At 53.5% G+C, this 272,022-nt stretch overlaps 2 protein-coding genes across 10 annotated transcripts; one reads left to right on the top strand and one right to left on the bottom strand.

Moving 5' to 3' along the window:
* The first annotated feature begins 42,789 nt into the window (after positions 1-42,789).
* Positions 42,790-109,796, top strand: PPP1R1A (protein phosphatase 1 regulatory inhibitor subunit 1A). Of its 3 annotated transcripts, none has more exons than XM_037884232.2 (7): positions 42,790-43,102; positions 76,913-76,973; positions 91,761-91,798; positions 92,991-93,054; positions 98,544-98,750; positions 107,454-107,555; positions 108,829-109,796. In XM_037884232.2, exons 1-7 carry the CDS (start codon positions 43,022-43,024, stop codon positions 108,849-108,851), a joined length of 576 nt encoding a protein of 191 aa, XP_037740160.1. In that variant the 5' UTR covers positions 42,790-43,021; the 3' UTR covers positions 108,852-109,796. The 3 variants fall into 3 exon arrangements, with proteins under 3 accessions (XP_037740160.1, XP_043388486.1, XP_037740159.1); XM_037884231.2 differs by having other exon boundaries at positions 42,819-43,102; positions 107,454-107,581; XM_043532551.1 differs by lacking the exons at positions 91,761-91,798; positions 92,991-93,054 and having other exon boundaries at positions 42,812-43,102; positions 107,454-107,581.
* A 7,587-nt stretch (positions 109,797-117,383) lies between these two features.
* PDE1B (phosphodiesterase 1B) lies at positions 117,384-252,892 on the bottom strand. Of its 7 annotated transcripts, none has more exons than XM_037884040.2 (16): positions 252,746-252,892; positions 251,971-252,107; positions 141,811-141,924; positions 139,646-139,828; positions 139,049-139,115; positions 138,227-138,343; positions 134,406-134,546; positions 133,466-133,566; positions 132,314-132,439; positions 131,485-131,586; positions 130,067-130,187; positions 127,509-127,590; positions 127,210-127,330; positions 122,689-122,825; positions 121,887-122,005; positions 117,384-119,153 (listed from the first exon to the last, which is right to left on the bottom strand). In XM_037884040.2, exons 1-15 carry the CDS (start codon positions 252,857-252,859, stop codon positions 121,908-121,910), a joined length of 1,761 nt encoding a protein of 586 aa, XP_037739968.2. In that variant the 5' UTR covers positions 252,860-252,892; the 3' UTR covers positions 117,384-119,153; positions 121,887-121,907. The 7 variants fall into 7 exon arrangements, with proteins under 7 accessions (XP_037739968.2, XP_043388482.1, XP_043388481.1 ...); XM_043532547.1 differs by having other exon boundaries at positions 117,384-119,156; positions 252,731-252,746; XM_043532546.1 differs by lacking the exon at positions 252,746-252,892 and adding an exon at positions 252,731-252,745.
* Positions 252,893-272,022: the final 19,130 nt, after the last annotated feature.

Raw genomic sequence — 272,022 nt, 5'->3', positions numbered from 1 at the left:
ATTGGGGACGGGGCGGTCAGAGGGCGGGGAACAGGGGGGTTGGATGGGGCAGGGGTCTTGGAGGGGCAGTCAGGAAGGAGAGGGGGTGTTGGATGGGGCGGCAGGGGGCAGTCAGGGGCAGGGGTCCCGGGGGCGGTCAGGGGACAGGGAGCAGGGGGTGGTGGATGGGGCAGGAGTCTCGGGGGAGTCATCAGGGGACGGGGGGCTTGAATGGGGCAGGAGTCCCAGGGGAGCCGTCAGGGGGTGAGAAGCGGGGGGCTGGGTTTCAGATAGGAGGCGAGGGCTGGACCATGCCTGGCTGTCTGGGGAGACACAGCCTCCCCTCACCGGCCCGCCATACAATTTTGGAAACCCAATTTGGCCCTCAGGCCAAAAAGTTTGCCCGCCCCTGCTTTACAAGCTAATGGCTGGGTGAGCAGGGCCTGATGAGGCTGCTTCTCACTAGCAGAGCAGTGTCAGAGACACCCTGACCGGGAGGATTAAGGTGACACAGCAGTTCAGGGGTTCAGGTTGCACCCTGGGAATCCGGCAGAACTGGGAATTGAAGCTGGGTCTTCTGTGTACAACTCGGTGCCTGAACCATTAGGCCATCCTCCCCAGAGACAAGAGTCCAGGGCTGAGAAACCCTAGACCAGGGGCGGTAGCCTACCAACCCCACTCTCACAAACCCCAGACAGGTGATAGGCTCAAAGGGCGCCTTCGCATCTCCCCATTAAAGCCCAGAGCGAGGTGTCTGGACTCCTCAGTCAGACAGGAACCAGGGCCTGACATGGAGTAGGTTTTACCTGACAGGCCAGTCAGACAGCGACCCACCTGGTGGAATAAAACCCTCATCCCTTGAGAGAGATGAGTCTGACGCAGTCACAATCCCTCTGGGAACGGGCCACATGTCTCACCATCCATAGGACCCAGAACCACCAAGGGCCTGGCATTTCTGACTGGAGCCAGAGAGCAGGTCCCAGACCCCTCAAACAGACCCAAACAGGACTGGACCTGACACCTCATTAACAGTGGGCCTCGGCAGAGCGGGAACAGCCCACTGCTCAGGGAGGGGGTAGGGTTCAGGGACTGGCCTTGGATTTAGGCAACTCAGAGTCAATTCTCTGCTCAGCCATGGACTCCCTGTGTGCTCCTGATGTCACCTGTCTCTGGGCAGGGACCCTTGTCCCATTCCCTTCTGACCAGGGGTTTTAAGGCTGCACAGCTCCCTTCCCTACACTGTGATATCCACAGCAAGCCAGTCTGCCTAATGGCTTGTGTCTGTGTGTTGATTCTCTCCATGGGCTGGGAACAGCGTATTGCCAACAGCTACAAGTTACCACTCAGCTTTTCTAAGCAAGCACATTTATTCTTACGGTAAAAGCATTACAGAGAAACCACAGGAAAACAATCAAAGTGCCTTCCCACATGCTAGAAGCTCACCAGAGGTCACCCATCAGTCTTAGGGGACCTCGTAGGCCAAACTCTTTCCAACCTTCCACAAAGGTTGGGCCCCCCTTGGATAGAAGGTCCTATCTGTTTGCTGGATCAGAAAAAAAGGGTCCCGAGTTAGTTTAAACTCAGCATTTTGATATCAAAAGCCCTTTCTTTGTTGGTCTCAGGAAAACCAGGTTGAACCAGTATATACAGGTCTCCCCAGGAGGTGGTACCTCTCCTGAGGAGTTTACAACCCAAGTAATTCACCTTAATCACCCCTCATACATGCACACACACACACAAGCACTGTTTTTGGTTTCTGGAGGAGTTTCATACAATCCCTGGCCCACAGTGATACATAAACTTAATAGACTGCGGGCCCCAAAGATATGCCTTTCGATTGTAATATTTTTCACATGTCCCCCATAAAGAAGTGGATCTAACTAGGGTACCCACACAGCATCCTGGATGGCAATTCTGTCATTACCTTTCATATTTCACATTTCAGCTATTCACCTTATAACCATTCTGCAGAGCAGCTGGCACACATCAGTCATAAATCCATACAGTCTTTTGAAAACCCTCCTACGTAATTTCTCTCTTTAGACCTTAGGGCATTTGTAGGGGGAACTCTCATGTGCCCCCTCTTACTCCTGTCACCCCAAAACCTTTGGATGTGAACTTGAGACCGGTCATGTGGTTCCTAGGGAGTGTCCCTTTGTTCTGCAAGGCAGAGCGAGTGCTAGCCCATGGGGGGCACTAAGCAGGAATATTCCCCCCCCATAATAAAACAGACAAGTTCTTATAATAAAAAACAAATGGGGGGCCCATTGAGCTGCTCAGGGCCCTAAGCAATTGCATAGTCTGCCTATGCCTAGCGCCAGCTCTGCCTCAAGTGCCCACTGCTCTAGCAGTGGGTTGAAGTTCCCCACCCCGCCCCTTGGAGTATTTCATGAAGCAACTCTTTGGCCCAAAGGGAGGAACAAGGCAGGGCTGGCTCCCTGTGAAGCAGCTGTCAGCCATGCACTGTTTTAAACAGCAGAGAGATTGGGCAAGGGAGATGCTTCAAACCTCCCCCATAGTAAATCCCTTTCTCTGCCCCACCTCCTCGGAGGCTGGGGCTTAGGGACCCCTTTTGGCCTCACTTCAGTTTCTCGGAGTGGAGAGGGAAGACTATTGTTCTGCCAGCCCACTGGGGTGGCCTTTCGCTCCCCACACACTGAGTCAAGATGAGCAGCAGTTCTTTCCCCACCCAGCTCAGGGTCCTGTACATTTTCACAGACCATCAGGCAGTTGCCAATGGGGGGAGAAGTCCCCCCCCCCCCCGCATCTGTAGTTACCTTAGTCATCTCCCATGCAGCTGTTGTGCACTTTATTTGGGCATTTCCCACCTGTGGGTGGGTGTCATAGATTGGGCTGTGCCCTGCAACTGCCTCAGTGTCCCCACTTTTGTCTGGAGACAGCGCCATCATCTTGCTGTTTCCTGCCTCTGGTTCCTTGGTAAGGAGAGGCAAAGAGCTTGTTTTTTTGGCCTGGGCTTCAGGACTTGGAATTTCCCTTCAAGTCAGTAGGACTCTGTGCTCCCATGGAATCAGGAGGCAGCCTCACATGCATGCACCTTCCCTGACTGCCAGGCATATGTTTGCACATGCTGGGAAGATAACCTGATCTCGAGAGCGTTTCCTCTGGGATACTGGCAGGGGGGATACAGCTCCCTTCTCTCTTCTCAGCTACTCCATTTGCATTGTGGCGTACACACTTCCTAGAAGGGCTGGAGCTAACAGAGGGGCCCAATTCACCCCTGCTGCCTTTAGGGCCATGAGTTCATTTCCCAAAAGCAAAGGAAACAGAGTGTCTGCCTGATAACACGCCAACACCAGCACCCCAGCCCTTCCTGCGCTGGAGGCAGAGCAAGGGCAGCTGGGATTGGTCCTGCTTTGAGCAGGGGGTTGGACTAGATGATCTCCTGAGGTCCCTTCCAACCCTGATATTCTATGATTTGCACCATGAACTTTAATCCACATTTCACACCCTGGGAACATCTGACAGAGTTTCATGACATGGGGTTTATCTACTGTCTTACCAGACCCCGTATGTTTCCCCATTAACTACCCACTTCTGCCCCACTGGGGGTCCGATGGATCTGCACCCAGGACGGTGGTGGCTGAGAGTGCGGATGGCTCGGCATGAACATTGACTAGCTTTGGCAAAGTGGCTGTGTGATTCCCTCTCCCCTGCTGGGGATTCAGTCGGGCAGGTAACTCTGGGAGGCTGGGTGGAAGTCTGGGTGGGCCCTGACTTTCGGATGGGCAGGCAATGACAGACTGGGCTAGCTCAGCTTCGCCCCCAACGCCATGCCCTCTTCCTAGCCCTGGTGCCCCCAGACACAGGGCTTCACCTGCCGAGCTGAGCACGCGCTTGGGGAAGCTCAGGAACTTGCCAGGCAGAGCTGCTGGAGAGTAGCTTTCTGACGGGCGGGTGCACAGCTCCAGCCTGGATTTCAGGTGACTGAGTGATGCTCTGGGCCGCTGTAGCAGCCCTGCACCCCTGCTGAGATTTGGGTGGGCCTGGATGCTAAGTGTGTGGGCTGTGGCCCACCCAGGCCCACCCATGGCTATGCCCCTGCTTCTGACTGGGGTTTTAAGGCTGCACAGCTCCCTGCCTTACACTGTGATATCTTCAGGAAGCCAGTCTGCCTAATGGCCAGGGGGTTAGGAACTGCGTATTGCCAGCAGTTACAGTTACCACCCAGCTCTTCTAAGCAAGCACCTTTATTCTTAGAGTAAATGCATTTCAGAGAAACCATATGAAAAAACAAACCTATTTAAACACACCCTAAAAATCCCAGGTGTCACCACTCAGTCTTATGGAACCCTAGTAAGCCAAAGTCTTTCCAACCTTCCACAAGGACCTTGGACAGAAGGTCCTGTCCATTTGCTGGATCAGAAGGAAGGCCCTGAGTCCGTTTAAACACAATCCTTTTATATCAAAAGCCCTTTCTTTATCTCAGAAAAACTCAGTTTGAACCAGTATAAACAGGCCTCCCCAGGGGTGGTACCTCTCTGAAGGTGTTTAAAACCCCAGTAATTCCTTGGTAAAAGTTAATCCCCCCTCCCCTCCCCTGTTGTTGGTTCCTGGAGGAGCTGTGAAAATCCTCCCCTCTGGAGTTACATAAAATCCCTGGCCCACAGTAATACACAAACTTAATACAGTGTCCTCCCAAAGCTATTTCATGTGGTTGCAATACCCATCCCAGGCTGTGTGGCAGAGGGTCCTACTTGCCGATGGATCTCTGCCTTGTTACAGGAGGCTGGCCACAGACTTGCATGCTGTTACTCTTTTCTTACTGCAGGTCTTTACACTGTCAGATGTGCCACAAACTGACATCTCCTGCCACTAGAAACTAGAGACCAGAGCCTGGCATTTCTGTGCCAAGGCAGCAGCCATGTGTGAGTCCCCTTGTCGTACGATCTGCATGGCATGTCAAAAGTTGTTTGAATTTTGGTGAAATTTGGTTTTGCAATTTCAAATTTTGACCAAGATAAAGAACAACAAAATATTGACAATTTCCCCCTTGTTCTTCAGTTGGCGATAGAGCGGTTTGTCATTTCTCAATTTCAAATCTTTGATGAAATTTTGATTATTGACCAAAAAAACCAAACAAACAAGAAAAAACCATGCTTCAGCAAAAGGCTGTGAAGTCTTCATGTGTGTCAAGCAGCCCTTAGTCATACGAGGACTTTCTGGTCTTTTATGAAGCACAGTTTAAAAGTGATAACAGTCTGAAAAGCACCTCTGTCAAATGCCCCTCTCACTCGCCGCCCGTATCCCACTTCTCACTGGCACATGTCAGTGACAATGTACTGTGACGGGGCAAGGCCAGATGGCTATAGAAAAGTAGTGGGAGACAGATATATATTAGCTCCAGGCTAAACAAATCCCTGGTATCAGGATAAGTGAAATGGCAGCTGCTCCAGGTAAATTAAGACACCTGGGGCCAATTAAGAACTTTCCAGAAGGCAGGAAGAAGGCAAGGTTGATTGGGACACCTGAAGCCAATCAGGAGCTGGCTGAAACTAGTTAAAAGCCTCCCAGTTAGTCGGGGGGGGGGGGTGCATGTCAGGAGCTGTGGGAGGAAGTTGCGCTGTTGGAGAGGCTGAATAGTACACACCATATCAGGCACAAGGAAGGAGGCCCTGAGGTAAGGGTGAATTGGAGCTTGAGGAAGTGAGGGCTGCTGTGGGGGAAGTAGCCCAGGGAATTGTACATGTTATGTTTCTAAAAGGTCAGCTACCATAGCTGATACTATTAGGGTCCCTGGGCTGGAGCCCGGAATAGAGGGTGGGCCCGGGCTCCCCCCGCCCCAACTTTGCCCCCTGATTAATCACTGAGACTGGGAGACAACAGAGACTGTGCAAGGAAGGATAACTTCTCCTCACCTCCCTTGCTGGCTTATGATGAAAATGGCTCAGTAGAGTGTGACCCTTGTCTCTAGAGAGAGAAGGGTTACGTGCAGGGTCATGGTGAGCCTCTGAGGCTAGCGAAATCCACCAGGAAACACGGGACCCACGGAGGCAAGGACAGAACTTTGTCACAGTACATTCTCTTTGCTTTATACACCTGCAGGGGGAAGCCCCGCTCTGGTACTGGGAGCCAGATTCTGTTCTGGCTCACACATCAGCAACAGAACTGCTAGCTATTTCAGTTGCAGGGACAGATCCTCCCCTGCACGCCCTTTGCATCCATGGATAGATAGGGAGTAACTGCAATTTGCAAAATATTTACAGCACAGCTCTAAGCCACTTCCTAGGCACTGTCCCACCAGCCCCATAAGGGGCTGCCAGATGGAGCCAGCTCAAGCTAGGGGGAGCTTTGTAATTCCTCAGGTTCCTGCCATGCTGGCCTGCTGAGAAAGGAGTCAGTGAGGTGATCGTTCTGAGCACCAGCCAGTTCGATGCCGCTGCCCTGAAGAGTGTGTGTGTGCATGTGTCTGTAAAAACAGAATGGCACCGCACAGCTGCCTGAACCCTCACTCTTGTTTGTCTCATAATTCATTCATGGCCAGTGGTCGCTATCCCAGAGTGGAAGCTGGTAAACAAGCCATCTGGCTTGATTTAGTTGGGGCTGGTCCTGTTTTGAGCAGGGGGTTGGACTACATGACCTCCTGAGGTCTCTTCCAACCCTGATATTCTATGAAACAAGCTGTCACAAACCTGCTCCACCTACCTGCTCCTGTTCACAGTGCAATGATAAAGCATGATGTGATGAACCCAGTGAGGGTAACCGAAAGTGTGGAAACTGACGGTGATTTAGGGATTGCCCTCCCAAGCATATGAAGACTGTTCTGGTAGCCAAGACGGAAGAGACCATATCTTGGTCCAATGGCTTGAAAAGCAGTGCAGCAACGTATTGTGGAAGGCGAAAGGCATGATGGGGAACTACAGAAGTTTTGGCTATCCACTGGAGCTAAAGAAGCCTCCAGTTGTAACAGCCTTTGTGCCACTAGGCCAAGCTTCAGCAGCCGAGAGAATGGGATTGTCCCAGTGCAACGACTCTCCCATTTTAATCAACCTCACGCACACGTCATTCATGCACCTGCAAAACCCAACACCGGTGAATGCCCAGGCCTGGAGTCCTCCCTCAGGGTTAAATGTTCTTCCTTTCACTCGAAAGGAGAAGTTGGATTTGAAAATCTGGGCTGGGGAACAGAGTTTCACCATTTACACTGTTACCAATGGATCAAGCACCAGCTAGCGCAAGGAAGAGGATGACCTCAGGGACTAACCACAACACTTGAGCTGGTAAATACAACGAGGAGCCCCTCAGCAAGTGTGAATGCATCAGTGCTAAGCAATGGAGCGACACCAATTTACACATGCTCAGGATCTAGCCCATTATGCTTCTCTGTGCTAAACCGCGGAAGTTCACGCCACTTGCATTGAGACTCTGTGCAGGTAAAAGCACCCCCCAACCAGGCTGCTGGGGTGCTGGGCAGCTCTGGGCTGGAATATCAGGCTCAGCCCTGATGCAACAGCTGCATGGGACCACTGGATGCACCTAACTGCAGAGCTGCCCCCTCTCTCTCCCCACAGTGCCACTCTCTGCCCCCGGTGAATTTCACCCAGTGCAAGTTACTGGGAAATATTAATATCGAAATCTCAAGGCTGGAGCCCCAGCTGCTGTAAATCAACCTGCTGGAGCTTTGATGACTGACACCAGCTGAGCGATGTGTAAGTTGGGCTCTAGATCTCCTTGGGTCTGTGAGTTCAAATCCTTCTGTTTGTGGCACCAGTTTGCTGAGGGAGACACTGGAATGAGCCCCAACATGAGCAATGCCATCGAAGCAGCTCACTGTGTTCGTGCAGTTTCCTAATGATAACAAAGAGCAACTTCCAACAGCCAGAGGCAATATGTTCCTAACGATAACGAAAAGCAACTTCCGACAGCTGATGGCAGCGTGTACCAGATGCGTCTGAGTCTCACAGGGAGAGCTGACTCTCGATAAAGCCAGGGACAGGCAAGCGTGTCGGATACACCTGCTTCCTGGTGTCATCAGATAGACGCAGCTTCACCAGTGGTGGGGGAACTGTTCTGAGCAGGAAGCAGGCAGCCCCCTTGGCAGTTGGTTGAGCTGGGGACTGACGATTTAAAGGGAAAGCCACTCCTGTGCTCAGATGAAGGGGAGGCAGAGGTCTGAGCTGTGCACTTTGCAGAGAGCACCCCTGAACCTCACAAGGCTCTTACAGCTCCAGAGAGCATCAGGACAGAAGGGACAATCAGAGCATCCAGGTTGACCTGCAGTAGAGCACAGGCCAGAGAAGGTCACCCAGTCCCCCCTGTCCTAAGCCCAGTGACATGTGTTTGGCTAAAGCCTGTTCCAGAAAGGCCTGGATCTAAGCACAGGAGTGGCTTCCCCTTTAAGTCCCCAGCATGTTTGTTCCTGTGGTTAACCCCCCTCCCTGTTAAACAGTTGTGCCTTATTTCTAATCTGAATCTGCCTGGCTTCAGCTGACAGCCATTGGCTCTTGTTCTGCCTTTCTCCGCTAGATCAAAGAGCCCATTAGTACCTGGTGTTTTCTCCCCATGAAGGGGCCTCCATGGTGCTCAAGTCACTACCCACCTTAGCTTCTGTGGGATAAACTCAGCAGATCGAGCTCTTTGTCTCTCACTGTGTCAGGCGTTTTCTCCAGCCCTCAGCTTATTTTTGTGGCTCTTCTCTGCCCCCTCACCAATTTCTCAACACCCTTTTAAAACTCTCCTTCGAATCCTGCTGGGCAGCTGCTGTCACTGTCACTCCAGGGCTGACAAAGCCTCATCCCCCCGGTGCCTCGCCACACCCATGCTGGCAGGGGCTGTGCGCAGAGGCGAAGCCCCTGAAGTGTGTAAAAGATGCCAGGCTAGGAGTTTCACTCAGGTGCCACAAAGACACACATTTCAGTGGAGCCAAAGGCAGCTACACAGGGATTCAACCAGGCCCCAGAGCCTGCACTCTTGAGCCCAGGAGATGGTCCCGGGAGGTGGGGACAGAAGTGGGGGCAAGGAAGAAGGAGCTTGAAGGAGCTCAAAGTCCCACATTTTGTGCTCCAGAAACATCCAGCAAGGTGTGTGCTGCGGGCACAATCCTGCACACACCTTTAATGCATCCCATAATAATACCAAAGCAAGGGCCTTCATGGGCCCATGGGTCAGCCCCACAGGTACGTGCTCTGGGGCTGCAATTGAGTCTGGGGCTGAAATACAAAATCTTTCCCCAGAAGCCCTCTCCCTCTTACTTGACCCAATCCGACTCACCTAGACTGGCCCCTGCTTTGAGTGGCTGGGTCTGGCCTAGACTTGTCTGATTTTTTCCATAAGTTCATTGGATTCACATTACTTCACCAAGGGCCAAGGCTCCTCCCCTCTGCCCGCCAGACCCTCTCCCATTGGTCCCAGCAGGTCTCATAAGGCATAGAAGGGACCAGGCTCCCCGGCTATCTGCACGTCCTTTCACACTGCTCTGAACCTGCAGGAGCCACTGCCTTCAGCTTGGCGACAATGAAAGTCTTTGGGTGCCTGGCACTGGCAGGCACCTTCTGCAGCTAGGTCTCTGGGGGTGAGTAAGGACAGTTGTGACCCTAATGAACCCTCAGTGCAAACTGGCAGAGAGCCACTGCTCTGTAACTCCTATCAGGCCTGACATGCTCACTACACCTAACACATTGCTGTCATAGTAATTACCTGTAAGGAGTGTCATGTCGGTTATTGAATTAACACTGGTGACACACCGGTCATTAATATCATTCCCTGGCATGTAAAGGGTTGTGTCTGTGTACTGGAAATATGTGCCTAAAATATGTTTTGGGGGCAGAGTGTGATAAAGTTTGTCCTCGACAAAGGAATGTTGATTTGCCTGTTTGCCTGGGTCTCTTATGTAAATTGAGGACACCAGAGACAATGGGCAGCTCATTTGCATCCAAGGTCCCCACCAGTTATCAGGAGGATGAGGAACCAGCATGGTGTCAGCACACTGGAGGGTGCCCTGCAGTCTGAACCCCAGAAGGCCATACTGACTCTTGAGACAAAGACAATGAGCTTTGGGAAATATAAGGCAAAGCAAAAGGGCATCTTGTTATCCAGCACTGGGGGAACAAAGAGGTCAGCGCTTTTTGCGCCTATGAATGGTGGATCCCCAGTTATGAGGGTTGGTGACTCTGAAAAGTAATTGTAGGTGAGAAAACTGCTTTAGACCAAGCTTGGAGGCTGCTACAGTTATAGGTAGTCTCTTACAAGTGTGTTATACTTTTGTTGCATTTGTAACCATTTTCTGTTTCTATTACCTCTGCTTAGTATCACTTAAATCTCTGTTCTTTCTTAATAAACTTACTCTGGTTTTAATGTAAATTCATCCCACTGGTGTTCTAGAAAAGTAAGATGTGACTACTCAGCTGCCCCAATGGGCTGGTGTGTATACTGTCTCTTTGCAGATAGAGGACTGGATAATTTCTGGGAGTATCCAGTGTCAGGGGCTGGGTGCTGCAGAGATACTTCTGCAGGAGCTCTGCGGCGCCCAGGAACTGAAGTCCACACAGGGTTAACCTGTAAGGCAAGGAAAGGACTGGCAGAGGGCTACGGTGTTTGGCTGGCTAACAGACTAGGGTGGGAGGAAGCTGCCACACCGTGTAGCACCAACAAATCCCTTTTGCTAAAGGAGAAAGGGAACAGGGTGACTTACAGTTCTGGAAACCCCAAGGAAGCATAACAGTGGCATAGTTGGAAGAGGATTTGCACACAGTTTGTTGGTTGACTAAGGTTCACACTTCAAGCACTGATAAATTACAGTCTAAGAGATTCACAAGTGAGAAGATTGGAAACAGACAGAAAGGTCACAGTTTCATTATTTTCTGCTAGTTTATTTCGAGTGTGGAAATAGAACAAAAGAAAGTATAAAAATGAGCAACAGTGAAACACCCATGAAGTTAGAACTGGCTAGACAGAGATAGAGAAACAAATAAGGAACATGAGTACCAAAACTGATAAACCAAACAGAAAGACAAAAAGCGAAAGGCTGAGAGAGCAGAACCTGAGCACCAGAAGCGGGAAGCTGAACACAGAGCCAAAGAGTGGGAGGCAGAAAAACAGCAGCACGCAGCAAAACCTGGAGCTTGAAGTGCTGAAGTGTGTGAGGAGAGAGACCAATTCAAGACGCTGACCGTGCAGATTGAAAACCTGCAAGCAATAATCTATCCTTCCCAAAACTCACCCAGCTGGGACAAATTGTGCCCCAGTTACAACAAGGAAATGGAAATGACTGTCCTTCTCTCTCCATTGGGGTAAAGTACCACAGGTGTTTAATGATTTAGATGTAAATGAAGCAATGAATTGTGATGTTTTTAAAATGTCTCTGTTAAAACGGTTTCAGATTACACCAGAAACTTATTGCCTCAGGTTCGGGAACCTCAGACAAATTGATAAATTAAGCCATGGGGAATTTATGTGTAACTTTAGCGCCCTGGTGACCAAGATGGAGTCTGCTCTATCGGCAGCTCTGGCCAAGAGAAGGCACGCGCAGGAATGCAGCAGGAAAAATCCCTTCCACCCCAAGGGCACCTGTTCCAAACCCCCCCAGAGTGAACACACCCACCCACAGGCAAGTACAATGGATATAAGAAAGGGAAATATTTATTTACAGAGGGATGAGAGGAGAGAAACAACAAGGGGAAATATAGGGGGAGCAGTAAAGTAGGGTTGCATCCAAACCAAGGCCCCACAGGCCCAGGGGTAGCACAGTCTGAAAGGGCAGACACCGAGCAATGTGTCTGCACACAGAGTGCAGGAGTCCTGAGCAAAGTTCCAGTCTGGTGGGGAGTCTTGGGTGCTCCTGGTCGTCTTCGGCGCCAGTGAACTTTCCCCAACAAACCCCTCCGGTGCCCTCTTCTGCCGCTCTCTGCAAAGCCGCACAGAGCGACTTAACTAGCTAGCAGCCTCCCTCCTTGTTCCCAGTGCAAAGTCACAAGCCCCAGTACTCCCAGCCCCATGCAGCTCTGGACAGCAGTGATACTGGGTCCAGCTCCGGCCTGTCTTTCTCAGGTGATTCCTCCCTGGCACAGTGCTCCTCCTGGCTCCTGTCCTGGGGTGTCCCCGACCTTGCCAGGGCCTGCTTGTTGCAGCCCTTCTCTATGGAGCTCCAGAGCCCCACCCTGGAGTTTCCCTCCTTTCTCTCACTGCTCCCTCTCCCCACTTCGGAAAAAGATTTAAAGGGGCCATGCTCTCTAAACCCCAAAGGGGTTACGTATGGATAAAATGGTGGATTATTTGAAAAGGTAGATTAAGAGTAAAGGGGCAGACACCCAGGATAAATTGGTAGATTTAATTGCTCAATCGCAAAAGATATACTGGCATTAGAAAAGGTTCAGAAAAGGGCAACTAAAATGATTAGGGGTTTGGAATGGGTCGCATATGAGGAAAGATTAAAGAGGCTAGGACTTTTCATCTTGGAAAAGAGGAGACTACGGGGGGATATGATAGAGGTCTATAAAATCACGAGTGGTGTGGAGAAAGTGAATAAGGAAAAAGTTATTTACTTGTTCCTATAATATAAGAACAAGGGGCCACCAAATGAAATTAATGGGCAGCAGGTTTAAAACAAATAAAAGGAAGTTCTTCTTCACTCAGCACACAGTCAACCTGTGGAACTCCTTGCCTGAGGAGGTTGTGAAGGCTAGGACTATAACAGGGTTTAAAAGAGAACTGGATAAATTCATGGAGGTTAAGTCCATTAATGGCTATTAGCCAGGATGGGTAAGGAATGGTGTCCCTAGACTCTGTTTGTCAGAGGGTGGAGATGGATGGCAGGAGAGAGATCACTAGATCATTACCTGTTAGGTTCACTCCCTCTGGGGCACCTGGCATTGGCTACTGTCGGTAGACATGATACTGGGCTGGATGGACCTTTGGTCTGACCCAGTATGGCCATTCTTATGTTCTTATGTTAATTCTTTGCAGTTGCACTGACGACTGTGTGGGAGAAATGTCCAGGGTAAGTAGAAGCTGCCGCTGAATCAGCTGACTTGTATGTACAGGCAAGACTGTTCAGAGAGAGAAAGCCCAAAAGAGAAGGGCAAAAACATGTCCCTGGTTTGTCCCTGGGAAGATGAAGGGCAGTGGGGAGTACCAGAAAATCAACAACCAATCCTCTCCTGGTAATCCTTCCCAGACCTCTGTCACAGGACAGTCCAAGTGTTTCTCATGTGACTCCACTGAACAGATGAGAAACAATTGCACTAAGCAAGGGGAATCCAAGTTCACACTCCATTCCACTCATATTAATGTGCTGTCATAAAAGACAGGACCCTCCGAGGTACCAGAGGGGGTCCTGAGGAATTTTGTAAGGACTGACCCATTGGAGGTTGGCAATGAATTTACTAAACTTCCAAGGTGAATGGCAAAGAATGCCAATGTTGGAGAGACACTGGTGCCCAGATTTCTCTGGTCAGGGAAACCGACATGCTCCCTGGGGAAAGTGTAAAATGAGTTGAAACCACTTTGCCTTTTGCTAAAGTGCAGTTGGAGTGGGAAGATCTAAAAGGCATCTTAAAGGCTGGTGTACTGGATAGCACTGCAACAGAGGTGCTAATTAGGACTAATATTCTGACTGTGTCCAAAGCTGTTAATATAGTACCTGTCATAAATATAAAGGGAAGGGTAAACACCTTTAAATCCCTCCTGGCCAGAGGAAAAACCCTTTCACCTGTAAAAGGTTAAGAAGCTAGGATAACCTCACTGGCACCTGACCAAAATGACCAATGAGGAGACAAGATACTTTCAAAACTGGGGGAGGGGAGAAACAAAGCCTCTCTCTCTGTCTGTGTGATGCTTTTGCTGGGGACAGAACAGTAATGGAGTCTTAGAACATAGTAAGTAATCTAGCTAGGTATGCGTTAGATTCTGTTTTGTTTAAGTGGCTGATAAAATAAGCTGTGCTGGATGGAATGTATATTCCTGTTTTTGTGTCTTTTTGTAACTTAAGGTTTTGCCTAGAGGGATTCTCTGTGTTTTGAATCTGATTACCCTGTAAGGTATTTACCATCCTGATTTTACAGAGGTGATTCTTTTATTTTTTTCAATTAAAATTCTTCTTTTAAGAACCTGATTGCTGTTTCATTGTTCTTAAGATCCAAGGGTTTGGGTCTGTGGTCACCTATGCAAATTGGCAAGGATTTTTAATCAAGCCTTCCCCAGGAAAGGGGGTGTAGCGTTCGGGAGGATTTTGGGGGGAAAGACGTTTCCAAGCGGGCTCTTTCCCTGTTATATATTTGTTAGACGCTTGGTGGTGGCAGCAATAAAGTCCAAGGGCAAAAGGTAAAATAGTTTGTACCTTGGGAAAGTTTTAACCTCAGCTGGTAAAAATAAGTTTAGGGGGTTTTTATGCAGGTCCCCACATCTGTACCCTAGAGTTCAGAGTGAGGAAGGAAACTTGACAGTACCATATGGCTCTTTTGTCCCAGAAGGGGACTGCAAAAAGAGAGAATTAGCTGTAGGGGGTGGGGACATTTCTCGCCCAGTTTGGCAAAGAAATGCAGCATGCCTCCAGGAACGGAGGGGGAGGTGACAGCAGGTAAAACTTCGCAGCAGAACAGAGAGCAGACCCATCCCTAGAAAGCATAAGGGGCATGAATCATCTTCAGAGGTTCACCAAGTAGGGGAGACTGGGAAAGGTTTGTGGAAGAGGAGGGAAGGATGTACAGAGACACTCCCATGGGAAAGAAGAGTGGGGCTGAGAAGTCTTACAAGTAACTGATTGTGCGCCTGTTAAGCATTGTTAGCCCACAACTGTCCTTCTGCAGGTTACTTGGGGTCATGGAGGACATAGGAAAGGTTAAAAGGAATTTTTATTGGCCAGGTATTCAGAATGAGGGAAAGAAACATTGCAGGTCTTGTGACTTGGCTCAGAAGCAGAAGAGGCCCCACACAGCTCCCCTACAGCCCTGACCTGTAATCAAGGAGGCACATTTTAGGGTGGCAATGAATATTGTGGGCCTTATGCCCTGGCCAACCCAAAGGGGAAAGTAGTATATTTTGGTGGTAGTGGATTATGCCACCAGATAGCCAGAAGCAGTTTCTCGAGCTAATATAGAGGCTGACGCAGTGGCAGAAGGCCCTTTTACTATTCTCAGCGGAGTACGTTTTCCTAAGATTTTGTCAGATTGTGGGTCAAATGTCATGTCCCAGCTATTCAGTGAATTATGGAGGATATGTGGTGTCAAACAGCTGAGGGTTGCCCCATGGTTTGGTGGAAAGACTCCATGGAACACTGAAATCTATGCAGGGAATGTATGCAGACAAAACGGTAAGTGGCTGGGATGAAATGTTACCCACAGAAGTTCCTCAGGAGTCCTCAGGATTTGTTCCGACTTGATCTCATGTATGGGAGAAAGGTGAGAGGGCCCCTGGATCACATCAGGGACTCCTGGGAAGCTGGCACAGAGACAGAGTAGGAACCAGTGACTGAAAATGTACAGGAGTTGAGAAAGGAATTGAGGGGGATAATGGAAGTGGCTTAAACTAATCTAATGAAGAGCGAACACACTCAAAGGCTTGGTCTGATCAAAATGCTTGTGAACTCTCATTTGACGCGGAGACTTGATGCTCGTGCTACGGCCTGCAAAAAGGCACCAAATGCAAAACTCAAGGGAGGGACATTCTGAGGGTGTGGAAAGAGAGACTGAGGCCATGTACCAGGTCCAAAAACAAGGTTGCCCCACTGACTCTGCACATAAATAGACTTCAAGCTTGCCACAGTCGAGGAACCATTGTGAATATGATTGGTTGTGCTGGGGGGGAGGGGAAGTGGTCTGGGAGCACGCACTGCCTTGATTTGATGGCTGAATAGCAAGATGGCTCATCAAGTGAGAGCACTGAGAGACGTGTAAAGAGTTAATACAGACTGGAAGGGCAAAGCCACAAGCAGGTATCAGTGCTTTATCTGTGACGGGGCTTGCCAGGGCTCACCCCTGGCACCTCTGGGCTTGGCAGTTCATAGCCTCGGTGCCTCTGGGCTTGCTGCATCAGTTATGAATGTACCAAAAAATGACTTGAGCCCCGGGAGCTAATTGCTTGAGCCCCAGCACCTCTTTCTTTACAAATTAAGCACTGGCTGGTATTCTCTAGCATGTCAGGAAAGACACATACAATGGCCATAAGATCAACACTGTGCCATGCCAGCCTGCACCGAGCAGGGCATACTGAGCTACTGATAAAGTACAGGAACAAATTCACAAAGTAACACAGAGTATGCTGGATATGGGGATAAATAAAGAGGCTGACTGCTCCTGGGCCTCACTATTGTGTTGCCTCCTAAAAGAGATAAGACTGTAAGGTTTTGTTATGATTATAGAAAGCTTAATACTGTCACGGTTCCTGCTGCCTATCCTGCACCTAGAACCAATGACATATTAGTGTATCGTGCTGTTCAGGACACCCAGAACTGAGAGCTATTGTGTTAATTCTGCTTCAGCAAGAGAGAGCTTTGCTGGAGATTAGACTGTGCGTCAGCTCCCTGACACACCAGCCTGTCTGCCTCACCAGCCAGCTTCTCAAGACTCTGCCATTCTTAGCCTCTCATTGTAGGTAACCTACATTGCACACTAGTTCCTGAGTTCCCCCGAGATGTCTCCCTGCAGTGTCCAGCCCTCTCCTGGAACACTCACACAAGTTAGTAAATTTGTTGCTCTATTAAAGAAACAATACACTGCAACCCATTAATTTAACTGGGGGCTGAGTGACAACCCTTCTTATTTCAGTCACAGCACTGTGCTGGTTTATATCAAAAGTAATACAAGCTTATTAAAGAAAAAGACATAGGGTTAAGTGATACCAAGTAGAAAGCATAAAGATAAAAAGGATTACAAGCAAACCAAAGTAAAAATACACTTCTGAGACTAAGACCTGATTTCAGTCTCTTACTCAAAGATGTGTTTTTCCAGCATGAATGGCTGACCAGACTCTCTGGCCAGGAGCTTTCGCAGAACTCAAAGTGCTCAGTTCCTTTGTATCCTCAGGTAAAAGATAACTTAGGAGTTCGCACTCCCTCTCTTAATAGTCCATTGACCTTTTGAAATGTATTCTTCTGAGAGGTAGCCCCAGATAAAGTTTCTTTTCCCTGAGGGTGTGAATGCCGGGCTGTCTGGTGCAGCCTCTATGCTGTCACAGAATCAGAGAAGATTAGGGTTGGAAGAGATCTCAGGAGGTATATAGTCCAAGCCCCTGCTCAAAGTAGGACCAATCCCAACTAAATCATCCCAGCCAGGGCTTTGTCAAGCCTGACCTTAAAAACCTCCAAGGATGGAGATTCCACCACCTCCCTAGGTAACCCATTCCAGTGCTTCACCACCCTCCTAGTGAAATAGTGTTTCCTAATATCCAACCTAGACCTCTACCACTGCAACTTGAGACCATTGCTCCTTGTTCTGTCATCTGCCACCACTGAGAACAGCCGAGCTTCATCCTCTTTGGAACCCCCCTTCAGGTAGTTAAAGGCACCCCAACACACACAGGCCGCCCCCACTGCACAGCACCCAACAAACCCCCCACTGCCTAGCACTCCAACACACAAACCTCCCCCACTGCCCAGAGCCCCCCATCCCTTCACAGCCCAGCACCCTCCACAGACCCTCCCAGAGACTAACTCCCCATGCCCTGCCCCCCAGCCACACTCACCGGCCCTGCTGACCCAGCGCAGAGCAGGGATTCCCCCTCCCAGCACAGTCCTAGGGGGCAGAACAGCTGAAGCCTGGGAGCACAGAGCGGTCCCATCCCCTGGGGCCCCACCCAGCCCTACCTGCCGGCGCTGGTGCCTGCGGCGGAGAGGAGGCGTTATCCTTGCAGAGGCGGGGCAGCCACCGACATCCCCAGCCCGCTGCTTCTGCAGAGCAGGCCCTACAGCCCGCCCGGGAGATTTACAATCATCTGGGACCTCCCCCGATCGCCAGGAGTTTTCAAAGATAATGGCCTGTCTTCTCCCTGCTGGTGATTTTTACAATGCAAGTGATCTCTTCCTGTGACCTCTGATATACATGAATAGCCCATTGCATTTGGCCACAACTGTTTTGAAGTCTTGGTCTCTTCTCTTTGTCCGGAGAAAACCTTTAAACAAATCCCCCTAACATGCCTAGTTTAAACACCTTTTAGTCACATATTTCCAGCCCATCTGTAAAGTTCTTTGAGGGTTAACTGTACATACATCATGCAAGAATATTAATGATCAACAAGTTATTAGTTTTCCAATGATATCTGACATGCCATCTTTTGGGTAACTATTATGACAACGGTGTGCCAACTGGCATTGGGGTGCTCTTAGGGTCACAGTTAGATACTTTGGGCAAAGCAAAATACCTGAGCACGCTAGGCCTGGTTAAAGTGATTGGCAGGTTCCTTCAGACAGCAATGCACAGAAAAAGTCTACTTTTATTACTGACGTGGAACAGTATGAGTCAAGATGTTTCCTTTTGGGTTAATTCATGCGGGGGCACTTTTCAGAGGCTCATCCATCAGGTGTTAAACAAGTTGCAGTGGGGGAGGTTTAGGTTGGATACTAGGAAAAACTTTTTCACTAGGAGAGTGGTGAAGCACTGGAATGGGTTACCTAGGGAGGTGGTGGAATCTCCTTCCTTAGATATTGTTAAGGTCAGGCTTGACAAAGCCCTGGCTGGGATGATTTAGTTGGGGATTGGTCCTGCTTTGAGCAGGGGGTTGGACTAGATGACCTCCTGAGGTCCCTTCCAACCCTGATATTCTATGATTCTATGATTCTATGAATTACAAGGCTTTGCACAAGCTTATATCGATGATATAGCTTTATTTAGCTGCTCTTGGTCAGATCACAAGAAGCACTTGGGAACTGTGTTGACAAACTTTGAGAGGTGCCCATCTTACTGTAAAGGCATCCAAATGCAAAACAGGAGTTGCCAAGGGTCCTTATTTGGGACACTGGATAGGGAGTGGCCAAATCTCTCCTGATCCCTTGCAAGTGGAAGCTATTATCAATTGGCCAAACAGCAGGTCCCGTCTTTCATAGGATTGCTTAGCTATTACCACTGAAACCTGTGCACGGATTCAGTGACTGTGATAGGGTGCTCAGAGGACCATGTACCTAGCTGTTAGCATACCTGACTTCCAGCCCCTTGCTTTCCTGGCAGAGGTGCCTGGTTCCTGACCTTAGGCCAAGAACCTTCCAGCCTCTGCTCACATCTGGGCCTCAACCCTTAAGGGGGACCTGGGCCCTCCCTCTCCACTGGGTCCCAGCCCATGGCCCTGTGGGAAGCAACTTGGCTGGGTCCTCCCAACAGAGAGTCTAAGTCCACTGCCCTGGGCTACTTCCTATCCATGTCCCTTCAGTTTGGGGCATGGCCCATTGTGACTGGGTCCCAGGGGGCTCATGCTGAGATTACTCAATTAGGGCAAACCGCAAAGAATGGGGCAGACAATCCCCAAAGCTGGTGGTTATTCTAATACTTAGATTGACCAAGCTAGCAACAAAACCCTGAAGTCAATACACAGTTCCCATAAATCCCCCCGGCCTTGAGCTCCCACCGAGACAGCCACGTCAAATATGATAAGGATTACTAAAAATCTTGTTCATCATGTAAAAAGTTCTACCAATCCCAAAGAATTGGCAGACACAGTGCGGCCGGGAGGCAGGGGATGGGGGAGCGGGTCTCTGGAGGGTCTGGGGAGGGGGTGATCTCTGTGTATTGGGGCACTAGGAAGTGGGGGCTCTGTGTGGAGTGCTAGGCAGTTGTGGTGGGGCTGTGGGCTTGGGGGTGCTGGGCAAGGATGGTGGTGTGGAGGGCGCTGGGCATTTGTGGCAGGGTCTGGGGGGGCACTGGGCATAGTGGGTCCGGGGGGGCTCTGGCCATAGGGAATTGGGGTGCTGTTCCGATATTGAGTGGGGGATGGGGGTGGCACAGCATAGATCCACCCCTGAGGGGAAGGGGCATACTGGCAGCAAAGGGCCAGGCAGGCCATTGTGCATCTGGCAACTGCCAGTTTGTAAATAGTGCCCTCGCACTGGGCTGGGCAGAGCGGGGCTGCCCCTGCCATGCCATGCTCCTGGCTGGCCCCTCGCTCGCGGGACCAACCCCCGCCCAACACCATGCTCCATTGCCCCCATGGGGGCCCACAAATATGTTTGGCGCCGGACCCACAAAAGGTTAATCCATTCCTGCCCTTTGCACCCAGCTCCGCTGACACCACTGGCCCCTGTTTGTGATTGCAGCCACCAAAACCGACCTGGTTCTTTGCAAACATTTACTTTCTGATAGTGTTCCCTGTACCATGGCCCAGCCCTGCATGGGGCAGACATCGCAAAGGGTCCAGCTCAGCAAAGGGTCCAGAGGGGTTTGGCTAGGAGGTAGGCGTGTCACACGTTCGCCTGCACAGGGAATGGGCTGGGCCTGCCCTGTGCAGGGGAGAGCGTAACATGCCTATCTCCCAGCCAAACCCGCTCTGGACCCTCTGCTGAGCTCCACACCCCACTTCTGCAATGCCCCACCCCCACAGCAAGATTATCAGCGGGGTGGGGTAGTGACAGGCTGCCCTGAAGAGTCCTGCGATCCTTCGCCTACTGCCCGCTGGCACCTGCAGATGCTTTGAAAAGCCCCTGACCTGGAGCAATCCACAGCAGGCAGAGCTGCCCTGGCAGCATGAAAGCCAGTCTGGGATCCGCTCGCCCCATGAGAACATGGGGTTTGCACCCCCTTTGCTATTCCCAGCCATAGATTTTGGCCAGGGGCTGAGACTAGGGTTGCTAACTCTGACTGAAGCTATTCCGAAAGATTATTTTTTTCCAGCATGACATCATGTCATTTTCTTAAAATATCCTATTAAAATCTCCTGGATGGCTTTCAATAGTCACCGGGAGATCAATGCCGGTTCCGGGAGATTCCAGGCCAATCCTGAAGGGTTGGCAACCTTAGCTGAGGCTCGGTTAATCAAGACACAAGATTTGTTTCCCTATTAAACAGAATCAGCATGGGGCAGAAGTAGCACTGAGCCTGGGGTTGGGGTGCGATGGCTCCATGTCTGACACCAGAGACTGAACTAGGGACCTCCCCAGCTAAACATGGGAGCTGCTACTGTGAGAGGCAGAGGGCCAGGCTGCCTAGTGGTAACCATAACCCATCTCCTGTGGGGGTCAGGCATGGGGGCCTGTAACACACTAGTGGGTTCCCTAGGCAGCTGGGTGTTGTCTGCATGGCTGCACCTTGGCATTTCCAAGACCCATGTGCCATGGGCACTCTTTGCTGCTCCAGTGGGAGCAGAGACTCCAAAAGCAAGGGGAAGGGCAGGAGGCCAGCAACAAACGCCCTGTCTGTGTGGCAACGACTCACCGGCAGTACAGTGGCAGGGCCCTTCCATCCTTCACTCTCCTGTTCCCAGAGTGCCTCTTGCCACAGCAAAGACCCCCCCATCACCATGATCTGACAGGCCTGAGTTTCCTACCTCCCCAGCTTGAGGCTGCTGAGGGCATCCTGGTTAGTATTTACCTCTCCACTATCTCCTTGGCATGACCCATGGTTCAGAGACACAGAAACAGATTGGTTTTGCCTGGCAGTGTCTAGTGCCCTGCCATTAGCGCCATCGCTGGGGTAGATTAGCATTAAGCAGGGTTATTCCAGTAATGCCAAGGGAGCAGCCCCAGTGCACCAGGTGCTGCATAGAGAGAGGAGCAGCCAGCTGCTGCCCCCAGGAGCTCATAGCTCACACAGCAGATGGGAGAAAGGAAGGGTCATGGCCCCATTTTCAGGTGGGAAAACGAGGCCCAGGGAGATTGGGTGACTTGCCCATGGTCACACAGGGAGGCTGCAGCAGAGCTGGGAGTGGACCTGGAGTCCTGGCCCAGCCCCACAAACCCATCCTTCCTCGAGATGACTCCCTTCCCTCATGCACAGCATGAGCCAGGCTCCTTGCCTCCTTCCACACGCCCTGGCTCCATAGCTCATAAGGCCTCCCACTTTCCCTGGATCCCCTAAGGGCCTTGCTTACATGTGCTGCAGCCCTGACCTCCTGCGGCCCATCTGGGCTGGGGAACCAGCCGGCTGTGGGGCCAACTGTGATGACATCCCTGCCCCCTGAGGCGATGGATTGAGACCACTGTCTCTTGGCTCAGCAAAGGCTTACGGGAGCCTGAGCCATGCTGCCCCTCGACGCCTGGAGACTAGGAAAGACTCTGTGCTCTCCCTGCACCCTCCGTGCGGGCAGACCGTGCTGCCCTTGCTGGGTCAGGAACTGTCCTGCGCTGGGTGGGTGGATGCACTGAGGAGAGCACAGCATGCTGCAGGCAGCCAGCCAGCCAGCCAGCTCCCTGGGGGCTGATCTCTGACAGCAAATGCTCTCCCCCAGCATCAAGCCAGAACCGGCCCGGGGGAGGCCATGCTGCCACAGCACCTGCCTGGCCACCGGAGGGGCCCGTGTTGTCCCAGGCGGCACTGAGCCCTACGAGTGGGAGCTGCCCTGAGCATGGAACTCAGCGACCCTGAGGGAGGGGAGGGGAGGGGAAGAATCTGACCGTTAGGGAATCTCACCCCATCACTGCTCTGCTGTCTTTGGGGTGGGGTTACTCCTTCCTCTGCACACAAGGCCTCTAAGGGGAGCCTAGTGGCTGCTCCCCATATCTGGAGGGGGCCAGGGAGGGAGATCTCTGGGGGAAGGGCTGCTGCTCTGCCTATGGGGGCATTATAGCTCCCAGAGGAGCAGTGCCAACTTCAGCTGAGTGCACTTGAGGCTCCAAAGAAGCCCCAGGAGAGTGACCCCAGGCAGATCAGAACCGGCTCCACAGACCCCATGAGCTGCCATGCTGGTGTAGGGTGATTAGCAGCCACTGCCACATCTCGTGTCTCTGCAGCTCTCCCTGATGGGAGGTTTGGTCAAGCACAGTAAAGGGCAGAATTGGCCCAACCTGGGAGGGGGACATAGGCCTGGAGGGGAAAAGACTCTTCCTGCTACCAGCCATTAATCACCCCGCCCACCCGACTGTACTGGAGCACAGTCAGTAGCTATTACACTGCGGTTCAGTGGAACCAGAGTCCCAGAGCAAAGTCCTCCCCAGCATCCTTAGCCCTGGCCCTCAGACTCAGCCCTTCCCAGCACCCCCTTCTCCAGCTGCTTATCATAGAATATCAGGGTTGGAAGGGACCTCAGGAGGTTATTTAGTCCAACCCTCTGCTCAAAGCAGGACCAATCCCCAATTTTTGCCCCAGATCCCTAAATGGCCCCCTCAAGGATTGAACTCACAACCCTGGGTTTAGCCGGCCAATGCTCAAACCACTGAGCTATCCCTTCTCCCCAGCTCACCCCTGAGGGCACAGGGCCTGGAGACACATGGAGCTGTAAATCCCAGCTCGAGGAGACATCCCGTGCTGGCTCTGATTAGCGGGCTAAGAACAGTGTGACGAGCACAGCTGCCCGAGGATGTGCCTAGTGCCTCCGAGTGCAGACATACCCATAGGGCCTGCAGCGTGGGTGCAGCCCCTTCCATGACGTGGTCTTTAGATGCTGCTTGTAATCATTAGAACTGGGAGCACTGGCTGTTGGGAGTCTGAAAGGACAGGAAGGAGGGGGGGAAGTTGAGGAGGCTGAGGGAGAGCTACTGAGGGTGCAGCAGCAGCTTGGTAAAGAGGTTTCCACTTTAAAAATAAAGTCCTGTTGAAGTTTGTTAGCACCTTGCTTGGTCGCTACAACACACGAGTGTAGAGCACGGGGCAGGACTTCGGAGGTGCTGCAGGAGGGTCACTGTTGGCCGTGCCTGCAGTGAGCTCACTGCGGGGCAGCCCATGAGCCGGGCTCTGATCTCTGATCCCAGAATCACCACGCTGAAGGCAGAGCAGCTGCCAGCGAGGCGCACGTGGGTAACAGACCAGAATCCGGCCCCAGGCCCGGCACAGGGAGTTTTGCTACATCTCTGCTTATCTGATAATCCTATGTGTTCAGCTGGAGGAGGAAGAGCGGTCTAGAGGTGAGAACAGGGGTCTGGAAGTCAGGACTCCTGGGTTCTTTTTCCTGCTCTCTCCAGCCAACGCACAGACACCATGGAGCTTTTCTAAATCATCTGTCGTTCCGAAGTACAGTGCCCGGGCGTCCTGCGGAGGGTAAAGGTGCAGGCCATGGATCTGCAGAGGAGGCAGGGGGAGGGGAGGGGAGGGGAGGGCAGGGCCCAGGTTGAAGCAGCCCCAGCGCATCCTGCCCTGAGCCGTACTTCAGCAGGTGGCAGCCTCATCACACCAGGATCCCTCATTGCAGCTCTCTGAGCGGACAGGAGACAACGGTCTCCTGTTTTCCCTGAGAGAGACACAAACCAAACAGCCCTCCCCGCTCCCAGAGCTGCTCAGAATCCTCCCCTTGGCACAGAGCTCTCCCCCAGGGGCCTGGCAGAGGCATGGTGCAGGGGTTCTGGGTTATGTGCCCTGCAACCCTTTCCAGGACTGCTTGGTCCAGGCCAGGACATTGGGCAGCACAAGCTGAGTGGGAGGGTCCGGGGTCTGCAGGATGCATGTGGCCCTAGCAGCCTCATACATTCGTCCCCGTTGTTCATCCCTACAAGGGAGTGTAACCCTTCTGCCAGGTGGAACCAGCAGCAACCAGGGCCGGGTTCAATATATAGGGGTTCCTTTTCAACAATACAACACAGAACCATCTTGAGCCCCCGTCCAGTAACCTGGTGTGACGAAGTGGGACTGTTCTTAATGTTTCCTCTGAATAGTGGGGGGTGCCTCAGTTTCCCCTATGCAGTTCTTAAGTATCTAGGTGGTGGGGTAAGGGTGTATGATCATTGCAGAGCCCTAGAGGGCAGGTGTGTGCAGGGGTCTGGACACAGAGAATGGCCAACACCCTGTTTCCTGGCCACTGATGGCCTGGGTCCTTCCGCCTGAGCGGACTGGCTGTGGGAAGCGCACGGAGGGGCAGAGGATGCGGAATGCTCCGAGGTCAGACCCAGGAAGGTGGAAGTTTTGTGAGCTGTGTGTCCTGCAGACAGTCTGCTCACAGACAGGAGACTTCCCCAGAGTCCTGACTGGCTTCATGGGGAGCAGTTCCAGAGCATCGTCCGGGGACTCCGTGACACGTGGGACAATTACACACCACCCTGGGCACCTCTGAAAGGCAATACTTCCCCACTCACACGCACAGAGTCTGAGTGTAGAAAAGCACCGGGGACCCCACTCCCAACTGGCAGCACCCAGGACCCTGTGCCCTGCTGACAGCTCCTGGGACCCTGCTCCCCCATGACAGCACCTGGGACCCCGCTCCCCCCTGACAGCACCTGGGACCCCACTAAGCACCAGCAGCACATAGGACCCCACTTCCTGCCGGCAGCACATGGAACCCTGCCCCCAGCATCTCCCAAGACCCTGCTCCCTGCCAGCAGTGCCTGGGACCCTGCTCCCTGTTCACAACACCTGGCACCCTACCTTTCCCCCCCAAGCAGCTCCCAGGACCCTGCTCCCCACCAGCAGTGCCTGGGACCCTGCACCCTGCTGTCAGCACCTGGGAGTCGGGACCCTGCTCTCCACCAACCTGCAGCCACTGGAAATTCAACATCTCCCCTCAGACTCTCCTGACTGCAGATGCCAGCCGTCACCTCCCCATGCCCCAGGCCCTGCAGAGGCCGGACCACCCAGTCACAGACAGCGGTGTGGCCTTGCCTTGTGTGTGACTGGGGGGAAAAGGGGGGTGAGTTACTCACTTTCCCTCTTCTCAGACTTTGCTGTTCAGGAAGCTGCTGCTATTGCACTGGGGACAGTGAAAGGCTTTGTGAGGCCCCCCCCCCCGCCATCTCCTCTCAGGTTACTCACAAGATACTGAGTCATGGGCAGCGGTGTGCACTGCAGGCAGCTGCTAAAATAGTGTGCCTTGGAACCAAGTCATCACATCATCATCTAGCCTGTGCCACAGGGACCCTTCTAGGTGTCTGTCTGTCTGTCTATCCCTGTGGTGTGTGTACAGCACCGAGCGCTGTAAAGTCTCGGCACACGTGTAAGCAGAGCCCACACACTGTCTCAGACCCGTGCTTAGTCGTAGAAGCATGGTGGTGAACAGCCCCTCTAGCCTTGTCACAGCCAGAGGCCAATGGGCTGGGTGCAGCCTGTCCGGCTCAGGGAATCGGGCTTTGCCTGCCCATCCCGCCCCTCTGTGCCATAACCCCTGCCTGTGACCGCTGCCCCTGGACAAAGTGCGGGGTCCCTGTGCTGGGCTAGCTCCACGTCCGCCCCTCTGTGCCATAACCCCTGCCTGTGACCGCTGCCCCTGGACGAAGTGCGGGGTCCCTGTGCTGGGCTAGCTCCACGTCCGCCCCTCTGTGCCATAACCCCTGCCTGTGACCGCTGCCCCTGGACGAAGTGCGGGGTCCCTGTGCTGGGCTAGCTCCACGTCCACCCCTCTGTGCCATAACCCCTGCCTGTGACCGCTGCCCCTGGACAAAGTGCGGGGTCCCTGTGCTGGGCTAGCTCCACGTCCGCCCCTCTGTGCCATAACCCCTGCCTGTGACCCCTGCCCCTGGACAAAGTGCGGGGTCCCTGTGCTGGGCTAGCTCCATGCCAACTGCAATTAGCAGTGGCTGTGTTAATAATTAGCCAAGCTCCTTTATTCCCCTGCTGTTTGAGGAAGGCTTGCTGTGGCCAAAAGCCAGGAGGGAAGGTGTGTGTGTGCACGGGATGCCCTCCTCTTTGCGTCCCTGCCCCATGGAGCCCAGCCTGGCCTGGACCCTGGCAGGGGCTGCACCATTACAGACACGAGGGAGTCACATCTGTGCTGTGCCGCTCCCCACCTCTTCACCCCCTCCCCCTGTGCCATGTGCGCCCCCACCCCTTCCTGGTGCTGCCGACCAGGCTCAGCGGGTGCAGGCTCCTGTGGGTCTTTGGGAGTGAGGTGGGGACATGGAGGACTGGGAGGCTCTGGCCCCATCCAGGGGAGCAGAGAGCCCCTCAGTGCTCTCTACCCAGCCCCGGACTGTCACCAGCACAACAGCCTAGGTGTTCTTCAGCCCCTGGGTGACGCTGAGGGGGGCAAAGACCCCAGAGTGAAGCTGCAGACAGGAGGCCTTTAACACCATGATATGGATTTCAGTAGCAGCTAGGGGCCCCAGCTGAGACCACAGCCCCATTGCACTGGGTGCTGGACAGACAAACAGTCCCTGCCCCAGAGAATTCACAGTCCAGACAGACAGACGGTGATGCTCCAGAGCAGGGAGGGACAAAAAAGTGGCAGACCTATGCCCTGGTGGTTCTGTGCCCCATCATAGCCCATCAAGGCCATTACAACCAGGGCATAAGCCCTTGGGGCTGCACTAGCCCTCACAACTGCTGCCCAGCAGAGGCAAGCTGCCTCCGCCATTTGTCCCTGGCGCCAGCGCACAGAGGAAGCTGGCTCACCGTGTGCAGAGTGGCTGGGCGCAGCTCAGCTGGGCTCAGGATTTCACGCCTGGCAAAGAGGTGTGCCATGGTCTGTCAGAGAGCTTCACGCTCAGGCTCACATGCAGACCTGCGCAGATGTGTGTGAACGGAGAGTCACAGGCCGGGGTGGGGAGATTGTTGCGCTAATACGCTCTTCTCTCTTAACTGGATTAGTATCGGCTTGGATTTTTCCATCCCCTTTTTCCTCAGAGAAAGGCTCCTTTCACCAGCCTGGCTGCTAGTCATCCCACGGCCCTGCCTCGCTCCAGGGGGACCTGGCTCAGTGACTCATTAGGAAGATCCTTTTTTGTGAGCATAGATGTTTGCTCTCTTCTCAGAAATGCTGATTTCTGCACCTTGATCCAGGGCCAGATCCTGCCTGTGATATGGTCCCATGCGCTACCTGAGTGGCACAAGGAGCTCAGAACTGCACCAATCCACACAGAGGAATCCCAGGCCAATAACCGGCTCCCAGTAGATGGGTTGACGTCCTGCTTGGGCTACCCAGAACAGTGAACCACTGTGTTACCCCTCCCAGCCTCAGCAAGGGACAGCTGTGCTTCTGCTCAGCCATGTGTCAGCTCCCAGACACACCAGCTGGCCTGCCCCTTGCCTTGCAGTTCACAGGCCCCCATTCCTGAGTTCCCCAGAGACGTCTCTCTGCAATGCCCAGGCTCTCTCACTGGACACTCACAGAAGTTTGTTGCCTCCAACGAGACAGCACACGCAACAGCCTGTTCGTTTAGCTGCAGACTTTCCTTCCTTGTAACACACCGCACTGAGCTGGTTTTGTAATAAAACAAGAATCAGTTCATTAACACAGAACAGAGGTTTAAGTGATAACAAGTAAGAAAAAAGAAACAGGTATGGTTACAAGTAAAAAATAACAACTAATATGTGACCTGGCAACTAGCGAAGTTACCACAGACAATAAAAGGGGAAGGGGTACAGTTGGGATAAGTAAAAATCACATCCGAGAACTTCTGGCCAATCTGAAGGAATTCAAATCAGCGGGGCCAGATGCTGTTCATCCCAGGGTGCTGAAGGAATTAGCTGAAGAAATCTCAGAGCCACTGGCAATAATATTTGGAAACTCACGGAGGACAGGAGAGGTCCCGGAAGACTGGAGAAGGGTTAATGGAGCGCCCATCTTTGAAAAGGGGGGAAAGGAGGAGCCGAGGAACTTTAGACCCGTCAGCCTGACCTCGCTACCTGGGAAGCTACTACAGCAATGTAGAAAACATTCAGTTTGTGACTACCTGGAGTGTGAAGGGTGACCACTAGCAGCCAGCCTGGATTTACCAAGAACAAATCATCCAAACCAGCTTGATTTCCTTTGACAGGGTAGCTGATTTGGTGGATGGGGGAATGTGGTGGACATAATATAATACACCTGGACTTCAGCAAGGCTTTGGACACAATCCCGCATGACATTCTGAGAAACAAGCTGGAGAAATGCGGGCTCGGTGGAACTGCCATTAGCTGGATACATAATTGGTTAAACAATCGCAAATTAAGGCCTTGTCTACACTACTGCTTAAGTCAACGTAAGTTATGTCGCTCAGGGGTGTAAAAAACCCACCCCCTGAGCGACATAACTTCCATTGACTTAACACAGTGTCTACACTGCGCTATGTCTGCGGGAGACGCGGTCCTGTCAACATAGCTTCCGCCTCTCACTTAAGTGGATTAATTACGTGGATGGGAGAGCACTCGCCCATCAATTTATTGTGTCTTCACCAGACCAGCTAAATCGATGCTCCTGGAGCACTGTTGTCATAATCTGCTTATGCGCTGCCTGCCAAACACATTTTAAGAACATATGTCCCGCACACATCTGCAATTCTTGGTAGACACCCCAAACGTGCATCACACAATGATTTTTTGGGACCAGCATGTCACGAGTTTATATAGAATACCTTGTATGACACCTTTTAACTACAGATTATGACAACAGTGTGTTGGGGCAATGAGGATGTCAGGCCAGATGTGAGTTACAGTATAAGGGGCCCTCTACCAGTTGGTATTGAGGGGCTCCCAGGATCACAGATTGGTTTAGCTGCGGGTGTGCCAGGGGCTGGAGAGGGTGCTGCTGTTACAAGATGGGCTTGGTTAGGACAGCCCTGTGGTTGCTCTATAGACACAAGGGACCTCGGGATCGAGGACATGCAAAGGCAGCCCTCCCCTGGGCCCCTGCTCCCCAGCCAAAGCCAGGGGTCAGGGTCATTCCATGTCCGTGTTTGCCAAATGGTTTGGATGCTCAATCTTCAGCCTGACTGTGGGTCAATCGCAATCCGCGTGCTTTGAACGTTCGTTATTTGTGTTGTCATTGGTCACCTAAGCCATGTAGTTCTGTTTCTGCTTCCTGATTGGATAGCTGGCAATTTTGGAAACAGGAGAACAGCTGCTGACAGATACCAAATAGAACCGCCTGGGGAGATGGATTTCACTGGTGTGGGGCTGATTTACACAGCTGGGGAGCCATGCACAGCAATGGACAAATCCAATGACATCTGTTGAAGCTGATTCCCCACTCTGGCACTTCGAGTGCAGAAGGAGGGGCCTGCAAGGATTCTAAAAATTAAAACTGGCCATTCCAGGCTTGTATTAAACTCCCAAGGTTACAGTTTCTCTCTGACCTTGGATCGGTAGATGCTGCCACCACCCAAATGCAAAAAACCCCTTTGAAGCCAGAAAGGTGCACTTGGGAATTCCTTCCTGTGTGATACCCTCAAGCACTTTCACTCCCCCTCCGGGGAAGAGCTGAGAAAGAAAAACAATGGAAATCAGCTGTTGCCACCAGCTAATTAAACAACATGCACAAACCTCTTAGGACACCAAAAATCCAATCCTGTTCTTAAAAAAGGCACATTGTATTTAAAAACAAAAAGGAAGAAAATACATCTGGAATTTGGGCTTTTGCTAGATTTAAAAAAACCCACTTACAAAATGTAAACATCAGTAGTAACCTTCTTGAGGTCCAGCTTAAAAGTTACAAGCAAAACAAAAAGCATTTGGGGTTAGCACAGAGGAGTCCACAAGCCAATAAGAAATAATCCTAATCGAGTCTTTCTAGACATTGCCTGATTACTTACATATTTGGGGTTTCAAATTAATGGGGTTGAGGTATGGTTTGATGCTTTTTCATACCTGGTTTTAAAGCTTTTTACAGCATAGCTTCAGTGCTGTACTGCTCTGTCCCCTCTCTCCAGAGAACCACAACACACAGACAAAGGGAAAAAGAACAGGAGGACTTGTGGCACCTTAGAGACTAACAAATTTATTTGAGCATAAGCTTTCGTGAAGTGAGCGGTAGCTCATGAAAGCTTATACTCAAATAAATTTGTTAGTCTCTAAGATGCCACAAGTCCTCCTTTTCTTTTTGCGAATACAGACTACCACGGCTGCTACTCTGAAACCAGACAAAGGGAAGTTTTTTCCCAATTTTAAAAAGTTCTAGCCCTCCCATTGGCTCTTTTGGTCAAGTGCCCACTCCTTTCCTTTTACCTGTGGGCTTGTTAACCCTTTACAGGTAAAAGCAAGTAGAGAACTGCTACTAAGAGGAATTTTATAGCTAATTGGCTGGGTGGGTGTCCATAAAAGGGAACTACCCCCCACCCCCTTCATTTATCACAACATCCTAAAACCCCTGATGCCCTGGGGCTCACAGATGGACCTACAGATCCTGGTGGTGCCCAGAACACTCATGCATAGCAAAGAACGTGAGCCTGAGAACTATAGTGGAACCAAGTGAGCCCAGCCCATTCATGGGGGATACAAACCCTGCTTTACCTGGAATCTGACCCCTCTCCCTGTGACTCTTCCTCTTAACACCTCACCCAGTGCTCCATCCTTTAGTAGCCATTGCACAGGTCTTACTGGGCATCCACAGTTCTGTCACAGGCAAATTGACGGGGGCCAGAGCCTCAGGTGGTACAAATCAGCAGGTCCATGAAATGAGGGGAGCTGCACATGTTCACACCAGCGGAGGAGCTGACCCAGTGTTTATGCACTTTATGGCATGTGGGTAAAGAATCTGACATTCAGGTGTCATTTTTTTGGTGATAGAGTTACCCTTGGATTTGTCCATTGTTATATCTGGGACAGATCCCTAGCTGGTGTAAATCAGCCCTGCTCTAGGGACTCCAATGGAGCGGTGCAGGAGACAAAGCATTCAGTTCAGATACTGGTTGTCCTTCATCAGTCTTTAACATCACCCTCAATACCTGGTGCTTCTTCTTCTTCTCCAGACAAGTCTCTGGGCCAGGGACCTTCCAGTATGTATGTGTGCAGCCCCTAGCACATTGCACCCATGACTGGGGTCTGGAGGTGCTACGAATAATAAAGAAGAAAGACAAAGTGCATCCGACAAAGTGGGTATTCCCCCACGAAAGCTTATGCTCCAATACATCTGTTAGTCTATAAGGCGCCGCAGGACTCTTTGCCGCTTTTCAAGAAGAAAGAGTGATGGTTCATTTCCGCTGTGACACTTTTTTAACTGCCACCAGTTGCTGCTAGATCTATTTGGAGGATTCTGGCTGAACTTCCAGTGACCTGCCACAGCCCCAGACATCTGGCGATTAGCAGGAGGCAGTCATTTATCCATTGCAGGGCTTCTGCACCTTCCAAGCTGAAAAGCTGCACTTGGAGCCCAGTCTCTGTTGCCCTTCCCCCCACCTCCCTCCCCCCGCCACCCCAGGACTAGTGTTGGTGGAGCTCAAATCAGAAAATCTTGATGAAAGTTTTCTAACGTGGGTGCCTGAACTTCAACTGAAATCCTGATCTATGCGTCTGTCACGGAGTCCCTGGGCGATGCTCTGGAACTGCTCCCTACGAAGCCAGGCAGGACTCTGGTGAAGTCTCCTTTCTGTGAGCAGACTGTCTGCGGGGCAAAAAGCTCACACAGCTTCCACCTTCCGGGGTCTGACCTCAGAGCATTCAGCATCCTCTGCCCCTCCGTGCACTTCCCACGGCGAGTCCACCTAGGCAGGGCTCCTGGGGAAGCCAGAGGGTCCTGCACCCCAGCTTCAGGACTCTCAGCCAGCCAGTAAAACAGAGGTTTATTAGATGACAGGAACACGGTCTAACACAGAGCTTGTAGGTACAGAGAACAGGACCCCTCAGCCGGGTCCATTTTGGGGGGCAGTGAGCCAGACAATCACGTTTGCACTTCACTCCATGTCCCCAGCCAGCCCCAAACTGAAACTCTCTCCAGCCCCTCCTCCTCTGGGCTTTGTCACTTTCCCAGGCCAGGAGGTCACCTGATTCCTTTGTTTTCCAACTCTTTAGTTATCACCTTGCAGGGGGGAAGAGCCCAGGCCAACAGTTGCCAGGAGACAGAGTGTCGGCCATTTATGTACACTGGCCCTTTGCTCTGCAACAATTACACCCCCTTATCCCACCACCTAGAGACTTAAGAAATGCATAGGGGAAACTGAGGCACCCCTACAGTATTCAGAGGAAACATTAAGAACAGTCCCACTTCGTCACAGTATCTGAATCACTAGTCTGATTTACACCTGATCTGCACCCTCAACCCTCAACCCCCACCGAAGGCAATAGGAGCGGTGGGTGCTTAGCACCTTTAAAAAACAGGCCATTTATTTAGGCTCCCAATAGTGGATTTAGATGTCTGAGTTTGAAAATGTTGATCATAAACCCTACAAGAAGAAAAGGAGGACTAGTGGCACCTTAGAGACTAACCCATTTATTTGAGCATAAGCTTTCGTGAGCTACAGCTCACTTCATCGGATGCATTCCTAAACTCACGAAAGCTTATGCTCAAATAAATGGGTTAGTCTCTAAGGTGCCTCCTTTTCTTTTTGCCAATACAGACTGACACGGCTGCTACTCTGAAATAAACCCTACAAAACATCTCCTATCTATCCCCATACACATCTAATCTATCTATCCGTCTATCTATCTCAGCGGGAATTGGAGCTATCTTTCTTAGTTGTGTAAGCATTTGTACTCTGCTCACATTGTAGTAACTGAGCACCTGTTATCTCTGCACATTACTTTGCATTATGGATAATTCAGCAGGACCTTGGAGTCTGTGAATCCCCTACAAATTTGCTCTAACTGTGAGCTCAGCTGTGAGAAGTGAGTGAAAGTTCATGGCATGTCACAATAAGCTGTAACAACAACTATTGATGGGGAAAGGTGCAAAAACAAGATGGACCGACTGCATTAGTACAATCAAAAAAGACTCCTGATATAACTCATGGACTGTGTTAAGATTATGACTGGCAAAGAAGAGGAGCAGAGGACCAGACAGAAATCAATTAACCAAAATTGGTGTGTCAGAAATTAGGCCTAATTGGTGGACCAAGTGATGAAGGGATGGGCTATTCCACCCATCACTCCCTTCTGGGGTCCTGAAAGAAAGAGACTGGGAGAAAAATTGGCAGCTGGAGCGAGCTGCACCATCATGGCTGCCCCTCATCTCCTGGGACCCTGCACCTTCATCATCCTGATCCTGAGAGACGTTCTGATCAGACTGGGCCAGAGAGCCGGAGCCAGATGACATCACCACCTTCCCTAGCTGCAACTGACTCCCAAACACCACCTGGGATGTGACACTTTGTCTCCCCCCCACTCCCCAAATATGTCCTTTTCCTTCCCCATCTTATTTCTTTTTTTCTCCATTTTGTCTATCTAATAAGAGTCTGGCTTAGCCACCAAGACTGCAGATTTTGCAACACTGCTGTGAGCCTGTGACCGGACAAAGGCAGCTGAAAGCAGTGTCCTAAACAGGCCGATGCTGGCGCATGTTTGCCAGGTCTCAGAACAGCTGATAAGACCATGTGCTGGGCCTGGGTTTTTCCAGCAGTGAGGTTGCAAATGAAAGTCAACTTCAGAGACAGAAGCTGCATTTTCTATCTTTGCTGTTCTTTTCAATCCCCCTTTTGTGTGTGTTTGTGTTGTAGGAACCGGGACTGGACTTAAACAACAGCAGCAATGGCAGCTCCAGCCCAGCTCAATTTATTTCTTCTCTTTTCCCCAAAAAGAACAGTTCTTACTCTCTTTGATACCATTTAAGAGACTGTCAGACAAGAGTTTTATTTTTCCTTTCAAAACTCTCTCCAGCTAACTGGGAAAGGAACAAGGGATGTTGTTACAATGAAAAACTTATTAATACTGCGTATTTCAAAGGTTTTCACTGTTTTTCTTTCTTTTCTGTAACTTTGGTAAAAGGTTAAAAGGATTCAAAATGGTGTGTTTGCCATGGCATTAAGCAGGCTGAGGTCTCTGCATACCAACCCCTGAACCTTGTTTAACACGCTTAAACGTTGAACAGTGTTATATTAACACCTTTGACGCTTTGGGCCCATAGATTCCATCTAAATTAATATAACACCTCATGGGCTATGGGGAGAACTAGATTGTCTGCATTGCCCTCAACATGTTTGCAACACTTGCAGATCTGCATTAGGAAACTCACTACAATCCAGTCTCATGCTTCAGGGATTCAGCCAGTGTCCTGCAGGATGTGGGAAGGAATTTCTTCTCCATGCACAACTGATCAGAGTTCTGACCAATTCTAGAGTTGTTTTTTTTTGTTTTCATCGTCCTCAGTCTGAAGCATCAGGGATTGGCCCCAGCTGGAGACGGGACACCACATGGAATGGACCAGTGCTCTGAGCTGATCCAGACAATCTGCCGTCTAGATGCCTGGCTGTTGGTCTTCCTCATATGCTCAAGGTCACGCTGATTTGGGGTCAGAAAGGAATTTTCACCCAGGTCAGATTGGCAGGGACCGGGGAGAGCGGAGGTCACCTTCCTCCACAGCATGGTGCAGTGAACATCTGGGCATATCCCATCTAATCAATTCCCTGCCATTGCAGTGGCCTCAGGCATTGGTGGAACCTCGGACTCTCCTGTTCTCTGCCTGGGGAGCAGAACAGTTTAATCTCCTGAGGACTGAAATGCTTTAGTCTAACCCAAGTTATTGGGCTCCATACAGGGGTAACTGAGTGGAATGTAATGGCCTGTGCTACACAGGAGGTCAGACTAGGAATCTAATGGTCCCTTCTGGCCTTAAACTCTATGAAACTATTACATTAAACCCACTGTACAGACAAAGAAATTGAGGCACTGGGAGAAAAAGTGACTGACCCAAGGCCACCCAGTGCATCAGTGGCAGAGCTGGGAATATTCAAGAATAATGTATTAACTCTGGTATTTAAAAGACATCTTTATTCCCACTGTTCCTGCACATGGGGTTGGCTTGTCTCCCCCTCACCACTCTCAGCGGCATGCTGGCTGGGTAATGGAGGAGCCCAGCTAGGAACTCTGGCTGAATCCCTTACTCTTAGTCTGGTAGGAGCAGGCACAAAGCAGAAACAGCGTGCTCACTCCCTGTGGGTGTCAGTGTGACCTAGTGCATAGAGCACTGGACTCAGGAGATCTGGATTCTATTCCCAGTTCTGTGTCTGATTTGCTGTGTATCCTTGGGCAACGCACTGCCTCCCTCTCTGCCTCAGTTTCCTCATCTGTGAAATGGGGATAAATAATATGACCTCATTTGTAAAGTGTTTGAGATCTGCTGATGACATGTGGCTAATTATGATTATCGTTCAGTTCGGTGAGGAAACAACTGCTTTCCATTGCAGAAAAGACCCTCTAGTCCCTCCCCATCTCCCTGGGCAGAGATGAGAGTCCTCCCCTTGCAGGGCCTGGCTGGGAGCCACAGAGTTGGAGATGGGAAGGGTGGAGCAATCCAGAGTGATGAATGAGATGCTAGCCAAGGCCTACCTGTGGTGAGGAGCGTCACACAGCTGTTCGCCTGGTTCTGGGCACAGCTGATGCTCGCAGAGGATCAAAGCAGGGGGAGATCACCAGCACAGCCAGGAGCTGCTTGTCAGAAGTTCCCTTTCACATGCAGCGAGACACGTGTTAAGCATCATCCCCATCCCCCCCCCCCCCCCCCCCCCGCGCAATCGGCAGCCTTCTACTACAGGACTTGAATAAAAGTTCAAATTACACTGCATGGGAAAGCTTGTGAGGCTGCAAAGTGGGGGCGGGGGCGGGGGTGCTGAAGCCAAGGGAAGGACAACCAGAGGATGCTACTTACTGCAAGGGGAGGAAGAGGAAGAGGAGGACGAGGAGGAGGGGCTTGTGGGTGGGCTGGGACTCCCTCAATCCAGGTTTAATTCCTAGCTCTGCTACAAACCCTGTGTGACCTTGACCAAGTCAGAGCATCTCTCACTGACGTGTGTAAGGTGGTTATGATCCGTCTCTGCAGACAAGGCCTGAGAGGCAGCTGCAGGGGCCATGTCTGTGCTGCAGGGACTGCCTGCACTTACAGAGGCTGTGCTGGCTTGGTGTCAACCCTGGAGAGATTCTTAAGGGGGACAGGAAGACACCAGCTTCTGAAAATGGGACTCCCACGAGGAGGGGGCAAAAGGGAGCCCGAGGAGAACGGGTGATAATACTGTACAGTGGGCCCGCATGATGCAGCAGACGTGTGGCCTGGAATATCCGTAATGGTCCCTCCTGGGCTACCCTCCCTCCCCCTCTCTGGAGGAGATGGGGGCAGTGGACCACTCAGCCATGCTGGTGTTTTTCTCTCCCTCCTTGAGGGGCAGCAGAAAAAAAAGGCAGCGAGAGGCAGCACTTGGATTCCCGACTCACGCCGTAGGACGAGCACGGGGCTCAGCTCTGCTGCCAGGTAGAATGACTGGGGGGTATGACAAGCAACCAGCATGCCCACCCACTGACAGATACCGCTTTCAAGGAGTCAGCAATAAGAAGTGATTATTGCCATCAAAATGGACTTTGGGCATCTCAAGCTGGGTGCCCAAAAACAGAGACACCCAAATCACAGACCACTTTTGAGAATACGTAGCCCGGTGTGGGCAGTGCCAAGCACCATCGCTTGCCAGGGGACGGCGGCTCAGCTGAGGACCATTACTGGCCAGAGGACTCAGCAGGGTCCGCGGAGCCTTCTCAGAAGTAAGGGGGGCAGGGGCCCCTGCCACTCTGTGGCCCTGCCCCCTTACCCCTGAGGCTCCACCCCTGGACTCCCTGCCCAGGGCAAATGGAGGGTCCACGACTCCCCATAGCTGCAAGTGTGGCTCTTACCCCAATTTGGCTCCGGCCAGGGGGCAGGGCCTTGGAGCCATAGCCCGGTGATGGTAAGAGCTGTGCAGGCAGCTCTGAGGAGCTGCGGACCCTCCACCTGCCCTGGGCAGGAAGCCTGGGGGACAGGGACACAAGCCGGGGGCTGCTGTCAGACCCCCCCACCCTGGGCAGGCGGCAGGTCTCCAGCTCCCCAGAGCTGCCCAGGCTCCAGCTGCCAGCCTGCCAGGGGGCTGGGGCCTTGGGGGGAATGGGGGGGGGGACAAGGTGCCAAAAAGTGTGTGGGCCAGGAGTACTCATTCCCCTTGGGCACCTGCCTCTCAGCAGCCCAGTCACACCCCACTCACCACCTAGGGAGCTGCCATCGCAGCTGGTACACTCTCCTCACACTCCCTGCACGTGTGCTGGGAGTAGGCAGCTGCGGACTCGCTCCTGCCAGCTCCAGAAACCAAGGCCTTGAGAACGGAGCGACCCCTAGGGTTACCATGGATCAAGTTCTCAAGTTCCACTGCCGGGAGGAGGAGAAGATGGAGGGAGCATTTGGGGAGTGCTGGAGAGGTGTCTGTGTACTGGGAGGAATATTTGAGGCGTGCTGGAGGGGGTACCTGCGGCAGAGGTATTCATTGGAGATGGGCTCCGAGTGCTGAGGGGGATGGGCTGGCTTAATGGCGGAGCCCCAGCTGCTGCTTCTGCTGAGGGGATGCTGTGTGAGGGGCTCCTGCTTCCCCCCATTCCCCTATCCCTTTCTCTTCCCCATCCCCCTTCCCCACTGCTCCGTCCCCTTCCTCCCCCAACTCTCACATCCCCCTGCCCCATTCCCCTATCCCCTTGCCCTATCCCATCCCCCTGCCACTTCCCCCCACCTTACCCCACTTCCCCCATATCCCCTACCACCGCCCCCTTGCCCTGCCCTATCCCCCCGTGGGCACCACTCACCATTGTACTGAAAACATGATAGGACATGTGCCCAGCGCACATAGAAAGGGAAGAGAACTAGCACTAGGACCCAGCTGCAGAGGCAGGAGAAACAGCTCCAGACCGCCTCCCGTGCTCCAGCCTCCAGCCTCTGTTGGGGGGCAATACTCCCCTCAAACTGCACCCATGGACTCTGGCTGACGGGGGGTGAGGGGGGCTGATGCCGCTAGGCCCGATCTTGCTCTGCCCCATTTTTGCACCCTGCTGGCTGTGTGCACTGGGCAGCTGCCCTTCTCACCCCGCCCTAGTTACAGCCCTGCCATCTGGTGCCGGTGGCTTATTACTGTTTAATTTACCAATTTGTTCCAAAGCCTCGTTTACTCACACCTCAGTGTGGGACAGCTCCTCAGAGTTGTTATCTTAAGGACTGGCTCAGGTCTGGAAATCTCCCTCACATCCTCTGCAGGGAAGATGGACCTAAAGAATTCATTTAGCTTCTCGGCAACAGCCTTGTCTTCTTTCTGGGCTCCTTTCGCAGCTCAGTCATGCAGTGGCCCCACTGAGTGTTCCTGCTTCTGATGCACTAAAGAAAATGGCCTTTAGTTTTCGTGTCTTATGCTAGTTGCTCTTCTCTTTTGGCCTGCCTAATTGTGCTTTTACACTTTGACGTGCCAGGGTTTATGCTCCTTTCTGTTTTCCTCAGTAACATTTGACTTCCAATTTTTAAAGGATGCCTTTTTGCCTCCAATGGCCTCTTTCACTCTGGTTTTTAGCCATGGCGGCATTTTTTTGGTTCTCTTACTGTTTGTTTTTTATTTGGAGAATAATTTTCTTTCAGCCTCTATTACAGTGTTTTAAATAGTTTCCATGCAGCTTGCAGGCGTTTCACTCTTGTGACCGTTCCTTTTAGTTTCCGTTTAACTAACTTTCTCATTTTTGTGTTGTTCCTTTTTTACCGTTAGATGCATGCTCGGGGGGGGGGGGGGGGGGCTAGCCCCCAGCCCCACCCCTTCTGCCGGAGGCCTCACCCCTTCTACGCACTCTGCCAGAGCCCAGAGCCCCCCCTCACTGCAGCCCCCACTAGCCCTGCCCCAGGCTAGTGACCCCAGCCCCAGAGAGCCCCCAGCTTCCCCTGCAGCCCTGGAGTGGCAGGAGGGCAGGCTGTGCAACCCCAATCTCCCCAGCCCTGGAGCACCAGGAGGGTGGGTGGTGCGGCCCAGCCCCGAAGCACCGGGAGGGCGGGCTGCACAGCCCTAGCCTCCCCCGCCCCGGAATGCCAGGAGGGTGGGCTGCACGGCCCAAGACCAGACCACCCCGGGAGGCTGAAGCCGCGCCGAGCATAAGCGGGGGGGGAACTGGGGGCGAAGCATGGGTGGGGCCACGCCTGGCTGTTTGGGGAGGCACAGCCTCCCCAAGCCTATGATACCCATAGCCCATGGTTAGATAATACTGCGTTGGGTTTCTTTGGTATTTCCCCCCCTACAAGGATGTTATCTTAATTACAATATGGTCACTATTAGTGAGTGGTTCAGCTACATTCACCTCTTGGCCCAGATCCTGTGCGTCACTTAGGACTAAATCAAGAACTGTCTCTCCCCTTGTGGCTTGCAGAACTAGCTGCTCTAAGAAGCAGTCATTGAATGGTGTCCAGAAACTTTAACTGTGCATCCCATCCTGAAGTGACATGTTCCCAGTCAGTATGGGGATAGTTGAAATTCCTCATTATTATTGGGTTTTCTGGTTTTGTACCCTCTCTACATGTTAGAAGCATCTAACAGCCACCATCCTGATCAGGTGGTCACAGTATATTCCTACTGCTATACTCTTATTATTCAAGCCTGGAATTTCTATCCATAGAGATTCTATGGTACTGTTTGATTCATTTAAGATTTTTACTCTATTTGACTCTACGCTTTCTTTCACATAAAGTGCTGCTCCCCTACCAGCGTGACCTACTCTGTCATTCCTATATATTTTGTACCCTGGTATTACCGTGTCCCCATAATTATCATTGTTCCACCAAGTTTCTGTGATGCCTATTATATCAATATCCTCATTTAGCACTAGGCACTCAAGTTCACCCATCTTATTGTTTAGACTTCTAGCATTTGTATACAATACTTATAAAATCTGTCAATATTTAGTTGTCTGCCTTCATGTGATGTAACTAAATGGAACTCATTTTCATTTGACTGTTTCTCTTCAGTTCCTACCTGTACTTTATATTCTTGTATTCTCTCCTCTTTAGTAGGATATAGAGAAACCCCTTTAAGGAATTGCCTTAAGGAATATCTCTGTCCGAATCACGTGCTCCTCCATGCCTGTTGGCTTTCCCCCAGCCTTTAATTTAAAAACTCCTCTACAACCTCTTTAATTTTCCATACCAGCAATCTGGTTCCATTTTGGTTTAGGTGTCCGGAGGACTGAGCCCTGTCTGGGCAGCGCTGAGCACTGTCGCTGGCTGGAGGACTGAGCCCGGTCTGGGTGGCACCGTGCACCATCACTGGCCAGATTGGTCTAAACCCAAAACCTTCCCAATATTTTAATGACATCGGGGCTGTGTCAGAATGTCTGTTTTCTGCTGGGAAAGCCAGGTTGGATTCTGCTCGCTGTTCTCAGCAAAGAGTGGCAGCCCTGGGCTGAGCAGGCCTCTGATACGTCTTCACGACACTTTTTGGCCAGACAGAGCATTTCAGTGAAAACCCAGTTGGCCGGGAACATTCCACTCAGCCCCCAGCAGGAGGAAAGGGGCCTGCAGCCGAGCAGGTGTAAAGAGGCAAAGCTCCAGGTCCTCACTAGCCCTGTGCCCGGGTACACCAGCTCCGGCACTGCCCCAGGAACTGAATTAAAGCCACTGAAACCCAGGCAGCGCTTTACAAGCTCACTCAAAGGGATGTGGGAATGAATCTAACCCTAACTTCCCAAATTGCCGCCCGCGGCTCTCTGCTCCCCCACACTCCACCGGCTCACACGGCCGGGGCTCTGCTGGTCCAAAAAGGCCACAATGGCTTGGGAACTGCCAGCCCAAGAGATGCCCTCTCCCTCTCCGTGATGCCTCCAATGCCCAGACACTCTCGCTGGTGTGTGTGAGACAGGAGGTTCTGGATTCCCCCAGCACCACTCTGGGCCTGAAATAGCCCTGTTAGGCAGGCAGCAGAGGCCATCTCTTTGGGCAGGAGGTTGTGGGGCGGGGTTGGGCAGCGGTATGGGGGCGCACCACACACACACAATTCTGCCCCTGTGGAGCGGGTGAGAGAGAGAAATCACACATGCCAGGTGACTAGACGATGCCAGGGCACCATGGTGACGGGGGCTGCTCAGGAGCTGGAAGAGAATAGAGTGGCCTGGCCTGGATGGGGTGTCCCAGGATGCTGGGGGGAGTCCTGAATAATTGATGTTTTGGTTTGGTGGCCAAACCAAAACTGTCCAATCTCCCTTCCCCAATCATTTTGGGTTAAAAGATGAACAGACGTTACGTTAAACAAAATAGTTAATTTGTTTTGGTGTGTGTGGGGGGGTTTTTGGCCCTTGCTTTGCTTTTTAAAATAATTTGGTGGAATTTCAAAACAAAATCTGACCTTTGGGGGGGGAAATATCAGCAAAAGACATTGGCTGAATTCCACCCCAAATGGTGTTTAAAGTATGTGTCTGAAAATGGCACCTGGCTCCTCAGGGTAGTTCTGAGGCTGCTGTCCCCCCAGCTCTGGGGCTGCTGCCCCCGGCTCCGCGGCTGCTGTTCCCCCGGTTCTGGGGCTGCTGTCCCCAGCTCCGCGGCTGCTGTTCCCCCGGTTCTGGGGCTGCTGTCCCCAGCTCCGCGGCTGCTGTTCCCCCGGTTCTGGGGCTGCTGTCCCCAGCTCCGCGGCTGCTGTCCCCCAACTCCGCGGCTGCTGACCCCCCAGCTCTGGAGCTGCTGTCCCCCAACTCCGCGGCTGCTGTTCCCCCAGCTCTGGAGCTGCTGTCCCCCAACTCCGCGGCTGCTGACCCCCCAGCTCTGGAGCTGCTGTCCCCCAACTCCGCGGCTGCTGTTCCCCCGGTTCTGGGGCTGCTGTCCCCCAGCTCCGCGGCTGCTGACCCCCCAGCTCTGGAGCTGCTGTCCCCCGGCTCTGGGGCTTTTGTTCCCACAGCTCTTGCACCGCAGCCGGGCCCTGCTCTTCCCTCTGCCAAACCGCAGGCTCTGCGGATCCCCTGCGGGCTCTGCATCCCGAGATCATAAGAAACGGCCGATGAACGGGGTAGAAGTGGGGGCCTGATCCTGCACGCCCGCGCCAGCACGGAACGGGGTCTGCGCTGTCCGCTCGCGCCAAGCTGCTTACATCGCGCCAGGGCGCCCCGCGCCCGGGTGATGGGCGCCCGAGTCGGGGATGCTCGGCACCATCTTCCCCACCCATTGTAAGGAGCGGCCCCGTCACCTCGGGCGGCTGCCGCGGGCTGGGAGGCGGAGGGTTAACGCTCCGGGAAGCTTGTGTGTGTGTGTGTGTGTCAGGGGGAGGGGGCGGCGGGCCGCGCCCGACCAGCCAATAGGCACCGGCTGCTTCTCCAGCTCCCCGAGCGGAGGCACCGGGACTGAGCGGAGACTGGCAGGGGCAACCTGGGCGAGCGCGGCGCGGGGAGCCGAGCGCAGGGCGCGTCCTTCTCTCCCTGCCGGTGTCTCTGGGAGAGCGGAGCTGGAGCCCGCGGCGCCCCCGGCCATGGAGCCCAACAGCCCCCGGAAGATCCAATTCACCGTCCCGCTGCTGGAGACGCATCTGGACCCGGAGGCAGCCGAGCAGGTGGGTCTGGAGCGGAGCTTTGTTCTGTGGGGGCCGGTTCCTTGGCGATGCGCCCAGGGCAGGGCGCGCACGGACCCTCCTGCGCCCGGGGCTGCCAGCGCCTTCCGGGCAAGGGGGCGGAGGAGCCGGACAGGGCTGGAGACTCGGGCCGGCCTGTCGGAGCCAAGGAAAGGAACCCCCGCCTGCCGGGCCTGGAGGAGCTGCCCGGCCAGGACCCGCGTACCTGCGCGGGGCACGGGCGTGGGCCGTCGTGGAGGGCTCCGGGGTTTGAGTCGCGGTGTGTAGTGGGACGTTGTATGTGTTGTGGGGGGCACTGGGGTGGGTCAGAGTGTCATGCAGGATGTGTGGTGGGGGGGTCGTCTGGGGTGTGGTGCCCGGTACGGGGGTGTTGTGCCGGGTGTGGTGGGGGGCTGTGTGAGGGTGTGGGTTTTCTGGGGTGTTGTGCCGGGTGTGATGTGGGGCTGTGTGAGGGTGTGGGTTGTCTGGGGTGTTGTGCCGGGTAGGGGGGTGTTGTGTGGGGTGTGGTCCCCGGTACGGGGGTGTTGTGCCGGGTGGGGGTGTGGTGGGGGGGTGTGATGGTGTGTTGGGGTATGGATTGTCTGGGGTGTTGTGCCGGGTGTGATGGGGGGCTGTGTGATGGTGTGGATTGTCTGGGGTGTTATGCCGGGTAGGGAGGTGTTGTGCAGGGTGTGGTCCCAGGTACGGGGGTGTTGTGCCGGGTGGGGGTGTGGTGGGGGGGTGTGATGGTGTGTGGGGGTATGGATTGTCTGGGGTGTTGTGCCGGGTAGGGGGGTGTAGTGTGGGGTGTGGTCCCCGGTACGGGGGTGTTGTGCAGGGTGGGGGTGTTGTGCGGGGTGTGGGTTGTCTGGGGTGTTGTGCCGGGTGTGGCGGGGGGCTGTGTGATGGTGTGTGGTGGTGTGGGTCGTCTGGGCTGTTGTGCCGGGTGCGGGTGGCGTTCGGAGTGTTGTCCGGGTGTGCGTAGGGGGGTGCTAGGGGCCGCTCCCCTCAAGCGCAGCCTGTGAGCTGTGACTGGCTCTCCCCTTCGGCTGCCTGCGCCTGGCCGGACGGTCAGACCTGGCTGTTCCCAGCGCCTCCCCGTGCCCCGGGCTGCCCGGGCGGAGGGCGGGTCTCACTGAAGCCCGAGCGAGCCCAGGGCGGCGAGTGGCTGCGCTGGGAGCAGCACCTGGCCTGGCCCAGCTCAGCCCCATGGCCTGTGCACTGGGAACACCTGGGGCGCTTCACTGTCCCCGTGCCAGCCTCGCGCTGCTGGGCTCAGCCATGGGCTAGCTCCGCGCCATGGCATCTGGTGAGCCGAGGGGCAGGGTCTAGACTCGTACCGTGCGGCACCTGGTCCTGCCCCTCCCCCCATGACCCCTGCCCCCTGCGTTGCTGAGGCTCCAGCGCTCCCTCCCTTTTGGCGCCTGCTGGCAGGGATCCAGGGCGAGACCTTGGCCCCAAGACCGGGGACGAGGCAGAGACTCTGGCTCAGGTTTTTAATCCATTGTGTCCTAACCACATGCTGAGCAGTGGCCAGGCCCAGCCCCTGGGGAGTTCTGGGGGGAACAGCGTGGAGCTGGTGGCAGAGGCGGGGCTGGCATGGCATGGCTGTGCAGGCAGGGTCAGCACCCTGGGGCGGAGGGCTCACCCCTAGGGGCCTGGACTCTGGCGGGCTAACGGCATCAGATCAACCTAGCACCCGGCCAGCCTTCATGTGCCTGCCTTGCAGTAGCGGCCCAGCTCCCTTGGCTGCCAGTCCCCATCTGGGCTGGAACAGCCGCGGGATTGTGTGTCAAGGGAGACCTCGGGAATGCAATGGCAAAGGTCAGGAGAGGACGTCCTGGTGCATTCGTAACGCTGGGTGTGGAGAGCCTCGGACTGGCATAGCAGGGGGCTGTGGGTCAGAACTGAGGGGCATCGGCAGAGCCGGGGGCAGGGGGGGAGTCCCGGGGTGGCATAGCAGGGGCTGTGGGTTGGGACTGAGGGGCACTCGTAGAGCTGTGGGGGGGAAGTCCCGGGCTAGAATCTCAGTGAGGTTCTGGTTTCAGAGTAGCAGCCGTGTTAGTCTGTATCCGCAAAAAGAAAAGGAGGACTTGTGGCACCTTAGAGACTAACCAATTTATTTGAGCATAAGCTTTCGTGAGCTACAGCTACAGTACTCCTTTTCTTTTTAGTGAGTTTCTGGTCCTCCTGGTTGTGGAGAAAAGCTTGAAAATGTGACCCGAGCACAAGTGAAAGGCTCTGGAACCAGAAGACAACAAAACAGAAACCAGTAGTCATTAATTTAAAAAACATACAAACAAACAAACATGATTTTCGAGCCAGTCTCACGATTTGGAGAGGCCTGGGGTTGGCCATACCCAGGTGGGGCTATCTCACCTGGGCAGAGACAGGAGGTGTGGCGCAGACCCCAGAACTGTTGGTCATTTGAGGGGTTGCAAAGGCTGGTCTCAGACAGGCAGGCAGCACAGAGCCCAGCTGAGTGGTAGTTACCACCCTGGGCCCTTCCAGTCCTGCCTTCCGTGAGGACGGAGTGGAGACTTTGTTACAGGAACTCCATGCAGTCCAGTGGCTCTCCTCGTGCAGGGCCGAGCATCTTAATCGGTTCCAGGGCTGAAGCTCATGAGTTTTCCTCTTGCTACTGGGGACGGCAGCCCCAGCGGTGCATCTTCGTGGTCTGTGTTCCACCAGCAGGATGATACTGGGGAGCCCAAAGATGTGGGATTGTGAAACACGGGCCGTCTCAGCACCGAGTGTCTTGCTGTCACTTCCCAGAGGAGCTAAATGCTGACAGGCGCCATCTGTGTTGCTGTTGCACAGCGCATTTGCAGAGCGGCTCGGAGGAGCTGCTGTAGCATCTTGCCAGCAGCAGCCGGGGTGGAGGCTGGGGACATGCAAATAAATGGGAAACTGATGCAGGGGGTAAAGCACTGGGGGGTGGGGGGAGAGCAGTGGAAATGGCACCTTCCTCACCCATCCTGTAGGGGAGCTGCTTTGTCTGAGCTAGGAACAGGAGCTTCCACCTCCCACTCCTCCACACCGTCTGGGCTGAGAGTCCTTCCTGGGAGGAATGAGAGTCGAAAGGACCACTGTGATCATCTGGTCTGAGCTACTGCATAGAACTTCCCTGAATTCCATTGTCAAATATGTGTTCCCCAGCTAGGTAGTTACACACTCTAATCGAGTCACCCCTTTGAGTAGGTCTACTGGGTTTGAGTGAGGTGAATGGGAGGCAGGACTCCTGGGTTCTAGTCCCAGCTTTGGGAGAGGAGTGAGGTCTAGTGGGTTAGAGCAGGGGGCCTGCGAGCCAGGTCTTGTGGGTTCTATTTCCGACTTGGTCACTGACTCTCTCTGTGACACTGGGTGAGTCCCGTCCCCTATCCATGCCTCAGTTTCTTCTGTCTGTAGATTGGGTTCAGTGACACCTCACAGGCAGGGATCATAGATGTTTGTAAAGAGCTAAGGGCCAGGGTTTCAAGTGTGCAGAGCCCCCAGCAGTTCCCACTGAGAACAGCGGAGAGTGCCCCTCTCCCTGCCAAAAGCAACAGGAGCTGCTGGGTGCCAGGGGCCCTGGGGAGGCTGGAGCATTGTCCTTGTCATCACACTTTTCATGATCCGTTCATTCCCCTTTGCAGGGTTTTGTTTCTGAGTCAGGAGGTCACTTCTCACTGGGCAATGGGCACCGCTGGGTGGGGAGAGGCCCCCAGCTCCCTAAACTCCCCTCTTTAACCCCAAGGGAGCCCCTGAGCTCATGCAGTTCAGAGGCAGCCGGCTGAGCTGGGGGGAGCTGCAGAGTCCCTCTCCTGGGCTGGAGGGGAGCAGGCCATGGGCGGGTGGTTGGGAGGGTCAGGAGGCAGCCTGTTGGGGGCCAGCAGATAGGAGGCTTCCCAGGAGTGGCCTGTGCCATACCATGGGGGTGTACGTGCTGCGGGCGCGTTCATCTCCGTGCTGCGGCTGGCTGCGGCTGGGCAGTGTGGGCTGCCAGGCACCCAATGGGGTCAGCAATGCCGTGCCGAGTAACCCAGCCTCATGCATTGTGCAAGCCTCCCAGGCACCAGGCGTTCACTTTGGGAACTGCAGTGTCTGAGAGCATCAGCCGAGGGACACAGGGCAGGGTGGGTGAGGAAGCTGGTGTGATGCAGGGAGTCTGGCTCCAGGCGGTCAGACCCCTTGGGTGCATGAATCCTGCGGCGGGGCCATCCCAGGCCAATTCACAGCACTCTGGGCGGATGTGAAACTCTCCTGGGGGCTGCCATCCCGAGCTTCTCCTCAAACCAGAATGAAGCCTTTAGCCCTTATGGCTACGAGATGCCCTCAGAGGTGTGACCTAAGCGTCAGGAATGCAGCGTTGTCTGTCTGAGTCTGCAGAGACCCTGGTCTGGTCACACTGTGTGAACTGACCCTGGTCCTTCCCAAGGGTGTTGATTCCGGAGAGAAATGATGATGGTTTAAATGTCAGCACTGGTCACTGCTGATCAAAGCAGCTGGCGAAGTGGGAGGATGATGGAAGGATGGCCCTGTGCAGGATCTCATGGGGCATCTTGAGGGGTTTGTGAGTGAAGCCTGGGGCATCACAGCTGGCTTTTTCCCCAGTTTGACCCCCTGGTTCTGAACATTCGCAGCAGAGACTTAAATCCGGAGTCTCCCGAGATCTCTGAGGAGCAAATCTACCAGGAAATCCAAAGGCAATGAGTGTGGCAGTGATTCATTGCGGGGGAGGAGCGGGCGCATGCTGGGAGAACCTGGGGCCCGAGTGGGATCCCCCTGCTGGGATGAGGAGTTCTTGGGATTGGCTTTGTCTCCTGCCTGGGCAATGGAGCCATGATGCCTCAGCCAAATTTTCCTCCCAGTCCAGTGGCGCTGAGCCCAGGCACAGCCTGGTTACGCCCCCCCCCCCACAAATTGAGCTGCCAGGCCTCTCCATGCCCAGATGTGGGTCCTTCTCAGGAGCTGGCACAGGAGAGGATGCCCGAGTGCCAGAGCCTCAGTGCCAGAGCCTCTCTTCTTGCTGCGTAGATGCCAGGTGGTTCATACTGTTTGCTCCATATGTGCTTAAAACAACAGAGGTCCAGGTCTGCTCTGCTGGGACATGGTCGAAATGGGGTTATTGGCCAGAAATCCCCACGGAGGCTGCTGTGCTGTCATCCTCCACCCCAGAGGTGGCTGCATTTCACGGTCGCTCATTGCATAAGGACTTTGCTATGAAGAATGTGCGGTCCTCTTATAAATGTTTGTTCCTAAAATAAATCTCTCTCTTGGTCTGGATTTTGACTGCCCACCGGCAGAGGGTGGGTTAGTGGAGCTGCCCCTGTTTCCCTCAGTCCCTCCCACTCACAGAGGGATAGGAAAATGACCCCACACCCCAAGATGGGCCCAGGGCAGTGTTTGGACCCAGCCCCAGGCCTGGCTGCACATTCCAGACCCTCCAGAGGCTAGAGTGGGGTCAGATGGGGCTTTGCTTGAGGCCCAACATACTCAGACCTCCAGATGGCCATGGGGGGTCAGCTCTGTGCAGAGGGAGGAGAGGTCCTGCCTGCCATGGAGCCTCCTTCTTGCTGCCCTGGCTTCTGACTCCACTTGGGTCCATCCTGACGCTGCCTGGAGTGTGGGAGCTCCCCTCCCTCTGGGGCATCAGAGGCTGGCTGCTCCCTCTCTACAGTCCTGCAGCTCCTGAGCCCCCATGGTCCCACCTGGGCTGTTACAGCCTGTTTCATGCTCCTCCCACTGTCTCCTGGCTTCTGAGCAGCTAGCAGGGCTAGGGAGGGAAGGGGAAGCCCCAGGGATATGGGAGAGATATGAGCCATCAGTTCCTTCCTGCTTCTCCAGCTCCTTAGGAGGGAGCCTTCCCTGATGTGCTGGGGTCCCATTCCTCCCAGCAGCAACCCATCCTCCCACCGTCACCTAGTGCTAGCAGCACGTGACCCTAAACAGGTGCAGCATCAGCCCAGCTCATCGGGCGGGGGCTTGAGAACATGGGTCACAGTGGAGGGGCACTGGCAGAATTGTGAGAGGGGAGCCCAGGGCTGGGTTAACGGGGGCTGCGGGTCAGGACTGAGGGGCACTGGCAGAGCCGTGTGCATGGCAGGTGGGGAGCCCAGGGCTGGGTTAGCGGGGGCTGCGGGTCAGGACTGAGGGGCACAGGCAGAGCCGTGTGCATGGCCGGTGGGGGGCCCCGGGCTGAGTTAGCGGGGGCTGCGGGTCAGGACTGAGGGGCTCTGGCAGAGCCGTGTGCATGGCAGGTGGGGGGACCCAGGGCTGGGTTAGCGGGGGCTGCAGGTCAGGACGGAGGGGCACTGGCAGAGCCGTGTGCATGGCAGGTGGGGGGCCCAGGGCTGGGTTAACGGGGGCTGCGGGTCAGGACGGAGGGGCACTGGCAGAGCCGTGTGCATGGCAGGTGGGGGGCCCAGGGCTGGGTTAGCGGGGGCTGTGGGTCAGGACGGAGGGGCACAGGCAGAGCCGTGTGCATGGCAGGTGGGGGGCCCCGGGCTGGGTTAACGGGGGCTGCGGGTCAGGACTGAGGAGCACTGGCAGAGTCGTGTGTATGGCCGGTGGGGGGCCCCGGGCTGGGTTAGCGGGGGCTGCGGGTCAGGACTGAGGAGCACTGGCAGAGTCGTGTGTATGGCCGGTGGGGGGCCCAGGGCTGGGTTAACGGGGGCTGCGGGTCAGGACGGAGGGGCACTGGCAGAGCCGTGTGCATGGCAGTGGGGGGCCCAGGGCTGGGTTAGCGGGGGCTGCGGGTCAGGACTGAGGAGCACTGGCAGAGCCGTGTGCATGGCAGGTGGGGGGCCCAGGGCTGGGTTAACGGGGGCTGCGGGTCAGGACGGAGGGGCACTGGCAGAGCCGTGTGCATGGCAGGTGGGGGGCCCAGGGCTGGGTTAACGGGGGCTGCGGGTCAGGACGGAGGGGCACTGGCAGAGCCGTGTGCATGGCAGGTGGGGGGCCCAGGGCTGGGTTAGCGGGGGCTGCGGGTCAGGACGGAGGGGCACTGGCAGAGCCGTGTACATGGCAGGTGGGGGGCCCAGGGCTGGGTTAACGGGGGCTGCGGGTCAGGACGGAGGGGCTCTGGCAGAGCCGTGTGCATGGCAGGTGGGGGGCCCCGGGCTGGGTTAGCAGGGGGCTGCGGGTCAGGACGGAGGGGCTCTGGCAGAGCCGTGTGTATGGCCGGTGGGGGGACCCAGGGCTGGGTTAACAGGGGCTGCGGGTCAGGACTGAGGGGCACTGGCAGAGCCGTGTGCATGGCAGGTGGGGGGCCCAGGGCTGGGTTAACGGGGGCTGCGGGTCAGGACGGAGGGGCTCTGGCAGAGCCGTGTGCATGGCCGGTGGGGGGCCCCGGGCTGGGTTAGCGGGGGCTGCGGGTCAGGACTGAGGAGCACTGGCAGAGTCGTGTGCATGGCAGGTGGGGGGCCCCGGGCTGGGTTAGCAGGGGGCTGCGGGTCAGGACGGAGGGGCTCTGGCAGAGCCGTGTGCATGGCAGGTGGGGGGCCCAGGGCTGGGTTAGCGGGGGGCTGCGGGTCAGGACTGAGGGGCACAGGCAGAGCCGTGTGCATGGCAGGTGGGGGGCCCAGGGCTGGGTTAATGGGGGCTGCGGGTCAGGACGGAGGGGCACTGGCAGAGCCGTGTGCATGGCAGGTGGGGGGCCCAGGGCTGGGTTAGCAGGTGGCTCTGAGTTGGGACTGAGGGGCATCGGCACAGCTGTCAGGGTAGGGTGGGGGTTAAAAGTTGGGAAGCAGGATCCATTATTTGAGCCTCTGTGTCACGCAAATCCCAATGTCCGTTTGAAAGTTGATGCTAGAAGAATTAGCACTGGATTGCACTGAAACCATAAGGTTCAGCCAGTGGAGAGGGAGTGGTGAGTCCAGGGAGTGGCTTGGTTGGAGACAATAGCCGCGCCGGCAGTGATGGTGATGAGAGGGGGTGGGGCCTGCTGTTAGTCGGGGATGAAGAGAGAAGGGGGCTGTGCCGCGTTTGGGGCGCGGCGGCTTGCTGGGATCTGGAACTCTGGGAAGTGAGGATGCGGTCCTGTATCACAGGGGCTGAGATGTGGATGCAGTGGGAGCCCCTTACTGGGCTGTCCCCGCTCTGCAGCGAGGGGCTGGCACGTCGCATCCCTCAATCTTCAGTCTCCCCAGCATGGGCTCTCGAAGAGGTGGCTTTGCTGTAGAGGTGTGAAAGCTGCTGGTCAATCCTGCGGTCATTGTTAAAGCCACTGGTGCCAGGGTAACCAGACCTCCACCCTGCTAGTCTTCCACCAGGCAAACCACAATTCGCAGGCTCCATTTGCCAGGCCCTGTAAGCGCTAGGCCCGGTGGGTCCCACCAATGACTCAGCCGTGGCTGAGTGAAGGGCATTGGACTAGAGCTGACAGGGAGGGGAAATCCCCTTGGGCCAGTGGCTGTAGACAGTTATGATTCAAAGTAAAACAATAGTGGTTCCTATTTGGCCCCTGGGTGGGAGGGGATGGTCCAGCAGAGGGGTCCTCAGGCCCCGTACCCAGGGTGCCTCCCAGTCTCTTCTAGAGCCAAATGGGAGCTTGCTGGTTTCCAGGCCAGGCTCATGAGTTCGTGTCTCTCACTGGGACCCCTCCGCACAGCCTCTGCCCTGTCTCTGCTCCGCGCAGACTCGGGCCCCTGTTGTGGTGGCCACCAGTTACAGTCCCTTCACAGGCAGGGCCCTGGCCATGCCCTGCAGGGCTCCCCTGCTGCTGCCCATTTGCTATGCACCCCACTCCCCACTCTCTCAGAGCCAGGTGGCTTCGTGGGCTAGGTTTCCAGGGGAACATCCCTCCCCCCGAAAACCAAACCAACCCCCCTACCCCAAGCAGAGCTCTGACCCCCGCCGGAGGAGCCAGAGACCCCATGATGTCTTCTAGGGACTTGGCTGCTGCTATTGCGCACACATAGAAGGCACCCAGACACTGTGCTGGTGGGCAGCAGGATAAAACCGTGAGATAGATTGGGGTGTCTGGGGGGACAGACAGGCAGATTTGCCTGGGGCCCTGAATAACTGCTTCGGCACCAGGCTGTGGGAACCCCAGAGCCAGCCCCACCCCAGGCACCAGTCCCTGCCCTGCGCCCAGCGCATGATCCTTTGAGCAACTGAGCCCACATGTGCCGTGTGGGGAGCACAGCCCCGCCCCGGACTCTGCACACCCATGCCAGCAGCCAACCAGCGAGCACATGCTAATGTATGCAAATGTGCTGCTGGCTCAGTGCTGGCGCCTGGCTTACTGCCACGGTGAATGCTCTGATTTGCAACACAAGCCACTGACCCAGCTTTGCTTTCTCCTAGTGATGAGCAGGAAAGGCTGCTGCTGCCACCTTTTGCTTTGGGAACTGGTGCTAATTAATGCTGCGCTCGGCCCCTTTGCGCCCATCGGTTACTTAGGTGCCAAGCAAATGTTCCCATAGAACCCAGCGCCCGTGTGACCTGCTCCTTGGGTGAAGGAGCCTGGAGTCTGAGCGCTGTCAGAGCAGAGACAGCCCAGGTGGGAGCCCCTGCTGCATCCACAGCTCCACTCTGAGCCTCGCCCCAGTGCCGGCGACATGCCCTCTCCAGCTGGGACCCTGAGCTGCGTTCAGCCCACGGCCTCTCTGGCTGTGGTGATAGAGGGTGTGTGGCAGAACCGGGCTGAGACCTGTCACAACTCACGTCAGGGCACTGAGCAACTGTGGCGGTAAAGGCCCTGGGCTGGATTGGAGCTGGTGCTCTAGAGCTGAGGGGCCGCAAGTGGTATAGGTGTTGTCACTTGGCTTTGTGATCTGTTGAGTGTGGGGAATGGCACCGCACCAGCCAGCGCTGGTTTAAAGCAGCCAGAACCCCAGACTGGCAGCCTTCCTTTAGCACCAGCCATAGCCCCTTGCCCCTGAGCTCTGGCGTGGTACTGCCCCCAGCAGGAAACAAGAGACAAGGCGTGAATGTAATGAACATACAGGGGTTCTTTATGGAGGCTGCTGGACACAGACATACCTTGTGGGTCTCTCTGGCCCTCCAGCCTGCACTGGCCAGTGCCTGCACTCAAACTCTGCAGTCCACACTACACACTGAAGCACTAAGGCTGTTAAAGAGAGCAGAACTGGGGCCTTAACCTGGGGGCCTGGCCAAGGTCCAACATCTCCCCAGATTCAACATCAGGCGTCATGTCCTGTCCCAGGGCTAAATTCAGGGCTGGTGTAAGTGAATGCAGCTTGTCTGGCTTCACGGGGTGAACTGAGCCCTCTGACACCATGGCTGAGTTGTGGCTCCCTGTGTGGCTGTTTATGCAGCTGCCACTTTCCACCCCAGAGGTGGCTGCATTTCAGTGCTGGGTGCTGCGATTCCTTTGGGGCAGGAGGCACTATATGGCTGCAGAACCCAATCCCTGTTAGTTCAGCCCCATTCTGGATACCATCTCCCTCTGCCTCTCCCCGGAAAGGATTAATGAGATTTATTTCCTCCCAATGTTTTGCTTTGTTCCCATCTTGTCCTCCCCTCCCCTGCTCAGTTCATTGTTTATGGCCTCCTCCTTTGTGTGTAAGCAAACCTCAGATCTTTCCAGGTCACAGTGAGCTCCGCTCAGCTCCAGCCCAGAGGAACATTGTGCAGGAAAAGGAGAGATTCCTGCATAGAACGCTAGTGCGGGCAGCTTTTCCAGCCACGTGAGGGGACATTTCAGTGGAGGAGGGTAGAACAAGGGGAGCAGATGAGCCTTCTCCACTTGCTCTGGCATCAGCATCTTGCAAATGCTTATTTCTGAGCCCTAGCCATGCTTGGGGCAGTGCTGTCCACTGGTTAAAGCAGCAGGCTGAGAATGGGGAGACCCCCAGCTCTGCCACTGCGTGGCTGTGTGACCTCAAGTGAGTCCCTCCTCCTTTGCAGCATGGAGAGGACAATGCAGTGAAGTGCTTTGAGATCGATAGATGGAAACTCTTCTGCAGGGGCTGAGCTACACAGACAGGAGCCATCTGTAATGGATAGCTCTGTGGCTGGGGTTCAAACAACCACTTTTGTGGGTGTTTGGGGGTCCAAATAAACCGAAACTGAAAAGGGAGCCCCCCTGTTTGACATCCACTGGAGTTTGGGGTCTCGCTCTCTTCCAGATGTTTTCACAGCCCTGTGCGCTTCCTTCTGCCATTCAGAACCGAGAGCGCAAACCCCAAAACACTGCTCGTTTTCTGCAGTGTTTTGAGCCGGGGTGGGTTCCAGTGTTCCCTCTAATTTTTCCCACTGATGTACGGAATTAATTTTGTTATGGGCCCCCATATGGAGGGGATGTGTGACACATCGCCTTTCATATTGGGGCACATAACAAAATTCATGTGGCGGCGGTGGGACTGAGGGATTTGGGGTGTGGGAGGGGGCTCTGGGCTGGGGCAGAGGGGGTGAGGGTGGGTGAGGGGGCTGGGATAAGGGGCTCAGGGCTGGGGCAGAGGGTTAAGATGTATGTGTGTGGGGGGGTGAGGGCTTCGACTGGGGTTGTCGGTTCTGGAGTGGGGCTGGGAATAAGGGGTTTGAGGTGTGGGAGGGGGCTCAGGGCTGGGACAGAGGGTTGGTGAGGGCTCCAGCTGGGGGTGAGATCTCTGGGATGGGGCCAGGAATGAGGGGTTTGGGATGCAGGAGGGTGCTCCGGAGCTACAGCGGGGAGAGAGAACTCCCCGCAGCTGTGTGGCCACACAGCTTACAGGGAACTTAGGTGGGTTCTGGATTCGGCTGCCGGGTAAGATAGGCCCAAGAATGGCCACTCCTGTGTTCAGGGAAGGCAAGCATCTCAAAAACCCTTTCCCCTCTGAGCAGCATCCCTGACCCTGCTCTTGCAGGCCTGTCTAGCATGAGGTGCAAGGTGTTTGGTGCCCAGGAGCTGTCAGGGGTGGACTCACAGCTTTCAGAAGTCTGGTATAAATAAGGCCACACGTCCTCCAACACGTGCTGAGCCAGTCACGGTAAAGTCCAGGGCACAAGGGCTTAGGTATTGCTCCAGTCCTCTGGCACCTGTAGGGGGAGTTAAGTGATGTCTAGGCTCCCTGTAGGGATCACCTTGCCCGGCCACTGCACAGTAAAGCTATGGCCTGCCCTGGCCACCCTGGGTTTGAAAACAGGTTAGTGAGCAAGTTTTAAAATTTTATTGTGTAGACAGGGCCACAGGGGTGCTGCAGGTCAGAATTAAGGAGCATCGGCCGAGCTGTATGTGGGGAGCCGAGGGCTGGGCTGAGCTGGGCTGGGCTAGCAGGGGGCTGTGGGACAGGATTGAGGGACACCGGGAGAGCTGGCTGTGTTGGAGGGAAGCCCAGGGCTGGGATAGCTTGGGGCTGTGGGACAGGACTGAGGAGCAGCCACATAGCTCTGTGTGTTTTGGGGAGCCCTGGGCTGGGCTATCAGGGGGCTGCAGGACGGGATTGAGGGGCACTGGCAGAGCTGGGTCTGGGGAGACCAGGGCTGGGCTAGCAGGGGCTGATTGAGGGGCACCGGCAGAGCCATGTGTGTTGGAGGGGAACCCAGGGCTAGGATAGCTGGGGCTGTGGGTCGGGATTGAGGGGCACCGGCAGAGCCATGTGTGTTGGAGGGGAACCCAGGGCTAGGATAACTGGGGCTGTGGGACGGGATTGAGGGGCACTGGCAGAGCTGACTGTGTTGGAGGGGAGCCCTGGGCTGGGCTAGCAGGGTGCTGCGGATTGGAATTGAGGGGTACTGGCAGAGCTGAGGGGAGCCCCAGGCTGGTATAGCTGGGGCTATAGGTTGGGATTGAGGGGCACTGGCAGAGCTGGATGTGGGGAGCCCAGGGCTGGGATAGCTGGGGCTGTGGGTCGAGATTGAAGGGCAGCGACATCGCTGCCTGTGTTTGGGGGAGCCCAGGGCTGGGATAGCTGGGGCTGTGGGTCGAGATTGAGGGGCACTGGCAGAGCTGGGTGTGGGGAGCCCAGGGCTGGACGAGTGGGGGGTTGCGGGTCAGGACTGAGGGCATTGCATGGCTGTGTGTCAGACATGCCAGCATTGCAGTGCCCCTGCCCCTTACCCAGCTCTGCCAGCCCCTCTCTTTTGTTGAAATTAAACACAGCAAGAGTGAAAAGTGAAGAGAATTAGCAGTTTGCACGTGGCTCTGGAGAGCAGCGAGTGGGAATGTTCGCTCATGTCCCACAGCCCCCTGCTCTCCTCTCCCCATTCCTGTGCTCCAGGCCACCGCGCAGCCCCCGGTCACCGCAGGGCTGATTGGGCCCAGGATGCAGTCACTGAGCAGGCACCGAGGTTGATTCCGTCCACGTGTCTCTGCGCAGACAGGCAAATTACCCAACTCCGCGGAGGAGACGTCTCATTTAGCAGGTGCCGCGCTGGGAGCAGGCTCGGTGCAGGTGCATGTTTGCCAGTGCGGGGAGCGGGGCTGGGAGCTATCTCGCTGCACAGCGGGCGCAGTGCCAGCCCCAGCAGCTCCCCTCCCCTGGAGTATTGTAGTTGCAGGTTTATTTTTGTTTCAGCTTTTCTGAGTGGATTCACTGCTGAGAAAGAGCCTGAACAGACCAGCCCTGAGCTTCCCCTGGAGCAGAAGCACTGCAGGGTAAAAGCCCCCGGCACCAGCCAGGGCCCTGGCCATCACTGTGTGATGCAGCCTGTCCAGGCTGTGACAGCTTCTCCAGGGTTCTCTAAAACCCCCGCGCCTCTGAACAGCCCCAGTGAGTCCCCCTTGTTTCTCGCAGGGACGCTGACACTTAGGGTACCTTTGCCCCTCCCCGCGGCTCCTGCCCTGGCCCCCCTCCAGTGGTGCCTCGTCAACTGCAGCCCCGTGGCACCAGGGTCCTGCAGGTGCAGCACAGAACCAACCCTGGGCCCATTGCTCCAGACTGGCCCCTGCCCACAACCCCGGTCCCAGGATAGGGCACAGGAGCCATGTGCTGATCGGGTTGTCAACTTTCTAATAACACAAAACTGAACACCCTAGCCCCACCCCTTCCCTGAGGCCCCGCCCCCGCTCACTACACTCCCCCTCCCTCGGTGGCTCGCTGTCCCCCAGACTCATTCACTTTCACTGGGCTGGGGTGGGGGGTTGGGGGGCGGGAGGGGATGAGGGCTCCAGCTGGGGGTGCAGGCTCTGGGGTAGGGCTGGGGGGTGCAGGAAGGGGCTCCAGGCTGGGGGTGGGTCTGAGGGATTCAGAGTGTGGGAGGGGGCTGAGGGTTGAGGAAGGGCGCTGGGGTGTGGAAGGGGGTACAGGGACTGGGCTGGGGGTGCCGGCTCTGGGCTGGGGCACGGGCTTACCTCGGGCGGCTCCCGGCCCTCACCCTACAGCCCAGTCCAGCTCCCATGGGAGTCACTGAGGCCTTAGCACCGACCTCACTGGGGCCAGAGCGAGCGCTTCTGGAGGCCTCACTTTCCCCCTCCCTGGGGTCTGTGTGGAATTGGCGAGAAGACGCCCTGCCTGGAGCCGTGCCCTGCAATCTCAGAGCAGCAGGGCCCCACGGCTCTGCTGGCAGGGAGGGGCAGCCCTGTCGGACTCAGCCTGGACATCCAGCCCTGGTGCCAGGCCTTCCATCCCCGTGTCTCTGGGCCCTTCAGCCCCCTTCCCCTGCAGCTGGGCCCTACCCTTCCCCACCTCGCGGCTGGCTAATGCCCTCCCCCGGTAGTTGGGCCCTTCCCCAGCCCTGGGCTCCTGACCTCCTGTAGCCCTTCCCAGTCCTCAGTGCTGACCCGATCCCTCCCCCGGTACTGAAGGGTGCCAGCTCCTTTCTCTTTGCTGCAACAACAGCAGCATCTTATTAATCCCGGCCAGTTAACCCGCCCTGCCCTCCCCCACAGCTGAGTGGTGGGGAAGGGCCCTGACCTGGGCTTGTTACACTTGATGCCAAAATTGCCAACGCTCCCATTGACCTCAGTGGCTCAGGAGCAGCTCCAGGCCCCTTCTAAGGGAGGCATTTAACCCGTCCCCTCTCCCACAGCCAGTTGCCTGGCAGCACTTATACCATGGCCACATGTGCCCCACGGGGAAGGGGCAGCAGAGGCTCTCTCGGGGGGAGATGCTCCACCTGAGCCATGTGCCGTGAGATCAGACTGGCAGAGCAGGGGCTGATGACGGAGGGTTTCTGACTTCATATCGCAAGTTCTGCAGCTCTCCTCGCTGCTGACCCCGTGTGCAGCTGGGCCTAGGCTCAGGGCAAAGCCAGATCCTGCCACCACGGCTGGCACTGGCCTGGTGCATGGAGCAGCAGTGTGGGGAGCTGACAGCACAGGATCGGCATCACTTCCCATTGCTTTGTTCAGGACCGGTCTCTAGGCACTAGAGCCAGGAGGGGGCATCTCCCCTGGGCTGGGGCTTAGCTGAGTGATCAGAAAGCCGAGGGAGGGCTGGGGAAGGGAGTGCACAGCTGAGGCCACGGCGTGGCCCTGCCACGAGCTACGGGGCAGCTCTGTGTTTCCTGGCCGGCGCCGGCGCTCTGCTCGGGAAGGGCGTTTCAATGTCTCCTGAGAACTGCTGAATAAACAGCCCCTCCTACCCATATTCTGGGTCTCTGGCCACTGCTGCTCTCTGCCTCCGTGTGACATGGGGAGAGTGGAGCACAGCAAAGGCCAGGTTTGGGGGGGTCGGTTTCAAGCAGGCCGGGGGCAGACGAGACTGGCACCAGTGGGTGGGATTTGGGGGGGGGTCTGTGTGACTTTTGGTTTTCTGCACACTGCCTTTAAATGGCAAAGTGCTTTGCTGTGTGCAGGGCCAGACCGTCTGCTGGGGGAGGTCAGCTCTCTGTGAGAGGGGACACACGCGGGTCTTGTGCTCCCAAGGAGACTTTCCATGGCTTTGCTGCTTCCCTGCAACAGGACAGAGGTGCCTGTTTGGCTCTTTGGGTGGGAGAAGCAGGAGAAGCCGAAGGCTTGTCACAGTGGGTCAGTCCAGGGGCCCGTCTAGCCTGGTATCCCATCTCTGAGCATCCCAACCACCCGCTGCTTCAGAGGGAGACGCAAGAAACTCCTGCAGAAGGGAATTATGGGATAACTTGCCCCAAGAGACAGTTCCCGCCCAACCCCCCATTAGCTAGGGTTTGGCCAGTGTTTCCAGGCCTGCCAGGCCTCCAGGTTATGGACACCGTTCTCACGCTGGATGCCCTTCTTACGCAGAGAAAGGTTGATCCTTTGTAGAGTCCTGCTCAGCTTTTGGCCTCCCTGCTGTGCTGTGGCAGTGAGTTCCACGGGCCACGTTGTGTGATTTGGAGAGGAGAACGAAGGGGCTCGCAGAGGATCTGCCATGCACTGAACGACCCCGTCCTGACTGGCAGGGTGGCACCTGCTGTTAGAGAGTTTGATCCAGATGCCTACGTGAGTGCTTCAGATTCTAATCAGAGCAGGGGCCGGGTAGGGGCCTCTGCGCAGGGAGAGCGAACGAGGAGCCAGGGTCAGGTCGCTCCATCACTGGATGTGTCTGGCCCCAGAAGCTTCGAGAGGGCAGCGCTGCAGTGGGATCAGGCCACCTCTGATCTGGGGCGCTAATGAGCAGATGGAGAGTGTCCTTCCCTGGCAGTGGGGCCAGCCTGGCCACTGACGCAGGGCCCGGTGCCAGAGCTGGGGCTGCGTGGTGCTCTCACTGTTATGGATCTCACGTCCCTGAGTGACTGTCACTCAGCACCATGAGGGCTAACGTTTCTTGTGTGTCCTCCCCCAGCACAGACAGGGGCTTGCAGCACTTGTGCCTTCCTGTGGCCGTACGTGTCTTACTGTGTCACCTTGTACCCTGTTGGGCATTCAAACCTGCCAGACGGGAATGTGCATGGAGTGCCGGCCATCGCCCGGTGGGTGCTTCCTGCAGCCAAAGCCCCCCCCCCACACTGTCCCATGTGCACACCGACCCATGCGCACACGCACACTGTCCCACACGCACACTGTCCCACGTGCGCACTGTCCCACACACATACGCACACTGTCCCAGGTGCACACTGTCCCACGCACATACACACACTGTCCCATGCACACACTGTCCGCCACACACTGTCCCACACATATGCGCACCCTGTCCCACACGCACACTATCCCTCGCACACTATCCCTCGCACACTGTCCCACACGCACACTGTCCCATGCACACACATGCACTGTCCCATGTGCACAAGTGCACACTGTCCCATGCCCACAGTCCCACACACCCATGCACACACTGTCCCACTTGCACACTGTCCCATGCACACTGTCCCACATGCACACATCCACATTATCCCATGCACACACTGTCCAACGCACACACATGCACACTGTTCCATGCACACTGTCACACACGCCCATGCACACACTGTCCCACATGCACACTGCCCCATGCACACACTGTCCCACGTGCACACATGCACATTATTCCATGCACACACTGTCCAACGCACACACATGCACACTGTTCCATGCACACTGTCCCACACGCACACACGCATGCTGTTCCATGCACACTGTCCCCTGCGCACATGTGCAAACTATCCCATGCACACACTGTTCCATGCCACACACGCACTGTCCCCTGAACACACGCACACACTGTTCCACGCACACACACACACACTGTCCCATGCACGCACACTCACAGTCGCACGCACAGCGAACATAATCTTTCCCTTTCCTTTCACTCACACAAGCTCACACAGCTTGAGACACATGCATGTTGGCAGTCACGCATGTTCATGCAAACAGACATACACGCACACAGACAGACGCACTCTCAGCACGGTTTGATGTTCCCATAGTAATTGTTCTCCATGGCAATGGTCAATCGATGGTGGAGATTGATGTAGAAATAGCAAAGAAAGGAAAGCAGCAAAACTCCCAGCACCTCTGGGGCAGGGAGCAAAGGGCCCTGGCTGTGGGGCAGGGAGTAGCAGCAGCAATGGAGTCATTCCCCCTTCAGGGGTATGGAGGGCAGGTGTGTAGGTCCATGGTTGGAACACAGGCCTGGTGACTCAGGACTCCTGGGCTCTCTTCCTGGCTCTGGGAGAGGAGTGGTGTTCAGTGGTGAGAATGGTGGGGCTGGGGGGCCTGGACTCATAGGTTCTGTCTTTGGCTCTGGGTGGGGAATGGGGTCTAACGGTTGCAGGGAGGGAGCTGGGAATCTGCTCCCAGCTCTGTTCTGATTAGCTGGGTGACCTTGGGCAAGTCACTTCAGCCCTCTGTGCCTCACTTTCCCCATTTTGTCCCATGGGGATAATGACACTGATCGTCTGCTGGGGGGTTATGAAGGTTAAATCATTGGTGTCTATAGAGTACTTTGAGATCATTGGACTGAAGGCAATAAAGGTGGGCCGGGGCATATCATAAAAACATAAAAACGGCCATACTGGGTCAGACCAAAGGTCCCTCTAGCTCAGTATCCTGTCTTCCGACAGTGGCCAATGCCAGGCGTCCCAGAGGGAATGGACAGAACAGGTAACCACCAAGTGATCCATCCCGTCACCCATTCCCAGCTTCTGTCAAACAGAGGCGAGGGACACCATTCGTGCCCATGCTGGCAAATAGCCATTGATGGACCTCTCCTCCAAGAACCCATCAGCCGTGTTTTATGGCATTCTGTTTATTAATAAAATGCCCTTTTCGCTCTGAAACAGAGACTGAGGAGGGGGACTAGCTAATGCTGGAAACCTCCTCCCCAGTGCCCAGGCCACCAAACTAGAGGAGCAAAAATAACATCTTGGGGTTCAAATAAATTTGTTTAGAAGTGAGGGTTTGGGGGAGGAGCTAGGAGGGGCATGGGGCAAGCACCCCTCCCCGGACCCCAATCACCAGCTGGCGTAGGAGGTTGCAAGTAGCACAAATACACGTTGGGGGAGGAGCCAGGGCCCACACCATGCCAAGGGCTTTAAGGGGACAGTCAGACCATGCCCAGTGCTGCTTGGGGCCGAAAGACAGAGTTTGGGAGAGGAGAGGGTGTGATGCTGGTGTGGGGCCCTGAGCCACCATCTCAAATCCCCCAAACTGGAGAGACACCCATGTCGATTCCTCCAGCAGCTGCTCTTGGTTCGGCCAGGTGAAAGCTCGTCCCCAGGGCAGAGGAGACACTGCTTCAGCGTGGCCTGCTTGGCTGCTGTCGCCAGAATGACCCCAGGGAGGAGCAGCAGGGATGGGGCCTGCACTTCACCTGGGACATTGCCGTGGTGGGATGGGAGGGGGCTGCCCGGGCCGTGTACCCTGAGCCGCTGTGCTGGCAGAGAGAACGGCAATGAATGCAAGGCGAGGAGGGAGAGCGAGGGAAGCTGACCAGTGGGGCACAGGCGGAGAATGGAGGGATGATGGGAGGGGTCAGGGAAGCAGGGCTGATGTAGGGGGTGGGAGGCAGTTTCTGGACATATGGAGGACCAGCTCCATTTGAAAGCTGTGGCCTTAGGATAGTGGACCTGGTTAGCAATGACATTAACGCCCACTTGTTCCACGCTGGCAACACAAAGGGGCCTGGATGAGGGTGGGAACAGCTTCCTGAGAAACCCCTGTTAAGTAGGGTACCCCTCGCGTAGGGACTGGAGCAGGGCAGCATCAGGGGCAGGGCACTTCTGCTCAGCTCTGCTCCCCAGCACCCATAGGAGGCCATGGGAGCAGAATATGAGTTAGAATAGCCCTGAGGTGGCTCTAACTCACACCAGGAAGGGTGGGAAGGCTGCCCTAGGCTTCAGGAACACAAAAGTGACTCAAAGCCCTCTGCTCTCTGTCTCTGTCTCAACCACAACTGCAGGAGTGGGGGTGTGGACCCGGCATGAGCTGCACGACTGGGGCTACGGACCCGGCATGAGCTGCATGACTGGGGCTATGGACCCAGCGTGAGCTGCATGACTGGAGCTACGAACCCAGCGTGAGCTGCACGATTGCGGCTACGGACCCGGAGTGAGCTGCATGACTGGGGCTATGGACCCAGTGTGAGCTGAACGTATGGACCCGGCGTGAGCTGCACAACTGTGGGTACGGACACAGCGTGAGCTGCATGATTGGGGGTACAGACCTGGCGTAAGCTGCACAGTTTGGGGTATGGACCTGGAGTGAGTTGCACGACTGGGGGTACAGACCCAGCGTGAGCTGCAGACCTGGGGCTATGGACATGGCGTGAGCTGCACGACTGGCCGTATGGACACAGCGTGAGCTGCATGACCAGGGGTATGGACTTGGCATGAGCTGCACAATCGGGGGTATGGGCCTGGCGTGAGCTGCACAACTGGGGATACAGACCTGGTGTAAGCTGCACAATCGGGGGTGCGGACCTGGTGTGAGCTGCATGACTGAGGGTATGGACCCAGTGTGAGCTGCACGATTGGAGGGGTGTGGGGTACAGAGCTGGCCTGAGCCATCAGGCAGTTCCACTTGACGCTCCTGCCAAGCTGTCCTGCAATGAAGCATGAGTATCAGCCTCGGGGCAGGCTGTTAGGAAGCAGGGCCCAACCCCCAAACTGGCTGTGAGAGCTGTACTGAGATTTCACCAACCAGCCATTTAGTGTAAACTCCTCAGGCACTATGCCAGCCTTAACATGGAGTTGCATGCAGTCCCCCTGGGTACTCCCATCTATCTTGCCACCCAGGTGAGCATCCCCTTGCGACAGATGGTCCCTTACACCAGGGATCGCAGCAATAGTCAGGTTACTCCCAGTCACAAAGGACCAGACGCTTACCCGTGTCAATGGCACCTTAGATCAAAGACAACACTTGTAGCCAATCCTATGATAAACTATATACAGATTTATTAACTAGGGAAATGAAACCAGAGAGTTCTTTACAAGGGTGAAGCAGGTAAATAAACGCGCGCGTGCGTGCACACACACACACACACACACACACAGAGTCTTAGGTTTCAAAAGGAAATAGAAGCTTCTATAATAAGCAAGCTTTATCAGTCCGTTAGGGCTAACCCAGGATAAGCACCGGGGATCCCTGGCTTATGCCTAGAAACTTTGCCTAGAAACCCAGAGTCCAAGTAGCAGTGAAATACGGTTCCTCTTTGTTAGGGTTTTATTCCCTTCCACCCTTGTGCTTTGAGTTTCAAACTTAGGGCATGGCTACACTGGAAACTTCAAAGCGCTGTCGTGGGAACGCTCCTGCAGCAGCCCTTTGAAGTGCAAGTGTGGTCACGCAGGAGTGCTGGGAGAGAGCTCTCCCAGCACTCCTGGTACTCCACCTCCATGAGGGGATTCGCTCCCAGTGCTCAGAGCCTGTCTACATGAGCGCTTTAAAGCACTCTGACTTGCTGCGCTCAGGGGGGTGATTTTTCACACCCCTGAGCCAGTAAGTTAGAGCGCTATAAAATGTAAGTGTAGACAAGCCCTTAGCTGATGGGACGAATTCATTTGCAAGGCTCATCTTCATGGGTGGGGTGTGTGAAGAATAAATAACAAAGTCTTTTGTCCTCTTTATGGTTCCACTCTGGAATGTCTGGTGTCGATGGACTTTCTTAGTCAGGCAGGACACGACACCTTCTGCTGGAGACCAGCATTTCCCACTAGTCAATGTCTCTCTCCTGTCCGGGGATCTACACAATCCCAGAGGCTCACAATGCAAATGCTCAAATATTACCTTACAATATGGGATCCAGAGGCTCTAAGTGAGATTAATGCTCCAGCAGCTCACAAACATTCAATAGAGTCTAAACACGAAACACATTCTTATACCCAATACCCATTGTAACCACACAGCACACAGGTGAGCCAGACCGAGTCCAGCTGTGTACTTTCCAGCATCCAGCTGAGCCATGGGGACGTGGCATAAGCTGGCACTGGTCTGCCAGCATCACAGCTCCCACATTAGAGGATGGCCGAGGGTTAAACAATGGGAACGTGGTGGTGAATAAAACTCCCTTAGCAGTGATGGGAGCAGACTGCACGTGCCTATGGAGGTGAAGCCATGAGCATCAGAACTGGCTGTCCAGCTCCTAGGGCCTGCAGGCCATTACAGCCTGTCCCTTGCCTCCCCATCTGCAGGGAGGGAGGGAGAAGAGATGTGCCCTCTAAGCCAGAGAGCAGGGAGAGCGCAGACGCACTGCTGGCAGCATGAAGACATTTCCATTACCCCTCTCTCTGCCGCCAGTTTAAATCCATGTCTCTTTGAAAAGGGAGATTTGGTTAACGACTCCCCAGCTGTGTTCTTCTCCTGCAGGCCAGGCCCTGGGCAGTTGGGCTGGCATCGCTGGGATGCCCTGCATACCATATACGGGTCATGCTCTCCCCACAGAGCAGCCCCAGAGAATTCAATGAATTACACCAGTGTGAATAAGGCCAGAGGCTGGCCCTGAGTCTCCCTCACACCACCCCTTCTCAGCAGAACAGGAGTCCAGCCCCGCTTGACCCCCCACCCTCCCACCCATGACTTTCTCCTGAGGGGAGCCGCCGGCCCCAGGTGCCCAATGCAAGCTGAGCTGGTGCGGTGTCTGGCTGCGCAGACCCAGAGCAGGTGCTGTCACTACCTTTTGTTCTGGGTTTTGTTCCTGTTTTCTCAGTGCCTCTGATCAAACGTGCTCCGATGGTGTCTGATGCCATGGCAGGTGCAGCACGGGGAGTGCTAGGATCTGTCAGTGCTGTCAAGCCATCACCCCTCAACCCCACTTCCTCTAGCCAGCAGACAGGCTGGACCAAATCCCTTCCCTGGTGAAACTGTAGCCTTGGAACAGGGGGGACCAGGTGTGAACTCGGGTCTCTGTGCAGACTGCTCATGTTGCAACACACTCAGGTCCCATGGTGAACCTCGGCACCCATGACATGTAACGTTGCTCCAGGCCAACCCTGCGTGCAACCACACTCTCTGCACCAGGGCAGGTTTACGGCCAGATCCTCAGCAGGTGCTAGTCGGCATCGCTTCTTTGGAGTCCCGTTGCGGAGCTGGCCCTTGCAGCCTGTTTCTCCTGCCATCTGCCCAAGCAGAGCAAAGCCAAGTGCATGGGGCCGGGCACAGCCGGGCAGAACTTGCCCCTCACAGCTCTCCTGGGGACAGAAGGGAAAGACGCGGAGGGTGGTGGAGGGTCCCGCAGCACACTCTGCCTGCACCTGCCTCACCCAGGTCCCGTGTCGCAGGCCGGGGCAGGGCAGATCCTGGCTAGCTGACAGAGCAGGCACTGCGCAGTGAGTCTTTGGGGGCTGGGCTGATGCTGGAAGCAGGGCACAGCTGGGGGCTGCAGAGAGAGTTGAGGCGCTGCTGGGGACGTGCTGGTCCAGGAAATGAGAGGTGAGCTGTAAAACACATCGCTGCTTACTGCCCTGCCTAGTGCCCAGCCATGTCCTTCCCCAGCCCTACACACCATGCCCTGGTGTAGGGTCAGACCGAGAGGGTACCCACCCTGCAAGGGGCTGCAGTCTGCGGATGGAGGGAGCAATGTCCTGGAAGGCAGGGTCTCTGATGGTCAGGCAGGCAGGAGTTCCTGTCCTGGTGCATGTCTCCCAGGAGCTATGACAAGTGAGATGGGAGGTAGTTCAGGCCCTGTGGGCCTTGCAGGGCCTGGTCCCGAAGGGGCCAAGTGCCCTCATCTCCCACTGAGGTGCTAGGAGCTGTGGGTGCCATTGCCCGACAGGATCAGGCCCAGAGGCCCTGGCTTCTGAGCAGAGAGTGCCAAGAAGGGGGCTAGTTAGCTGATTGGACAGACACGTGCCCACGGTGAGCTGGACTGAGACCTTCCAACCGTGGCCCTCACACATGGTGATGAGCGCTGGGGTGGGCAGGGGGCATGGCTGGATTCCCCCTCCCAGCCCTCCACCTGCGCTCTCCATTCGCACCATTCCTGTGGGAACAGGTGATAATCGAGTAATTTAATCACCGGGGAAACATCCATTTTTGTATTTTTTTAATCTCTGCTTAAAATTCAGATAGTGGGTTTCTATGGCAACTCGTCTAACAAGGAGAAGAGGCATGAAAGAGCTCCTCCCCTCCCCCAGCCTAGTGGGGAGGCAGGGAGGACTCAGATTATTACTGCATAGGGACCAGAGGTGTTTCCCTCCCCACCCTCTCACTGAACTCCAGCCACCAATCCAGGTCTCATGAGCATCTCCTCAGGGCACTGAAGAGTAAATGATTCTACTGGGAATCAGCATTTGGAGAGATTCAGGATTACGAGTGAGCAAGCGCAGGCCCAGAAAGCCGGGTGCTTAGCAGTTGCAAAGAGGAGTTGGCACGTGAGGAGGAGAGAAAAGAGGGGTGAGTCCTTCAAGTGATGACCTGGGGCTTGGGAGATCTGCTCTGGCCCTGGGGCCCTGCGTGGCACGTGGCAGGCGGCTTAGAGTCAGATTTGTGAGGGTATCTAAGGCCCTTAAAGATGCAGGGAGGTGCCTTGCGGGGAGCTAGTCACATAGCTGCATCTTTAGGGGCCTAGATAAAAATCCAGCCCTTAAGGTCTGTATGCCTCAGTTCCCCCTCTGTGCTAATGGCCTGGCCCTGCCTCCCAGGGGGTGTGAGGAGACGTGGTGAGGAGGGTAAGATGGTGAGGTGCTGAGATACTCGGGTGATGGGGACCAATGACGTACCCCCTGACAGCGCCTTACGAACGAAGGCAATTCTGCCCCTTACGGGTTTGCAGCTGCTCTCTACAGTTAGTGAGCACAAAATAGGTTCCTCTCATCTCTCTCTGCTCAGCAAATTGTTCGGGTCTAATGTTTCCTCCCTCTTTCCCTCCCCATCGCTCGCCCTCACAGCCCGCCCTTCCCAGTGGGAGGGGCTGCTGCTAGAGGACTGTTTCAGGGAGGATGCTGATATTTGCGTAGAGGCCCAGCCCAGTGCAGCGTGTACAAGTCTGGCGTTTGATCAGAGGCACTGAGAAAACAGGAACAAAACCCAGAACAAAAGGCAGTGACAGCACCTGCTCTGGGTCTGCGCAGCCAGACACCGCACCAGCTCAGCTTGCATTGGGCACCTGGGGCCGGCGGCTCCCCCCAGCAGAAAGTCATGGGGTGGGAGGGTGGGGGGGGGTAGGTAGGTAGATAAGCCCGAGGGTAGGGATAGGGTCCAGAGTGACCTAGACAAATTGGAGGATTGTGCCAAAAGAAATCTGATGAGGTTCAACAAGGACAAGTGCAGAGTCCTGCACTTAGGACAGAAGAATCCCATGCACTGCTAAAGGTGGGAACTGACTGGCTAAGGGGCAGTTCTGTAGAAAAGGACCTGGGGATTACAGGGGACGAGAAGCTGGATATGAGTCAGCAGTGTGCCCTTGTTGACAAGAAGGCTAACGGCATATTGGGCTGCATTCATAGGAGCACTGCCAGCAGATCAAGGGAAGTAATTATTCCCCTCTATTCGGCACTGGTGAGGTCACATCTGGAGTATTGCGTCCAGTTTTGGTCTCTCCACTACAGAAAAGATGTGGACAAATTGGAGAGAGTCCAGCAGAGGGCAACAAAAATTAGTAGGGGGCTGGGGCACATGGCTTACGAGGAGAGGCTGAGGGAATTGGGTTTATTTAGTCTGCAGAAGAGAAGTGGGGGCGGGGATTTGGTAGCAGCCTTCAACTACCTGAAGGGGGGTTCCAAAGTGGATGGAGCTCGGCTGTTCTCAGTGGTGGCAGATGACAGAACAAGAAGCAATGGTCTCAAGTTGCAGTGGGGGAGGTCTAGGTTGGATATTAAGAAACACTCTTTCACTAGGAGGGTGGTGAAGCACTGGAATGGGTTACCTAGGGAGGTGGTGGAATCTCCATCCTTAGAGGTTTTTAAGGTCAGGCTTGACAAAGCCCTGGCTGGGATGATTTAGTTGGGATTGGTCCTGCTTTGAGCAGGCAGTTGAACTAGATGACTGCCTGAGGACTCTTCCAACCCTAATAGTCTATTATTCTATGACACCTGGCCTGGGGTGTGACTTGCTGGGCCTCCTTTGAGTGGGGGCGAGATTCTGCACCCCACCATGTCCCTTTACTGCTGCCAGGAGGGGAAAGGCCCTGTATGCAGCTGCGGGAGAATGGCCCTGGTGCAGGGACTGAATTGACAATCACAGGCCCCACCACTGGCCCCAGGGCGGGGGGTGCTGGAGCAGGCTGGGGCCAGAGGAAGCAGGCCAGCTGTGAGAGGGACCAGGGCTGTAGGGGACACTGCTATGGCAATTCTGGGTGGTGCTGCTGCCCACAGGCAACTCGGCCTGGGCTTCCGCAGAGCTGCCCATGTTACAGCAGGGGCTGTCACAGAGCTGCAGGCCGTGAAAGAGGAGAGAGAAAGGTCCCCTCTCCATTGGCAGCACAAGCTCAGCTCATCCTGGCTGTGACTGGCCACCAAAGCCCCATGGTGCTGTGTATGCACCCTGATTGGTGGACCAAAACTTTTTAAACAGGGCACAAGCTGCATCTTTGGGGCAAAGAGCAAATGCTTGGTATTGGTGGGTAAAACACACTGTCCCCCTGGGCAGCAGCACCAAGAACAGCCATCCCCCCAATGTCCATGCGAACCAAGGCTCCTTTACAAGGTTGTCTGCAGGGGGTGAACCCAGCCAGATGGAAAGCAAAGACACACAGCTGAGATCAGGGCCCCATATCACTACGGCTGAATGGGCACTTCCTGCCCCAGGGAGCTCACACTCTTAACTAGGCAAGACAGACTAACGTTATATAATTGCCCCATGTTACACATGAGGAGCTGAGGCCCAGAGACACTAAGGCCTGGATCCACAAAGGTTTTTAGGCTCCTAAGTTCCATTGAAAGAAGCCCGAAATCAGGGAAAGTTAGGAAACTGAATACTTTACACTATGAAATTAGGTCGAATGTATAGAAGTCGATTTTTTAGGAAGCAATTTTATACAGTGTCCCCACTAAGCGCATTAAGTCGGCGGAGTGCGTCCACAGTGCTGTGGCTAGCGTCGACTTTCGGAGCGTTGCACTGTGGGTAGCTATCCCACAGTTCCCGCAGTCTCTGCCGCCCTTTGAAATACTGGGTTGAGATTCCAGTGCCTGATGGGGCAAAAACATTGTCGCGGGTGGTTTTGGGTACATGTCATTAGTCGCCCCTCCCTCCGTGAAAGCAACGGCAGACAATCGTTTTGCGCCTGTTTTCCGTGCGGACACCATACTGCTTTCAGCAGATGGTGCAGCAGGACTGCTAACCGTCGTCATCAAACCACCGCTCCCACTGCAACTCTGCTCTCCTGCTCTTGCCCTGATAGCAAATTTCTCCATGTTGACTGTCATGGGCTCCCGCTTCCGCTGCAACTTTGCTCTCCCGCTCTCATGAATCCACCTCGCAGGTCCTCTCGTCGTTCTCTATAAATATCTATTCTCGTGGCATCTGTCGTCAGCCACCGCTTCCACTCACCTCTGCACTCCTATTCTCCTGCAGACGCCATACCATGGCAAGCATGGAGCCCGCTCAGATCACCGCGGCAGTTATGAGCATTGTAAACACCTCGCGCATTATCCTGCAGTATGTTCAGAACCAGAACCTGCAAAAGCAGGCGAGGAGGCGACAGCAGCACGGTGAGGAGAGTGATAAGGACATGGACACAGACTTCTCTCTAAGTATGGGCAATTTGGCCATCCTGGTGGCAATGGGGCAGGCTCATGCCACGGAACGCCGATTCTGGGCCCGGGAAACAAGCACAGACTGGTGGGACTGCATAGTGTTGCAGGTATGGGATGATTCCCAGTGGTTGTGAAACTTTCGCATGCGTAAGGGCACTTTCCTGGAACTTTGTGACTTGCTTTCCCCTGCCCTGAAGCGCAAGAATACCAAGATGAGAGCAGCCCCCACAGTTCACAAGCGAGTGGTGATAGCCCTGTGGAAGCTTGCAACACCAGACAGCTACCGGTCAGTGGGGAATCAATTTGGAGTGGGCAAATCTACTGTGGGGGTTGCTGTGATCCAAGTAGCCAAAGTGATCACTGAGCTGCTGCTATCAAGGGTAGTGACTCCGGGAAATGTGCAGGTCATAGTGGATGGCTTTGCTGCAATGGGATTCCCTAACTGTGGTGGGGTGATAGATGGAACGCATATCCCTATCTTGGCACCAGAGCACCAAGGCAGCGAGTACATAAACCTGAAGGGGTACTTTTCAATGGTGCTGCAAGCACTTGTGGATCACAAGGGACGTTTCACCAACATCAACGTTGGATGGCTGGGAAAGGTACACTGACGCCTTGCATCTTCAGGAAACTCTGGTATGTTGCAAAAGCTGCAGGCAAGGGACTTTACTTTCCCTGACCAGAAAATAACCGCTGGGGATGTTGAAATGCCTATAGTTATCCTTGGGGACCCAACCTGCCCCTTAACGCCATGGCTCATGAAGCCGTACACAGGCAGCCTGGACAGTAGTCAGGAGCTGTTCAAGTACCGGCTGAGCAAGTGCAGAATGGTGGTAGAATGTGCATTTGGATGTTTAAAAGCGTGCTGGCCCAGTTTACTGACTTGCTTGGACCTCAGCGAAACCAATATTCCCATCGTTATTACTGCTTGCTGTGCACTCCACAATATCTGTGAGACTAAGGGGGAGACGTTTATGGCGGGGTGGGAGGTTAAGGCAAATTGCCTGGCTGCTGGTTACATGCAGCCAGACACCAGGGCGGTTAGAAGAGCACAGCAGGGCGTGCTGCGCATCAGAGAAGCTTTCAAAACCAATTTCATGACTGGCCAGGCTACAGTGTGACAGTTCTGTTTGTTTCTTCTTGATGAAAATCCCCGCCCTTTGGTTCACTTTACTTCCCTGTAAGCCAATTGCCCTCCCCACTTCGATCACCACCTGCCGAGGCAATAAAGTCACTGTTGTTTCAAATTCATGCATTCTTTATTAATTCATCACACAAATAGGGGGATAACTGCCAAGGTAGCCCGGGAGGGGTGCGGGAGGAGGGAAGCACCGGGTGGGGTCGTGGAGGAGGGAAGGAGGGAAGGACAAGGCCACACTGCACTTCAAAACTTATTGAATGTCAGCCTTCTGTTGCTCGGGCAGTCCTCTGGGGTGGAGTGGTTGGGAGCCCAGAGGGCGCCTCCGCCCCCCGCATTCTTGGGCGTCTGGGTGAGAAGGCTATGGAACTTGGGGAGGAGAGTGGTTGGTTACACAGGGGCTGCAGCGGCGGTCTGTGCTCCTGCTGCCCTTCCTGCATCTCAACCATACGCCGGAGCATATCAGTTTGATCCTCCAGTAGCCTCAACATTGCTTTCTGCCTCCTCTCATCACGCTGACGCCACCTCTCCTCTCACTCGTCCCTCCTCTCCTCTCGCGTGTCCCTCCTCTCCTCTCATTCATTTTGTGCTTTCCTGGACTCTGACATTGCTTACCTCCACGCGTTCTGCTGAGCTCTTTCAGTGCGGGAGGACTGCAGGAGCTCAGAGAACATTTCATCGCGAGTGCATTTTTTCCACCTTATCTGCGCTAGCCTCTGGGACGGAGATGTTAGGGGGGGCGTTGAAACATTTGGTGCTGCGGGAGGAAAAAAAGGGAGAGTAGTATTTAAAAAGACACATTTTAGAGAACAATGGGTAGACTCTTTCACAGTGAACCAAGCTATTAACATTACATAGCACATGTGCTTTTGGTACAAGGTTCCCCCCATCCCCCGACCCAATTCTGTGGGATGGTCGCTTCACCCCTCCCCCCACCGCATGGCTAACAGCGGGAATGATTTCTTTTCAGCCACAGGCAAACAGCCCAGCAGGAACAGCTGCCTCTGAACGTCCCCTTAATAAAATTCCCCTATTTCAACCAGGTGACCATGAATGATATCACTCTCCTGAGGATAACACAGAGAGATAAAGAACGGATGTTGCTTGAATGCCAGCAAACACCGGGATCATACGCTGCCATGCTTTGTTATGCAATGATTCCAGACTATGTGCTACTGGCCTGGGGTGGTAAAGTGTCCTACCATGGAGAATGGAATAAGGCTGCCCTCCCCAGAAACCTTTTGCAAAGGCTTTGGGAGTACCTCCAGGAGAGCTTCATTGAGATGTCCCTGGAGGATTTCCACTCCATCCCCAGACACGTTAACAGACTTTTCCAGTAGCTGTACTGGCCATGAATGTATCCCAAGTCTTCAGGGCAAATTAATCATTAAACACGCTTGCTTTTAAACCATGTATTATATTTACAAAGGTACACTCACCAGAGGTGCCTTCTCCACCTTCAAGGTCTGGGAGCCCGCCTTGGGAGGGTATTGGCTCCAGGGTGATAAACAGTTCCTGGCTGTCGGGGAGAACGGTTTCATCCTCCTCATCATCATCTTCCTCGTCCCCAAAATCCTCATCCCTGTTGCATGAGACTACTCCCTTGCAGGTGTCAAAGTCAGATGCAAGACTCACTGAATTTGTCAGACCACTCTGTTTATTAGCAAAGCGCTTTGCCAATGCACCCACATATATGTGAGCCCCCTGGAAAAGCTCAAGCTAACTTATTTATACAGATAAGCCAAAGCCAATTTAACATAGGAGACAAAAGGAAGCAGAAACTGACAAATATACATACATATCTTATTTGCATACTAACGTTTACCAATCTCCTAGCTCAGTAGGAGCGCTAAGTTAATTAGTTTGAGGACCCATTGTCTCACACTCCTTAATGTTTCTCTTCCTGACAACTATATTTCAACAAACCTTTCAAGCAGCATTTCTTTAATGAATTATAATTTCAATATAATTCATTCTACTTTCACACAGGAGTCCACGTACAGGGGTGGGGTAGTGGTAGGGGCACCATCTAGAATGGCATGCAGCTCATCACAGAAAAGCTGCATGTCTGGGAGTCTGACCCAGAGCGGCCGTTTTCCTCTTTGGTGTTTTGGTAGCTTTGCCTGAGCTCCTTAATTTTCATGTGGCACTGCTGTGGGTCCCTGTTATGGCCTCTGTCCTTCATGCCCTTGGAGATTTTTTCAAATATTTTGGCATTTTGTCTTTTGGAACGGAGTTCTGCCAGCACGGATTCATCTCCCCATACAGTGATCAGATCCCGTACCTCCCGTTCGGTCCATGCTGGAGCTCTTTTGCGATTCTGGGACTGCATGGTCACCTGTGCTGATGACCTCGCCATGCTGGCCAAACAGGAAATGAAAATCAAAAGTTCCTGGTGCTTTTCCTGTGTACCTGGCTAGTGCATCTGAGTTGAAAGTGCTGTCCAGAGTGCTCACAATGGAGCACTCTGGGATAGCTCCCGGAGGCCAATACTGTTGAATTGCGTCCACACTACCCCAAATTCGACCCGGCGATGTCGATTTCAGCGCTAATCCCCTCGTCGGGGAGGAGTACAGAAATCAATTTTAAGAGCCCGTAAATCAACAAAAATGGCTTCGTCATGGAGACGGGTGCAGGGTTAAATCGATCTAACGCTGCTAAATTTGACCTAAACTCGTAATGTAGACCAAGGCTAAGGGATTTCCCCAGGGTCACACAAAGCACCTGTGGCAGAGCCAGGAATTGCACCCAGAATTTCTGAGTCTCAATACAACACCTTAAGTACAAGGCTATAATTCTATCCTGGTCAGCTGCCTCCCCCAGCTGTCATGGGACCCCGCCCTCTGGCTAGTCAGGCTTCACTCTTGATGCATCTCCATCCAGCCACCTGTCACCCAAACTAAACAAATGTAAATGATCGAACAGCGGAGGTGGGCTCCACTCTCTGTACTGAGCAATGGGCAGTGCACAGCTTTGGTGTGATCACTTTGTTAAATGTGCCCTGGTGGTTAATGGCTGTACCGTGCTTTGAACACAGCAAGCGCTCGGATTAAATGATTAATTAATTACCCTTGTTGAAGTGCTCTGGCGATGAAGAGCACTATTAATAAGAGGCAGCCTCGTTGGAGGAGGAAGAGTGGAGCTAAACAGGACCACAAAACAGCCCAGTCATTGCCAAGTGTTTATCAGCACTGGGTATAATTAGCCCACGCATCTTATTATAGTCAATATTTTCCATGTTTGCCAGGAACTGTTTAAGGCATTGATTTTAAAGGACATCTGCATCCTGCTGAGCTTGCTGGAAGCTGCCGAGGCTCCAAGCCACCCAGCCATGGAGAAACTTATGGCACTATAGAGAGGCGTCAGGGAGCAGCTCCTTTGCTGGAGCTCTGCTGATTTACACCCCTGCCTCCAGCTACATCCTCTCAAGACTCATTCCTGTTTGCACTCCCATCACACCCAAGTGCTGGGTACTGTCCAAACACATCACCTGCCCCAAGAGCTCACAACCTAGCAGGCATGCCAGAGGAGGGGAGAAGGGAGGGATTATGTGATTAACTCAAGGTCACACCAGGATGCTGTGGCAGAGCTGGGAATTGAGCCCTCATTACCACAGTCCCAATAACGTGCCTACAAGTCCAGCCTTCCTCCTATCCAGTGTTGCCTCCTGAGCCAGATTTTTGAAAGACCTCAGCTCCCATTTAGACGCCAAGAGAAGTGGGCCAGATGTTCAAAAGAGTAACACATAGATCCTAAACTCTAGAAAGTAGAAATCCCTAGCTCATGTCTAGCGCTTTTCATCAGTAGATTGCAAAGCGCTTTACAGGGAGGTCAGGATCATTATCCCTGTTTTACAGATGGGGACACTGAGGCACAGAGCAAGGAAGTTGACTTTCCCAAGGTCACCGAGCAGGCCAGGTGCAGCACTATCCACTGGGCACCACTACCTCATTATTTCAGTAATCCAATGGATCTGCAAGCTCGCTGCCCCGGGCTGATGCAATGATTGTATCAGTTATAAACAATGTATGGCTCCCTTGTCACTTTTTGCAGCTTTTTCGTAAAGAGACGTTATCCTTCATTGTCTGTGCCCTGGTCTACACTACAAGCGTATGTTGGTATCACTGTGTCAGTCAGGACGCTTGAGTGACACGGTTACACTGTCCTAGCTCCTGGTGCAGACAGTGCAGTCAACAGAAGGGCTTCTCCTGTCAACATAGCAACCCGCCTCTCACGGAGGTGGAGTACCTACACTGATGGGAGAAGCTCTCCCGTGGGTGTAGGTAGTTTCTTCAGTAAGTCCTGCAGCTCTGTAAGCACAGACAAAGCCCGTGTTACATATGGGAATAGCGGAGCTGGTTGGGCAATCATTTCCCCCCGTGAAAAGTTTAGCCATTCTGCTGCAATTTTCCTTTGAAAAACAGTTTTGTTTCTGGTGAAAAACTGGAAAAAAATTGGATTTAAACCAAAATATCTCAGCTTTTGGGGTTTTGTATTTTTGACAAAAACCCATTTTCAATGGAAATGGAAATTATTTTTTGAAAATTTCCATTTGGTCCAAAAGCCATTTTCCATCCAAAAATATTAATGGAAATTTTTGGACAGCTCCAGTCAATATTGCTGCATGTTGCCATGTTAGATACACTAACGGAGGAGCGAGACTGGGCTTGTGGTTCAAGACAGGAGACCTGGATTCTATACTCATGTTTGCCATCAATTTTATGTGTGACCATGGGCCTCTCTCATGCCTCAGTTTTCCCATCTATAAAGTGGTGACAACATTCTTTCTCTACCTGCCCAGGGAAGGAGTCGTTTATATTTGTACGGTGCTTTGGGATCCTCAGCTGGGAGGTGATACAGAACCAGAATCCCAGCGCGAACTCCCACCTCCTTGCAACTTTATGGGTATATGAAATCCTCCCCCAGATGCAGATTTGGGGGTTTGAGCCATCTCTAATTAATGCTGTGCTAAATATCAGCCCACCTGCAGCTGCTGTACAAGAGACACATGGCTAGGGTGCAGTAAGTACCTACAGACAGGCAGCACCAGGCCAAACTCTGCTCTCAGCAATGTGCTGCCCACCCCGCCCTCGCCTTGGATATAGGGGGAGGGTGGGATCAGGCCTGCTGTGCACAGCAGTGCCTCTGATGGATGAGGCAACGCAGTGGCCAGTTGCAAGCAGCTTGCTGCACCCGGGCAGTGGCAGGCTGACACCGCGTGTTGGCTCAGTCTCTGGGGTGCTGCCGTATTGTATTGCTTTGTCTCCTCTGATGTGTAGAGATTATTTTTGTCCCCTCTCTCTGTCTAGATCCGGAGGCGCCGGCCAACTCCCGCCACCCTGGTTCTGAGCAGCGACCAGTCATCCCCAGGTGAGACCTGTAGCCAGCAGATGATTTGCAGGAATCAGTCTCTCTTCCGGAGACCCGGGGAAAACGGTTTCCTTTCTCAGGCCTGGCCCTGGGTCTGGGTGGAACTTGCAGAGTCCAGGCCCTTATGCCAGGGGCCTCTCCAGGCACACCAACCCCACTCCCTCCCCTACCGGCTCCAAAACCTGCTCCCCGTTAACGAGGGGCCCAGCCCCTGGCCAGCCAGTGGGCCTGGGCAAAGGATCATGGTTAAGGGCCTGACGTCCAGAAGAGCAGTCCTGGGTTCTGGCCGTGCGCCAGTGGTGAATTTGTAGGCACCACCGCTCTCGTACTGCCGCGCAGCGCATACCCCCAGACTCAGGGGGAGGGGAGACTTGCTCCCTCATCGGGGTGGGATCTCCCCCTCACTTTCCCTCCTGGCTGCTTCCCCACCCCCACCAGCGCCACCTTGCTCCGGTCCAGGCTGCGCTTCCTGCTCTGCTCCCAGGGCTGGAGCAGTCACAGAGTCCCAGGGAGCTCAGCCCCCTGCCTCACCCCGTCCATCTTCCGTCTCCCTTGGAAACAGCTGCCTCTGGCATCGGAGAGGCCTGGCCTGCGCTGTCCCATCCCAGGAGTCCTTTGGCAGCTTCTCCCTGCACCAGGCAGCAGCTGCCTGGCTGAACTACGTGTCCCTGGGATCTGTTTGTCTGTCTCTCTGTCTGTCTAGGGAGATGTCAAGGCGGCCGAATTCCCTCTGCTTGCAAGGGTTGCATCTGACCTGCAACGTGATGTGTAGACTCTGACAGCAGCCATGGGGCTCCCAGCCTCTGGGTTGGGGGGCAGGGATGTGGCTGGCTACTGTGCTACCCTCCCCCTCCTTGAATCTTTCCAGCTTCCCTCGTCGCCTTCTCCCTCTCCCTCCTTCTCTCTCCAGCTCTCTCCCTCGCTCTTCTGTTCTGTTTTTCACTGTGCCTCCCTCCCAGCCGCACGCCCGGCCCATGCAGGCTGCGCCCAGGGCCTGTCAGGCGGGGGGTTGGGGGGTGTTTCCTCTGGGCATGGGGTGATTGTGTGCACCAGACACGGGGAGCGAGTTAGCAGAGAGGTTGGCATGAGCCATGCGAGTGGGTAAAAAGCAGCAGGACTCGGACAGCACTGCAGAGACCAACGACAGCAATTTCCAATGTGGACCCCACAGTCTGGTCCTGAATCCCATACTGAGGCTTGAAATACATGGCCTGATTGTTCTTACTTCCGACTTCCCAGTTCTTGTTGACTCGAGGAGGAGGAGGGTGATCAGCATCTTTGATATCAGGCCACTGATTTGGAAGGGGCTTGTGTTAAGGCGTTTTGTGACCTGCATGTGGTCAGACAATTGTGGTGGCTGTATGGAGGGATAGCTCAGTGGTTTGAGCATTGGCCTGCTAAACCCAGGGTTGTGAGCTCAATCCTTGAGGGGGCCATTTAGGGATCTGGGGAAAAAATTGGGGCTTGGTCCTGCTTTGAGCAGAGGGTTGGAGTAGATGATCTCCTGAGGTCCTTTCCAACCCTGATATTCTAAGTTTACAGCTCATGAGCCTGTCTGCAAAATCATGTATTTTATTTTGTTTTGTTTTGATCCAGGGACTTCCCCCCCACACACCTCCCCCCATGGTTACGGTGCTGTCAACTCTACCACAGTCATCGCGAGTAAGGCAGGTTTGGCCCCTCCTGCTGGAGCTCTCGTTAGAGGCCCCAGCTGAGAACAGGGCCCGGTCACACAGGGCACTGTACAGACAGGTGTGGGACAGTCCCTGCCCCCAGCAGTTCACTGTCTCACATGCAGCACGGTGGTATGTGTAGTGTAGAAGTTGGAATGGAGATTCGACAAACTCATTTCATGTCAGCAGGGCCGGATTAACTTTTTGTGGGCCCGGTGCCAAACATATTTGTGGGGAATGATTGTAAAAGGGGCCGGGGGCAAAAGCACAGTGGGGTGGGAGCTAGGGTTGGTTCCCGGAGCAAGGGAGGGGCCATGGGTAAACTGCAAGCGCAGCAGGGCTGGGGACGGGGTAAACAGGATCCCCCTCCCACCCCTGCCCACATAAAGCGGGTACCTACCTGGTTCTAGCTCAGTCTCTTCGTCTCTCTCTGCACGGAGCTGCCCCCTCCCGCAGCAGCAGGACAGGCTCTCTTCCAGCCCTCTGGGGTGGGTGTTGGGAGTGGGGGGAGCGGAGGCTAATGTGGTTACTCCTATAACCGGACTTTTAGTTTCCACTCAGCACTGCTAACCGGACACTCAGGTCCCGTTTTCTACTGGAGTTTCCAGTCTAAAACTGGATACCTGGCAACAGGGCCGCCAGAAAACCCTGAGCGGAGGGGAAGGGGCAAACAATCATTTTTAAGCAGTGGGGGGGGGAAGCAAGTGGTGGGTGGGCTAGGGAGTGGAGAGGAGCTAGCGGGCAGGGCCATGTCTGCTGCACTGCTACCCAGGTAGGTTGGAGACTGGGGGGATCAGTCGACACAGTATCCCCAGCCCAGGTGACGTGACAGCCAGTGGTGGATTTAGAGTTAGTGGGGCCCCCCCGGCCCTGTGCTCAGCTTCATTTTTGGGGCCCCTCCTTGGGACCCCACCAAGAAAAAGCACATTCTCTCTTATCTCCCCCCGCCCCCGTTTTTCATTCTTTTTTTCTTCATCCTCCTCCTATAAGTAATAGTAAGTAAATGAAAATAAAGTGAGGTACCTTGATTGTTCCTGTAGTCTAACTTATTTTTCCACAGACCACTTAAAAATCGCAGATGGACACTTAATGATCTTTCCAAATATTGTTTGTGCCGTTAGCTAACTATTCTAAAGAGCTTTGGTTAAGAGCGCTTTATACAAAAAAATGTAAAACAATGTTGGGGTGCGGGGTCTGGCCAGGAGCTAGGGTGAGGGAGGGGGCTCAGGGTTGGGGCAGGAGGTTGGGGTGTGGAGCGCTTACCTGGGGAAGCTCCTGTTTGGTGCGAGGGGTGCAAGTGGGAATGGGAGGGGGGTGCAGGAGCTCCCGTTTGGTGCTCAGGGTGGGGTATGTGTGGGGGGTGCAGGAGTCAGGACGGGGGCTGGGGAGGTGTGAGGGGGGTGCAGGAGTCAGGGGAGGGGGCTGGGTGTGTGTACGTGGGGTGCAGAAGTTGGGCAGGGGGTTGGGGAGGTGTGAGGGGGTGCAGGAGTTGGGACTGGGGATGTGGGCTGGGGTCATGGGGGTGCTCACGGCAGGGGCTGGAGGGGGTAGCCCCGATTCCAGCCCCTTCCCCAAGGTCCCCCCCTCCCCCCCCCCCCCAGCAGCCAGCATGCTGAGGCTCTGCTCTTCCCCCTCCCTCCTGCAGGCAAACAGCTGATCGGTGGCCCGGAGAGGGGGAGGGGAGGGAATGCAGCATGCTAGGAGAAGCAGGGGAGGAGCTTGGCTGCTGGCAGAGCCTGCCCTGCTGCAACAGGAGCCAGCAGCATCAAGCTTCTGCCCCCACAGGAGAGAGCGGGGGCAGAGAAGAGCAGGCCAGGCCAGGGCCCCTTTGGACTGTGGGCCCAGCACCATGGCGGTAAATCCAGTACTGCATGTCAGGGCTGCCTAACTGGAGGGGAACAAATTTCAGACAGTGCTTGAGTCCTAAAAAAGGAGCGCCGGAGCCCCCAGGCCCAGCTCCCCCCTCCGGAGGAGAAATGACCAGCACTGTCCTGGAGCAGGGAGCTGGTCAGAAACGCTGTTCTGGAGCCTTTTGGCATGATTGACTTGCTAGTTCTGAGCCCAGCTGCACTGGGATTCAAAGCAGTGACCAACAGGCAAAAGGCTCATTAGTGACACTCCAAGCTGCTTTCTGGAAAGATACATTTATTAAATTCCTGGTGCCCATGGAGTAACCCTGCCCCTGAATTGGTTCTAGCTAGAAAGGGTCGGGCAAGGAGCAAACTCTCAGTGGTTTGCAACAGCTCCCCCAAAGTAACTATATTGCAAAGCTAACCACAATAGAGCATTTCTTCGAAGGCTGGATGCTGCACACTCACTGGGAAAAGAACTTCTAAGACTGTACGTAATAGCACGACCTGGTGACTCCCACTAACAACACAGACCCAGAGCTGGGTGAACTTTTTCAGACAATAGTTCCGGGGTGGCCAAACTTACTGGCCCGCCGAGGCACACACTACAATCTTCAGAAGTTCAAAAGCTGGGGCACGCCTTCTGGAAGCCATGGGTTGGGGCTTCAGCCCTGCTCCTGCTGAAGCCCCTAGCCCTGGTAGATGCATCCTGCAGGGCTGATGCCCCAAGACTCCCCTCCCTTCTGCACAGAAGCCCCAAGACCCCACTCCCTGCTGGGCAGAAACCCCTACCACCCGACCCCGCTGCAAGGCAGAGGTCCCAAGCTCCCCCCTCTCCCAGTCACACTTTGGCCACCCCTGCAATAGTTTATTCAATAAAAAATTCAGTTTTAGGTTGACTGAACCTATTCATGAATTCAGGCGGAATTCAGCAAATAATTTCTGCCATTAAAAAAAAAAAATTTTTAAAGAGAAACTTTTTACACTTTCAAAATGAAACATTTTGACTTTTACTTTCGAAAGGATGATATGTTTGAGAATGTAGCTAGAGTAATTTAAAAAGCAAAACAAAAGAGGAAAAATCACCCAAAACCAAAAGAAACCTGAACATTTTCTGTTTCGGATCAGCGCAAGCCAAACAGAAATTCTGATTTTTTGGTTCAGCCAGTGAATGAAAAAATCCGTTATTCATCCAGCTCTATAGAGATTGCATTGTTACAGTGTTTCCTGGATGCCTGCCATAAATTTTCCGGCTGGTCAATTCCATCAAATTATTTTTGATGGAAAATTGGATTTTTGACTAAATAATAGCAGACCAAAGAGTGTGCTTTCAGAGGGAAACCACATTTTTTGTCAAAAAAACAAACACCTGAAAACAGAAATATTTCAATTCAGAGAGCCTGCTGTAGTGCCTCATGGGAGTTGTGGTTTGTTTCCTCATCTCCCCATTCTCCTCTATGAGCTGGGCTGGACTATGTCTCTCAAGATACACAAGGAATTCATGATGCAACTGCCTCCCCTCACCATCTGGGAGCTGCGGTCTGACCAGAGCCTGGCCTACAGAGGGGAATGGGAGTTTGGAGCACTCAGGCTGCAGATCTCATGAGGCATTTCCAAATTGAAATACTTTGTTTCCCACCAAAAAGTTGAAATTTTCTGCCCCTCAAAAAGCCCATTTTCCAATTATCTCTCCTAGATTTTTCTTTTCAGAACTTGGTGCCACCGTTCCTAGCGCTCACCCCTCCTCACCTCCCTGGGCCTGTCCCTGCTGGATAGCTTCCTGCCTTCTGATACGTGTAAACCATTAGCTGGTCTCCCTTCATGTTAGTTGGTTCAGGTGAGAGTGTTTTCTGTTGTAGGCCAAGCTAGTACGACTCCCTTCGGCTTGCTTTTTGTGCCCAGCTCTAGGGAAGGAGTCACTGCTTGCTAATTCCTATCGCAGAACAGCCAGGGTCGCTCTCACACTCATGCGTTCCATTAAAATGGCAGCTGTTGCTTGGATTTGGGTTGCAATCCCTCCCAGTGCAATGCTCTGCTCTGCGCCTCTAGGGGCCAGGAAAGGCCTCGCCTCTTTCTGGGAGCAGCAGAGCTGGCAGGATTTAGCTGCTGTTCCAACTAAGGCCCCAGCTCCCTCCACTCCACTGACAAATGAGCTGTGACACGCTGCTGAGACCCACAGAGGGCTGCAGTCTTTTAAAAACACTCCTGGGCGATCAAATATGAATGAGTTCGCAATGCTGCAGCCACTCACGCCCTCACTCTCCGAGGGGCTGAGCAGAGCCTCCTGCAGATGGAGGGAAAGCAGCTAGGGACCAGCGGTAGGCAGATTTTCAAATGCCAAGTCCCTCACTCGGGCTGGAGCCATTGATTTGGATCCAGGTTTCAAACATCCCAAAAGCCCGTGGCATTTGGATCTGGGGGTTTGGTTCGGCCCGTTAAAAAATGCCAGAGCCAGCGAGGTTCCTAGAGCTGCACAAATAAAGTCTATGCAAACAAAAATGAATTGAATGCATGGAGCTGAGAGGAGCTGGCAGGTGGACCAAGCTCATTTGTGCTGTAATTGGTCTGTCTTTCCTGCTAACCCCTTTGCAGCCATGATACCCTCTGATGCACACAATGCAGGTATTCTCCCTGCAGCCAGATTGCAGGGAGAAGGCTCCACGCTCTGTCTCTTACCATGAAAGGAGCTGGCAGACACGCTCCATCAGCCAGGGTAAACTCTCCGTCTCGGAGAGATGGAAAGTGACAGCAGGAACGAAATGTTAACGATGGGAGATTTAGCATAGCCAGAGCCACACCAGGCCCTTGCTGCCTTCCGTGATCCAATTCACGGGTTCTGCAGGGCTCAGGCATCCTTGCAGCCTGCCACACAACTGTAGAGAGAGGGAGTGGCATCCACAGGACTCTTGCATTGGGCTGTGTGAGCCACCATTGTGCCAGTCTCTTTCTGTGATGATTGCCTCCTTGTTCTCCAGAATCTCAGTTTTCATTAAAAATATACTAAGGGCCAGATCCTCAGCTGATGCAACCTGAGCACAGCGCCAGTGCAATCAGTTATCAGCGAGTGTAACAAATGCAGTGATATTCACTTGAGTGTGCACAGACTGGAGCAGTGACTGTAAGAGGAGTGAACCGCCCACATTCATCTCAATGGGTGTTGACTCTGAAGCCTACTAATGACATTTAAAAGGAGCAGTACCATCCTATTATGAAGCTATGTGCACTGGGTCTTCTTTTGGTGTGTCAATGGGGGAGCCTGGGGGAGTCAATGGGGGAGCCTGGGACCATCTTAGGTGACAGCTTCTTATTACAGTGATCACTCAAGAACCCTTGTCTGTTGGTTGTGTCTCATCCTAGACTTAGACTGTGACCTGCGTATAGCATTCAAGATTGGGGCCTCTAAGCATGACCACATCTAAATAACAAATAATAATAATACATTAATAAGAAATTATTTTTTCCACTTCACCTGTGCTGCATGATGGGATCATGGAGGCTCATTTTGATGGAGAGTAGGCTCATCCGTTTTATTCGGGTTAGCTGCTGCTGAGGGAATTGTGTTCTCTATAGCGGCTGGCTAAGCCCTGTCTTTACGAGAGAGTTGCATCCATTGTACTTTACCTCATTGTCGTTATCTTGACGGTTATTAGCACAAGCCAGTGCCTTCACACTAAGCAGGCACATGTGTGGCAATTGGCGTGCTCCTGGAGAGACACGGGTTGGTCCCAGAGCTTCCTTCTGAGCAAGATACACACTAGATGGGAGCACTGTAAGATCCTTTAATACTTTGCCAGGTATGACAGAGGTTAACTTAACTAAGGTATGTGTCACACATTGCCACTTAGTGGCTGAACTGTATAATGCAGGTTTCAGAGTAGCAGCCGTGTTAGTCTGTATTCGCAAAAAGAAAAGGAGGACTTGTGGCACCTTAGAGACTAAACAATTTATTTGAGCATAAGCTTTCGTGAGCTACCGCTCACTTCATCGGATGCATAATTAAAGTGGAAAATACAGTGAGGATGTTTTTATACACACAGACCATGAAAAAATGGGTGTTTATCACTTCAAAAGGTTTTCTCCCCCCCCTCCCCACCCCACTCTCCTGCTGGTAATAGCTTATCTAAAGTGACCACTCTCCTTACAATGTGTATGATAATCAAGGTGGGCCATTTCCAGCACAAATCCAGGGTTTAACAAGAACGTCTGAGGAAGGGGGGGGGGGGGGAGTAGGAAAAAACAAGGGGAAATAGGTTACCTTGCATAATGACTTAGCCACTCCCAGTCTCTATTCAAGCCTAAGTTAATTGTATCCAATTTGCAAACGAATTCCAATTCAGCAGTCTCTTGCTGGACTCTGGTTTTGAAGTTTTTCTGTTGTAATATCTCAACTTTCATGTCTGTAATCGTGTGACCAGAGAGATTGAAGTGTTCTCCGACTGGTTTATGAATGTTATAATTCTTGACATCTGATTTATGTCCATCTTTTACGTAGAGACTGTCCAATTTGACCAATGTACATGGCAGAGGGGCATTGCTGGCATATGATGGCATATATCACATTGGTGGATGTGCAGGTGAACGAGCCTCTGATAGTGTGGCTGATGTTATTAGGCCCTGTGATGGTGTCCCCTGAATAGATATGTGGGCACAGTTGGCAACGGGCTTTGTTGCAAGGATAGGTTCCTGGGTTAGTGGTTCTGTTGTGTGGTGTGTGATTGCTGGTGAGTATTTGCTTCAGGTTGGGGGGCTGTCTGTAGGCAAGGACTGGCCTGTCTCCCAAGATTTGTGAGAGTGATGGGTCGTCCTTCAGGATAGGTTGTGCATTCCATTACATCTCCCCCTTTAAGTTCTACATTCGTGCCATTTACAAAGTTTACGCTATCACGCTATCTTTGAAGCTCAGTCTGTTAAGTGCCTCTGAATCATAGTGATTTTCTAATTACATGACCCAAACACATAACAGCTTGCTCATCTGGCTGTCCATTAATTGCAATGATTGGCTATGTTCAGTTTGGAATCCTTGTGTTTTCTTCTTCTGTATCCGCCATCTGTAGGGTTTGCTCTGTTGATCTTGCTGAGGAACAAACTGTATATGTTGATGTTTTCTGTTGAACTCTCCACTGTTGGTCTCAATCACATATGATCTGGGCGATGAATTCTTTTTCTTTACAATAGCTGGACCTATCCATCCTTTTTCTGCAACCGATTTGACACAAACACAGTCACCAGGTTCTAGACCCAGCTGTTTTCTGAGTGACAGCTGTTGTAAAAGTGTTTTTAGGGTCTTTTTGCCTTTTTATCCAATTTGACTACTGTCTTCATGTCTGGCCACTTCCGAGATAGTTTCTGTTCCAAAGTTGGAACAATAGTTCTGAGCTGTCTTCCCATCAGGAGTTGTGATGGACTATATCCAGTAGCCACTACTGGTGTTGATCTGTAACTCATAAGAGCAAGGAACGGATCTTCCTGCTGTAGGATTTTGTTGGCTGCCTATACAGTTTATCTCAGCCTCTCTGTTCAATTATGGCTAATGTGGGTTAAGTCTGTAGCTTCTGTGAAAGATGTGTTAACCCGATCTTTTATAAAAGAGAGAGCTTTTATAAAACATTCAGCATTTTCTCTGATGAAAACATTCTTTCATAAACCACATTTCTCTGAGGTATAAAATATGCATCAAACATAGCTAGAACCATTTCATAGTCATCTTTGTGACTGTCTTCAGTAAAGTCAAAGGATTTGCCTGCTGCCCAATAGCATAAACAAAGAAAATACCTGAATATCTTCAGGTTCACTGTGGAACTTGGTAGCAATGCAAAATCTTGCAAAATATTGTGTTCAGTCTGTCCATTCTGAAGGTTTGTCAAAGCTGAAGTTCTCTGGGGCATTGAAGAGTGGCACTTTGATGAGATCCTGCAACCTTTGTTGCTTTGTTCCTTCTGTTTCCAACTTCTGTTGCTGTTTCCCTTCTGTTTCTGTTCTTAGTTTATTTCTGATGCCATGTCATGCTCCTGTACCAGACACGGTCTGGTCACAGAGCTTCCTTCTGAGCAAGATACACAACCAGATGTGTGCACTATTAGTCTATTCAACGCTCCGGGATGTATGGCTGAGGTTAGGTTAAATAAGTTAGGTTACACACAGCACCGCCTAGTGGCTGAACAGTATAATACCGTTTAGGATTCCGTTACAGTAATGGGGACTTGCTGTTACATCCCAGGCTGCACTCAGTTGTCTTAATCCCAGAATCCCCAGCACTGCTCCAAACAACAATTCATTGTGGGTGATTTCATATGGCCTTCTGGGCAAGTGCCCAAGTAACATGAGAGCAGACAACTAACAAAGTTACCATGGACAATAAAGAGGAAGGGGTGCAGATCAGGATAAGGAAAGAACAAATCCGAGATCTTCTGACCAGTTTGAAGGAATTCAGATCAGCGGGGCCAGATGCTATTCAGCCCAGGGTACTGAAGGAATTAACTGAAGCCACTGGCAATAATATTTACAAACTCATGGATGGCAGGAGAGGTCCTGGATGACTGGAGAAGGGCTAACCTAGGGCCCATCTTTAAAAGGGGCGAAAGGAGGAACCAGGGAACTATAGACCAGTCAGTCTGACACGTTACCTGGGAAGCTACTACAGCAATGTATAAATAAGGTCCTACCAATTTACAGCCATGAAAAACGCATCACGGACCGTGAAATCTGGTCTCCCCTGGTGAAATCTGGTCTTTTGTGTGCTTTTATCCTATACTATACAGATTTCATGGGGGAGACCAGCATTTCTCAAAGTGGGGGGCCTGACTCAAAAGGGAATTGCAGGGGGGTTGCAAGGTTATTTTGGGGGGATTGTGGTATTGCCCCCCTTATGTATGCGCTGCCTTCAGAGCTGGGTGGCTGGAGAGAGCCGGCTGTTGGCCAGGTGCCCAGCTCTGAAGGGAGTGCCCCGGCGCCAGCAGTGCAGAAGTAAGGGTGGCAATACCGTACCATGCCACCTTTACTTCTGCACTGCTGCCTTCAGAGCTGGGCCGCTGGAGAGTGGCGACTGCTCTGCAGGCAGCAGTGCAGAAGGAAGAGTGGCAATACCATCCCATGCCATCCTTCTGCACTGCTTCTGAAGGCTGCTCTGCCTTCAGAGCTGGGCTCCCGACCAGCAGCCATCGCTTTCCAGCTGCCCAGCTCTGAAGGCAGCGCCGTCACCAGCAGCAGCGCAGAAGTTAGGGTGGCAGAACCGCGACCCCCTTCCATTAACCTTGCGACCACCCCACAACTCCTTCTTGGGTCAGGACTCCTGCAATTACAACACTCTGAAATTTCAGGTTTAAATCATGACATTTATGATTTTTCAAATCCTATGACTGTGAAATTGACCAAAATGGACTGTGAGTTTGGTAGGGCCCTATGTATAAAACATTCAATTTGCAAATACCTGGATGATGAAGGGGTAATCTCTAGCAGCCAGCATGGATTTACCCAAAACAAATCATGCCAAACCAGCATGATTTCCTTCTTGACAGAGTAACTCGTTCGATAGATCACACCTGGACTTCAGCAAGGCTTTGGACAAAGCCCCTCATGACATTCTGAGAAGTAAGCTGGAGAAATGCGGGCTCAACAGAACTACCTTGAGTGGATATATAATTAGTTGAACAACCACAAACAAAGAGTAACTATGATGTCAGATTAGAGGGAGGTCTCAAGTGGGGTTCCACAGGATCTGTTCTGGGTCTGGTGTTGTTTAACATCATAGAATCATAGAATATCAGGGTTGGAAGGGACCTCAGGAGGTCATCTAGTCCAACCCCCTGCTCAAAGCAGGACCAATCCCCAATCAAAACATCCCAGCCAAGGCTTTGTCTTTATTAATGACCCGGTTGTAGCTATAGAGAGCATACTGATCAAGTCTGCAGATGACACAAAGTTGCGGGGCAGGGGGGGAGGGGGGGTTCCCTGGGGTTCAACCTGGAACTGGAGTACCACTGTGCCCCCTTAACTCTCCAGCCTGGGCTGTCTCACACAATGCTTTGCTAGTGACAAGCAGCAAACCCCTCCAGGTGTTGTTATCACTCAGCACAACAGTAGGTGTAGCCCCACACCCAGCTAGATTGCATGAAGGCACCCAAAGCCTCTCATCAATCATACAGAGAAAGGCACCAGCCATTTCCCCCCAGCTCCCTGACCTTGCATCCCTAAGCTGTACCGTCTTGCCTGGATCAGAAGCCAGTGTAAATGCAACACTCTGTTTTGTTTCCCAGGCAACCAAGATTGCTACTGGTCGGGTACCCATTGCTGAGTGGGAAAGTGTTTTAAAACCAGGAGATTTTTTTAGTCTGTTGGAGCAGAAATTGTCATGGTGACAGCATCCCAGCTCAGTCCTGGTGGGAGGTGGAGCGACACAGGCAGAGAGCCCATGGAATCTCACACATGTACACCCTTCCCTGCTGTGCTCTCTGTGACCCAGCAGGGAGGGGGGAGTGTTGACCTGGGAACGTGGCAGGACTACAGGACTGGCCTAACAAAGAAAATAACAGAACGCCACTAGCCGTCACCTTCAGCCCCCAACTAAAACCCCTCCAACGCATTATTAAGGATCTTCAACCTATCCTGAAGGATGACCCAACACTCTCACAAATCTTGGGAGACAGGCCAGTCCTTGCCTACAGACAGCCCCCCAACCTGAAGCAAATACTCACCAGCAACCACATACCACACAACAGAACCACTAACCCAGGAACCTATCCTTGCAACAAAGCCCGTTGCCAACTGTGCCCACATATCTATTCAGGGGACACCATCACAGGGCCTAATAACATCATACTATGCTCGTTCACCTGCACATCCACCAATGTGATATATGCCATCATGTGCAAGCAATGCCCCTCTGCCATGTACATTGGTCAAACTGGACAGTCTCTACGTAAAAGAATAAATGGACACAAATCAGATGTCAAGAATTATAACATTCATAAACCAGTCGGAAAACACTTCAATCTCTCTGGTCACGCGATTACAGACATGAAAGTTGCGATATTACAACAGAAAAACTTCAAATCCAGACTCCAGCGAGAAACTGTTGAATTGGAATTCATTTGCAAATTGGATACAATTAACTTAGGCTTGAATAGAGACTGGGAGTGGCTAAGTCATTATGCAAGGTAACCTATTTCCCCTTGTTTTCTCCTACCCCCCCCCCCTTTCTTGTTAAACCCTGGATTTGTGCTGGAAATGGCCCACCTTGATTATCATACACATTGTAAGGAGAGTGGTCACTTTAGATAAGCTATTATCAGCAGGAGAGCGGGTTTGTGTGGGGGTGGGGTGGGGGGGTGAGGTGAGAAAACCTGGATTTGTGCTGGAAATGGCCCAACTTGATTATCATACACATTGTAAGGAGAGTGATCACTTTAGATAAGCTATTACCGGCAGGAGAGTGGGGTGGGAGGAGGTATTTTTTCATGCTTTGTGTGTATATAAAAATATCTTCTATACTTTCCACAGTATGCATCCGATGAAGTGAGCTGTAGCTCATGAAAGCTCATGCTCAAATAAATTGGTTAGTCTCTAAGGTGCCACAAGTCCTCCTTTTCATTTTGCGAATACAGACTAACACGGCTGTTACTCTGAAACCTGTCACTGGGGATGGGAGACCTGACAGCCTGTAACCTGAGCCAGGAGGAGGGGGAGGGGGGAGGTAACTCCTCTGGCCGGGAAACTGGACAAAGGCGGCAGGAGAGAGCCTGCTGGGGGTGGGGGTTGTTTTCAGTTTGGTGCTGGGTGGTGGAATGCAGGGAACCCCAGGGCTGGAGTCTAAGCTCCCTGCCCCCCAGAAGGACTTGACTGAGGGGTCCTGGTTGTACCCACAAGCTCTGTTTTAGACTGTGTTCCTATTGTCCAATAAACCTTCCGTTTTCCTGGCTGGCTGAGAGTCACAGTGAATCCCAGGAAGAGGGGAGCAGTCCGCCGGACTCCCCCACACTCCGTGACACTCTCCCCACACGCTCCGTACACACCCCACACAGATGACCACCCACAAATACACCCATTCCATAGGCACTCTGTACAAAGAGAGGGTCCCCCCCACACACACACATGCTCTGGGAGGCTCATCCTGTCCCCACCCTGCCCCTGTGCCTGGGAGGAGAGGGGGCTACTCACCCAGGCTGCCCAGCAGGGACTCGGCTCTACAGGCAAAACCCACCTCTCCAGGGAAACCTGGGAACAAAGTGAGCGGGCTGGGCCTGATCCCGATCTCAGCCACGCTGCTGCAAATCGTCAGCAAGTGAAGCTGCTTCAGGGTGAGTCCGGCAGCGTGAGGCCTGCTGTGCCATGTGTCCCACGCCAGCATGGGCTGTGGTGCCCTGGCACAGAGACCCCATTGCTGGGTGCTGGGAGCCAGCATGCTCCCTGGGACTGAGCCAATGCATTTCACCAGCAATAAAGTGAGACTCCTGGCCAGGGACTGACCCGCTGCTGCCATGCCCAGTTCTCAGTGGTGGCAGGTGACAGAACGAGGAGCAATGGTCTCAAGTTGCAGTGGGGGAGGTCTAGGTTGGATATTAGGAAACACTATTTGACTAGGAGGGTGGTGAAGCACTGGAATGCGTTACCTAGGGAGGTGGTGGAATCTCCTTCCTTAGAGGTTTTTAAGGCCCGGCTTGACAAAGCCCTGGCTGGGATGATTTAGTTGGGGATTGGTCCTGCCTGGAGCAGGGGGTTGGACTAGATACCTCCTGAGGGCTCTTCCAACCCTAATCTTCTACGATTCTATAATTCTAAGTGGGCAAAAAGTGCTGCCGTGCTGACTGGGTGGTGTTTGGCACCCACTTTGCGGTGGTGGGAAAGACACATGAGGGGTGTGGTCAGTCGGGCCCAGCCTCTGGCTGCTTGATGGGGCAGGAAAAGTGTCTGAGCAAATAGCCCAGGTGTTTCCCCCTTTGTAGACCAGGGCTGAGCCCCCTGACCTGCCCCCTCTCTCGCTGGGATGCTGCGATGAAGTTAATCCATATTTCTGCAGCATTTTGAGATTCCCCAGCTGAGGACAGTATGGAAATGCAAAGGATTCGTACGGTCGGCGGGGAGGGGGTTAGTGGTTGAATGCAGTGTGTTATAAAGCAGCTGCTGAAGATCCCCAGGGCTGGACCTGCCCCGAGCATCCACCTGGGTGTGACCAGCTCCTGGAGTCTTCTCTCTACTAACCTGTTGCTCCTCTTCTCCCCCACCCCCCATTCTTTTTCTCCCCATTTCCACGTGCCCCCTCCGCCCCACAGAAATTGACGAGGACCGGCTCCCCAACCCATTGCTGAAGGTAGGTGCCTCCTTGTCTCACGCATCCTCCTCTGGTGGTTTGGAAGGGGCTGGCAGTCCTGCACACGGGCGCCCGTCAGGGGAGCCCCACGCGGTAGGACTCCGCATGCCTTGCATTTCCTAGCAGGAACATGCCTGAGTCTCACGTTTCTGGTCAGCCCAGAGCAGCAGGGCAGAGCGGTTCTGTCAGTCGGGTCAGCCTAGCCTGATCCCTGGGCCCAGCGGGCCCGAGGCTGCCATTCTTGGAGAACAGTGGCGTAGGGAGTGCAGACGAGGAGAGGCCATTGGGCTGCTCCCAGGACCCAGCTCCCCCAGGCGACTCCAGACCTGAGCTAGCAGGCAGGAGAGACTGTGTGCGGGAGCAGGGGCAGGGGTAAAGGAAGTGTGGGAGTCTGCGTGTGGGGTGTGAATGTGAACGTGCCTAGCTGTGGGGAAATGGGCATATGGAGTGGCTGGGAGAGGCTCTCTGGGGGTGAGGGGTGGGCAAGTGGGAACTGGGGATGGGTGAGGGCCGTGGAAGCAGACAGACTGCGTGCACGGGTGTCGGGAAGGAATCTCGGTTCTCTCTGAGCTCCAGGAAGGATTTCTATGAAATCTGTAACCACTCCCCCGTACGTCCCAGCTGTGACAGTGAAATGAGCCACACCCAGGAGGAACCCCCATCAGCCCCCAATCCTAACTGCAGGCAGCCCCCAGCCCTGCTAGCCACTCCACAGGCTCCCTCACCAAAGCTCTTCCAAAGGGGCATGGGGGGGGGGGGTGAGACTGCATGTGCACCTCTGTGTGCAGTGGGTTGTGGGGTGTCTGGGGGTGCACTTGGGGATGGAGGAGGGAGGGGGACGTACGGGATACCAGCGCTGCACTTGAGTTATTGTAATCAGCCGATGTCTGGGGCCCCTTAGCTAGAGCAGGGCTGCCAGCCGGTCATTGCTCCATTGGGATCCAGGTGGTGAGACCTCACTGCCCGCACACCCTCTCCCTCTGCCACCCTCCGAGGCTGAACATGAGAATGTGGGCAGGTCCCAGCAGGCATTGCTGCATCTTGACCAAAAGCAGCCTGGGACCTGTGCTGGAGGGCGGGGGGGGGGGCAGTGTGCCCTGTTCTGTGCCTGCTGGATGCCAGCCCCACTCCCCAGCAAACTACCAACGCCGTGCAGTATCCTGCTGTGACCTGGCCTTCCCTCTCTTTGCAGCCGGGTCTGTCCATGTCTCCCAGACAGAGGAAGAAGGTCCCCCGCACGACCCCCACCATGAAAGGTACCGTGGCATGCCCTCCGCTTCACGCTGCTGTTGGGAGGTACAAGGACATGCAGCGGGCACATCTCACGCCCAGTTCTCTCTGGGAAAGGCTTCTGTTTTCTCCTGCTTCCTTCATCCGCCCGGTCTTCCATCTGACATTCCCTCCCTCTCCCTCTGAGCCTTGCTCCATTTCCCTGCCAGCTGCCCCCTGCGTCCTCCCCAGTCTTGTCCCATGTTCTGGCACTAGGGGCCTCTGGAGAGATTCTCTGAGCTGGGGGAGCAGAGGGTAGGCGCTTGGACGGCAGTATTCATTCTGCACACGGCGAAAGAACAGCTCGGTTCCCCTCCTGACATTTCCCAGCCGGCGAGCAGTTGGCGTTATATAATGCAGGGGGCTCCTGCCCATTTCACTCCAGGCTGCTGTTCTGTCCACAGGCCAGCGTGCCTTCCCCCATTCTAAAGACGGGGTCACCTGCAAGTCTGGGAAGTGGCTGTGGGTTTGGGTATCCAGGGCATCGCACATCCCCGCCAGCTTGAGGGGCGTGGAGCTGTGAGTTGGGCACGGACCCATTTCAAACGCGTCGTAAGCACACTGGGTTTCTGAACTGAGCAGCCACGTGGCTTGACGGTGTGTCCCAGTTCCACTCCACGGTTGACGATGCAGCAGCTGACATGTCTGTGGAGTTATTTTTAAATGAATAATTGTGTTGCTAGCAGTATAAGAAAAGAAGGCAGCGAGCTAAGTATGTGCTCTGAACTTGCAAGGTAAACAGTACTAGGCATACCCTGATCTCAGATGGGTGACCAAGGGGAGCTCGGGTGCTGCAGGGTTGGTGATGCCATAGTGGGCGCTCTGCCCTCTAAACCAGTGTTGGTGGCGGGTGCAGATACCCTGGTGTTATTCTCGGGGGGTGAAGCTCTGGAGTCTCGCCTCAAACACGGCTACAATAAATCCACCCTCCGGCTTTTGTTCTTCACCTCCTTCCTACATGGTTGTGCCACATTGCAGTGAGGCTGTTGAACAGCTGCTGTGCTCCATCCCAAAGGTGGCTGCATTTCGATGTGTGGAGGGCAGAGGGGGGTGAACTGATTCCTGTGAGGATCTCCAGGTGAAAGGTGCTGTAGAAAGGATAAGTCAATAAGGGACTTGCAGAGTCTGGAGCCTTCCCTGACTCAGACCCTCCCAGTCCATCCGCAGTGAGCACCTCACCAATTGCAGCCAGCGGAGCAGCAGGGGATCTGCATGACCCCATCTCCACCCCTCTCCACCTGGTCACGGACTTTGCTCCCTTCAGCACCTTGGCTGCTGCAGCTGCCTCCAATGTCCTCCTTGCTGCCTCCCAGCACATGGGGCCCCAGCTCCTCTTCCATGTCCATCTCAGGACTCGGCTGTCATCTTTGTTTCTAACACCCCCCTGCTTTTCTTCCCTCCCCAGGGGCCCTGGGGTTAGAAGCTCTGTCACTTTTCACCACTCCTCTCCCTCTACTGCCTGCCCTCCCATCACCGGGAATCGGCCTCCTTTGCTCCTTGGCAGGGCCCAGCCAAGCATCTTTTTCACAGCTTTGTCCCTTGCCTCTCTCCACCTAATGCCCTGTCCCTCTCATCTTCACCTCTACTGAAAACCTGGCTGTGCGCTAGGACCCAGAGTGTAGAAAACTGTGTCTGCTGCTGGTGCATCTGTATTCTCCCTGCGCTAGATGCACAGAGATGGTGGAGTGCGGTGCTGGAGGAAGGAGGGCACAAGAGACATAACTGGCAGGCAGGAGAAAAGGGGAGAGGGAATAACAGAAAGCAGCAGGATCTGCAGGGAGAGAGAGGAGGAGGAGCCTCTTATGGACCTCTCTAGCACCCCTAGGAACCTGGACTGATTAACCCCAGCTTCTCAGGGAGTTTCCTGTTTCCCGCTGCTTCCCTGAACCCAGTGAGGAGAACAGGCAGTCAACTGAAGTAGTAGGAGCCAGTTAGGCCCTTAAGACGCTGATATCTTCCCTCACTCAGGCCCTGCTACCAGTCTGCTTATTTGTCCCCTTCAATTGAGTGTTGAGAGCCTCTCTAGCTGGCACAGAACAGCAGTCATGAGTGAAAGAAGAAAACGCCCCTCTGGGGCAGCATTCAGAAAAAGAAAGAAAGCAAAGGAAGCTTTTCTATCTGAGCAGGAAGGAGCTCTCCTGAGATACATAGACACAAACGTTCACGGTGAGCCTTCCCGCCCCAGTGAGGATGTGAGTGGTGAGGAGATGCCTGATCTTCCAGTTAGTCAGAGTGCAGGTGACGGGGCAGCTACTGCAGCATCCATATCTCCATCTCAAATGGATGTAACCGTGCACATTCCTGAAGAAAAGTGTAGATCAGAGAAGAGTGTGGTGGACGAGCAAGAAACAGCTGCTGCTGAGTTTAGTTCCTTAAGTCGAGATGATCCAGGACTGTGGACCCACTTGAGCAGTAGCCTGAGGGACTTCCTTGTACTGCATGGGCCACAGCAAGTGAAAAACTTCATGTTCCCCAAAGACAATGAAAACAGAAGTTTCCATCCAACACATTAGTGGCGTGAAATCCCCAATGGTGACATGGCTTATGTACTCAAAAACCCAAAATGCTGCATACTGGTTTTGTTGCAAACTCTTCTTCCACTCTAATGTTCCAGACACATTGGGTTCTACAGGAACAAAGGACTGGAAAAATCTGGCTGGAAATCTGGCTTGCCATGAGAAGGCAGCAAATCACCAGAGAGCATTCCATAGGTGGAAAGAGTTTGAGATGAGACTAAGGTTAAAGGCCACCACAGATGATCAGCATCAAGAGAAGATTGCATCAGAGTCTCTTTACTGGCAAAGTGTTCTGAAAAGGCTCATTGCCATTGTGAGAATGCTGCTACCCAAACCCTAGCACTGCGCGGTGCTTCAGATCAGCAGTATGTGCCAAACAATGGAAACGTCCTTAAAATTGTGGAGCTGATGGCTGAGTTTGATGCTGTACTCCAGGAGCAACTAAGAAGAGTCACCACCCAAGCAATGTACACACACCACTACCTTGGAAAAACAATTCAAAACGAGATCATACAGTTACTGGCAACAAAAGTCAAACAGAAGATTGTGGCAGCTCTGAAGTCAGCAAGATATTACTCTGTTATTCTGGACTGCACACCTGACATCAGCCATACGGAACAAATGCCTTTAATGGAGCGTTTTGTAACAACAACAGAACCTAGTGAAAATGTCCCGGCAGTGGTGACTGTCAGAGAGCATTTTCTAGAATGTATTGACACTGATGATACTACAGGAGCTGGTATGACAAATGTGCTTCTTAAAAAGCTGGAAGATACGGGAATTGCGATAGCTGACATGAGAGGTCAGGGCTACGATAACGGTGCCAACATGAGAGGAAAGAACAGAGGAGAGCAGACACGGATCTGCGAGTTAAACCCTGTCCCATGCAGTTCTCATTCACTGAACGTGGTGGTCAGTGATGCAGCATCAGCTTCTAGTGAGGCTGCTGAATTTTTTAATGTAATCCAAAGCATCTATGTATTTTTCTCTGCATCAACTTATCAATGGCAAATTTTGAAGCAACATCTGGGAACATCCTCTCTGACACTGAAACCACTGAATGCCACACAAGGGAAAGTTGAGTGGAGGTGACGAAGCCCATCAAACACCAAATTGGGAAGATAGATGATGCCATAGTTGCCATTATGGAGGATAAGGCTATGACAGGAACTGTTCGTGGGAGAACAGTGGCAGAGGGAAATGGAATCACCAGAAACATACATCACTTCACATTTCTGTGTGGCTTAGTGTTGTGGCATGACAGACTGTTTGAAATAAATGTTGTAAGCAAGAGACTCCAAGGTATGGACCTTGATATATCTGGAGCAATGGAACAACTGGACAAAGCAAAGCCAGACCTATAGTCTTACCGGTCAGATGAGGGATTTCAAAACGTTCTGAAGCGTGCACAGAAGTTGGTAGAGGAACTTCACACTGAAGCTATTTTCCCACCCATTCAGGAATACAAGAGTCACTGAAGTAGAAGACATTTTGATTACAAGGCACGCGATAATCCCATGAGACCCCAAACAACAATTCAAAATTGAATTATTTAACCAGGTGCTAGATTGTGCAATACAGTCAGTTGAAGAACGTTTCATGCAGCTCAAGGAACACAGCAGTATATTGGGGATGTTGTATGATATTCCAAAACTCCTCAATATACCTGGAGAAGACCTACACCAGCAACGCAGGGCACTAGAGACAGTGTTGACACATGCGTGATATTGATGCGAGTGATTTAGGTGATGAACTGAAAGCCCTTTCAAGATACATTTCAGCAGGATCAACTCCAAAGGCTGTTCTGGACTCTATGAGCACAAATAAGATGACCACCCTCTTTCCAAATGTTTTAGTTGCTCTGCGCATACTTCTAACACTTCCTGTAACAGTTGCCAGTGGAGAACGCAGCTTCTCCAAGCTGAAGTTAATAAAAACACGTCTACTCCCCACAAGGACACAGGAGAGGCTGGTTGGCCTTGCAACCATCTCAACAGAGCATGAGCTGGCCCAGACTGTGGACCTTCAGCAGGAAGCAGTTCAAATCTTTACAACCAAGAAGGCACGGAAAGCACCACTTTGATTATTCAAACAGATAAAAATGCCAGTGTTTACTATGCAGACAAGAAAAGTTACATTTGCTGTTCAGGTGTTTGAAAGTTAAGTGTTACTTAAAATTTTTGAACAAGGCATTTTAAGTTGTTGGTTCTCCTTTATTGGGGTAGGTAGCAGAGCAGTACCATGAGAGGAATAGAAGAAGAAGAAGGCAGAATTGAGATTTTTCAAAGTTTTGGCGCAAGCGAGGGGGCATGGGGGCATCATTTGAGCTCCCCGCCTCAGGTGCCAAAATGTTGTGGGCTGGAGCTGGGCCTCACCCTTCTGTCTCTCCCTCTGCTGAGCTGGGCTGGGCTGGCTGACCCTCTGCGTGTTCTGGGGCACGGTCCCACTGGGGCCTAGACTCCTGGACCATGGAGCTACTGCCACTGTCCTGATAGACAGGACATAGGGGTTAAAACCATCTTGTCATCTCACCCTGCTCACACCAAGTTGCCACCAGGGGATCCGCACCAGGTCTTACCTGGGGCAGCTCAGCGCTAGGAACGGGCACCGGGCCGGGGGAGAGGATCAGCGCTGAGAATGGACAAAGAGTGACTCAGTGCTGGGAATGGGCAAAGAGTGACTTAGTGCTGGGAATGGGTGTGAGGTGACTCAGTGCTGGAGACAAGCCCAGACAGATCAGCACCAGGTCTGACCGGGGTGGCTTAGCACTGGGGGCAGGCCTAGGGACTATCAGGATCAGGTCTGACCTGGAGTGACCCAGCGCTGGGTGTACTGTGGCCCCCATTGGAGAGACACTGGGCATGTGTCCACATGTCTGATTACCCACATGGGCCAGGAGTTCCCCCTTCAGCCCCAAACCCCCGAGCGTTGCTCATCCTTGGCCTCTCTCTCTCCTGCAGAGCTCCAGATGATGGTGGAGCACCACCTGTGCAAGCAGCAGGGGGAGGAGGAGGATGCCAGTGTGGAGAGCCAGGAGCCGCACAGCCCCGGATGCTGCCACCACGGTAACACAGCCCCCAGCCACAGCCCCGGGGGGACCTGCCCCCTTGCTCAGGCCAAGGCCAGGCTGGAGTCTCAGGAGGGCAACTGTGCTGGACCAGACAGGAGTGAGTATAACATGGACACGTGGGAAGGATATTAGAGTGCCCCCGGTGATGTCCTCGGTTGGACAGAGTCCTTCCCCGGGCAATCAGCACCTGCCCCCTCTGTCTGCCCTGCTCTGCGCCAGGCCCATTGCCCCCCTTCTCCGTTGTCTGACACCTAGTGCCTCACTCGCACCAGAGCAAGGCGGGTGTAACACGCAGCCTGCTGCGCACACGCTGGTGTCATGCCGCTGACACAAACAGGTCAGCGGGAGCTGAGCCCCGAGGCAGAACCTGCAGCTCATCCGGCCTCCGAGCTCAACCCAGGGCAGGCAGTGGCCTCTGGCTTTGGGGAGTTTGGGGAGGATCCCAGTCTGGCTGCTCTATCCCATGTTTGCTCCCAGTTCCCAGGAAGTTCGGGCCCATGGGTGATTAAATGCGGCACTGAGCTTTGCTTTGTGTCCCTGGGCCTGCATGTCCCTCTCTGTCTCAGGTGCCATCACCGTGGTATCTGGGTGTGTCACCTTCTTTAATGCATTTACCCTCCCAGACCCCTGGGGAGATCGCCAAGGCTATCTGCCCCAGGGTATGGGAGGGGACCTGCAGTTTTACCTCCCCATGAGATCCCCCCTCAGCCCCGGCCATGAGGTCAGTTCAGCTGGGAACATCCCCTCCCCTCTGACCCAAGAATTGGAAACCTCCTGTCCTGTACAGCAAAGGGGCATTTACCAGAAATGCCCTCATAAAGCTCACATACAAAGCAAACAATATTCAGCTAGGCTGAGCCCTCAAAGCCCTGGGAAGGAGCCGCTGAGGGAGTGGAAACATAGTGCCTGTTACCCTGACAACAGCTTTTGCTTAGCACCAGGGCTTTAGGTGTGGAAATTCACATGACATATCTCAGTAATAACCTTAGCTCTGACCCACAAGCCCCCAACCTCCTTGTGCCCTGCGCTGGTGCCATGTAGGGCAAACGCCCTTTCCTCTGCCCCCTGCCCCATGCTAGCATCTCCCTGTGGTGCCCCCCACTTCCATGCTTCTCCTGACACCTTCGGTGTGTCCTGCTTCCCCGCCCTGATGGGCTAAGTGAAGCCACGTCTTCGAGAGGCTGTGGGAACGAGCGGGAGGGCAAAGGCCTTGGGTCCAATAGCGATGAGGAAGGATCTGCAGCAGCAGTGGGAACACTGGCCTCTAGTGGTCACAGGGAAAAGCTGCAGCTATCCATTGATGCCAACAGCCACTGGACAGGCTGAGTGATGGACCCGGGTCACAAGGCAAGAGGCTCAGGAGTGTCTTGCCCAGATCAGCGCTGTTGGTGAGCACATGGAAGAGCAGCTGGGGCTCTGGGTGTTCCAAGGGGCCATGATGCAGCTGGGGAAAATGCTCTGATCTTTTCCTTCCCTGATGAATCAGTCACTGGAGCAGCATTTTAACAGATTCCTCCAAAACCCTCATCAAATATTTACCATGAAATTCTGTCCTCCTGCTGGCAGCCTGCAAAGCAGGACACACACATCACTGACTCCAGAGCAACTGATGCAGCCAAACGAGAACCAGTTCCCTAGCTTCTCACTCGCTTTCAGATTTTTGCTGCTTCGCCTAAGTGCAGGACAGATGCACAGAACACCACAGACTCTCCTGCGGTTTCTGGGGCAGAGGGGATGCTTCTGGAGTTGGAGACAGAACGCCTGGGTTCTATCCCTGGCTCTGCATGACTTTGAGCAGATATCATCCCCTCTCTGTGCCTCAGTTTCCCCTTCTGTATTGCAGGGAGATGATCACTCCTTGCTTGACATGGGGCTGAAAGCGAATATCTGCAAAGGACTTTGAGCTCTGGACAGGGCTCTTTTTCTCTCTCTGTGCTACCCTTACCTAGCTACTCTTACATCAACAGCATGGCTACCCCATCATGGCATCATCGCTCTAGGGTGGCATGTCCGTTAGCCATTTCATTGTCCCCAGGTTCCCCCATCCTTCAGGGGCATGTGATGGGGAAGCAAACAGACACACAGGCTTTGCAAAGGAGTCTAAATTCAGTTGTTCTTTACTGTAGATAGCACAAGAATTACCCAGAGCTAGACAAATTAACAACACATCTGGACGCATTTCCCTGCTTCAGTTTCCTCATCATTGTGGAGCATTCTCTGGACTCCTCAAAGGAGCCCAAATACCTCCTTCTGTGCGTGGCTTCTCCTCCAGATCATGAAGTCTTCTCTTATTCCTGCAGCTAGCTTCCTTCTACTTCTTGTCTCCTCTCTGTCTGTCTGTCTGTCTCTCTCTTTCAAATGGCCAGTGAGAGACCTTTTCTCTTTTCACCCTTTGCCCCCTTTGGCAGATGACCTCCCAATCAGCCTCATCTGGTGTGCCTTGGGCAGCAGCCATCTCTTTGTTCACAGGTGCTCCATTTGAATGGAAAATCATCAAAGTTTAATGACCCTCCTTTGTTAGCCCTGTGCCAGGACATGAATTTCTCCAGTCAACTCCTGTGCATTTTACTTCCATATATAGACAAATGGAACCACAGAAGGCAAATAAGCCCAACATTCAAAGTGGAGTCTGCAGTGTGTTACAGATATCCATAAAGTTTCCAAAATCAAACAGAATTCATAAGCTGTACACAGAGAGACAAGGTAAATTATTTTATTGCACCAACTTCTGTTGGTGAGAGAGAAGCTTTCAAGCTGCACAGAGCTCTTCTTCAGGGCTAGGAATGTGCTCAGAGTGTCACAGCTAAATACAAGATGGAACAGATTGTTTAGTAAAAGTAAACACATATTTTAAGGGACTATTTAAGGTGGGTTTCAGAGTAACAGCCGTGTTAGTCTGTATTCGCAAAAATAAAAGGAGGACTTGTGGCACCTTAGAGACTAACCAATTTATTTGAGCATGAGCTTTCGTGAACTACAGCTCACTTCATCGGATGCATACTGTGGAAATCGCAGAAGACATTATATACACAGACACCATGAAACAATACCTCCTCCCACCCCACTCTCCTGCTGGTAATAGCTTATCTAAAGTGATCATCAAGTTGGGCCATTTCCAGCACAAATCCAGGTTTTCTCACCCTCCGCCCCCCCACAAACAAACTCACTCTCTTGCTGGTAATAGCCCATCCAAAGTGACCACTGTCTTCACAATGTGTATGATAATCAAGGTGGGCCATTTCCTGCAGAAATCCAGGTTCTCTCACCCCCTCACCCCCCTCCAAAAACCACACACACAAACTCACTCTCCTGCTGGTAATAGCCTATCCAAAGTGACCACTCTCCTTACAACCTGCATGAAAATCAAAGTGGGCCATTTCCAGCACAAATCCAGGTTTTCTCACTCCCCCACCCCCATACTCACACAAACTCACTCTCCTGCTGGTAATAGCTCATCCGAAGTGACCACTCCCCCTACAATGTGCATGATAATCAAGGTGGGCCATTTCCAGCACAAATCCAGGTTTTCTCACCCGCCCCCCCCCCACACACAAACTCACTCTCCTGCTGGCAATAGCTCATCCAAACTGACCACTCTCCCCACACTGTGCATGACAATCAAGGTGGGCCACTTCCAGCATAAATCCAAGTTTAACCAGAACGTCTGGGGGGGGGGAGGAAAAAACAAGGGGAAATAGGCTACCTTGCATAATGACTTAGCCACTCCCAGTCTCTATTTAAGCCTAAATTAATAGTATCCAATTTGCAAATGAATTCCAATTCAGCAGTTTCTCGCTGGACTCTGGATTTGAAGTTTTCTTGTTGTAAGATAGCAACCTTCATGTCTCTGATTGCGTGACCAGAGAGATTGAAGTGTTCTCTGACTGTTTTATGAATGTTATAATTCTTGACATCTGATTTGTGTCCATTTATTCTTTTACGTAGAGACTGTCCAGTTTGACCAATGTACATGGCAGAGGGGCATTGCTTGCACATGATGGCATATATCACATTGGTGGATGTGCAGGTGAACGAGCCTCTGATAGTGTGGCTGATGTTATTAGGCCCTGTGATGGTGTCCCCTGAATAGATATGTGGGCACAGTTGGCAACGGGCTTTGTTGCAAGGATAGGTTCCTGGGTTAGTGGTTCTGTTGTGTGGTATGTGGTTGTTGGTGAGTATTCGCTTCAGGTTGGGGGGTTGTCTGTAGGCAAGGACTGGCCTGTCTCCCAAGATTTGTGAGAGTGTTGGGTCATCCTTCAGGATAGGTTGTAGATCCCTAATAATGCGCTGGAGGGGTTTTAGTTGGGGGCTGAAGGTGACGGCTAGTGGCGTTCTGTTATTTTCTTTGTTAGGCCTGTCCTGTAGTAGGTGACTTCTGGGAACTCTTCTGGCTCTATCAATCTGTTTCTTCACTTCCGCAGGTGGGTATTGTAGTTGTAAGAATGCTTGATAGAGATCTTGTAGGTGTTTGTCTCTGTCTGAGGGATTGGAGCAAATGCGGTTGTATCGCAGAGCTTGGCTGTAGACGATGGATTGTGTGGTGTGGTCAGGGTGAAAGCTGGAGGCATGTAGGTAGGAATAGCGGTCAGTAGGTTTCCGGTATAGGGTGGTGTTTATGTGACCATTGTTTATTAGCACTGTAGTGTCCAGGAAGTGGATCTCTTGTGTGGACTGGACCAGGCTGAGGTTGATGGTGGGATGGAAATTGTTGAAATCATAGTGGAATTCCTCAAGGGCTTCTTTTCCATGGGTCCAGATGATGAAGATGTCATCAATATAGCGCAAGTAGAGTAGGAGCGTTAGGGGACGAGAGCTGAGGAAGCGTTGTTCTAAATCAGCCATAAAAATGTTGGCATACTGTGGGGCCATGCGGGTACCCATAGCAGTGCCGCTGATCTGAAGGTATACATTGTCCCCAAATGTAAAATAGTTATGGGTAAGGACAAAGTCACAAAGTTCAGCCACCAGGTTAGCCGTGACATTATCGGGGATAGTGTTCTTGACGGCTTGTAGTCCATCTTTGTGTGGAATGTTGGTGTAGAGGGCTTCTACATCCATTGTGGCCAGGATGGTGTTATCAGGAAGATCACCGATGGATTGTAGTTATATTTAAGGTGAAGTGACATGGGGTGAAGTCATGGGGAGAAGGATGGGGTGGGAGGCAGCTTGGGTGTGGGGGTTGTTCGTGGGTTACAGATTGTTGTAATCAGCCATAAATCCAGTGTCTCCCTTCAGTCCATGGTATTTAGTGTCTAGCAAAGTTATGAATTTAAGCTCCCAGGTTCATCTTTTGAAGGGGTTGTGCAGGTTTCCTTGGAGGATGAGGACTGAGAGGTCAGGTAGAGAGTATTCATTTTGTACAAAGTGCTCACCCCCAAGTGATGTGGTGTTTTTCTCTTTCATGATTTCCCTGTGTGAGTTTGTTCGAGAGCGTAATGGTTGTCTGGTTACACCCAGATCATTGTTACTGTGGCATTTAGTGCACTGGATGAGGTGCCCCACATGTTGTGATAGGCATGTGCTGGGACCTATGGATCTTGAAATGTGTTTTGTGTGGGGTATTGATCATCATAGCAATGAAGATATGTCTACAGGTTTTGCAACTGTTGTTCGGGCAGGGTCTGGTGCTGCTTTGAATTGGTGGGTGGGGAGCTTGCTTCTGATGATGAGTTGGGAGAGGCTGAGGGGTTGTGTGAAGGCCAGAAGAAGGCAGGAAAGATTTCTTTCAGGAAATGGTTCACATCGAGTATGGGTTGTAATTGTTTAATGATGCCCCATATGGGTTCTAGTGTGGGATGGGAGGTGACAGCTCAGGGTGTGTGGATGGAGGGAGTTTTATTTCCATATTGAAGCAGGTTCTCTTTAGGGTATCTGGGTGGCCCATTCCAGGATGTCGTCTACTTCTTTGATGGAGTGTCCTTGTTTGGTGAAGGCAGTTTTAAATACACCACAAAACCAATGGTATTCCTGACACACAGCGATGATATTTTCATCCTCTAGACAGATGACCTAAACTCCCTCATAGATTTCCACCACAACTTCAACAACCACCACCCATCCATTAAACTCTCTCTAGAAAACTCCCACACCAGCACCAACTTCCTGGATATCACGCTCTGCTTCAGCAATGGAACCCTACAGGCAACTAAATACTAGCAACCCATAGATCACCACGCTTTGTCTACACTACAAATTACTTCGCTATAACTTTGGAATAATCCACATCCCTGAGCAACGTAAATTACACCGACTTAAGAGCTGGCGTAGACAGTGCTATGTTGGTGGGAGAGCTTCTCCTGCCAACAGAGCTGCCGCCTCTTGTGGGAGGTGGTGTAATTAAGCCAACAGAAGAGCTCTCTCCTATCAGCTTAAAGCGTCTGTGCTGTAACGGATGCAATGTAGATGTAACCTTACCTTCACAGATGCAGTAACCATCCCAAGAAATCTGTTATCTACAGCCAGGCACTCAGATACCAAGAATATGCTCCAAGGAGAAAGTCCAGGATTCACACCTTAACACACTTAAAACTGCCTTTACCAAACATTGTATCAAGTCAATTGCATCATGGAAAACCTGTAGACATATCTACACCAGTAAGATGATCAACACCCCCCATAACACACCTTTCAAGATCCATGGGTCCTACACAGGCCTATCATAACATGGGGCAGCTCATCCCATGCACTAAATGCCACAGTAACAATGATGTGGGTGTAACCAGACAATCACTGCGCTCTCGAACAAACTCACACAGGAAAATGATAAAAGACCAGAACGCCCTATCACCTGTGGGTGAACACTTTTCACAACATGATCACTCTCTATCTGACCTCTCAGTAGGGTTGCCACCTGTTCGGCTTTTACCCAGACACTCTGGTTGTGGGCTTCTGTGTCTGGGTGCCATTTAGGGATGCCAGGTGCTCGGTTTTCAGCTGGAAAGTCTGGTCGAAAAGGGGACCTGACAACCCTAAATGGCACCTTAAAAGTCCAGTTCCCGCAGGGCGAGGGGAGTGCCGGGTCATTAACCCACACCAGCCCCTGCTCAACCGTGGCTCCTTGAGACGATCCAACGAGCAATGCGGGGAGGAAGGGAGAGGAGCGAGCGAGGGGGGCGGGGCCTTGGGAGAAGCGGTGGGGCACAGGCGTGGCCTTGGGAGTCAAGTTACGGGAAATTAGAAAGATGGCAACGCTACCTCTGAGTCCTCATCCTCAAAAGAAACCTGCCCAACCCCTTCAAAAGATGAGTTTAAAGACAAGTCGGAGTTTAAATTCCTAACTTTGCTAGACACTAAAAATCATGGACTGAAGACAGACACTGGATTTATGGCTTCTGACAACAATCTGTAACCCGCTAACCATGCCCCACAGCTGCCTTCCCTGCTATGGCTGGAGAGGTGTTAACAGGCCATTTCACCTTGAATGGTCCCTTGAAATGTGTGTTAACTACTTGTGCTAAACAATCTGTTCCACCTTGTATTTAAGCTGTGACCCCCTGAGTAAGTTTCCCAATCCCGAAGAAGAGCTCTGTGTGGCTGGAAAGCTTGTCTCTCTTACCAACAGAAATTGGTCCTACAAAAGATATTACCTCCCCTACCTTGTCTCGCTAATATCCTGAGAACAACAGAGCTACAAAACTGCATATTAGCTATACATAGACCGCTTCCCTAAATCATCCCACCGGAATTTGGTCCTGGCATTCCTGCTCCCCCATCGGTCACCATTGAGGACTGGACCTGGGATTCAAAAGCACTAAAAGCCTGGGCCCCACTTCAGCTAACAGGCTAATGGCCCCTAGTTTGAAGTGGTAGTAGATTTTTATCCTCTTAAATGAATCAGACACTAGAGGGGGGACTCCGAACACTGGGCTGGGGGACTGGGCTGCAGTGGCTCTGACTGGGTACTTGCACCCTCCCTCTGATTCTGAAAAGCCCTATCAGGTCTCTGGAACAAGGGAGCCACTTAGGGCAGCACTGAAGGGCTCCCAGAGCCTATATTAGGGGCTATGCTGGATAGAGGAGGCACAAGCCCCTGGCCCTATGTCTTGGCATCAGTGCCCACCAGGGGGGGAATCTGGCTCAAAGTGCTTTGTGCAGGGCAGCCAAAATCCCTTGCTATTCATGAGAACAGTGTCCAGCCCACATAAAGTCACGTCCCAGTGACCTCCACTCAGTCATGTCTCCATGGCGGCCTCTGTCTGCAAGGGAAGGAGGTGGCACTCTAGGGCAGGGCGAAGATCCCTGGGCAGGGGCAGGGTGAAGATCCCTGGGGCAGGCTGTGTCGGGCACATCCTGCAGGGCAAAGATCCCTGCAGCAGGCCATGTCGGGCACATCCTGCAGGGCAAAGATCCCTGGGGCAGGCCTCATCAGAAACGTCGTGCAGGGTGAAGATCCCTGGGGCAGGCCACATCGGAAACATCCTGCAGGGCGAAGATCCCTGGGGCAGGCCATGTCAGGCACATCCTGCAGGGCAAAGATCCCTGGGGCAGGCCTTGTCGGAAACGTCCTGCAGGGTGAAGATCCCTGGGGCAGGCCACATCGGAAATGTCCTGCAGGGCGAAGATCCCTGGGGCAGGCCATGTCAGGCACATCCTGCAGGGCAAGGATCCCTGGGGCAGGCCTCGTCGGAAACGTCCTGCAGGGCGAAGATCCCTGGGGCAGGCCATGTCCGGCACATCCTGCAGGGCGAAGATCCCTGGGGCAGGCCACGTTGGGCACGTCCTGTGGGGGGTGGGGTTGCACCGTGGGGCAGGCCATGTTGAACCCCGTGCTCATGCTCCTTGGGCCTGTTTTGTGCAGAGGAAGAATCGACAGGAGCTTGTGCAAAAAGCGAAGACAATGGAAGGCCAGGACTGTCCTCAGAGAAGCAGAGGGTGCATACACAACCAACGGACTCCTCAGGCAAGCAGGCTCCTGCAAGTGACTAGGTAGGAACCCATGGGAGGCTAGAGCAGGAATCAGAATCATAGAATCTCAGGGTTGGAAGGGACCTCAGGAGGTATCTAGTCCAACCCCCTGCTCAAAGCAGGACCAACCCCAGCTAAATCTAACCTGAGCAGACCTCAGCTAGAATAGTGCATGGTGCTGCCATATGACAGAGCAGGGAGAGAGAGGGGGTGTTTGGAGATCGATTGATCAACAAACTGATGAGAATGCCAAGAAGAGGACACGGATACTGGGGCTGGCAGGATAGGCAGAGGGGAGAGAAGTTAAAAGCTGCTAGGTCTGGCTTGGCTCTGCCATCACTGGGTGGAGGGTGTGACCAAGTGCCGGGAGCGGCATTGCTCAGGGTGGAACGCAGGGGGTAGTGAGGAGGAAAGGGCTAATATTTGGAAAGGGACTGAGCATGAGGAACAGCTTCATGAGCATGGGAGTCCCGTGGGCTGTGAGTTTGTGTGCCCAGGGATGTGGTAACAGGTGTGGGGCTCGACTGACCCCTCTTGGCTTGGCTTGGCTCACAGCTCTCCTGTTGGCTGATGCTCCGGAGTGGCCCATTCATGATGCATGTGGTCACCAGTGCGTGCCGCTGCACTTCCCTACGAGTGTGCCCTGAGAGCCACGTTTTAAATCCAGAAGGTTCTTTTTTGGCTCATCTCAGCTGCCCCCGAACTCCGGCTCCATGTGGTGCCCACTCCACACATGCCACCACCACGGTTATCGCTATTGGCCCCCTCCTGGGCAGCCCCAGCAGCCACGCCAGGGAGCAGATGAGCCCTGGAGTCTGAACCTGAGCTCAGGCTGAGTCTTGTTTCTCACCCTCTGGGCTCTAAGGGGAGGCATTATTTGACTCAGGCTGAACACCTCCCTACCACCCATGGCAGCCTTAACTCTGCCCCTAGTAATGCCACCCTGCCCTCACCCCTTCTGCTCTCAGCTCTGCACTGAATTACCTTGCCAGCACAGCCAATGGCTGTCCCAACCCTCCCCAATCCCTAGTGCTTGGGGACCATTGACTGGGGAACAGGCATGTGCACACTGAGGAAATGGGCAGAGTTAAGGTTACAGGGCATGGCCTGTGGTGTTCAGTAGCCGTGGCCCTGGGAGGGCATGTGCCTGTAGGTGGAGGAGCAGCAGGATGAGCTGGGTGGCAGCTTGGCTTTTTGTTGGATTTCTTTTGTGGGTTTGTAGTGTGGGTCCCAACACCAATGTTTGTTGTTTTAATACCCTCCTGTAGGTGGCGCTCTGGTCCAGGTGTGAGTGATGTTTCGAGGACAGAGGCAGGGCAACGCGGCGGGGAGGAAGGAAGAAGGAAGATCACTGGGTTCCGGGGCGGGGGGCGGTTAATGATTGTTTTCTAAGATTTCAATGGCTGTTTGGGTGTTTGTGATTTTTTTTTTACTGCCGTAGAGAAGACGCTCTGGAGTGGGATGGTGAAGGCTGAAATCTGGCCCCACCAGCCCTTCCTGGCTCGCGGTGAATGGGGCAGCCCGGCACAAGTGGGGCATTTCACGGCAAACACAATGATCCTGGACGGGATTGACAGTGCCAGGTGTGGACATGCAATTCCAGGCACAGTCCAGAGAGGGTGAGATCCCCCCTTGCACAGCCCAGCCCAGGACCTCACACCCTGCATGAGACCAGAGCGGGAGTGTAGAAACGGCTGGGCCTTGTGCCAGGCCACCCCTGGCTCTCCCCTCACCCAGCTGACACGTGGTGAAGCTATGACCTGCCCTGTCCACACTAAGGGTTTGAAGCATGTTGTCAATCATGGTTTAAACACACCTTTGTGCTAGTGTGGACAAGCCCCGAAGAGCGCAAAGCCTAGGGGGACACCCCTTTCTCCCCAGCCACACGGGACACCCCAGTGCTTCCCCCTCACCCTCGGTCTGACCAGGGTCTCTAACCCTACAAGGTTCCTGCCGCCATCAGCCAGGTCCCAGGACAAGTGGGCCAAGCTGGGTCCAGGTTGTGCTGACCCCAGGGCAAGCGTGGGATGTGAGCAGGCAGTGTGCCTTGAGCCTGGCAATGCCACAGATCTGGCTGCCCTTGCCCCTGTCCAGTGGTGCAGGAGGCTGAACCCTGCCCGGTGTGTCTGTCGTCGCCTGCACTCAGCCCTCTACAAGCCCCCATCATCACCGCAGCTTTGGCTGTCCAGAGCACCAAGCCTGTCGTGTCAATCAATAAACTGATCTCCTGTTAGCACCTGCTGCTCATTGCATCTCTGTGCTGGGGTTGGCGTGTGGGAGGGAACAATAGGCTCTTCAAATGGGATCAGCCCAGTCTTCCAGCACGAGAGGCTGCAAAGGAAGGGGTAAGAACCCCGCTGGAGCAGACGGATGATCATCTGCGCCCCCCCACAACCCAGTGAAGGTCTCATCCTGCTCTTTAATGGTCAGCGATAGGCTTAGTTCCTGAAGCAGGTTTAATAACCCTTCCCAAAGGTTTGGTCTCATTATTTATTTATAGTAAGTCTGGCTTTTCTTGTGATCCACATAATTGTCCAATCCCGCTAGATTCTCGGATTCCAAGGCCAGCAGGGACCACTGTCTCTTGATCTCGGTGACATCCTGTTGCAGGGAGTTCCACAGGCCGAGCACATGCTGGGTAGTGAAATATTTCCTTTAATCAGTTTTGGAATTCCTGCCTTTAGCTCGTGGGAAGGAAAGTGAAGAAAATAAAACCCAGGTAAGCAAAGTCAGGCTCAGAGCTGCAAGAACCACTCCAAGCCACTGTGATCCTGGCAACTGCCCCTTCCCCGGCCTCAGGGGCTGTTTGCAAACACGGGGGGCAAGTGCTCAGGCTTAGAGACTCTCCAGCTCCTCAGCAGATAGATTCCTATTGGGGGTGGGATGCAGGAGGATCTGATGGCCAACTGGGGGCCCCCTCCAGTGCAGCGACTCTGGCTGGGAGGCCTGGAGCCCCCAGCTCAGAGCAGCGGCTCCGCCTGCCACCCCTGCGCACACTCCAGCTTGCTGGCTGGGGGACATTGGGGCCGGCCAGCCTGAGACAGGCTCAGACAGCGGGTGGTGGCGAAGCACCAGGCACCTTAGGGGATGAGGCATGGGGCAGTGCAGGGACAACCCCATAGGCCATTGGCTGAGAGGGACAGTCCAGGTACCCCACTGGCTGAGAAGAGACAGCAAGGGTAGCTCGTTGGTTAAGAAGGGACAGTGAAGGTAACCTATTGGCTGAGAGGGACAGTGCTGGGAGTTCATTGGCTGAGGTCTTTTATGCCTCATATCTCAAAGTTCCCATAAAGGCCAGTCAGAGCCCATCCCCTGGGCAGCGGGAGCCAGGCCCCCAGAGCCCTGGGCTGGGGGTGATGGTGGGAGGCAGCCCTGGGCAAGGGCGGAGCTAGGCCATGGCTCTTCATTTCAATGGCGCTCAGCCCCCAGCAGCCTCCATTGGGAATAACAGGAGGGAGAGCCTCCATTGTTCTCACTCGGGGGGACGCCTCCATTGTTCTCAGTGGGGGGAGCCTCATTGTTCTCACTAGGGTGGGGGGAGCCTCCATCCCCTGCCGGTGCTGGGGAAAGGGAGTTTGTTGTTACTGTTCTGGGGCTCTCCTGCCGCCCCCTCCTCAGCGCTGACCAAGCACAGAAAAGCCTCCAGCTCTCAGGGCTCCGCTCTCGGCCCGGCCCTTGCAGCTCAAGGGCATTAATATCCCGAGGGTTCAATGGACAGCAGGACCTGTCCTGTGTCTTCATCACAGCCAGGAGGCCTTTGATGCAGCCAGCTCTGAGCTTGGTCCCAGGCCCAGCCAGCGCTGCTGCCGAGGGATTCGGAGAGGAGCAACAGGGGCACCTGCTGGCTGGAGAGGGGAGGCCTGGCCTAGGCAACAATGACACTAGGAAATGGCCAGTTGATCAAAGGCGAAGTCCTGCGATTAACACCCTATGTTATCAGTAGTAAAGATGTGTATCTTGACCCACAGCACCTCCCTCCCCTGCCCTCACCACTAGACCCCATTCCCCTTCCTGGGCTGGGAATAAAGCCAAGGAGTCCTGACTCCCAGCACCTAAGAACAGCCATACCAGGTCTGTCCAATGGTCCAGCTAGCCCAGTAGCCTGTCTTCCTGCAGTGACCAATGCCAGGTGCTTCAGAATGAACGGAACAGGGCAATTTCGAGTGAGCCATCCCGCCATCCCGTCCCAACTTCTGGCAGTCAGAGGTTTAGGGACACCCAGAGCACAAGGCTGCGTCCCTGTCTATTTGGGCTAATAACCACTGATGCACTTACCCACCATGAACTTAGCTACTTTTTGAACCCAGTGATACGTTTGACCTTCACAACATTCCCCTGGCAATGAGTTCCACAGGTTGACTGTGCGTTGTGTGAAGAAGGATGTCCTTATATTAGTTTTAACCCTGCTGCCTGTTAATTTCATTGGCTGACCCCTGGGTCTTGTGCTATGTGAGAGGTAGATGACACGTTCCGATTCACTGTCTCCGCACCTGTCATGGTTTTATAGATCTCTGTCATACCCCCCCTTAGTCGCTTTTCCAAGATGAACTGTCCCACTCTTTTTAACCTCTCCTCATATGAAAGCTGTTCCAGAGCCTTCATCATTTTTGTTGCTCCTTTCTGTACTTTTTCCAAGTCTAATATATCTTTTTGAGATAGGGCAATCACAACTGCACGCAGTATGTGAGTATCCATGTACCATGGATTTATATAGAGGCAATATGATATTTTCTGTCTTATTATCTATCCCTTTCGTAATGATTCTCAACATTCTGCTCGCTTTTTTTGGCTGCTGCTGCACATTGAGTGGATGTTTTCAGAGACCTATCCACAATGACTCCAAGATCTCTTTCTTGAGTGGTAACAGCTAATTTAGACTCCCCCTCCCCCCTTGTTTTCTATGTATGGTTGGGATTATGTTTTCCAATGTGCATTACTTTGTACTTTTCAATATTTAATGGCATCTGCACTTTTGTTGCCCAGTCACTCAGTTCTGTGAGCTCCCTTTGGAACTTGGCAGTCACCTTTGGCCTGAACTATCGAGTAATTTTGTACTATCTGAAAACTTTGCAACCTCACTTTCCCCTCACTTTTCCAGATCATTTATGTTGCCCAACACAGGTCCCAGTACAGCTCCTCAGGGACCCTGCTATTTATCGGTCTCCATTGTCATAATGACCAGTTTTTCCTATTCTTTGTTGCCTGTCTTTTAACCGATCACTGATCCATGTGAGGCCTTTACCTCTTTCCCCATGACAGCTTACATAATGTAGAGCCTTTGGTGTGGGACCTTATCAAAGGCTTTCTGAAAGTCTAAGTACATTATATTGACTGGATCACCTTTGTCCAGATTCTTGTTGACCCCCGCTCAGAGAATTCTAATAGATGGGTGAGGGATGATTTCCCTTTATAAAAGTCACATTGACTCTTCCCCAACATATTATGGTCATCTATGTGTCTGAGAATCCTGTTCTTTAAAGCAAATCAGCATTACATTAGCGACCACCCAGTCATCTGGTGCAGAGGCTGATTTAAGCGATAGGTTACATACCACAGTTAGGCATGCTGCAATTTCATCTTTGAGTTCCTTCAGAACTCTTGGGTGAACACCAGCTGGTCCTGGGGACCTACTGCTGCTTAATTTATCTGTTTGTTCCAAAACCTCCTCTATTGACACCTCAATCTGGAACAGTTCCTCAGATTTGTCACCTAAAAAAGAACAGCTCATGCGTTGGACTCTCCCTCACATCTGCAGTGACGACCAATGCAACGAATTCATTTGGTGTCCTTGTCTTCCTTGAGTGCACCCTGATTATCCAATGGCCCCACTGATTTTTTTGGGACAGGCTTCCTGCTTCAGATTACAAAAAAATGCTGGTAGTAAAAATCCAGCTCTAACAATTACCCCCCCCCCCCCGCCCTCTTTCCCGAGCCAGGGCTAAAATTAGAAATGGGCTTTTCTTAAAAAAAAACAAAAAAACACTTTTCTCTCTCCTGTCTTGCCCTGTGAAGTCTTTTTCTCTCTCAGTTGGTCTCTTTCCTTTTGCGGGGCCTTTTAAAAATTATTTCCAAAGCCAGGGGAAAAAACAACAACAGAAACCATTTTTAATTCTCTTTTGTTTTTTATTTGTCCTTCGTGTAGTTTTTTTGATTAGTTCCTTAGTTTCATTTTTACATGCGCACAGTTTGGGCTCAGCATCGGAATGTGGAGCTGTTCGTATAATAACCAGTTTCGAGAAACAAAGAGTAACTGCATGGTAGAAAATTATGCCCGAAGTACAAACACGTACAGAGAATACCCATGGCGGAGGTGAGCTTGGGTGTATTTACAGTGCGGGGCGGGAGAGCTTAGCAACTCATGGCCACTGGGGCAGGCTGCAATCTTGCGCGGCCGCTAAGCAGCGACCAGGTTAAAGGTCCTCACAGCTGAAAGGAAGCCAGTTTGGTGAGGTCAGTCCCACGGACGCTCATGATGGGGAGCTGCTGATTCTGGGCCTGATTCTGTCTCACCTAGTGCCTGATCCTGAGGGGTGCTGAGCCCTGCTGCCTTCCATTGACCTCAGAGACAGTGCTGGTGCTCAGTGCTTTCTGGGTCAGGCCCTCAGGAGGGTTTTCCATGGGAGATTTTCCATGGTGTGGGCAAGAGCAGGATGTGGCCTGAAGTTGATGCTTGGGTGCTCTAAGAACAGGCCATTGGCTCTGAGTGGGGTGGGGCTTTGTCTCCCTTTGCTCTTCCTCTCTGGTACCTTTGCCCTCCCACCTCCCTGCAGATCAGACTCAGCCCCCAAACAAGCCCTCACTCTGCCAGGTGGGACAGCATCACTAGCCCCCTTTTACAGAGGAGGGGACTCAACACGGGCCATGGGGTGACTCTCCCAAAGCCACACAGCAAGTCAGCAGCAAAGATGGACCCACTCAGCTCCCTGTTTTAATCACCAGACACATTCACTCCCAAAGCCTGGCCTAGAACCCCTGTCCTGAGTCCCACTCTCCCATTCCAACCACTAGATCTCCTGACTCCCAGTCCCCCTGCTCTAACCTCCCGCTCCATGTGCCGTGCCCCTCCTAAGCTGGGCTGCACCCCAGTGGTCCTATGGCTTGACGCACCAGGAGCAAATGTGGTTCATCAGCCCCAGCTTCCTTTCTAAGGGCAGGGCCAAGCCTCCCTCTGGGGTGAATGGGATTCTGCAGGTGCCACTGAGTCTGGCGCCGGGGCCGGGGGGGTGGGAGCGCCCCGCCCCCAGCTCTCTTAACTTTGGAGACATGTTGTGAGCTGCCCTCTCCTCAATACATGCGTGTCCGGGTCAGCGTGCAGCAGCCAGCTCCCCGCAGGGACCAGGTGTCTCCCACCAGACCAGACAGCCCCGAGCAAGACAGGCCAGCCCAATGGAGAGGGAAGGCTCCAGGACTGGGCTGAGGGCCAGGGTGCCCAGGACACCTGGGATGTGGGGTGGCCAGGACTGAAGCCCCGACAACCAGGGCCCCTAGCTCGACAGGTGAATCATCCAGGGGACGTCATAACTTCACCTCAGCTGAGCCGAAGGAAAATCTGCTCCAGGGGCCCAGTGCCCAGCCCTTATAGCAGGTACACCTCCCTCCCCCGTCCCGAGCGCCCAGCCCTTATAGCGGTATACCTGCCAACCACCCCCCTCCCCTGAGTTCCCAGCCCTCATAGCAGGTATACCTGCCAGCCCTCCCCTGAGCACGCCGCCATTATAGCAGGTATACCTGCCAGCCCTCCCCTGAGCACCCCGCCCTTATAGCAGGTATACCTCCCTTCCCCCCGCCCGAGCGCCTAGCCCTTATAGCAGGTATACCTCCCTTCCCCCCGCCCGAGCGCCTAGCCCTTATAGCAAGTGTACCTGCCCACCACACCCCCTAAGCACCCACCCTTATAGCAGGGATAACTGCCCCCTCCCCACAGAACACCAAGCCCTTATAGCAGATATACCTGCCTGTCCCCGCCCACTGCAGAGCGCCCAGCCCTTATAGCAGATATACCTGGCCATCCCCCCAGCACACACACACAGAGCGCCCAGCCCTTATAGCCAGTGCACTCCTTAGAGCATGCGGCTCCCAGGCCCTATAGCTGGTGCATCTCCCTGTCCCGCAGAGCACCCAGCCTGCACAGCAAGTGCACCCCCACCTCCCCTGAGCGGTGGCTCCCAGCCCCTACCGCGGTGCACCTCCCACTCCCTCCCAAGTGCCCAGCTCCTGTAGCAAGTACCCTGCAGGGACCCTCCAGAGCACCTGGCTCCCAACCCCTCACCGAGAGCAAGGCTCCTGGCCCCTATAGCAAGCGTACATCCCAGCCATTCCCAGGGGTCCTGGCCCCTATAGCCAGTGTGCTTCAGCCTCACCCCCACCCCCACCAAGTCCTTAGCTCCCAGCTCTTCAAAGTAGGAGGCTCCCAGCCCCTATAGCCCCCCCCACCCCCCCAGCATCCACTCTGGCACCTAAGCATGCAGCTTCCAGTGCCCCCCACCACAGGGCAGCCAGCCCCTATACCAAATGAACCTGTCAGCCCCCTGAGCATGCAGCCCCCAGCATGTGCTGCAGGACAGGCTGGCGTTTTAGTGGAAGGGTTTCTTGGATTTGCAGTCCGGGAAGTGCCAAGTGTGGAGCCCAGCTCCCCACTCACACCCCCTTTCCCCTCCCCCATCCAAGCATCTCCAAACACTTGACAACCAGCAGTGATTTAGCCTGGGGAAATGTCATTAACCCCTTAGACAGCGGGGGAAACTGAGGCAGGGGGTAACTTGGCCCCGGTCACCCTCGAAGTAGCGGAGCTGGAAATAGAACCCAAGAGTCCTCATTTCCCCCCGCTCTAATCCACTGGAGCCCACTCCCCTCCCAGAGCTGCAGATAGGACCCAGGAGTCCTGACTCCCAGCTCCCTGCCTGTACTACTATACATACGCTAAATACGCATTTATCTCCTCCCTAGCTCCCCCTGGAGCCAGGAAAAGAACCCAGGTGTCCTCGCTCACATCCACTGGCCAAGCACAGACAGTGCCGCTCCCTGTCGCTGGGATTGCATAGTTCTGATCGAGGTCACCTGAGGTCAGGCCAAGGTAGCTGACTGGAGCAGGCTCACCCGGAGCTCTGGTCTTTCCTCATCTAGACAAATCCTCTGGCTTTTCCTGACCCATGAACCCGTAGGAAGTCCAGCCTTGGACTGCTCCCAAACAACCCCACCACAGAGCCGGCTGGAACAGAGTCCCTGTGACCCTGGGAATCAGGGGGAACTTAATATTTACAGTTTGATACGGAGCAGGCTGGATAGAGACAGGCTTCATGCACGCATCCCCACCGGCGCTCCACTGATACCCCTCAGTTCTGACCTGCAGCGCCTGTGATCCCAGCCCTGGGTTCCCCAGTCACTGCCCTACTGATGCCTCTCAATCCGAATCTGCAGCCCCTGGGATCCCCGGCTCCAGATCTACCGATGCCCCTCAACCCCAACCTGCAGCCCCCTGGTAGCTCAGCCCTGGGCTCCCCTGCCCCTGCTCTGCCGATGCCCCTCAATCCCAACCTGCAGCCCCTGCTATCTGGGCCCCCCCCAGACACACAGCTCTGCCAATGCTAGTCTATCACAACCTATTCTTCAGTCCCTTTCCAGCCCCTCTAGGGTGCACAGCCCCCCAGCCCCTGCTAGTCCAGTCCTGCCCCCAGCTCTGCCAAGGCCCCTAGAGCCTGCTGGCTCCCGTGGCACTTGCTGAATCCTGCTGCACTGCAGCCCACGGCAACTCAGTAGAGTTAATGGCGGTAAACTGAGGCTGCCACAGTCATTGCACGTGTGAGTCGACCAGGCCAAGAGTTCAGGGTTCAAACATGCTCCCCCCGCCCCCCCCCAGAAAAAAAAAAAAACCTAACAAACCCACCATCCCTGTGCTGTGAGGTGGGAATGAGGCTGTGGAGTTTGCTCCAGGCCACCCTGCGCTTGTGAGCCGAGTCCTGTTAACAGCCAGGTGTGCAAAGGGGCCTGCTCTGGAGCCCCCCTCCAGCCACAGGACACGGATCAGCGTAATAATCTGCTCTGTTATGGTCATTCTACCCCACAGGGCGGAGGGTGAACACACCTGCTACGGTCCCTGCCCGTCCTTCCATGCCCTCCTCCACAGGTGTGGCTCAGGGGCCTAGTGAGAGACACAGGATGGAGGGGGTGGTGGGGTGGCGAGGCCTTGGGAAGCCCTTGTCTCAGTTCCGTTTATTACCCTGCACGTCTGGGAGACGTGGCTTCACCTGGCCTTATTGTGGAGCGTGTACCTGGCTCCTTTACTGTTTAGCAAGTGTTTATCCAGGCAAAAGCATGTACACTGCCCGCCCCGTGACCAGTGGAGCCTCCCGTCATGCTGCAAGGACCCATGTGCAAGGTGGCACAGAACAAACACACTCCCCACATGTGTAACATGGGGCTTGCATCTGTAACTTGCACGGGACCCGGCGAGAGCAGATTCCATACAACAGCCCCTTGGTGTGAAATACCACAGCCCCCACGCCAGCCCCATGACATCTGCAGGGAGCTCCTGGGTTCCCCGCAGGAAGGAGAGTGGGTCCTGACCCAATCAAATTGGAGGGGAGCCCTGAGAAAGGGGGTTTAACGCACAGGGAGTGTCACACCATGGCGCCCACTTTTCCAGCCTGGGCCCAAGGTGGGCCCAAATCCCACACCACAGCTGAGGGCTTGGCCTGGCAGGTAGGGGCCCAATAGCTGTTCTCACAATGCTGGGCCTGAGCCTGGCACAGGGTCTGTTTGAATGTTGGGCTCCGGGTAGATACATATTGGGGCTGCAAGTCAGGAGGGTTTGCCACTGGAGGCCAGACCCTCCTCTGCAGGGACCCCACTAGAGACGGGGAGGAGATTCTGGCCTGCGAGGAGTGGGTGTGTCTGTCTGGGGGTACAAGGGGCGACCCAGCCCATGCTCTGTTCTAAGGGTAGGCCCTGGGGCTCTGAGTCTGGGGGGTGCAGGGATCACCCCAGACAGGTATTGTGCAGCGGTCATCCATCCTGGCTCCAGTGGGCAGGTAAGCAGCTGTGACGCCCTGGGGGCACTGCTGGAGTCCACAATTCCCCAAGTGACCAATTTGGCCCCCCATTCTCCCCCAGACTCCTCCCACAGGCCTGTGGATCACCCTGAAGCCTCTGCACCTCAATCATCCCTGGGCGTCTGGCAAATTGGGATTCCAGAGAACACGTCCTCTAAAAAGACACAGGCAAAGCCCTGGCCCAGCAGCTCCGGGAGGTTGCTGGCTGGGCAGTGAGATGCCTCTGATAGCCCCAGCTGGAGGGGTGGGGCAGGAAGGCAGCTGGAACAGGGGCCTATAGTACCTGGCTTGGCAGGGCTGGTGGCTGGCCTGGCCATGCCAGGGCTCTGGGGTGGTGGCGGCGAGGGAAGGCTTTGTTGGGTTCAGGCCATGTGCTCGGTGACATCAGGATTTCCCTTGACTCTAAGTTTACATTAATTTTTATATCTTGGCAATGGTTGTTCCTGCTTGCCCTCTGGCCTGCGGCGGCTCCTCCTGCGATGGTGTTGATTTCGATGGCATCGAAGACTTTGGACTAAACTGCATCATTCAGTTGGAAATGGGACCTGCTGGGTCAGAGCGGGAGAGTCAAGGCCTAGACAGCGGGATCCGCCCTCCCGCCAGGCCCCGCTGAGTCAGGGCACCCCTGCATTGTGCCAACCTAGAGTGCACTGGTGCACAGACGCCTCTGTGCAGGACAGCACGTCCCACAGTCCCCCTCCGCTGGACGCTGCTGAGCCAGGGCGCCCCCCCACATAATGCCAACTTGAGACCATGGTGGTGCATGTCCGCCTCTGTGCAGGAGAGCGCATCCCACTGCCCCACCCCATCTGGGACCCAGTGCGCCCCCACATGGTGCCAATCTGAGGGCACGTTGGTGCACGGCTGCCTCTGTGCAGGACAGCACGTCCCACCTTCTCCCTCCCCTTGGTCCTGCTGAGCCAGGGTGCTCCCTGCATAGTACCAGTCTGAGAATGTGTTGGTGCACAGCCCCCTCTGTGCAGGACAGTGCGTCCCACTGCCCTCCACCTCACAGCAGCTGACAGCAATGAGCTACTCCAGCCATAGAATCATAGAATATCAAGGTTGGAAGGGACCTCAGGAGATCATCTAGTCCCACCCCCTGCTCAGAGCAGGACCAATCCCCAATTTTTGGCCCAGATCCCTAAATGGCCCCCTCAAGGATTGAACTCACAACCCTGGGTTTAGCAGGCCAATGCTCAAACCACTGAGCTCCCCCCCGAGGCAAAGTCAGAACTGGCTGTACCAGAGTGGGGCTGAGGGGAAGAGCTCTGCAGACTCACACCCCAGCAGCACAGCAAGCTCCAGCCTTGCCCTAGAGGGACAACTCTGTTGGGGCTGAGAGGGGAGTGTGGTCTCCCCTGCCCAACCACTGCTTGACAGCCACAGGATCTGGGCTGAGATGCCCCAAATGTATCTGACTGCCGGGCCCTCAATAGCAGAGAGGGCAACAACATGTGGTCACTACAGGAGCGGGGACCATTTGGAATCGCTGCCCTAAAGGCTCTGTCACCCAGACCAGGCACCTCTGTGTCCGCGTGAGGTGAGGGAGTCTTGCTTCGGCAGGTGGAGAGCAAGCCCAGGGAAGGCCAGCACTGCCATGTCCACAACCCTGACTGCACCACACCAGGAACGGCCAGGCCCTGCTGCAGGTTTGTAGAAATTTTGGTGGTGCCCAGAACCCGCCACCCCCAAACTCCGCCCCCACCTGCCTAAGGCTCTGGGAAGGAGTTTGGGTGGGGGAGGGGGTCTGGGGTGCAGGCTCTGGGATGGAGTTTGGGTGCTGGGTGCAGACTCTGGGCTGGGGCAGGGGATGGGGGGCAGGAGGGGATGAGGGGTGCAGGCTCTGGGACAGAGTTTGGATGCAAGCTCTGGGCTGAGGCAGGGGGTAGGGGGGCAGGAGGGGATGAGGGGTGCAGGCTCTGGGACAGCTTTTGGGTGCAGGTTCTGGGCTGGGGGTGGATGTGTAGGAAGGGGTGAGGGGTGCAGGCTCTGGGACGGAGTTTGGGTGCAGGCTCTGGGCTGGGGGTAGGGGTGTAGGAGGGGGTCAGGGGTGAAGGCTGTGGGGCTGAGGAGGAGAGGTTTGGGGTGTAGGAGGGGCTCAGGGCTGGGGCAGAGGATTAGGGTGCTGGGGGATGAGGGCTCTGTCTGGGGCTGGGGTTGAGGGGTTTGGGGCGTTGGAGAGGCTCAGGGCTAGGGCGGAAGGGTAGCCTGCCCTGCCATTAGTGAATGGCAGGCATTAGGACCCTGCAGCAGCAGTTGATGCCAGGTAGAGCAGAGTCAGGGTGAGCGGCAGGCTCGGGGCCGGGGGAGAGACCCAGCCCCAAACATTGGTGGAGCCAGGCCCCCCGAGCCCTGAATACTGGTGGAGCCCGGGCACCATGAGCCCATAGGACTCGCGGCCCCTGGCTGCAGGTTCTGACGCAGCCGCTGAGCAGGGAGCGGAGGACTGTCATCAGGGTCACCGGGTGTACTCGGCACCTGCCAGGCTCAGCTCTTTGTGTGCCATTTGCACCGGGCAGAGCGGGAGTGGGATCCTCCCAACTGGGACGGCACAGTGCGCCCAGGTGACGGCACCAAGCCGCACTGGCTCTGGGTTCGCAATGACAGGCAGCAGGGTGAAGGCACCAGGCAGGCCACTCTGACTCCAGCGTTGCTGTGACCAGCGCCGGGGGAAGGCACCAAGTCGCACTGACTCTGGGTTCACAGTGAGAGGCAGCAAGATGATGGAGCCAGGCCACACTGACTCTGGTATCGTGGAGACCGGTGCCAGGGTGACAGCACCAGGCCACACTGACTATGGGTTCATGGTGACCAGTGCCAAGGGGCAGCGCCAGGCCGCACTGACTATGGTATCGTGGAGACCGGTGCCAGGGTGACAGCACCAGGCCACACTGACTATGGGTTCATGGTGACCAGTGCCAGGGGGCAGCGCCAGGCCGCACTGACTCTGGTATCGTGGAGACCGGTGCCAGGGTGACAGCAACAGGCCACACTGACTATGGGTTCATGGTGACCAGTGCCAGGGGGCAGCACCAGGCCACACTGACTATGGGTTCATGGTGACCAGTGCCAGGGGGCAGCGCCAGGCCGCACTGACTCTGGTATCGTGGAGACCGGTGCCAGGGTGACAGCAACAGGCCACACTGACTCTGGGTTCGTGGTGACCGGTGCCAGGGGACAGCGCCAGGCCACACTGACTATGGATTCATGGTGACCGGTGCCAGGGGACAGTGCCAGGCCGCACTGACTCCGGGTTCGTGGTGACCGGTGCTCACCTCACTCCCTCGCAGACTGTGCTATTCCACATCGCCATTCTGATTGTGCTGGTTTTCGGGTGCATGTGGCTCCTCCTCGCATGGTGACAGCTCATCAATGGATGTCTGGTTAGTGATCCCTGGAGAGACAGGGCATGTGGGGCACTGGGGCTTGCTCAAGAGACAGGACGGCAGGGACCCCACTCAGGATGGAGCTAGTGAATGTGGCCCATTGGCTCCATGGCCTCGCTGTGGGGTGCCATGAGGGGGTTGCTTCGTGCCACCTGAAATAGGTAGGCATGTGGACTGAGCTGAGACCTGCCAACTTGTCTCATGCAGGGCCGCAGACCCTGCCACCAGGGGGTTGCCATTCGGCTAATGTGCAGCCTGCATGGGCTGGAGTGTCTGGCCTTTCTCCATCTCACTCCACTTCCCTGTGTTGGTTTGGTTTTGGAATTAGATGAACAGCTTCCGCTGGCCCCCGTCTGCCTGCTCCCAGGAGCACCTGCAACTCTCAGCCCTATGGGCCATGCTGCCACAGCCACAAGCCCTGCTCAGAGCCCACCTGGCTCCCTCACCCCCCTGGTGCAGGGGCGAGGTTCACAGAGCCAGGCCCTTCCTCCCATGCCATACTGCCCCGGCCGGGACCGGCGAGGAGCGATGTGCTGCTCCCAGGCTGGGCTTGACTCAGTCCAGAGGGTGCGGGGGCACAGTGAGATCAGCCTGAGAATTTCTCAGATGTGGGGGGGAGGGATTCTCCTCAAAGGGCCCCAGGTCCTGGGGAACCCCCCACCCCTCGCAGCCCTGCATGCCCAGGACGTACCACTGGCCGCTCGCTCCTTCCACTTCTGCTTGTTCTCCTGGATGTACTTGGTCCAGGTGGAGCGGAAGCTGGTGATGTCGGCGTTGATGTCACCCAGCTCTGAATGCTCGTCCAGGGAAGGCTGCCTCCATTGGGAGCTGCAGGGAAGCCAGCGGGGGCAGTGCCAGTGTAGTGTGGGAACCACACCAAGGCTGGGATGCACGGCAGGGAGCCCCAACAGTCGGGACAGAGGGGCTGGGGCTGGGCTGAGGTGAGGACACTGCGGGCTTAATCTCCTCCACTCCAGCCTACGGCCATGGGAACTGCCTGCACCCAACAGCTCAGCACATCAGCCCCTCAGCTGGAGTAACAAATAACCCTGGATGCACCTGCTCCTTCACAGACAGGGGCAGAGCTGAGACGAGACCCCCTGACCCCGGCCTCGCAGCTCCCAGTCCCTTGCACTGAGACCCCACTGCCTCCTCAGAGCGCCTGGGAAGTGAGATTGCCATCCAGTGGCAGGAGCAGGGGGAGCAGTAATGCTGCCGGCCTGAGGACAGGAACAGCTGCCAATAGGGAGGCTCTGCTGGTGCTGACCCCAGGGAAGGGGCAGTGCTGAGTTCTGCTGGACCCACTGCTCTGTCCTCCTTCGGGACTCCCCACTTACTCCCCTCAGACCTGTTCCATCCTCTGCTGACGGTGTTATGCACAAGACCAGCAGGGGGCGAGCACAGATCACACACGAGACAGCTGGGAACCGGAGCCGGGCAAACCTTTCCCAGCAACACCCCAGGGGTGTGGCATTTGCACGTGGCTGTGGGGCCTGCACTGGCAAACACAACCATGTGAAAGTCATGCAAAATTTGTCCAGGCTCAAGTATCCCTTCATGGTGTTGGTGTTCACAGGCACCCCGTGTCTAGAGGGGCACCTGCCACCAGCACGACAAACCCCACGGTCTTTGGTCACTTGCTAAGTCTTGTGGCTAAGGACTCCTGGGTTCTATCCCCCGCTCTAGGTGTGGAGTGGGCTCTAGTGAGTTAGAGCAGGGGTGGCTGAGACAGGACTCCTGGGTTCTATCCCCATTTCTACCACTTACTTGTCTGGGGCCTGATCCGAAATGCATTCAAGTCAATGGAACGACTCTGGCTCAGGCCTTCTGCCCTTGGGCTCATTGGCTCAGTCTGACCCTCAGTCTCCCCTGGTGAAATGGTGCTAACGCTGAACATTCGCTAATGGTGAGGCTCAGGCACTGCAGCCTGGAGCCATCGGCGGGGTCCCAGCTGTGTCACTGGCCTTCGGCTCTCACACTGCACAGAAGCTGGCAGGTGCACACAGAGCGGCTGTGAAGCTCTGAAGTTGGGCCATGACTCCCAGCTACAAAAAGCAGCCGTTTACACAGAGCTTGACTTTGCCCAAGGCCACGCCTGGCCCTGCTCCCCACCTCCCCAGAGCCTTGTGGGGATAAAGGCCTTTGGAAGCGACACCTTGAAATTCCCCTTTGTTCCCATAGAGAAAAACCATCGCCTGTAACTGCTCCAGGGCCCAGCAGGGACTCAGGCAGGCAGCACAACTGGGAACCTGCCTTTACAATATGGCAGGGGCAGACTGGGCTGGAGCTGCAGCCCAAACTCAGGCTGAACCAGCACTTTGCTGGCAGTCTGGGGAAGTCTCCGCGATGGTTGTTTTACATATTCCTGGTGCTCTGAAGTGGGGGGGGAGGGGGTCTGTTCTTAGGAGACTCTTCAAAGTCATCTCATCTAGAGCAGAGAGATTAGCATCTCATTTGCATAAGGATCAGCTGATGGTACTGCCAGAGCTGGATGTTCAGGCAGGTCCCAAAGCTTCCAGCATCTTTCCTTTCATGGCCATGTCGGACTGCATCCAAGGGAATCTCTGGGTGGTGGGGAAGGATGCCCAGGGGAACGTACAGGGCTCATGGGGATACTAGGGCTCGTCAGCACACATGGGGCTGGACGTGGGTAACGTCACTGGAGGAACATCGCTGTGGTCAATGAAGTTCCACTGGGATAAGTGGCCCATTGCTCTGAGCTGGTCCTGGAGCTGGGACTCCTCTGTCCAGATGCCGGCTGGTGGGTCTTGCTCACGTGCTCAGGGTCATGCTTGTGGCCAGATTTGGGGACAGGAAGGAATTTCCCCCCAGGTCAGATTGGCAGGGACCTTGGGGGCAGGGGTTCACCTTCCTCTGCAGCATGCAGCAAGGATCGCTTGCTGGGATCATCTGGGCAGAGCCTACCTAATCAATTCCCTGCCCTGGCAGGGGCCTTGGCCGTTGGTGGCACCTCGGTCTCTCCTCTTCTCTGCCTGTGGCCCACAACAGCGTAGCTTTCTGAGGCCTGAATACATTGGTCTGACTAAAGTCATTGGGCTCAACATAGGGGTGGCTGGGTGATAATCAATGGCCTGTGCTGGAGAGGAGGCCAGGTTCAATGAGCTGATGGTCCATTCTGGCCTTAAACTATGGAGCAAGAGGAGAACCAGGCTCATTCACCCTTCCTAGTAGTGTCAGCATTTTACACATGGGGAAACCGAGGGATTGGGAGGCACGATTTACCTGCAGCCGCATCATGAACCAGTGGCAGAGATGGGACCAGAACCCAGGCATCCTGCTGTCCAGTCTCACGGGCATTCTTCTGTGCTGTGCTGGCTCTTGAGGCCCAGGGGCTCATACAGCAGCACCAGCCTACAGGGGGGTCTGGCCCCTCTGGACAGCATTGGGGGCTGCCTCACTTTACTAGTGTTTCAGTCTAATTCTATTTCTGGACAGGGAGTGCCCCTGAGGGCAGGGTCAGAGGACACAGGCCCATCTAGTCCATGGCACTGCCCCCAGTGAGGAGCTGGCCCAGCCCGGCAGACATCCCCTCCCAACATCTCCAAAACACTTAATAAAGATAAATTCCTCGAGGCTGAATAACCGTCCCACAGCCAGAATGGAGACACCGGCAGAGGTTTTCCTGATCCTTGGGCTGTGGAAGGCCCAGGCTCACATCCATGCTCTGAATTGGGCTAAGCTGGACCTGGACGCTGTGTCTCCCCAGCCAGTGGCAGATTAATGATTTTGCCACCCCTAGGCCCTGAAATAATTGCCGCCCCCATAAGAACTTGTTTTTGGTTTTTTTTACAAATTCGCACCCTTGTTGGTGGTTTCAATACGTGCTGTGACTGGTAGAATCGCGGCGTCCATAGATGCCGATTCTGTGGGTGCTCCGGGGCTGGAGCACCCATGGAGGAAAATTGGCGGGTGCAGAGCCCCCACCGGCAGCTCTCCGCCCCGCGCCCGGCCCCAGCTCACCTCTGCTCTGCCTCCTCCCCTGGGCACATCGCTGGGTTCTGCTTCTCCCTGCTCCCTGCCAGCGCTTGTGCATGAAACAGCTTTGCGCGGCTGGGAGGAAGAGGGGGGAACGCCGCACGCTCAGGGGAGGAGGTGGGGCTGGGATTTGGGAAAGGGGACCAATAGGGGCAGGGAGGGGCAGAGTTGGCAGGGGGACTTTGGGGAAGGGGTTGGGAAGGGGTGGAGTTGGGGCGGGGGCGGGGGGGCACGAGCACCCACCGGCGCCGGGGGAACTTGGCGCCTCTGGCTGCTATTATAAATTTGCCGCCCCTTCAAATTTGCCGCCCGAGGCTTAGGCCTTGTCGACCTAGGCGATAATACGCCGCTGTCCCCAGCCCCGGTGAGCACCTGGCCCGCTGGGTACTTTGGGGTGCGTCTCTCTCGCTTTCTCTCTGGGTTTTTGTCAAAAAGGTCTAAAGGTCTCAGTTCTGTCCCAATGTGGAACTAAACCAAATGCCAAAACCTGGACAGTTTTCACACCATGAAATCCTTGTTTTCTTGCCAGCTCTACTTTGTCCCCCCACCCCCACTGAGAACAATTGGGATCCTCCCCTCCCCCTTTCCCCATCCTTGAACACAATGAAGAATTCCCCTCCCCCCAGAACAATGAGACCTGCTGGGACAACCTGGCCCTAGGGCTCTGGGTTCTGCCCATGAGATCCAGGCCCCAGGCCCCCAACAGTGTAACCACCTCCTGGAGGGGGGATTGAGGCAACACAAGGCACCAACAGCTCCCCTGCGCCAGGAGGCCTGGAGCCGGCCAGTCAGTGACACCCCAAAACTCTGTGGCACCGGCTGGGAAGGAATCAGTGACTTGCCTAGGCAGTCCCCACTGACCAGACTTCGACCAGGACATGCAGCTTGCCCTGCCCTGCCCTGCCCTGCCCTGGGGATCTCTGCAGTCAGAGGTGAACACAGCACCCTCACTTCCCTTGGCACAAGAGGTCTGGACTGGGCCTATGTACTGAGTGTGCAGCCTGGGAGCCAGGACTCCTGGGTTCCAATCCCAGATCTCCTATATGCTTGCTCTGTGTCCCTTCCCCGTGTCATGCCTCAGTTTCCCCACCTGGAATGTAGGGATAGTGATACGACCCTGCATTCCTGAGCACGCTGAAAAGCTACAAGGGCATCAGTGCTAGTAACACTCCCCTGAGCTTTCTAGCTGCTGTGTGTCCCCGATGCTAGTGCTCACCTGCTCTGCTGGCTGGAGGAAGACTTAGACTTGGAGCCTTCTTCCACCAGCGGGAGGACAAACTTCTCCGCCACGTCCGTCAGCACCGAGAAAGTGGGCTCCACGATGAAATCGATGAAACCTGCGGAGGCAGAGGGAGGTGGCATTAGAATGCGATGCACCTGGAACCCCACTGGGCCACGGACCCCTGAGCCAGCAGGGCTGCGTGCACAGATATGAGGGCATGGCCTGGCCCAACGGGCAGGCAAGTCACCAAATATATCAGGGCAGGTGTGTGGCGGGGGGAGGGAGCGACTCACCGATCTGGGACTGGGCCACCAGCGTGGACTTGCGATCACAGAGCGGAGAGAAGGGCAGGCCCAGCTCAGCCTCCTTGTCCCCCTGCGGGAAACGAGACAAAGAGCACCATTATCCCTGCCAAACGCCTGGGGCACCCAGCCCCAGGGTGACGCAAGAGCAGCCTGGGCACAGGAGAGGGATTCATGGACTCAGCTACTGCTCTGAGCCTGGGAAATACGAGCCAGGACACCTGGGTTCCATACTCAGCTGGTCCAAAACACAGGATTCAAACTGTCCCTGGGCATGAGGCTCAATCTATCTGCCACTGAGCAGCCCGGCCCCGGGGGCAGGACAGCAGGTGTGAAGCCCAACCTACTCGATCTGCACACGACTGTCTGTCTGTGTCTCCGGGAGTGAGTTTGGTTCACACAGTGAGTGTTTGTAGCTGCAAATGCCTGTTTTCACACGCCAGCGGGGATGATGCTGTCGCGCCCCGAGGCATCGCAGGCCCCACGCCGCTGTCGCGCCCCGAGGCCACGTGGCATCGCAGGCCCCACGCCGCTGTCGCGCCCCGAGGCCACGTGGCATCGCAGGCCCCACGCCGCTGTCGCGCCCCGAGGCCACGTGGCATCGCAGGCCCCACGCCGCTGTCGCGCCCCGAGGCCACGTGGCATCGCAGTCCCCACGCCGCTGTCGCGCCCCGAGGCCACGTGGCATCGCAGTCCCCACGCCGCTATTGCGCCCCGAGGCCACGTGGCATCGCAGTCCCCACGCCGCTGTCGTGCCCCGAGGCCACGTGGCATCGCAGTCACCACACCGCTGTCGCACCCCGAGGCCCCACAACATCGCAGTCCCCACGCCGCTGTCGCGCCCTGAGGCCCCACGACATCGCAGTCACCACGCCGCTGTCACGCCCTGAGGCCCCACGACATCGCAGTCCCCACACCACTGTCGTCTCCCGAGGCCACGCGGCATCGCAGTCCCCACGCCACTGTCGTCTCCTGAGGCCATGCGGCATCGCAGTCCCCAAGCCGCTGTCGCACCCCATGGCCCCACGGCATCGCAGTCACCACGCCGCTGTCGCACCCCGAGGCCCCACGACATCACAGTCCCCACGCTGCTGTCGCGCCCCGAGGCCCTGCGGCATCGCAGTCCCCATGCCGCTATTGCGCCCAGAAGCCATGTGGCATCGCAGTCACCATGCCGCTGTCGCGCCCCGAGGCCAAGCGGTATCGCAGTCACCACACCGCTGTCACACCCTGACGCCCCACGGCATCACAGTCACCACACAGCTATCGCGCCCCATGGCCTCATGCTATCACAGTCAGCACATGGCTGCCACGCCCCGTGCACAGAGCAGGGAAGGAACACCACTCTCTGTCAAAGGCTTCTGGAGGCACTTGGGACGGTTCAGTGGCTCCTTGGCAGTTAATTGGATCGCTGAGCTGTCACAGGGGAATGTTCCTCATGATGGCTGGGTCCCATTCCTAAAATCCATTCCAACCAGCCAATGTCTCGTATCACCCACCCCAGACCCAGAGGCAGCATGAGCAAGTTCACTGAGCGCTGGGCTTGGGGCCATGATCTGCTGGTTTCCATATCCAGCCCCACCATGTGACTTTGCCTCACCAGGCCTCAGTTTCCTCATCTGTAAAATGGGGTTCGTGCTGTTTCCTTGATTGGTGGCAAGCAAAGTTGTGTCTAACAGCAGTGGGAGAGTCAGGACTCCGTGGTTCTCTTCCCCAGCTCTAGGATGGAGTCTAGAGGTTAGAGCCGGGGAGGCAGGGAGGCAGGGCTCTGGGATTCTCTTCCCAGCTCTAGGAGGGGGTCTAGAGGTTAGAGTGGGGGAGGCAGGATTCTGGGGTTCTCTTTCCAGCTTTGTGAGAGGAGTGGGGTCTAGTGGGATCCAGTGGGGGTGCGGAGGGAGTCAGGACTCCGGGGTTCCGTTCTCAGCTCTGCTACTTGCTTTGAGCCATGTTCCTTCCTCTCTCTGTGCCCCACCCTTGCTGCCGGGGAACTCCATTATTTTGTGCAGCCCACAAGCTCCTTGGCTGGAAGAGGCTCTGGGCTCGGCTCTCTGCTGTCAGGGGGGCTGGGTTCGGAATCACTGCCCCAGCCAGCAATACCCAGCTCAGCAATGGCTCAGAAAGGCTGGTTGGTACTGCGGAATCACAGGGAAGATTGTGCCACCAACAGGGCGACACGGGGCAGGCCCACACTTGGGGGCAGACCGAGGGGGGTCACAGCAGGGATGGCTGAGCTCCAGTGCCTTACCTGGGGCCCTCGGGCTGTTAGGCTGCGTAAGGGAATCGTCCTGCCCTGGCCAAGAGGAGCCGGTTCGGGGGAAGCCTGATCCCACTCTCCACCGGCAGCCTGGGTATGGACTCTCCCTGGCAGCGGGTGACACTGAAATCACTGGGGATCTCTCCCCTCCTGGGACAGGTTCCTGAGGCTGCAAGCTCCTGGGTCCCCTGAGCTGCTTCTGACCAAGGCCTGGAACCCCATGGGCTCGTCTGGTTTTCAAGGGAGCTGGGAAGAGCTGCAGGCCTTGGGGACCGGCTGAGCCTCCCCATGGTACCTGTCTGAAGAACTCCTCCATCAGAGCCTTGGTCCAGCGGCTGTGGACGCTCCATTGCTTGGTGGGGTGGCTGATGTCGGCTGCATGCAACAGCAGCGACAGCGCTTTCGATTTATCGATCCTGCAGAGGGAGGCGCAAAAGGCGTAGTGAGGGAGGGGCCCTGCTCTCTACCCGGCCTCCACCCAAGCACGGTCTGGCCCCATCACTCTTCACCCCTGGCGCCCAGACACAGCCCAGCACACCTGGGCACAGAGCTGTGTGCACACCTGCACACAGGCACGTTCACACACACCCACCGCCACGCACAGACGCAATTCAGCTCAACAGTGTGCAGGCTATTACCATCATCTGCTCTGTCCGTCTGCATCTCCCCGGCCAGAGCCAGGGATTCCAGCCTCCAGCCGAGCCAGAGCGAAGCTGTTAGAGCCAGACTCCAAGGGTCCATCTAGGCTGCAGCGGGAGCCGTAATTCCCAGCTCCGATGGAGCTAGTGCGCTGAACACAGCAGTGTGGCCACGGCACCATGGCAGCGAGAATACACTGCCTGAATACACACCCAGGATTTCACATGGGATTTTCACCTGCACCACCACCCATGCCACTGCGGGCACGGTGCTCTTTGTAGCATGTTACCTCCATCAAAGCTACCGAGTGTCCGTACACCCAAGCTGGGAATGACAGCTCCAGCCGCAGGACAGATTGACCCCACGTGACTGAGAATCCACTGCTCCCCGGGGCCAGTTGTTCCAAGGGTTAATTCTCCTCACTTAACCTTTTGCACCTTATTTCTAGCCTGAATTTGTTGAGCTTCTGCTTCCAGCCATTGGATCGCGCTCTGCCTCTGGGTGCGAGATTAAAGAGCTCTCTGCTCTCAGAAATCTGCTCCTGTGTAGGGATTTACAGGCCAGGATCAAGTCAGCTCTTACCCTGCTGTTTGATAAGCTAAGTAGATGGAGCTTCCCCAGCAGGCAGTTTCTCCAGCCGTTGAATTGTCCTTGTGGCTCTTCCCTGAACACTCTCCAATTTGTCAACATGACGCATGCAGACACATGTACACGCACAGGCACATGCATGCAGACACACATCTGTGGACATGCAGGCGTGTGTGGACATACGTGTGCGTACACATATGCACACAGACCTGCACAGCCAAAGCATGCGCACACACACACACACCATGCACACCCCCGCCCAGCACACATCCCACTGCCAAAATCCACGCGTGACACACACATTTCTGTCACCCACCTCAGCTGCACACAAAGCCACCCGTGCTCATAAACTTCCTACGTGCACAAAGCATCTTCCCCCCACCCCCCCGCCAACACCACCTCTTGCTTCCCCTTGAAGCAACACTTTCCTTCAGCGGCCCGGAAAGACACCTCCACCCCGACCTCCACCCCCACCCCTTCACTCACCTCTCCAGCTGCTGGAGGGAGGTTTTCATGGACTTGACCTGCTGGAAGTGACAGGACATGTCCGTGGCCAGGACCATCTCAATCACCAGGGACCGCAGCTCCCTGCCCCATGTGGAGAAAGAGACATGTGATCACTCCTGTACAGCCAGCCACTCAGCCCGTTGCACACGCCCCACCCATTGCATTTTATGAACTAGCCCCTTTGCGGCTGCTCTGTCAGCACAACACAATGAACCTGAGCTGGCAGCTGCCCCCAGCGCTCCCCATTAAGGGGTCCCCCACACAGAGAAGGCTCAGAAATAGAATTAGCAGAGCCTCAGGCTGAATGAGCTCCCGGCCCCATTCCCCACCAGGCCCTCAGCACCACCCTCCGTGCATGAATCTCAGAGAGACGTACCCCCATCATTAACCGCTTCCACCACGATGGGGTGCTTTACTGTCGCTCCGTGCTAAAAATCCCATCAGCCACTCACTAACTAGGCTTTTTGTGCTGTGTCTGTACAGTGCTAGCACACGGGGTCCTGCTCCAGGACGAGGGCCCCTAAGTGACACAGTAACTCAACCAATAAATCATAAACACGGAGGGGAGGAAGGTCCCCTCTCTGCCTCCATTTCGATTTGGGACGGGGGGGCCGATGTCTGTATCTGCTGCCCAGTGTTCTCTGCGCTGAGCGGATACATATGATCAGAGGCAGACACCTGCGATGTGCCCCCTGCTGGCCAGATGAGCAGCATGATTAGCCACTTATTTGCAACCCCGTGGCTGGCAGAAGTGAAAGGGACACGGGCTCTGGGGGTCCTGCAGAGGGACGGGAGGGCAGGGCCTTACACAAACTCATCCTTGGCCAGATTAATGAAGATGTTCATCTCGTCCTCCTGCATCATGCGGAAGACGGCGCTGATGTGGTGGTTCTCCAGCACCGAGCGGTCGTTGTACAGGATGGCGCAGTCAGACCTGGGACCAGAGGAGCCATGGCTAAGATTTGGGGCTGGGGAGAGGCCACCCCGGGCAGGCAGCCGGCTGCTATCACAACCACATCACTGAGAGATGAGTGAACCAGCACAGCGTAGACAAGATTGGGCCTGATTCTGTACCAGAGCCCATGCTGGAAGGGGTCCAATTCTTCATGGAGTGCAGACCAGGCCCGATCCTTCACAGAGCGCAGACCGGAGCAGGCCCAATCCCCCCAGAGCGCAGGCTGGAGCGAGCCCAATCCTCCCCTACGAGCACAGGCCGAAATGGGCCGGAATCCCCCAGAGTGCAGACCAGAGCGGGCTGAATCCTTCCCCAGAGCACAGGCCGAAGTGGGCCCAATCCTCCACAGAGCTCAGGCTGGAGCAGGGATGGGCAAACTATGGCCCGCCAGCCATTTTAATCTGGCCCTTGAGTTCCCGCTGGGGAGCGGGATCTGGGACTTGCCAGCGCTCCAGCCGGGGAGCAGGGTCGGGGGCCGCTCCACGCAGCTGCTGGAAGCAGCAGCATGGCCCTCTCTCCGGCTCCTATGCGTAGGGGCAGCCAGGGGCCTCCACTCTGCATGCTACCCCTGCACCAAGCACCGCCCCTGCAGCTCCCATTGGCTGTGAACCGCAGCCAATGACAGCTGCCTTGCCGTGCCTGAGAGGGGACAAGCCGCTGCTTCCCGGGAGCCGCTTGAGGTAAGCGCCGTCCAGAGCCTGCACCCCTGAGCTTCTCCCCATGCCCCAACACCCTGCCCCAGCCCTGATCCCCCTCCTGCCCTCCGAACCCCTGGGTCCCAGCCCAGAGCACCCTCCTACACCCCAAAGTCTTCATCCCCAGCACCACCTCAGAGCCCGCACCCCCAGTCGAAGCCTGCACCCCTTCCCATACCCCAACCTCCTGCCCCTGCCCTGATCCCCCTCACGCCCTCCGAACCCTGCGGTTCCAGCCCAGAGCACCCTCCTACACCATAGGATCCCGGGCTGGAGGGGCCGTGCCATGCGCTGCCACCTGGGCACTCACTTGGTCTGAATGTGGAAGCTATTGGTGGTGCCCGTGTGCTCATAGTCGTGGATGGCAGCTGCAAAGATGATGGCCAGGATCTCAATCTCCGTCAGACAGTGCTGGGGGGCAAAGACTCTGTTAGTGCCCAGGCGGGGCCCTGCCCAGCTCAGCACCCTGGCCTGTCCCTGGGCAGAGGTGCAGGAATCACTGCTCCTACATAACCTGGAGGGGGAGGAAGGTTGGCAGCAGGCACCTTAATATAGTGACCCCAAAACGTGTGTCCCTCCAGCCTGTTCCTGACTCCTTCTCATGGGCTGCAGCCCAGGCTATGCTGGCAGCAGGGCAGACACAGGTGCCAGGTGCAGGTGATGGCTGGGCTGGGCAGGAGGAAGCAGCCAGGGCCCGCCCAGGGAGCTGGGAGAAGGAGGGCACTCAGCTCCATTCACCCTCCTGACGCTGGGCTGGTTTCTCCACCTGGCCGTTTCTGTGACGGTGGAGAGGCCGCTAGGGGGCGCTGTGCTCCTTGGTAACAATGCAGCCCCTTGCACTGGAACCAGGGGAACCAGGCAGCTCTTACATGGGTTTGGACCAAGACCCAGATCCCAGTACCCCCAAACTCTGGGGAAGTGGTGCTGGATCTGACCCACTCCCAGCCTGGGCCCTGACTCTAAAACTGGCTGAACCGAACTCTGGATCCCCACAAACCTGGGAAAGAGCCAGGACGGAGCTTCTCCCTCCCTGTCTTGTGCAACTAGGAGCTTGGAGCAGCTGCTGGTGAGTGCTGTGGGAGATCCCCTGCCCTCCACCCGTGGGCACCAGGGAGGAAGTAGTAGCATGCCCTGATCGTCCCACCTCCCCCTATTAGCCACCACCCAGTGGAGAGACCAGACCGTGACCCCTCAGCATGAACCCAGGTGAGGGGCCCTGGACACAGCCAGCTGGCACAGTGCCCACATACCACCATGCCAGTGCGCAGCAGGAAGCAGTGCACAGTCTGGGTCACGTCAGCCGCGTGGATCTGGTTGTGGTAGGGGTTCTTGTATTTCCCATAGCCAGCCTCCAGTGCGTCCAGTAAGGTCATTAAAAACACAGTGGGGATCTGCGGAGCAAGGAGACGGGGGTCAGGCTGCAGCACCAGAGCCCTGAGCCGGCAGCATGCAAGCCGGGCGCCCCTTGTGCGCTGCGGGGGTATCTGTCTGCCAGAGAGGGCTGCCAGCCTGCACTGGAGCCAGAAATATCACCACGTAATAACCCTAGGGGCAGCCAGGAAGGATTGATGGAGAAATTGAGACACAGAAACAGCCAAGTGACTTGCCAAAGGCTGCCCAGGTGGGAAAAGGACTCAAGCACACCTGGCTCCCAGACCTGTGCTTGTGCCACTAGGCCACAGATCTCCGAGCTCCCCCCAGGGCAGTGGCCTGCTCTCCCACTGTGGTTTTGGGGGATCTTGTTCTATTTGCTGATGTCAGACGGGCTCAGGCCTCATCCTGCAGGGACTTACTCCCTGGAGTAACTGCTGCTGCTCCCATGGGTAAAGCCACATGTGTCTTTGAGCAGTACCTGCAAAGAGGCCAGGGAGTGAATGGGCCCCAGGACTCCCCCAGCCATTGAGGGGCTCCATGGGGCCAGGCTGAGGCTGAGGCCCACAAGCAGGGGGCAGCCCTGCCCTGCCTGTTCTACGGTATGGCAGCTGCCCGAGAGCTGCATGGCCCAGGGAACACCACGCTGCCAGCCCCGTTGCCAGAGCCCTGCTATACGCAGAGGGCAGAGAGCAGACAGGGGGTGGAGGTGCTGTATGTCAAGTCCCGACCCTGATGTGAGTGGGGAGAGGAGCATCACACCTGAGTCCGTTCCCTCGGGGGCAAAGGGGAGTCTGCTCCAGAGATTGGCACGTGGAGACAGCCTCTGCTTCTGCTCCCCCTCGCCCCATCACAGCCTGTCCGACACCTCTGCTCTCCAGCCAGGGGCAGTCAGTGCAGCACCCGGCACAATGGGCTCTGACCCCGGATTGGGCTCCTTGGTGCTACCATTTGGAAAATCAACAATGATCTAGACCAACACACTGTCAGAGCTTCCAGCCTCCTCGGGCCACCGCACCCACCGTGGCTGCAGAAGGGAAGCACCAATCTGCTACGCCAGGGTCCTTGACCTATATGCCATGAGTGTGGTGCCTGTGGGAAGGTCTCTGGGATTGGGGCTCGACTCTGCTCACAACAATCTGGAGCAGCGCCAGCGACTCCCAGCCGATGTACGGCAAAAAGCAAAGACGGGCACTGGAAATTGGGCCCTGCAGGGCACTTGTGCTGCCCAGCGCAGCACCATGGACTCCCTTGCCCATTGCAGCCCTGTGCCCACTCCAGCCCCTCCCACCCAGGCACCCAGACAGGGCTGGCTCGGAGTTTAGTACATCTTCTGCCCCATGTGATCAATGCTCGGGCAGTAACCGTGGCAGCTCTTGGCACGTGACCCCTGCCAGAAGCCATTTTGCCTCAGGGCAGCTCCCTGTACCCAGCCTGGCACTGAGCAGCCAGGACCCCTGAATGAGCCTGTGTCACTGATGTGGACAGTCTCCTCCTCCAGGTCCCTGTGTGGCAAGGCGTCCCAGCATGCACTGCTCCATGGTGCTGTTCTGTGCACGTCTCCTGAGTGCGCTGTCCCTGTTGAGGCACCACGGGTAGCTGCCCGGATTTTCCCAGCATGCACTGAGGCATGCACTCAGGCAGTGTGTCTGGGGTGGATGCGTGGTCATGCTGCAGCAGGGACATGGCTCAGACATGTTGGTTGCCACCTTCTCGGAGGTGTTGGGCACCGGCTGTTTGCATGGATGGGCCAGTGCCTGAGATGGCCCCTTTCAGCCATGCTGAAAAGCCACCAGGGGATGTGATCTTGGGAACCACAGACCCCTGCCTTCCCCTTGCTCCGTGGCTCTGCCTGGAGCAGTCCCAGAGAGCCCATTAGCATCTCCTTCCTGCTAGAGCCCAGGAGCTCCCGATCCCCCCATCAGTCACCAGCATGTGGGTGGGAAAACACCCTGCGTGTGGGCACCACAGCTTTGCCCCAGGCAGCGATGCCAGCTTGTGCAGGGGACCAGGGAGCTGCCCCCAACCTGTCTCGAAGGGCTGGGGCACTGACCTGGGGAGGTGGCTCACACACCGCTCCCCACGCTCCACAGGCGGGATGCTGACGGAGCCCCCTGCTCTTGCAGTTTGTTCCATGGTGTGAAATACACGTGTTTCTGCGGGGACCTTGTTTTATCGTTTCACAGACGGGATCATTAGATCATCTAGTCTCAGCCCCTGGGCAGCACAGGGCAGCGGATTTCACCCAGACACCTGGTACCAAGTCTAAAGACTTGCGCTTAATCAAAGCAGGTTTGGCCCCAGCAGAGAAGAGGAGAGATTGAGGTGGCACTAATGCCCAAGGCCCCTGCCATGGCAGGGAGCTGATTAGGTAGGATCTGCCCAGAGGATCCCAGCAGGTGATCCCTGCTCCCTGCTACAGAGGAAGGTGAAAACCACCGGGTTCCTGCCAATCTGACCTGGGGAGAAAATTCCTTCCCAACCCCAAAGCTGGCGACTGTGTGGCCCTGAGCACATGAGCGAGATGTGTGCCTGTGTCATGCCTGGACAACGGAGAGCATTGGAGAGAACAGGAAAAGCAAGTAGGGCTGTTCACACAAACCTCATCCCCATCAGTTACTGTCAATGGGCGAACATAACCGGCCCAGCAAGGGAGCGAAGAAAAACAGTCAATGCTTGGACAGACATGCACACCTGGGCACTGACATGCACACTCAGGCACACACACGCCCAGACATGCACACATGGGCACATACACACACATACATGCACAACCAGGCACAGACATGCACACCCGGGCACACACACGCCCCGACACGCATGCCCGGGCACACACACGCCCCGACATGCACATGCAGACTCACAGGCATGCATACTCCTAAGCCACACATGCATGCACATCCCTACTCATGCACACACGTGCAGACTGATACACATACGTGTGCATATGTAACCCAGGCCTGCTGGGAGTGGCACTCTGGCCTCCGCTAGTGGTACCTAGCCCAGCTAGCGATTGATGAGTCTCTGCTACCGCCTTGGCTAAGATTTTTAGTTCATGCGGTAGAGACTCATGCATTGAGCTCCAGAGGTCCCAGGTTCAATCCCGCCCAGTGTCTGAGGGCGTTACACATACACACGCACACACATACCCACAGGCGTGCACATGAACCCTACCTAAGCCTCTGCGGAGCCGGGAAGGTCGCCGTGACCTCTCCATTCAGCTGGCTTAGAGAAAAACTCAGGGGATCTCTTCTCCACAAGGCCCAGCCCTTCCATTGATAAACAGAGGCCGGCACCCAGCCCCAGGAATGGGTCCAGGGCTGCTGTGACCACACCGGGCCTGTTCAGGTGCTGGCTCTGCTGGCCACACCCCTGCACTGTGTCCCCCAAACCTCCTTTCCAGCTGAGTGCTGGGGACAGATCTGGGCTGTGTAGAGGGTTGGAGATCCTGGTATCACTCATGGGCTCCTGTTCCACTGCCCATTGGATCTTCCAGCCCTTTGGGGCTGAGTGGGCAGGAGGCTGCTGATGGGGCATGATAGAGGGCAGGAGCCTGGGTTGGGGTTGGGGGCTGCTGATAGGGCTTATGGGGCAGGGGGGGCTGGTGATGGGGCCTGGTGGGGACAGGGGACTGGTGATGGGACATGGCGGGGAGCAGGATGCTGGTGGGAGGCGGGGGGGAAGGTGGCAGGCTGCTGACCTTGAAGCGGCTGTTGAGGTTGTGTCTGGTGAGCAGCTCAAAGACAATGGTGCGCAGGGCGTGGTCCTCCGTCACCCTGTTCAGCGCAAACACGTCGAAGCACCACAGGTCCAGGGTCTGCGGGAGAAGGCAGAGCGGAAGTCACACCTCCGCTCCGTGCAGCAAGGCTGGCGAGGGACAGGCAGCTTGGCGCAGGGCCGTGGCAGGAAGGGGGCGCACTGCCTGAACCAGGCTGGGAGGAGCTGGCATAGGGCTAGGCTGGGTCCCATTCCAGGTGGCAGAGTTACATCCAGGGGGCATTTGAAACACCCTGTATCCAGCACAGGCAGCATGAGCTGCGAATGGGTGCAGGGGCAAAGCGTCTGACCTAGGGAAGCAGGACAGGGAGGGGCACCGACACCCCAGCTAAGGGTAGGAGGGGGGTTGTGCCTATGGTTGTGAGGGGCCCTGTCCATCAGCCTGGTGCAGCCCTGCCCGGCAGATACAAGCAGGCCCATGCTGGGCATGTCACAGGAAGAGGTGATGGGGATTTTCAGGTGCTGGGAGGGGACAGCGCTCGCGTGGCACGGCAGGGCTGGGCCGGGTGACCCCTCCCAAGCAATGGGCATAGCAATGCAGCCTTCGTGGGGCCAGCTTTGGCTCTGCCAGCACAGGGTAGAGTCATGCTCGGCTCTGATGGCCACAGGGAAACAGGGGTGAGCAGCACAGAGGATGCCAGGCTGCCACTGGCTGCCGCCTCCGCCCCCATGGGAGCCATGGCCCCTCTCACGGGCAGGGTCAGGGGCATGGGGAGCAGCAGGCACCTCCCCTCCCTGCTGTTACCTTCAGGCAGTTGATGACAGAGGTGGAGTAGTTAGGCCCCACGGCTGTGTACGTCCGGCGGAACATCCTGCAGGGAAAGGGAGCAGCAGGTGAGACTGTGGCCCTGCTCCCCATCTGCCAGAAGAGGGCGCCAAGGCAGGTAGCCAGCCCAGAGAGGCAGATCCCCTGCCATGAGAGGCAAGGGATGTGTGTGATCCTGCTTGACCCTTCCCCAGAGTCTCAGAGCACTCAGCAGACGTTCAGCCTCATTCTCCCCAGTGTGGGGAGCATCCCTGGGCACAATATGGGAAACTGAGGCACAGAGAGGGGCGGTTACTATACTATCTCCCTTCCCAGAGCCAGGTATGGAACCCGGGAGTCCAGACTTCCTGCTCCCCCACTCTAACCACTAGACACCATTCCCCTCCCAGAGAGTCCTGGCTCCCAGTCCCCATGCTGAAATCACCAGATCCCAGTCGCCTCCCAGATCCAGGAATAGAACTGAGGAGTCCAGCTCTCAGCCCCCTCCACCAGGCAGGGAGCTTTCTCCCTACATGCCAATACAGCACCCTGCAAACTCCCCGTAGACAGCCCCCGCCATGCCCCCCAGCTCCGAACCTCTCGACGAAGATGCCGGCCTGAACAGCATGGACAATGCTGCGGAACTTGGGCTTCTCCTCAGAGCGCCGGCCCTTGGCACGGGTCTGCTGGGTGAAGGTGGAGGCCAGCCAGTCCCGCACCTCGGACGGCACCGCGTCCGACTTGATCTCCTGCAGCTCATCCTCTGTGTCCAGGATTTGCCTGAAACGGAAACTGCCAGTGAAGCAGGAATGGACACGCACCACCCCCCACGCTCCATCCCTCTCCCCTCATATGCCCCTATCAGCACAGCATCCCATGCCCTATACATGCCACATGCCATCCTCCAATATGCCCCTGTCAGCATGGCATCCCATCCCCTGTATGTCCTCCTCCCATATACCCCTGTCAGTATGGTAGCAGATGACAGAACAAGGAGTAATGGTCTCAAGTAGCAGTGGGAGAGGTTTAGGTTGGATATTAGGAAAAACTTTTTCACTAGGAGGGTGGTGAAGCACTGGAATGCGTTACCTAGGGTGGTGGTGGAATCTCCTTCCTTAGAAGTTTTTAAGGTCAGGCTTGACAAAGCCCTGGCTGGGATGATTTAGTTGGGGATTGGTCCTGCTTTGAGCAGGGGGTTGGACTAGATGACCTCCTGAGGTCCCTTCCAACCCTGATATTCTATGATTCATGGCATCCCATCCCCTGCACATCCTCCTCCCATATACCCCTGTCAGCATGGCATCCGATCCCCTGCATGTCCTCCTCCCATATGCCTGACAGCATGGCATCAGATCCCCTGCATGTCCTCCTCCCATATGCCTGACAGCATGGCATCCGATCCCCTGTAGCTCCTCCTCCCATACGCCCCTGTCAGCATGGCATCCCATCCCCTATGAGATGCTGGCATATCTTGTGCCAGCTCATGTCAAGGCCCCGTGTCTCAACTGAACACTGACAACTACGTAGCTGGAACCAGTCTGGCTGTTGAGGTTGTGTCTGGTGATGTAATATTAAAATAGGTATTAGAATTATAAGAATTTGTTTAGACTTTATGAAACACTTGTGAGTTGCTGCCTGCATTAATCTCACTTACAGCATCTGTATCCCATTTGGTCTGTAACTGTAAATCACCAGACAGGAGAGAAGCATTAAGGAGAGTGTAAATACAAGTCTCCAACAGGAGCTGTTAGCTCCTGCCCAACTAAGGAGGCCCATCAACACCGAATGTCAGAGGACAAAAGGCTTTGCCGATTGCTCTCCCCCACCATGAGTTCCTCCCAACAGCTGAATGTACAACTCCATGCAGAAGGGGGAAAGAAATAAAAAGTGCTAACAAGGAGGAACTGTATCTTTTGTACTGCTTGGACTCTTGGAGGCAAGCATTGCTCGGCAAAAGATCCCCAGTTGCTTAGCCTGGGTTAGCCCAAAAGGACATATGAGCTTGCACATTATAGAAGTGTCTATTACCTTTTGAAATTTAAGATCGGAACTCATTTGTGTATGTTTTTCTGCTTTAACCTTGTAAATAACTCTTATTTTCTTTCCCTAGTTTATAAATCTGTATATAGTTTAGTATAGGATTGGCTACAAGTGTTGTCTTTGGCGTGAGATCTAAGGTGCTACTGACCTGGGGTAAATGGTTGGTCCTTTGGAACTGGGAGGAACCTGACTATTGCTGTGATCCTTGGTGTAAGGGACCATCCGTCACAAAGGCAGGCTGCCCTGCGTGGCAAGACAGATCAGAGTACCGAGAGGGACTGTCTGTGACTCTGTGGTTAGGTTGTTACATTGCCTGAGGAGTTTATACTTGATAATTGATTGGTGAAATCTAAGCACAGAACTCACCAACAATTGGGGGTTGTGTCCTGGTTCTTAATAGGCTGCCGGGAGGCTGGTACTGATGCTCTTGCGCCACTGCAGGACAGCGTGACACCCTATACTCTTCCCCTCCATCTCCCAGCCATCACAGCACCCTGTCCCCTATGCACCCCCCACACCCCTGTCAGCACAGCACCCCATCCCCTATATACTCTCCCTCCATATGCCCCATCAGCAAAGCATCTACATCCCTATGCACTCCCCCCCCCACCCCTGTCAGCATGGCACCCCATCCCCTCTACATCCTCCCCAGGAGGGAGTGTCCCCCATACATCCCCTAGTGTCCCCAGGGGGCACTATGGGGCAGGCACACCCCAGCCTACCTGGTCTCATCGATGTAGACGGCCTCCAGCAGTGAAGCTGTGTACTCCAGGTTCTTCTTCAGCTCCTCGATGTTCACCTCGCCATTCTCCAGCTGCTTCACCATGTACCTCAGCCTGCAAAACAGGACAGACCTGGGTCACCCCTTGCCTGTGCCAGCACCCCCTGCCTGCCATGGGGGGAACTGCTGCATGGATCTGTCAGGGCTGGTGCACTGCCCTTCCCCCAGCACACACACACCCTATCACAGCCCTGGCACTCACTGACTCCTGCCAGCCCACACAGGGACAGCAAGAGCCCTGCTCACCTGCTGAAGGGGAGGCCCTTGGAGCTGGTATCTGAGCCACATTGTTACTTCTGTTGTAGCCAGACTCCCACTGCTGCGCACACACCAGAATCAGCAGTGGGGATAGACCCTGGAGCGTCAACCTCTGCCAGGGAGGGCAGTTAGCAGCCAGATCCCACCCTGGAGGCCTGTTGTCCTGCTCCTGCTGCCAGCACAGATGCGCGTCTAGATGCTGCACAGATTTTCGTTCCAAGACATATATGCCTGTGCTTTGCCCTAGGGCTAAGCGTCGGTGCTGGGCTGAGAACCCACCAGCTTGTCTCAGCCAGCTCTCCAACGGAGCACCACGATTAGCTACTAGCACACTGCTCTCCCTGTCTACGGCCATATAAACCGCAGGGGAGCTTGGTTATCTAGTGCAGAGACCCATCACCCACATATGCTGCAGAGGAAAGTGCAAGAACCCCGAAGCAGGCAGATGTGGGGTAATCTGCCCCAATGGAGAGCTCATCCCGATTCTGATCAGTTACAGATCAGCCAATGCCCTGAAACAGGAGGTTTATCTCCCTTCAAACACTGTTTGCATCCGCACAAAGCCTGGCAGTTCGGGAACCACGCGCTCAATGGGATTCTGTCTTTCTGTGTGCTGCCCCTTTAAAATTTTCTGGCACTTGTTGCCATCTGCTCGAGAGCCAGCTGCCATTCAGTGCTCTGATCAGTGCAGACTGTTACAGAAATTCCACGCACCTGTGCACAAGTGTTCTGAGAGAGAGAGAGAGCAAGCATCAGAGGACTTTACTTTTGTGATTTGTTCTCTTATTTTGTTACTTTTCTTTGATCTAAAATAAAGGTGATTCCAATTGGAAATACAAATAGCTTTCACCCAAACTTTAGGGGTGGTTTGAAGGGGAAACAAAGTTAATAGATTGGAAAAGTCCCATGCAATGGATTTTGTTTGCAGTGGGAGCAGTAGGGATCTTTGTTTTGGCAGGAGATGAGAGCTTTGCCCCAGCAGACTCAAGAACCTAGAAATCCCTTGTCATTTGGGCTAGTGCAGCGGTCCTCATACTGTGGGTCAAGATCCCAAAGTGGTGCCAAGTTCATTTTAATGGGGTCGCCAGGGCTGGCATTAGACTCGCTGGGGCCCAGGGCAGAAAACCAAAGCGTGAGCCCCACAGCCCAAGCCTGAGCAATTTAGCCTGGTGGAGCCCCTTGTGGTGTGGGGTCGTATCGTCATTTTTGTTGTCAGAAGGGGGTCGCAGTGCAATGAAATCTGAGAACTGCTGGGCTAGTGTATGGGAATAATGGAAGTGAAACTGACTAGAACAAGAGTTGGCTGCCTAAACACCTTTAAAAATCTGGGCCAAAGTGAACCAGAGCAAGGTTGCAGCATGGCCAACCCTCCAGCATTCATGAGTCAGCTCTCAAAAATCATGAGATTGGCTTTACAATTCTGGGATTTTAAAAAAATGAAATTTAGGGACTTTTTTTGCTCACTGATTGAGGACAATTGGGTTCACACTCGGGTCACAGTTTCAAGATTTTCTCCACAATCACGAGGGAGAGAAATATTTTATTTTAAATAAAAGCTGATATTCTCACATGATCACTTGACTGGAGCTTCAAGAAGAACAATCAATACCATGAAACTCAAGATAAAATCACTTGCATTGGCAGCACCGATTTTGTTTCACTTTCCCAGCTGAGTGAAGTGCAAAATGAAGCAAAGTTAATCAGCAACAAAGTAAATTACACTCGTCAAATTCATCCTGTTTAATTATCTCAGGTTTAAATTGTTTTAAATAGGATTCCCATCCAGCTAATTACACTCACAAACATCAGATTCAGACCTCGAGGCAGCCTGGGTTATAACATCAGGCTTAAATTGCCATGGATATGGGGTGACTCCCTTTTTCAGAGCCTGACTTACACATGAAGCTGGGAACCCCCAGCTCCCCTTGGCTTCAGCTGGAGATTTGGGGGTTGAGCAGAGCATCCCTACAAATCAGGCCCTGAGGTGGGGCCTTCCAAACCAGCAGCCCCTTTTAAAATGTTTGGCATTCACTGTGAAATGCCTCACAGGGTGGGGTGGCTCCAGTTGATCACTGCCTACACCCCATGCAGTGACTGACACCAGAGTGAAGGGTGCTCTGAGATGGTACATTTCACACCCAGGATGTGCCAGTGCAAATGACATGCAGAGGGTTATACTCTGGGCCCCATATGGTCTTGGGTTTTGTGCAGTTCTTTTATTCCCTACTCGCTCTCTCTGGTGAGAGCAAAAAGAAAAGGAGGATTTGCGGCACATTAGAGACTAACAAATTTATTTCAGCATAAGCTTTCGTGAGCTACAGCTCACTTCATCCGCATCCGATGAAGTGAGCTATGAAGTGAGCTGTAGCTCATGAAAGCTTATGCTCAAATAAATTTGTTAGTCTCTAAAGTGCCAAAAGTATTCCTTTTCTTTTTGCGAATACAGACTAACACGGCTGCTACTCTGAAATCTGGTGAGAGTGTTACTCTGCAGGTATTTCCTTGAAGGGCGACGAGCTAGAAAAATAGGAACAGATCTTTATTTTTGCAGTGGCTCTTTAAACCACCGTGATCCTCCTTTGATGGATGGCAGTGAAGCTCTCTCTGTGTTCTCTCACACCCGCACACACTCCCCTACATCCCTAAATTACTCCTCCTCAGATTAGGAGTTGTCACTCACTTTGGAGTTTCTTTAAATCAAAGCCTCTTTCTTGTGCTAATTGAGTTTCCCAAAGAACGGGGCTGCCTCTCTGGTTTGTATTTCACAGGCCGGAAGGGACAGGTTTGTGTGCTTATCTAAGGAAGCCATCCATGCCCTGACTACAGATGGGAGCTGGAATTACACACTGAAAGAATTCCCAGCTCTGTGCTCAAAGGCCAGTGGGTCTGTGCTCCCAGCTAGACATCTACCCTGCTGGGACTGGATGGGGGAGGGGTGCAGGCTCCTTGCCAGCTGCTCTCTACACTGTTGACTGTTCAGTTCACTGTTCTAGCTGAAGCCGCAGGGCTCAGGCTCCTGCTGAAGCAGGCCGCCGTGGGTGGATCTGTCCCAACGGGCCTGGGGTTTTCTCCTTTGCTGTGACGTTTATGAGAGCGAGGCAGCGAGGCGCAGAGGCAGGCCCAGCCAGCATGTTGCTGAGAACTTGGTTCCGTCTGCAGCCAACAGCCTCAGTGCAGTGCACAGGTGAGCCTGGACGACTCTGCTCCTGCCATCGGAGCATCAGGCTCCTGCAGGCAGGATTTGTGCTTCTCTCACCTACCACTCAGGATGGCGCTTTCCCCCCAGTGTGGCTGGGCCACAGATAGAGGCTGGGGAGCCGGATGCAGCCTTGGTTAACGGAGCAGGGCCTGGGCAGTTAGTGGCCTGTGCTTTTAGGGGTGCCATGTTCCATGTCTGCTGCTCACCACCCTCTTCCTCCCACTCAGGAAGTGATGGCACCTGGAGCCATCGGGACACGTGGCCTCTGGGAGGGACTGGCGCACGCAGCCAGGGCCCGCAGCTCAGCGGGCAGCAGCATCGTCTATCTCAGAGCTCAGTGAGGCCCCAGAGCAAACCCCGCCCCTGCAGCTCCCCAAAGACCCCCAGCATCCCAGGTAGGGCTGCCCCCTGCCTGGTTTTCACACTGCCATGCTGGCTACCAGTGACAAGATTTAATGTGCTGTGCTCCTTGTTCGTTGTTACCTGTAGCAACTGCTGGGAGTACGGCTAGCCCTTGCTGGGTCCTGCCCCGAGGGCCAGGTCCTCAACCTGCCAAAACCTTGGCAGCTCCTCTTGGAGCTGGGGTCCAAGACACAGGACAGACGGAGGCTCACTAGCAGGAAGGAGTGAAGAGTGGGGACTGGGGCTATGGAGGCAGGAGCTCCTGGGAGGGGATGGTAGGGGGCTCCTAGGAGCTGGTGGGCACAGGGGCTCTGGGGGAGAAATTAGCTATAGTCGGCACTAGGATCCTTTTTGTTGGTGTGGGGGTGGCCTGTCACCATTTTTTCTGCCTCTTGGAGGTGGCAGTCCTAGTCCCAGGGTCTCGGCTGGGGTTTGCCCCATGGCCTGATTTCCAGCTCTAGGGACTGAAGCCACAGAACATGGGCAGCATGGCTGCAGGCTACCCCTGATCCATCGTGACCCCCACAGACCCAGGGTTGGGTGCAGCTCTGCCTCTGGGGGGCCCTATTTGAATCTTAGCTTCTTTGTTGAGACAGCCAGCGGTAGGCGTGGCTTCGTGATGGGGGCTAAGAACTCACCAGCTCATTTCACCGGCCAGTCCCAAACTGGGCTGGATTTGGTGTGAATGGTGCCTGGCCCATGAGCTGCCCCTGAGAATACTGGCCCCCTTTGTGACCAGGCACCTGGCAAATTGCACACAGACACCATGCCACAGAAAGCTGTGAACTCACACACACACACACACACACACACACACACCCATGCTGGCCGCTGATGGGATCCCAGAGCTGAGTCCACCTGGAGTTATTCTGAGGCACGTAATAATACTGGTAGAGGGAAATGAGACCTGGCTCCCATTCGAATACAAGGCTGGAATCTGATTGAGGAGCCCTCTTAATGCCATTTATATGATGAACAGCCTCTGATGGCTTTTCAGTTGCCGGCAATTGGATTAACGCCTCCGTATTCAATCAGAAATCCACTCTGCCCTGACAAGGCACGCACACGCACACTGGCACACAAGAGGTGCACACGCGTGCACACACGCACTCACACAAACACACTGATTTTGCTCTCCAGTCATTGGCGTCAGTTTGAAAGCGGTCGCGCAGCAGAAGGTGAGGCGCTGCCTGCACCGTCCTCTGGGGCAGGGAGTGCCCAGGCCCGGCTGGCGAAGGAGGAGTGTTGAAAGCAGCAGGGTCACCACACAAGTCCCACACCCTGCCGCACCCATCACTGTTCTGGTGCTAGAATCCCGCTCGCCCCCAGGAAGCCCCAGGAAGCCCCTGCGTTGCGGGAGGCACTTTCAGAGTGACAATAAGGCATCTATTCCACTGCCCTCTGCTGCTTCCCAGCTCCCTCCCTGCCCTGCTGTCTGCAGAGCCCCAGCCCGTGCCTGCCCCCTCTCCTCCCGAATTGCCTGGGGGCTGAGAGCTTCGGGCTGGGAATGGACACCATGGATTCTCCAGAACAGACTGGGAGCCTTCGCTGCACCTGGGCATTCACGCGCCCGGCAAATGATACAGGGGATTGTCTGCACCCAGCCCCAGCCAATCCTAGCAGCATCGTGGCCCTGCAGGTGTCCCATGACAGCCAACAGCAATGCCTGACTTTATAGCACAGGCAGAGCAGAGCTTGGAGAGTGCTGTCTAGTGGTCAGAGCACAGGGCTGTATAGACGTCTGAACAGCCAGGTATCACCGTGATGGATGAGACAGGTGTTTCTTAGGGAGCAGGATATCTGCCACCCTAACAGCCTCTTGCAAGTTGAGGGCAGCTAGAAGTCAGTCTGCTTCTCCAGCCTGGCTGTTTTGTACCTGACTGTGGCCATTACAATTGCAATCACAATAATTACCGGAACGCTTATTTACATTCCATTACACGTCACAGGCGTGGCGTTCTCGTTAGGCTCTAAATGACCCAAAAGCTCTGACCGAAAGCAATGGAGAATTCCCCAGCCCCCGCCCCACTGAGAACCATGGGAGCTGCTGGGTGCTGGGCACTTTTGAAATCTGGCCCATAGTGTCTTTCACCCAGAGTCTCATGGGCATTTTGCATACTCACTGCAAATTTAAACAGGGACAATACTTCACTCAGCACTGAACTACAGTCGCTTCTGGGGTGGATCGTCAGCTGTTTAACAGCACACTGCAATGCTGCATGACAGCCCAGAGGAAGAAATGACAACAGCTCTTCATGACTTTGGCAGGGCTGGCCCTATGATTTGCAAGGCCCCAGGCTGCTGGCAGGTGTTTGTGTGTGCATGTCGATGGCTGTGTGTGCACACAGGGAGGGGTGTCTGATCTCAGACAGCAAAGACCGATTTTTTAAAAGGTATTTAGTTGCCTACAGATACAAAGGTCTCCAAGTGGGTTTGCAGAAGTGCCTAGCTCCCACTGAAATCAAAAACACGTCCGAAAACCCTACTAGGCACCTAGCTGCATCTTTAGACAGCTAAATGCCTTTCAAAATCCGGCCCTGCTTTGCACCCCAGGGCCTTGCATGAGGGAAGATGGGGAGGCCAGCCGCATCGCTCTCAGTCCCACTGCAGGGGAAGGGGCTTGTCTGATTCCTTGGCTGCTCAGGGTGACAGCAATGGCTCCATGACGACAAGCTCAGACTATGCAGAACAAAAGCTTCACAGAGTACCCAGAAACAGCTGGGCTGCATTCACACAGCCATCTCAACACCTCTGGGATTTCCCTCCACGGTAGGGTTGCCAACTTTCTAATTCCAGAAAACCAAACACCATTGTCCCGCCCCTGCCCTGAGACTCCGCCCCTGCCCCACCCTTTCCCGAGGCCCCACCTCCCACTCATTCCATCCCCCCTGCCTCCGTCGCTTGCTGTCCCCGACCCTTGCTCACATGCTCATTTTCTCCGCAAGGCCCAAACAGGCATATTTATTGTGTTGACAGAAGTATTTTCCTAACTTCAGGTTTTATTGCTTACAGGACGCTAGAGCTGGCAGCAAAATAGTCAAAAAGGGTAATTTTTAAAAAAATGAAATTTCACAAAGGTTTTCATGATTCTTTCCCTCATAGGCGTCGACCACCCCACCCCCATTCCAACTCCTTCCCCAAATGCCTGCCCTGGCCCCGTGTCATAAATATAAAGGGAAGGGTAAACACTTTTAAATCCCTCCTGGCCAGAGGAAAAACCCTTTCACCTGTAAAGGGTTAAGAAGCTACGATAACCTCGCTGGCACCTGACCAAAATGACCAATGAGGAGACAAGATACTTTCAAAAGCTGGGGGGAGGGAGAAACAAAGGGTCTGGGTCTGTCTGTGTGATGCTTTTGCCGGGGACAGAACAGGAATGGAGTCTTAGAACTTAGTAAGTAATCTAGCTAGATATGCGTTAGATTATGATTTCTTTAAATGGCTGATAAAATAGCTGTGCTGAATGGAATGGATATTCCTGTTTTTGTGTCTTTTTGTAACTTAAGGTTTTGCCTAGATGGATTCTCTGTGTTTTGAATCTAATTACCCTGTAAGGTATTTGCCATCCTGATTTTACAGAGGTGATTCTTTTTACTTTTTCTTCTATTAAAATTCTTCTTTTAAGAAACTGAATGCTTTTTCATTGTTCTTAAGATCCAAGGGTTTGGGTCTGTAGTCACCTATGCAAATTGGTGAGGATTTTTAGCAAACCTTCCCCAGGAAAGGGGGTGTAAGATTTGGGAGGATTTTGGGGGGAAAGACATTTCCAAACGGACTAGTTCTCAGTAACCGGTGTTAGACGTTTGGTGGTGGCAGCGAAAGTCCAAGGGCAAAAGATAAAATAGTTTGTACCTTGGGGAAGTTTTAACCTAAGTTGGTAAAAGTAAGCTTAGGAGGTTTTCATGCAGGTCCCCACATCTGTACCCTAGAGTTCAGAGTGGGGAAGGAACCTTGACACCCCGCCTCCTCCCCTGAGCACACCACGTTCCCACTCCTCCCTCTCCCTCCCGGAATGTGCTAACGCTACCAAACAGCTGTTTGGTGGTGGTCAGGCAGGAAACGCTGGGAGGTAGGCGGAGGAGTGGGGACACAGCGCATTCAGAGGAGGGAAAGGAGGCAGAGGAGGTGGGGCAGGGTGTGAAGGGAGCTTGGCTGCCGGTGGGTGCAGAGCACCCACTAATTTTTCCCCATGGATGCTCCAGTCCCAGAGCACCCATGAAGTCAGTTCCTATGCTTTCCCTCCCCTCTTCCCATTTTTTGTAACTAGCTCCATGTTTTTATTCACTAAAGGTATTGTAATTTTATGTGTGGAATTAGGACCACACATTATCACAGCTGCAATGGGTCCATTAAAGGCGCTCTCCTGAAGCTCAAATACAAATCCATAGAGCACAACCACAGAAATGCACACCTGTCCAGATACCTATATAAATAAATCTGTAGAAACTGACTCCCACACCTACATGCAGATACACACATGTACTCATGTGTACACATCTAGCATGCACTAACACATATACTTCCACATTATTTATTATGACAATTGTTGTTTAGTGCCTAGAGACCCCAACTAAGATCAGGGCTCCAGGGTGGTAGGGTGGTAGGTGCTGGACATACACATAAAAAGAGAGAGTCTGCAACAAAGAGTTTATAATGTAGCTAGACAAAGGTGGGGAGAAATGTATGATACATTGGCTCTTCTGCAATTACTAGTCAACAACATTCACTTTTTAAGAAATAATACATTTCTTTTAGAGTTCCCTTCTCTTTTAAAAACTTGTTATGAAAAAAAATACACATATATTTTATGTCATAATTTTTTGTGCACAAGCCAGCAAAAGGAATAAAAATCAAAGAGTTAGTCTTCAAATTTTATTCAAACAGGCATACACACACGTGGCAATACACGCACCTCCCTACACAAACAAGCACAGTCTCTTACACACATACAGTGCAGGCATGCACAGATTTGCCTACGCAGAGATACCTTTTCATACACTTTTCCAGGGGCTGCCTAAATCAGCGGTTTTCAAACTTTTTTTCTGGCAACCCATTTGAGGAAAATTGTTGATGCCTGCAACCCAACGAAGCTGGGGAGGAGGGGTTTGGGGTGTGGGAGGGGCTCAGGGCTGGGGCAGCGGGCTGGGGTGAGGGCTGAGGGTAGGGCTGGGGATGAGAGGTTTGGGGTGCAGGAGGGGGCTCTGGGTTTGGGGGGGCTCAGGGCTGGGGCAGGGGGTTGGGGTGCAGGAGGGGGTCAGGGCTCTGGGCTGGGGGTGCAGGCTCTGGGGTGGGGCCGGGGATGAGGGGTTTGGGCTGCAGGAGGAGGCTCCAGGGGCTGGGAGGGCTCAGGGCTGGGGCAGGGGATTGGGGCACGGGGTTGGGGCACAGGCTTACCTTGGGCAGATCCTGGTCAGCGGCGCAGCGGGGGTGCAGAGGCAGGCTTCCTGCCTGTCCCAGCACTGCGGACTGTGCTGCGCCCTGGAAGTAGCTAGCAGCAGGTCTGGCTCCTAGGCGGAGGTACGCAAGCGGCTCCGTGTGGCCAGGAACCGGCCAACGGGAGTGCAGAGCCAGTGCTCGGGGTGAGGGCAGCATGCGGAGCCCCGTGGCCCCCCTGCCTAGGAGCTGGACCTGCTGCTAGCTGCTCCCGGGGCGCAGTGCGGTGTCGGAACAGGTAAGGACTAGCACCGCTGACGGGACTTTTAACGGCCCGGTCGGCGGTGCTGACCAGAGCCACTGCGACCCAATGTCTGACATTCCACGACCCAGTTCTGGGTCGCGACCCGCAGTTTGAAAACCACTGGCCTAAATCACCCAGCTGGGAAGGGAGGAGGGTGGGCTGGAGAGGAAAAGATGGCGGGGGGGGGGGGGTGGAAGAGAGAGGATGGGGAGGGAAAGAGGCCAAGGATGAGAGCAGGGTGGGGATGAGAGGAGGGAGTGGGGGGGGGTACGTGGGGTGGATGGGGATGCAGGGGAAGGCAGAAGGCTACAGGTGCATGAGGATGTGGGGGGCACAGGGGTGTATAGGGACATAATGGTAGTGCAGCAGTGTATGGAGGTGAATGGGGTGCAGAGGTGTGGTGTGAAGGACATGGGGGTGGTGGCTATGGGAGGTGGAGAAGATGGGTGGGAGAGCACTGTAAGGAGTACAGGGCTGAGATGGGTAGGTGTGAGGGGCAGGATGGGACGGGGATAGGTGTGAGGGGCAGGATGGGATGGGGAGGGATGCAATGACGGGGGATGGGGATGAGGGGGTGCGATGGGGAGGAATGCAGTGAGGGGGTGGGGGTTGGGATGGTGAGGGATGCAGTGAGTGGGGAATAGGGGTGCAGGGGGATTGGGATGGTGAGGGATGTGGGTGGGTAGGATAGGGAGGGATGCAGGTGGGGGAGATGGAGAGGAATGCAGTGAGGGGGATGGGGATGTGGGTGGGGGGGATGGGGATGCAGGTAGGGGGGATGGGGAGGAATGCAGTGAGGGGGATGGAGATGCGGGTGGGGGGGGATGGGGAGGGATGCAGGCGGGTGGGATGGGGAGGAATGCAGTGAGGGGGATGGGGATTCGGGTGGGAAGGATGGGGATGCGGGTGGGTAGGATGGGGAGGAATGCAGTGAGGGGGATGGGGATGCGGGTGGGGGGGATGGGGAGGAATGCAGTGAGGGGGATGGGGATGCGGGTGGGGGGGATGGGGAGGAATGCAGTGAGGGGGATGGGGATGTGGGTGGGGTCATGGGGATGCAGGTGGTTGGGATGGGGAGGGATGCAGGTGGGTGGGATGGGGATGCGGGTGGGTAGGATAGGGAGGAATGCAGTGAGGGGGATGGGGGTGCAGGGGCGTTGGGATGGGGAGGGATGCAGGTGGGTGGGATGGGGAGGAATGCAGTGAGGGGGATGGGGATGCAGGTGGTTGGGATGGGGAGGGATGCGGGTGGGAGGGATGGGGATGCAGGTGGGTAGAATGGGGAGGAATGCAGTGAGGGGGATGGGGATGCGGGTGGGGGGAGTAGGGAGGAATGCAGTGAGGGGAATAGGGAGGAATGCAGTGAGGGGGATGGGGGTGCAGGGGCGTTGGGATGGGGAGGGATGCAGGTGGGTGGGATGGGGAGGAATGCAGTGAGGGGGATGGGGATGGGGATGGGGATGCGGGTGGGAGGGATGGGGATGCGGGTGGGTAGAATGGGGAGGAATGCAATGAGGGGGATGGGGGGATGCGGGTGGGGGGAATAGGGAGGAATGTAGTGAGGGGGATGGGGGTGCAGGGGCTTTGGGATGGGGAGGGATGCAGTGATGGGGGGATGGGAGTACAGCCCCTATCCCAGCACTCGGAGACGGGGATACACATACCTCCAACTCCTGTGTGCCGGTGATGGGGCAACAGACCGTGGTTTGCCGCAGGGCATGTGCCGCAGCTCGAGCCCAGCCACACGAGGAGAAGGGGGCCGGGCAACAGCGGGAGAGGCACACGCCACGCAACCCCTCAACACCCGCCTGCTGAGCGCTCGCGTGGTGCTGGTTCCTCCGCGGCCCTTACCCAGCCAATGGGAGCTGGGCCTGAGGGCGCGGGGGGGGGGGGGGGGGAAGCATGTGGTCGCGGACACCCCCCCTCCCGCCCCCGGCAGCCCCTAAGGCTCGGAGCCGGACATGCCGGCTGCTTCCCGACCTGGGAGCCGCGCGGTCTGTGGTGCGGCGGCTAGCAGGGAGCCTGCCAGCCCCGCTGCCATGCGGCGAGAATCCGACATTCTACAGCCCAGTCAGCAGCGCTGACCAGAGCTGCCAGGATCCCTTTTGGACCGGGTCCAAAGCCGGACACCTGGTCACCCTACTCCGCAGTCAGCCAGTCCATGTGACGGCCATTCCCGCACTGTGAACAGTCAGCGACCCAGCTGAAATATGTGTAGGTAAATTCCCATAGGGTGGAATCGCACCGGGGTGTGATGGGGGTATTCCCCCCACACCGCCCCTGAAGGGGTAAAATGGCTCCGAATGGGCTGCTGACAGGATGTGCCACACCTGAGTGAGGTGTGGGCTGGCTATACAGCCCTGACTGGACCCGAGGCCCAGCTAGGCTTGTACAAAGCCAGGGAGAGGAGAGCAGAAGGGGGCTGCACAGACTCTCAGCGTGGAGAGAAAGGAGCAGGAAGGAGCCTAAGGGAAAAAGCAGCAAGGGTGAGACCGCAGGGGCTGGAGCTGCCGAATGTAGGGTCCTTAGCTGTAACATACTGTAGGGGGCAGGCCTGGGTTTCCCTCCCGGCCACGGGGGGCTGGAACGGACTGGGGGGGTGGACTTTGTTTAGAAAGACTTTGACGCCCCAGAAGGGGGGAAACTCTAGTGATCGGCCAGCGGGCCAAGCCACGCAGAGGAAGCACTGCAGCTCCTGGGGCGGAGTGAGAGACTGGGACACGGGACGGAGAAGCCGCAAGACAAAGCATCAGACCAGTGGTGCGCTAATCCCTGGATGAGCCACAAGTGAAGCGACCCCAGTGACACCTGCGCAGAGGCCTGAATGTCACTTGAGCCCTCTGGGTTATGTGGTGCTAGGGCCGGATTTAGGGACAGGGGACCCAGGGGACCGCTTGGGGCGCTGGGCTTGGGGGGCGCTGGGTTTGGAGGCTGTTTTTGTTGTTAGCGTCAAAAGGGAAAATAGAATGTCTGAGATCAAGCTTCAGGTATTTCCTATGTGGATTCCTTTTCCACTAACCTGCTAGAATGTTCCAGACCTTTGTAGAATCTTGTGGAACCTTCCAGACTTTGAGAACGACATTTTCCTTGCTTTTATGTGCTTATATATGGCATGAATAAGTACAGATTTACAGCTCCTAGTGTGCAAATCTTATATGACAGGGATCAATCATGCATGCGAATCGTGCATTAAAGTCATGAAATGGGCTACAAATGCAATAAGAAATAGGAGGGCGGGCGGGAGATGCTCCTTGCCTTGAGCACCATTTGGTCTAGGGCCGGCCCTGCCTGGAGCTGCCACCCATGGGGGACCGGGGTTAGGTAACCCAAAATGAACAGAATCACGAGGATCCAGGTCTGCCCACAGAGAATTCGCAAATGGGAGAAGTGTCCAGGTCTCAGGAACCTCCCCAGCTGCAGACTCCAGGGACAGAGGGCAGCCCTGCGCGGCTTAACCAGGGCGATTGGAATTAAACAAGCTCATAAAACAATTACAGGAGCAAAGAGATGGGCTGCTTAGTGTCAAACTATGTTACTGCTTCCCTGCCAGCCCACAGGCCCAGAGCAGGAAACTCTGCTGCCATCCAGACAGCATCGCAGGCTGCTCAGTGGGGAGAAATGTCCATTCATCAGAGATGTAAATGGAGCTAGAGATCCTCAGTACCTCAATGGTCTGGGCTTAGAAACTGTGGCCATAGGCATCACTGAAATGCCTCACAGAAAGCATGAGATTGCTATGGTGCATCTCACTCACCCCTGGAACATGGGAACTGCCATATGGGATCAGACCCCAGAGTCCAGCTGGGCTACTCCAATATCCTGACTCCAACAGGCCCTGCACCAGATGTTGCTGAGAAAGGTGTGAGGACCTCGCAGTGGCAGATGGCGGATAATCGGCCCCCCATTAAGGTTTCATCCTGGTCTCTAATAGCTAGCGATCAGCTGAAGCCCTAAAGCAAGAGGTTTAATCGCCTTTCCAGAATGTTTGTCGTCATTAATGATGATAACCTGGGATAGTTTTGTTATTCTAGAAATGTCCAATCCCTGTTTGAATCTTGCTAAGTTCTTGGCCTCATGACTTCCTGTGGCAGGGAGTTCCACAAGCTAGTTACATATGTGAAATGTGCACCATCTGCACTGTTTCCAACCCCTTCTCCAAACCCCTCTCTGCCACGATGCCTGCAAAAACCTTGACAACGGCTACGCAGCTGGTATGCTGTGACCACAGACTGTCATGCTGACCAGGATCCTCTCATTGCTCCTTTATGGTCCCTGTCTGCCTCTCTGTATTCACCTGTTGTGTCTTGTCTTAGACTGTAAACTCTTAGAGGCAGGGGCCATGTCTGTCAGGTGGGGCAGGGCTCCTAGGTGCTACCATCATACAGATAACAAATAAGAACAATACCACAGAAGATGGCTAGATTGGGTACAGCTTTTGTCTCAGGTACTTGTGTTCACCTTGTGTCCAGCCCCGGAGCACCCATGGAGTCAGCACCGGTGCTTCATCGGTCTACTACAGTAGGAGAATTCAGCCCTACCTGAGATTCCCCAGTGGTGGACGCTGCAGGGTTAGACAGGGCTCAGAGCATCAGGCCACCATGATCAGAATACCTCTGCCCCATTTCAGAGCCTGCGGGGCTAGGTTTGTGTATGGAAGGGGATGTGTCTGAGCCGGCAGGGGTTGGGATGCAGAGGGGTGAGGGACCCTGTGGGATTCTGAGCCGGGATGGGGGGGCGAAGTGACAGGGAGGAGTGGAGTCAATAGGGGAATGAGGGTGGATGTGGGAGAGCTGGGGGGATGGTGGTGTAAGAGTTGAATTGGAGAGGGAAGGTTAGGAGTGAGCAGTGAAGGGGTGACAGCAGGGATCCATGTTCCCGGTACAAGCAAGTGTCCCAGTTTTCCTTTCTGAAGTGGGAGCCCCCTCTGCCCAGCTCCAATCAGCCTCCTGTGTCCTTCAAGCAAAACACTTCCCTTGACACACACAAACACACGCACGTGTGGCACCCTAGTTTTACAATATGAAAATGGGATCAACCTGAAGGAGGGGTAGCGGGGGGATCTGGCCACCTGCAGCCCCACCAGGCACCACTGACACTTGCCCACGGCCACATTCTCTGGCGCAATGCTGAATGTGGTTTGTCCAGGTCTGAGCTGGCAGCCTGACCGTGAGTCACTCAGGCGCGATTGCTGAGAAGTGTCCCGATGTTGCTGTGCACACCCGGCTAAGGCGCAGCTGAGCAGAGACTGGAGCAGGAACGCCATGCTCAGAATGCCATAGTTCACTTTGCCTAGGCCTGCCAGGAGACACCCTTCAGCACCAGCGCAGCACCTGACAGACAGCCTGGCTGCTGTTGTTAGATTCCCAGGCCAGAAGGAACCATTATGATCCCTAGTCTGACCTCCTGTATAGCACAGGCCAGAGAATAACCCCAAAATAATTCCTGGGGCCCAGCAGATCCTTTAGAAAAATATCCCATCTGGGTTTAAAAATTGCCAGTGATGGAGATTCTCCACAGCCCTAGGTAAGCTGTGCCAATGGTTTATTTAGGCCTTTCCAATCTGAATGTGTGTCACTTCAACTTCTATATACTGGAATTGTGTTAAACCTTTCTCGCTAGATTGAAGAGCCCATTATTACATATTGTTCCCCATGTAGGTACTCACAGACTGTAATCAGGTCACCCCTTAACCTTCTCTTTCTAAAACCAAATAGACTGAGCTCCTTGAGAGATGAGGTGCGGGAGGTAATATCTTTTATTGCACCAACTTTTGTTGGTGAGCCAAACTTTCAACTGCACAGAGCTCTTCTTCAAGGCTGGGAAACCTGCCCAGAGTGTCACAGCTAAATACAAGATGGAACAGGTTGTTTAGCACAAGTAGTTAACACATATTTCAAGAGCTCATTCAAGGTGAAGTGGCCTGTTAACACCTCTCCACTCGGGATGTGGGAATATTAGTATAGATTGTTGTAATATGCCATAAATCTAGTGTCTCTAGTCAGTTCAGGATTTGTAGTGTTTAGCAAAGTAATGAATTTGCTCCCTGGCTCTTTTAGGGGACTGACTGAGGAACTTTCCTAGCTTTGCTCCTCCAAGGCCAATGACAAACCCCTGGATCCAAACACCTCTGAGTGTGTGGACAGCCCACATCTGGAGTGAACCTTAATGGCTCTCTGTGTCTTCAAGGCAGTGTCTAATTCTTCCTGGATTAATCCTCTGCACATGCAAGAGGGGAGCAAATATTAGTGGAGTTGTCAGCCAGGCGCCCATGCTTGCGAGTAAACAACCTGGGCCAGCGAAGTCCCAGTGCTCATGGAGGAGGGGACGCGGGTGATGCTGCTTGAATGACCACATTTCAACTTGACAGCCCTGTGATCTAGACTCGCTGGCCTGAAAATATCCCTCGCAGGCTGTCAATGCAGCCTCCCCTCCTGGGCAATTTAAACAGCAACACTATAATCTTCCCCAACTATCTTTTCAATTAGCCACTTCGGAAGGTGGCTGCTGAGAGGCAAAGCGGAGGGAGAAGAAAACATCATCAGCATTCAAAGCCAGGAGCAAGGGCAAACTCAAGGAGATACTTTGCAAGAGAACCCTCTTGTCTCTGAAATGCTCCTGCTGGGGGACCTGCCCCATGCCCCAGCTGCTTGCCCACCAAGGATCCATGTAGTCAGCCCTCCAACTCTGCTCATGCTACAGCTGCAATTCTGAGACATTTCTGGGCTCACGGGAAGCACTCAGCAATTCTAACCCCAGGGGATTTCTCATGAGTGGAAGCTTGGCATCACTCTCCGAGCTGGGCGAACCTTGGACAGTCCATTTCATGGGAAATTTCAACACTTCGAAGATTGCTTCATTCCATTTCGGACCCAGCCCAAATATTTGCAGCATTTCCCACGAAACAGAAATTTGCAGGTTTTGTTGCAGAAAATTTTTTGTTTTGACACTTTTTTTCATGGAAAATGTCATCAGATTCAATACGATTTTGTGAGAACTGGTGGGTTCATCACGGGAGCATTTCCTTATGGAAAACTGTCTCAACAACATGTTTCCAGTGCAGCTAGTCAGCTGAGCTGCCCACATGGGGCCCAATGTCCCAAGATACATAGGTGCCTCAAGATGCAGAGAGGTGCATTATCAAAATGCCTAGGTGAGTTGGGTGCTTGACTCCCAATGACTTTCCAGGGGACTTAGGTACCTAACTAGCTCAGAAGCATTTGAAGAAACGTTAAGTGCCTAAGCTGTATCTTTATTCCCATTCCCTGACTGGACACACACTAATCTTTCTTATTAAGATCAGTGGTGAGCTGGAGCAGGTTCGCACTGGTTCGCTAGAACCAGTTGTTAAATTTAGAAGCCTTTTTAAAACCGGTGGTTCCGCGAGGGACAACCGGTTCTAAAAGGGTTTCTAAATCTAGCCGGCCAAAAGTGACGCCTTAGGCGCCGACTCCATGGATGCTCCAGCCCTGGAACACCCAAGGGGAAAATTTGGTGGGTGCAGAGCACCCACCGGCAGCTCCCCGCCCCACCCCCGGCCCCAGCTCACCTCCGCTCCGCCTCCACCTCCTCCCCTGAATGCACTGCCCAGCTCTGCTTCTCCGCCCCCGCCCCCAGTGTTCCCGCAAATCAGCTGTTTGCATGGGAAGCTGGGGCAGGCTGAGAAGCAAGCCGCGGCTTCCCGCTCAGGCCCAGGGAGGCGGAGGTGAGCTGAGGCAGGGGGGCGCAAGGAGGGCCACCCGCGCCACAGCAGGTAACCTGGGGGGGGGGGCGCAGGGGGCTCCCCGCCCCAGCTCACCTCCGCCACCCTCGGCCTGAGTGGGAAGCTGCCACCTGCTTCTCAGCCCTCCCTGGCTTCCCGCTGAACAGCTGATTCGCGGGAAGCTGGCGGGGGGGTGGAGAAGCAGAGCGGGGCGGTGTGTTCAGGGGAGGAGGCAGAGCAGAGGTGAGGTGAGCTGGGGCTGGACGCGGGGTGGGGAGCTGCTGGTGGGTGCTCTGCACCCACCAAATTTTCCCCGTGGCTGCTCCAGCCCCGGAGCACCCAGGGAGTCAGCGCCTAAGGCACCACTTTTGATGTGATCAGTGGGGGGAGCGGCCGCTCCCCCTGCTCCCCCGCAGCTACGCTCCCCCGCCCCTAGGAGCCAGAGGGACCTGCCAGATGCTTCCTGGGAGCTACCCCAGGTAAGCACCTCCGGGACTCCTCACCTCGCCCCCCGGCAGGTGCCTCTGGCTCATAGGGGTCGGGTGGGCACCCACTACGGTGGCCCACGAGACCCTCCTGCCCAGTTCTGGGGGCAGTCAGGGGACAGGGGAGGGGGGTGGATGGGGCAGGGGTCCTGGGGGGGGGCATCAAGGAATGCGGGGGGGTTGGATGGGGCAGGAGTCCCGGGGGGCGGGGGTGGGCAACGACCCCCTCATGGGGTGAGGAGGGAACCCGTTGTTAAGATTTTGGCAGCTCATCACTGATTAAGATCACTTTCCATCCTAAAAGCCCTGCCCCAGATCAGGGCCCTGTCACACCAGGAACTGCACAGACCCAGTGAAAGACAGTCCCTGCCTCAGAGAGACAAAGCAAAGCAGAGGACAGATTACTGTCCCCATTTTACAGCTGAGGCACAAGAAGATTACGTGACTCACTCTGGACCTTGCCACACTCCATGCTCCTCTCTCGCCATCTAGGACTGGCCCCCTCGCCTGTGTCCACAAAAACCAGCGGAGGGTGGCACAAGCCATCCCTCTGCAGCCTGTGGAACAGTGCCGCCCGCACTTACAGACTCACTGTTGCTTCCCAAATCTCAGGTGTAAATAATCACCCCTTTCCTCCCACGGCCTGCACTCATTGTGCATCTCTGATTCTGCTCTCGCCCAGCAAAGCACGGGGAGAGACAATCTGCAGGGGACAGACTCTAAAAACCAGACCCCCATTGTGTGGTATGAGCATGCCTCCTCCTGGGAGTCCACTGGCATTCTGGAGGAAACGGGCCTCCTAAGGGTTAAATCTGAACTCCCCCCCCACCCCATCTCCCTATCCCCAACAGTTGCTGCAGCAACTCACTCTGTGGATGGTGGGTTTGACTTCCCAGGGTTACGATCTTCCCTCCCACACACAGAATCTCCGGTTTAACCATTGCAATTTGTGCTGGTATCTTTCCAATGCTGGGTGGGAGCCATCTCTTTCACTGCATCCCCCCCACGCACACACACACTCCCCACCCTTGCTGCACCCCCCTCCCCCCCACGCCTCCTCTTTTCTGATGGATCCAGATCCACTAGCTCTCGCTTTGCAGGAGCAGCTGAACACACATTCACTTGGAGCGAGTTTTGCTCCTCAACATACAGCGTTTTCTCCATTTTCTCCTCCGCTGCTCCCTGCCAGGCCCCAGACCCCACCAATTCCAGCCACAGCCACTGGGTGATCGTAACCCTGGGTTTGGAAAATGGCTGCAGCCTACCTGGAGCTAAGAATCCAGACAGCCAGCCCCTCCAATCCCCAGGGAGCCTTGGACAAAGCCTTGCCACTTGGCTTGGCGGGGCGGGATGCAGGTTGCAGAAGCAGGTTGGAGTGAGATTTCACCCCCAGTTGTGTGGAGGGACAGCCCTGATTCAGCTCAGTGCATCTCCATGAACATTTGCACCACTCTCTGGGCTAGCCAGCTGGGCTACTGGTATTTGACCCCAAGGGACCATTTCAGTCATGCAGACAGGGGTGCTGGAACAATCTGTATAGTGGGGGCTCTTAGAGCCATTGAACCAAACTATAAACCCGGTATATAATGGAAACCACTTCAAGACAGGGGGTGTGGCAGCACCCCCAGCACCTATTCATGCAGAAGGGCTGTGCCCGACCTACACTGGTCCTGTACCACTACAGTCCCGCAGCCCTCTGGACATTATTATTTAGTCATTGTATTGCAGCAGGGTGACAAAGAGGGAATTTTCTGTAATATCTGTAGGATTCCTATGCATGCCTTGGTTTCCCTCTAGAAACCTCAGTGGAGATTTGGGCCCTATTATGCTGGGCGCTGCCCCACACAGCTTGCTGTCCACACAGCCCACAGAGCAGTAGAAAGCCAGGACCATAACCCCTAGGGTGACCATGCATCCCGTTTTGGCCGGGACAGTCCCTTTTTTAAGCCCTGTCCCAGTCATCCTGACTTTTTGGGCAAAACTGGGCATTTGTGTGATCGTCAGTTGGGAAGAGCAAATGGGACAAATGCCCAGTTTTGCCAAAAAAGGTGGATGTGACCCCTAGTGGGGTGCAGATCAACTTGGGGGGGGGGGGCAGCGGCAATGCCAGCCCCACATGGGAGGGAGGGCTCAGGAGAGTTGCTCAGGCTGGGCTGGCCCCACTGGTGGCAGGGGGCTCGGGCCTCCCTGTACGCGGGGAGGAGGGGAGGGGGGGCTTGGGCTGGCTTTGTACAGGTAAGCAGCTTGGGGCTCGGGCCGCCTCGCGCACGGGGAAGAGAGAGGGGCCTCAGGCTGGCCCCAGGCGGGCGTGGGGGAGGGGACTTCGGACCAGCACCCTGAGGACAGGAGGCAGGGAGGGCTCAGGCTGGACCTGCACAGAGGAATGGGGAGGGGGGCCTTGGGCCAGCCCCCTGTGCAGGGTCCCATTTTCCCTTTGGGAAAATATGGTCACCCTAATAATCCCCCATGTTACCAGTGGGGAACTGACCCCCAAAGAGATTAACAACCATAGCGTCCCAGGTGCTCAGCCCCTCGCAGTGCTCTTGTAACTCACACACCTCCTGGGTGTGGTGTTGTGTCCCATCGAGTGGCACCGAGACCATTTAGAGAGAGAGATAAGATGAGTCTGCTCTGCAGCCGTCGCTAGCAGCCAGCTGGCTTTTAGCTCATGCAGCAGAGACTCATGCTTTAAGCTCCAGAGGCCCCAGATTCGATCCCGCCTGCCGATGACCCGGGTTTTTCAGTGTTACACTCTCAGTGCAGGGGACTCCTCCGTAAGCTCAGACATTTGAAAGTCCAACCCCTCGTGATGCCCCCAGCTCACACAGGTCAGGCTCCCCAAGCCCCTCAGCACTTTGACAGCTTTGGCCAAGTGCGTTGAGAATGCTTGGTGGCCATTTTCCAAGATGGCAGATGCTAGGGTCATTAGAGCCAGAGTGTGGGCAGAGAAGCTCCTGGGCTCATTGGAGTCACTGAGGAGGAGGGACAATAACATGGCTGCCAACGGTCTTAACGAGGGGCAAGGGACATTCATGAAATGTGACCTGGCTCTGATTGCCCCCATCCTGCCCCTCTCCCATTACCCTCTGGGCTGCACCACCCGTCCTCACTGAGCCCCTCACCCCTCCTGGTAGGAACCTCCCTCCACACACTCGTCTCCTGTGTCCCCTCACCACAGTCAGCCCCTACAGTGGTACCACTAATGCCCGCCCTCTGCCCTGCCAAGTCCCTGGGGGCTGGTTCCCTGGGCCTCAGGCTGGAAGAGTTCTGCCCTGTTAGTGACCCTGCCCCCCTGTCTGGTTCTGGTGGACTGCCCGGGCCCAGCTGGAAGGATGCCTGCATGTTTCCAAGTGTTATTCCCATGCCCTGCCATTGAGGTGCTGGCTCAGTATGAATCCCCTTCCTGCGGCAACCAGGGTCCAGCCAAGGCCCAGGGACCGTTTGTTTCCCTGAGATATTGATGTTCTCATTGATTGTGACACGTGGCACTGGCACCAATGGCTAGTTGTGGTTCAGAGAGCGAAAGGAAATAGGCAAAGATCAGGTGTTAATACAGGCTCAGCGCGCCTGCAGTTGGGCTAAGGGTCCATGGAGCAAGCCGAGAACCAGCTCCAACCTGGCAGCCGCTAGGTATGGGCTAGGGGGACGAGACCGCAAGGCTCAGAGACATGGCAGGGTGGGGGGGATAGGGGCAAGATGTTGCCAGGGGATGCGAGGGCCAGGGTACAGCCAGGAGATGCCATAGGTCCTAGGGCTGTGAGACACTGGGGCCTGGGGGGAGTGCAGCACTAAGACACCTTAGGGCCGGGGCATGTGGGCTGAGACGCTGGGGGGTCAGGGAGGACCCTGAGGCCCTGAGATGCCTGGGCTGGGGAGGGAAGTGGGAGAAGTCAGAGCTCGGGGTGGCCGAGTCTGACCCCTGTCACACAGAGTCATGCTAAGGCCCAGCAGGCGCATACCGGCGCACCCAGAGGCACATATCAGAGCCTGCCCAGGGCAGGAGCACGCATATCCCCTCTGGGATCTGCGGAGACGTAGAGAACTAAAGATGGCAAATACCGCTCCAGTATTCCTGCATGTGCCTGAGCCACTCCCCACTCCCCCAGGAATTATGTAATTATGCAGATTAAGTTTTTCTCCCCGCTTTGCATAACAAACGCTCGGTTGGTGCTGCAGGGCACTACGGAGATACTACAGGGCACTTGTTTCCCTTCCAAGAGCCAGTGAGAGACTGACGGCAGTGTCCACCCTCCCAGCCCACCCTGCGCACCCAAATCATGTGATCATCCCCCTTCATGCCACTCCAGAAATCATTAACCACAGGTTTACAGAGATAACAGAGCATGACAAGGGAGCTCTTATCAATTAGCACAGAACAGGGAATGTGGACTAGTGGATGCAGCAGCAGGGCTGGGAGTCGGCACTCTAGGGCTCTATTCCCCGGCTCTAGGAGAGGAGTGGCCGGGTTCTAGTGGTTGGATCAGGGGCTGGGAGTCAGGACTCCTGGGTTCTTTCCTTGGCTCTGGGCGGGAAGTAGAGTCTAATGGTTAGAACAGGGGGGCTTGGAGTCAGGATTGCAGGGCTCAGTCTCTTGCAGGCTCACTCCAAAGTCTATGGATTAGAAAACCAACCCCCCTGAGAACCGTATGAATCTTCTTGCCTAACCAAGAGCACTCAATGAGTCAGTGGCAGGGCCAAGAACAGAACCCAGGAGTCCTGGCACCATGGTCACTAGTTATCATTGTCCTGCAGTCCCTTAACTTCAGCAAGGCTACCACCAAGGAGCCACAAGGCAGGTATACAGCTCCCCTGGGCAATACCCCTGGCGGAGAGAGCACCTATGCCCGGCAAAGAGCTGGCTCCACCATTCCCACGCAACCAGCAGGGGGTCCTTCAGGACGGAGGACACATGGTTTATGGATCAACAGCCAAACTGATCAAGCACAAGATGGGGTACTAGCTGCTGACTGCCACAGACCATCAGATCACACTAGGGAACAGGATGACTGGCTCCTTAAGCACCTATCTATAATGTGTAGGGAACAAAGCTTTGTTATCTCAGGGCCTTCGATCTTAGTGGCACATGCTGCAGATCTCATGCTGCCCAGTATTAAAACACCCCCCGAATTGCTAAACATTATACATGACAATTTCCTAACTCAACAAGTGTTCCAATCAACATGGGAGAACTCTATGCTAGACCACATCTTAACAGCTAAAGAGGAACTGACCACAGAACTAAACATAAGTGGTAGCTTAGGTACAAGCGATTGTGACTTGATAATGTTGGTTATGTGCGAACAAGATAAAGTCCAGACCAGTGATACACACACTTGGTGCTTGAAAAGAGCCAGTTTCACATAGCTGAAACACAATTATGAGCCAAATCAGCTGGGAGGAAGAATTTAATTAGAAAAAATGAGATGGATAATTGGGAATTGTTAAGCACATTTTACTAGATGCCCCCAAAGCCACAATCCTACAGTCAAGGAAGAAGGCTGCACTGGTAATTAATCTTGGAACAGCTTCCCAAGGGCTGTGGTGGATTCTCCATCATGGGCAATTTTCAAATCAGTGGGCTGTGGATCTGGTCTGGTTCACATCAGGGCAGTTCTGTGGCCTGTGTCACACAGGAGGGCAGAGTAGAAATGATCCCAATGGTCCCTGCTAGCCTTGGAATCGCTGAGTGGCAGGCAGGCCCTTTCAGCCTGGGGCTCGCATTTGACCCTGCTTTAACAGATGGGGCTACCGAAGCACAGAGTGTTGAGGGGACTCACCCATGAGAGCGGTTGGCAGAGACTGGCATGGGGCCCCTCTCTCTCTTTCCCTCTGCCTGGCTTTGCCTCCCTCATCCACACTCCATTCTCTGGCAGCTGTCAGGAATATCAACTGCTAAGTCAGGCCACCAGTCATTAGTTTCCCCACAACAACCTTTGAATCCTGGCAGCTAATGGCCAGCTCGGGGAGCCGAGGGCCCCAGGGTTCACCTGTGGATGAAAGCAACAAGAGGGAAGCTACTTGCTCTGGTGGTGTTTCCAATCCAGCATCAGAGTGAATCGCCACAGCCTGGATCCAGGCTGGGGTGCTCAGCAGCAGGGCAGCAGGGGGAGAATGGAGGGCTAACTGAGAGGGGGTGCGGGGGAGCACCCCAGGGCACAGGCAGGTCGATGGCTCAGGGCATGGGAATGAGGCATTGATTATTATTTATATTCCAGCGATGTCTCGTACCCAGCCAGGAGGGGGCCCTGCACAGACATGGCACCAAGAGCAGAGGCCCCCAGAGCAGGACCCCATCTTTCACCCATGTGCTCAGACCCAGAATTGACAGAACCTTGTGTCCCCCAAGGTCACTGGGTAAAGACCATTGCTCCAAGGGGGTGGGCTGGGAGTTGAGCGACAGCCTAACGGGACAGACATCCCTCCAGATTGCTCCAGGATGGCGCTCGGTGATGGCCCGTGAGTGAGGGTCAAACCCCACTTTCCTGGGCAGGGCTGTTGTCTGGGATGCAGCACCACAGGCTGCTCTTGGGCATGGCCTGACTGATGCTGCCACCACGCTAACGTAGCACGTGAGAGTTCAGAACTGGACACAGCCAGCAAAGCTGTGGGGGATGCTGGCTCCTGCCCTGCCAGAGACAGACATACCCCTCTGCCACACTGGGGCACCGGCACAGCTGTGGCAGGGTTCTTGGCCCCTCGCCAGCCTGCTCTGCCCCTTGCTGTACCTGTAAGATCAGCCATCCCCATGTACCAGCGCTCAGCTCATCCACACAGCTCTACTGAAATCCCCATTAGCCGTCCTGGCCACTGGGTCCGGGAGGCAGCACGCAGGTCCTTGGAGAGGCTATGGCCCCAGCCCTGTGGAGCAGATGACTGGGGGCTCACCCAGGACCCTACCTGGCAATGGCCAGAAGTTCCTGGGAACCACATGGGATAAGATGCTGCAGCCCGGTCGCTGGAGCTGGGGCAGGGTTTGTATCCAGGGGGCAGCGCCCCAGCTCCAGGTAGGCAGCACACTCCAGCCAGGGGACACTGGGGAGTTAGAGCTGAGGACTCATCCTCAGGACTGGGCTCCAAGGGAGGAGCAGTCCCCAAGGGCCAGGGTGAGGCAGCCAGGCCAGGGCTGGGGGACTGAAGCTAGCTGTGAGGTTTCATATATGCATAGATTCCAAGACCCTCTGGTCTGACTTCCTGTACAGCACCTGCCCCCAAAACAATTCCTGGAACGGAGCTGTTAGAAAAACATCCCATTCTGGTTTAAAGATTGTCAGTGATGGAGAATCCACCACAACCTGTGGGAAGTTGTTCCAATAGCTAATCACCCTCACTGTTAAAAATGTACACCTTACTCCCAGTCTGAATTTGTCTAGCTTCAACTTCCAGCCACTGGATCATGTCGTAACTTTCTCTGCTAGACTGAAGAGCTCTTTATTAAATATTTGTTCCATGTAGGTACCTACAAACTGTGACCAAGTCATCCCTTAACCTTCTCTTTGTTAAGCTAAATAGATTGAGCTCCTTGTATCTAATCACAATAAAGCAGGTTTTCTAATCCTTTAATCATTCTCATGTCTCTTCTCCGAACCCTCCAATTGATCAACATCCTTCGTGAATTGTGGGCACCAGAACTGGCCACAGGATTCCAGAAATGGTGGCACCAGGGCCAAAGACAGAGCTCAAATAACCTCTCTGCTCCTGCTCGAGATTCCCATGTTTATACTTCCCAGGATCGCGTTAGCCCCTTTGGCCACAGCGTCATACTGGGAGCTCATGTTCACCTGATTATCCACCCCACCCCCAAATCTTTTTCAGAGTTGCTGCTTCCCAGGATGGAGAACCCCATCCTGTAAATACGGCCTATAGTTTTTGTTCCCAGACATACACATTTACATTCAGCTGTATTAGAACACAGATTGTTTGCGCCCAGCTTACCAGCTGATCCAGATCACTCCGAATCAGTGACCTGTCCTCTTCTTTCTTTTCCACTCCCCCAACCTTTGGGTCATTGGCACTGTCCTGAGCACCATCAACTCCTCCTGGAGCCCCAGGGGCTGAGAGAGGCTTGTAATGTGAGCACAGCTTTCCCTCCCATTGCAAACCTCCCACCCTCAGTGGTTTCATCCTGAGTCAGAATGTTTCCATGGGCTGCTGGGTTCCCTTGTGGCTGTTTCAGGTCTGGGCCATAGGAGAGGGTTGGGGCTGTGATAGGTCCCTCCTACATTGCCGGTGTCACAAGCAACAACAACCCTCCGGAGAGAGGAAACGGCACTGAGACGAAACCAGCTTGGATTCCTAGTTACCTTTCCCAGTTTAAAACCTCTCTGTCCTGAAGCAGACAGCCTGATGTTATTATTATTTGCATTACAGCAACACTGAGAGGCTGCAGTTGAATTCAAGGCCCTGATGCACCAGGGGCTGCACAGCCAGACAGTTCACAGTCTAAGTAAGCAAGACAGATGGCCAGTGGGGAAATGAAGGATGATTAGGGCCATCTTACATGCAGGGAGCTGACGCCCAAAGAGATGTGCTTGTTTCCTGATCACACAAGAAGCTGTTGGTAGAGCAAGGGATTGAATCCTGACCCCTGGCATTGCAACACCTTAACCACTAAGCCATCCTTCCTCTCTCAAAGAGCACCCTGCAGGGGCCACGTCGGCTGATAGCTCAGCTTTTATCCATTACACCAATGTGACTGCGCCGACTTCAGTAGTGCTACTCCAGATTTACCCCATCATAAATGAGAGAAGAGTCTTCCCAGCATGTTCAATGGAGCTTGTAACTCATGGTTGGCCCTAGCCGGGGCTGTGCCCTGTGGGCAAGTGAGAGACTCCAGCCCCACACCCACTCCCAGCAGCTCATGCTTCAAAGCTCAGCGTGATCCAACTCTGATCTTGGGGGTCTTCAGAGCTCTATGACTCTCAGCGCATTCTGGGAGCTGGGCTGGCTGGAAGGGAGGTGGACATGGGGCGACAGGCTGAGAGAGGGGTGCGGCCCAGAATCTTTGGTGCATGCGTCCTCCTGTGCTGAAGGCCAAGGCTACAAGCGTCACTTCATGCACGCCTCTGCCTAGGAGCAGGACCTGCTGCTGGCTGCTTCTGGGGCGCAGCGCGGTCCGTGGTGCCAGGACAAGTGGGAAGCCTGCCTCTGCACCCCAGCTGCGCCACTGGCCGGGAGCCGCCAGCAGTAACCCTGCGCCCCAATCCCGTGACCCAATCCCTTGCCCCAGCCCTGAGCCCCCCCAAACCCAGAGCCCCCTCCTGCACTCCAAACCCCTCATCCCTGCCACCAGCCCAGAGCCTGCACCCCCAGCCCAGAGCCCTGACCCCTCTCCCGCACCCCAAACCCCTGCCCCAGCCCAGAGCCCCCTCCCACACTCTGAACCCCACATTCCCAGCCCCACCCCCAGCCCTCGCCCCAGCACCCCTACCCTCTGCCCCAGCACTGAGCCTTCTCCCACACCCCAAACCCCTCATCCTCAACTCCGTTGGGTCGCGGGCATCAACAATTTTCTTCAACTGGGTCACCAGAAAAAAAGTTTGAAAACCACTGTTCTAGACAGTCAAGTTTTGTGGACAGTCAAGTTTTCTCACAGTGCCCCATGAACAAAGGGCTAGAGCGGTCACATTGCGGAGGGCTAGGAAGTCTGGGATATGGGTGGCTGGGCTCGGATCCACATAACATAGTGTAGACACTGGTGCCCCAGGTTGGGACCAAGGGTTCAACAATTCCTAACCCGAGGTTACAAATGAGTGTAGACGCTCAAGCCCTAAGTTAACAAACCCAGGGTCTGCTACCTCAAGTTCCACTAACCCTGGGCTTACATTGCAGTGTAGATATATCCTGGGTCTGATTCTCCGTTCATCGACACAGGTGCCAGTCAGTAACTCAATACAATAAGAGAGAGGTAAAGTCAAACCAGGCAATGTTCAGCTCAGCCCCAACTCACTGGGGAGTAGGGGGAAGGCGGGGGGCGCTCCAGGGCTTCATCCAGTTGCCTACAGGTTCAAGAAGGAATATTTTTCCCCAATGCACAGATGCATTCTGGGGTTTTTTTCCCACCTTCTTCTGAAGCATCTGGGATTGGCCACCGCTGGAGACAGGGCACTGGAACCACGGTCTGAGGTGGCACAGAGAATCCTTTGTCTTAGGTGCTTAATTGGTGAACTTTGCTCACATGCTCAGAGTCCAACTGATCGTCAGGTTTTGGGTCAGGAAGGACTTTTTCCTCCACGTCAGACTGGCAGGGACCTTGGGTTTTCTTCAACTTCTCTGCAGCACATAGAGCAGGGATCACCTGTTGGGACCCGCACTGCTTATCCCATTTAATCAATTCCCTCCATTGCAGGGCCTGGGTCACTGATGGCACCTCGATCTGTCCTGTTCTCTGCCTTTGGCTCACAACAGTTTAGTCTCCAAGGACTGAAATGCTTTTGTCTAACCCATCAATGGGCTCAGTACAAGCATATGTAGATGCCGGTGGTGGCCTACAGCAGGTCAGTCTCGACTCTAGATGATCTAATGGTCCTTTTTGGCCTTACACGCTATGAAATCTATGGAATCTTTCCCTAGTTCTTGTATTTTCACAGAGCATTTCAGTTCCCCTTTTCCGTCACTTCTGTCCCCTGCACGTCTTCTTTCTCACTGAGTTCAGAGAAAATGCTGCATCCTGGAGTAAAGAATTCCTCTGCCCAGCCCAGCCCTGCCCTACCCAGTACTCCACTCCCATCTCACACACCCTCGGCCTTCTCTGCCAGGAACAAGTCCTTCCCTGGGAAGGGAAAGGTCACAGCAGCTCCCACTCCTGGTGTACCCTGCGCTCTCGCTCCCCCTCCCGAGTCTCATGGCTGCAGACAGCACAAATGCTGGGATTAGCATTGACATGACATTACACTGCTGCTCTGCAGATTGATGGCCCAGCGCAGTGGCGCTAATGGGGCCGTTTCAGAACACGGCAGAGAAACAGAAATCTTTTGCTCGAAACACTCTCAACAAGGATTAGAAGAAAAACAGTGCACAGACGACAATGGCATCTAGAGAAATCCATTGCAGGGGGCCTGATCCTCCCCAGCTTTGCACTGCTCTGGGGCCTGATTCTCTGTGACATGCCCTGCACTGGAAGCATTAGAGGGCACTGGAAAGGGTGCAAATGGCCACTGAGAATCCCCCCTCTCTGGTGTGTAGCTTGTTCAAGGGCTCTGTGCCAGCCCTGCTCCTAGCCACCCCACCTTGAGTCCCCCAGTCCCTGTGGCATGGCTGTTCTCTGTTTCCCCAATCCAATGTGGGGGAGGGTGCAACGGCACAGGGAACATAGTATAAGAGAGCAGCCTTGAGGCAGCTCTGACTTACACCAGGATCAGGACAGGCCTCCTGCTGCCCCAGAATACAGGGCTCTGAAACTAACTTCTCTTTTGGCCTTTGGCAACTCCTTTCTCTGATTGTGCCTCAGTTTCCCCACTGCAAATGGCTCTAATGCCAACCTTGCTCTCAGGAGCGCTGCTAATACTCTTTGCAGCTGGTGAGTCCCTGTTATGTTTCTGTGCCCTCCTGAGGAGCCCAGAGTACTGTCTGGCTCAGGCAGGGCCCGGTCTGACTGCGGGTGTAGGGTGACCAGATGTCCCAATATTAAGGGTTTTGTCTTATATAGGCAACTATACCCTTCCTCCCCTCCCCCTGAAAATAAAAGTGCCCTGATTTTTCACACTTTCTATCTGGTCAGCCTGTCCAGGTGTGTGTAATGGGTGGGCAGCATTGCCCTGCGTATGGCAGGGACTTTGCCACTGGATCTGATTCAGTGCCAGCGCTCGCGCAGCAGGCTCCTTCCCCCCCGCGCACCCCCCAATTGAAAGGAAGTGGAGAGCAGGGGAGTATGACGGGCTGGGCTGATTTTCATAGGTTTGTAGATGTTAAGGCCAGAGGGACTGATGGCTCAGCTCGTTTGACCTCCTGGATAGCCCAGGCCAGAAAACGTCACCCAGTTACCTCCATACTGAGCCCAGAAACTCTAGTTAGACCAAAATAATATCAGGCTCCCTTGGGCTGGGTTTGTTTGTTTGCACAAACAAAGCACTTTGATTAATTCCAGGGACTCCCTTCCCCCAGACCGAGTGGGCTGGACACAGGGACGTGCAGGCCCCAAAGGCTGGCACAAGAGCCTCAACGGGGTGTCCAACCTGCCTTCTGGATGTCCAGGGGAGAATGGCTATTGACCCCCCGCCAGTGCTGGGCCCAGAGAGGCTGCACAACCTGTTAGGCAAGAAAATGGGGAGGGCAGGCCCCTGACTAGGCCAGGTGGAGGGTGGGGTGGGGAAGGGGGGGGCCTATGGATTGAATTCTCCTGCTGGGCCCAGCTGGGATGGGACAAACGCACTCAGAGTGCTGGGCGAAAAGTTTCCATCACAAACCCAGCTCCGATGCCCCTCCCCTCGGCTAAGCCCCCTATGGGGCATTGGCCTGACAGCCAGAAGCTCAGGCCTACACCAAGCAGAAACCTCCTGCCTGCAGGGACATGGATGGACACGAGGTTCCCTGAACTGACCCCCTAAAGTCAGGCCCTCCCCGGAGCTCGGGCTGGCAAGGCCCAGCCAGTGATAAGGCCTAACTCTAGTCTAGCAAAGCCGTCCTTGCTCGTACAGCAGCGCTGGGTAGCTGTGCCTGCTCTGACGGGCTGGGCGCCAGGACTGTGACTGCCAGAGCCCCGAGAGATCTCTGCAAGAGCCAGTCCCCAGCCTGGCAGTGCAGGACTCTCGGCTGTTCATAAACTCGGTCCCAGTAGAGTCGGGGGAGGGCATCCTCGGACCCTAGCTAGATTGTAACGATAGTGCCCAGGACACCCTGGTGCCAGGTGCTGCACAAACACAGGACAGAGACAGCTGCTTCCCCAAGAGCGCCGTATACGACAAGACACACCAGGTGCAGACAGGCAGACGGGAGAATACAAGGGAACAATGACACAATACCATGCTGAAGAGCAGGGGCCCGCTCAGACCAAGTGGGCTGGGTTTCTCTTTGGGGGGAAGGAATGTTGGCCCCACCCTGTCCTCTGTACCCTCCATCAGCCACAGGTGCCCTCACAGACCCGTCAATGTACTGCCTGCCTGTCAATCTTAGGAGAGGGCTAGGCTGGGGGGAGCACAGAACTGGGAGACAGTGGGGGCAGGAGGTGTGGGATGCAGCAAGGGAGTATGGGCGGCGAGAGGGGGATGAGGCAGCAGGGTGGGGTTGCTGCCCCCCAGTCTGAGCTAGCAGAACCATACCATGCTGGCTGTGGCCAAATGGGGAAACACCCAGATCTCCTTTTCTCTCCACTGCGGGAAACGTCCCACAAATCCCACCCAGGTTCGGAGCCTCCTTTCAGCACGACTGGAGCTGATGACACTGGCCCAGCCTCTCAGCGTGTGCCCAGCACCCCACTGAAGCTGGCCAGAGCATGCGAGGAGGCTTCCCCAGTGCAGCCCAGGCCTTGCAGCCAACTCTCTTGGGAACAAAAGGCCAGATCCTCATGGGCAGAACCCTGTGCCCCCCTGACCCTGATACGGGATTCTGTCCATACAGACCTAGCCACAGGATCTGGCCCTTCCTGAGTAAATGAGCTTGTTAAACTAGAGATCAGCACAGCAAAACTTCCCACCCAAAACCTTTGCCCTGCTGCTGCCTGGACTCAGCGTGTAACATGCACATTTGCTCTGTTTTGCGGGCTGGGGCAAAACTCTAACCCTAAATAGATACTGTTTATTTTGCTCTTTGCCTAAGTTCTTAGCTTTGTTTGTTTTGCCCTGGTGCCTTTGTCAGTGAACGATTCTGTGATATCTTCCGTGAGTCTTGTTCTCTCCCAAGGATTCCAATGCATTTTACGTGGGAGCCTGGACTCCCAGCTTCTACTCTGGATTTTTTGCCACCAGCCAGCTTGGTGACTTCAGGAAGGCCACGTTGCCTTTCTGCACCTTCCCTGCACAATGGTGAGCACCCCTCCAACCTCCCTCTGCCAAGGCCTAGGCAGCCTCAGATATAAGGAGCAACAGAAGTGCAAAACAATAGCCCTGCCTCTGAAATGCAGGCACCTCTGCGATGGAACATAGCAGCTGTTTAATAGCACACAGCAATGCTACCCAATGGGGTGGGTGGATGGAAAAAGTATGAGCAGGGAAAGAATAATGGGCAAGGCTCTGCTGTTACCAAGTGCCAGGCTTGTGGGCTGTTCGCCTCCGGACTCTGACTGTCCTTCCCCAGTCTAGTGCTCCTGACACGGGCGCATCAAAGTAAGGTTTAAAGCATGGTCAGGATGGTGCGCCGTCCCTCTAAATAACCCTTGGGAGCCAGTGCAGTCAAGGCATCGGTGCCTTGTGGAGCCCGCAGGCAGGGTTCAATCCCAGAAACAGCCCCCAAGTGCCCAGAAACACAGTGCTTGTGTTACTGGCAGACCAGAGCTAAGCTGGGAAAAGTCTGTGTGGGGAACTCCACGCTTCTTACCTTAGGATAGGCCCCTTCAGATGGGCCCTCTGCACTGTCACGAACCATGCCATGGTGCGCAAGTGCCAGCGAGTTGAGTGGCAGGACAAAGCGCTGGGGTTCTCCCTCCTGCAAATGGTGTCAATCCCAGGGGCGCCGGCCCACCCTCACCCCAGCACCATGGGTCGCTCACCACAGGCCCGGGCTGCAGGGAAGTTGTTTTCTTCAGAGGAACTAACTTTGGCAGCTGCAGCGGTGGCGTGGGAGTGTTGTGGCCAGGACGGCGGGAGGGTGGGGGCTCAGAGGGGTGTGATGAAGAAAATAACCCCACAGGAACTGTCAAGCTACTGTGGGGGAAGGTTTGCCGTAAAACAAGCAAACAGCCTGTAACCTCTGCCCACTTCTGCCTCGTGAGTTTACTCCATCCCCGCCCTTGGCTCTAGCCTTGTAAAGAATAATTTCCCAGCTATTCTTGGGAGGACCCATCTTCAGGGCATACAAAGGGGACTGAGCAGCAGTACAGGCTGCTTGGGGGACAGCCTGTTGCTGTCCAGAAATCCAGAAACACCCTCCACCGTGCAGTGGAACGGGTTCTGCAATAGATGCACCCCAGAAAGGAGTAGGAGGTTCCGTGTCCAGCTGGGAGTGCAGTGACCAACATCCCCAGGGTTTGGCTCAGGGAGCTGCAGCAATGCTCTCAAGAGACATCCCGGAGCTGAAGCCTCTCTCCAAAGTCCTCAGTTCATGCGGTTCCAGTCTGAGTTTGCAGGCGGTCTCCTCCGCTGTCCCTTTGGGAAGGCTGTGTACTGCGAGGGGGCAGGGCTAGGAGCGGCCCTGCTATTTTAGGCAAGTTGTGTGTGCATTTTAAAAAAAAGTAAAGCAAAGTTCTCTCTTGCTCAGCAGTGTCAGGACTAAGGTCAGAAGCAAGGCTCCGGGGTTGGATTGGATGCTTTTTGCTCCTGTTGGCCGGGTGCTGCCAGCCCAGTCACTGGGGGTGGGAAGCTGGGCTCTCGCCCCTCCGGTGCGTCACTTGAGTTGGTTACTAGGAAGACTGTTTTCAAAAGCACCCACTGATGTAGGCTCCTAAATCCCATTGTCAAAAATGATGTGGACACTTGGGTTCCTGAGTTACAGGGACTCTTAGTGTGATTTTAGCCCCAGAGTTCCTGAGTCACTTTGGAAAATGGGACTCAGGTTCCTAAGTCACCAAGATGAAAATGTAAGATGAGACTCTAGCAGTCTCTCCTCCCCACCCCCATCAAAAGTCACTGATAGCCGTGGGTCTGCCCAGATGGCACTCACAAGAGCATTTGCAGGGGAGCCACATGGGTGTGAACAGTGCATTTAAACTTCTGTTACTCCCTGAATCTCTAGGCTTTGCATGTCAGGGGGCTAGGACTCAGCCACATGAATGATGGGAATCTAAACCACAAGCCAGTCTGGGGAATCTCTAAGGAAACTCCGCAGACCATTTGCTTCTGCTGGTGATGGTGAACAACCACTTTCTGCACTGCCTCTTCACTGCAAGGGGCCAAAACTTGGATAAAGTAGACGGCCCAGGTCATAGATTCACAGATCAGCAGGGACCATTCTGATAATCTAGTCTGACTTCCTGTGTAACTCAGGCCAGAGAATGTCCCCCAAGATCATTCCTAGAGCAGATCTATTAGAAAAACATCCAGTCTTGATTTAAAAATTATTGATGATGGAGAATCCACCATGACCCTTGGAAAGTTGTTCCAATGGTTAATTACTCTTACTGTAAACAATTATACCTGATTTCCAGTCTGAATTTGTCTAGCTTCAACTTCCAGCCATTGGATCATGTCAGACCGTTCTCTGCTAGATTACAAGTATTATAAAATATATATGGTAAAATATTTGTTCCTCATGTAGGTGCTTATAGACTGTGATCAAGTCACCCCTTAATCTTCTCTTTGTTAAGCTAAATAGTAGAGCTCTTTGACTCTATTACTACAAGGCATCTAATCTTTTAATCATTCTCACGGCTCTTCTCTGAACCCTCCAATTTATCAGAATCCTTCTTGAATTGTGAACACCAGAATTGGATGTAGGATTCCAGCAGGGATCACATGAGAGCCAAATACAGAGGTAAAATAACCTCTCTACTCCTACTCGAGATTCTCCTGTGTATGAATCCCAGGGTCACATTAGCTCCTTTGGCCACAGCATCACACCTGTTCAGCTGATTATTCATCCTGACCCCCAAATCTTTTTCAGTCACTGCTTCCCTGTATAAAGTACCCAATCCTGTAACTGTGGCCTACATTCTGTGCTCCCAGATGTATACATTTACGTTTAGCCATATTAATATGCATATTGTTTCCTTGTGCCATCTACCAAGTGAACCAGATCACTGTGTAGCAGTGACGTTCTTCATCATTATTTACCACTTCCCCAAATTTTGTATCATTTGCAAACTTCATCTGTGATGATTTTATGTTTTCTTCCAGGTCATTGATACAAATGACATTGCCTATCCCTGCAAAATGCAGCTCTGATGGCATTTGATGCCGGCTTTGCACTGGTGTGAGTAGCTACACCAGGGCAGTGGTGAATTGAACTCATAGTCACTGCAGCACTCAGACCCCCTGCAGCCTTCATACCACCTACACCCCTCACACCCCATACAGCCCCCATACCTAATACAATGCTCATCCCCATAGAACACCTGTGCCCCATATAGTGCTCATATCTAGCACTCAGACCCCCTACGGTCTCAGACCCCACACAGCACTCGTGCCCCACACAGCACCCCATGTATCATAGAATCATAGAATCATAGAATATCAGGGTTGGAAGGGACCTCAGGAGGTTGGACCTTAGTCCAACCCCCTGCTCAAAGCAGGACCGATCCCCAATTAAATCATCCCAGCCAGGGCTTTGTCAAGCCTGACCTTAAAAACTTCTAAGGAAGGAGATTCCACCACCTCCCTAGGTAACGCATTCCAGTGTTTCACCACCCTCCTAGTGTAGTGCTCGTATCTAGCACTCATACCCAATATAGCGCTCACACCCCATACAGCACTTAGCATGTGGGGTTTGTCTAGATCAGTGGTTCTCAATCAGGGGTACACATACCCCTGAGGGTACACAGAGATCTTCCATGGGGTACATCAACTCATCTAGATATTTGCCCAGTTTTACAACAGACAACATAAAAAGCACTAGTGAAGTCAGTACAGACTAAAATTTCATATGGAGTTTATACTGCTCTATATACTATACTCTGAAATGTAAGTATAATATTAATGTTCCAATTTAGTTATTTTATAATTATATGGTAAAAATGAGAAAGGAAGCCATTTTTCACTAATAGTGTGGCTGTGACACTTTTGTATTTTTCTGTCTGATTTTGTAAGTTTTTAAGTGAGTTGAAACTTGGGGGTACACAAGACAAATCAGCTGAAAGGGGTAGAGTAGCCTGGAAAGGCTGAGAGCCACTGCTCTAGACTAGGAAAAGAGGTCCCAGTGAACCTGTTAGTAAAACAAGGTGGGGTCAGCTAATGTAAACAATGCTCCATGTTGGGGGGGCGGGGGAAGGGGCATTGAGGGGAAAAAAACTAAATCAAGGGCTTCCCAATTCAGTGACACTGCCAGCTTCAGCCTCCAATCAAGACTGCTTGACATTTGACCCAAACCAGGCACAGAAATGTATGTGAGATTTTATTCTTTCTCACCTCAGTGAAAGAAAGTTTTTGTGTTAAAAATAAACCCAAATAATGACTGCATTGTTCCAGTGAAGGAGAAGCAAGAAGTGAAACCGACTGGAGTCTAGTGGTTAGGGCGTGGGGGACTAGACACTGGGGGTCTAGCTGTGGGTGCTGGAGCACTGCCCAGGTCTCCTGCTGCCGTCTGCATGGGGCTGTATTGCCCTGGAAGTCCACCTTGCTGCCCAGAAAGAAAAGGAGTACTTGTGGCACCTTAGAGACTAACAAATTTGCTGCCCAAAGTGAGTCTGGGTTGTTCAATCTGTGATTGGCGGGTCCTGCTGACCAATGGGTGTGAATGAGGCAATAATTCATCTTTGAGTTCACTAGCAGCTGCAAAACATAAAAAAAGAAAAACAAAATTTTGATTTGGGCTGAACCGAAACGGAAAATTTTGAAAAAGTCACCAAAAAATGTGGTTTGTGTCAAATGAAACGTTCCGTTCAGCCCAGAACGAAATGTGTCACCTCATTTCTGGGGACTTTTAAAATAGCAAAGGAAACGAAGGGCTCAATTCACTAATAAGCACCTCCCTGGTGAGCGCCCTGCCCATCAGCCGTGCCCTCTCTTTGGCCCAATGACTAGTCACGTAGTTTATCCAAAGTGGAAGAGCTGCACCAGGAGAGACGGCGAATCAACCACCTTGACTGTTTTATAGCCCAGTTTGGCCCATCACCTGAGCTGGAGGTGACCCAAGTGCAAGTCCTTGGTCCCAGGCTTAATTAAGTAATTAATTAATTAGCCATAGTGGAGCAGCTTAGAGTCATATCCTAGATCCGTAGGGTTGAAGGGACTGCAAGGGTCACTTAGTCTAACTACCAAGATGCAGGATTTCTTGTGTCTAAACCAGCGGTTCTCAAACTCTGGGGTGAGCTGTGTGCTGGGTTTTTTTTTTTAAGAGCTCCAGCTGTCAGCCCTGGGCGTCTGGGGCTTGTGGAGAAGGGCTGTGCACACCCGGGAGGTGGGGGGAGGGAATAAAGGGGACAACCAGAGCCCCCCCTCCCAGGGCTGACAGCTGGAGCCCCGCCGTCCGGGGTCTCTTCCCCCCATCCTCAATCCCTCACCAGGAGGCAGCCTGGTCCCCCCACCCCCCTCTCCCCGAATCCCACACCTGGAGGCAGCAGTAGGTCTGACAATTCAAGCTGTCATCCCCGGGCGGCAAGGTTCAAGCTGTCAGCCCAGGGACGGCAGCAGCAGTGCAGACGTGAGGGTGGCAAGGGGGCGCTGAGCCTGCTTTGACAAATAACACTTTTCACATTTCAGAGTAACAGCCGTGTTAGTCTGTATTCGCAAAAAGAAAAGGAGTACTTGTGGTACCTTAGAGACTAACCAATTTATTTGAGCATGAGCTTTCGTGAGCTACAGCATCCGATGAAGTGAGCTGTAGCTCACGAAAGCTCATGCTCAAATAAATTGGTTAGTCTCTAAGGTGCCACAAGTACTCCTTTACTTTTCACATTAGAGACTAGGATCTACAACCTATCCTGAAGGATGACCTGTCACTCTCATAGATCTTGGGAGACAGGCCAGTCCTTGCCTACAGACAGCCGCCCAACCTGAAGCAAATACTCACCAACAACCACATACCACACAACAGAACCACTAACCCAGGAACCAACCCCTGCAACAAAGCCCGTTGCCAACTGTGTCCGCATATCTATTCAGGGGACACCATCATAGGGCCTAATCACATCAGCCACACTATCAGAGGCTCGTTCACCTGCACATCTACCAATATGATGTATGCCATCATGTGCCAGCAATGCCCCTCTGCCATGTACATTGGCCAAACTGGACAGTCTCTACGTAAAAGAATAAATGGACAGAAATCAGACGTCAAGAATTATAACATTCAAAAACCAGTCGGAGAACACTTCAATCTCTTTGGTCACTCGATTACAGACCTAAAAGTGGCTATTCTTCAACAAAAAAACTTAAAAAACAGACTCCGAAGAGAGACTGCTGAATTGGAATTAATTTGCAAACTGGATACAATGAACTTAGGCTTGAATAAAGCCTGGGAGTGGATGGTCATTACATAAAATAAAACTATTTCCCCATGTTTATTCCCCCGCCGAGCGCTGTTCCTCAGACGTTCTTGTCAACTGCTGGAAATGGCCCACCTTGATGATCACTACAAAAGGTTTTTTCCCCTCCCCGCCCCGCTCTCCTGCTGGTAATAGCTCACCTTACCTGATCACTCTCGTTACAGTGTGTATGGTAACACACATTGTTTCATGTTCTCTGTGTATATAAATCTCCCCACTGTATTTTCCACTGAATGCACCCGATGAAGTGAGCTGTAGCTCACGAAAGCTTATGCTCAAATAAATTTGTTAGTCTCTAAGGTGCCACAAGTCCTTCTTTTCTTTTTGTGGATACAGAGTAACACGGCTGCTACTCTGAAACTTTTCACATTGCCACTCTTCCATCTGCACTACTATGGGCATGGCGCTGCCTTCAGATCAGGGCGACTGGGATTAAAATTCAAAGTGATCTGGAGAAACTGGAGAAATGGTCTGAAGTTGCAGTGGGGGAGGTCTAGGTTGGATATTAGGAAAAACTTTTTCACTAGGAGGGTGGTGAAGCACTGGAATGGGTTACCTAGGGAGGGGGTGGAATCTCCTTCCTTTGAGGTTTTTAAGGTCAGGCTTGACAAAGTCCTGGCTGGAATGATTTAGTTGGGGATTGGTCCTGCTTTGAGCAGGGGGGTTGGACTAGATGATCTCCTGAGGTCCCTTCCAACCCTGATATTCTAAGATTCTATGATTCTATAAGTAAATAGGATGAAATTCGATAAGGACAAATGCAAAGTACTCCACTGAGGAAGGAACAATCAGTTGCACACATACAAACTGGGAAATGACTGCCTAGGAAGGAGAACTGCAGAAAGGGATCTGGGGGTCATGGTGGATCGCAAGTGGCCCCAAGTGCAAAAAAAGCAAACATCATTCTGGGATGTATTAGCAGGATTGTTGTAAACAAGACATGAGAAGTAATTCTTCCGCTCTACTCCACATTGATATGCCCTCAATTGGAGTATTGTGTCCAGGTCTGGATGCCACATTTCAGGAAAGATGTGGACAAATCAGAGAAAGTCCAGAGAAGGGCAACAAAAATGATGAAAGGTCTAAAAACATGACTTATGAGGGAAGACTGAAAAAACTGGGTTTGTTTAGTCTGGAGAAGAGAAGACTGAGAGGGGTCATGATAGCAGTTTTCAAGTACAGAAAAGGAAGTAGATAATACCATATGACTTCCACAACTAACCAAACCGGCATGTGGAGGGTGGAAGCCCTGCAGTGCCGGGAGTCAGTTTTGCTCCAGCACAAGACTCAACTTCAGCCTGACATTTTAGACCATGACCTCTTTGAGGCAAGGGCTGACTGTGCAGCGCCTGGCATGGGGCGGCCCTGATCCCACTGGGTCCCTAGGCACGACTGTAATACACACAACTGTTTTGAAGCTGGTGTCTGGGCTCTCTGGAAAACCTGGCTGTAATCTGGGGTGCTGGAGTGGGCACCCAGGATAGCCAGTGGCTTCAGCACCATTGGTACCCAGCAGCATCTCTGCAAAATAGGTTTGGGGCCAGATTCTCCCAGGAACTCAGCTCCCATTGAAAAGAAGGGAGAATTCTCTGCCCCACGCATTGGGAACACTAAGAGCTGATGAGCAGTGAAAACCCGGCGGCTTCATTTCAGTGGGACCTGAGCCCTTTGGGGGAAATCTGCCCCATGTCTGATCCCACAAGGTGCCCAATGCCTTTGGCCCCTGCCAGTGGCTGAACTCAGTGGATTTGTACCACTGAGGATAATGTAGCCATTCTGCAGCTGCATCTTCCTGCTTTCATGCAGGCAGCAGCAGCTGCAGGGCCATTTAGGTGACGAAGCTATTTAATTAGTTTCATTTCTTTCCTGTGCAGTTATGCACCCGGCTGAGGCACATTTAGATTCTGTAGTCTCTTGGTGGCTTCAGGTTTGTGTCTTGAAATTTGAAGCACCTACAATTGCCAGCGCACTGAGTTCTGTCCCAGACAGCAGGGGTTATGGCATGCGGGGCTCCTGGGTTCCATTCCCCACTCTCTGCTGACAGAGGCTAAGTCCAAGCCCTCTGTGCCTCAGCTTACCCATCTGCAAAACAGATCTAATACAGTCCCTGTCTCCCAGCAGAGGGGGTTGTTAGAAGTGCAACGTAACTATGGGACATTTATCACACTCTGATTCCATTACTCCAAGCTCCTTTGAGAGTTGCAAATAAAGATGGTTAAAAGCCAGAAATGCTGCATGTGCCCAGTGGGTGTGAGGAAAGCAGCCTGCCCCTTATTGGCTAGAGTTGCTCCCCAGATGCCATTCACCCTTTGCGCGGGCAGAGGTCAACATGAATCTTCTCCATCTCCTGTGATCCCACCTCACCCCATTGGGGGGACACATAGCTCCTGTGCTCGCTACCTGCATTGAGACAGAGACACAGTTGCTGACTACAGTGACTGAAACCTGCCTAGGATGCCTCCCACACAACCACAACAGGTTGCACAGGGTCTTTAGTAAACAGGATGAACTACGAAGCAGCCAGCTTGGCTATCTGGTCCCCAGCTCCACCTGGGCTGACAGCCCGTCTGATCAGTGACAGATATCTTGACAGATAAAGAGGAACTGATCACAGAACTAAAACTTAATAGTACAGTAGAACCTCAGAGTTACAAATTCCAAGAGTTATGAACTGACCAGTCAACCACACGCCTCCTTTGGAAACGGAAGTACACAATCAGGCAGCAGCAGAGACAAAAACAAAAAAGCAAATACAGTACAGTGCCTTGTTAAATGCAAACTACTAAAAAAAAGGGAAAGCAGCATTTTTCTTCTGCATAGTAAAGTTTCAAAGCTGTAGTAAATCAATGTTCAGTTGTAAACTTTTGAAAAAACAAGCATAATGTTTTGTTCACAGTTTCGACCAACCTCCATTCCCAAGGTGTTCATAACGCTGAGGTTCTACTGTAATTTAGGTGCAAGGATGGCATTAGCGCTCTTGTCCACATCATTGGGAGCTTAACTTCAGTTGATTAGCTGCCATGACCCCCCAAATCATTTTCAGAGTTACTGCTTCCCAGGACAGAGCTCCCCACAGTGTAAGTATCACAGGTACTGACTTTTGGTTTTGTTGGTGGGTGCTCCACTCTGCCTCCTCCCCACCGTGCAAGTGGCAGGTGGTGCTTCAGGGCGGAGCACGGGAAGAACAGGGGGCAGGGACATAGTCCAGGAGCTAGGGCCCACAAAAGATTAATCCAGCCCTGTGGGTGCTGAGCACCCCCTATTTTTTTCAGTGGGTGCTTGAGCCCTGGAGCACCCATGGAATCGGGACTTATGGTAAGTATGATCTGCATTCTTTGTTCGTGGATGTATACATACACATTCACTGACATTAAAACACATACCGTTTGCTTGCGCCCAGCTTACCCAGCAATCCAGATCACTCTGTATCCTCTTCATTAATTACCACTCCCCAATTTTTGTGTCATCTGCAAACTTTATCAGTGATGATCATAATGTCATTTAAAAATATTAAATAGTGTAGGACCAAGATCTAATTCCTGTGGGACCCCACTTGAAACACATCCGTTCTATGATTTCCTGTTTGCAATTACATTTTGAGACCTATCAGTTAGCCAGTTTTTAATGTGTGCCAAGTTAATTTTATATAGTTCTAGTTTTTTGATCAAAACATCGTGTGGTACCAAGTCAAATGCATTACATCCACACTATCAACTTTATCAATCAAACTTGTAATCTCATTTTAAAAAAAGACATCAAGTTAGTTTACTGGGATATGTTTTCCATAAACCCATGTTGACTGGCATTAATTATATTACTCACCTTTAATTCCTTATAAATCAGGTCCCATATCAACTGTTCCATTATTTTGCCTAGGATCGATGCCAGACTGACAGGCCTATAATTACCCAGGTCATCCCATTTACCCTTTTAAAATATTGGCACAACATTAGCTTTCTTCTAGTCTCCTGGAAATTCCCTAGTGTTTCAAACTTATTGAAAATCAACATTAATGGTCGAGAGACCTTCTCATTCACCTCTTTTAAAACTCATGGATGCAAGTTACCAGGACCTACTGATTTAAAAATGTCTAACTTTAGTAGCTGCTGTTTAACATCCTCCTGAGATACTAGTGCAATGAAAAGAGTGGTGTCATATGATATGACTACATCATTTCCCACCCCCCAATACACCATAGAAATATGTATTGAACACTTCTGCTTTATTATTGATAATGTTATCATTTCCATCTAATAATGGACCAATACAATTGTCAGGATTCTTGTTGTTCCTAATACATGTAAAAAAAAAAACCAAAACACCTCCTTTTCATTGTCCTTAATTCTGCTGGCCTTGGATTTCTCCTTGTGTCCCTTTGATTCCCTTATCAGTTTTCTACAGTTACTGGCTTCTGATTTATATTCATTACTATCGACTATCCCCTTTCTTCCAATTGTTATATCTTGCCTCAGTCAGACCCTCTGATTCAGCTTCCTCTGGGAAGGAGAGCCTGAGTCAGGGAGAAGGGGGTGAGGAAGCAACCACCACATGGGACATTCCTGGAGAAGGAGAGGTTGCAGGAAATTCCTCTCACTCCCCCCTGCCCAGACATCTATGGAATGATCGTGCCAGGCTTGCTCCCTCTGGGACAGAATGGGGCTGCTGGAATCAGCTCAAGGACGCTCCTGGGAACTGGCCTGCAGTTGCTTCTTGCTTAGAACAGCTGTGCTGAGAGGTTTTCAGTAGCCACTTCCTGTGGCAGCAGCTTTCAGAGTTTTCTCATGCAGGGAGCTGACCTCAGCGCAGAGAGCTCAGAGTCCGTCTGCTGCTAGCACGGGCAGGGGCAGGGTGGGGGATAGCCAGAACCTCACTGAGCAACACAAGGCCCTATCTAGACTGAGTAACAAGCTTCATTTGAAGACATGTTAGCTTGCTGTGGTTAACCTCAGTACAGCTGGCCACATGCGGTTAATGCATTTTAAGTCCAATGAACATGTATTTAATACTATCTCTGTCAACTCAAAGATTAAGAACATAAGAACGGCTGCACTGGCTCAGACCAATAGCCCGGTATCCTACCTTCTGACAGTGGCCAATGCCAGATGCTTCAGAGGGAATGAACAGAACAGGACAATTATCGAGTGATCCATCCCATGTTGTTCAATCCCAGCTTCTGGCAGTCAGAAGTTTAGGGACACCCAGAGCATGGGGCTGCCTCCCTGACCATCTTGGCGAGTAGCCATTGAGGGACCTGTCCTCCAGGAACTTCTCTCATTCTTTTTTGAACCCTGTTATATTTTTGGCCTTCACAGCATCCCCCGACAACGAGTTCCACAGGATGACTGAAGAAGGACGTCCTTATGTTTGTTTTAAACCTGCTGCCTATTAATCTCATTGGGCTGACCCCTGATTCGTGTGGTGTGTGAAGGGGTCAATAACACTTCCTTATTTGCTTTCTCCGCACCGTTCATGATTTTATAGACCTCGGTCACACACCCCCTCAGTCGTCTCTTTTCCAAGCCGAACAGTCCCAGCCTTTTTAATCTCTCCTCATACGGAAACTGTTCCATCCTCTTCATCATTTCTATTGCCCTTCTCTGTGCTTTTTCCACTTCTAATATAGCTTTTTGAGATGGGATGACCAGGACTGCATGCACTATTTGAGGTGTGGGCATACCATGGATTTATATAGTGTGACGGGGCAAGGCCAGATGGCTATAGAAAAGTAGTGGGAGATACATATATATGCTCCAGGTTAAACAAATCCCTGGTACCAGGATAAGTGAAATGGCAGCTGCTCCAGGTCAATTAAGACACCTGGGGCCAATTAAGAACTTTCCAGAAGGCAGGGAGAATGCTAGGTTGATTGGGACACCTGAAGCCAATCAGGGGCTGGCTGAAACTAGTTAAAAGCCTCCCAGTTAGTCGGGGAGGAGGGGGGGGTGCATGTCAGGAGCTGTGGGAGGAAGTTGCGCCGGTGGAGAGGCTGAGTAGTACACACCATAACAGGCACAAGGAAGGAGACCCTGAGGTAAGGGTGAAGTGGAGCTTGAGAAAGTGAGGGCTGCTGTGGGGGAAGTAGCCCAGGGAATTGTACATGTCATGTTTCTAAAAGGTCAGCTACCATAGCTGATACTATTAGGGTCCCTGGGCTGGAGCCCGGAGTAGAGGGTGGGCCTGGGCTTCCCCCCACACCTTTGCCCCTTGATTAATCACTGAGACTGGGAGACAACAGAGACTGTGCAAGGAATGATAACTTCTCCTCACCTCGCTCGCTGGCTTATGATGAAAATGGCTCAGTAGACTGTGACCCTTGTCTCTAGAGAGAGAAGGGTTACGTGGAGGGTCACAGTGAGCCTCTGAGGCTAGCGAAATCCACCAGGAAACGTGGGACCCACGGTGGCAAGGACAGAGCTTTGTCACAATAGTGACAATATGATATTTTCTCTTCTATTATCTAGCCCTTTCTTAATGGTTGCTAACATTCTGTTTGCTTTTTTGACTGCCGCTGCACATTGAGCAGATGTTTTCAGACAACTGTCCATGATGTTCTTGAGTGATAACAGCTACTTTAGACCCCATCATTTTTATGTATAGTTGGGATTATGTTTTCCAGTGTTCATTACTTTACATTTATCAACACTGAACTTCATCAGCCATTTTGTTGCCCAGTCACCCAGTTTTGTGAGATCTCTTTGTAACTCTTCAGTCTGCTTTGGACTCAACTCTCTTGAGCAATTTGGTAATCATCTGCAAACTTTGCCACCTCACTGTTTACCCCTTTTTCCAGATCATTCATGAATATGTTGAACAGCACTGGTCCCACTACAGATCCTTAGGGGACCTCACTATTTACCTCTCTCCACAGTGAAAACTGTCCATTTATTCCTACCCTTTGTTTCCTATCTTTCAACCAGTAACTGATCCATGAGAGAACCTTCCCTCTTATCCCATGACAGTTTACTTTGCTTAAGAGCCTTTGGTGAGGGACCTTGTGAAAGGCTTTCTGAAAGTCTGAGTTCACTTCATCCATTGGATCACCCTTGTTTGTAGACACCCTCAAAGAATTTTAGGCATGATTTCCCTTTACAAAAGCTGTGTTGACTCTTCCCCAATATATCGTGTTCCTTTGTGTCTGATAATTCTGTTCTTTACTATAGTCTCAACCAATTTGCCTGGTACTGAAGTTAGATTTACAGGTCTTTAATTGCCAGGATCACCTCCGGAGCCTTTTTTTAAAACTTAGCATTACATTACCTACCATCCAGTGATCTGCTACAGAGGCTGATTTAAGCAATAGGTTTCATATCACAGTTAGTGGTTCTGCAATTTCATATTTGAGTTCCTTGAGAACTCTTGGTGAATATCAGCTGGTCCTGGGACCATATTACTGTTTAATTTATCAATTTGTTTCAAAACCTCTTCTATTGACACCTCAGTCTGGGACAGCGCCTCAGATTTGTCACCTAAAAAGAATGGCTCAGGTGTGGGAATCGCCCTCTCATCCTTTGCGGTGAAGACCAATACAATGAATTTGTTGTTTAAAGGCATATTATTTAAACCATGCAAGTTAACACATTTTCTACCATCCCTCATCCCACAGCACAGCCTGGACTGGGAGAAAAGAGTACCTAGACCCTCCCCAACAGGGGTTTGTCTAACCCTCCAATGACAGGGATTTTACAATCTCCCTTGGAAGCCTATCCCATAGCTTGACTATCCTTATGATTAGAAAGGGTTTTCTAATATCTAACCTAAATCTCCCTTGCTGAAAACCAAGCCAACTCCTTGTCCTATCCTCAACGGACATGGAGAACAATTAATCACCATCTTCTTTATAACAGCCCTTATCATAGCTGAAGACTGCTACAATGTCCCACTTTGGCCTTCTCTTCTCTAGACTCAACAAGCCCAATTCTTTCAACCCCTCCTCAGAGGTCAGGTTTTCTAAACCACTGATCATTTGTGGACTCTCTACAATTTGTCCACATCTTTCTTAAAGTCTGGTGCTCAAAACGGGGCACAGTACTCCAGATGAGGCCTCACCACAACAATCAACAAGGATTTTTTTTTCCTTCTGATATCACTGTGGCTGTGTTGGGGCTTTTGCGGGCACAGCTATGTCAGTGGGATGGGGGTGGGGGGATTTGTCATGGTTGTAACTCACAGAGCTACTGGCAAAGCTTTTAAGTGTGGACCAGGCTTAAGTCCCCATGACTTTCAATGAGCCTTCGGCTTTGAAGTGCCCAAGTCCCTTTTGAGAATGGGACTTAGGCCTGCTCAGCACTTTACTGGTCTAACTCTGGTGGTTGGGGAGGGATTCTTTTACTGTGTTAGACTGGTAAAATCCCAGGCTAACAGGAATAGCTGGACCAATATGATGCCCCTTTATACTGATATAACTGCATCTACATTGGGGAGAGAGGGTTGGGCGTTGCGCCGTTTTAATTATACCAGAATAGTTAAAGCACTACAACTTGTGTGTAGACAACTTCTAGGCACTTAGGAGCATACATGTAATGAAAGTCAGCCTGTAAATCACTTTTGACAATGCTACCCAAGGACTCCATCTGGGGCCAGGCAGATGGTGCCATATGCAGAGAGGGGTTCTGCTGAATGACACACAACTTGTTATGGGGGGGGCAGTGGTGAGTACACTGACCTGGGGCTCAGAAGATGTGGGGTTTAGTCCTAGCTCTGCTATGCCACTGCTGGGAGAGTTGTTTCCTCTCTCTGTGCCTCAGTTTTCCTATGGTTAAAATAAGGCTGATGTGATTGACCTTTCCTGGGCTCCTGAGATAGCAGGTGTATCACAGGCAAAAGAGGAGGTTCCTTTCCTATTGAAGCCTGGGTAAAGCAGCAAACGTGCTCTGCTTTGGGGGGATATTTAAAACCTAACAAAGAGATTATTAAAAAATAAAGAGAGTTTTCCAGAACCAGAGCTCCTCTGGTCTGGTGCTCCCTGGCACTGCTCCACCTCATTAGCACTAATAGGAATTGTCAGATGAGCACAATAAACTTGCAATGCTATTTAGTTAACTGCAGTTCAAACCTGACTGGCAGCTAATAGCATCACTCAGCAAAACCACGCTGCAGCACCAAAGCCTCTGGCAAGAGAGGACTCCCCTGCCAACTGGAAGCAGAGATCCCTCCCATCCCTGTGCTCTGAATGCTCAGGGCACAACCCAATGTCATTACATGACACACTGGTCCATGCATGTCACATGGCCTGTTTGGAGCCTGCTCCAGAGCACAGAAGTCTGGTACAGCCGCAAAACACAAGACTTGCACCTTTCACTCAAGCAGTAGCAGCTTCTGGCTTTTGCTCTGTAGGTTCCTGGTTCAGTCCCACTCAGGATCATGTTAATTGTGAGAATAATTAACCACTGGAACAATTTACCGAGGTCAGTGGCAGACTCTTCATTCTAGGAGTTTTTAAAGGAGATTGGATACTTTTCTAAAAGATCTGCTTCGGTTCAAACAGGAGTTAATTCTGAAAAGTCCCAGGGCCTATGTAGGGGACAATTTCCTGGTGCAAGTGCTGGAGGAACCAACTAGGGGCAGAGCTCTTCTTGACCTGCTGCTCACAAACCAGGAAGAATTAGTAGGGGAAGCAAAAGTGGGTGGGAACCTGGGAGGCAGTGACCATGAGATGGTCGAGGTCAGGATCCTGACACAGGGAAGAAAGGAGAGCAGCAGAATATGGACCCTGGACTTCAGAAAAGCAGACTTTGACTCCCTCAGGGAACTGATGGGCAGGATCCCCTGGGAGAATAACATGAAGGGGAAAGAAAGGAGTCCAGGAGAGCTGGCTGTATTTTAAAGAATCCTTATTGAGGTTACAGGGACAAACCATCCCGATGTGTAGAAAGAATAGTAAATATGGCAGGCAACCAGTTTGGCTGAACAGTGAAATCCTTGCTGATCTCAAACACAAAAAAGCTTACAAGAAGTGGAAGATTGGACAAATGACAAGGCAGGAGTACAAAAATAATGCTCGGGCATGCAGGAGAGAAATCAGGAGGGCCAAATCACACCTGGAGTTGCAGCTAGCAAGAGATGTTAAGAGTAACAAGAAGGGTTTCTTCAGGTATGTTAGCAACAAGAAGAAAGTCAAGGAAAGTGTGGGCCCCGTACTGAATGAGGGAGGCAACCTAGTGACAGAGGATGTGGAAAAAGCTAATGTACTCAATGCTTTTTTTGCCTCTGTCTTCACGAACAAGGTCAGCTCCCAGACTACTGCACTGGGCAGCACAGCATGGGGATGAGGTTGTCACAGAGTGTGTGGGGGGGTCCAGGCTCTGCACCCCTATTCCTGGGATTCACTGAGACTCTCAGCCAGCCAGTAAAACAGAAGGTTTATTGGACAACAGGAACACAGTCCAAAACAGAGGTTGTAGGTACAACCAGGACCCCTCAGTCAAGTCCTTCTGGGGGAGTAGGGAACTTGGACCCCAACCCTGGGGTTCCCTGCGTTCCTCCACCCAGCACCAAACTGAAACCAACCCCCCCCCCCCCCCCCCAGCAGGCTCCCTCCTGCAGCCTCTGTTCACATTCCTGGACAGAGGTGTCACCTCCCCCTCCCCCTCCTGGCTCAGGTTACAGGCTCTCAGGTCTCCCATCCCCAGGGCACATTCCCAGGTCAACACTCCCCTCTCTCTGCTGTATCACATCATCACAGAGGTGACCAGCCCTCTGTGAAGAAAGAAGTGGTTCGGGACTATTTAGAAAAACTGGACGAGCACAAGTCCATGGGGCTGGATGCGCTGCATCCAAGAGTGCTAAAGGAGTTGGCGGATGTGATTGCAGAGCCATTGGCCATTATCTTTGAAAACTCATGGCGATCGGGGGAAGTCCCGGATGACTGGAAAAAGGCTAATGTAGTGCCCATCTTTAAAATAGGGAAGAAGGAGGATCCAGGGAACTACAGGCCAGTCAGCCTCACCTCAGTCCCTGGAAAAATCATGGAGCAGGTCCTCAAGGAATCAATTCTGAAGCACTTAGAGGAGAGGAAAGTGATCAGGAACTGTCAGCATGGATTCACCAAGGGCAAGTCATGCCTGACTTCTATGATGAGATAACTGGCTCTGTGGATATGAGGAAAGCGATGGACGTGATATATCTTGACTTTAGCAAAGCTTTTGACACGGTCTCCCACAGTATTCTTGCCAGCAAGTTAAAGAAGTATGGGCTGGATGAATGGACTATAAGGTGGATAGAAAGTTGGCTAAATTGTCGGGCTCAACGGGTAGTGATCAATGGCTGCATGTCTAGTTGGCAGCCGGTATCAAGTGGAGTGCCCCAAGGGTCAGTCCTCGGGCCGGTTTTGTTCAATATCTTCCTTAATGATCTGGAGGATGGTGTGGATTGCACCCTCAGCAAGTTTGCTGATGACACTAAACTGGGAGGAGTGGTAGATATGCTGGAGGGTAGGGATAGGATACAGAGGGCCCTAGACAAATTAGAGGATTGGGCCAAAAGAAATCTGATGAGGTTCAACAAGGACAAGTGCAGAGTCCTGCACTTAGGACGGAAGAATCCCATGCACAGCTAGAGACTAGGGACCAAATGGCTCGGCAGCAGTTCAGCAAAAAAGGATCTAGGGGTTACAGTGGACGAGAAGCTGGATATGAGTCAACAGTGTGCCCTTGTTGCCAAGAAGGCCAATGGTATTTTGGGATGTATAAGTAGGGGCATTGCCAGCAGATCAAGGGATGTGATCGTTCCCCTCTATTCGACATTGGTGAGGCCTCATCTGGAGTACTGTGTCCAGTTTTGGGCCCCACACTACAAGAAGGATGTGGAAAAATTGGAAAACGCCCAGCGGAGGGCAACAAAAATGATTAGGGGACTGGAACACATGACTTATGAGGAGAGGCTGAGGGAACTGGGATTGTTTAGTCTGCAGAAGAGAACAGTGAGGGGGGATTTGATAGCTGCTTTCAACTACCTGAAAGGGGGTTCCAAAGAGGATGGATCTAGACTGTTCTCAGTGGTACCAGGTGACAGAACGAGGAGTAATGGTCTCAAGTTGCAGTGGGGGAGGTTTAGGTTGGATATTAGGAAAAACTTTTTCACTAGGAGGGTGGTGAAGCACTGGAATGCGTTACCTAGGGAGGTGGTGGAATCTCCTTCCTTAGAAGTTTTTAAGGTCAGGCTTGACAAAGCCCTGGCTGGGATGATTTAGTTGGGGATTGGTCCTGTTTTGAGCAGGGGGTTGGACTAAATGACCTCCTGAGGTCCCTTCCAACCCTGATATTCTATGATTCTATGCTATATTGGAGGTCAGAATAGACCGGGGCGGGCAAACTTTTTGGCATGAGGACTACATCAGGTTTCCAAAATTGTATGGAAGGCCAGTCAGGGGAGGCTGTGTCTCCCCAAATAGGCAGGCATGACCTGGCCACCGCCTCCTATCCGACCCCCTCGCTTCTCACCCCCTGACGGCTCCCCCGGGACTCCTGCCCCATCCACTACCCCCTGCTCCCTGTCCCCTGACTGCCCCCGGAACTCCTGCCCCTGACTGCCCCCCACCGCCCTATCCAACCCCCTCCCTCCTTCCTGACTGCCCCCCGCCCCGGGACCTCTGCCCCATCCAACCTGCCTGTTCCCCGCCCTCTGACTGCCCCACACCCTATCCACACATCCAACCCCTAACCACCACCCCCAAACTCCCCTGCCCTCTATCCAACCCCTCCTGCCCCCTTACCACGCTGCCTGGAGCACCAGTGTCTGGCGGTGCTACAGCCGCGCTGCCCAGAGCACCGGGTCAGGCCGGAGCTTTACAACTGCGCTGCCTGGCTGCCCAGAGCATTGCGCCGGCTGCATGGCGTGCTGACGCTGCGGGGGAGGGGGAACAGCAGTGGAGGGGCCAAGGACTAGGCTCCCCGGCCAGAAGCTCAGGGGCTGGGCAGTAGGGTCCTGTGGGCCAGATGTGGCCCGCGGGCCATAGTTTGCCCACCTCTGGACTAGACGATCATAGTGATCCCTTCTGCCACCAGAATCTAAGAAGATGGCAGTCACTGCGATGCCCTTTGGAGACTACCCTCTTTCACTCATGTTGGCACTTGGGGTGAGCTCCACAAAGGGACTTAGGTGCCTACATCCAAACATTTAGGCACACTAAGATCCTCAAACCCCTGCTTGGCTGTCTCCTAATCCTGGAGGCACCTCAACTCCCTTGGTGCCTGAGTTTCCATGGGTGGGCCTATGCAAAACTGCCTAAGTCCTGGCAGTGCTGAGTTGCCTGGAGCCCTGGCTGCCACCTAAGCCCCAGCAGGGTCCTTGAGCTAGGTGTCCCCCTGCCAGTCTCTCCTGCAGGGCCTGGTCTGGTACGCGTGCTCTGAGCACACCAAACCTGCACAGAAGACAGCCAGAGGTGAATCAGGAATTTTTCAAGGCAAGGGTGTGCCCTAGGAGTTGAACAGCAGAGCCTGGTGGTTAGGGCAGGCCCTTGGGATGTAGGAGACCCCTTTCAAGCCCCTGCTCCCGTGAGTATTACATTTTTCATACAAAGGGGAACAGCTTCAGCAGGAGAGCTGGTGAGCACCCCACTCCAGAACAGCCGCTAGCCTGGGGGCTGAGGCACTCAGCTGTTCCAAAGGAGGCAGAGCAGGAATTTGAACACAGCTTTCCCACACCCCAGGAGAGTGCCCGAACCACTGGGCTGTCAGCTTCGGCGGGGGATGTCCTCACCCACACACTGGCCTAAGCACCCAGCTCCAGGCAAGTGTCCGTGGCTGTGAATCCTGAGCAGAGCTAGGCACCTAAACCCTTGTGATGGGACCCCTTTTGCCCTGAGCCCAGAATTGGTTGAATTTGAAAGTGATGCCCCGGGGGGGGACCATCTTTCATTCCCTTCACAGGGGAGGTGGCTCCGTGTCTCGCGCCCTCCGTCCTGGATTTCCTTGTTCATGGTGTATTACTGCCACAGGGCAGGACGAGTCCGCCCAATTCAGTCTCCGCTGGAGCAAAACGATAGTTGTATCAAAGGAGGGGAAAGGTCTGCCACAGCAAGCTTGAGCCCCCCTTCCTGCCCCCCATCCTCTACACTCGCACAGGGAAAGCAACCCCCCTCCCATCTGTCCTGGAATGCAAACAACTAGAGCAGTGTCCCTTGTTCCAAGGTGGCTCTGTACAGAGCCTCTTCTACCATAAAATCCATTCCAATTGCACAGCACTGGAAGCTATTGATGGGCCAGCGGGGTGATAACGACGAGGCAGTGGGAATCCAGAATCAGCTCTTTGTCAAGGTTGCCTTTTGTTTTGCAATGCGCAGGCTTCTCTGTAATAAAACCCATGAGTCGTAGCCACCATTGCACACACAGGGCCAGACCCATAGGGCCAGACCCAGAGGACTCTGCCCCACCTTGCGCTGACAGTCACTTCTCCTAGCTGAGCTGATCCTCCCTGGGCCCAGGCACTAGGGGCTAGACCCACAAAGGGACTGAGATGTTGCAGGGCCTACGTCTGGTGCTCTGCTGCCTAGTGGAATCCTCAGCCCCAGTGAGGCCCCCGGCCCCCCTGTGCCATGCACAGACAGTTAGGGATGTCCACAGTGCACAACTGCCACCCCTGGGGCAGAGAGGCTCACAGCTCGGGTCAGCTGGCTCAGGCCTGTGCTAGGGGGCTACAAATAGCAGTGTCAACGTTCCCACTTGGGCTGGAGCCTGTGGTCAGAGTCGTGATTGCCACCAACAGAGACGGCAGAGGGCAGGAGCAGAAGCAGGCAAAGCAGGGGCTGCCCCGCACAGGGGTGGGAGAGATTGGGGCTCCTCCAGCAGATCCCTGGACCCAGAACTGTTCTGGGGAGTCCCCCCTCCCAGGGGCTGGATGAGACTGGTGGTGCCTCCCCGACCCCCACACCAGGTGGTTCTGGGGGAAAGCTGCAGAGCAGCGAGCCAGACACTCCAGCTGGTAGGACAAGGAGCAGACAAAGCTGGGGCCTTGGGACATTCAGTCAAAACTGCAGACCATGCTCTGGCTTGCTCTGCCCTGGGCTGATCCTGGTTTGCTCCAACCCTCCCCCTCCTCAGTCTCTTCACCTGAGCTTCGTTCCACACCTGCCCCTCTTAACGCCCTCCCACCCTCTCCCCTTCACTTTTCTGTCCGGTTAGCTGATCCCCTCCTAACTGAACCCACCCCAAAAATAAACCATGGCGTGAACATGCTGTTTGCTTCCATCACCCATCACCCTTCCCCCACGCTGCCTCTGCCTTGTCTATTAGACAATGTGCTTTCATTGTTGCCTTGTACTTGCCATCTGTCTGTGTCCAGGGCTGTCTCTTGTCTTATGCTTAGCTTGTCAGCTCCCTGGGGCAGGGACAATCTCTTTGTTCTGGGCTTGTGCAGCGCCTGGCACACTGGGGTCCTGGGCCATGACTGGGGCTCCTGGGAGCTACTGCTATACACATAATAAACACAGCATGTGGGGCGGCGGGGGAGGGGAGCAGAATACACATATGGGGGACAGTGAGTGTGCGTGTGTGTAGAAGACAAAACCCCCACTGACTGAATTATTTGCATAGCACGTCTCCCAGGGGCTCCAGCAGAGAACGGGTCGGAGTTTGTCAACACAACCGGGAACCAAGTCTGGGAAGTGAACGACAGCAGCAGAGGAGCGAATCCTGTAGAGCAGCCAACAGCTCCTTCCGTACCACCACAACCCTGGCCCAGCTGGGCTGAGGCTCTAGTCACAGGGGGTTGTCAGGCTGGCTACCCAGACCCAGGGATATGGGCAAACCCTCCTTCTTGTGGAGAGGCAGCTTACACCAGCCAGAAGGAGCTTTTGCCAATATCACTGCATCTACACGGCACAAAAATGCCATGAAAAAATCACCCCGGCTGACATGAGCACGCTGGCAAAAGCTTCTAGCCCAGCCCTGGCCTTTGGGAGCCCGTTGGGACTCGCAGGGTGTGGCTGTGCCCAGCTGCCTCCCATTCTGTTCTATAGGGTATGGCTCCAGGGCAAAAAACCCCTGTGGCAGTGAGTCTCGGAGCCCGGTTCTCCAGACTGAGGCTCGCAGGGCTTGCATTATGGCACTAAAAATAGCCGTGTGGACAGTTGGACTCAGGTCAAGCCCAGGCAGGAATGTCTACATGGCTATTCTAGCACTGCAGCACGAGCCCCACGAGCTCCAGGCTGCAGTCCTGGACTCTGAGCCCTGGTCTACACTAGGACTTTAGGTCGAATTTAGCAGCGTTAAATCGATGTAAACCTGCACCTGTCCACACGATGAAGCCCTTTATTTCGACTTAAAGGGCTCTTAAAATCGATTTCCTTACTCCACCCCTGACAAGCGGATTAGCGCTTAAATCGGCCTTGCCTGGTTGAATTTGGGGTACTGTGGACACAATTTGACGGTATTGGGCTCCGGGAGCTATCCCAGAGTGCTCCATTGTGACCGCTCTGGACAGCACTCTCAACTCAGATGCACGATTGTTTGCCGTTGCTCTGACGCAGGGAGGGGCGACTGACGACACGGCTTACAGGGTTGGCTTACAGGGAGTTAAAAACAACAAAGGGGGTGGCTTTATATCAAGGAGTATTTCAGGCAGGACTTCATGGAGGGTTCCAATAAGAAATGGTGCACCTAAGTTATTCTTATTGGAACAAGGAGGTTAGTCTGGCCTCTGATTGATACATGGCTAGATTTACCTCGCTGCACCTTCTCTGTGAGTGACTGCAGTGTGACCTAGAGGAATGAGTCCCCTAGACGGAGGGGGGTGGTTTGCAAATGAGTACAAAACAAATTTGGTCTATTTCTTGTTTTGATCCACTCCATCTATCTTTTACATCTTTGGCTGGCAGCAGACGGTGCAGAAGGACTGCATGCCATCCACATCTCATGGCTGCTCGGCAGAAGATGGTACAATAGGACTGCTAGCCATCCTCATCTCTTGCCTGCCCGGCAGAAGACAATGCAATAGGAGTGCTAGCAATCCGTATCACCTGCCTGATCACCATAAAATGGTTCAATAGGACTGACTCCAGGACTAAAGAGAATGACCTGATCAAGTCACTCCAAATTTAGTCCCTGCGCCCATGTCTGCCCAGGCGCTCCTGATCGACCTCACACAGGCAACCAGGAGCACCTCGGACATGACGATGATGGCTACCAGTCCTATTGCACCGTCTGCTGCCGCAAGGCAATGGGTTGCTGCTGCTGTGTAGCAATGCAGTACCGCGTCTGCCAGCACCCAGGAGACATACGGTGACAGTGAGCTGAGCGGGCTCCATGCTTGCCGTGGTATGGCGTCTGCACAGGTAACTCAGGAAAAAAGGCACGAAACAATTATCTGCCCTTGCTTTCACGGAGGGAGGGAGGGAGGGAGGGAACGGGGGCCTGATGATATGTACCCAGAACCACCCGTGACAATGTTTTAGCCCCATCAGGCACTGGGATCTCAACCCAGAATTCCAATGGGCAGCGGAGACTGCGGGAACTGTGGGATAGCTACCCACAATGCAGCGCTCCGGAAGTCGACTCTAGCCTCGGTACTGTGGAAGCACTCCGCCGAGTTAATGCACTTAATGCACTTAGAGCATTTTCTGTGAGGACACACACACTCGAATATATAAAACCGATTTCTAAAAAAAACGACTTCTATAAATTCGACCTAATTTCGTAGTGTAGACATACCCTGAGACTCACTGCCATGAGGTTTTTGCCATGTAGACATACCCTCCCCTACACTACAATCCTGCTTGTTCCCATAGACACCCACCCACATCCAGCCAGCTAGTGCAGAAGGAAGATGGACAGACAGGCAGATGGGAGCAGCAGGCAGAGCTGTGGAACATGCCGTGGTGCCAGCTGTACCCACGCCCAGCCAGCTGGCGAGTACAGGCAGAGAACAAGGGAGGAAACCATAGAAGAGTTCTATGCAATTGCAAAACCCCTGGAGATCGTCCCAAGCCCAGACTAGGCCAGCACACGCCCTGGCATCCAGCTACACTGTTCAAGGGATTACTTGTCCAGCAGAGCTCACACAGCCGTCTCCTACTGCAGTCTCTGTCGCCAACCCCCAAGGTGGAAAACACCCCAAGACCAGCTTGGAAATCGTGAGATTTTAAAAAATATTAAACAGGCTCTTTCTCATTGCCTTGTGGGGACTGAGCCTTTCAGGGGCATGTTTTCAAACTTTTCTCAGAACCCCAGAGGGCCGGAAATGTATTGTTATTTTTTTAATTGAAAGCCAAGAGTCTCTTCTCATGCCATGATTCCGGGAGCTGGTGCTTTATAGGATCATAGAATCATAGGGTTAGAAGAGACCTCAGGAGGTCATCTGGTCCAACCCCCTGCTCAAAGCAGGACCAACACCAACTAAATCATCCCAGCCAGGGCTTTGTCATGCCTGACTGTAAACACCTCTAAGGATGGAGATTCCACCACCTCCCTAGGTAACCCATTTCCCAGTGCTTCACCACCCTCCTAGTGAAATAGTGTTTCCTAATATCCAGCCTAGACCTCCCGCACTGCAACTTGAGACCATTGCTCCATGTTCTGTCATCTGCCACCACTGAGAACAGCTGAGCTCCATCCTCTTTGGAACCCCCCTTCAGGTAGTTGAAGGCTGCTATCAAATGGGGTCATGCCCTCAGCAGATGGGGTCATGGCCATCCCCAGTGTGCGGAGGATGCCACTTAGCTCTGCACAGCATGATTGTATGTACGGTGTGTGCAAGGACACGATGCAGGGAGGGCACCATTTTGCTCTACAAAAGGGCATTCTCCGTACACTGGGATCTCACAAGCACCATAAGTACAAGTTCACGCTGTGCGGCGGATGCTGTTTTGCTCTTCAAAATGGTCTGCTGCATGCTGTCTAGGGTCCCGGAAGGAAATAATTCACTGAAATGGGATTGTGCAGGCAAAATGTTTGGGAACTCCTGTTATAGACTGTGATCAGTCACCCGTAACCTTCTCTTATGAATCCTGGGATCACATTACCCCTCTTGACCACACTGAGAGATCATGTTCGGCTGATTATCCACCACAACCCCCAAATCTTTTTCAGAGTCACCAGGATAGAGTCCCCCTCCCGTAAATATGGTCTGCATTTGACACACACGACCACAGCCTAGGGTTGCCAGTTTTAGTTGGATGTATTCCTGGAGGTTTCATCACATGACATACTCTTTAATTGAAGATCAATCTTTCATTCCTGGAGACTCCAGGCCAATCCTGGAGGGTTGGTAACTCTATCACAGCCACAATGCTTATGCAACCCCTCTGATAGCAAGTGTTATCTTCCCCTCTAGCGGCTGGTCCACTAAAGAGTAACAGACTACTACTGCAGCCATTTAACGGAGTTACCCTTCAGCTCAAGTGGCCGCAGTCTGTGGTGCGTGAGTGAACTGTCCAGGTTCAAACGCCTCTAGAACTGGTAAAAAATGTGTTCAACAATTTTTTCCCTTCCACCTCCATCCCGGGTAAATGCCTCAGTCCCAGGCTATGAGCTATTCTGGGGTCTCTGCTTTCTGGGAAAGGAGCTCAGCATCATGATTTGCACTACCCATGTATTCTCCCCATGTCCTGCCTTTGCTGGCTAGTCCTGCTCCATCCAGCCTCGGCACTGAGCTTTCTGGAGAAGGAGGAATGGATCTCTCCTGCTGAGCCTAGCGCAGCCTGCAAAGCAATTTGCAATAAAACCCAATCATCTGGAAAATAAATAAATAATAACCGCTCTTTGCATTGAGCTGATGGAAGGTTTAACGACCTTGGCTTAGCGACAGGCGACGTGTCTGGAGGTTCACAAATAGGGTGTCAATAACCCAAACAGGCGCCATTCACCACGTGTCACATGGCTGATAAAAATCATTCAATTAGCAGGAGAGGTGGCATCACGATTAAGGTGAAGATTTGGAAGCCAGTCAGTGGTAGATGGGAAACTTGTTGGTCAGGGCAGAGGAAAGGGAGTCAGGACTCCTGGGTTCTGGCCCTCGGAGGGAGTGTGGTTATAGTGATTGCAGCAGGGCTCTGGGAGCCAAGAAACCTGGGTTCTGTGCTCAGCTGTGGAAGGGGAGTGGGGTCTAGCGCTTCATTCAGGAGGGCGGGAGTCTATTCTCAGCTCTCCTGTGGAGTTGCTGCATAGCAGTGATGGGAGATGGGTAAGAGCTCTGTCGCTGCCCTGCGCCTCAGTTTCCCCATCTGTAAACAGGGGTCACCCTCTTGCCTCACCCAGCCAGGCTGGAGGTGCTCCAGGGAGGGATGCTGGGAATGGGCAAAGCCCTGGTGTGGAGGCTGGAGGGACAGTTTCAGCACAGCACCATGTGGTGGGCAGTCTGGGCAGGGCCAGAGCCCCGTGCAGGCAGGAATAGCAAGTAGCCAGAACACAGGCTGTGGCTTGGGAAATGAGAGCAGGACGGGGAGGGCTTGAGAGACAAGGAGCGAGTGGCTGTGCAGACACATTCCCTCGATGGAGACAGAGGCGGCTCCAGACAGCAGGACTGCAGAGGAGCCGGCTCTTGCACCCCGGGAGAGGGGTGGAAGAGCAGAGGGTGTGGGCGTCACAGCAGGGAGCATTCTGCCCCTGGGATTCCCAGACGCTACTCAGCCTACGGGGGACATCTCTGCAGTGTCTCTTCCCAGCTCCAAGGCGGGATGGCGAGGAGGGTGGCACTCGCCGCAGGGGTATCAGGTACAACGGAGCTTAATGCCATGGCAGGCACACCCTGGGCACGTGCCCTCTGTGTCATCGTGGGGAGCTGCCTTCTGGCTTTTACGGGAGAGCCCGTGGACGCGGTGCAGCACAGGGGAGGAGGGCGGGGTCAGGCTGCCCACCCTGGGGCAGAGAGAAGAGCGCCCGGCGTCAGTGCTGATCCTCCCTCACGCAGAGCAGAGCCAGGCTTTGGCTGGGACGGAGTGAAAGGAGACTCCGTATTGAGGGCAGTGTATAGGGACACGCTGATATTGCTTTAAATAGTCCCCAGGCCCTCGAGTAGCGCTCTCCATTTTGTAAAGTTCAGCAGCCACCAAAAACCAGGCAGAGCAGCCATGTGTGCCCCCGGCCAGAATCTAGCATACCCCAGGGCTTGGGACTCAACCTGAATGGAAACACTTCCACAGGACTAGCAGCTGTCAGCACATCCAGCTCTGTGCTGAACCAAACCCTCTGCAAAGTCACGGTGAGAGCACCAAAGTGTTTTTGGTTGTTGGGTTTTTTTGGGGTGGGGGGAGGAGGAGAGGACTCGGAGGAGGATTCTGACAATGCCAACTAAGCCGGTTTTGAGATTTTCACCATGAAACATTTAAATTGCTCCAAAATGAATTCTCATTCTGAATATTTGTAAGTTTGCTATTAATTAGCTCTTCTACATCGGCTCTCAGATCCTGTAAAATCAAAAATTTCCAGCAACCGGCAACAACACTTTGGGGGAATTTTCTTTCAGGGAGAATTTTGAAATTTTCTGATTTTGCTGCTGATCAGAACCAAAACAAATCCCCAAATCCCCCAAGAAATGGGATTCCTGTTCTGTGCATGGCTCTGCCTAGCACCAGCCCGGACCACGTGCTTCCTTCCCATTGTTCTGTTGTGCGATGAGCAATGCACGCAGTTCGGAGGCCCCTGGACCCAGAAGGTATGTCTCCATTGCACACAAAGCCGGAGGGTGTGGGACCCCAGCGTGCACACTCGGTGTGTCTGAGCCCACGCTTCAGCATCCATGCTGCAGTGTAACCCTGGGTTTCCAATCGCTGGACCCAAGTCTCACAGCCATGCTAAGGCATCCACACTGCACTGACTCAGGTCTGCGGCTTGAGCTGAGTCCATGCTGCACAATGACAAGGCTTGGACCTGAGTCTCAGCAGAACTTGGGCTCTGACCCAGCCTAACCAGGTTCCCAGGATCCGACTGCTGCTGCTTGCTGACCTGAGCCAGACTGATGTGTGCGCGTGGATGGAATTGGGGCTTGGGCTCAAACCTGAGTCAGAGTCCAGGCTTAGTGGGCAGTGTAGACATAGCCAGATAGACCTGATGGGTCTCTCTGGCTCTTTATCTTGAGCCTGTGCCGGCCTGTATCATTTATCACGGGGTCTCCCTAAACCCTGGCCTGAACTCTGCAGCCACGGAAGGGGCTGGCGAGTCTGGACTCAGGATGGAACTGGATCAGACCAAAATAACATTCTCCCTTGTGCCTGTTCTGTGCTTCTGCTTCTCCGCCCAAACCAGCCCAGGCAGAGGCGTGAGAATCGTTTTTCTTAAAACCAAAACAGGAAGTTTTCTCAACTTATTTAACCTCCAGGAAGTTGAAGTTCAGTTTAAGTATGGGGGGTGGGGGTGGGGGGGCATGGAAGGGGGCTAGGACTGGTGAGGGTGAGGACTGAGGGGCCCCAGCAGAGTTGCCAGTGGGGAGCCCAGGGCTGGGATAGCAGGGGGGCTCTGGGTCGGGAATGAGTGGCACCAGCCGAGCAACATGAAGGAAGCATACATAATTTCTGCAGGCGTTTCACCGGTCTCAAACCAGTGGCTAGAGCCCCGTGAAACTATTTTTATTTTTTAATAGTTTTTCATTTTAGTTTTCAGGAATTTTTCATTTATTTTGTTTTGTCCATTAAAATGTTCTTTTATTTCTATTACATTTACATTAATAAAATACCTCAAATGAGCATGTATAAATAAAAACAGTATCAAGCCCAGTCTAGCTGTACCATCGAGAGAAACTGGGATTTAGACTCTTTTTATTTACATATGGTCATGTGAAGTAGCCACCCCAAAATACCCAGACAGCTCCTTTGGGTTCCCCAGTTGAAATTTACCTAGTACTGCAACCCTCAAATAACTACACACCCCACAGGACACCACAGGTCTTCCCAAGCACGACTGCTTCCTTCTCTGGCTCCTCAGCCGCAGCCCCATATTCCCAGGGACCCTCTCTGGGTGCCCACATCTCCCCTTATATATTCCCCCTCTCCCATTGAGCCTCACTCCCCAAGCTCCCCATTAGCCCCAGAAACTCCTACCCTACCCCCTTACACATTCACCCTCCCCCATGAGCCCCAGCCCCCCCACCTGTTAGTACAAGGGACCCCTCCTCTATCCCCCTAATATATTCTCTATCCCTATTGGTCCTGCCCCTGGGCAGTAGGAGGACCTGGCAACGGGGGTTGTGTCCTGTCCCCAGGAGGTGGAAGACCCCAGAGGTGGGTCCTGCCCCCACAAGGTGAGAGGAGCCAGGAGTGGGGGTTGGGTCCTGCCCCCAGGAGTTGGGAGGCCCTTGGGGGCAGGGGAAGTAGATCCTGCCTCTGGGAGGCTGGAAGGTTGGGGAGGTGGATCAGGTGCTGCCCCAAAGGTGGGAGGCCTTGGGGGTGGGAGTCCCAGAGCAAGCCTGCACTGCACTCATCCCACAGTGGCAGCTCTTGTCCCACCAGGCTGGCTGGCTGGGCTCGGCTCCCTGCTCCAGGCATTGCAACCTGGCCCCTGACGCAGGGGGTCACAGCACGGCTCAGGCTTGGCCCAGCCACGTCCTCTCATGATGATGGAGGGGGGCAGCCGGGCCAAACTCGAGTGAGTGGTGCTGCGACCCCATGCAGCTGCACCAGGTTGCAATGCTACTCATTCAGATTTGGCCCAGCCACCCCCTTGTCAGGAGGGCCGGGCCAAACCTGAGTGGCCATGCAGCCCTGGGCACCAGAGGCCAGGTCACCATGCCTGAGGTGGGGAGTCAAGTGCGAAAGACACGGGGCTCTATCCGTGGCTCCCCAGTTTTCCAATCACTAGATTCGCTCCCTCCTTTGAAAGCTCAAACCTTGGCCCCCTCTCTCCCTGCGCTAACAAGACCAGGGCAGCCCGTTAACTGCGTCCCAGGGCACCAGCCACTTCTGCACCTGGGATTCTCATCAAGCCACTGCACAGAGCTGAGAGCAGCCAAACCCCGTCACACTCGGCACCAACATTCCCGGAGTCCTTCTCATTACTCCACTTGTGCAGCCAATTAAACCAAATCTCTAGTTCCCCCCGCGGTGGCTGCACTGAGTGAGTTCAGTGCAACTCGTCTCTTCGCCAGCTGAACAAGTCAAGCCTGCAACACGTGGGAAGCTAACTGCCCCGCACCAGCCTAGGTGCTCCAGCAAGGGGGTGGGGAGCCCCCTAACACTGGGTCTGGAGCACAAGTTGAGCCAGGAGGGGTTGAAATTTAGCACATGGGCCAACATTTTCAGAGGGCCTGAGCGTGTTTCCTAACGTAAGGGGCCTGTTTTCTTCCCCAGAGGTGCTGAGGTGTTTGGAGAGACACAACTGTGGATTGAGAAGGCTAATTTCAAGCCCTTTTCTCTATAATACAAGGCCCATTTCACACAAATGCTGGCTGCTCTGCAAAAGCGCTGCAGCAGCTCTGGAGTTCAAGATGATGTGGGAAGTGCGGGGGGCAGGGAGGCAATGGAGGCCTGGAAATGGGTGAGCAGGGGGAACTTTTAAACAACAGCTTTTGATTTTTTTAAACCCATTTGACATTCAGCTCTTGGCTGCTCTGTCGTGGGCCACTGTGACTCACTGGAGAGCTAATAGCTTTATAATCACAATAGCAAAGAAAATGAGATCTGATTAACTGAGAGGGGAAGAGATTTTTATTCAGGCTGTTTACATTCTTACTTCCCCCCCTTTTATTGGTTACTTTGTTTTAATGAATAGCTATTAACTCAGACATCCAACGCCCACTCAGGAGAAAATCTGTAAAGTTCATAAAGAGAATTTAAGGCCAGAAGGGACGGTTACAATAAACATTAATAATACCGAGCCCTTATATAGCACTCCTCAGCTGAGCATCAGAAGGCACTTGTCCAAACTATCATCCTCCTCATTTTATGTGGGGAAACCAAGGCACAGATTCTAATCACCTAGTCTGACCTTCCACATGACACGTCAGAGATTTTCATCCAAGCATTCATGCATGGAGATGGCATGAACCTTAGAGGCTTCCAGTCTTGACCTAAGGCTCGAAGTGCTGGAATATTTACCACAGCCCTTGGCAAGTTGCCCCAATGGTAAATACCTTGGTAACAGTTTGTGCCATGTTTCCACTTTTGAACTTCAACTTTCAGCCCCTGGACCGCATCTTGCCTTTGCTGGAGATGCCAAAGCCCAGCCTCTTTAATGAAAGGGCCGGAAATCTCAAACGCCACATTTCTGGGTGTTCCAAAGAGACCTCCAGGAAGACTCAGACGACAAGACTCCACATTGCTCCTGCTGCTGATCCCAGATGGCTGCTCTTATGTTAGAAGACGCTCCCCCTCCCCCAGCCTTAGCAGAAAGGCCTGAAGCCTATTGTTGCCCCTTGTCCAGGCTGCCTTTTGGATTTCAGCCACAGTCGCCTTGGGCAAAGCACGTTTCACGCACAAAAACCAAAAGCAGCAATGCCATTGTAACATCTGTAAGAGAGTGCTCAGTACCAGCCCATTCTAAACACACACCCATGATGTGCCCCCCAGCACGCACACTAGGTCCTGACTCAGCTACTATCCCAGACAGCCCCAGCCAAACCACCTCTAACCCCTAGTGTTGTAGCTAAAGAAACAAAAAATTATTTGTGTTGCGGAAGCACCCTAGTCATGAACCAGGACCCAGTGTGCAAGGTGCTGTACATTATTTATTAGGTGTATTATGGGAGTGCCTAGGAGCTGCAGTCATGGTCCAGGGTCCCATTGCACTGGGTACTGTACATTATTAGGTGTATTACAGGAGTGCCCAGGAACCTCCATCATGGACCAGGACCCAAGGGCGCTCGGTTCTACCCAACCACAACGCAAGGGATGAGACCTGCCCTGAAGAGCTGACAATCCCAATAATGTAATGCTAAGCCAGATGCAGTTTTCACCGCACATCTGGCTTTGCAGGAGGTGCTGGGAGCTGTGGGGTGGGGGAACAAGCGCTGCCTCCCTCACTCCTCCAAGATAGGGGGTGACGGGGTGTGCCAACCCTGCAGTGGTGAGGCAAGAGTTAAGGAACTGCTCTGGATACAGGTGGCCTCACCCCTGCTGGGCAGGGTTCAAAATGGAGCAGCTCAGGCCGAGCAAGCAGGGGAGGAGTCGGTAGCTGCAGCCTCCTGCAGAGACGCTGCTGGGGCTCCAAGTGCTGGGACTGGGCCACACGGTCAGGCTGCTGGGGCTCCAAGTGCCGGGACTGGGCCACACGGTCAGGCTGCTGGGGCTCCAAGTGCCGGGACTGGGCCACACGGTCAGGCTGCCAGTGGCCTCTCCACCACGGGGCCTGAGGACGACGAGGCACTGCCGAGAGGGGAAGACGCTGCGGGGAGTGACCCAGAGCCCTCCAAAGGGGATCCCAGTACGGAGCTGTGGTGCAGATAGAGAAACAGAAGCAGGGGTGGGAAGTGACCCAGGAAACAGGCATACGGATGCCTGCCCTTAGGCCACATATTGGGACCATTATTTTGAAGGGTCTGGGTTGGAACCTGGTGGAGCAGGATGGGCCCAGGTTCCCCTACCCCCAGCCACTGACTCCTGCTGCTAGGCAAGGTGGCCACAGACTTTCGTCGCTGGGCAAGGCAGTCACTGACTCTCACCACTTGGTGACATAGCCCAGAGTATCACAACGAGGCGGTACTGCCCCCCTTGGACACCAAACCCCCCTGACATGGGAAGATGGGGGGAATCAAGGCAGCCAGGCCAGTCTTACATCCCTCCATGGTGAAAGGGACACTCCTACAACTAAAGACTCTCAGACTTCAAGGCCAGAAGGGCCCATTCTAACCATCCAGTCCGAGCTCCAGCATTGCGCAGGCCAGAGAACCTAGCTGGAGGTCCAGGCCCTGAGCCCAGCACCTGTGGTTCAGCCAGATGTGTCATTTAGAAAGACACTAGTCTCAATTCAAAGACACCAAGTGATGGAGAAACTGCCCTGTCCCTAGGTCAGGCACTCCATGGCTCACACCATACCTGTGAACTGCTACCCAGGGTGTGTGAGGGGTTTGCACAGCTCTGGCTTGGAGCAGGATCTGTGCCAATGAACAGTCAGATAAGATCAAACCACAGCTCAGCAGGGGGAAGTCACACACCAAACCAACAGGATATTTGGCCCCACCTAATGGCCTATGACAAACTTTAGGGTAACTTAAAGGGACAGTATCCAGGGTGACTGGCCCAAGATATTACTGTTGATTTTCAATAAGTCTTGGAGCACTGGAGAAGTTCCAGAAGACTGGAAGAAAGCTAATGTTGGGCCAGTTTAAAGGGTAAATGGGATGGCTTGGGTAATTATAGGCCTGTCAGCCTCACATCGATCCCAAGCGAGATAACGGAGCAGCTGATATGGGACTTGATTAATACAGAACTAAACGATGTGTAATTAGCACAAAACAACATGGGTCCATGGAAAAATAGCTCCTGTCTAATTAACTTATCTTTTTCTGACAAGATTACAAGTTGGGTTGATAAAGGCAATAGTACTGACATAATAGACAGACTTCTGTAAGGCATTTGATTTGGGACCACACAATATTTTGATTAAAAAACTAGAATGATATAAAATTAATATGGGGCATATTAAATGGACTAAAAACTGGCTAACTGATAGATCTCCAAATGTAACTGTAAATGGGGAATTGTCATCAAAGGCTCTGTTTTTAAGGTCAGGCTTGACAAAGCCCTGGCTGGGATGATTTAGTTGGGGATTGGTCCTGCTTTGAGCAGGGGGTTGGACTAGATGACCTCCTGAGGTCCCTTCCAACCCTGATATTCTATGATTCTGTTTCCAGTGGGGTCCCAAAGGGATCAGTTCTTGGCCCTACACTATTTAACATCTTTCTCAATGACCTGTAAGAAAACATAAAATCATCACTGACAAGGTTTGTAGATGACACAAAAATTGGAGGTGAGGTAAATAACGAAGAGGACAGGCTGTTGATTCAGAGTAATCTAGATCATTTGGTAAACTGGGCCCAAGCAAACAATTGAATTTTAATAGACCAAAGTGTAAATGTATACATCTGGGAAGAAAGACTATAGGGCATACTTCCAGGAAGGAGGCCTCTTTCCCGGGAATCAGTGACACTGGAGATCAGGGTGGATAATCAGCTGAACATGAGCTCCAAGTGTGATGCTGTGGCCAAAAGAGCGAATGTGATCCTGGCCTGCATAAACAGGGGAATCTCATGTAGGAGCAGAGAGGTTCTTTTACCTCTGTATTTGGCCCTGTTGTGACTGTTCCTGGAATCCTGCGTCCAGTTCTGGTGCCCACAATTCAAGATGATGTTGATGAATTGGAGGGTTCAGAGAAGAACCATGAGAATGATTAAAGGATTAGAAATCAGGCCTTATAATGATAAGCTAAATAGACTGAGCTCCATGAGTCTAAGAAAGAGAAGCTTAAGGGGTGACTTGATCACAGTCTATAAGTACCTACATGGAGAACAAATATTTAATAATGGGCTCTTCAGTCTAGCAGAGAAATGCATAACATGGCCCAATGGCTGGAAGTTGAAGCTAGACAAATTCAGACTGGAAATAAGGCATGAATATTTAACAGTGAGTGTAATTAACCACTGGAACAATTTACAAAGGGTCATGATGGATTCTCCATCACTTACAATTTTTCAGGTCGCGACTGGATATTTTTCTAAAAGCTCTGCTCTGGGTATTATTTTGGGGCAGTTCTATGACCTGTGTAACACAAGAGCTCAGACGAGATGATCACAGTGGTCCCTTCTGTCTTTAGAATCTATAAATCTAGGACAGATCTGGGCACCCTAACTGCTTGCTAAAGGTCCTTGTCATGGGGTCACTGTGCTGGGGTTGATGGAGGCAGTTTGGGAGAAATCATGCTTCAGTTATTACTATTTTCTAGTAGTTTGTCATAAGTCAGCACAGAACTCACCAGGACACATTGCACCCAGATCCCGCAGGCCTGGGAGAGCTGGGAAAGGCCTGAGACCAGCAGACTAGGTTTGCTGTTTCATCAATTCATTCAGGGATCTCAAATTGCTTTATAAACATCAGTATTCCATAAGGTAGGTGCTACCCCCATAGTACAGATGGGAAAACTGTGGCACAGAGAGAGGTCCTGAATTGCCCACGGTCACGTAGTGTCAGAGCCAGGGACAGAACCTAGGAGTCCTGCCTCCTATTCATCTGCTCTAATCACTAGACCCCTTCACAATGCCCTAGATGAAGTGAGCTGTAGCTCACGAAAGCTTATGCTCTAATAAATTGGTTCGTCTCTAAGAGGACTTGTGGCACCCTTTTCTTTTTACGGATACAGACTAACAGGGCTGCTACTCTGAAACCTAGTCCCCATGGAGTCCCTCACTAGATCATTACACACAGCTCACGTCTCCCAAGCAAGGAGCCATCTGCCTCCTAGGCTTCCAGGGCACCTCTGCAGGAACTAACCAGCATGCCCATCTCCCATTAGCGCATGCCCTCCTGCAACTGCACTGGAAGGAACCATGGGAACGTCAAGTCCCCAGGGGAATAAGGCGAAAGGTTAATACAAAGATTCACTGAATGTCCTTTAAATGTCTATAGTGTGGCCCCCAGCTTGCTCCGAGGGGCACGGCCCTCGCAAACCAACACCAGTTCGGACTCTGTCTCCAGTGTAGCCGGATCAGCTTGGACGAGGGAGAATTTATCCAGCAAAGTGCTGTGTTCCATCAAGCCAGGCCCTGTGATAAGCAACTCTGAGAGCGACCGGTTTATGCTTCGGGGGACAGACCATCAGCACAGCTCAGGGCTAATCTACACATGCAGCCTGTTGGCTCGGCTCAGCTTCAAAGGGAGTGGAAAGCCAGCACACAGCACCTGGGGGAGAGCAGAGACCCAGGACAAGATGCTAATGCATTTATCTACATGGGAAGAGCCCTGCGCAGCCTATGTGAGTCACAGGCAGCTCTCCGCTGCTGCAAACCAGCACCCCATGGGGAGGGGCAGGTCTGTTTCAAGAAGGATTTTGAGCAAAAATTGAAAATTACAAAATTCTCCCCAAAGAAAAATTCGGGGGGGTGGGGGGGGTGGAATGTCATTGTGCGTTGATCACATTTTGGTTTCAATTTAGACTTTTTAAATTTTGTAGCGTACAATAATAGTTTCATTTCAAAATGAAAAACTGACACGTTTCATTTCCAAGATGTCAAAACACAACATGACTACCTTTGTGGAACTTCCCCTCCCTGCCTCCCGGTGCTCTTCCAAAACGAAACTCCAGCAAAACTGACCCGAGTTTGACAGAACGGCACGTTTCGACAGAACGTGGCTCTGTCCACGTTTCCTACCAGCGCTACTGCAGAGCACAGACACTCACATACAAAGCGACAGAGACCGTGGCAGGGCTTCCTCCAAATCGGCCACTGACCCATCATGGGACCTTGGTGTGACGGTGCACTCCATATGATTCTATGAAAATATGCTAATGAGTGTGAATATAAAGTAACTGGAATATGCTTCATGCAAAAGGTCTCTTGTAAGGCATCATTACAAAGCTTATAATCTCCTGAGTGTGGTCATCCAATTTGTATAAATGTATCATTCTTGTATCTGAAACTAGGAATATGAAATATAACTCTGAGGTCCTACTGTAATTATGCAAAGTGTGGGCCATTAATGGTGGTTTGGATCTTGATGGATCCCATCAACTAGGACAATTGGTTGAAAATGGCTCTGTTTACTTGCAAGCATTCCTATGAGTCAGGCCAGGAAGAATGAATGCTCGGGGTCTCACAGGACACGTGACCATGTCACCTGGTACTGGAATCCATCTTAAACTTGGTGCTTTTCCATTTAGAAGGAGGGGTGTGGACCCAGAGAGACAAAAGATTCCTGCCTTGTGCCAAAGCCATATAAGGGGGTGGAACAGAACAAAGGGGGCTGCAGTCATGAGAAATCCCCTAGCTACCACCTCAGCTGGAACAAGGACTGTACCAAGGGAAAGGATTTGGGCCCAGACTAGAAAGGAATCCAGTCTGTGAAAGAAGCTTATTGGAACATCTCTGAGGGTGAGATTTATCTGTAATCAGTTTCTTAATGTATTTGGCTTAGACTTGCATGTTTTTGTTTTATTTTGCATGGTAACTTACTTTGTTCTGTCTGTTATTACTTGGAACCACTTAAATCCTACTTTTTATATTTAATAAAATCACTTTTTACTTATTAATTAACATAGAGTATTGGGGGGGGGGGGGAGGTGGCAAACAGCTGTGCATATCTCTCTATCAGTGATATAGAGGGTGGACAATTTGAGTTTTCCCTGTATAAGCTTTATACAGAGTAAAACAGATTCATTTGGGGTTTGGATCCCATTGGGAGCTGGGTGTCTGGGTGCTGGAGACAGGAGCACTTCTTAAGCCATTTTCAGTTAAAGCCTGCAGTTTTGGGGGCATGGTTCAGACCCTGGGTCTGTGTTGGAGCAGACTGGTGTGTCTGGCTCAACAAGGCAGGTTCTGGAGACCCAAGCTGCCAGGGAAAACGGGCTCAGAGGTAGTCTCAGCACACCAGGTGACAGTCCCAAGGGGGTCTCTGCGATCCAACCCATCACAGTGGTCGGGGCTGTGATTCTATGATTCCTCCAACTCTGCCACTGACACATCACGGGACCTTGGATAAGTCCCTTCTGAGCTCTGTGCCTCAGTTCCCCTCTGTAAACAGTCAAAATTCCTGAGGCCGGCCCCCCAGCTGTCATGAGATTTTTTAAAAAGTAAACTTTTCAGGTTTCTTTTCCCCCTTTTTGGTTTCTGAGCCTGCAGGGGTCCCATTTCCAAGATTAGGGCTAGAAAATTACATTTTTGGTTTAGATGAAAGTAGAGATTCTCCTATAATCACAGGACTCCAGCAGCTGGGGATTAAAGAAAGACTCTATGAAACTCACAATAAAATCCTGAAAGGCTGCAGCACAATTGTGACATTGCGCCTCCTTTCCCCATTGCCTCCAAGCCTGCTCACAGCCAGTGTTTTGTGGCATATCCCAGGGCTCAGTGGTCATTCAGGGCTGGGATCCAGCCTGGTCTCACTTCCTCCAAGGTACCAGTTGCTTGCCGAGCTGCAGCCCTGCCCATTCGCAGATGGCTACGGACATTCTGACTCTCCAAAGGAAGATGGCAAAGCTGATGCTCGGGGTGGAGGCTCGGGCGACCGCCAGGAAGGGGGACTGCGGGATTGCACTAGCACCAGGATGTTCACAGGCTGCAGTCAGTTAGTGCAGTCAGGGCTTCCTTCTCTTCTGCTCTCCCGCCCCTTTGAAGAGATAATAGAGCTTTGCAGAGAGGAGCTGCTTATCTGCTTCTTGACAAGTACATAACTGCTACAAATGGATGGGGAGGAGAACAATAGAGGGCCTTCCAACGCAGTCAGATAAGGGGAGCCATTCATGGATCCTGGCTCTCGCCATGACCATTCCTGCGTGGGAGCCACAGGGCAGGGGTGGGGGAGGGTGTGTGGCTCTGCCATGCCCCAGTTGCTCAGGCCATGGCAGGAACAGGGGTCATGGATTCACACACACACACAGCAGCCATATGCTCGCAGCGGTTATTTTAGATTTAGGGGGAAAACAAAAAAAACCAGCTAAGGAAGAACAAAAGTAAAGTCTCTGCGTGTGACCGAGAGTGCAGTGTGTGTAGCTGCCTGCATCAGCTCTGCCCCCTGCACCGCAGCTGTGTCTGCAGACAGGCGGGCTCTGCAGAAAGGTAAAGGTGCAGACCACAGAAATCTAACACAGCAAACAGCCCCATAGCCCACTGCACTGCGGCCACAGGAACAAACGCCACCCTGACCATCAAGGCCTGTCAGCCCACCCACACAGGTCTCCAGACTCAATGGGCTTTGTCGCTGGGGCGCAGAACATGTGCAGGGCCTGGCGGGGGGACCAGACTGGGGGAGCGGGCTCATTCTGTAGGCCAAGGGGGAGGAAGGGTCTGCAGCTGGGATCCATATGTACAGTGTTGCACAGGGCAGGAGTGAGCCACGCTTGTTACTCTGGGAAAGTAACAGCACCTGCTCTGCAGCCCAAAGTCTGAACAGCACTCCCCCCGCCCACCCTCTGCCGTCTGGGCACACTCACTCTGTACACCCCCAGCTGTGCACACTCCCTCCTCCCTTCCCCTCCCCCAGCTGTACACACACCCACACCCTCCACTCCCCCGCAGCTGTGCACATTCACATCCCACCGGGATGCTTACACTCATACCCCCCCACCGGCCGGTCATGCTCACTCCCCTACACACACCAGCCGTGCCTCCCCGCAGGCTTGCAAGGACTGACCCCAGTGCACACAGCCACATTTCCAAAAGCAGATTCATTTTGGGCACCCAACTTGAGCAGCCACTACTCTGCTAGAGCTGGAGACCCTAGAGCCCTTCCCGCTGGGCCAAGCAACAGATCCCCCGCTCCTCCCCTTCCAAGCCTTTAACAGTGCTCCCCCGACCGACCCAGCCCGGAGAGCACGAGGCAGATGCTGGCTCAGGGCACCTATCGAAGGCAGAAAGCAGCAGTCGGGCTGGTCTGGGTTTAGTGCCAGTGTATGTTACCCCATGCTGCTCACTGCCTGGCCGCTGCCAGAACCTCCCACCACTGCGCCAGCCCCCGCCTGGGCACAGCAGCAAGGCAGGAGCCCAGCAGGCATTAAATTATAGACCCCGCAAGCTGCTAAAAGTTTAATAAGAGAAACGGTATCTCCTGGCCCCAACGGATGCATTGGAGAGCACCAGGCTCAGCCCAGGAAAGCAGGTGCCTGAAGGCGAGGGGGGACCTGCCCCGTCACAAGCCAGAAAGGAGAGTCGGAGCTGCGGAGCACAAACTGGATCCTGGCAGGGACTGCAGGGGCCTCAGCCCCACTGAGCCGAGGACAGTAGATCAGAGCCAAACCCAGAGACCCCCTCACAAGACAAGACTCTCAGCCACCTCTCACCAACACCAGCAGCCACCCCAGCCCAACCCCCTCTCCAGCCAAGGGGGCTTCAGCCAAATTATCCTGCATACAGAACGCCACAGAGAGGAGTGGGGTTAGGGCTGGGGGCATAGAAAGGGGCATCCCCTCCCCAGGAACTAGGCCCTGATCCAAAATCCTCTGGAAAGCTCTGCTGGATCCAGGCACTGACTACAGCCTTAGAGGTATGTGGGGGGGGGGGGGTGGATTTCTGCAGCTCTCCCCCCCAGTCATCCCCGCTCCAATGGTTTCTTGCCCTTATTGGGAGTTTGGTGGCCTTGGCCATGGCCCCCTTGCTGCGTGTGGGGGCAGGCTGGTTAGCAGAGAGCCCAAGGTCTTAGCTCATCTACAGGTAGCAGGGCGGGGGGGCCGGGGGTGTTGGCAGCCTCCTCTGCACCTGGCCTGGCTGTTCAGAGAGAGACCAGGTGGCTGCGGGGCCCCCAGGAAGCAAAAGGCACCCATGCCCTCAGTGTGATCCAGCAGGCAGGAGCACATACCAGGCCTGCAGGCTCATCGGGGCAGGCGAGAGAAACAAGCCATGCTGCTGGGGCCCTGGGCCCGGGACTCGGCCCATCCCCACAGAGCCCCAGCCCTGGGCTGGCTCGCGCCGTGCAGATCCCTTCCCCACAACCCCCACCTTCCCAAATGCAGCCGGTTTCCCGTCAGGAGGGGATAGGCTGGGTGCTGCCTGCTGGGGGGAGAATAATCCAGAGAGGGATGTACTAGCTGTTTTACGGTAGCACTTAGGAGCCCAGTCGGAGGCGAAGATCCCATTGGAGGTGAAGATCCCATTGCGCTAGGTGCAGAACAAACGTGTAATAGAGAAAGTCCCTGCTCCACAGCACCCCCACCCCACACGCTTGGGGGGGTTGGACACAGATCTCAGGGGAGCCAGGACAGCTCTGCTACAGGGGGAGGCTGCTTGTTCTTGTGTCTCTCGGATTTAAATGACAGGTTTCAGAGTAGCAGCCGTGTTACTCTGTATCCACAAAAAGAACAGGAGGACTTGTGGCACCTTAGAGACGAACCAATTTATTTGAGCATAAGCTTTCGTGAGCTACAGCTCACTTCATCGGTGAGCTACAGCACTTCATCAACTCACCGCGTCCCACACTGGTGAAGTGAGCTGTAGCTCACGAAAGCTTATGCTCAAATAAATTGGTTCGTCTTTTAGGTGCCACAAGTCCTCCTTTGGATTTAAATGGAGCAAGATCGACCAGGGAACAAGCTGTGCCCTGCTCTTAGGTCTAGCCCAGCACTGGCCCAGCTCTGCAGGTGGGAGCACCGGTGGAGACTGGCCATAAACCTTTGCCAGCCCCAACCTTAGCCGCTCCTCACTGTCCTCAGTTAGCTGCTGCCTGGCTTGCTCTTGCCCACATTTGGGGGTCAGGGTCCCTGCAGCGACCCCAGCAGCCAAGGGTGGGCTATTCCCACATGGGGGCAGGAGATAGGCAGTGACAGGATTCACTCTGGACTGACACCTGCGGGTGACAGCAGAATTAGACCCAAATGAGTCTCACTCCCAGACGTTATGTTTCATCTTGATTGACTGATGTCCACAGGGCGAGTGCCAGCTCAGCCAAGAGACACGGTGCATCCAACGGCTCGTCCCGGTCCCTGGCTAGCTCAGCTTTCCCACCTACTGCACGGTGTGCCAAGGAGACACAGGCTGCCTTGAGTGGCGGGGTCCCACTTCTGGGACAGGCGCCTCCCACGCCCAGCCCACCTGTGCCAGAAATAGGCCTCAGACAAGCAGGCTTCAGAGATAAAAGCATCAAATTGCTTGAAGATGTGACAGGGGATTTGATGGCAAACAGCGAAGCTCAGAGAGATTGGCAGTGTGCTGGTGTGTGGTGTCAAAACTGTTACAAGGACCCCCTGCGTTTCCGTTCTCTCTGCCGTTCTCTTTCATGCATGCATATCTCTGCCAAAGGGACTCAGTTAACCTAAAAGGCACATCCTGAAAATTATGACCCCTGCCATTGTTATATAAATCCACCCAGAGGCCTCTCAGAGCAGGAGGAATTTACCCCAGCTAGTTCTCCTGTTCTGTCCCAGCTGGTTCCCTGGGGCATCTCTAGGCAGCTCTGCAGCTCCCTGGGCCAGGAAAAGCCCTGAGCAATATCCGGCTCCTGCTTTAGCTCAGGGGCAACTCTCAGAAATTCAGGAGACTTTGGGTCCATTTCAAGACTCACCGCATCCCTCTAACATGCCCCGGAGAACAACCATGGTTAATATTTTGTTCACAGACTCCCCCTCTTCTACCGCAGGAGAGACTAAGGCACAATAATGGGGAAATGCCACTCAGCGCTTTCCACTCTCAGGGTGAATATCTGTTGCAGAGATGGCCAGAGCCTAGCACAGAAAGGACGGTACTTTATCAAGCTGTTTCTTGCTGAAACCCAGCTGTGACAGCTCCCCCAGGCCACTGTGGGGACAGAATGCACAGAGTATCATCCAGGTGCACAGTGCCTGGCTGAGCAGTTCACCGCATACACACTACTGGGGATTCAGAGAATATCAGGGTTGGAAGGGACCATCTAGTCCAACCCCCTGCTCAAAGCAGGACCAATCCCCAATTTTTGCCCCAGATCCCTAAATGGCCCCCTCAAGGATTGAACTCACAACCCTGGGTTTAGCAGGCCAATGCTCAAACCACTGAGATATCCCTCCCCCCTAGATTCAAACTGCTGCAATAATTAGCCAATCTCAGGAGCTTTCATCCAGTACAGAACAACCCCAAGCTCTTCTCTGGCCCTTTCCAGCTGCAGATCTCAATATCACCATGTGATTGATGGGGAAACCGAGGCACCGAGTGATGCAAGGATGTCCCCAAGGTAACCCAGGAGGTCAGTGGCAAAGCCAGGAATAGAACCCAACCTCCCATCTGCCAGGCCAGTGTTCTAGCTGCTAGGAATCATTGCTTCAATCACAGGCAATTCAGCCTGGCACCCTTTTCCCTGTTCACCAGGATGGCACCATAGTCCTCCCCTCACAAGCTTCAGAAATGTGGCTACTGAGAGATTGAGGGCGACATTTGCCAGAGCAGCCGCTGATTTCAGAGGCCCCATCTGAGACCCCTTGGTCCAGATTCTCAGAGGGACTGAGACCAGGCATACCCTGAGCCCCTCTCAGGATCAAGCCCAGAGCCCCCTGCTCTGCTTTCAGCAGCACTTCCCCAAGACCCGCAAATGGACTAATGGACCCTGGGTGCATTTAGCCCTCTGACCCTAGTTACCATCTCGTCGCTGCCCTGACCTTTCACTGCAAATTGTGCCTGGCGCGGACCGAACTAGCTCCACACGCGCGGGCGCTGCGGGCTGCTCCATTTATCTGGGTTTTTAATTTCCCGCATCGTACTTACTGGGCAAAATATTTCTTTTTGGGCTTTAGTATATTAAAAAAATTCAATTTAAGGATTTATGAGGCAATTAGCGAGTTCGGAGAGAGAACCATTTCATGTCAAAAGCAAGATTCCGTTCTTCTTTAAAAAGGAACCCTAAGCAATTAGCGTTAAGCATGGAAATATCACCCCGTCCTCAGGCAGTTCCACCAGCCACCCCGCTGCTTTCGGACCTGCTCCAAACTGTCCTGCCCAGCCAGCCTTGCTTCTCTCCAAAACCCTCTTGGCTCCCTGCACTCCCCAGCCCTGGCCGCCTGCCCCAGATTCCTATGAGGAACCTCGACACAGCTGGGTGAGCACCTGCCCACCCCACCTGCTGCTCTTGTTCCCCCACACTGCAGCCCCCTGCTGTCCCAGCCCTGGTCTCCCCCCCACCCCCACCCCACAGCTCTGCTGATACCCCTCAGTGCCTACACACAGCCCCCTGCTGTCCCAGCCCCGGTCTCCCCCCCACCCCCACCCCACAGCTCTGCTGATACCCCTCAGTGCCTACACACAGCCCCCTGCTGTCCCAGCCCCGGTCTCCCCCCCCACCCCCCCCACCCCACAGCTCTGCTGATACCCCTCAGTGCCTACACACAGCCCCCTGCTGTCCCAGCCCCGGTCTCCCCCCCACCCCCACCCCACAGCTCTGCTGATACCCCTCAGTGCCTACACACAGCCCCCTGCTGTCCCAGCCCCGGTCTCCCCCCCACCCCCACCCCACAGCTCTGCTGATACCCCTCAGTGCCTACACACAGCCCCCTGCTGTCCCAGCCCTGGGCTCCCAACATGTGGATCAACTCCCAAATCTTTAGCGCTGAAAACACAAGCTCCCACCCCACAGGCTCCGTGTACCGCTGCTCACTGTAAGCATGAGTATTGTCACCAGGGCCTGGCACTAAGGGGAGCCACTGGCTCCCCAGGGTGTCACTCATGCAGACCCCCTGAGTGCAGGATCCAGGGCCAGGCAAAAATGTAGGCTACCCAAAGGGGACATGGCAAGGCACAGCCCCACCCCCCATCCCCACTTGCTACCAGAGGCTGCTGGTGCCTGTGGCAAGGGGTAAGGCAGTGACAAGCTTTGCCCTGTGACGTGCTGTAGCAGCAGCTGCTCTATCCAACCCCCATGGGACCTGGGCAGGTATCACATATCACCTCCGCACACAGACACCCCCATGGCAGCTGCAGCTCGAGGACAGCCTTCCCCATCTCCTGGGGATGATCCGCAGGGCAGGGGGCAGCCAGGCCCTTCCGAGGCTCACAGAAAGGTGGGTCCTTTCCCAGCAGGTCACTCCCAAACTAGATCAGTGAAATGGTGCTGAAAGCCGGGAGAGCGTCTGCGTGCGTGAGCGCATGTGTACGTGTAAGCGCGCTGCAGATGGTTGTGTGTGTGCACATGCTCACACATACTGGGGAGGTTGTGAGCATGTGTGAGCACTGCAGAGAAGAGCGGGGAGTGCACAGGCGCACTTTGCTTGTCACCAACTGGGCAGAGTCAGGGCGGGGTGGTGCCCGGCCTCGCCATCTCCTCCAGTGCAAATGCCCAGCTCGGCTCAGCTTCCTGCCCTACACACCGGAGCTGAAGCCGAGCAGCAGGGAGCCAGAATGCCTCAGCCCACCTGGTCCCCCACACGTCCGATTCCTCCGCACAGATTCCTCCGCCTCCAAACAGCGTCCTTCCTCCTTCTGATTATTGGTTAACCAGATATGGGTTTTTCCCAGAGTTTGCAGCCTTGAGATCCCAATAGACATTGCTGGGGCACATCCTGCTCTTCTAAAATGCATGTATCAGCAACTTCAACACAATTCTTATCAGGAAGGACATGGGGTCAAGCTGCCCTTTATGTAGCACTTAAAACCTCCTCCCCTCCCGCCTTGGTCAAGCTGAGTTTGCTACATGACCACTTTACAGCCTGCTGACTTGGCTGCTTTTAGCAATAAGCCATAGTGGTTTCAGGCACTTTACTGGTTTGCTGACATCTCCCCGTACACCTATGGGAGTGTATTTGCATTCACTATTACTGCAATTGTGCAAGGCAGGGATTGTGTTTGAGGCACTGGCCTGGGGCTCAGGAGACATGGGCTCAGTTCCTGGCTCTGCCACTGCTTCCCTGGGTGACCTTGGGCAAGGCCTTGCATCTTTCTGGACCCCCAGTCAGTACTGTGGGGATAAAGACCCTTCCTCTGTCTTGTCTGGTTAGGCTGTGAGCTCCCCAGGGCAAGGCCTGTCTCCCCCTCAGTCTGCACAAGGGTGTGACGGGGCCCTGATCTCAGTTGGGGCCTCTAGACGCTGCTGTGATAGAAACAACTCACAACTCAAACTGGGGCTGGAGAACTGGAGCTGCCACGAGTCCCACCGGGGCTGGCACAGACGGCTGCTCCGAGAGTCGAGCTCCACCTTTACTCCATGTGGTGAGACCGTCCCACATATGCTGCATGGGCATCCAAGAGCCAGGGCACTTGCCATGGAGTGGGAGGTTCCCCTGTGCCCGTACCCTTTCCTTCCCCCCCCCCTCCCCCATACACACTCTCTAGAGGTGGCCGCACACCACACTGCTGCCTGGACAGAGTTTGGGGTGCACAAGGGAAGCTACAGAAACACAAAGCATTCCCCTTGTGTGGGAGTCGGCCCATGGCAGAGGCCAGACGGGCACGGCACAGATCCCGCCCCATTCCCTTCCCTCTGCACAGAGCAGCCTGCCAACACCCTGGTCCAAACTCCCCGCTGTACTCTGGCTGCAGGAGCTAGCAGCAGCTGTCCAAGGTGCCAACGGGCAACTCATTAATTTGTCCAGGGCCTGGGCTGAGCCGTGGCTCCCTGCGGTTTCTTAAGCAGATAGAGCAGGTTTGAAGAGGGCATGGAGCAGCGCGTTGCCATGGGAGGAGTGCAGGCTGCCGGCTACCATCTAGGCCCATGGCACAGATGCTCCCATGAACGGCACTCAGCACCACGCTGCACCTTCCCGCAGATGAGCGAGGAGCCTCAAATGGTGCCCAGCAGACCCCGACCAGGCAAAGCAGCAGAGAGAGCAACAGCTTGTCCAAGGCCACCTGCTGGGAGAGGAGCAGCTTGGTCCCAGTGGTCAGGACGCTAGCCCAGGGCTCAGGAGGGTCAGGCACAGACACAGACTTCCTGTGTGACCCTGGGCGGGTCACTCGGGCTGTCTGGTCCTCAGTTCCCATCAGTACCACATGGATGACAGCCCTGCCCGGCTGTACAGGGCGCGTGAGGATAAATACAGTGGAGCCTGGAGCTGCCCAGCCGCTGGGGTGATGGGGACCTGATAAGCACCGTTGTTCCCTGCTCTGCGTCTAGATGTAGGTGTGTTACTTAGGGTTTGTATTTGAGCAGTGTCAGAGGCCCAGTCGCACCAGGCACTGCACAGACACAGTGAGACGGGCCCAAGTCAGACATGACGGATCCTTCCACAGCAGAGGACTGGTGCCTGGAGAAGGGCAGTGATTCCTCCAAGGGCACACGGGGGCGTCTGCAGCAGGGCTTGAAACTGAACCTGGGTGCTCCACCTGCCAGGCCAGTGCCTTGGCAGCGAGGCCAGTGTGGCAGCCTGCAGAGCACGGAGTAGCTCCAGGACTGGAGGGAGATTAACTGGCCACTCCCTCCCAAATACCGGGGCCTTGGTTTGACTCCACCGATTTGCTAGTGGGGAATTTTGCTCTGACGAGGATCTGCACGATTCAGTCCAACAGGCAGTAGGGTGACCCCAATTCCAGCCAGCCCAGCTTCCCAGATAGTACAGGGCCCCCAGAGTAACCCACAGAAACCCACTCCTCATGCTGGGACATAGCTCTGAAGCCACCTGCTGACGCTGGAGCATGATGGGTTGGCACAAGCTGATCCCTTTGTCCTATTGCCAGGGGTTTATCCCGTTAGAGCGCCCCCCATCATCACAGCACAATGCCTCCTCTGAATCACAGCCAGCAGCCCTGGAGCCTCTCCCCCTTGAGATGTGCCCACTGCTCACCCCCAAACCTACATGCATGATCCTGCAAGGACATCAGCTCCCGTTGACTCCCAGGGTTCTGCACCCATGCAGGATTGGCCCCCCCGTACGCAGATCTGCTTCATGCCCCCCAGGGCTCACAGGCTGCAGCTTTCTTGCTCGCCTGCTAGTGCCTTTGCCTGGGGGTGGGGAGAGCGTCAGGAGAGGCAGTTGCTCTGCCCGCAGCCCGTGCCTTTGGGCCCACCCCCACTCTCGGTGCTATCGGCTGCAGCCTGTACCGAGTCAGAGCCGCCGATCTGCACCAGAGAGCACATGTCCCTGGCCTGCGAATTCACTAATGATCCTGACCCACTGCTTTCAGTTACCAGCCCCCACAAAGCACTCAGATGCCATGGCTACCCCCTTGCTCAGGAGTCTGTCCCACTCCCCCGTTGTTTACCCAGGGACCGGAGCCAGCGCTTGCTCCCACCCCAAGATGCGGGATCTGAGGCTTTCAGATTTCGAGTCAAGGCTACTGATTTGGTGGATTTGTAGGCAGCCCGTGCTGCCTTCCCCACACAGCTCCCGGGAGCAGTCAGGATCATTAGACACAGCGCCGCATTAAACACAGGCTGCCAGGCTGGGGCTTGTTTCCCTCTGTCATCGGGAGCCTTGTGCCGAGGGAGCTTTTGAGGAGCTCTCAGAGTTTTGCTTTTTCAAATATGGTGAAAGCAGCTCACTCCGAACAAGGACGAGCTCGGACTTTCATCCACCCCCAGCATCAGAGCGGCCACCTCAGAACAGCTCTGGCTGCAAACGCCTGCTTGAAACATGCTGCCGGCTCCCAGGGAGACTGAGTGCAGAGAAGGGCATCTGTCTCTTGTGCCCTCTGGAGGCCACAGCAATGGCTCAGCCCAGAAATTAAAGAGGCAGCGCAGTGAGAACCGGTGCAAGGGGACTCTTTAAACATGCAGGGTCAGGCGTACCAATCCCACCCAGCCCCATTGTGCTCCGGTGGGGCAGAAGAGACACAATCAGGCAGCAGATAATTCCCCTAGTAGAGAGGATCTCCCTAGCAGAACCAACTCCTGCACCAGCGACACCCTCCATCTGCCACAGGGGAAGATACAATGCTACAGGGTCTTTCAGGGATCTTAGACCTGTGGCATAAGTTGGGGCAGTCCCTAGGATGCTTTAGTTTACACTACGGCCAGCAGAGACCAGACTCCAAGATAAGGGAGCCATAACCAGCTCCCTTAGGCACACACTCCTGTTCCCCCCCACACACATGCTGCCTTCTGCCAGGCAATGCTTGGAGAGAATCTAGGCCATAAGATTAACAACTTGTGGAACTCACTGCCTCAAGATATTACAGAAACCAAGAGCTTGGCATGATGCTTAAAAAGGATTGGACATTTATGGCTCCAATTCACCCGGCCCCTTGCATAGCCACTCACACTAGTGCAAAGCAGTTTTACACACCCACACTGCATTATCTGACAGCTCAGCAGCATTGCAGGGCAGAGGCGAACTTGGTGTGCAGCCTCCACAGGGTTTGTAGCTTCACCTTCAAAGGGAGGCCCCATAAAATGCATTTTACCCCCAAATCCCTGGTGAGCCCTGTAGGGTATTTCCCATTCGTAATGCAGTGAACCTTATTTAACATGAGGAGAGTCCCTCTCATTTTATACCACAAGTGCCACTGCAACCACCCCCAACAGGGCCCCAGCCTTGGAAACACCTCATGGCCAAGTGAGACCCATCCCCAAGTACCACAGGCTGACAAGTTAAGGGGGTGAATTAAACAAGCCGTTCAGATATACCCAGACACTCTGTAACCAAGGGGGGAGGGTACCAGGCAACCACCAAGAGCACATGGGCTCTAATCCCAGCTCTTCTACGCACTGACCTTAATATTTCTGTGGGCTTCACAACCAAGGCCTCAGACCCCAGTCTGAGGGCAGGCCACAATTGTTTACCCATCTTGCAGAGTTTGGGCAAGGTCACTGTAACCAGAGCTGGTGATAGAACCCAAGTGCCTAATACAGCACAGCCAAGTCTTGTCCATTTTCTCGCTCTGCCTTTCAGAAGGAATATGCCAAATTATGTGCCTGTATAACCCACACCAATGCAGGATAAGTCTTTGTCCCTTTCTAGTGGCTAGATCACATGGACAGGTTTATGAGGCTGCTACTGCTTCCTTACTAACATGGGTTCTTTAGCTACAGTGGTAGGTGATCATGAATTGTTTTATAATGTGTAAACAGAATAAAGTCCAAACCAGTAATTTATATACTTGGTGCTTTAAAAGAGATAATTTCACAAAACTGAGAACAATTATGAGCCAAATCAGCTAGGAGGAAAAATTTAATCAGAAAAATAAGAATGATAATTGGGAATTGGTTAAGAAGACTTTACTAGATGCCCCAAAAGCCTTAGACTACAATTGAGGAAGAATGATGCACTGGTTAAAAAAAAACAACATGGTTTAGAGGATAAGTGAATGCAGGTATAAAAAAATTAAAAAATAGTAATATATAACAAATGGAAAAAAGAAAGTTGACAGCATAAATCAGAAGTTAGGAATTATAGAAAATTGATAAGGGAAGCAAAAGGACATAAGGAGACCTCTATGGCCAGCAGAGTTAAGGACAATAAGGAGGAGTTTTTAAAGTATATTGGGAACAAAAAGAATCCTAATAATCGTATTTGTCTATTACTAGATGAAATGGTAGAAGTATCAATAATAATGAAAAAAGGCAGAAGTAATCAATAAATATTTCTGTTCTGTATTTGGGGGGAAAAGATGATGTGATTATATCATATGATAACACTTTTCCATTCAACTAGTAGCTCAGGATGATGTTAAAAAGAAGCTACTAAAATTAGACATTTTTAAATCAGCAGGCCCAGATAACCTGTAGCCAGGAGTTTTAAGAGAGCTGGCTGAGGAGCTCATTGGACAATTAATGTTGATTTTCAATAAGTGTTGGAACACTGGGGAAGTTCCAGAAGACTGGAAGAAAGCTAATGTGCCAATATTTAAAAAGAATAAACAGGGTGACCTGTCACTCTGATATCGATCCCAGCCAAGTTAATGGAGCAGCCATTATGGGACTCAATTAATAGAGAATTAAAAGAGGGCAATGCAATTAATGCCAATCAAGATGGGTGTATGGAAAATAGATCCTGTCAAATTAGCTTGATATCCTTTTTTGATGAAATTACAAGTTTGGTTGATAAAAATGTTGATGTAATAGACTTCTGTAAGGTGTCTCAGTGGGTACTGCACATTATTTTGATTAAAAAACTAGAATAATATTAAATTAACATGGCACATACTAAATGAATTAAAAGCTGGCTAACTGATAGGTCTCAAAATGTAACTGCAAACAGGGAATCATTATCGAACAAGTATGTTTCTAGGGAGGTCTTGCAGAGATCAGTTCTGGGCCCAATACTATTTAACATTTTTATCTAAGCCCAGGAAATCAAACATTATTATTAAAGCCCCAAATCATCACTAATAAAGTTTGCTGGTGATTGGGGGAGTAGTGAATAATAAAGGGGTCAGGTCACTTGTATGGTGCGATCCAGATCGCTTGATAAGCTGGGTGCAAGCAAACAATGTGTGTTTTAATATGACAGGTTTCAGAGTAGCAGCCGTGTTAGTCTGTATTCGCAAAAAGAACAGGAGGACTTGTGGCACCTTAGAGACTAACCAATTTATTTGAGCATAAGCTTTCGTGAGCTACAGCTCACTTCATCGGATGGTTACATGTAAATGTATATATTTGGGGGGAAGGGATAGCTCAGTGGTTTGAGCATTGGCCTGCTAAACCCAGGGTTGTGAGTTCAATCCTTGAGGGGGCCATTTAGGGATCTGAGGCAAAAATTGGGGATTGGTCCTGCTTTGAGCAGGGGGTTGGACTAGATGACCTCCTGAGGTCCCTTCCAACCTTGATATTCTATGATATCTAAGAAGAGTGAATGTAGGCCTTACTTACAGGATGGGGGACTATCCTGGGAGGCTATGACTCTGAAAAAGATTCGGAGGTTGTGGTGGATAATCAGATGAACATAAGCTCCCATTGTAATGCCGTGACCAAAAGGGCTAATGCAATGAACAGGGGAATCTGGAGTAGTAGAGAGGTCATTTTATTTGGCACTGGTACCACCACTGCTGGAATCCTGTGTCCGGTTCTGGTGTCCACAAGTCAAGAAGGGTGGTGATAAAGTGGAGGGTTCAGAAAAGAGCCACAAAAATTATTAGAAGGTTAGACAACCTGTCTTCTAGTGATAGACTCAAGGAGCTCAGTCTATTTAGCTTAACAAAGAGAAGGTTAAAGGGTGAACTTGATTGTAGTCTGTAAGTACCTACATGAGGAACAAATATTTGATAATGGGCTCTTCAATCTAGCAGAGAAATGTATAACAGGATCCAAAGCTGGAAGTTGAAGCTAGACAATTTCAGACTGAAAATAAGGCATAAATTTTTTAACAGTGAGGGTAATTATATGCTATATTCACCCCAGAATGATATTAGCCTTTTCTGCAACTGCATCACATTGTTGATCATAACGTGAATATGAGTCAACAATGGATGCAATTGAGAAAAAGGCTAATATCATTCTGGGGTATATTAACGGGAGTGTCGGATGTAAGACGCAGGAGGTAATTGTCCGGCTCTATTCGGTTCTGGTGAGGCCTCAGCTGGAGTCCTGTATCCAATTCTGGGCCCACACTTCAGAAAAGATGTGGACAAACTGGAGAGAGTCCAGAGGAAACCAACAAAATATATACAAGGTTTAGAAAACCGGATCTATAAAAGAAATGGTTAAAAACCCTGGGCATGTTAAGGCTTGAGAAAAGACATCTGCAGGGGGCTGCTAAGTCGTCAGCTATGGTAAGGGCTATTATAAAGAGGATGGAGAGCAGTTGTTCTCCATGTTCACTGAAGGTGGACAAGAAGTCTGCAGGGAGGGAGATTTAAGTTAGATATTAGGGAAAACTCTAAGGGGAGTTGAGCTCTGGACTAGGTTTCCCAAGGCAGTTGTGGAATCCCATCACTGGAGGCTTTCATAGAATCATAGAATATCAGGGTTGGAAGGGACCTCAGGAGGTCATCCAGTCCAACCCCCTGCTCAAAGAAGGACCAACCCCAACTAAATCAATTAAATGTGCTTTTAAGAACAGGTTGGACAAACACCTGTCAGGATGGTCCAGGTTTGCTTGCTCCTCCCTCAGTGCAGGGGGCTGGGCTTGATGACCTCTCAAGGTCCCTTCCTGTCTCACTTTTCTATGATTAATCATTGGAACAAATTACTAAGGTCATGGCAATTTTTCAGTCCAGACAGGGTGTTTTTCGGAAAGCTCAGCTCTAGGAATTATTTGGGGGCAGGTCTCTGGCCTGTGCCACATAGGAGGGCAGACCAGATGATCACAATGCCCCCTTCTGTCCTTGAAACCCATGAACCTATAAAACCTGCTCCATGAAGGTGGAACATCAGAGTCAATGGGGACTGGCTGCCTCGGGACATCGCTAGTGGGTGACAGAGCCCCTGTCTCTGAGTCACTGGTCTGAATCAGCCCGACTCTGCGGGGGTTATAAACTGCTTCCACCTAAGAGCTGTTCAGTGGCTCTGATGTGAGATGACTTTGGGGGGTTTCAGCTCCAGCTCCCACCCATCACAAACTCACTCCCCCCAACTGAGCAGAAAGGCAAAGAGCTGCCTGGGTGAAATGACACTGAAAGGAGGGTCCCCCAGATTAGGGTGAACTGTGCTGGCAGGACAGTGCGGGGGGTAAACTGACCTTGCTACTGCCCCAGAGATAAATCGAGGGTTTCGGTCACCAACATCTTTCACCCGCACTAAATCCACACCGTATCTGTAAACCAGAGTTCATGGTTACATGCAAATTAGTTACAAATATGCAAATCCTTGCATTAAATCTGCATAAAGTGTCACATGGGGCTGTGCAGAACAGGGCAACTGTGCCCCACCCCTCCATCATTGAAAGCACTGCTGCTTTTGCTAGCAAACCCACGGCTGCCTGCAGCACGTATGACTCAGATTGGAGCAGCACTGAGCGGTCTCTTCCAGAACTGGGGCTGCGTTGGGCTGGGGGCCTGGAGCCAGAGTTTACAATCCAGCTAGACAAGACAGAAAGGCAGGGTTAGCATCACACCGAGACAGAGACTCAGTGACTCACCCAAGGTCACCCAGAGAGTCTGTGGCAGAACAGGGAATTGAAGGCAGATCTCCTGAGTGCCAGTGCCCTCTTCAACCACAAAGCCACCCTCCAGGCCCTAGACAGCCCTGCTCCTGCGACAGCAACCTCCTCTCTGACCTCTGCCTTCTCATTTTGATTTAGTTGGGGATTGGTCCTGCTTTGAGCACGGGGTTGGACTAGATACCTCCTGAGGTCCCTTCCAACCCTGATCTGCTATGATTCTATGCAGGGAGCTATGGTGGGCCCAAGGCGGACCGTGGGCAGGGGGCTGCAATGGGCCCAAGGCAGGCCGTGGGCAGGGGAGGTGAAGGCTGGCTGTGGGCAGAGAGCTATGGTGGGCCCAAGGCGGACCTCGCAGGGCTTGGCCTGGACCCAGACAGAAAGGGATTCAGCAGAGTCTGAAGCTGGAGCTGCTGGCTGCACTCCACAGCATTTTCGATGGAGTCTACAAATCCCAGCCAGGCGCATCGTCGACTCCAGCCCTCACAACGCCGCCACGCACAGGCACACGGGGCTGCTTCAGCCACAGGCAGAGCCTCGCGCAGCAGCAGCAGCTCCTGGATTAGTTACAGCAGCCTGTCAAAGGCTGCCAGAGCCCGTATCCTTCAGCACCAACTGCCCCATATACACCTTCCCGCCTCCTGACCCAAGCAGCAGATTGGCCACAGTGGAGCCAGCACCACCCAGAAATGGGATCTGTCATAGCAACACACAGCACCTTCCTGGGAGCCAGCGGCTGTCACAATAGCAATGCCAGGGCTTTCCCATCCGCAGATCGCATAGCATTTTACATTATCCCCATTAGACAAAGGGGGAAACTGAGCCCCAAAACAGTAAAGGCCACAGCAAGTCAGCAGCAGTGCCGGGAACACCCAGGAGTCCGGCCTCCCAGTTGCATGATCTAACCGGTAGATCAATGGACAAGCTAATTAAAAGAATGGATGAATTTCTTTCCCTATCAGCGTCCACGTTCTAATAAATCTGTAAATTGCAAGACCTGGCTTCCCCATGGAGCACAAGCCGACTGGCTCTCAGAGCCTTTTCATGGAGCTAAAAGCCTTATTATGTCTTCTCTCCCCCAAACCTCCTCCTGCGGGCAGATCCACGGGAGGCAGCACTGACTTGCCAGCTCCCATTAGATTGCCTTAAAAATACCAATCCTGAAACCATCGGTTTCAGACCTGGATGAGGCTGGCTGAGCCACGGATGGGGCAGGGGTTTGGGGGAGTTGGAGGCTGCAGGAAGCCGATACAGATGGAACCACCTGCAGCTGTCACTTAAAATAATCACTCTATTTCCCTGGGTTACTGGGCTGGGGAGGGACAGAGGCTGTGATGCTTGTGATGGTGCAGAGACCTTCCGAAGAGCCAGACACGGGTGCTGGGCTCACTCAAAGCCAGGATCGATACGGCAGGTAGAGTGGTGGGTCTGGTACAGGCCAGGCTGTTGCAGATGCAGAGACAGAGATAGGCATGTAGGGCATACCCAGTCATGTAGGGGTATCATCTCCTGTTCCTGGCAGGATCCCTTACGGGGACGGGGGGGAGGGGGGGGTGAATGAGAGTCAAGCAGCCAGCATTGTGGTCTTGATTCATGGACACCACTGACAAAACAGACTCAGGGTGGAGTCCTGTCTCGATAGCTCTTCTAGAGCTGCTGGGGTGAGTGGCCCGACCTGTCCATCAAACACCCTGACTGACAGCTGATGATTGAAACAATCTTCGAACAGACCCTCCCACTGCATCAAGAATTCAGCCAATGCAGGGGCATCGGCATCAGAAGCAGACCAATCACATCCCAAGTGGGAGCCAGAGCCAGGAGTGCAACCCTGGTGGTTGGGGTGGGGTGGGCTGGGGGTGCTGGGGTTGGATGGAGGCAGCTGTGAAGGGGCAGGAGAGTGTCTCTGGAGAGCTGCGATGCCCATGGCATCTCAGGAGAAAAGTCGCCTTTAAATGGACTCTCTGAAGCCAGGGGAGCTACAGTAAATTCTCATAGAGAGAGAGAGAGAGAGACTGAACCTAAGAAGAAAGTTCTGAAAGTGATCAGCGAAGTGGAAGTGATACTAAGAGGGTAATAGGGGTCTCCTTGAGTCCACGTGGCCTTAAAGAACAGAGAACAGCATTGCTGTGCCCGGAGCGGCGGCTCAGCAATAGCCCAGGTTAAGTGCCAGCCATGTGACAGCCTCAGCTTCCATCATCTGGTGAAATGAGTCATCCTGCACCTAGGAAACCCGAGTCTGTAACAAATCTGTGGCCAAGCAGGACTTCACAGTTGTCATTTTGCTTCTCACCATGAACAATCAGAACTTTGCAGTGACAGAGCTAGGATCTTCCAGGTCCAAAAGCCCAGCCCCTTAGCACTCAAGCTACAGGAGAATCCCCATCAACTGTCGACAGTACAGGGCTCATGACACATGGTTGAACAGTTTTAATCCCGTCCAGAAGAAGGCAGCAATGCTCCCCCCCACACACACACGCCTGCCCACTGCAATGCTAAACTCTTTCCCCAAATCCAGCTGCAATGGAGCCATTATAGCTTTGAGAGAAATAAGCCCAAGTGTTTATAAACCCTGTGGCCTGAAGCCCTTGACAGTAGGGAGCTCGATACTGACCCCTGTTGATGAACAGGGAGAAAAGCAGCCTAGAGCGGGTTTGGAACGCAGGATGGATGGAGGTACCATAGGGAAGGGAGCTCTCTGCTGACATCTGTTGGTGAGCAGGGGCCAGGACTCATTTGCACTTCTGTTACGTGATTATTCGGGTCATTCTGGGCAAAAGTTCGGTACGGTTTTAAGTTTGGGGCTGAGGAAACTTTATTAGCCCCGTGGAGAAAATAAAGGATCAGAGAATTGCATCCAGTGTGCCTGGGGGGGCAGGTCATCCTGCCCAGAACCACAGTCCGGCACGCTTGGGTACAGGAGCCCGGTAACAGCTCTTGAAGGAAAGGATTTGCTTGGTAGCAAGGGTTGTTTTAGGTTCCTATAGGCCAGTGATTTCTTTGCACAGATTTAGTACAGGGCTGAGGGGATCTTTCAAGACAGTAGATAGCTTGGAGGCTGCAGGCAATGAAGAGGCAGATTGGGCTGAACCTGCAGACAGCAGAGGGATTCCAGGGAGGGTGTCTCTTACCCAGCACCTCAGCTCTTAAGGACTTCCCAGGCAGCCTTTCCTAGCGGGCTGGAGCTGGGCCTGCCTTGACAAACTGAATGGAGAGCTGGGAAGGAGCTAATGCCTCACTAGCCACTCAGCCATGCGGGAGGATCACAGTCACCAGACTGCTAAGATACCCAGGAGGCGAGGTGTCTGCCCCAACCGATGGCCTTGGTTTATGAGTTCCTCGCTCTCCCAAGTTTATTCTATGTTCCCTTCCCCGCCCTCATAGAGTGACCGGTTTTGTTTTGCGATTTTAAGAGGAACCCCAAGATTTTGAACTCAGCCCTTTTGTGCTGCATACAGCGCCTGGCCCACTTTCTAGTTCCTATCTGGAACCACGCCGCGGTCCTTGAATCTGCTCCTTCCCTAGGCCCAGTCGGGGTCCAGCATTTCCTGCAGCCCCTCACCCTGGCAGCCTGAGATGGAGGCAGAAACATGCAGAGGATTGTACCCCGGGGCCAAGGAGATGATGAGGCTGTTTGCAAGTTTGCCTGAAGCTGTGAGTCTCCTCTGGAGGGCCGAGATTTCCAGGAAATAAGCAGGAACCCTGTACAATAGGGCTCAGGGCTGACTGCAAGGCTCATATGCCCCTGATACTCCCCCATCTACAGGAACCTTTCCAGTGCATTGTCACTATTTAATATTTTTGCAGTTCAGGAAGATGCTGCTCTGCTCACCTTCCTTCCCCGACCCTAGTCAGATCCCCATCCCTCCCCCAAACCCCACCATGTCTCTTCCTGTTTATTTCACGCCTGTTTAAACATCCCTCACTTTTCTTTCCAAGATTCTGTTTCATTGCTGAGGCTGTGCCAGGGCCACCCATCTGCAGGGGTCGGGCACCCTGGGGGTTATGGGGAGATCAGTGCGACATTCTGAGTGATTTTTTTCAGAGTAGCAGCCGTGTTAGTCTGTATTTGCAAAAAGAAAAGGAGGACTTGTGGCACCTTAGAGACTAACGAATTTATTTGAGCATAAGCTTTCGTGAGCTACAGCTCACTTCATCGGATGCAACATCGGATGTATTCTGAGTGAGTGGCTGCTGAGTCTAATGCTACTTTATGCGGGAATATTAAATGAGGCCCAGAAGACACTGAGAAAATCCCAGTGCCTGGCAAAGGAGTTCAGATAGGGAGAACCAAAAGAAGTGATGAAGGGTCCCCAATTCCCCATGGGAAAGGCGAGAGCAGCGCTCCTTTGTAGGATGGATTACACAGGTGCCTCAGTGCGGTTAATTTCAATTTCTCCCTTCGCAGCCTCCGCAGCCCAGTAGGTAACTCACTGGAGAAGGGGCTCTGGCCTCATTCACCTCCCTTCTTGTCCACAGCTCACACATTAGCTCTATTCACATACAACACAGCCTGGCACTGCAGCAGGCTCACCGGTTGGAAAACAAAACAAAGATCAAAAGAGGAACTCAGGAGCCGCAAACAATAAGGCTCCAATGGTAACATGAACTCAGCGGCACCTGCTGCATGCCACAAACAGCCAGGCATTAGCTACACATTTAAACCAACCCCCAAGAATATCAAACGCTACATACCTGCAGGATAGCCTGACAAACAGCTCTGTTTGAACCTTCGCTTCTGTTCCCCGACTCCTTAATTTTAACAGTGCAGATTGAAAGTGTCCATGACAGTTTTTGGCAACTGATTTCCATATTTGTTTTTTAATTAAACAGAAATAACAAGCAAGCATTACTCTGCGTTTGCTGATAGCACCAACAAAGCAATAGCTCTGCTCTTGTCCAGGGAGACCAGAACCTCACCTGTGTCGAAGTTCAGGTCTCGTTTTTCATGAAAAGCTCAACAGGTGATAAGACACATCAGAAAAAACCCTGGTATTTCAGAGGACAGGTTTTATTATTTTATTCTCTTTATAAATCTTTGGATGAGGGTTTGGTTGGGGGTTATTATTATTAATTTAATTCAAATGACTGAGAAACACTTAGGAGAAAAAAGGTCTTTGATAAAGGTTAATCCCACCCTCCCCTTCCTTTACACAGCTCACAATCCACATCTCTGAGACATCCAATGGGTCCTCTAGCAAATCCAGGAGAGACCAGCAACTTGTATTTCTAAAGAAAGATGAACAAGCAGAAAACACCCACATGTGCACATGTACTTCACGTACTTACTTGCTGCTTCGTGATGGAGAAACGTGACAGGCAAGTTCTATATTAATTATTATTATTATTATTTATTTGTATTACTGTAGCTGCTAGAAGCCCCACTCATGGACCAGGCCCCAGATGGTGCCAGGTGCTGCACAAACACAGAGCTGCTCCCTTCTCCAAAGAGCTCACATCTATATAAACTGACCCGTCACTTTTCTCCATCATGAAGCAGCCCATCAGGAGCATATGTTCTATTTCCAACCAGCCCCTGCTCTCCCCCTTTGCCAGTCCCTTTACTCAGGCTGGACATTTTGTTAATACAGTCGAAGCAGGTGCCTTGCAATCTGACAGAGACTTCACACCCATTCTCCTCCCTCCATTGCAGTGACAGTTACCCAGGAGGTGGCAGCTCTGATCCTGTAGCCCCCTGCACCTGCATGGAGCCCCGAGGGAATTCTGCAAACAGTGGACCTCGCCCAACATGAGCCGTAGTCCTGGAGGAGCCTCCAGAGTGCAGGGAGGTCTCCCGTGGACTCTGCTGGGGTGTTGGCCTAACGGAGAGGGTTCTTTAGTCGGAAGCATTGCCTTGGTTTATTATTTGTTCCCTCTCCAGCCTGCATGGGAGTTCTCATCAAGGAGCTACTGTTATACCCACACCTGTCTCCAAGCAGTGCCCGCTGCTAAGAAGGGGAGAGCAGGGGGGAATCTCTGATGAAGAGGCAGGTGGAACATGTGGGCTTTTCCCAGCACTTCACAGGTATTAGGATGATAAAGCGTGTGTGTACGTGTGTACGTGTGTGTACGTGTGTACGTGTGTGTACGTGTGTGTGTGTGTGTGTGTACGTGTGTGTGTACACATCCCTGGCTCCTCCAGCTCCCTGTGGGCTCGATGGAAGCCATATCAGGCCCATCACCACATCTGTGGCAGAGCTGAGCATGGAACCCAGGCTGCCTGTCTCGCACTCCAACTCCTAGAGGGGTTAGGCACTTGTGGGGAAGGGGGGGTGGATTTGTCTCCAGATTGGCCTCGAGTGGGTGCCCCGTTAGAAACGCCAGAGAGATGGTCCTGGCTGCTCTGGACGTGCAGAAACCCAGGGCTGAACTGTGGGCCAGAGAATCAGCTGGCTGCCAGTGGGAGCAGCAGGTGCGATAGGCTCAGTACATAGCCAGACAGGTTAAAGGCAGCCAGGCAGGTCCAGCGGGCACCAATGGTACTAGCAGGCCAAGGGAGGCGGTGTGGCCAAATGAAGAGAGCACTGGACTGGGACTCAGGAGACTTGCCTTCTAGTCCCAGCTCTGACACCAGTCTGCTGGGCGACCTTGGACAAGTCCCTTCACCTCCCTGTGCCTCAGTTTCTCTATCCATCCCAGGGGGGTAACAATTCCCTCCTCCTTTGTAAAGCTCCAAGGACGGAGAGAGGATATTGTCCAGGTAGCAGCTCAGCACCAGCCTAGAACCTGCCACATCCCCACCCATATAGTCACTTAGGGCGTCATTTCCAGAGATCAGGTTTCAGAGTAGCAGCTGTGTTAGTCTGTATCCATAAAAAGAAAAGGAGGACTTATGGCACCTTAGAGACTAACAAATTTATTAGAGCATAAGCTTTCGTGAGCTACAGCTCACTTCATCGGATGCATGCAGTGGAAAATACAGTGAGGAGATTTATATACACAGAGAACATGAAACCATGGGTGTTACCATACATACTGTAATGGGAGTGATCAGGTAAGGTGAGCTATTACCAGCAGGAGAGCGTGGGGGGGGAGGGGACCTTTTGTAGTGATAATAAGGTGGGCCATTTCCAGCAGTTGACAACAGCAGCAGGAGGGGAAATAAACAAGGGGAAATGGTTTTACTTTGTGTAATGACCATCTACGCCCAGTCTTTATTCAAGCCTAAGTTAATTGTATCTAGTTTGCAAATTAATTCCAATTCAGCAGTCTCTCGTTGGAGTCTGTTTTTGAAGTTTTTTTGTTGAAGAATTGCCATTTTTAGGTCTGTAATCGAGTGACCAAAGAGACTGAAGTGTTCTGCCAATCAAGCCTTGGGGTTCTGATGGACATAGCACAGAGGCAGAGCACCCAGTGCAATGAATGAGAGTCCCCAGACCCTCTCTCCAGACCGCATCCAGGCCCCGTAAGGCCTCTGGCCACGACATGTGTCGAACTCCTTTCTCCTTGTTCGTCCCCGATTGCAAGCAGTGATTCAAGGGACGAGTGAGATGGGCGGGATGGGGCCAGCGAGGAAACGGAGATGCCGATTTCAAAGCTCTGGGAAGCTTTCGAGCGCGGCTCCGCTCTGCAGACTGTGTGACTGTGAAAATGACCTTGGGAGGAGGCTCCGTCCCCTCGTGAGCACACGCACTCACCTTGCCAGAGAGAAGGAGGGTTCCACCTACCAGCCCTGCAAACCCGACCAGGAATAACACCTCCACAGGCCAAATCCTGCCCTACCAGTCCAGGCCCACTGCCTTCTGGGGACGATGCACAAGGAGGAAGAGACGCTGGCTGCCCCCCGCCTTCCCTTCAGGGCTGAGCTGCTCTGGCAGGGCTAACAGGAGTAAAAGGGGGTGGGGGGAAGCACCACACGCTTGTTTTCACGACTGCAGGCAGCAGCTTCAACTCTGACGCACTCTGGGCGCCAAGCTGGGCAAGCAGGGTCTCTGCATAAAGCGAACGGCCTTTCACAGCACAACCCACGTCAGCCAGCATGCGCCCACCAGCTCTTCCACCGAATCATTTCTGCTTGCAACGTATGCAGATCCCCATCCCCCAGGTCACCAGCAGTAGTTTCAGCCCGGCCATGCTCACCAGCAGCTCTGTCCTGTCTGGGCAATGGGAGTGCAGGGGTCCCACTCCACAGGGTCACTGCTAGAGCTGGGTGTGAATTTTTCAGTCAAACATTTTTATTTGAAAATTGTTGGCTGGTTGAAACCAAAACTTCTGGAGAAACAGGGTCGGCTCCAATGAACCTCCCACCTCAGAGAAATGGGGAAAGAGTTTTGACGTTGTTGAAATGTTTCAATTTGACATTTTCTAAACAGAAAATCTGAGCTTTCCTGATTCCAAATGACATTTTGTTCTGAAATTTAGGCTTATTAGACAAAAAAGATAAAAGGAAAAAAAGGGTGAAATCAAAACAAAACGTTTCCATTCATCCAAATGGGAATTCTTTGGAGGGCTGGGGAGGCTTGGTTTGCAAATATTTTCAAGATTTGTACGTTTTGTCCCAGTTTGAGACAGGGAGAAACACTGAACTCTCATCAATATCCTAGGGTGGGGAAGCCACTTCCCCCAGCCCTCGTTGCTGGTGATGGCCCAGGGGTGGGTCTGATATCAGCCCTGGCACAAGGCCACCAAAGAGCCAAGCCCACTTGACAGGGGCAAGTTTCTCCCGGGGAGGTAACTTGTGATTGGAAAGTGTGCGGGGATGCAGGAGGGCGACCCCATGGACAGGCAGTCCCAGGCCATGCGGTCTCTAGCACAGATCTCAGCGAGAACAGCGACCCTCTCGCTGATACCAGGCCAGCCAGCAGGTACCAGGTGTCAATCCAGTCCCAAACACACAGTGGGAGCAGCTGGTTTATCTCAGTGTAGGGCTAGCTATTGTTTTACTTAATCTCTCAGCACTTAGCAAATTGCATAAAACCAGACAGCTCCACACAGACAGACGGACACACATGCCCTTCGCCCCATCATACGTGCTGCTGCCACCTGCCGTGGGTCACTCCCTCCTCCAGCCCTCATTTAGATACAAACTCAGCTAGAGAACAGTTTCAAAATGCACATTTCAGCACAGAGCCACACCTCTCTGCTAGCAGTGTCCAGCTCCTCCCCAGAGCAATCAGCAATGGAGTGACCGGGGCAGGGTGCAGGCCAGGAATCACCTGCCCCAGCTCCTCCAGAGAGTGTTTGCTAAGATGGGTCAGTGGACCCCAGAGCTGCCTCCCTAGACATGGGGGTGAAAAGGGCGAGAGCTCTGGGTGTGGGGGGCAGTGGGCAAGGTGGCAGCCCAGATGGCCAGTCCCCCTGGCAGCATGGGCCAGCAAACTGCTGGGCACCCAGTGAGCATCGCTGAAACCGGAGTTATCATCCCAACAGCCACACAGAGAAGAGGGAAAGTAAAGACAGAGAAGCAGCCCATTGAGTCTAGCACTCTGCCGGCTAAAATCCCAGATGGCCCAGCTGTGCAGAATCCCCTCCACCCCACCCCCAGCTCCTCATCCCAGCAGCCCAGCTAGCCCACAGTGGGAAGCGGGTACCGGGAAGGGGTTTCAGAGAAGTTGGGAGTCATGATGCCATCGCCAGGCGAGAGGTGGGGACACAGAGAAGCGACTGCCCAGCGGATCAGCAAAGCAGCCCACAGATGGTCATGCCACGCTGACTCCCAAAGACAGGCTGGTTAGGATGGAAGATCCCTCACATGTTCCCTCCCATTGCTGGCACCTGAATACTCACAATGCACTCACCATGGAGAACTCCTCCCCCGCCATGCAGAACAATGGAGAACTCCCCCTCCCCCATCTCCCAGTTCAGAACAATGGGAGCTGAGCACTTTTGAAAGTCGGGCCCAGTCCAGCTTCTTCCCACCTGTGATCTCAAAGCCCTACCCAAGGGGGCAGTAACAGCCATTCGGAGGATGGGGAGAGGGGTCACATGCCCAGCAAGAGCGGGGCACGGCCCCGAAGAAGCATCCAGGAGACCTTGCGCCAGCCATGCCCTGGCCTGCCTCCAGGAAAGGGGGAAAGGTCCATGGGAACAGAGGTCTCAACGCTTTAGCTCTTATCCATGGGTCATCAAGGCAGACGGGTCCCTTATGCAGCCCCCCCAGCTGCAGGTGCAGAGGAAATATTTGTCACTGTCAGGATTGCTGGGGGAAATTCTCAGGCCTTCTGCTCGTAATGGGCCCTTCTGGGGGCTGTAAACCCAAATGCCCAGGACTCCTGAGCGGGTGAGGGGCACTACGTTCTCATTCCGGTGTGTGCCTGCAAACTCTGCCCCCGGAGAAGGGAGGCTGGGCCCACGGCCCTGGTGAAAATTCAGCCCTCGGGGAGGCACCATTTTAACACGGCCAACGATTCACGGCCCAAGCACCTCCCACCGGCCACGATTCAGAACGCCGAGCATCGCCCCCAGCTTTGAGGAACTCAACTTCCAGCAGAAAATACACTAAACTGGCCCCTATGCGGGGAAGAGGGGGGGCATTTTAGAAAAGAAAGAAAACGGCCAACGGGGGCGCGTCTCCCGGAGTTGTCAAGAGCCAGCTGTGCAGCAAGGAGGAGGCAGATTCAGCAGAGACTGGCAGCCAGGAGCCACGGACGTAAGGGCAGGAGCCGTACGTGCTGTGCAGGGTAGGGGAGAGGAGCGCAGACAGGCCACTTGATTTATGGAAATATATTTGGGGGGGGGTCAGCAATATCCCCTGGATGTGACTTATCTGATATACGGAGAGCTCCCCACCCCGCTGCCCCCCGATCCTACATGTACTTAACCCTTGGCAACATATGGAGTCTGCAGGCAAACGTTTGCAAGGGATGCAGAGCAGAGACAGAGGAGCATGTTATCAACAAACAGCCGGTATCGCCTCCCCCTCCTCCCCAGTTCTGTCAACAGGCTCGCAGACAGGGCGACCCCACAGACCCCAGGGCGACCCCACAGACCCCACCGGGAGGTGGATGCCAGTGGAAGAACCTGCACTGACAAACCAAAGGCTCAACCCCTCCAGACTGCCCCCCGTCCCCAGAGAAAGCGCAGTTTTCTAGCTTCAATACAAGCCAGAGATTCCTTCCCACCCCCCCGAGATCCAGGCATTTAAACCCCCCTGTACGGCTGCTCCTGCACCAGCCTCTGCTTTGTAGTTAGCGTTAGATCAGTAGGCGGGAAATGCTGAAACACAATCAGAAATTCTCCTCTCGTTTCAAAGGCAAGCGCAGATCACGAGCGCGGAAATTCATGCAAAGATTAAAGGGAAAAAATAATATGCCTCCCAGACGCCTGCGTTGTCACTCAGTTAACTTCGGTTTCTCTCTTTAAATATATATTTCGTGGTGATTGATATTATATATATATATATATAAAATGCTATTTTATGCTTAAATTCGGTAACAGGCTGCAGCCAAACCATGCTAGTGGGTGCCGCGAAAGCTTCACTCGCACAGCTCTGCCAGTTCCCCTCAATCCCAACCCACAGCCCCCCCACCACCATTCCCCCAGCTCTGGGTGCCCCCCCCCCCCACAGTTCTGCCAGTGCCCCTCAATCCCCACCCGCAGCCCCAGCTATCCCAGCCCTGGGCTCTCCGCACACCGTAACACACACTGCCCACCAACCCCCCGACTGTCTCAACACCCCCAGCTCTGCCAGTGCCTCTCAATCCCGACCCACAGCCCCCTTCCTCCCCCAGCTCTGGGCTCCCCCCACCTGCAGCTCTGCCAGTGCCCCTCAACCCCGACCCACAGCCCCAGCCGTCCCAGCCCTGGGCTCCCCCCACCCGCAGCTCTGCCAGTACCCCTCAACCCTGACCCACAGCCCCAGCCATCCCAGCCCTGGGCTCCCCCCACCCGCAGCTCTGCCAGTGCCCCTCAACCCCGACCCACAGCCCCAGCCGTCCCAGCCCAGGGCTCCCCCCACCCGCAGCTCTGCCAGTGCCCCTCAACCTCGACCCACAGCCCCAGCTATCCCAGCCCTGAGTTCCACGCACAGTTCTACTGATGCCGCCCACATCCCAGCCCACAGCCCTGGGCTGTCCCCATACACACACACTTCTCCCCTGATGCTGACCTACAGCTTCCGAATCCTGGCCTCTTCTGAGCAGTCAGCACTGGCTAGATTTTACTTAACACTCCAAATCACGACCAGAGTTTTAGCTGGACTTCACTGATGTCCAGCGCCTTCCCTAGCTCCTTTCATTGCACTTGTGAATTTAGGACAGGCCAGCAGATCCCTGCCCCCCCACGGAGTCCCTGAGCGATGCTCTGGAACTGCTCCCCATGAAGCCAGGCAGGACTCTGGGGAAGTCTCCTTTCTGTGAGCAGACTGTCTTCAGGACACACAGCTCACACAGCTTCCACCTTCCTGGGTCTGACCTTGGAGCATTCAGCATCCTCTGCCCCTCCGTGCGCTTCCCACAGCGAGTCCACCCAGGCGGGGTCCTGGGGAAGCCAGAGGGTCCTGCACCCCAACTCCGCATTCAGACATGACTCTCAGCCAGCCAGTAAAAGAGAAGGTTTATTAGACGACAGGAACATGGTCTAAAACAGAGCTTGTAGGTGCAGAGAACAGGACCCCTCAGCTGGGTCCATTTTGGGGGGCAGTGAGCCAGGAACCACGTCTGCACTTCACTCCATGTCCCCAGCCAGCCCCAAACCGAAACTCCCTCCAGCCCCTCCTCCTCTGGGCTTTGTCCCTTTCCTGGGCCAGGAGGTCACCTGATTCCTTTGTTCTCCAACCCTTTAGCTCTCACCTTGCAGGGGGGAAGGGCCAGGCCATCAGCTGCCAGGAAACAGGGTGTTGTCCATTCTCTGTGTCCAGACCCCTGCACATACCTGCCCTCTAGGGCTCTGCAGTGATTATACACCTTTACCCCACCACCTAGATACTTAAGAACTGCATAGGGGAAACTGAGGCACCCCCACACTATTCAGAGGAAACATTAAGAACAGCCCCGCTTCGTCACAGCTCTCCCCCCGAGACCGAACTGAGTGAGGTTACTTTAGTCAGTGACCTGGGGAAGTTCCAACCCACCAACGTTCCCATGGATGCCCCAGCATCTCTCCCATTCCTTGATGGGAGTTACACCAGGCCCTTCCAGTTTCACGCCCTCCCTTAGGTCGGGGGGGGTCGATAGCACTCGCATGCCACATGTGGGAAGGTTTATGCGGCCTGTGCCTTTTGCCACCCCAAAACCCTCGGGGGTCAAACTGGGATAGGGTCTTCTCCCAGCGCTCCAGTCTGGAGGGCTGCAATTTGGGCTCTCTTGGTTAAGAGCCCCCATCTTGACCTGGGCCACATACTGTTCACTTACAGAACTCACATGGAGACATTCCTTTCTCAACAACCTTGTCTCCCCAACAAGCTGGCCAAACACAGCCACTTGGTTATAAGACTGTTTAACTTTCTTAACAGCTTTCACTCCGTCTGAGACCTTCTCAAAGCTATCCACACTGGATCTTTCAACAGGAAAGTCAGTGGCTTCATTCACAACAAAAAATTTCTGGCTGTTAGGAACTGAAACTGTCTTGATTAAATCACTTTCACACCCTTCAGCTGCAGTAAACTGCTTGCAAAGACTACCATGAGGATTCCTTTTCCTAGGGGCTTTTCTATGCAACAATTCACCCTTCCAGAAATTCTGCCCTTACCCTCTTTACCTAGGGCTTGCTCTAGAGGAACACTTTCCTGAGCAACAACAGACTCTTTCTGGGTCTCCCTTACATCCAGAATTACCTCTGGCCCATCAGGCGGATTCCTACACAATCCCCTTTCAGGCAAACTGACAGACTTCCTAGATAAAAGGTCAGAAGCCTTCTCCTTCCCTTTGCCACACACAAGTTCAGGAATCTTTTCCTTCTTGCTACAGGTTTCCACACCCTCAGTAGGTAACACAATCACATCACCTTCATGCTCTCCTTGTGCCCTGGCTAGGATCTCATCCTGATTCGTCAGAGTTGCTACACCCTTTCCAACAACACACTAGCAACAGGCAAAATACAAGCACCAGAATTGTCTGGGCTCTGGGATTTTACATAGATGCTAACTGGATGCGATCTAGTTACAGGGCCACTCTCCCGAGCGGACACAAACTTAGGGCCATTCCCTTCCTGGGCTTTACCTGAATCCAGAACCAACTCTGAGACAACTGCACTACCCTCAACCATCACAGGCTGAAAGGCCCCTTCTGTCTGCTCCACAGACAAAGAAGAGCAGGACACACTTTCTCCTTTACCAGACACACAGCTTGGGATCTCATTCCCCTTGTCCCAGCACACAGGGCTGGTCACAGACAACTGCTTGGAGACTGGGGTAGCTCCCTCCATAGGCAAGTCAATACCCCTGACAGACACAGGCACATTTCCTTCACTGTCCCACTTCTCCACCCAGTTAACAGGTAAGGTCCAGGGACACTCACCTTCCACTCTCCTCGCCTTCCCACCCTGCTGACTAGACACAGCCATCAGCTCACAAGGCTGCCTAGGCTCATCCAAACTTTCCTTACCAAGCACCTTGCCACTCCCAACAGATAACCTGCCCTGCCTGTGTCTCCCCCCATTCAGCTGGGGTCTCAGCTCCCACTGTGCTCAGCGCTGCCCTTGCTGTCCCAGTGGGGGTAGGCAGCGAGCTCGCTGCTTTCCTCACTGCATCAGAGCCAGAGTGAGCCCCCTCTCCAGTGTGCAAGGGAGGCGGGGAGCCCCAGGGGTCTGGTTACAGGCAGGCAGGTAGCCTGAGCCTAGCAACTCCTTCCCGCTGCCAGCCAGGTCATCTGCATTTTCACTGACTATTTCCCTCTCCACCGATTGGTTCCCTGGATTCAAATTCAAACCCTTGGCCATTACAGGAGCAAGGCCTGGATCCTGTCCCAAAGAGATACAGTCACTCCCCAACAGGGTCTCGCAGCTGGTATCCTGGAGAACCCCAACAACCAGCCAGCCCCACTCCTCCTGGGTCTGCACAGGGATCTGGGCCATAGGCAGACTGAGGGGCTTCATCCCTGGGACCCTCACACAGCTCCTCAGCATCTGAGGCTGCACCACCCAGGGCTTGACAACAGTTCTCTCTGTCCTAGGATCTCGCCACCCCAGGAATGTCTCCCCATTGACCATCACCTTCCGCTCCCACTGGGGGTCCGAGGGGCCTGGCCCAAGGAAACTCCACACAGACATATAGGTTGGGACCAGGAGTGGAGCCTGTCCACCTCCCCACCCACCTGGCTGACAGAGTCTATGGCCTTGGGACCCAGCAAGGGAGCTAGACACTGGGGCTTTTCCGCAGGGTCCCCCTGGTTCAAATCGCCAGCCTGCTCAAAGGCAGTGAGGTGGGCATCCACTTCCCCCCCCCTTAACCAGGGGCAGCAATTTAGTCTCGAGGTTCCCTGCGGAACTGGCACCCCGGGGTCTGTTCCCACTCACCCCTGGGAGGTCCCCTATGCCTCTCCGCTCCACCATCACCAGTTCATGCTGCTGATGCTGCTTCTGCAGCTCTTTCTCGGGCTCTCGCTGTCTCTCACATCTTGCCCGCTTAACTGTGAAATGAAAAAACTCATTCACAGCTATTCATATAGAAAGCTGGGTTAATCTGGAGCAAAAGCTGCAGGCTCAGCCGTGTCCTTAACTGGATTTCCTCCCTGCGGGATGTGGTTGCAGGGCTCCCCTTCCCCCAGGACAGAATGAGGCAGCTTTGGTCAATAATAAGAGCTATGAAGAGATATTAACAGCAGTTGTCAGAAGAGGAGTTTTGAATTCATGGTCTGCTGGCACCCAGCCCAGTGCACCTTCTCCTAGGCAACAGGGCATTTTGTGGGGGCAGGTTTCAGTCTCTCTCCCCCCATATAGTTCTGCGGCACCACATCCAAAGTCCAGTCACCGCTGAATTATTGGGGGTGGTTTGGAGCTGGCTCTAAAACTTGACAGGAGCAAGTCCGGTGGCAGCATGTGGGAGTAGAACTGACCGTAGCCCTACCCCCCTGCAAAGAGAGTGGTAAGAAAGGTGAAATGTTTAACATAGGTCTTGGGGGCGTGGGGGGAAATCTCTGAAATCACTTGACCAAAAACGTGCATCACAAACTCCATCCCAGGCCCAGAACTAGCACAGCGGTTTCCAGACCCATCGGCCCGCGGACGTGCATTTCCCAGAACTTTCACAGTTAGGGCTTGAAGAGAAACCCTGTGGCAACCTGAACTATGAAGCGGCTACTCGCCACCTAGAGGCTGCTATTTGTATTACATCCAAGTGACAGGACTTGGCAAGCAAGGTAATTCTGCCCTTCTTGTGCAGCCCTGTTTGAGGAACCTACCGGCCGAAGCGTGGGGGGTGGAACAAGGGTTACCTAGGCCAGCTGAGAGGAGCTCTGTACGATCGCATAGCTTTTTGGGGCAGGGACCGGGGCTTATTGCACATCCTACAGGCATGGAGCCAGACAGATGTGTATTAATAAGCCTCTGGCCCGATTTGCCAAGGAGCTGCGCACCTGCGGCTCCCGCTGGTCTCCGGAGCCGTTCTAACACCCCCAGAAATTGACACTCTAACACAGCAGAGCCAGGAGCACCAACTGCCCACCCGCTCCCATTGAGAGCGCTGGGGAATCCCTCCCCTGGCTGAGCTCTTTGGAAAATCTAGCCCATGGTCCACAGGGGGAAGGAATGCCACAAGCAGGTAATTTAGAGAGCAGTTAACGGCAGAGCTAACAGAGGCCTCATCTATATTACACTCAGCTTCAATGGGAGCGAGTGGAAGCTCCGGGCCTGGGACAGCAGTTGCAAGGCACCAGGCTGCTCCTGGGACCGATCGCTCCAGGCAACGGGCTGTTCCCAATGGATGGCTAGTCTCTTGGTAGCTGAGTGGGCTACTGGCCCCAACACCAGATGGGTGTGGTTAGGTCTCCAACATGGGCAGTAGAGCAGCCACCAGCCTGATCTACATCTGCCGAATCCAGGCCAGGATACAGGGAGAATGTGGAGGGACACCAGGCAGGAATCGGGAAGTGACAGGGTGCATCACGGTCCAGCAAAGAACCCTCAATATCGTAACCGCAGCCAAGCCCTGACTCTGCTCGACTACGGGAGGCTACAGCCGCTGTATCATTTTAATAGCAGGGGACAGAGCCTGGGTTAGTCTCCTTGTGGCCTGGCTAATTAAGGCAGCACAGAATTTCTGTTTTGCAGCCGATCAGGACGTCTCAGGGCTACCAGGGATTAAAGATGTGGTTACATTTGTCAATACACTAATTAAAAGAGCAAGGAAATTATTGCACAGCTTTGCAAGTCTCCTACCCCTCCATGCTGCTTGTGCCATCAGCTGCGACCACCGCGGGGAGGCTCGGCACAGCGGCTGCTCCCCCAAACGAGGCACCAGCGTCATGCGCATTCGTGATCTTGGCTTGATGCCAATAGGGTCTGCTCTCAGGCACTTTGGTGGGGATGGAAAGACACGGTGCAGCAAGAAAGATCCCCGTGCAAAGTGCTTCATTATGGTGAAGTTCAGCACAGCCGGCGGGCTGAGGGCATTTTACCCTTTAGGAATGATCGGGTTAAAACCCCTCAACTGTTTAAAAAAAAAAAAAAAAGAAAGAAAAAGCAGGTGTTATATAGACCCAAAGCCTCCCCAGAAGGCTGCCAGCTGGGATCAACCCTACAGCCTCTCTCTAAATGCACAAGTCTCTACTGACCGAGCCAACTCCATGAGGTGCCTTAAGCCCCTTTTGCATATGAATCCATGGCTTCATCGCATTTCACAGGTCATCCCTGTGCTACAAATCACAGCTCCCTGAAACTTTATAGCCCCAGGGACAGAGCTCAAGCTTTCCTGCTGCTGGAGCTCACACCCTGGCCACGGGAGCTAAAGGAGAATCTCCATCAGCTATGCCAGTATGGGGTCTTTGACACACCGCTCCAATTCCATGTGTTAAGGGGTAGCAGAGCACTCACACATGCTCACTCCAGAGATTCATTACAACTGAATCTTAGTTAGCAACGTCAGCTGAGATGTGGTAACTAAATCACCATCATTTCCCTTCAAGTTCTTGTGTCATGCCCCCGTGCAGCTAATAACCAGGGACTGAGTAAGACAAGGGAGAGTCGTCAGTGTTAAAGCCAGAAGCAATGACTGTGATCAGCCCGTTATGCAGCTGGGGGCAGGAGTCACTGGCTGAGAGTCTCTGGAAGTCAGACCAGATTATCAGAATGGTCCCTTCTGGCCTTAAAATCTATTAATCTGGTCTGACCTGCTGCATAGCACAAGCCATAAGATTTCACCCCATAATTCCTGCTTCGAGCCAAAGAACGTCTGGCTGAGCCAGGGCAGAGCCTTTAGAAAGAGACTCCAAGTGATGGAGAATCTGCCACATCCCTTGGTAAAACATTCCACTGGCTAACTCCACTCCCTGTGAATAAACAGCACCTGTTTCCAGCTCTCTGACTGGCTCCCGTTTGAGCAAGTTGGGATTTACCCTACCACCTCATTTGTTGCGTTCATTGAAATTGGTCTGACCTGGGAAAATCTCAGCTCCCCACAGCTGGAACCTGAAAAGCATTCCCACTTCAGGTGCCAGGAGCAGGATCTCCCTGCTCCGCTCCTGTGTGGAAGCAGACGCAGCTACGCAAACAAGAACCCTGTTCTCAGCAGCACTGTGCACCCTGGGACTCTGATCTATTCCAACCTCCTCCCCACCCACAGGGCTGGAGTGCCCAGGGCGGGCCTGTAGAGCCACGCAAGTGCGCACACCTGCACCAACTCCATCACCTGTAACAGTCCAGCTGGAGCAGTGGGAACAGCTCCCTTCCAGCCCCCTCTGCCCCAACAGAGAAAAAGAGAAGCAGCACAGAGTTGTGGGACCACAGAGCTCAGGAAAGCAGCTCCCGCCAGGCCAGGGACTAAGTGCAGGGAGCCGTGAAAATGGGAGGCCCCCCTCCTGGGGCTCAGAAGCTGCCCTCAGGACCCCGGGAGCAGCCTTGATGGTCCCTGGCATGGAGGTGCACATGCAAAACAACAAACCATAAGGGAAGTAAATTAGGGGGATGCACCTCGATTGGAATGCTTTGAACCCCACAAGTAACAGGGGGCTGAGACTGCCTGGACCTGGGCCGAGCTAACCAGCCTCCTGAGCCAACAGCTCACACGGGAACCTGCTGTGCCCCTGATAGTGTGGTTGTGTTTTCCCAAACAACCTCTGGTTTGAATACAGAATCCTCCCTCTCCCAGGTGAGCCCCCTGTCAGGGTTCAGCCCAGCGGCATGCTGGGCGTAGGGACCCTGGGCCTCAGCAACACAACTAGGAGCCCTCGAATAGGTCTCATGCTCCCACTCACTAATCACCTGAGAGCTGTGGGGCTCTGACCGTCCCAGCAGAAGAGAGATCCAAGCCCAAGCCTACCTCTAAGGAGACGCCCGGCTGGACAGAACAGCCTGAGTGGATTTAGCTCCAAAAGAATGGGGAGGGGCAGGGAAAGAGAAGAATCAAAGCTGAGAGCCAGGCCCTTGTGCCCTAGTGGGCGAAGCTCTTACGGTTCGATTTAACCCCCTCACACCCAAATTAAATGTGGCCAGTGTGGATTTTACCGAACTCTCGGAACCCCAACAATCACTGTTCTTCTGTGGGGTCGAGAAGCACCAGAACAAGACGTCAGCCTCGGTGGAGCACAGGGAGACTCCCTGCACCAGGGCAAGCCCGAGCCACCAACCAGACACTCCCAGAGGGTGAGCTGGGGGGGCAAACCGGAACCCTGCCCCGAGCAGATGCGGCCCAGTTACTAAATAATAGTAACAAAGTTATACACAAAAACAATGAGGAGTCCTTGTGGCACCTTAGAGACTAACAAATTTATTTGGGCATAAGCTTTCGTGGGCTAGAACCCACTTCATCAGATGCATGGAGCGAAAAATACAGTAGGTAGGTATAAATATACAGCACATGAAAAGATGGGAGGTGCCTTACCAAGTGTGTGTGTGGGGGGGGGTCAGTGCTAACGAGGCCAATTCAATCAGGGTGGATGTGGTCTGTTCCCAACAGTTGACAAGAAGATGTGAATATCAACAGGGGAAAAATTACTTTTTGTAGTGACCCAGCCACTCCCAGTCTTTATTCAGGCCTAATTTGATGGTGTCAAGTTTGCAGATTAATTCCAGTTCTGCAGCTTCTCACTGAAGTCTGTTTTTGAAGTTTTTTTGTTGAAGAATGGCCATTTTTAAGTCTGTTATTGAGTGTCCAGGGAGACTGAAGTGCTCTCCTACTGGTTTTTGAATGTTACAATTCTTGATGTCTGATTTGTGTCCATTTATTCTTTTGCGTAGAGACTGTCCGGTTTGGCCAATGTACATGGCAGAGGAGCATTGCTGCCACATGATGGCATATATCACATTGGTAGATGGGCAGGTGTCGCTGATGTGGTTAGGCCCTATGATGGTGTCCCTTTAATAGATATTTGGACAGAGTTGTTGCAGGGATTGGTTCCTGGGTTAGTGTTTCTGTTGTGTGGTGTGTAGTTGTTGGAGAGTATTTGCTTCAGGTTGGAGGGCTGTCTGTAAGCAAGGACTGGCCTGTCTCCCAAGATCTGTGAGAGTGAGGGATCGTCCTTCAGGATACGTTGTAGATTCTTGATGGTGCGCCAGAGAGATTTTAGTTGGGGGCCGTAGGTGATGGCGAGTGGCCACATCCACCCTGATTGGTCTCGTTAGCACTACAAAAAGTAATTTTCCCTCTGTTGATATTCTTGTCAACTGTTGGGAACAGGCCACATCCACCCTGATTGAACTGGCCTTGTTAGCACTGACCCCCCCCACTTGGTAAGGCAACTCCCATCTTTTCATGTGCTGTATATTTATTACCTACCTACTGTATTTTTCACTCCATGCATCTGATGAAGTGCTTTCTAGCCCATGAAAGCTTATGCCCAAATAACTTTGTTAGTCTCTAAGGTGCCACAAGGACTCCTCATTGTTTTTGCTGTTACAGACTAACACGGCTACCCCTCTGAAAGTTACACACAGGAGCCCAGAGGTCCCCAGCACAAAAAGAGAAACTTGTTGCCTCCAGTTAATTTTTGACTTCATCCAAACCCAAGGGACTCTGACCCCAGTGATCTGCATCCAAAGGAAGCGTCCCATGAACCTTCAAACATGGAACCTACCCACCAGGAGTCCTGACAACCCAGTGAAACAGCAGTGCACGCGCACACACACAGCCGTGGGGCAGTATTGTGGGCCCACTTAGTTTCTCACCAGCCTTTGCACCCTGGATATACAGGAGCAGGAGGGAATTTTTCACAGCCTCTGGCTAGTCAATTTAAGTTCCCGACTAGCAGATATATAGGGAATTTTTCACACCCTGGTTAAACAAACACACGTGAAAATGCCCAGGCTGGCTTTGAGAACTGGTTGCATTGCAGGAGATGGGGATGGGGTTAAGTGGAGGAATGTGGCTCAGCTCTGGGGGAGCATGTGCCAGTGGAGAAACTCAGCTCAGTGCTCCCCCAGTGGCCCAGCGGGGCTGGCTGGAGCAGAGAAAGGGCCATATCCCTGCCCTAGCCCTGGCATTTTAGGGGTGGCCAAGGTGCACTGAGCTTGGGGCTGGCCACTGAACAGAAAAAAGCTCCCCGCAGCCCCAGCACGGCTCTGTGAGATGCTGTATCACTAATGGAGGAGCCTAACCATGGGTAAAGATCCAAAATATTCCTTTAAAAGGGATCTCCAGCAGGAGAAAGGAAGTGACTGGAGTGAAACTGACTACAGGGGTAGTCAATTATTTTTTGTCAAGGTCCAAATGTCTTGGTCAAGGTATAGTCAAGGTCCAGCCTCCAGAGAAAATAATAATAATAAAAAAAATGATGATAATAATAATAATAATAAGTAAATAACAAGATTTTGAGTCCAGTCAAAAGCATCTGGTGGTCTGGCTTTGCCCGCAGTCCGCCTGTTGACTACCCCAGGACTAGGAGATGTGTTTCCAGGAGACTGTCCATACCAGTGGGATTGGAGAGGCTGTAACTTCATCCCCGATTAACAGTGAGAACACCACAGCCCCTTGGAGGGTTACGGATGGGTGGTATAATTACTGATACCCTCTCCGGGCTTGGAGGCTGCCTTTTTCGCATGAAGGTGACGTGTGCCAAAGGAAATGAAAACTCCGTCTGGCAAGTTGTTCATTCGGAAACGTATGGGACTCTTGGGACAGTGAAATTCCAACAGTGAAACTAGTTTAAGACCCTGTGGTGAGTAGCAATCAGCCACAGGGCAGGCAGGTTTAATTACTGTCACTGAACGAGGCTAAGGGACTTGCTACAGGAGTTCTGCAGCAGCTGTATCCCGAATAAAGATCTCCCGAATTTTTTAACTAGATCTACCCATCACAAGTCAGAATTGTTACAATTACTGGCCCAGACCCGCTACTCCGACCTACCCATGCACCTGTGCAGAGTCTAACCGAACTCCATATGGGAGGGTGTAAGGACCGGGGCCCACACTGATCTTACACCAGGGTCTGGCCCCTTGCTTGCTAATTCAGGTTCCTCTTCTGATTTCCCAGGCACGTGCGAGTTATCAGGAAATAGCCACCAAACACGCAGATAAATAATTATCAGTCTACAATTTATTCCCATCGCATCACCTACACCACATGGTATCGTTTCTCTCCCTCACTACCCCCCGAATTGGACAACAAGCTTTCTAAACCTAAAGAACAGACAAAATCGGCCCTTTCTGGGACCCATCTTCAGACCAGTAACTGCTGGGGCTAAAAATCCAGGATTCGTGACCAGCTTCTGTGCAGCCCTCATTGCTACCCCAGACACTCACTAGTAACATACAATCCAAACCAAGACCCACACCAGCCTGAACCCTGCACTTCTACCAGCCTGTGAAGAGAGCCACAGAAACCTCCACTCTTCCCACAATTTCACTAGCTCCCTCCACAGCTATGGAAATAGAAAAGGAAGAGTTGTGGCACCTTAGAGACTAACCAATTTATTTGAGCATAAGCTTTCATGAGCTACAGCTCACTTCATCGGATGCATAAAGTGGAAAATGCAGTGAGGAGATTTATATACACACAGACCATGAAAAAATGGGTGTTTATCACTTCAAAAGGTTTTCTCTCCCCCCACCCCACTCTCTTGCTGGTAATAGCTTATCTAAAGTGATCACTCTCCTTACAATGTGTATGATAATCAAGGTGGGCCATTTCCAGCACAAATCCTTTCAGGTGGTGGGCCCTGAGCCATCATCAAATAGAAAGAGGCCCAGGGGAGTCTTAAAAGAAACTCCGGCCACATCGCCACTTGAAACACCTCCCGCTCCATCCTGTGACACTCAGTGCGGGGATGGGCGAGACAACCTCTCTGGGTCCCTTCCAGCCCTACATGTCTAGGATTCTACGATTTCAGAGATGGCATAACAAAGAGCAACTATTACATTTGCTCCTCTGTAGTGTAAACAGGATGTCTAACGAGGACTTGTGGGATGCAGCTAATCACTCCAGAGCACGGGCAACGAACACCGCACTTCAGGCTCAGCGCCTTCATCTCGCACCCACCAATACATTCTGCACCCACCGATATTTCAGAGTTTTTCTGCCTATTGACAGTCTCCCCTGGTCTCCTATGGGAGCAGGATAACACCCTCCACTGGAAATTCCTGCTTTGCTCTAAGAAAAGGAGTACTTGTGGCACCTTAGAGACCTGCTTTGCTCTGTACTTTTCTAATCTTACCGGTTCCTGGCCCTTTCACAAGCACGTCTTTTTTACCCTGAATTTTGTTCTTTTTCATGGATTTAAATATGGAAAAACCCAAGAGCTCAGCCCATGCAGAAAGAATGGGTGTGTATCCTCTCAGGTGTGCAGCTGGGCTGAGGACAGATAACACGCTGCCTCTCTTCTGAAGTTCTGACAGGTGTTAGCCTCCCTCAGCCAGGTGCTGACATGTGCTGGGCTCATTAAGGAGCAGGCTTCCCGTGCTCAGCGCAGAATGCTTGCGGCATAACGCAAAGATGCTCTATTTGCGCCACGGTTTAAAGACAATAATCCCTCATACCTGAGCTTCAAACACACAGAGCTGCTCCCATGCAAAGCTGGGCTTAGCAGCCTGCTCCAAACCCTTTAAGCCGGGCTCTCCAGGCTGGCACAGGAATGTTCAGCGAGGCTATTAATTCCACAGGAGCGACACAATAATTAGCCTCCGATTCTAGGGCCTCGCGTCAGATGACTGGGCAAAGCACGTGGCTCTGCAATAAATCAAGCGGTGGCATTGCCCCTTCTGTCAGTGAGCACACTGCTGTGCCCTAGCCATACCCCCTCCCCCACCCACACAGAGCTGAGTTTATCACAGCCCCCCCCCCCCCCACACACACACACCATACAGCCCCTTGTTTACAGGTGTCCTTAAACTAGGGAAGGAGACAAATCTCCCCCCCTAAAAACCACCCCCAATATAAATGTAGTGTCAGCACCAGGGGGGACCCGATGCCCAGGGTGCATGGGAGGCACGGGGGAGAGCGGGAACAGGAAACCCCAAAGGGGAAAGGGAAATGGGGTAGGAGTCCCTGGGGCGCAAGGGGGTCCAGGGAAGGAGTAAGAGAAGGGGGGATGCAGAGGGCGAAAGGGGGATGGGTGCGTGGGACACCCAGTGGGGAAGGGGATGCAGGAGCCCCTGGGAAGCAGGAAGACGTCCCTGGGGACAGTGGGGAGCAGGGCCCCAGGGAGAGGGAAGGGGTCCCCGGCGCGCAGGACGCAGTGCGGGGCAGGGGGTCCCTGCTCTGCTAGGCCGGGATTACTCACAGTGCCCGCAGCTTCACCCACATCTTCTTGCTGGGGCCGGACTTGAGCTCCAGCGGGGACGGGCAGCCCTCGGGGGACTCCAGCAGGTCCCGGTCCAGCTGCGGGGGGCTCCGCGGGGCGTCCATCTTCTGCTCCCCCTGCAGCGCCGGGGAGAGAGAGCGTGAGAGCCGGCGGGCAGCTGCCACCCCACCGCCCCGGCTCCCCCCGCGCCCGGAGCCGCTGGCCCCTGCTCCCTGCCGCCAGTTACCCGAGTCGGTGAGCGCGTCCTGCGCTCAGCCCCGCCGCCCGGTGCCTGCGCAGGGGCCGGCGAGCCGGAGAGGCAGCGCCCGGAACCTGCGCGCAGCGGAGCAGCCTGGCTCAGCCAGGCGCCGCCGGTCCCTCCCCGCTTGCCAGATATGGCCTCACTCCGGAGCGAGCCCACCCCCGCTGCCAGCGCTCCCGGCCGGGGGCTCCCCGCCCCAATCCGGGCAGCTGGGAGCGCCTCCCCCCGCCAGGGCACCGGCGGAGACGCAGCCTCTTGCACCGCCGCGGGGGCTGGCCGGGCAGGACCTCCCCGGCCCCGCGAAGGCGAGCTCCGGCTGTCCCTGCCCTGCCAATCGCCGCTCCGCCAGGGACTGCAGGCGCCTGGCGTTTGGAGAGGAAGCTAAAATGGCATCCGGTGGGTGCCAAGGTACCAGCGCCTGCCGGTGCCCCGGGGCTCCTCTGTAGATGGACCCTGGCCCGGAGGAGGGGGGCAAGAAAAGCTCGTTGAAACCCGAACCTGCTGCATTATTACCCAGGCGATTCCGCTGCCTGGACAGCGCTGGCTGCTCCGGGATCCCCCGGCCCCTCCCTGGCTTCCCGGTGTATCCGGATTCCGAGAGGAAAGGGAGGGGGCTGCCACTTTCATCAAGGTGGGCCCAGCGAATGGTGCAGAGCCGGGGGGCGGCTGGTGCAGGGGCTGCAGGCACACACGCGTTCCCCTCCTCCTCGGATCGGGACCGCGCAGGCAGGGCAGGGGTCTGGGGCAGTTGCGCTGCGTGCGCCTCGCTGGAGAGCTGGGGCCAGCCCGCACATGGAGTGAGTGCGGAGGCCTCAGCCTGTTTGCTAGGGGGAGCTGAGCCCCGCCACAGAGCTGGTCTGCAGAACCCCAGCTGTTAACCCGTCTCCACCGCTGACTTAAGGGAGCTGAGCGCACCCCTCTGTCTGCAGTGTAGACATAGCCTGCAAGAGAAAACAACTCAGATGAGCCCCTTCCCCCACACCCTGGCCTCAGCTCTCCAGGAGAGGCTCTGTGGGGTATTTGAATGGGCTCAGGAAGACACTGGTCCCCTTCCAGACAGGCTTAGGGCTGCTCTGAAAAAAAAAGGGGAAAGATGCCAGAAGACCCCTCTCCCCCCAGAAAGGGCAGGACATCCCCCGGCTTTTGTTCAGCCAGCGGGCGATGGGCAGGGCTAGAGGCTGGGAAAGCTCTTCCATGGGAAGAGAGGCTGGGAAGATGGGGCCTGTTTGGTTTAGAGAGGGGGCAAATAAGACAGCAAATGACTGGGGGTGGGCGGGGGGGGTTAGAGGAGGTGAATTGCACCCACCCTCATAAAGACAAGAGGTTGCTGGGTGAAGTGGGAAGGCACAAAACTTACACCCAGCAAAAGGAAATCCTCTTGAGCAAAACACAAAGCAGCGTGCGGAACTCACTGCCACAGAGGACATTGAAGCCAAGAGTTTAGCAGCATTCAGGACCAGGCTAGTCATTGACAGGGATAATCCCATTTTCTGCCCTTACATTAGCTAGGGGGTGATTGACACTAGACGGTCATACATTCACGCTTTGTGCGGGCCAAGCTGTGACCCTAAGAGCCTCTCAGGGCCAGCTGGCAAGGGGGTTACAAGAATATCCTCATTCTGGTATGTACAATCTGGGGCATGTGAGGTCCTAAAGCCAGGGTCACCCTGGGCATTAGCATCTTTGTGAAATGCATGTACAGATACTATGGCAGGAGTTATGTATGTATGCTAATATTATGGTCATAAAGTCTGTATTGAGGCAGAGTTGACAATCAGGTTTCTGCCAGACAGAGGATGTTTATTCACCTGTCTCTGTCAGCCCACATGTAAATTAAGATTGTGAGTTAACACAATGTGGCATCATTTAAATGCAAAGTCACCGGGTGGGAGGGCAGGGGGTGAAGTCAGCATGAAGGCAGCACACCAGACTACGGGGTCATCCTGCCTCCCTGAGGCACAAACACTGAACTTTGGGGACTGTCAAGAAAAGGCAAGGGAGGGCCCCCTTCGTCCTGCACCAGCAAGTCATCGGGCAGCCCAGTGACACTCATGACAATGGGGTCTCACTCAGCCAGGCTTGACTGCAAGGACACGGGCGAGATGAACAGGCATAGCCTTGTACGCTCACAAGCACTCACATCTCCCCCTTTGAGAGACAAGTAAGTGTGAAAACGATCCCACGGTTATCTCAGTGCTGTGCTGCGACACCAGGAGCTGCTCCTGTGCTGGATCAAAGAGGCTGGTTTGTGACTGTCCTGTTTGGGGACAGCAGAGCTGGTGTTTCGGGAGTGCTCAGCAGAGAAGGGGCTGGACACTACAGGGGAACAGGGACTGGGGGCCACCTACTGTTAACCTGCACTGCAAACGGGGGCCGGCGTAGCCCGGAGGAGGTTGTTTGGTGGCTGACAGGCCGGTGGTGTCAGGGAGCTGACATCCAGGTCAGCACAAGCAAGTCTGTCTCTCACTGGGGCCGGGGTGGGGCAGCGGGGGGAGGTAACAAGGTGACTCAGCCCTAGGTACCTCAAGAACCATCACACAAGCTCACGGCACACACCAGGGGCTCCTTGCAACCTCCCATTTCCCCCCCGGCAGCTCCCTGGATGCCACCATCCCATCCCCCTCTATTTCAAGGGCAGGGAGTAGAAACTCCCCTCTGCAACTCACCCTTGCAGGGGTGAGTGCCTCTATCCTCCCCTCCTCTCATACCAGGTACCCCATTCTTGTCCACATGGTACAGCCTCTGTGTGTGCCCCCATTCCCTTCTTTGTCCCTGTGGCAGGGCAGAGGTATAAACCTCTTGGATGCCCTGCTAAAGGGGCAGCTTCTCCCCTGCTTCCTGGCAGAGTGGCTGGATGCCGGGGCCCAGATACTCAGCAAAGAGCTCAGCTGCAGGCCCTAACAAGGGCAAGCTCAGGGGAATCAGCTGAGCCAAGTGGAGCCAGCTGGGCTGGTGACTGGGAGGAGATATAAGCCCAGGGAACAGCTAGCCAGGGGAGAGGCCAAGGGGGTTGAAGCTCTGTCTCCACTCACTGCAGGAAGCCTCAGAGGCTAGAAGACCCAAGGAAGGGTCAGTGTGGGGACCGGTTTGGGGGAATTGGGGCTGCACAAAGCACTGTAAATAAAAAGACATGGGTGAAACACCTGAAAGAGGCATTGGGACCCTTTCTTTGACCAGCCTGAGCATGGGGATGAGAGGGTGGGAACCTGTGCGGACCCTGTGACAGTCCCACTTCCTGTTCTGCCCCACCAGGGGTCTCATTCCTCTCCTTCTATGCCAACATCTCCCATTCTCTGCCCCAGGCCAGGGGCCCTGTGTTCACCTTCTTCCCCCCATTTCCTCCTGCCCCTCATGCTAGGAGCTCTGTGTGCCCCACTTCCCCCACACCAGGGTCCCCCAGGGTGTTAGCTTGTTAAAACTCTATGGGGTGGATGAGCAGTTTCTGAGATGGCGTATTGTCAGAGGCAGATTTACAGTAAAACACAGGCTACCCTGGCACAGGGACCCCCCCAATGACAGGGGGCCCCACGGCCGGTCAGCTGTGCAGGCAGAAGCTTGGTTCTGCCGGCTCCTGGGGCTCCTCCTGCAGGCTCTGCACCAACCGGCAGCCAAGCTCCGCCCTCCTCCCCTGAACATGCCATGTTCCCCCCCGGCCCCTCCCGGCCCCAGCACTTCCCTCTCCGCCGCCGAACTGCTGTTTGCCGGCGCTCAGGTCGCTCTGGGAGGGAGGGGGAGGAGCGGGGCCGCAGGGCGCTCAGGGGAGGCGGTGGAGAAGTGGAGGGGGCGGGGCCTTGGGGAAGAAGGTGGAATTGGGGCAGGGGGAGCAAAGGCAGGGCCCCCGCATTCCCCATATACATAGCCCCCCCAGTCACCTGCTGTGAGCCACTCAAGGCAGGGGGCTGCGGTGGGGCAGGGCGCACCCCCACGAGATGAGAGAGAATGTTCTTTTTCTTGGCTGGGTCCCAAGGAGGGGCCCCAGAAATGAAGCTGAGCACAGGGCCCCACTAACTCTAAATCCGCCACTGGGTACTGTTATGCTGAAAGGTGTTAAAAGGTGCCATCCACCTGATGTACAGACACTTCCAGAGAAGCTGGAAGCTGTGGCTGTGATAAGCAGATGGATGAGGCTCCAAGGTGTCCCCCATTTTTCCCCCTTTCAATTTTCCCCCAGATCATTGGGGTTCTGCCCACTGATGCCTGTAACAGTCCCTGGAATGCTGAAATTAATCAAATGAGGCATTCAAACGTTATCGCAAGACAGACAAACACAGAAATGGCATCGAGGAGAGTGTAAAGCCTTCACAATCCCAGCTAAAGAAAAGGCACATGTCCTCCTGCATCTGCGCACAAGCCAAACTCTCACTAATGGGGCTAGGAGGAAAATTATTCCAGAATTGCCCACTTCAGGGTCTTTTGCAGCTTCCTCTGCAGCATCTGATGCTGGGCACTGCTGGAGATGGGATCCTGGACTAGATGAAGCCTGGGGCTGATCCCATCAAGCAGTTCCCATGCCGCACTTTGCTCCATACGGGGGACATGAGTGCATTTCCAGTTGTTTCAGGGATGGTGTTTTCCTTCAGCTACTTCATGCCATGTGTATATTTGCTCTTTCTGGTTTCCCTTTCACATTTTCTCAGGAGCAGCAGCATTCTGTCAGGGAGTCCCAGCGTGAAACGTTAGAAATGGAAAATTTCCCATTGCAAAACAGTGATGTGCATCACACAGCTGAAGTAATTAGTCTAGTGTGGGGCTAATTAGCTGACACCGGAGAGGGCCCTGTGCCCAGTGGGGTTCTAGCCGTGGGCTCAACAGGGCTCCGCGAGGACCTTGAATTGTCTTTTCTGGAATGGCTGGTTCAGGGGATTTGGTGTCTGTGAATGAATTTTGGGGGATTCAACCCTGGTGCAAGCTCCCTCCATGCCCCAGCCCTGAGGCAGCCCAGCCAAGCCAACGGGGGAGAGCGGAGTTCAGTCTTGTCCTCTCCGTCACAGCCCCTTTGTGCTGCTCGGGTGGCACTAACAGGCTGTAGAGCTGGCAGATCTGGTCACCTGGTGATTCCCTGTGCAGTGTAAGGACTTGACACCACCCTTGTGCAGCTCCTCACAGGGGGCAGGACCCAGATCAGGAGCAGGAGGCGTGGCTAGAGCATGGCTACACTCCAGCTACTAGGGGCTGTTGGATCAGCCCCTGGATGCTCGGCAGTCAAGAGGAAGTCAGAGCAGCCCTGAGAACAGGCCAGAACAGAAGAGGAGCTAAGAACTCACCTTTCCCTGTCCTCCCCCGCCCTGCATGCCCACCCAGAGCAGAGGTGGATCAGTGTTCTCAAGTGGCACAGAGAATCCTGTCTAGGCACCTGGCTGGTGGGTCACACTCACATACTCTGGGTCACGCTGATGGCCAGTTTTTTGGGTTGGGAAGGAATTTTCCCCAGGTCAGATTGGCAGCAACCTTGCGAGGGGGCAGGGGGGTTCACCTTCCTCTGCAGCATGGGGTGCGGACCACTTGCTGGGATCAGCTGGGCACATCTTACCTAATCAATTCCCTGCCATTCGTGACACCTCGGTCTCTCCTGTTCTCTGCCTGTGGCACACCAGAAATGACTGTGAATTGCAATGAATAGTCACTGGGTCAAAGAAAGAGAGAAGGACTTTGCAGTCTGGGGGTAGGGCCCTCACCGAGAACACGGGACACCCAAACTTAGGTCCCTGCTCCAATGCCTACTCATCTGGTGCAAAGTGAAAGAGCATCAACAGGAGAGACTGAGGCAGCCCTACGCCAGACTATCCCCTTAGCCCAGGCTAAGCCACTCTCCTGCCACATGGGCAGCCCAAATGCAAATCCCTTTTCCACTTCCTACCCAGGGGGAATTGAATCGGGGTCTCCACAGCTCAGGTAAATGCTCTAACCATCAATGAAAGGTCCCTCCCCACGAGTGCTCTGTCAATCTGCCCCTCCTCCACTTTTGTCAAATGCTCGAAACCAAATGGAAGATCAAAATTCCTTCCACAGACCCGAAGAAGGGCCCTATGTAGTCTGAAAGCTTGTCCCTTCCACACTTGGTCCAGTAAAGATATAACCTTAGCTGCCTCGTATCTCTCATAATCCTGGGACCCAATACAGCTACACCAACACCGCAAACAACAGTGTTAGATGGCGTGGGGTCTGAGTTACTACAGAGAATTCTTTCCTTGGTATCTGGCTGGTGAATCTTGCCCATATGCTCAGGGTTCAGCTGATGGCCATATCTGGGGTGGGGAAGGAATTTTCCTCCAGGGCAGATTGGAAGAGGCCCTGGAGGTTTTTCACCTCCCTCTGTAGCATGGGGCACAGGTCACTTGCTGGAGGATTCTCTGCTCCTTGAAGTCTTTAAACCACGATTTGAAGACTTCAATAGCTCAGACATAGGTGAGAGGTTTATCGCAGGAGTGGGTGGGTGAGATTTTGTGGCTTGTGTTGTGCAGGAGGTCGGACTAGATGATCATAATGGTCCCTTCTGACCTTAATATCTATGAATCTATGAAACATCAACGTGAAACATTGCGAGTCCAGTTGACACACAATGTTGAGCTTTGAACCAAGCTGACGGTTTTTGACTTTTCAACTAGCTGAAAATTTCAAAAGAACTTTGATTTTGGTTCAGCCTGGACGAGCTGCCCCTGGAATCGCCAGAGAACCAAAACATCTGTTATCCACCCAGTTTGATTAAGAAGGGTGGATTTTATTTTCCTGCTTGCTGAGGCTGTTTCCTTAGAGCTGGCTCCTAACCCATCCTTCAAACTTTGCGCCTCCCCTCACTGGCAAAGCTGGTTTCTAATGGAGCTTGAAATTAGCACGGTCACTTCCACGCTTATGCAGGGATATTATTCGTGGTGTCAGTCTGCTCTGTCAATGTCTCCTCCCTCAGCTGGCTGTGCAGAAGCAGAGCACAAAATATTGTCGGTCCTCAGACTACAATGGCTATTTTTCTGTGTTGTGTGGGCAGCGTTTAAGAACTATATTCAGATTGCTGTAGTGACCAGGAAAATGCCTCCCATGGGGCAAGCCTCAGTTACCATGTGCTTAGATGACATGCTGGACACAGGACAGATCCCAGCCCAGCTCAGACAGCCTCAGCCTGAAGTGTGTTGGGCTTCAGACAATGAGCTATCTGCACACACAGGAAACAAAGGCAAAACACAGTGACGGAGCCAGAGCTAAAGTGCTCTGCACACGAGAACACTGACCCAGGCAAGGAACTGTCCGTCCTGCAGGACGCAAGGAAAATCCAAGCTTCCACATGAGGAAAGGACCTTGCCCTGCATGGGTGGCCTTTCTGCTGAGGGACAGGGATGGTGGCGGCTGCGCACGGCCCCAGGGGACACAGGAGGGGGTGCCCATCGGCCAGTCCCGTGCAATGGGGGTTCCACTGGAAAAGGAGGGAAGCACAGTTTTCAGTCCATGGCTATGCATGTGCTCTTGTGGGTTTGGTGGGGAGGACTCCCTGGCCCGCTGTGAGGCAACGCTGCCCGGGGGGAGCACGGCGTGCTGGTGCTCTGGGCTCTGCTCCGGCTCCCCATGCAACTCCAGACCCACTTCAAGACCTTGGCTGGTGCCCATGTTTCAAGGCACAGTGGGCAGCCTGGGGGCCTAGCTGTGCCCCAGTCCGTGGTGAGAGGAGGATCACTGCGGCAGACAGAGCACAGGGGGTTGGGGGTGTTCTCAGGCTCCGAGTCGTGGAATGCCCCTGCCTCCAGGGATCAGAATGGGCACCCGCTTCAAAGCGCAGTGGCAAACACATCACATTGTGCCAGCTAGATGCAGGCTGTGGCATGGCTCCCTGCTGGCTGAGCAAAGGCACCTGGGTGAGCAGCCAGAGCAGCGCAGCGCTGGCAAGGGGGGTGGAAATCATGCTGTTCAATGGGGTGCAATCCATCCCGGTGTTGTGGGCCATTTCTGCCAGGCTAAAGGGTGACTTAGAACGATCCTGAGGCCTGGCGCTGCCCCTCCACAAGGGGTGAGACTGATCCGTGGTGCCCGCAGACTCCAGTGCTGCCTAGAATAGGTTTAACAGGTGCCTTGGTACCCGTCTGGGAGAGCCCCGGGGTGGTGTGTGTCAAAAGCACCAAGGTGACTTAGAAGCACAAGCCCCCCGTCAAGCTGTCCTGCGGTGACTCAAGAGCGTGGTACAAACCTCGGGGCAGGCTGTTAGGAAGCAGGGCACAGCCCCAAACTGGCTGTGAGAGCTGTGCTGAGATTTCACCAACCAGCCATTGCGTGTAAACTCCTCAGGCATTTTGCCAGCCTTAACCTTGAGTCACACGCAGTCCCCCTGGGTACTCCCATCTATCTCACCACCCAGGTGATCATCCCCTTTTGACAGATGGTCCCTTACACCAGGGATCACAGCAATAGTCAGGTTACTTCCAATCCCAAAGGACCGGTCGCTTATCGCAGGTCAATGGTGTGATGTGATCTGATAAAATATGACCACGTAAATCATTGTTGCTACCACTGCTATATAATTGCAACAAATCTTGTACAAAGTAAACCAGCAGTTTATTCCGTCACTGCTACAAGCCTGATCCAAGAACCTTGCATTTATTGTATGTATTTGATTCCTTTAACCAATGTTAACTCTCACCTTTCTTTCTTTTTGTAAATTTGCAGTGTAGACCTTCAAGGGAGGGAAAGGCCCAGAGCCCAGGCTCCAGCCCAATCTGAAACATCTATCCTGCAATTTTGTAACCCCAGGAGCCTGAATCAGCTGACAAAGGCCAGTGTAGGGTGTTTTACTGCAGTTTAGACATACCCTTAATGTCCTTCAGTGCTAACCCAGGCTAAGCAGCTGGGGATCTCTTGCTTATGCTTGAAAACCTTCCCCTGCAGAGTCCAGGCAGCATAGATACCAGTTCCTTCTTGTTTAGGGGGTTTTATTCCCTCCCCTCAGACACACACTGAGTCGTAAACTCAGCCAATGGGAGGAACCCAATTGCATGACTCATCTTTGCTGGGGGAAGAGCAGAGCAACAAAGTCTTTTGTTCTTGAATGTTCCACAATAGTCCACCTGGTGTGGATGGGCCTTCCCTGTTGGCCAGGATGTGACACCTTCTGTTGGAGACCAGCACTTTGCACTAGTTACTGTCTCCCTCCTGGCTGGTGATTTACACAGTTCAGAGGCTCACAATGCAAATGCCCAAATATCACTTTACAATATGGGATCCAGAGGCTCTAAGTGAGATTAATGCTGCAGCAGCTCACAAGCATTCGATAGAGTCTAAACATAAACACATTCTTACACCGGACGCCCATTGTAACCACACAGCACACAGATGAGCCAGATTGAGTCCAGCTGTGTACTTGTCACTGTTCAGTTAAGACATGGGGACCTTGGCATGAGGTAACTCCTGGTCTGCCAGCATCACCCCCCTCCCATCCCCTTGTCTCTGCCTGCGGGGTCACCACAGTTGACCAGCAACAAGAGCCCTGTGCAGAGCAGCAGGGAAGCAAGTACCTGTGTGACCAAGTCACACCTGGGCCCCCCCCGCCTCCATGCAGCATTATCATTCTTATGCTTTACAGTGTGGTGGTGCCAGGAGACCCCAGTCAGGGATTGGGAGCCCGTTGTGCTGGGCACGGTACTTCCTGACCCCAGCAAGCTCACCTGTGTTCTGCTCACGCGCAAGCGCGCCCTCCCCTCTCAAACACATGGCAGGAGTTAGCTATGGGGAGAGTGGGGGGTAGATCTTTGCCCTTCAACAGGAAAGATGGAGGAGAGACTGGCAGAGCTTAGTTTGTTTAGTGTGGCAGAAAGAAGGCTGAGAGGAGATCTGATCATAGGTGCTGGAACTAGGGATGCTGCCACACCCCCGGCTTGAAGTGGTTTCCATCTGATACAGGGTTTACACTTTGATTCAATGGCTCTCAGCACCCCCACGATACAAATTGTTCCCACACCCCTGGATATGATTGCTCTCTAGAAATACATTGGGGGGTAAGCAACAGGGAGGGTGAAAAGCTATTGAAGTTAAAGGACAAATGGGTACAAACTGGCCACCTGCAAATTCAGGCTGGCAATTATAAGGTTTCTAGCCATCAGAGTAGTGGGGTTCTGGTATGGCCTTCCAATAGGAGTTGTGGGGGTTTCATAGTCCAGGGCACCTGTATTCCCTCTCCGTGGTCCAGCAATAGCACCTGCTCTAGGGTCCTGACTTCTCAGTCATCACCTTGCTTAGGCAGAGACCCAGATTAATCTCCTTCCTGGGCGGGATTTCATGGGCTGCACAGCTCCCTGCCTACATTGTGATGTCCCCAGCAAGACAGATCTAAGCAGGCCTGTGTCTGCACTTTGCTGTCACCCCAGAGGCTGTGACCTGTTGTAACAGCCAGAGTTATGGTACCACCCACTCTTTCTAAGCAAGCACATTGATTCTCAAGGTGAAAGCATATCAGAGGACATGCATTAAACACCATCAAAGAACCTACGTGCAGCTGCTAAACACCAACTCCAGCCTGGGGCTCTGCTAGGAGCCAGGCCTTTAAGCCCCATGCAGGGTTTTCCTGTGCTTACAAGTTCAGAACAACCCTGCCCATTGATGGGTCAGTCTCTCCTTTCCACAGCTTGGGCCTTTGATCTTCAGATTCTGGGAACAGGTGCTTGGCAGACTAAGGCCCCTCCTCGGGCAAGACTTCAAAAGCTCTTCTGGGCACAGCTGGGTAACACAGCCATGCACACCCAGGCAGGTATATCTCCCTGTGACCGACCAGCTTCTCAGTACTTCACTTGGGGGGAGGGGGGTTCTGCCAAAAGCTAAGAGCTGGTTATTGCCAGCTGTTTGCATAGGAAGCTATTTTAGAGCTACGTGACATGTAGGGTATTAAGATCCAAATCTGCTGGGAGTGAAACCTGTCACCTGAGGAGGGAGAGTCTGAGAGCTGACCCAATCAAGGTAAGAACAATGAACAGCCCTGGAGACAGCCTGTGTTTACTGTCTGCACTGGATGCAGGCTGGAGATTTACAAAAACAAAACCCAGGAGAGGGGGCCCCTTGGGCTAAGAGACAAGAGCTTGTGACTGTAAGAGGAGAAGAAATGGCCCAAATGATGATCCACTAAGTACTCCTGGGCCAGTGGGGGTGTCTCATGAAAAGGGGGTCCCAGGTCTCTGAACTGGATACGTGCTGCAAAAACTAACCAGTGGATGAGAAGGTGAGAATGAGAAGCGGGAGGTTGAGGTTGGATATTAGGAAAAACTTTTTCACTAGGAGGGTGGTGAAACACTGGAATGCGTTACCTAGGGAGGTGGTAGAATCTCCTTCCCTAGAAGTTTTTAAGGTCAGGCTTGACAAAGCCCTGGCTGGGATGATTTAATTGGGGATTGGTCCTGCTTTGAGCAGGGGGTTGGACTAGATGACCTCCTGAGGTCCCTTCCAACCCTGATATTCTATGATTCTATGATTTATCTTCTTAGACAGGAAGATACATACCACACATACCATACTACATACATAATAATTTTATTAAGATGATGTTGAAGTAAAAAGAAAACGGTACAGAGTTTAAGCATAGAAGTTTCTGGTTGTCAGGGAATAAGGTACAGATTATCAAGGGGTGCGAAATTCGGTTTAGGAATGGATGGCGTAAGGAATACATAATCTGCAATCTCCCCGATTGGGGGTAAAAGTTTAACAGGTCAAAGTACAGACATTGAGATCTGGGGGTATGTTGTTCATATAATGGCTATGTTCAGGTGTGGAGTATAATGAGTGGATACGATGATGAGGATGGATTTATCCTCCTTTGGTGGGATTTAATGTTCAGTGAGTTTATGGTTCCAGTTCATATGGTCCAATGGAAAAAGTCTCTCAGTCCCTTTCCCATAGTTGATGCACGACACTACATACCACACAGACTGTGCTGACAGCTTGTGCCACACACTCTCAAAGAAACTGCGGAACCACCTGATCAACATCCTCTACAGCAAACAGGGAAATATTAAGAATGAGTTCTCAAAACTGCATACTCTCATAGAAAACCAACCTTCCACTCAAACTCATGTAACTCAGCTGGATGTTTGGGTGAGTGCAGGACCTGGAGGGGTTTGCAGCTTGTCACAACATCACAGTGTGAGAGGGAGCCCAGGTTGGCAAGACTTAGGGCTCAGGAGTACCCCAGTTTCAGGTGGTACCCCGGGAAACCTATCACAAAGGGATTTTCCCCCAGGTCAGATTGACAGTGACTCAGGGGTGGGGCAGGGGGCGTCAGCTTCCTCTGCAGCATGTGGGTGCTGGTTCCTTGCCTGGATTATCTGGGCATATCTCATTTAATCAGCCTCTGGCACTGGTGCACCTCGGTCCATCCTGTTCTCTGCTTGTGGCACGAAATAGTCTAGTCTCCCATGCGCTGAAATACTTTGCTCTCATTTGGGTTGTTGGGTGTAGTGTGTGGGTGCTGGCTGGGGCTGGAGGAGGAGGTGAGACCAGATGACCTGGTGATCCCCTCTGACTCTGCCCCTCTTTTCTCAGAGCCGGTTTGGTGCAAGAATGATCAGCAGTTTTAAGGCAGGATCAGGCCCTCTCTGGGGGGTTGCTGTTAGGATCTCTCCTGGCTCTACAATGTTCCCTGGCATAGGCTGGCCCTGAGGTAATTAACTTCATGCAGATGGGTCCAACAGATTAGAGTCTGGATTTGTTCATGCAAATAAAAACAGCCAGTCCAAATTCTCTGGCACCTAACCAGCCCAGAAGAGCACTGGGCAGGAAAGCCGGGGCAAAGATAAAATGAACCAAAATGAAATTGAATTTGATTGCATGGAAAGAGCTGAGTGAAGCTGATGGTGGATTGGAGGCTCCTGGAATGCAAAGCAGAGTTTGCAGAGGGGAGTTGAGGATATAGCAGTAGGGGAAGAAGGGCAGGTGAGATTACAGAGGGGAAGGGGGCTAATGGTGTGGGGAGGGATGGGGGCAACAGCAGTGAGATTGCAGAGGGTAGGGGTCTATGGGTGCGGGGAGGGAGGGAGGAGAAGGGAGAGCAATACAGCAGTGCACAGACAATCCAGGAAGTTTTTGGAGAGTGTTGGGGACAACTTCCTCGTGCAAATTCTGGAGGAATCAACTAGGGGCCGTGCTCCTCTTGACATGCTGCTCACAAACAGGAAAGAATTGGTAGGGGAAGTAGAAGTGGGTGGCAACCTGGGCAGCAGTGACCATGAGATTATCGAGTTCAGGATCCTGACAAAAGGAAGGAAGGAGAGCCGCAGAATGCGGACCCTGGACTTCAGAAAAGCAGACTTTGACTCCCTCAGGAAACTGATGGGCAGGATCCCCTGGGAGGCTAATATGAGGAGGAAAGAAGTATTTTAAAGAAGCCATATTGAGGGTGCAGGAACAAACCATCCCAGTGTGCGGAAAGAACAGCAAATATGGCAGGCGACCAGCTTGGCTTAACAGTGAAATCTTCAGCGAGCTTAAACACAAAAAGGAAGCTTACAAGAAGTGAAAACTTGGACAGATGACTAATAAAATATTTGCAAAAAGAGAAGGAGTACTTGTGGCACCTTAGAGACTAACCAATTTATTTGAGCATAAACTTTCATGAGCTACAGCTCACTTCATCGGATGCATACTGTGGAAAATATAGAAGATCTTTGTTTTTATACACACAAATCATGAAAAAATGGGTGTTTATCACTACAAAACTAACAACAAGAAGGAGGTCAGGGAAAGTGTGGGCCCCTTACTGAATTGGGGGAGGCAACCTAGCGACAGATGCTGTGCAAAAAGCTGAAGTACTCAATGCTTTTTTTTTGTCTTGGTCTTCACAGACAAGGTCAGCTCCCAGACTGCTGCACAGGGCAGCACAGTATGGGGAGGAGGTGAGCAGCCCTCATTGGTAAAAGAACAGGTTAAGGACTATTTAGAAAAGCTGGACATGCACAAGTCCATGGGGCTGGATCTAATGCATCCGAGAGTGCTGAGGGAGTTGGCTGATGTGACTGCAGAGCCATTGGCCATTATCTTTGAAAACTCGTGGTGATTGGGGGAGGTCCCAGCCAATTGAAAAAAGGCAAATATAGTGCCCATCTTTTAAAAAAGGGAAGAAGGAGAATCTGGGGAACTACAGACCAGTCAGCTTCACTTAAGTCCCCAGCAAAATCATGGAGCAGGTCCTCAAGGAATCCATTTTGAAGCACTTGGAGGAGAGGAAAGTGATCAGGAACAGTCAGCATGGATTCACCAAGGGCAAGTCATGCCTGACCAACCTGATTGCCTTCTATGATGAGATAACTGGCTCTGTGGATATGGGGAAAGCAGTGGACATGATATATCTTGACTTTAGCAAAGCTTTTGATATGGTTACCCACAGTATTCTTGCCAGCAAGTTAAAGAAGTATGGGCTGGATGAATGGACTATAAGGTGGCTAGAAAGTTGGCTAGATTGTCGGGCTCAACGGGTAGTGATCAATGGCTCAATGTCTAGCTGGCAGCCAGTATCAAGCGGAATGCCCCAGGGGTTGGTCCTGGTGTGGGTTTTGTTCAACATCTTCATTAATGATCTGGATGATAGGATTAATTGAATCCTCAGCAAGTTCGCAGATGACATTAAGATGGGGGGAGAGGTAGATACGCTGGAGGGTAGGGATAGGGTCCAGAGTGACCAAGACAAATTGGAGGATTGGGCCAAAAGAAATCTGATGAGGTTCAACAAGGACAAGTGCAGAGTTCTGCACTTAGGAAGGAAGAATCCTATGCACTACCCTACAGACTAGGGACCTACTGGCTAAGCAGCAGTTCTGCAGAAAAGGACCTGGGGATTACAGGGGATGAGAAGCTGGATATGAGTCAGCAGTGTGCCCTTGTTGCCAAGAAGGCCAATGGTATATTGGGCTGCATTAGTAGGAGCATTGCCAGCAGATTGAGGGAAGTGATTATTCCCCTCTATTTGGCACTGGTGAGGCCACATTTGGAGTATTGCGTCCAGTTTCGGTCTCCTCACTACAGAAGGGATGTGGACAAATTGGAGAGAGTCCAGCAGAGGGCAATGAAAATCATTAGGGGGCTGGAGCACATGACTTACGAGAAGAAGCTGAGGGAACTGGGCTTATTTAGTCTGCAGAAGAGAGGAATGAGGGGGGATTTGATAGCAGCCTTCAACTACCTGAAGGGGGGTTCTACTGAGGATGGAGCTCAGCTGTTCTCAGTGGTGGCAGATGACAGAACAAGAAGCAATGGTCTCAAGTTGCAGTGGGGGAGGTCTAGGTTGGATATTAGGAAACTCTATTTCACTAGGAGGGTGGTGAAGCACTGGAATGGGTTACCTAGGGAGGTGGTGGAATCTCCATCCTTAGAGGTTTTTAAGGCTCAGCTTGACAAAGCCCTGGCTGGGATGATTAGTTGGGGTTGGTCACGCTTTGAGCAGGGGGTTGGACTAGATGACCTCTTGCGGTCTCTTCCAACCCTAATCTTCTATGATTCTAAGGGCAGGTGAGATTGCAGAGGGGCAGAGGGCGCTGTGGCAAGGTGTGAATACAAACTTAAATGAAGTAGAAATTAGAACTATTGCTTCTGAATTCTCAGTAGGAAAAGCTGAATTTGTCGGCGGACGCTCCTCTGCTGCAGACCTGCCAGCCCAGGCTGTGGGCACCGCAATGAGCAGGGTCAGACGTGCTCGCCAACGGGTTAAGACCCTTCCACGGAAATCCCAGATCCCTGCAAAAATGGTTTCAAGTCCATGGCCAGCAGTGAACCAACAACCCAGCCCGGGATGCCTGGGCTGCCGGAGGAGCCATCTCTCAGCTGAGACAAGCCCCCGTCGAATATTGCAGTGTTCAAAGTGTCCTGGTCAAAGTCCCATGTGAAGAACTACGACGACGACTAGCTGTGCTGGGTACTAACTGAACTCCATGGGTACATACTTGGCACGGCAAACCCGTGCCACTGCTCACCAGTGCCTCTGCTATTGTGGCTACACAACTATTTTTAGCATGCTAGCTGGATGAGAACTCACATAAGTATTTCTACATGCTGGGAATCACATCCCTAGTGTCACATGCAGACATACTGGCAGGTGCAGAGAATTTAAGGGACCTTTCTGATCATCCAGTATGACCTCCGTACACAGACCAGAGAACCTCACCCACTGATCTCTGCAGCAAAACCCAGAATTTCTAGATGAGCGTGAGCAGTGGTTCTCAACCAGGGGTACATGTACCCCTGGGGATACACAGAGGTCTTCTGGGGGTACATCAACTCATCTAGATATTTGCCTAGTTTTACAGCAGGCTTCATAAAAAGCAGTAGCGAAGTCAGTACAAACGAAAATTTCATACAGACAAAATGCGAAAGGAAGCAATTTGTCAGTAATAGTGGGCTGGGACATTTTTGTAGTTTTATGTTTGATTTTGTAAGCAATGGTTTTTAAGTGAGGTGAAACTTGGGGTACACAAGACAAATCAGCCTCCTGAATGAGGTACAGTAGCCTGGAAAGGCTGAGGGCCACTGAGCTAGGGGATATCTCTGAAAAAGACACCCAGTCTTGGTTTAAGGACTCCAAGTGATGGTGAATCCACCAGGTCCCTACGTCCATTGTTCCTATGGTCAATGATTCTCATTGTTAAAAACTTGAATCTTATTTCCAGACTGAATTTCTTGAGCTTCATCTTCCAGCCACTGGGTTTTGTTCTGCCTTTGACAGATTAAAGAGCCTGCTGCTTTCAGAAAGTTTGCCCTGTGTGTGTTCTCATAGACTGTGAGCAAGTCACCTCTTACCCATCAATTTGTTGGCAATGTAAATAGATGGAACTTCTGTGGTCTGTCACCCTAAGGCAGGTTTTCTAGTCCTCCTAGAATCATAGACTTGTAGGGCTGGAAGGGACCTCAAGAGGCCACCTAGCCCATCGCCCTGAGCTGAGGCATGGCCAAGGACACTTAGGCCATCCCCCAAATTGGTCTTGTAGCTCTTTTCTGAGCTCTTGAGTAATGCGAACGTGAAGCATTCAAATTCCATGAGCCAGCCACCCTTCATGAGATTGGATCAAAAATCATGAGATGGTTAAAAATAACAACCGTGGGGATTTTTGGTTTGGCTTCCGGGCTTTGTGTCTTTAGGGCTCACCTTCTCCAGCTTTTCACCCTGCCATTAGGGCTAGAAACTTATTTTCACAAAAATTGAAAGCCACGAGTCCCTTGTAATCCCCTGAGTCCAGGAGCTGGGACTTTTCGAAAACCCCAAATATCAGGCAGAAAGCTGGCCTCAGTCTGTCTGGTGGGGTGTTCACTGTTCTAGCTGGGAGTAGGGGGGGAAGGTTCAGGTCCCACCTGATGCAACAACATCAGCTCCTGAGGTAGGAGCCTAAGATTGTCTCTTGGTCTATGTTACACGGGAGGTCACACTAGACAATACTGTCTGCCCTTCCAATCCAAGACTAGGTTAGCTTGGGGGTGGAAGGTGCAATTGTCTGCTAGTGCGGGGAACCAGCTGACTATTCAGCGTTGTGGACAATGTTGTGTTCTACAGATAAGTGCACAGATAAATTCACAGAGGAGTGTCCTGGCTGTTGGTGTGGCAGTGTCATACACAGCTAGCTAGTGTCCCGTGTGATCCACGGAGCACGCTGGATAACACAAAAGGCGAGGCAGCATGGTCGAGTGGTCCGGGGCTAGCTTGGCAGCCCTAGAGTCAATTCCCAGCTCTGACACAGGCTGTCTGGGTGACCTTGGGCAAGTCCCGTCCTTTCTCTGTGCCTGAGTTCTGCAGCTAGGGAACAGGTCTCGTAGTGCTGCCCTGCCTGCCAGGGGAGGTGAAGATTAACATTAAAGATTGCCAGATGCTCAGATGCTCTGGCCACAGGGACCAGGTGAGTACCTAAGACAGCTAGACAATAGTTTCAGAAAGATTTTGATATCTAAGTAGGCCAGCTAGAGTCTGCTGTTATTCAAAGAGTCTTACTAGCTGCGGAGCATTCTGTCAGCCGGCAGCGGATGAATGTAAGGCAAAGCCTGTTGGAAGGAATAGTTTGATTTACTCAGAGACGTTGCTGGGTCATAAATTAACTGTAATCTCTCAGATGACAGCTCTGTGCAGCTCAGCGAAGACTTCTCCTCAATGCGCAGCCACAGCCAGAAAAACAAACAAGACGTTAGGCTGCCTAAGGGATAGGACAGAGAAGAATCCTGCCAATACGGGAATGCCATGGTACAGATCAATGGCATGCCCTTCCTTGGAACGCAGCATGCAAACAGGTCACCGAAAGAGAGAGAGCAGAATAGAGGTGGCTAAAATATGGGCGACCAAAACAATATGGAGCCTCAAGAGACTTCCATAGGAAGAGCAATGGGGAAGATTGGGACTGGTTGGTATAGAGAGGAAATGCATCCGAAGGGCATGGACCCTGTTAGGATATAGATATTCAGGCCTGCCTGTAAAGGCCTATACTTTAAGAATTTAGGTATATGTTTATCATTTAGCTAGTAATAGAGGTATACAAGAAAGAATCTGTGTAAGGGCCTTCTCTCACTGGGACAGTCTGAGGCCCTGTTCTTAGGCCAATGCCTTGGCTAAGCAGCAGAGGCAGCCATAAGCTGGGAAGCGAACGGTCACATCCTTACATTCCAAACTAGTCAATATGGGGCTGTTAGGAAGGTGATCCGATCTATCACCTCCAGAGAAAGGGAAGAGCCTAGAAGATGTAAAAGGAAATTTAGTTTGATAGTTTTCTGTCTGGTAAGAACTCACTTATCAATAGACACAGCTGGGAAACTCTTGTGTCTTTATAGATGTAGTTGTGAAATCCTCACTTCTGTATTGTTTTGTCATTACAGTTCCCAGTTTGCTATTGTTTATTTTTATGGTCTCTGTCTGGTTCTGTAATTGTTTCTGTCTGCTGTATAATTAATTTTGCTGGGTGTAAACTAATTAAGGTGGTGGGATATAATTGGTTAACTAATCATGCTACAATATGTTAGGATCGGTTAAGTAAATTTCAGTAGAATGATTGGTTAAGGTATAGCTAAGAATATTACTATATAAATTAGGGGTAAACAGCAAGTAAGTTGGGATTCGAAAATAAGGAAAAAGAAACTTGGATTTAAGCTTGCTGGAAGTTCACCCCAATAAACATCGAATTGTTTGCAACTTCGGACTTCGGGTATTGTTGCTCTCTGTTCATGCGAGAAGGACCAGGGAAGTGGGAGAGTGAAGGAATAATCTCTCTAACAGAGCCAGGGGACTGAACAGAGTAGCAAAGGGAGAGACAAAGTAGGTGAAGTAATATCTGTTACCGGACCAATATCTGCTGGTGGAAGGTCCAAGATTTCAAGCTACACAGAGCTCTTCTTCAGGGCTGGAGAAGGAAGCAGCGTGACGAAGAGCTCTAGGTGGCTCGGAAGCTCGTACCTGCCACCAGCAGAAGTTGGTCCAATAAAAGATACCTCGTCTCTCTCGTACCCTGGGACCTACACAACTACAACAACGCTGCAAACAACTATCAAATAGCAAAGGTAGTTTTTCTTTCCTTTTCGTAGCTCACTATCACAGGGAATGAACTGGCAAGTGGCTAGAAGCTAATTCTTTACACATGTAATAAACCAGTGGAACTCACTGCCACATGACATCATAGGAGGTCAAGAGCCTAGGAAGGATACAAGCCCTGCAGTTTCTGAGCATGAGTCAACCTTGCTCTGATGGGGACTAGGAAGGGACTTCTCTGGGCAAGTAACTCTGTGATTATCCACTCCTGAGCATCTCAAAGCATCTGGGGGTAGCAGAGAGCTCAGTGAGAATCTCCCCTGCATGGAGCTTTCCTAAGATCATTCCA

Source organism: Chelonia mydas, chromosome 20, assembly GCF_015237465.2.
Source record: "Chelonia mydas isolate rCheMyd1 chromosome 20, rCheMyd1.pri.v2, whole genome shotgun sequence".
Classification (NCBI taxonomy): Eukaryota; Metazoa; Chordata; order Testudines; family Cheloniidae; genus Chelonia; species Chelonia mydas.
The sequence above is the reverse complement of the archived record's forward strand: the minus strand, read 5'-3'. Positions and strand labels throughout refer to the sequence as shown.

Excerpts from the sequence above, each read along its gene's own strand:
- PPP1R1A (XM_037884231.2), top strand. The coding sequence starts at position 43,022 with ATGGAGCCCAACAGCCCCCGGAAGATCCAATTCACCGTCCCGCTGCTG. Across the intron at positions 43,103-76,912 it reads ACCCGGAGGCAGCCGAGCAG|ATCCGGAGGCGCCGGCCAAC; the intron begins GTGGGTCTGGAG and ends CTCTCTGTCTAG. Across the intron at positions 93,055-98,543 it reads CACGACCCCCACCATGAAAG|AGCTCCAGATGATGGTGGAG; the intron begins GTACCGTGGCAT and ends TCTCTCCTGCAG.
- PDE1B (XM_037884040.2), bottom strand. The coding sequence starts at position 252,859 with ATGAAAGTGGCAGCCCCCTCCCTTTCCTCTCGGAATCCGGATACACCG. Across the intron at positions 130,188-131,484 it reads TCCCTCCAGCAGCTGGAGAG|GATCGATAAATCGAAAGCGC; the intron begins GTGAGTGAAGGG and ends CTCCCTCTGCAG. Across the intron at positions 122,006-122,688 it reads GAAGGAGCGAGCGGCCAGTG|GGATCACTAACCAGACATCC; the intron begins GTACGTCCTGGG and ends CTGTCTCTCCAG.